Source organism: Pholcus phalangioides, unplaced genomic scaffold (assembly GCF_987345545.1).
Source record: "Pholcus phalangioides strain wild (caught in Gottingen) unplaced genomic scaffold, Ppha-v1.0 ptg000042l_1, whole genome shotgun sequence".
Classification (NCBI taxonomy): domain Eukaryota; kingdom Metazoa; phylum Arthropoda; class Arachnida; order Araneae; family Pholcidae; genus Pholcus; species Pholcus phalangioides.
Genome location: NW_028301628.1, coordinates 28905022 through 29177022, shown reverse-complemented (window position 1 = coordinate 29177022; position 272001 = coordinate 28905022). Strand labels below are relative to the sequence as shown.

Genomic DNA, 272001 nt, shown 5'->3' with positions numbered 1-272001 from the left:
AACGGAGAAATCAACTCTCATTTGTTCCTGAAGTTAGAAAACCAACTTCAGCCAACTACCACTACGCCACCGGTGGGATTCGAACCCACGTCCCCATGATGCTTATTCCTTACGATGTGCCCACAGATCGCACAGTGGGTACCATCGATGCTGAAAATGTTCTCCACCCCTCGCGAAATCCTGGAAAAAATTCCTCAACTTTTTACTCTGAACACTCTACTTTAGACAGCGCCAGAATTAAAGAAAAGAAGAAACGGGAACAAATACCAAACTTGAGAAAATGAATTTTTTTTTTACATCAGATCATAATGCAAAAACATTGTTATAGACTATACATAGAGCAATGAGGGTGTAACAGTGACACGGAAGGTTGGCAAAACCAAGTCTTCCCCTTTTGACAAAAATCCTGCAAAAGTTTTTCTTTCCCCCCGAAAGAAAAGATACACACACAAGAATGCAGTGTGAGTGCTGCATCCCTGAAAAAAAAATGACTACAGATTAAAAATTTTCAGTGATAAAATGACCAAAAAAATGATTGATTGCCTGAAAATTTCTAAAATATGACCGATCGCTAAATAATATTTTAAATACGATCAATAAGTTCGAAAATGCCTAAAATATGACTTGTCATAAAAAAACATGACATGTCATAAAAATCCGAGTCTATTAATCATGTGTAATGAAGCACATTTGCGAATTGCATTGAATTGAAATAAAATTGCGCGAAATAAAATGTTTAACAGGTCTTATCGTTTAACATGGTAAAAAAAAACCCCCTTTTTATCTAGAAATATTGTTAAAAATGCTGTTTAATCATTGATTTATTTCAAATTTTTACCATTTATATGATATGCTATCCCATACCAGTATAAAATTTTGCATATCTCCCATACTCAATTTTTTTATAAATTAATAAGAAAACCCACTAAAAATCGCTTGCGTGCTTGATAAAATTGCGTGAAATGAATAAGTGAATAAAAAATGATTCAAAATGAAGAAAACTGTCTAGTTCAATTTTAGGTGTCAACAACAATTTTTTAGTCTTCATGGCGACTTGGCGCATGGGATTTGTACAGACCTGATTATTATTATTCCTTCCGCTTCTGGGTTGCTAGTAGTTATCGTCTGAAGGACATGTCTCGGGCCGTGCCCGGGTGGGCCCATGCGTTGAGACGGCACTGCCTCAAAATACTATGAACATACGAATCAGACAGAGCCCCCACATTCCGTGCTCTTAGACAGAGAGAGAGAGACTGAGAGCTGAGTCTACAATCTTCGGTGGAGTCCTCTATGGGCAAAATCATAATGTATATAGCAAAACATGGAAATGGATTGATCCCACGCCATTGTCCCGGAATCTTGTCAACCTTCTTTATATGAAGGTTATGGCACCAGACAAAGCGGAAAATGTACCTCAATTGTGCTTGCGAAAACATATGTTCAGTTTTTCTAGAATAGGTATCAAAACTTAACCTACAAATATAGTCCATGATTTTTCATGGTAATAATAATGTTCGCTTCTGTTCTCTAACATTATTCACTTTGCAAAAATGATCTGTTGAAAACCATGAAATTAATGACAATCGATCACCGAAGCTACTTGAAGTCACAGTATTTATTTCGTAGTCATACATTTTTTGTAATTACTAAAAAAAAATGTTTGTCGGACTGAGGCGCGAACCTGAAGAAAACATTGAGAGAGCTGAAAATCGCCATTCGCGTCCTTTATATACGGGACTCAAGCTCGCGCGCTGGAAGTGGAATGATGCGGTGCATTGTATATTCATAAGTTATTGGTGGGTGGGGGGGGGGCTCAAATAGCCTCAGCCCTCAGGTTCTTGGGAATGTTTAATGACAATAAAGTACTGGTAGATGTGTATGAATCTCTCATGAAGTTTCTGTAATAACCAGCAGAATGGCTCAAAGGTACACTTATCTCATTGGTTTGACAAGCCAAACACGAACGATTTTTGACCCTTACATTTTGGAGGGAAATATCCATGTGCTGAGGAGACATATTGCTGTACATTCTTCAACAATGATAGAAAAGTAAGTTGGCAAACAATAAATGCCATTTTTATGCTATTCATATGTATGGAAATCTAATAAATATAGTCTGTTTCTCTTGAAGAAAAACGTTCAATATTTTTTTCAAATATTGACGCGATAATTTTTTTTCTATCATGTAATAGCATTCAATGTACCGCATTTGCAAAACATAACCCGTCAAAAAATCTCACCTCTGTTTATTTCAATTCTTGCCCATTAAAGCGTTAACTCATCCTCTTTAAAATGGAAATTATCACACCAATTGCTTCAATACTGTTGAGCTCATTGTTACAGTTTGGAACAATGTATGACGAATGCATATACCGAACTATCAACGAAATTCTGTGTTATTGACTCGCTTGCAAATGCTGGTATACGTTTGCGCTCATAGAGTCTGCTATTGGTCGTTCTCGTTTGAGATATCTTGCTTTCGAAACTATGGTTTCGGTGATTATCGGTGCTTCTTGTAAGCCCGTATGTGCAGCCCTTCAGTATAGGCGGCTGGCACCTTTCGTCGGTGCTGATCTTGAGTGCGCGGATGGGACTGCGAGGCGATTGTTCGAGTCTCCTCCTGGACCATCCAATGCGCCTCCGATCAGTCTGTGGTTCGAGCCTCCGAATCTCCAGTGTGTGATTCGTGAGCAGCTCTTGAGGAACCAGCGTAGGCGCTCGTGGCGCCCTAGCCCATCCCCTCTGGAAAGCGCCCCTCTTCTTCCTCGCGATCCATCTCCAACGCCTGCGCTGAGTTTCTTCGCCGATCAGCCGATCTCTGCCGTCGAGCAGGAGCTGATCGACATCGCTCTTCGTCGGAGCATGAGGACTCGCTGCGGGATCGTTGACGAGGAAGTTGAGGCAGAGGAAGCAGCTGAGATCGAATGGCTTCTTTCGAAACACGCAGGTGGGCAGCCCCCGGTCATTGGTGGTGACGTCACCGGGTCCAGGGCTCGACCCAGGCGTAACCTGTGTGCTTGGGCGCGGCGCTTTGCCAGAGCGGTTCGGAGGTGTTTCCTCTGTTGCCGCTCTGGGCCCCAATGAAAGAAGAGCCTCGATCGGCTGCGCAGGATGAAGACGGAAATAGGCCTACTGGGGAAACCCGCCGTATACAAAAGGGGTTAACGCGCCTGGCACCATACCTCTCAGGTGGTGTGGAAAATGGTGCAGAGTCTCTCCAAATTTTGTTTTCGAAAAATTTCTATTGTTTCGTATGCTTACATGTAAGGCAGGTTGTCTACAGGAAGCTACTAGGAGTGGAAAAAACAGTTGGGTGTATGCGCAAGACCGCTATATATCACTTTTCTGCATACACAGGAGACTTGTTTTCATTTCTTGCCGCTTCCAGTAGACGAACGGCCTGAAATTCAAATCGGAATAACTGCATCGATTGAAGAAGTTTGCCCGCAAGAACTCGCGGTACATTTTGCTCACCAAGAAATCGTACGACCTGGAAGGCACCGAAATGGTGAGTGGCTAAATACTCTCTTTCATCTCACACGAGAAAATTCAACGCCAACCGGAACATAAAAAGTCTGGTTGATATATATACATATATATATATCGAGATAACATATTCAATTTAGTATAGTTCTATCCTCGGGCCAAAAGCCGAACTTAGGCAGGTGCGAAGGGTGCGATTGCACTGGAAATTTGACTGATGTATGTATCGATGATATCCAAAAGCTTATCGTTGTCTATCCGAAGGAGATTTCTGCGACTGAAGGGAACTCGTTTTATTCGTTCATCCTCAACGTTTGCCAATGTTATTGGCTGTTAATGTTGAACATGAACCGATTGGCGACGATGGTGAAAACCTGGTCAGTTACCGAATTGAGTTCTGCAGTGAAAAATCGATCCACGGCTATTCTTGGTAAAGCCGAGCAGTGCCGTCTTAACGCATGGAAATTTCCTCTTTAGGGAAAACGCCCCGTTTCCTCAAGGGAAAAGGGGCTTCACAAAAATGTGATCCGGGTGAAACTTTCCAGAATTTACCAGGTAGGGCCTCAGAAAAATCAACTTTGCCCGGGGCCCCATCATGCTCTTGAGACGGTCTTGAAGCCGAGGCCACACTCGTGTCAAGCCTGGCTCAATACTGTGCAAGGTTGATCAAAGTAGTGTTGCCGCTCCACCATTGACAATGATCATCAAAAGTTGGAAACTTGAAGATTTTGGAAGCTTGGTCGAAGAGAACGACCAGGACCTCTGAGCCCCCACCCCCAAGTCGAAGGAGTCACCTCTTTATCCGATCTTTCAATCCTTCTGGCCACATATCGGTTGCAGAACGCCAAAAGTCAAGTCACAACAACCGTTGGTGTATTAGTATCCTTGGAGAGTGTTCTGGAAGCAAATATTTGATATGGAACATTGGGCCAGACTGGGCCAGTGTGTAGCCAGCGTACACCGCTGGTGCTTCACCGCAGGGAGTGGGGGGAGGGAATCGGAAACAAATACTGGTGAATGACTTGTGGATGACATGAGTGTGGCCCTAGCTTTACAGATATAGATCACCGTCATGGAACGCCGATAAAATCCATTGCAAGTTGACCATCAAGTGAAGCCCGAAATGTTTGATAATAGCTAGTTGAAAGATGTGGGAGAGTGGCGTACTGGTAAGACGCCCATCTACCACCACGATGGCTACCCTTAGGATCATAGGTATAGGGTTACCCGGTTACCATATTCGCGAAAACTGAGAAAAAATGATGCCCGCGCTCACCGTATTCCCAAAAGTGGCGTCACTTTTCCCAATTTTCATAACAGATGACACTACTATTTTCACCAATAAAACCGGACACAATAATAATTTTTCTCAAGTAAAACAGAACCTCTAAAAAGAAAAACACGAAAAAAAAAAAAAAAAATGTGGGGATTTAGACGGCCATTCGTCAATGAAAAACCACAAAAACACTCATATCAACGAATAAATATGCTTCAAAGTGGGGAAAATGTTTTTTTCCTAAGAAAAAGGACGGAAATAATTCCGGAAACCTCAAAGGAATGCAAAAAGAGCGAATTTTCCGTAACGTAGGAGGACATTTGAAATGACATCAGAGGAGGACGTCTGGTAACCCCATTCATTGGTTCGATACGGGAAGAACATACCAGGGGCGTAGCCAGAAATTTCGTTCGGGGGGGGGGGAACCAAAGTGACAGAACAATGGATTTGGCCATCTTTTTCCCTTTTTTCGGTCATTTTCTCACATTTCGAGGCCCCCCCCTCCCCCTTGGAACATACCGTAGTTCAGCGGTTCTCAACCTTTTTTGACTCACGGAGCCTTTTCCGGTATGTAATTTCTATGGCGGAGCCTCGGAGCCACCGACACCTATTTTTTATTTATTCATCAAAGTCTCTGACTTATTTTTATTATTCAAAAATATTAATAATTATTTTTTTTTTCAAATTTACTGGGCTTTTTTATTTTCCTCGAGTGGCCGCGGAGCACCGGTTGAGAACCGCTGCCGTAGTTCTTTTCCAAGCGAATCTGAGGCGACCGCCGATAGATGGTGCCACAATATACTCTTTCCCCTCTCCCAAGACGAGAACAAAATTTTTGTTACAAAAGTATAACGAGGAAAAGAATTTCCTGAGAAAAAGATTTCCGTCCAATTCCCGATCCGTAATAAATTGCTATATATATGATCACAGCATGGCCCCCCATGGGTGGGGGGGGGGTGACAGTGCTCTAGCCCTGGGGCCCGGGGCGATTATCATCATTTTTTTGCTTTTTCACGCTATAAATTAGCTACAGAAGGGGCCCGTTGAAAGTCTGACCGAGGAGCCCGCAAAAGATCCCAGCCTAGGAGCCCCGCTACAGGATGTGGGGGGCCATGGATCGCAGTTGACGTGTGGTGTAGTAGTAGTAGTAGCTGAAAAAGATGAAACATCGATGCAGTGAAAACAACTAATCAATCGTGCCCAGTGTTTGAATCATTTTTGTCGGTCTTTCACCCAAAATCATTTACTGCGTCAGAATAGCCCCTATTCTTCTGTTCTCATGTTTTGCCCTGAGAAGATTGAAATTTTTGGTAGCATCAAATGCTATCCAGCATTTTCAGATGATCCAACACGAGATTGCGTGGATGATTTTTGACACGATGATGAACAGATCATATACAGCGAGGGGTGCACAGCACAATCTTTTCATTCTGTGGGATAGCTTGGGCTAGCTTTGAGAGATAACTGCATTCTCGCGGGCCACATATTAGTGTATTTACTTATGTCGTGTGGATTGATACCTTTTGCTATGAACGACTTTCACGGGCCGGAGATTGAGCACCAACAGGGTCGCAAAACTAGATACTCTGTAAGGACAGGCAAGCACGCGTTTCAGCTCCCCTGTGTAATGTAGAAGGGGCAGTTAAAAAGGGTGAATTCTCTCTCTCTCTCAATCCCCCCCCCCCATGGTCCAGAGCCCAGAGCAGACCCGCTTGTTCCCGTTCAAGGGCATAGCGGGTGGAGGGGGGGGGACTTGGGAGTCTGGTCCCCCCCCCCCCCCCGAAATGTGAGAAAATGACCGAAAAAGGGAAAAGGATGGCCAAATCTATTGTTCCATTGCTTTGGTCCCCCCGAAATGAAAGTGGTCCCCACCGAACGAAATTTCTAGCTACGCCCCTGTTCCCGTTAGTAGCGACCCTGAGCACCCCTCATGAGCGGAGATGCAAGTGGAGTCGACTGATCTAATGTATATATGTGTACATGAATTGACATAATCATCATTGTGCCCCAGCAATAATGACCGTGCCCCCCCCAGACTTCCAAGTCTATCTCCGCGTATGGCACCCCTGGAATAAAGCGACTCTTTCATGGTATGACACAAGATGGGGGGGGGGGTTGTGATATTTATTCGTTCATTAATTGATTGAATTGTTGATGATGAGAAAGATTTCTAAGAGAGAGAGCACACACGCACGCGCACACACACACACACGCGCGCACACACACACACACACACACACACACACAAACCCGTTTTATATATAAATATATCCTACATTTTCTTCATAGTAAAAATTCAAACTTTCGACCAACATGTAAGAAGTGATCGGATTGGAACTACTTCTGAAGGACTCTGAATGTGCTGCCATCTACTAGTTGTGAAAGTACTGAAATACGATATCACGTTGAATAAATATTTAAATGGATATAATTTTTTTATTATCATATTGATATGTTGGAAATTTTAAATTTCAAGAAACACCCCGGCTTACGGGATGGCTTTCGGTTTGTGTCACCTGTGTTCTTACACAGGACACCTGTGCACGGGGATGTCCAGTCCAGGGTAAAGAAAAATTTGTATTTTTTTTTGTCTGAAAATCTGCAGTATGTGAAGGTATAGAATGATATCGGAAGATCGAAACAGAGACAAAAATATTTGTTAGTTTATGACGGGGAGGTTTAAGCTCACACTAACTTCGGTCACACATCGCCGTACGGTAATTTCCAACAACGTCATAGGGTGGGAAATGAAGGCTCCAGTGCCGTCTTAACGCATGGGCCCACCCGGGCACCTCACAAAAAGGAGATCCGGTTGAAATTTTCTAGAATTTACCAAGTAGGGTCTTAGAAAAATCACTTGGCCCGGGGGCCGATGATGCTCTTCAGACGGCCCTGTCCAATCCACCGGCGGTCGCCCCAGGATCGGTAGGTAAAGAACTTGCTTCTGATATTCAACGCACAGATTCGAGCCCATGGACTTTGAAGGTACCCTTAATAGTGGAAGACGAGCATCTTACCACTACGCCACTCGAGCACTAGCGTAAACTTACAGGATATGAGCCTCTACGGTTCATAAATTGTTTGGGTTTGCATGCAAGTTCACCTCTATAAGTTTGTCAGAAAAAGTTTTTTTTCTATAAGTTTCAAAAACATAAGTTTTTCTATAGGTTTTATTCACCTCTATAAGTTTTCAGAAAAGTACCTAACCGATTGAAGGAGGGGGAAGGGCTACTATTTCTCAAAACAGGAAAAGACCCGACACTTATACCGACAATCATACAGACCGGTCGTTCTGCTGAATAAAATAGGCAAGCTACTGGACAAACTTCTCACTCAAAGGATGGAGTTTGCATTGGAAACTACCAACTGGCTCAGTGACAAACAATATGGATTTAGGAAAAGTCGGACGATTGATGAGGCTCTTCACAATTTAGTTAACAATATCGAGAACCACAGAAACGAAGGAAAAAATGTTGCAGTGGTTTCTATAGACATCAAGGGTGCATTTAATAATATAAGACAGTCGTCAATAAGAAATATCCTCTCTCAGACCCCAATATCAAACAACGTACAAGGACTTGTTCTAAACAACATAAGAGATAGAAAAATCTCACTATTAACGGACAAAGGGCCTGTCTCCACCATTCAAGCTAAGGGATGTCTCCAGGGGTCATGTAGTGGCCCTCTACTTTGGAATCTGGTGGCAAATGATATCCTCACAATGGACTGGACAAATGACATCGACATACAAGCATACGCGGATGATATGCTTATTGCCATAAGTGGAAACACAGGGAAACAAATCGTAAATAACACCAGAAAGGCAATGGCTATGGTAAATGTCTTTCTTACCAAACACTCTCCTCAGGTTTAAACTTCTAAATGCAATTTTATTTGGATTGCATCCAATAATCAAAGGCCACCGACCATTCATCTTCAAGGCGAATCCATCAAGCTTTTAAATACTTAGGAGTCACTACACGTACACGCACATTCCCGCATGTACCGATTCGTTGGGGGGGGGGGGGTTCCGCGGGGGTGGTGGTGGTGGTGTAGTAGTAGTAGGTAGGGCCTCCAAAGGATGGCTCGGGGATCCATGATGTTCTTAAGTCAGCCACCTCGTTGGGCAATTTGCCTGTTGTGGCGTTGTATTTGTATAGTTCATGGCAAATCTGTGTAAATAAGCTTTTTGTCTCCATTCTTTGGTACATAATTTTATTTCATTTTCCTTTTATGTTAATCTTGATTGAATCGTGCTCAATGTGTTTGTGTGTGTGTGTGTGTGTTTTTTTTGGATTGTTTCCACAGAATTTAATGGTGCATAACTAATTAGTGCAAATTTGCGTGTATTTAATTTTTTTCGATAGTTTTTATATTTTATTTCATTTTTCTCTTAGTTAATCCTGATTGTATGTATCCTCATTGTCTTCTGATGGATTGTTTCCATAGAATGTATATAGTTTTTTCATTTGTTGACTAAATAGAAGATGCTCTCCGACACGACCCAGCCTCCTAGGAGGTGAAGAGGAAGTTGTCTTGCACAACAGCTCTGGTCGTGAGCGGTCATCAATCAATCAATCAATCTATAAGTTTGTCGGTGGAGTTCCGACATAGTCACCTTCATCTGCCGCTGTGGTGGTCGAGTGGTCATAGTGACGGACTCGCATCGCGAGGATCCTGGGTTAAAATCCCACCGGCGCCACAGTGGTGGTCGGCTGAAGTTGGTTTTCTGTGGTTCCCAACTTCAAGGCGTGACGGTGAGCCCGTTAAAAAGTCTCGCCACAGAGAGCAACAGGCCTACAACGTCACAAATATTCAATCATTGCACTTCCCTCACAATTTGAAGTGTAGATGGCAGCACTGAAATATCAGACACAGCACTATAGCTACACACTAAGACTGTTAGGTGCACTCACTTTGTTCCAGACTCTGCCACGAAGCTGGGCTGGAAGAGATCTCGGCAACGGGATAAGTCCGGTGGCAGAGACTCTGGCGTTCATTCATTCAGTCACCTTCGTCTCAGTAGAATATGTTTCTTTCCTTTTAATAAGGGGCCATTCAAGTATTACGTAAGCACATTTTCAGCCATTTTGACCCCCCCCCTCCTCCTTGTCAGCAAAATTTCGTCAGCAGCTTAGAATATTTCATATCTTCAAAAAGGGGTGGTTGATGACGTAAGCAACCTTCAAACCCCCCTACCCCCTTGTCAGCAAAAGTCAGCAAATCCGAACCCCCCCCCCCTCGATGCTGAAGTAATACTTTAATGACCCGTAAAGCTTTCCGGATGCATCCACCCTTCGGGAATACAAATACAAATACAACGCCACAACAGGCAAATTACCCAACGAGGTGGCTGACTTAAGAACATCATGAATCCCCGAGCCATTTTTTGGAGGCCCTACCTACTACTGCTACACCACACATGCACCCCGCCCGCACCCCCCCCCCCCCGCGGAACGCCCAACGAATCGGTACATGCGGGAATGTGCGTGTACGTGTAGTGAAACCTGACGTGAAGTTTTTTGTTTGTTTCTCTGTAATGCTTGTTATGTGTAGTGCTGCCATCTGCCACCAGTTTTTTTTCTAACTATGAGTGAAGTGTTATGATTGAATGATTTATCGTTGTAGGACTGTTGCTCTCTGTGGCGAGACTTTTTAACGGGGAGATCGGCTCGCATTTGCGCCTTGAAGTTGGGAACCACAGAAAACCAACTTCAGCCGACCACCACTGTGGGGTTCGAACCCGGATCCTCGCATCGCGAGTCCGTCACAATAACCACTCGACCACCACAGCGGCGAATGATTTGGTATCTCTCCGAGATGGGAAGCGGGGTGTGTCCAGTCTTCAAAAGTGAAAGATGGAGTTCCGAACCACCCTGCTTATGTGGCTTCAAGCGTTGTTTCTGCGATATGAAGCGCCGTGTTTACTTCTACTGTTTGGGTTTTATCTCTGACACAGCTGAAAATTTTTTGTCTCCACATAACTAGGAATTCCCAAAAACATCCTTCTCATCTTTGGCTTAAAAGAATTTAGTGAAATGTTCGTCTACACCCACGGACCAGGGGTTGAAAAACACTTGGGTGTATAATCTGATGGTTTTTCTGGGTAATTATTTCGAAGTTTTTTCGAGCCACCCCTGACGACGGACTATAAAATATGAAGCTGAATATGCGCTATAATTATCAAACGATATTCAAAAGAAATTAACTTCGATACTAATTTAATAATATCATTAATAGGTATTATATTAATGATGCTTATGATAAATAATATTTGAAGTACATATTATTATATCGCAGTACGATTGCAAATTTAATGCACATTGTTGATATTTTTGTGTGTATGGGATTTATCTCTAATGATACTGACATATGCCATATGAATATTATTTACTGTCAAAATATTTAGCTCATTACCATCACAAATACACTACTATAAGCAAGATCCTAAACAATACTTATTTCTCTGAATTTGATAACTCTTATCTCTGGATGATTACTCGGGCAATGATCCAGTTATTTTGATGATGATGATGTCTTGAATACTTGCCAACACAAAATAAAAATGGTTTCATTTATTCGCATAAGCCATATGGGGTAAAAATATTACGTTTATAATACAAACTACAAAAAAATTTCATAACCCATTGCATACTGTGCCACAATCGACTGACGGTTTTCAAAATGGGATAGCAACAAAACGGTGACAGACATTAAAGTCATTTCTGCAAAATATAAATGTGCAAAGTATGGAATTTTAGCTATATGCCATTCATGTTGCAAGGGGTTGTTTAATTATTAAAATAAAAGAAAATACAGCTTTTTATATGGACATCCTGTGCCCAAAAACCCATTTAAAAAAGTCGTTGCCCCGTCTCTGGACTTGATGCCAACAAACATTTTTCTCACGTTTCTAAGTGCAATATTCGAAGAGATATCTGAATTCAGAAATCAGAGAAAAGTTGGGAAAGAAGCGTTTTCCGTTAGTTTCTGTTGTTCTTAACCAACTTTCCTCCGGGTTTCTGATTTAAAAAATATCTCAGCGAATATTGCTCTTAAAAAAGGTGGACATTTTTTTGTTGACATTCAGGAGAGACAGGGAAACTACTCTCTAGTTGGGGGCGGGGCCGTCTTAAGAGCATCATGTGCCCCCGGGCCAAATGATTTTTCTGAGGCCCTACCAGGCAAATTTTCGAAAATCTCAACCAGGTCCCATTTTCATGAGGTCCCCGGTTCCTCCGGGTTTCTGATTTAAAAAATATCTCAGCGAATATTGCCCTTAAAAAAGGTGGACATTTTTTTGTTGACATTCAGGATAGACAGGGAAACTACTCTCTAGTTGGGGGCGGGGCCGTCTTAAGAGCATCATGTGCCCCCGGGCCAAATGATTTTTCTGAGGCCCTACCAGGCAAATTTTCGAAAATCTCAACCAGGTCCCATTTTCATGAGGTCCCCGGTTCCTCCGGGTTTCTGATTTAAAAAATATCTCAGCGAATATTGCCCTTAAAAAAGGTGGACATTTTTTTGTTGACATTCAGGAGAGACAGGGAAACTACTCTCTAGTTGGGGGCGGGGCCGTCTTAAGAGCATCATGTGCCCCCGGGCCAAATGATTTTTCTGAGGCCCTACCAGGCAAATTTTCGAAAATCTCAACCAGGTCCCATTTTCATGAGGTCCCCGGTTCCTCCGGGTTTCTGATTTAAAAAATATCTCAGCGAATATTGCCCTTAAAAAAGGTGGACATTTTTTTGTTGACATTCAGGATAGACAGGGAAACTACTCTCTAGTTGGGGGCGGGGCCGTCTTAAGAGCATCATGTGCCCCCGGGCCAAATGATTTTTCTGAGGCCCTACCAGGCAAATTTTCGAAAATCTCAACCAGGTCCCATTTTCATGAGGTCCCCGGGCCGTGCCCGGGTGGGCCCATGTCTTAAGACGGCACTGGGGGGGGGGATTCGGGCATAGGATGTCCATGATAATATACGTAATAACGCGATCCTTAAGTATTCCAAACAGATCCGTAAGATCTGTTCAGGGAATTTGTTAGTACGTATTAGTAGACACCCACGTGTCCGAACCGTGATTCTAACACAGACCTGCATAGACAGAGGCCAGCTGCTTAACCACTGGACTTGAACTTAAAATACCAAACAGATATCGACGTTGATATTCCTTACGGAAACTCTAACGTAAAGGGTATCTGTAGGAAAAGTAGCAACAACCTCACATAGCACACCAATTTATCCGCCCTCCCCTAACCATTACACTGCCAAGCGACAGATAAAAAGTTAATCTTTTAATTTCAATTACTATATAACCCCTTGCAACATGAATGACGTAGCAGAATCACATACTTTTACTACTACTACTTTTACTACTACTATACTTTTACTACTACTTTTTATACTACAGTCGAATCCCGTTTTAACGAATACCGTTATAGCAAAAATCTCGTTTTAACGAACACTTTTCTGAATACTCCAGATAGGTTTACATGGGAACAATGCGAAAACCTAGAATTCCTTTACAACGAAATTTCGTTATAACGAAGGAACTTCTCCGGTCTCTTGGAGTTCGTTATAACGGGATTCGACTGTACTTGAATATTTATATTCCGCAAGAATGACTTTAATATCTGTCACCGTTTTCTTGCTATCCCATTTTGAAAGCCGTCAGTCGATTATGGGACACTCTGACAGTACTCAAATCATCAAGTTATCCATTATTTTACTGCATGATTTTGAAATCGATTTATACCACAGTAATATGAATTTTTACGGATGTGTGCCGTATTTGTAGAGTTTCATTCCGACTTAAAATTACAAAATAAAATATTCACGGTTGTGAAAAGGGAGAAAGAATAAAAACATTCAGTTTTTGTGTGGTAATCGTTAAAAATGAGATTTACGAAGTCAAAAACGTTTCACAACGTGTGGCATTATTCTTGATCTTGAACAATCCAAACGCACAGTCAGACATGAATGGAAACGAATTCACAACTGTGAATGAAATGCAAATCGTCCCTTTTCATTGTTCACTAAAAGCTTTAACGTGCTTTCAAATTCGTTAGCATTTTCTTCTGATTCTCATTCCTTTCTCTGGATTTTTAAAAAAAATCTTCTTTGTGAACTTTTTTATTTATTATCGGTATTTAAATTGTTTTAATAACTATTTACTATGCTTACTCACAGTTTTCTGTGCATTTCTTAAAACATTTTAAGAGCATTTTTTTTTTTCCAGAAAATAATCATTAAAATCAATATAAGATACATTTTCAGACCTTATGCATAAAATCTCCTTCCAGTTCAGCTGCATTTCTGAATAGCTTGTCGCAATTTCGAAATTGTTTCGCTATGTGAGGGTTATCTATATAACTTACCTGATTTTTGAACTCAAGGTTTTTGGAGTTTTGAGTATAATAAAATTCTAAACGGCCGGAAGGAAACTATGAAATTGAGCGAAGATTAGTTGGTATTCACGATTATATAAAACGAGCATCTCTGTTTTACACAAAGACCATCAATACATATTGGTTTAACCCTTCATGATTCGGTGTATATTGGAATATACATAGCAAATACATTGCCAAAAAAAAAAAATCCGTTATGTATCAAATTCTTTTCTCAAGTTTTTTGGTATTTCAGAAAGCATATCTTTGTATCATTTGAGTACAAAATATAAAATACACACACAATACAATAATTCTACATAAAGACAATACTTTTTCATCTAGAAAGTGTTGATTCCTTGTTGATGACTTTTTTGAGGGTTGCTGAAACTTCACGTGTTCAGAGATTTATAAAAATCGCAGCAAATTGAAGGAACTGGAAATAAAATTCAAGTTAACAACTATTTAAGTTTGCTGTATGCAAGATTTTGCCAGTTTATAAACTAATTTAAAAATCCACTCTAATTAATTCCTGATGTTCTGATGTAGGGGGGGGGGGAATGAACCATTGAGGGCTAATAAATACCTAAAAAATCAACAATAATAGGCTTCGCGTGAAGATGTCCCCACCCATAATTTTAGACCCATAACACCTTTCGCATGATCTTTATTTGATCGTGCAAGTGGCTTTTAAAATTTCCCTGATCCGCATTACAACTGCCACATTTAAAAGTGTGAAGCTTTTTGTGTGCGAGCAACTACTAAACCAGATACGCACCCGTCCATATTCCTCTGCGGAACCTCTAACGAATTAATACATGTTGGAATGTGCGTGTAGTGAAACCTGGCGTGAAGTTTGTTTCTGTGTAAATGCTTGTTATGTGTAGTGCTGCTATCTGCCACCAGTTTTTCTAACTATGGGAGAAGTGCAATGATTGAATGGTTTAACGTTGTAGGCCTGTTGCTCTCTGTGGCGAGACTTTTTAATGGGGAGATCGGCTCGCATTTGCGCCTCGAAGTTGGGAAACTAACTTCAGCCGACCACCATTGTGGTGACGGTGGGGTTCGAACCGGGATCCTTGCGATGCGAGTCCGTCACTATGACCATTCGACCACCACAGCGGCCCGATTGCTAGCTGATAACTGCTTTCCCCAACAAGAAAATTTACTCCACCTACCGCTTTTATTTTCCTCACTATGATACCTGCCATGAAGTGTGTGGTTTTCTAGGAAGAGAAATAGTTTTTTTTTGGAAAAACTTTGTATCATGTATAGCCTACTTAGCGTATATTTCTTTACAGTGCTGAAAGAAAGGACGAAAACATTTACACACACATCTCTTCTTCTCACTCCTTCTCTTATCTAGTCTTTAACAAGAGCTGACTCTACCCACTGGCAGTTGATTGATTGTAGGGAGAAGATGGAAAACATTTTTTACAGTACAAAAAACAACTTCATCGCTTTTTTAGAAGTTGAAATATATCGGGGTGGCTGAAATAATGCAGATAAAGTTTGACGCGATACCTCGGGATTGCCACTGAAAGGGTTAAAATTGGGCGATTTGATAAAATTTTGTCTTTTAAGTTAAGACATCCAATTTTCGTATTGTAAGTGAAGCACGCTAAGTGAATAGATTACTTAATTAGATTCAATATTCATTTACACAATAATTATTATTCACTACCACACAAAAATGAACGACGATATACTGATAAAAGTGTAGTATAATACATTCACACGCATGAAAAACAAACATAAATTTACTAGACATGCGTGATCAAATCACCCAGGGGCTAGTCAGAAATTTCTTTCGGGGGGGGGGGGACACCAAAGTGATAGAACAATAGATTTGGCCATCTTTTTTCCTTTTTTTGGTCATTTTCTCACATGTCGGGGGGTGGGGGACCAGACCCCAAGTCCCCCCCCCCCCCGCTACGCCCTTGAAATCACTATTTTTATAACCAAAAACGTCCTTGGTGGAATGCCAAATTTTTGATATTTACACTGTTAAAATGAGAAAATAAAAAAAAAACCCAGATGTTTCTCTCCTCAAAGAGTGAGTTTTGAGGAAAACATCAGTGCAAATGTTTTCCCGTAAGTTAGAAAAGAATATCCGCGAACTCTAGATTGAACGGTATTTTTTAACGATCTTGGTGGAATCAAAAACACATCTATATAGATTGAAAAATCTGGGTCACCGATGAGTGATCGGATGGAAAAAAAAGAGATAGATAGTTACACACATAAGCTCTTTTTTTTCGATTTTTCGGAATTTTTGTCTTCAGAATCGTTAGCATAACTCTACATTTTGGTTGTTTTTCCTGTATTCAAAACGCAAATATGACTAACATGTTTGGAAACTAATACAACTTCAAAACTTGAATACCCAAAGATAACACTGTCGTAACATTAAAAAAAAATTTTTTTTCACCAACTTCCAGGGTAGAAATTTTGATTTCTGTGTTTGCTTTTAGCCTGAATAATCATGAAAATGAATATTATTCCTCTCAAACTTTGCTTTTGTGGTGAGGGGATCGATATTCATGAATTGGTCATTCACCATTGGTTGACTGGAATATTGAAAATGATAAAAAAAAAAGAAAAATAAAACTTTCTTACTGACAATAATTTAAAAAACTGCAAATATCTCTTTCAGAATGTATGTCACTAGACCAGGGCTGGACAAATCCCAAGCGTCAGGGCGACTAAGAAAGTGGTATTGGCGCCGAAAACTTTTGTTGTGTAGTTACTAAATGGCATGCTGAGAGCAGCAGAAATGTTTGGAATTTGCAGCAGCATATCTGTGAACGCGAAAGAGGGTCACTTAAGTTAAAAGAAGCATTTTTTGGATACTGGTGCCTGGATTTTTTTTTGCGATTTGTCCAGCCCTGACCTAGACGTTTAATAAGAAATAAGATTTGAGTTAAAATTTAAAAACAATGGGACGTCTATTTTCATTTCCATGTATACTTTATCTTCAGGTTTTAGCTCCCAAAAATAATTGCCAATATATTTTCGATGTGTTCTCTTTTATAGGCCTATACATGCTCCAAGTGGAGAATTCTTTGGTGGAGGTGCTATTTTGGGTAATCACCCATGCTTTCTTTGAATATTTTCGAGATGCCCGTGGAGAATGAGACGCGCCATGTAGCAAAACATTGAATATTCTATTTTTATACAGACTTTTATGGGTTTTTCCACTAACTCAAGATATTTTTTCGTCCAGCGGTTATGTAGAAACCAGTTAAGCATGTGAACAAATACATCGTAAGCTTCTTTACCGGATTTGAAAGTTTTTCGGAAGTTCTTTGTATTCCACATTCTTTACTGTAATTACAATACATGACACATCGCATCCACGCTCATTTCGACAAATTCAAAGAAAGCATGGGTGGCTTACTTAAAAGAGCACCTTCACCAAAGAGTTCTCCAATTAGAGGCATCTATATAAGAAAGAACACATCGAAAATATCCTGGCAATTATTTTTGGGATCTAAAAAAAGGGGATTATGAAGTGTATATGGAAATAAAAATAGAGAAAAGGTCCCATTATTTTCCTAATTTAAAATTTTATTTTCTAATAAACGTGTAGATACGTGACTTATAGATTCTGCAAGTTATTTGCAGTTTTTAAAATTATTTATGTGATTTTCGATGCTTCAGTCACCCAATCAGGCAATGGTACATGGCAATATCAACAAATATTGATCCCCTCACCACAAAAACAAAGTTTAAAGCAAAGTAAAAAATAAAAAATTCGTTGTATTTAGTACTTTTTTCAGTGGTCATAACTTTTCGAATGATAGTAGTGAGGGACTCTTATCGCGAGGACTCGGGTTCAAACCCCACCTGTTCCACAGTGGTGGTCGGCTGAAATTGGTTTTTTCGTGGTTCCCAACCTCGAGGCACGAATGCGAACTGACCTCCCCTTTAAAAAGTCTCGCTGCAGAGAGCAACAGGCTTACAGCGGTACAAATATTCAATCATTACACTTCACTTCAGAAATATAGACGGCAGCACTGAAAAAAAAATCAGACAGTTAGGTTCACATATTCACACTTCTGGTGCAACTCACTGGTAGTAAATTGCTCATGGCGAAAGGCCGGAGTTATGCTCTGTTTGACAGAAAGAAAATGGTCATAATTGCCGCTGTAGTTGTCGAGTGTTCATAGTGATAGACTCGCATCGCAAGGAATCGGGTTCGAACCCCACGGGTGCGTCAGTGGTTGTCTTCTGTGGTTCCCAACTTCGAGGAGCGAATGCTGGACGACCTCTCTCCGTTAAAAGTCTCCCCACAGAAAGCAACATGCTATGGTACAAATGTATGGTATGGTATGGTACAAATGTATGGTACAACAATGGTACAAATATTCAATGATTACATTTCATTCATAATTTGAAGCATAGATGACAGCATTGAAAAATCGGACCACAACACTAAATACGTACTCAGACTGTTATGTACACACACACACACTTCGGCATAACTCGCTGGGTAGCAAATTGCCCATGTCGATAGGGTCGAAGTGGTTCTCGGTTTGGAATTAAAGAAAAGTGGTCATAACTGACAGTTTTGCTTACCTACGGCACTAAAGTGCCAAATTTCCGACGACAAAAGACGTTTTTTTCCCGTATTTAGGATCCCAAAATTCCCATATCTTTCTCAAGGAAATATGTTTAGTGTGTTTCACCAGCACCTCCTAGAGATAGAAGACCTCCGCAGTCTGCTTATGACGTCAGTAAGGAGTCCATTGTCCCTCAGAATATTCAAGGAAAAAAAATTCCCGTTCTTGCCAGTATCATCGTTGTGAGGAAAAGAAATGATCGGGCTCAGAATTGGCGATTTCTATGCCCCCACATCTAATCACTACACGGTATCATTGAGCCAATCAGGAAGATCCTACGCTAAAATAAGAAGAAATGAAATAGAATGCTGTGTTTTAAAATGTGGCAAACTTGCTAAGTAGTCTGAATGACGTTTATGGCAAACAGTGCAGAGGCCTTCTATCTCTAGGAGGTACTTGTTTCACGCAGAAGAAAGTGAAACCATAAATCATTTTTGTCATTTCTGTTCATAACTGATAAATAGAAGAGCAATAAGGGAAAAAAAGATCATAAAATTGATTAGTAATCGATATATTAACCAAGCAATCAAATACAATTAGAAAAAAAAAAGTGACATTTTATTTGAAAAATCATTGAATGTCGATGCTTTCATTCAGAGATCATACCTTCGAGAAGTTTAAGTACCGAAGGAAATGTTCGCCAATAGCAAGAATTTGCTGATAGCGGAAGACTTAGAGGACATGTGGGCTCCTAGTTTCAAATGCATGGAATGGGAAATCGATAGAGGCATTCGTCTCACGTTACCTACTTCGAGAGTATCCTGTGTTCTTCAATATCGATGATTTCAGGAAAAAGTTCTGAAAAGAAGTGAAGAAAGGTGATTTAAAGAGTCGTATCCGGCAGCAATTTCAAGATAAAGGCGACAGAAACTAGAATCGCACGAACTTTAAATCAACGTTGATGTCAGTTTTCTGACTCCATTAATATCAATATATACGAAATAGTATGAATGCGTAAATATGACAAATTCAGCTGATGTGTAAAAACTGATTTTAATATTTTACGTGCAAAACTTCAGGGGGATTTAACGACAATTGTTAGTTCATTCGTATTCGTTTCTGAAGAGAAAGATATACAGGTCCTTTCTGTGTATGTGAAAAATAAAACAACTTTGTTCTCATCTTCTGATAACTGAAGTAGAAAACTCAAGGAAACGGTGGACCGAAAACAATACTGTGAATACTGATGTAATGTTTCTCAAAAGTTGAGCGTATTGCAGAAAATTTGACATCCAGCTCACTGAATGGTCTTTTTGTTAAAAAAGAAATGAAAATTCAAGCTTTTGTAATTTTTATTTCAAAATATGAAAGGTAGATGACAACAGAATAATACTTAATAAGACGCCAGACTAAATTTTTTTTTGTTCCATGACCAGCCCTAAGGGCTGATTACAGACGGGCTAGTAGAAAGGAATGTATATTTAATGTAGGTGAGTAGGTGTATGGTGGGCATGAGAAAAAGATATTACATAAATCAATCTGACTGACTGAAGTAGATGCATTTTTTTCAGGGCGTCGGCAGAGTGTATTGACTCCCTAAAGCTTCCCTGCGTTCTGTATGAGCTAGATAATAACACAAATTGTGGAAACTTATATAAATACATTTAAGGCTACGCAATTTCAGGGTGTCCCACAAATTCGTAAATAGTTTAAAAATTTATAAAAATTAAATTGGTTTTGTACAGATATTGGTATTTTTGGTATAGATATAAAAATTAGTTCAACTTTTGTCAATAGAGGGCGCTGCATGAAATTCCTTCAGGAATGATAGGACTTGAACTTTTCTTCAATCTCTTCTGCGTTCGAAACGTTCTTAAAGCTTTAGCTGATAATTCGTAGCTGAAGTAAAACAGCTTCACCTTATGTTTTATCAATCAATGTCAACATCACAATGAGAAACCGTATGTAAGCGCCAGTAACAAGAAAATTCAAAGATGAGCTGTGATCGTATACTCTGTATTTTATAGGACTCTGATTTGCATATTTCCAGTGATTTGCTCTGGGGGTGAGGCGGCTTTTATCGACAAGAATTCGAACTAAATTTTTTCTTCACCAAAAAAAAAAAAAAAAAAACCTTCTTTGTGAGAATAACTTTTTTGCAAATCGTATTCAAATATTTCAATTTTATCATATTTTACGACTTTTAAAATTACTTACGAATTTATGCGACACCCTGTATTATACGCGCGCATGCACGCACACATACACATGTCACTGAATATAACGGATTCGTTAGTAGTTCCTGGAAGGAATTTATATGTATACGAGCTGTGTGTGCGGTACGGCAAAAGTGTTGATTAATTACTCAACTGGAGTTGGCGAGCGTTGAGAAAAGTAAAGAAGTAGATTTAAAACGCCCGGGTTCGATCTCCGCAGCCAATCGAATACACAAATATGAAAAATAAATAAGTAGAACCTCTCGAAAACGGATACCCATGGGACCAAATATTTTGCCCGCTAACAGGAAGGTACGATATACAGTTGAACCTCGTTTATACGACTTTCACATTCATACGACGTTTATTTACTACTTTGCTGCACACCAACTCCGGTCATATATCACCATACGGCAATTTCAAACCAGTGGAGTTGGGTGGGAAATGAAGGCTCCATTGCATCGGGTCACCCCAGGTTCGGTAGGTAAAGAACTTGCTTCTGGCGTTCTATGCCCGGATTCGAGCCCATGGGCAACCTTCATAGTGGAAGACGAGCATCTTACCACTGCACCACTCGGGAGCTAACGCTTGTTTAATGTCGCAATTGGTTCTTATGCATTTTAATGTAAATGTTACTGAAAAAGTGATACACCGTGGTGATTATGGTTATGCATAATCACCAAACGTCTCGGTTAAGAAAGTTTTCTCAAATATATTTCACAATATTTATCACTTTTAGTGGCGATTATGCATAATTCCTAAATAAAGTTGGGAAGTGTGATAAATATGGAAAAATTTATAACCTTTCTTCTCTTCATTAAACCAATTAATCATTTTTACCCGCACATGATACGTGCGCATGTATTGCAATAAAAATTAAATTAAAATAAGCGTGAAGAAAAGATAAAAACATTTATATAACAACATTATTAGTCTTGTAATGTCTTCCTCCACACGTATAAACAAACAAAATCAACATTACTATTCGAATTTACCTCCTCGAGAATAATTATTTTCAGTTAATTAAGTAATTAATGGACGATTTATTATATTTACCAACACGAGTTTCCGATTATACATCGTCTTTCTTGAATACGATGAATTCTCGGTTTCCGAATAAAAATTAAAAAATTGGAGTTTGCCTGATTTTACTGTTCGCTATCAAGAGTGTACTCTAACGCGGAGTGAAATATATTAAAGCCCTATTCCACTGGACCAGGGATCAGGAAAGTGTCCGTTAATGGGTAGTGACGATTAACGGGGAGTGCCCGTTAGGGGAGGTTCCACTGCATTTACGAATTTGCACACTGGATCTGAATTTAGGAAAGCATGGAACACTTGAAACATGAATAAAATTTAAAGTAGATGCCACAAGCAACGCTCTGAAATTTGAATAGGCATACATGGTTTATCAAGGAAATAAATGGTTTTTGTCAAATGAGCCAGAAATTGAGCCAAATATTTCATACTTTTAGATTGAATTTGTAATTTCTTTTAGATTGAATTTGCAATTTTTTTTTCAGGTGTAGTCGAGCCAGAAGTCCACAATGTTAGAAATCAACGTTCTCATGAATGTATTTATCAGTATTTCGTTATACATCCAAGAATTAGAAACCCCATTTTCTCTGCAGGATCACCAGTAGATATTTTCAAAGCAACCAAAAAAAAAAAAAGAAAAAAAGTAATTACACTTTTCAAAAACATTCATCAAATTTCAACTTGTCAGGCGGAGAGATGAAATAATGTTCGCGAACTCTGAAATTCCCACGAAATTACTTCATTTCATCGAATAATGGCTAGAAAACAAGAAAAGCTCGGAGGGAAAAGAAATTTTGTATCCCAAGTTTTTTAAAAGTTCTAACAGAAGAAGGAGAAAGATATTGACTACATTTTTGTTTTTGCTCCAAATTTATAGGAAAAAATAATTTTTTCCCATCAAAATTCAATCTTCATCAAGCGCGTCATATAAAGCCGACGACATTCGTTTTTTTTAGTTTCATTTGGCATAAGTAAAGACTTTGAAAAATAATGTTTCGATTAAAAAACGCGATTTTTTTTTCAGGTCCAAAGCCAATGAATGGATTTAATACAAATTTTCGAAAAATGCGTTCAATATACGTTCATATTTTATTGGCCAGTAAAATCCAAAGTGTCTTCTTCCTGTGCTTCGTCGATCTAAAGTCGTGGAAAAGCATCTAATAAATGAGATAGCAAATACATGATTAGATAATTAATGTTACGTAAGTATTCCTTATCTTCGGGAAATTATTCGGCGATGTTTTCCAATTTTGTTAGGATTTATACTTCTCGTTAATCTACATATTGACGATGGAACCAAAAATAAAAGACACGTCGAGCCAGAAACTTTCGTGGTTTTATGGCCCGAAAAATGTCAAGGTTGGACGTTTTATTTGTCATGTAATTTTTGATCACGGGATAATCAATTTTAACTCTAATTTTCGAGTTTCTATGTCAATAGAGAAATTAGTTTTATGGTACTTTATATATTCATAGCACAGTGTTTCCATCGTTTTTATTTGTTCGCATGTAACCGGGTCTGGAAAGCCTGGTGCAAACCCTTAAACAGATTTCATACTGCCGATGACTCACGAAAAAACGTTGAAAAATTTAACAAGTGCTAAAAAACATATATATAATATTGTTTTTCACGATAGAATATCAATATTCATTGAAGTGAGGAACAATTCATTCAATCTTTTTCGCTCGGAAGAAAAGTCCTTACAAATTTTAAAAATCAATAAAAAATTCTGAACCAATTGACATAAAAAAATTGCGGGTTTTTCAACAAAATAATACTTATCAAGACATCGATGATTTTTTTGATGAAAAATAAAAAAGAAAGTCCAAAATTTCGCTCACAGGTGGCATTGTGTCGCGAAAGCTCGACGTAGCACTTAAAATGTGACACAAACAATGTGTAATTAGTGTTAATTACGATTGGCGTTACATAAAACTCCCAAATTTAAAACTAATCACCCTTTCACTCGCTTAGACATAGCCCAAGCTAGAAAGAGTATGCTTATATTGAAATACAGCAGTTTTATGGAACGCAAATCGTAATAAACATCAGTTGTACACTGTTATGTCACATTGCATGTCAAGGTTTTGGTGATACAATGCCATCTGTGAGCGAAAATTTGAACTTTATTTATTTTCCTCAAAAAAAAAAAAAAACCACACACACACACACACACACACACACACACACACACACACACACACACACACACACACACACACACACACACACACACACACACACACACACACAAAACAACAACAACAACAACAACTCGATGCTTTGATAAGTATCCTGGTTCAAATCGTAATTTTTTCACGTCAATTGGTTGACTTTTTAATAATTTTTAAAATGTGTCCATGACTAAGGTTATTATGTATAGTCACCGATGATTTTGGTAAATTTAGTAAATTTATTATTTTTACCGGTGATTATACATAATACCCAAGCGTCGTTGATTATAGTTAAGTTGTTAAATGAGAGTTCACACACGCACATTATATCGGGATACAGTCGTAAAATTTGTGAAATAGGAGTTCGTTATATCGAGGTCCAATTGTAGAATTCGTCAAGTGGGGGCTTATTCTATGGGGGGGGGGTCTAATTGAAAACAGATAAAAACTTGTAGAAATTCGTTAAATTCAAAGAATTTGTTAAATGAAAGTTCATATATCAGGGTACGATCGTAAAATCTGCTAAATATGGGTCCATTATATATCGGGGTACGATCTTAAAATCTGTTAAATATGGGACCATTATATATCGGGGTACGATCGTAAAATCTGTTAAATATGGGTCCATTATATTATATCGGGGTACGATCTTAATTTCTATTCACTTAAAGTTCGTTATATCACGTGTGATCTAGAGATATGTTAAATTAGAGTTTGTTATATCAGGGTACGATCGTAAAATTTGTTATATCAAGTTCGTTATATCAAGGTTAGATTGCAGAATTCGTCAAATAGGAGTTATTTCGGAAAAATTCATTAACTTTATGAATTAAGAACTCATCTTCTGGATGAGTTCCTATATCCGGTTCAGATTCACCCATGGCGATTATGCATAATTACCGGCAAATGTGATGAATTTAGTACGATCTACTATGTCTACCATCGACGCTTCGGTATTTTACATAATCGCCGGTAAAAATGATAAATTAAGTGAAATTTATCAAACTTACCAAAATGGTCGACGATCATACACAATTACTCAGTTATTATGCATAATAATCTAATAATCGGATTTATCACATTTATCGTATAGTCTCATATTTATAGTAGAATGTCGTAAATTCAAAATTTTATAGTTAATTTGATCATTAAAAACGCTTTTAAAATCTATATAGTAAATGATCTGTTATTTAATGTCCGAATTTGATTGGTCAAGTCCTCAGTTACGTCACATGAAAGATTTCCGTATTTGGTAGCAAGAATTTATGAATGAATTGACATCACCGGTTACGTCACCAATAGCAATTTTTTATGAATGAACTGTGAAAGTTATGAATGAATTACATTTAGAGGTGAACTTCCATATATGGAAGTGACTTTCATTTGACCTTTCTTGTTTACATTCGTGTAGTACTACGTTTACTATTAGTACTACGAGAGAGTTCATTGACCAATCAACGTCTTTCATCGTTCATTCATGAAAATCTTCATGAGTTCATTCATTAACTCATGACCTTGTGGATGGAAAATGAGATTTCCCCGCTCTTTTTGTTGCCTAGACGACCCAATAAGAAATTGATCTTCTGTAAACGCTTCAATGCCGAAATATATTACAACAATGGGCTTTTCAGGTTTCCCTTGACTGATTAGTTTTATTAACAATTGAATATTATCTGTAGCACTTCGAATTTAAACAATGGCATTGCAACAATGGTTTATTTTAACAATACTTTTACTCGCCCTAGAAATAGAAAATATTAAAAAAATCGTGTAAATTCCCCTAATTGGAATTTCAAAATGTGGTTTCCACTGAAATGTCTGTAAAAAACAGAGGTTTCAAAAAAAAACGAAGAAAATCCACGGTATTTAGTGAATGTTTCCGAGATACATTTTGCACTCCATAAATTTATTTTTTATATGAAATTTTTTCCTTAATTGTTTATTGATTCGTGCCAGGGTTACCAGACGTCCTCTTTTTTGATGAGAGTTTAAGCGCGCGACCTCATACGTTTTTAAAATTTCAGACTTTTGTCCTCAGTTTTAGATTTACAGAATTATTTTGTTATTTCTTTCTATGAGAAAAATTGCACTGAGAAACATATATCTCTTCATCAGTGTATGTTTATATGTTTAATTTTGATTACTTATTTATTTTTTTACGCACTTTTTGACCCCTCATCGTCCAATTTCGCAGGAAATGAGAACCCAAGTTTCGTTTAAGCATGGTAGATGTTATGCTATAGATGCAGCCTCATGTATATGGTATGGCCGTATCTATATGTTTTTTTTATAGATACGGCCTCACATACTGTACTATAGTAGTTCTCAAAGTGCGCCACGGCTCCTTGAGACGTCGCCAACTATTGCCAGGCAAACCATGGTGAGCTTTCCTTTATTTAGCTCTCAAAATATTCAGTTTACTTCCGCAGTTAATAACTGAATAATCTTTTTTTATAAATTTTAAATCATGGTTGTGAACTCAAGAAAATTTAAATCATCTATTAGACATTGTAATGCAATCTTCTTTCCACTTGCATACGCCGCTAAATGCCGGTTGTTTTTAAGTCTATCAACTCCATTCCTGTTGTCACTCATTTCTTTTTATTGTATATACAGAGTGTCCTGTAAGTGCTAATGCAGCCTTTATCTCATCAACCGTTCGTCCTAGAGGTATGGTTTAAGTTTGAAAAATTCTCAAAATGCGTTTGAAAATTACTCTGTGCCAATTTTTATGAGTGGACATATAGTTTGTCACAAAATAAAAAAATAAAAATCGAAATTTTTACACGGTCTTTCTGTCCTCTAACTTTCAATTAGTAAGTTGTTGCCCTGTTACTTCTGAGCCCAACAACAAAAATCCTATGTTTTCAAGTGCAACATTTGCTGAGATATTCGAATTAAAAAATTGAGAAAAGTTGGGAAAGGGCAGCTTAAAAACTAACAGACAACACTCCTTTCCCTCATTTATGCTGTCCTTTCCCAACTTCACTCCAATTTTAGAACCGCGGATACATGTTAGAAGCCGCAGAAGACAAAAGTTTGAAAGCTACTGCTGCACTATATTATAGTACGAAGAAGACGGTCTACAATTAGCCGCGGAAGAAGAAAAAACCACATTATCTGTTTTAAGAAATGTCTTTTGTTCACTCAACAGTTTACAAAATATACATTATTGATAACTTGAAAAATAGTGATTTTCACTGACAGTTTGAATATTTGAATGACTCTGATAACATGTATCTCGAAATTCGCTTTAACTGAAGTTCAGTTTTCCTCATTTCACTGTGTGATTCACGTTTCCACCAACGTTTAAAATAAATTTTCGTTCATTTTTCAACTTGACAGAAAGTTTACAACACTTTTTTTTTGACGAATGATTAATTGTTTGTTCATTCGGTTCGTTTGCCAGGGCTGCATAGTAGCACAAAAAATACTCCCGCTGATTAATCATGGGCGGAGATACGGGGCGGGAGGGGGGGGGTTTGTGGGGGTCCAGCGTCAATGACGGTGCCGACTGATCTAATGTATATGCACATATATGAATTGGCATCATCATCATCATCATCTTGCCCTCTACCCCAGCTTCCATTGTCATGCCCTCCCCAGCCTTTCATGTCTATCCCCGCCTATGTGATTAATTACAGTATCAAAGCGTCAACGATGTTTGTAAATTTTGTTGTGCCTTGCGTAGCTTTTGATTAATTCATGAATATAGACCACGTTTTTCATGTAATAAGATGTCCGCAATTTTGGTAGCTTAAATCGCAAAGTACTTAAAATATACTTCAATGCAGTTGATTCCATAAAACTGTTATATTTTTAAAAGATCTCATAATAAGCTTTTAATCAGAGAACGCATAACGTATAGACAAGTGGTTCCCAACCCTCCTTTTCTGGCCATGCGTAATCCGTAAAATCTTCGTGCCTCCCCATTTAAAACCCACAAACACACACGGGGGGGGGGGGGGGGGAGGATATGGATGATATGTGAAATCAAATTCCGAATTATCATTTCCAATGCAGCCACCCCCTAAAATGATTGAAAATTAAAAAAATGAAATTGTGAAAAAATCGAGATATTAAAATCATTCTTTAAGTACCGTTTTAATCATTTTATGTGATTTTGAAACGCTTTTCTGAGGGTAGATTTTTTTTTAAAGAGATTCTCTGAGCTTCCCCTCAAACCTCAAATTAGCCTGTGTGCACCCCTCGAAAAAACTAGGCTCTGCTCACACACGTTTCCTTTTGTCCGTGACACATAGTTATTATTCGAAAAGGGAACTCTTATACACAGGGAGAATGACCAGAAGTCGATTAATCTGATCAAAAACAGGGTTCAATCCTTGAAACTGTGCACCGCCAAAAAATAAAATTTCCATGAAGCCCTATGGCCAGCGAGTCACAATGTTGCGTCTTAACGGTTGGACCCAATGGGACTCAAGGCTCTGATTAGTATAGGAAGCCCTACACTACTGTGGAATTTTAATTATTCTGAGATATATTTTTTTTATATCTTTTTATTCTGAAGTTTTTTTATTTAAATATTAATTTCTATTGATTCATAAATTATTCCCTTCTCATTTTTGTTATATGTATTTATCCACAAACATTAATTTTCATTCATTCTGAAATTACTTTCCATTAAATATGAAGTTTTCATTAATTCTGAGAAGCTAATTTTTCATCAAATATGAATTTTCAAAAATCAAATTCCCCCCACTAAAAATAAAATTGGTCCCTTTAAAAGTAATATTGCCGCCCACCGTGGGGTGTGTGTGCTTCACGTTGGGAATCACTGATTCCCATTGATTCTCAACGCGGCCCTGGAATATTCTAAGATGACCTACGGATGAAAGTCAAGTAGAAAGGGAGAGCCAGTTGATTTAGGGGGTTGGGGGGCATAGAGACCCTGGTGGAAAGAAAATATACGTGTGAAGCAATTAAGTTGAATATAGTAAGGTGAGTATATAAATACGTTGATAATGTAAAAGTGCCACAAGTTTTACAATCACGCAGACATACAATAGATATTGTACAAAGACTATAGACCCATAGAACACCGTCGAGAAAAGAGCAGGCAGAGGGGCATAGACCCTGGAAGCCCAGATACACTCACCTCTTATTCATAAAATTTTTGTACTCCACAAATTTACGTAGAAATCAATTTAAGCACTTTACAATTAAGTATTGCGCACAAACGCCAGTGCAATAAACTCAAACAAGTTCTTTCTGTTTTCTTTCCTCTCTTCTTATCATCGCGAAGCTTTGTTGTAACTCGTTATTTTTTTTCTCTTCGTTTTTTCTATACCCTGATAGTGTTTTTTCCCCTTCACATATGATTTATCAGTCAACATGTTACAATTTTTGATTCCCATCGCCCACCTCCAAAAATGCTTTGCCGCACCCCGGCAATACACCAAAGAGGATTGCAATAAACATCTTTATGGGAGCAATGCATCTAAGTGAATTTTGTTCATCAACTTATCAATTCAAATTTTCGGTGGCGAATAAACACTCAAAATTAATTTTTGGTCGGACCAACAATGTCGATTTAGAAAAGATGCCAACAACAGCATGAATTTGATGCCAGTGATGATAATGGTGTCATCCTCCCTCGATGTAGCGATAAGAGTGCGGGCCACTTCAGTGGTTTGGAAACGTGTCGCGGTCCAAATAAGTGATCTGTTATTGTGCCGCGGTCGGCTTAAGGGATTTGAAATAGCGCCTCAGGTCAATAAAGTAATCTGAAACGGCGTCCCAGGTCAATTTTAAGTGATTTGAAAATGTGCCGCGAGCCACTTAAGGGGGTCTGGAAATGTGCCCGCGAGTCACTTATGGTGTTCTGGAAACGAGCCGTGGGTCATTTAAGTGAAGTAAGAATGCGCTGTGAGACACTCAAGTGATCTAGAACACTGCCCAGGTCACTTAATCGATCTGTAAATGAGCCGTGGGTCACTTAAGTGGTCTGTAAATGTTCCGTGGTGGTTCAGTTCCGAAATCTGGTTATGTATTGCTTAGTTCATTTTTACCAAATTAAGTTTAAGATCGCGTTCCACATCAAATGACTCCGAGGGACACATTTGGCCAGCCTGCCATGGATACTCTACCTGCCTTTATTGCCCTTATCTGCGATTATGCATAATACCCTGTGAGTGAATTCCATGAATATGAAAACAATTCTAAATGAGTTTGGTATGTGTGATGAAATACCAAATTAAGTTTAAGATCGCGTTCCACATCAAATGACTCCGAGGGACACATTTGGCCAGCCTGCCATGGATACTCTACCTGCCTTTATTGCCCTTATCTGCGATTATGCATAATACCCTGTGAGTGAATTCCATGAATATGAAAACAATTCTAAATGAGTTTGGTATGTGTGATGAAATACCAAATTAAGTTTAAGATCGCGTTCCCCATCAGATGACTCCGAGGGACACATTTGGCCAGCCTGTCATGAGTATGTGTATGCTCTGCAAGATATTTTTTCATGGCCCGCAGAAGATCGTTGTTTCGAGGTTTCACTGTATTTCATTGGAAATTACTGGGGCCATATTCTATAACGTTCCCCGTGTATTAAATTTAATTATAATATGCAAATTTTTTTTCACTGGCGAATTAATTTTTTTGTCATTTCTTAGACATTAGAGAATAGAATCTCATCAAATAATTTTATTTTAAGTTCATTAGAGTCGTAATTCCTAAACAAACTTTAATTCGGTATCACACAGTCGGAAATGTTTTCACTGTGGTACACGAAAAATCCTTCACGATTAGTCGCCATTTCGTACTTACATGCATTTGTTCGATTATAAGACGAATCTCTCGACTGACGAATTGAGGCTAATGAATCAGGTGTTGATGGAGATTTCTTCGAATGGTTCGTTAAACACTTCATCAAGTGAAATTCTCCGGGAATTATATAATCTCAAGGGAAAAACGAAACTAAAAAAAAAGAATCAAAATGTTTCTAAAGGAAACGTTCATTTTCTTCTAATTGCTTCCTGGAACCAACTCAAGGGGTACAGCATAGTTATTAAATTAACAGATTACACGGATATAATTTATTTAATGTTATTAATTGAAATACTAGTTGCTCGTTGAAGAGATATCAGTATTTCTTTTTTTAAAGAAAACTATAATTAGTGGATGTGACATGAATTCACCGAACTAATATGCGATATATTTACAGCTTAAAATAATTATATTATTATTTATGGTACGTAATATTATTTATCAATGAAATTAATAGGATCATAAATAGCACGAAAGAGAGGGGAGACAGAGAGAGTAGAAATTTTGTCAGAAATGTTTTTGTACGCATTAATTTCACAATTGAAAGTTTTTTTTTTGTGAAAAAGTTCCACCAATCCACGGAGTAATTAATTTGAATTATGGTCATACTGTCTTAGCCAAAATGAAATACAGGACAGTCATAAAATAGCTTTGCCGATACATGAGTTCCTGGCAGCCGTGATAATAAACGAAATATGCAAATTAGTGCAAATGAAATCCTAGATATGGGTGTTTCAGAGTATGTTCTCGAATGAGAAGAAAAACAAAAACCTAGCTCAGGTCTCACGGTTACGGCTACAACAACAGAATTTCGAAAAATTCTAATGGCAACGCTCACTTTTATGCATGGAAAAGTGATCGGCTCAGTAAAAACCATGAATGGCGTTGGAACGGTACCCGTAGCACGATAAGCCGGCGATAGAAGCAGACTAAGAAACATATGGAAACAACCAATTACAATCACATTACTTCCCCCGAAAATCCTCCACCGACAGGTTGACGCGCAACCCTCTTATAGTGCGATCTTTCTTTGTCTGAGTCCTGCGCCGTAGTTTATGGGGCTACAGATACCGTTCCAACGGCATTTATGATTTTTCACAGAGCCAATCACTTTGCAATGCATAAAAGTATGTTTTGCTATTGATTTTTTAGAAATTTCGTTGCTGTAACCGTAACCGCGAGAGCTTGGAGTTTGTTTCTCTTTTCGTTCTCGAGCGCATGCTCTGCGATACCTACGCCTTGAATCTAATTCGCGTTTTTTGATTTTTGCGGCCCCGCTAGGGGCTCATATTTCGGCAAGTAATTTCATGACCACCCTGTATGTTTTTTGAAATCTCTATCAACCCTTATCAATAACATTATTGTAGTCTAACTCTGTTATAACAACCTTAATTTCACAGGGGTGAAACTATAACACTTTAACACTTTAAAATACAGGGTGGTTATAAATAAACCGACAGTACTCAGGCGTGTGTAGCGCCCATTCTGATGGCGGTATTTTGATGAAACTTGAGGTATATAGGATATATATGTACCACGGGACACAAAGAAAGATTCAACAAAATAAATAGTTTAATTTTGACCACCAGGTGAAAAAGTGACACTTTTTTGATCGCAGTTATTTTTTCCCATGGGTCCAAATAAAGTTTCAATGAAATACATCCACACCAACGAGCATTACGTACGCCGAAGTAGTATCAGTATAATTAAGCTGAGCAGTATCAATTGAATTATACTGACACTATTCAAATCTATCTAGCGTTCGTTGAGGTGGATGCATTTCATTGAAACTTGGTACAGTATATAAGTAATTTGGACCATGGAGGGGGGACATAACTGCGATAAAAAGCACCACTTTTTCCCCTAGTGGTCGAAAATTGAATTTTGTTTTCATTGAATCTTTCTTTTCCACACATGGTCATAATTATACCACAAATTTCATTACAATACTTCCATCAGAATGGGCGTTACATACGTCTGAGTAGTGTCAGTATATTTTCAATCACCCTGTACGACACTTTCATTTTGTTAATCAACCGTATAGTTTTTATTCCTTTCGGATATTCCTAGTGAAACACCCCGTTTACATATGCATATTTCAATTAAAAATTATAACAATGAAAACTAATGAATACGGTTTCATGATAAAATATCTAATATAACCCTATAAATAAGCTGTTTTTTACTTTCTTCATCGTTACATGCAATTTAAGCAAAACGATAAAAGTTTCCAGAATATATTTTTAAAAAAGAAAAATATCAACTTATATATTTCTTATAAATACTTTATTTAAATTGAATTTGCCATTAAGATATCTTCCATTAAGACATAGCCAATATGTACAGTTTACTTAACTTAGGAATTGTTCCTTGATTTTACTTTGCTGTTTTGCTGGATACTTTACATTATTGCATCCCATAAGTAACATAAGTCGAAGACCTTATCTTCTCTGAATGGTGAATATACAAGTTTGGAATACAAGAATGGTGGATACTCTGTTTTATTTCAGAATGAATCACGGAGGCTATGTTTCTCAATCAAATAGAAATGCATTGAAATTCTGAGAGAGTTTATGTCCCATTCTACTTTTATCGATTTCACATTACCATCAAATGAGTAAACCATGCGAATGTAACCCTTTAGCGGTGAAAAAAACCCGATATTCATTTGAATGATTGAATTATTTATTGGGTCGTGTGTGTTGTTTACAAATAACTGAAATTGTTTTTTTTTGAAATAATGCTAAAATAGAAATCGATGTATCAGTTGGTGAGATGAACCTTTTCGAGGTAAGAACGGCAATCTGGTAAATTCTCAATAGATATATGTGTTACGGTAAATGTGTGATATATATAAATCGGTTATTATACATAATAACCGGTTAATATGCATACTTGCCAACCGTCTTGGTAAGTTTGATAAATTTATCACTTTTACCGGAGATTATCCCACGTGCCGTTAGTAAATCTGATACTCTTGATTTGATGCCAGTGATGATAATGGTATCATCCTCCCTCGATGTAACGATAAGAATGCGGGTCACTTCAGTGGTTTGGAAACGTGTCGCGGTCTAAATAAATGATCTGTTACTGTGCCGCGGACCACTTAAGGGATTTGAAATAGCTCCTCAGGTCAATGAAGTAATCTTGAACGGCGTCCCAGGTCACTTAAGTGATTTGAAAATGTGCCGCGAGCCACTTAAGGGGTCTGGAAATGTGCCCGCGAGTAACTTATGGGGTTCTGAAAACATGCCGTGGGTCACTTAAGTGAAGTAAGAATGCGCTGTGAGCCACTCAAGTGATCTAGAACACTGTCCAGGTCACTTAATCGATCTGTAAATGAGCCGCGGGTCACTTAATCGATCTGTAAATGAGCCGCGGGTCACTTAAGTGGTCTGTAAATGTTCCGTGGTGGTTCAGTTCCGAAATCTGGTTATGTATTGCTTAGTTCATTTTTACCAAATTAAGTTTAAGATCGCGTTCCATATCAGATGACTCCGAGGGACACATTTGGCCAGCCTGCCATGGATACTCTACCTGCCTTTATTGCCCTTATCTGCGCTTATGCATAATACCCTGTGAGTGAATTCCATGAATATGAAAACAATTCTAAATGAGTTTGGTATGTGTGATGAATATAGTCGAATCCCGATATAATAATAGCAAATTTTACGATCGTACCCTGATAAAATGATACAATACATGTATGAATTATCATGTATAGTATATGATATAGTATGGTTTATCATGTTTACCAACGACGCGACGCTTGGGTATTACGCATAGTTGTCAGTAAAAATGATAATTTTCTTGGTACTTATTAAATTTACCAACGAATCTTGGATACTATGCGTAATCGCCAGTAAAAGTGATAATTTATTTAGTGCTTGTTAAATTTATCTACGACACTTAGATACACTGCATAATCACCGGTAAAAGTGATAAATTTACGATGATTTATCAAACTTACCAAAATTCTCGGTGATTATGCATGTATAATAAATGGTTATTATGTATAGTAACCGAATTTTTCGCATTTACCTTAGCGTAACTTTATATGTGTTGCACGCGGTAAATATGATAAATCCCCGGTTATTATGCACAATCATCGACCATTTTGGTAAGTTTGATAAATTTTCCTGGATTTATACTTTACTACTACTACTACTACTACTGCCGAACCTCTAACGAATTGTTGGAATGTGCGTGTATGTGTTGTGAATATAACGTGATTTGTTGCTGTGTATTGATTGTTATGTGTAGTGCTGCCATCTGCCATCAATTTTTATAACTATGAGTGAAGTGTAATGATTGAATAATTGTATCGTCGTAGACCTGTTGCTCTCTGTAGCGAGACTTTCGAACGGGGAGATCGGCTGTCGTTAGTATACATGATAAATTGCACTAAATTCATTTCATTTGCCGAATATTATGCATAACCACCATTTTGTATTGGTAAATATGATAAATCGTCCCCATAACCGTGATAAGATTTATCACTGAAATGAACATACTAGCGAGCCAGAAACTGAACTGGATATAATGAAGAGTGTGTGTGATTTAATGCATTTTTCCCAACATCCCCGAAATAACTTCTATTCGACGAATTCTGAAATCAGACCCCAATATAACAAACTCTAATTCAACAATTTCTTTGATTTAACGAATTTTGACAAGCTTTTGAGCGTATGCATTAGACTCCCCGATATCACAAACTCCTATTTAACGAATTCTACAATCGGACACCGATACAATGCCCACTGTTTGACGAAATGTATAGTCGGACCTGCATATAACGAACTTAAAATTAACAAATTTTACGATTGTACCCCGATATAGGTGTACAACCTCTTGTTTAACAAATTTCACGATCCTACCTCGACATTACGTACTGTTTTATCACATCATTTGCCGCTGTGGTGGTCGAGTGGTTAAAATGACGGACTCGAACCCCACAGTGGTGGTCGGCTGAAGTTGGTTTTCTGTGGTTCCCAACTTCAAGGCGCTAATGCGAGCCGATCTCCCCGTTAAAAGGGGGGGGGTGCATGTGTGGTGTAGCAGTAGTAGGTAGGGCCTCCAAAAAATGGCTCGGGGATCCTGATGTTCTTAAGTCAGCCACCTCGTTGGGCAATTTGCCTGTTGTGGCGTTGTATTTGTATTATCATTACGCATAATTTTTTTAGCATTAATGAAATATGTGCCGCTGTGGTGGTCGAGTGGTTATAGTGCCGGACTCGTGATGCGAGGATCCGGGTTCGAACCCCACAGTGGTGGTCGGCTGAAGTTGGTTTTCTGTGGTTCCCAACTTCAAGGCGCAAATGCGAGCCGATCTCCCCGTTAAAAAGTCTCGCCACAGAGAGCAACAGTCCTACAACGGTAAATCATTCAACCATAACACTTCACTCATAGTTAGAAAAACTGGGGGCAGATGACAGCACTACACATAACAAGCATTACACAGAAACAAACTTTACGTCAGGTTGCACGCACATTCCCGCATGTACCTATTCGTCGGGGAGGGGGGGTTCCGCGGGGGGGGGGGTGCATGTGTGGTGTAGCAGTAGTAGGTAGGGGCTCAGGGATCCATGATGTTCTTAAGTCAGCCACCTCGTTGGGCAATTTGCCTGTTGTGGCGTTGTATTTGTATTTGTATATCAACGACGCTTGGGTATTATGCATAATCTCCGGAAAGATTATAAATTTATCAAACCTGCTGAGACGATTGGAGATTATTCGTAACAACCGGTTATTATGCAGATTAAACGATAATGGATAATATTAAACGATATCGCATATACCGTAATACATGCATCGATGTTCAAATAAGATGAGAAGGATACGTATCTACTGTATATAACGTGTCAATTTCAGGTTCATAATGAGAAATTTTTGAATTTTCTCTCTTGATAATTGGACTTGGAAATTCAAATATTCAAATATTTCAAATATTGCAAACTTAGAACATTGGAATTTCATAGAGGAAAAAATTATTAGATTCCACACAATAACTTATCTACAATCTTCACATTCCGACAGCCATTACTAGTGCCACTAAATTCCAAGATGAAAAATTTTCATTTCAGCGTAGACTCACTAAAAACACATTTATCATTGACTGCTTCGGTCGTTTTTCGGAAAAAATACTCATAACGGTTACTTAGATTTTGGAATCTGCGATACTTTTAAGAATACTTAAAGTGAAATTTTCAATGAAGTTTTCCGAATGTTCCGATACGCGCGTATGTTATTTCCTTTTCCCGGTAAAGCATTCGAAGCTTCAAAGTTAATTTTAAACGCCCGAGGGAGCTAGCTCTGAAATGGATCTCGCGTCTTATTCTAATGGCTATAACTGCCTAATGAATTTCAGGAGAGGAATACATCTCACTCGAAAATTAACCGTATAGAAATTTTAATGTCCCCGAGGCCTCTTCGAAATTCCTCGCCGCTTCGTTGAAAAATGGTCTTTATTATTTTCTTAACTCGAACAATATGGCCCAATTCAGTTTCCGAATGATGCGATTAATGAGCACTTTTCTAATTAAGTTTAGTTGGAAGCAGTTACAATGTATCGATAGAACGCCTAATCAGATGCATAATTATCGTCTTCAGACTTCTCACATTTTATTGATCTTATTAGAATTCGTGATATAAAACTGCAAATAATTTCCTATAATGTTTGTACTATTTTTTGATCATTAAATTTAACCTCAACAATCAGGTGTGTCCGAAACATTCTAAATTATATATTTTTAATTATTTATAATTCTTTTGATTGCATTTTTAATTGGGTTGCTGCATTTTAGTAATATAAACTTGTTACATTTTAGTAATGTATACTTGTTACATTTTAGTAATGTATACTTGTTACATTTTAGTAATGTATACTTGTTACATTTTAGTAATGTATACTTGTTACATTTTAGTAATGTATACTTGTTACATTTTAGTAATGTATACTTGTTACATTTTAGTAATGTATACTTGTTACATTTTAGTAATGTATACTTGTTACATTTTAGTAATGTATACTTGTTACATTTTAGTATATATACACTGCTGGCCACCGTAAATGCAACACCCTGAAGGAAGCATGCAAATAATATGAAATTTACAACATGCATTAGCGGAGGTGAGATATGCAAATGATTAGAATTTCAGCGCAGACGCACATCACGCGCGCCTGTGGCGCCACTTCAAAGCGCTATTTAAGGCTTGGAGATTTCGACGATTTGAAGTACGGCAATTGTGTTTTTCTTGTGGTTTTTTCAAAAAAACGATCAATTATGCCTCGTAGAAAACAGCGATCATCTTTTGATCAAGTATCCGAGTTCGACACAGGAAGCATAGTGGCCTACCGAGATTGTGGATTATCTTTCAGGGAAATCGGTAGTCGTGTTGGACGAAACCAAACAACTGTAATGCGGATATGTGATCGTTGGATGCAGGAGGGTACGACGGACCGGCGTGTTCGATCGCATCCACCTCAGTGCACCACTTCACGTGATGACAGGCGTATTGTGCGTATGGCAGTGACGGATCGCTCAGCCACATCACGAACCATAGCACAGCACATTCAGTCTGTACTGCATCATCCAGTGTCTGCGCGTACCATTCGACGCTGTTTACAGCAGAGTGGTCTGTCCGCAAGACGTCCATTGCTTCGTCTACCCTTGACGTAGAACCACAGGCGTCTCCGCCGCCAATGGTGCGATGAAAGAAGGATGTGGACGGCACAATGGAATGAAATTGTCTTTACTGACGAGTCACGCTTCTGTCTGCAACACCACGATGGTCGGATTCGAGTCTGGAGACACCGTGGAGAGAGGATGCTGAACAGCTGCGTTATGCACCGCCACACTGGTCCTGCACCGGGTATTATGGTATGGGGCGGTATTGGATATCACTCTCGCACTCCTCTAATACGCATTGCCGGTACTTTAAAAAGCCAGCGCTACATCTCCGAGGTGTTGGAGCCAGTTGTCCTTCCTTACCTTCAGGGCTTGCCCACAGCCATATTTCAACAGGATAATGCGCGACCACACGTGGCACGCATTGTCCAAAGGTTCTTCGTCAATCGCCAGATTGAATTGCTTCCCTGGCCAGCTCGCTCTCCGGATCTTTCGCCGATAGAAAACATGTGGTCCATGGTTGCTCAACGATTGACCCAGATTACATCCCCAGCTGCCACACCAGATCAACTTTGGCAACGCGTGGAAGCTGCTTGGTCTGCTGTACCCCAAGAACACATCCAAAGTCTCTTTGAATCAATGCCGAGGCGTGTGGCAGCGGTGATCTCCAACAATGGCGGCTACTCTGGCTACTGATTTTGGCAGGAACCACACTTCACAGAAGTCTATAAATTAAATCATTTGATGCTTGGTTAACATGTTATCTACAAAATAAATATTGTTGCGATATCTCTTGTCTTTCTTGGTGTTGCAATTTGGGTGGCCAGCAGTGTACATTCATACTTGTTATGGACATCTTTTTCTCAGCCATGTCGTTGGGCATTTTGCCTGCCGTGGCCTTGTGTTTGTATTTGTATTAAACCTCAATATTCAAGTGTTCTAAACATCCTAAAACAAACCTTAACATCCAAGTGTTTTAAAAGCCATCCTGAAATAAACCTTAACATCCACAAACATTAAATTCCTAGAACGGGTATCTAGAAACTTAAAATCCATGATACAGCAAAAGAAAATCCGCTGAGTTACCAAACAACTCAAACTGCGCAAAAACCACGCTTCCAATGTGCTAGATTTTTCGTAACCACGCTCTGCTACCAGAATCTGTAGTTATTTCGCCGGAAAAAAATATATTTATTTAAAGAGTTCAAGCATATACAGTAGACTCCGGACCATCTTGCCTAATGTGTCGGAAGCGCGGGCCGAATAACAGAAAAGCCGGATAGACCGGAGTTTTATAAATACAGTACTCACTTCCTACCCTCCAACCACCTAATATATCAAAGCCATCTTTTTTTATACCAAAACCCGCTCTTATTTTATATTTTCTGACCGTTAAGTACAGGCGAGTACTTAATAAATGTTTGTTATGTACTTCTTCTTGTCTAGCTTAATTGCAAGAAACATAGAGTCATGTACACTGTACAGCAGCGTTTTTTCAACGGACCCCGTGGGTACCTGAGACCATTTTCATTTACAATTATTGTATGAAGTGTTGGTTATATTAGTGTTGTGAAATTGCAATTTCTTCGTAATTTTTTTTTATGATATGCAAATTATAAAAAAACAACAACATATTTTACATTTCATCTAGAGGCAGCGTGGTGCCTTGACCTTCACTAAAGGGGAGGGGGTACACTGCATCAAAAAGGTTGGGAAACACTGCTGTACACACAGTACGAATGCACACACTTTCAAAACGAACGAAACAAACGTAAAACGCAGTCTAAGTTCTTACGAAAATTATTCGAACTTATTTTACTGTTCACTGATAAATGCTTGCACAAATGTGAGAAGGTGATATTGTAATTCATTAATGCATTATCGTTTTTAAATTAGGCCGGATAGTCGAGAGTCTACCGTACATCCATTTAACCAACTATCGATGAAAAACATCGTATATAACAGCTTGTCCTGTAATTAACTCAGCCTTTATTTCATCAACCGTTCGTCGTTAAGGTTCCAATTTAAAACTATGCTTAAAATGGGTTTAGAAATCACCTTGAAAGAGGAAATACAGTGTGCCACAAAATGAAAAAAATAAAAAATTTTTATATGGACACCCTATCCTAAAAACCTGATTAAAAAGTTGTTGCCTTGTCACTTCTAAGGCAAAAAGAAAAAAAAAATTGTGTTCCTAATTGCGATATTCCTTGAGATATTTCTATTCAAAAATCTAAGAAAAATTGAGAAAGAACAGTATAAACTGCGGATAACGCTCCTATCCCTCATTTACGCTGTTCTTCAGTAATATTTCACCGATTTTGGAACTCGAATATCTTGGCGAATATTGCACTTGGAAAAGTAGATTTTTTTTTGTTGGCCTCTGGAGAGACAGGGAAACAACTTTTTAATTGGGGGTTTTTAGGAGACAGGGCGTATACAAATTAGATTTTTTATTTAGTGAGACACGGTATTTTTACTCTCAAAACTCGTGTACGGGGGATTTCTAAACCCATTTTAAGCATTTCTTAAATTGGAACAATATCTCTACGACGAACGGTGGATGAGATAATGACCGAGTTACATATATCATGTTATGCTTACTCCATGTATGTATGTATGTATAATCGTTCTTGCTAGCAATTTGCACATCTCGACGTAATAAAGTCAAAATGACCTCTAGCTTGGATAATCGAAAAAAATGCTCTTAACGCACAATACCCACATTTTCTTAACTCGACCAATATGGCCAGATTCTGTTTCCAAATGATGCGATTAATGATAACTTTTCTAATGAAGTTTAGTTGGAAGCAATTGCTATGTATCGAAAGGAAGCCTTATCAAAAGCATAATTACCATCTTCAGACATCTTTCACTTTATTGATGTTATAGAATTTCCTATATTAAACTGCAAATAGTTTCCTATATCGTCTAAGTTTTGTCAATAGAAAATAGATTAGTTAAAGGTGAAAATAATTCAACAACAAAAAAATAAAGTAACCTGTGAAATATGGAAGAAGAAAGAAAGGGTTCTCTGAAAATGAAGAAATCGATTACCGAAACCAATGAAAAAAGCAATTGTTTTGAAAGTACTGAATCGAAGAAAAGGATTAGGTGAAGAGAAAATGGTAAGAAAATTCGATTGGAGAAGGAAACACAGTTTCGAGGAAAAAAATTGAACTGTAGCGTCTTTGAATAACTTGTCTTCCATCTTCTTATGGGTGCAGTGAACTCTCGACTATCTATGGCGACGAGACTCTTAGACATTGTTTCTCAAATTTTTTGTTTTTATCTCGCCCCCTTCAATTTCGTTTCCTGTCATCGCCCCCAACTTAAGCAAACCCATAGGATCGTGTTACACCCGTAGCTTTTATCTCCCACCAGAGGGCGGTATCACCTACTTTGAGAAACACTGCTCTAAGACCTACGTATAACGAGTAGTTAATAAATGTTTGTTATGTACTTAACTGTATGTTTCAAAAATTTATTACAGAATTAATGGTTCAAGAATAAAAATATTGCACGTATTTTACTTTTTATGATAAATTCTTTAATGTGTCTTTCTTGATTGCACCAAACGTTAAATAACATGTACACTGTACATTATGAACACATACCATACGCTTTTAAAATAAACAGAACATTAACGTAAAACGTAAGTTTAGTTTTTATAAAATTTATTTAAACTTATTTCACTCTTCATTGATAAATGATAAAGTAAATGTCAAAAACGTAACCCTAAGATAAAAGAGTCAAAGCTCACAGTTTTTTGTTTTTTAAAAGTCCTTGATGTAGATGACTGGTAGTTTCTCCCCTTATACCTCACTTCCGCGACGCAATGTCCCTCCACTTACGCGCAAAAACCGGTTTTGAGGTGCGACTACCACATCGCGGGAGATTTTACTGGACCATTTTGTGTAGCCACATCCCAAAACCGGTTTTTGTGCAGCTTAGAATCACGGAGAGTTATTATGTATTGATTTTTAAGTAGGCCGGATATTGCGGACACCAGATAGTTGTGAGTCTACTGTTACTAAACCAGACATGCACCTCGTCCATGTTCCTCTGCGGAATTTCTAACGAATTGGTACATGTTGGAATGTGAGTGCGTGTAGTGAACCTTCCGTGAAGTTTGTTTCTGTATAATGCTTGTTATGTACAGTGCTGCCATATGCAATCAATTTTTATAACTACGCATGAAGTGTAATGATTGATTTGCATACCGTTGTATGCTTGTTATTCTCTGCGGCGAGACTTTTTAACGGGGAGGTTTGATTCACATTTGTTCACCGTAGTTGCGAATCACAGAAAACTAGAGTCTACTGCATATCCAAGACGTTCCGAATGGGAAATATATAATTTCAACAAGAGATCTTTATACGAAGGTTTTGAGAGCTGGCATATACATGAATTCAGGAAAGAAAATTTAGTTGTATCTACGGGGAAATCGAACCGACATCTTTTTGCATGCCGGGTGAGCTGGACCACTACGCTACAGAAGCAACGAACTTCTTTGCTTAGAGCTTATATGCGCTGAACAGGAACGCACATGAAGAGTCAGACCTAAAGGCCGGTTAAAACGGTTTAAGTAGTTTTGTAGTTAATAAATTTTTAATCGCCAAGTGCTCAAAAATTGTCCCAACGTTAGTAATAAATTAGTCAATGCTCATTGGATAATACGGAGCCACGCTCCCGACGCATGCGCTTAGGGTCTATTATCCGAAAAATAAACCGGATTGTATCATCACCTCCTAGAGATAGAAGGTCTCTGTACTGTTTGCCATAAACGTCATTCAGACTACTAGTCATCTAGCAAGTTTGCCACATTTGGAAACACTGCATCCTACTTCGTTTCTTCTTATTTTAGCGTATAATCTTCCTGATTGGCTCACAAATATCACGTAGTGATTGGATGTGGGGCATAGAAATCGCCAATTCTGAACCCAATCATTTCTTTTTCTCACAATGATGATACTGGCACGAGCAGGGAATTTTTTTTCCCTGAATATTCTAAAGGGAAATGGACTGCTTACTGACGTCACAAGCTGAGTGCGGAGGCCTTCTATTTCTAGGAGGTTCTGATTGGATCCACTTGTCTGCATACATTTTAAATTTACAACTTAAGGTATCCGCCTATCTTTCTTGACACTTTTCTTTAAAATGGTTCTGGAGTGAACTTTTTTGATAGAAAGTGTCTCGAAATGGTGAAAACAGTGACTAATTTTGGTCTATCTATTATATTTTCTATGAAAAAGTCGTTTTTATGTCAAATTTTAGGCAAAATTCATGTGATATTCGAAACACGATTTCAAAAACTTTTATTAATGAAATGCTTTGTGATTTTCACAGTGCATTTAACTAGTAATGTTGCAGGTTATGAACCAAAATTTAAAGGATTGCATGATATGTTCATAAGTTACACCAAAATATGTTTATGTCCGTGTGAATTTTTTTGAAATTTCATCCTACATTTTGTCTATAAAACAGTGTAATTCAAAAAATATATGTGATAGACCTTAGATTTTGGTTCACATCCTCAACAATATATAGCAAAATATCACATTAAAATTTCGTAAGGATGCAATGAATCAAGTTTTGCAAATCATGTCACAAAGTCAAGTAAAATGTCAAAAATAGCATTCTTCGTAAAAAACGTTTAAAGTCTTTATTCGCGTATTACTTGTATGTAAAAACGCAACACTAAAGTGAACGTAACTTTGATTATAAGCGTCATACAAACAAAACAAGGCCCGTTTTGGAATCACAATAAATAGGGCTTTTATAAAAAATTAAAAAAAAAAAAATTAAAATCCATATTTTCTTCCAAAATGACGTTTTCAACTTAGTCGGATACCTTAAAATTCAGTTTTCTACAAAACTACTTGACGCGTGAAAACGGGCCTCAATTCAGCCAATAGCTCACATACACTGACAATGGCATGCGAGAGGACGCGGGTTCGATTTCCCACGTAGTGGCAATTGAATTTTTTTGTTTTGGATTCATCTTCGCATAAGTCAGCCGTCAAAACCTTCGCTTGAGTAGCCGACATTAAACATTGAAGAACCGGGCACACCCCTCTTCCCATCTCAGATGAATAGCGGACAGTGATATCATCAGAGAAGAGATTTTTTGCAGTTCAACTGATGATCGTACATTGCGTGCATCACGACATAACGGAGAGCGGCTGTTTTCAACGATTGCTATTTTTTGCGAAAGAGCTCGAAGAAAAGAAATGAAACATATTAAATTACGGTAAGCAATAAATTTGTTGCAATAAATTTAAATGCATTTCGAAACTAAATATATTCGTTTCTATAAATTAATTTGAAAGAAATGAAAATTTTTGAAAAAAAAAATAGTTCCATAAGATATTAAAATGTTCAAATTGCCGTCGTCTGCCACAAATATTCTTCCATCTAAAATATAAAATTGAAATATTGGTCCATAATTTCAACATGGTTTACTAAATTGATTTGACTAGAATAACCTGAGTAGCGTCTTATTGGCTTACTATATTGGGACAGACAATAAATATGGTGATTGCATAAATTTCGAAACATATTAGTGACTTTTGCACGGGACATTTTTAATTTCTCAGATTGTATAAAGTTTTTAAATTCCTTTCATTCAAATTTAAGATATCAGATTTCTTTCTTTCTTTTTTCTTCTTATTCAAATTTTAGTAACTTTAGTGCAAAAAAGCATATCAAGTCATGAAATTATCCATTTGCACTCGAAGCCTTTTTCGCTTGGGCGAACCAGCAACTCGAGACGATTTTCCGCATATTTGGTGAATTTCTTACAACTGACTTGAAATGATTTCAAAAACAATTCAAAGTTTAAAACTTTTATATTTTAACATTTTATATATCTTTATACTTCAAATAAATAAATAAAAAATAACTTAGAGAAATCTACTGGTTCTTCTCTGTCTGAAGATGCTTGCGCTCCTGAGGCTCTTTCGCCGGATACAAACGGTATTCTTTGCGGTATTTCTTCGGATTCTGTGCACGTTATACATTCTGAATTTTCTGTCTCTTCTGTGGAATCACTGTCGCTTTCACATCCACTATCTATGACCCTAATTTTTCGCTTTCTTACACCTCTTACTTCATCGCTGCTTTCCTCCTTTTTACTGTTAAGTAGTCTTACGCATAGACGTAATTTCATTCTTCATTAACGAAAAATCGAACTCATCTTCACCTGAACTGATTCCTTCATCGTATTCCATGGTTATTTGGCTCCGTAACTTTGAAAATAATATTTCTATTGCCTCGACGGTCGAGTTCGAACTAACGCGAAGACGGATGTATAACAATAAATCTAAAAAACGTATTTAAGATTGGCAGTTGTTTTATACGCATGCATTGTTGAATACACTCACGAAGTGATATTGCCCAAACCAAACGTAAATAAACATCGTTACCGCTCGAATTATCGCGTCAAACCGAGTGATGATCGAGAGTCACTTCTCGAGTGCAAAGGGTTAAAAAAAAAAAAAAAAAAAAAAATAGGGTTAGAAATTATGGGTTATTTCGAGATGAAGGAATGTTCAATATCCGAAAATTTTGTTCCTTCCTAAAATTTATTGATTGTTAAGGAAATGAGAGACCACAACTTTTGATAAGCGTTGCATCGAATGGGGGAAAAAATTTAACTCAGTGCGCCGCCCGGGAATCGAACCCGGGACGCAAGAATGGGAATCTTACATGATACCACTACACCAGCGGCGCGACGTCTCTTCTGATAAAGAAACTGTAGAATGCGATTTTATTTGGGAGCCAATAAATTTCGATACGGACTTGATTTTCCGAATTGGCGATAAATTTTGTTGGCCTTACAGTCTAAAAAGGAACTAAGTTGCAATACTATTTTGCAGCAAACAGATGGCGTAGTAGTCTAATAACAGAATTCGCGTATGCCTGTGAATATGTCTCGCACTGAATGACCACAATAACAAATTTACAGATATAGCGTATGAGAAGGACCGGCGCCAGGTATGTAGGCAGCACCGCTTAATTTACGTATTTATTGTCATAAATCGGTGTGCCAGATCTTATCGTGGAAGTTCCTACCGAGTTTCTCAACCGAGATCCCTGCATGGCCTCCCACAAAGGGAGTGGGTCTGGCAGGGCTCCTGCTCTGGAGCCCCAGTGATAATTCTTATCAGATGTGATTCCAGTTTTGTTTTTCACTGAGAAAGAGAGAGAGAGAGAGAGAAGTTGTTTTCTATGTGTATGTAATTTTTGCTGGACGGATTTAGTTTTGTTACCCGTGAGCTATACCAGTATCTCTCAACCGCCGGGCATCAGTCAAACCGGGCCGTGAGAGCGATTCATCGTTTAATTTTTCCTCATTCATTTCCCATTAGTCGTGCTTATGCACAGGCCTTCGACTCGAAAATAAATACTCAACCGGGCCTCGAGCTTCCAAAGGTCCATCAAATTCCACCCCACTTCACCCATTCTGGTCTAGTTTTCTTGACTACTTGCTCCTCCAAATTAGCCGCCCTGTACGCCCCCTTCCCCACCACACCGTAAATATTCCTCAGTGTTGAAGTTATTCTTTCGGTCGTTCACATGCTTTCACATCCTCTAGGTCGTTGCTTTCGTCTATTTTATAGGACTTGGATTTTCATATTTCCAGTGATTTGGTTTCGTGAGCGTCCACTATCGACAAATATTTTAACTAATGTCTCTCCTTGCCGAGCAAAATAACCCCCCCCCCCCATGTTAAAATAGCTTTTGCGCAAATCTCATTCAAACGCGCACCAATTTATTCCACTTTTATGAATTTTTTAACTATTTACGAATTTGTGGGAAACAGTGTACGCTAACTTTTCTTTTTAATTGAAAATGAAGCCCGCATCTTAGCGGAAAATCCTTTTACGAAGTATTAGACAATACGATCACGGAATTTCCGATCTAGCGAGCAATGACAAACTAACCAAAAGTTTTTACTGGAGTTCCCAAAGAATTCCTTTCCATATAAATATCCCAAAAAGGAAAACCGGAGAAAAGGAAAATAAATTTCTTCGACTAATTCAATTTTGAAAACTTTTCTTTCACAGTATCCATATTCCCTCAAATAAGTTAAATTGTGTAATTGATAACAAAAAAGAAAGACAATAAATGCATGGGATAGCTTTTTGTTTTCTTATATTTAATATAATAACATCCATAAGAGCATTCGATAGAAAGATACACTAAATAATTTTATTTGAAATTTTGAAATACCATGTTTCCTATTTTCATTCAAAGTAAGAGAAGATGGAAGTTTCAAATTCAATTTCAGGGAGTTTGAATGAGCGTGAATTCAATTTGGATATTTAAGACAGAAATAAAAATATCAATATATTCCGTACGAAAACAATAGCGGTGCCAGGGAAGCTTTGTCAATTTCGAGGCCCCAAAAGTGTTTGGGAGACCGCTTCAGCTTCGATATTATGTTTATATTGTTTAAGAAAGGGGAATCATCTTCCGAAAATTCGAAAATTAGAAACAAATGAAAGAAATGATTCCAGAATTGATAAAAATAATTGCGGAATTGAAAAAAATTCGGAACTAAAGAAAAGAAATAATTCCAGAGCTGATGAAAATGCAGATTTAATGAAAGAAATGATTTTAGAATGGATGTAAATTCAGAATTAGTGAAACAAATAATTTCGGAATTGATAAAAATGTAGAATTAATAAAAATTAAAATTGATGAAAATTTAAATAAAAAATTAAAATTGATGAAAATTAAAATTAAAAATTAAAATTGATGAAAATTTGGAATTGATAAAAATTAAAATTGATGAAAATTAAAATTAAAAATTAAAATTGATGAAAATTTGGAATTGATAAAAATTAAAATTGATGAAAATTAAAATTAAAAATTAAAATTGATGAAAATTTGGAATTGATAAAAATTAAAATTGATGAAAATTTGGAATTAATAAAAATTTGGAATTAATAAAAATTTGGAATTAATAAAAATTAAAAGAATTATTGAAAGAAACCATTTTAGAATTGAGAAAAATTCATTATGAATGAAATAAATAATTCCAGTGTTGATGAAAATGCAGAATTAATGAAGGAAATAATCCCAGAGAGTTGAAGAAAATTCAAAAATATTGAAAAAATTTAGAAATTGATGAAAATTCAGAGTTCATTAAAATTCAGAATTAATCAAAAATACAGTCCCAGAATCGTAGAAAGTTCAGATTGAATGAAAGAAATAATTTCCTAGCTGAAGAAAATTCAGAATTAATGAAAGAAATAATTTCAAAGCAAACGAAAATTCAGAATTAATGAAAGGAATAGCTTCAAAGTGAACGAAAATTTTCAGAATTAATAAAAGAAATGATTTTAGAATGGATGTAAATCCAGAATTAGTTAAAGAAATAATTTCGAAGTAGAAGAAAATTCGGAATCAATGAACGAAATAATCCCAGAATTGACAAAAACTCAGAACTAATGAAAAACATAATTCCTGAACTGGTGAGAGCCTTCAATAATTTGGAGCATCCTTGGTTGTTTTGGGGCTTTGGGCCAACACAACTAGAAACAAAAATGCATTTTGTCAACCGGGTGCACATATCAATTTTATATGATACCTCTAAAAAAGATTTAGGGGGGTGATGGAGATTCACATCTGCAGACACCCACCGTGTCCAATCAGACAAGTCGAACATTCTTTAACAAAAAACCAATTAACGTATTCATATATAGCATATGAAAACGTCGCTGCGCAGGCAGACATTTTTATGTTAAAGGATGTTTGCTGTGTCTGACGTGACACGGTGAGTGTCAGAAGATGTGAATCACCCCTTTAATTTGGAGAATTTTCATTCTATATACAGTCGAATCCCTTTATAACGAACGCCAAGAGACCGGAGGAATCACTTCGTTAAAACGAAATTTTGTTATAAAGGAATTCCAGGTTACCTAGCATTGTTCCTATGTAAACTTATTTGGTGGATTAGAAAAGTGTTCGTTAAAACGAGATTTTCGCTATAACGGTATACGTTAAAACGGGATTCGACTGTATATATTTTATCACTTCTTTTATCATTAGCGCAAGCGTTTTCCCCCGAAAGTGCGGGCCCAGTGCAATAGCACCCCTCCCCTCCCCCAGCGCAGTTCTCTATAGTTGGTAATAACCCTTTCAGAGTGAGTAATTAACGACTCGCAAACGCAACTGCTCAGAACAATTAGGGGAAATTTAGCTTCTATTCAATTGTGATTTTTAAACATTTTTAATTGATAAAATATTCACAAAAAACCTTGTTAGGTATTCATAAAGAGTTGTTTCACAAGAGTTAATCATCAATCGAATTTCAATAAATTTAATCAATTTACATAAACAAATATGTTGCTGCCGATTTCGTTGAATATTGACAAGGCCAATTTCCAAATTTTGAATTTTGGCCTGCCAGTTCGTGAAATTTTCGTCGTAGATCCCTAGCCAAAGTCCGATAACAAGAGATGTTTCCGGTTCATTGATGGGTTAGAAAGCCATAAAACCTCAGTCACAATGCGGGAATAATTTTTTCTTCAAAACTACGTCTGTATCGTTTTCTTGTTTTTTCTCTCAAATTTCTCTAATTTTTCTCTCGTTACATGGAGCTAATCCAATACAGCTACTATGCTACTATACGATATATAGCCACATAATCACACGTCAGCGATGAAAAAAAAAAATTGGCAACTACCTTCGGGGTCATTCAAGTATTACGTAAGCAGATTTTCAGACATTTTTGACGCCCCCTCCCCCTTGTCAGCAAAAGTCAGCAAATCACCGACCCCCTCCCCTCCCCGTAACCAAAATTTCGTCAGCAGCTTAGAATATTTCATATCTTCAAAAGGGGGTGGTTGATGACGTAAGCAACCTTCAAACCACCCTCCTCCCTTGTCATCAAAAGTCAGCAAAAACGAAACCCCCCTCCCCCTCGATGCTGACGTAATACTTAAATGACACCTTACCGTGATGCATCAGCACATCGAACATTCACCAGGTATCTCCGGCCAGTTTGCGATTTGGCCAGCCAAAGCCCGAATCATTTCTGAAAGTCAGACTTAATCCAAAATCCTTCTCGGCTATTTCATGAATTGGCTTTGGCAGTAACATTTACATAAGTGTTTTGATCAATGTATGGAGTAAAGCAATCCCCCCATGGGACAGAGCCTTTGCCCTGCTTTACACAGTATAAAGTAAAAACATTTTTACACACGCACGCACGGTTTGTCGGTTGACCATCTGTACAATAATTTCTAATTTCAATTCAATCATTCAATGTCTTCTCTCTGTCATACGCATCGTTAACGAGATTCACTTGAATCTTATCTCTGAGCTATGGCATGATTACTCGAACATGTTTAATGTTTCAAAATATGCCGAATACTAATGGATATTTGATGAATTTACTGTCAGTGCATACGAAAATGCTACAAATGCTTGAAATTTGGAACCCGGTGCTCATTTAATCACTTCATTAAAATCTGTGGACGATGCAATTAACGTCTGTTTATAGTTTGAAGGCGTCGTTGGGAAATTTCATCATTAGGCTGAAGATGAAACCCCCGGTGAAGCGTTTAGTTCCCTCATTAGTCTACAAAGATTCTATCGCATTTCCATGTATTAGAATCAGAAACCAAGTACGAATCATTGCATCGCAATAGGTACCTACATGAAAGTGCCTCAGATAGGGATATTGGAGTGTTGGCTACTAGAACAACAACGCGATCGGTTGACCGATGATATTTTCCACCACTGCTGGACAAATCTCCAAATATTTACTAGCTCGGTAGGGCATGTAACTTAAAATACAGTAAATCCTCCCTTCCTGTTTTGCAGACACTTGTGTGACAAAGCAATTCGACCGTAAAAGAGAGGCGATCGCATCAGAGATGGGGTTCCTGTTGAAGCTGTAAAATGGAGTACAGCAAAACTTCTCTTTTGTGGACATCGGCGGAACAGAAAAAATTCGTCTGTAAAAGAGGGGGGTAACCGTTAATCAGGGGGTTCGGAATGCATACATTTATTATACAAGGAGAAATTATTATTTGTTCGTAAAAGAGGTATGACCGCATTTGAAACGGGTGTCCGTTAAGAGGGGGTTTTACTGTATTAACAATATTTTAAATGGTTCTTTGTTTGCAAGCCGCTGTGGTGGTCGAGTGGTTATAGTGCCGGACTCGTGATGCGAGGATCCGGGTTCGAACCCCACAGTGGTGGTCGGCTGAAGTTGGTTTTCTGTGGTTCCCAACTTCAAGGCGCAAATGCGAGCCGATCTCCCCGTTAAAAAGTCTCGCCACAGAGAGCAACAGTCCTACAACGGTAAATCATTCAACCATAACACTTCACTCATAGTTTGTAAAACTGGGGGCAGATGACAGCACTACACATAACAAGCATTACACAGAAACACACTTTACGTCAGGTTGCACTACACGTGCACGCACATTCCCGCATGTACCGATTCGTTGGGGGGTTCCGCGGGGGGGGGGTGCATGTGTGGTGTAGCAATAGTAGGTAGGGGCTCGGGGATCCATGGTGTTCTTAAGTCAGCCACCTCGTTGGGCAATTTGCCTGTTGTGGCGTTGTATTTGTATAAGTTGTATAAGTTGTGTACATGAATGAAATTCTGGCAATATAAGATGCGTTTAAATCATGAAAGTGCATAATTATTGCACAGATACAAAATTGAAATTGCAAAAGAAATATTACACAAAGTTTATGTACTGAGTTTTTGCATCTTTTGGAAAAACTGATCAATCGATGTTTGGTTGGTTTTGCTGAATATTCCAACCCCTTCTAACATTCGGCTCGCGAGCCAGCTAATGGCCACCTCTGGTATATATCATTAGCTGAATAACCCACGCTAATTTTTGGCAAATTCATTCTTCGCACACTTCTCATCATCATTGGCATCAGCAGATCCACCGCACAATTTCCTAAATACAATTTCGTATTGAACACAAAAGCGATCCAACCATTTGAAGCTTTGAAGTTGATGAGTCCGAATTCTTCTGCAGCTTCTACTTGTAGAATCTCTTAGTGATAGAAAGCGAGGATTTAATAGTGAAAGCCATATTAAACAGCGTGAAATCATGTGAAATATACGAGCTCAACCAACAAACTGACACCAGAATTGTCAAACATTAACAAAAACGTTAAGCAAAAATTTCATTGAAAAGTAGCAAAAAGTGGATGAAATATTAGAATTTTTACTGCCATCTTGTGAGCATAATTACAATCAAAATTGCAACGATTAGTGTCCGTATAGCGGTTTTCCGTGACTATCTGAGGGTGACCGTAGCAGCAGGTTCGAATACTCTCTAATACTCATTTAAATAGGCTTTTTGCCAGTATATTTTTATTTGGCCAGGGGTAACCGTTAAGAGCGGTTTTACAGTAATACATGCCCGAATCACACAATCTTTCATGTGCCTGAAACGTATTATCACTGGATGTATAGGGTTTGCTCAAATGAATACGATTTTGGAAATTTATATTTTCAGAAGTCCCTACGTAATATAAGCTGTGATACATAAAAATAAAGAAAAAGAAATTCAAAGTTTTTTTTTCAATGTCGCTCAATAGGCGGCAGCACTTCCGTAGAACATAGTGACTAAAATTGACTGAATCCATTGACTGGTCGCTCTCTCTGTCACACGCATTCAATCACTTACTGACTAGGTCGCTCACTCTCTGTCACGCATTCAATTACTGACTAGGTCGCTCACTCTCTGTCACGCATTCAATTACTTATTGACTAGGTCCTCACTCTGTCACATATTCAACCAATTCACCAAACACCAATTCTGACAATATCGCTATATTGCAATTTACTACCATTAGTGAGCTGGGTTATACCACTGGACTTATCCCGTTCCCGTTGGAAGAGATCTCGGCAACGGGATAAGTCCAGTGGCAAAGTTCTGGCGTTCATTCATTCATGCCATTAGTGAGTTGGGTTGGAAATGGAGGCGCCATCTATCGGCGATCGCCTCAAGCTCGTTAGGAGAAAATATCTATAGTCTCCCGCGATTTTGAATCTGGGACCGTTGACGACAACCATCACGATGGTAGACGAGTATCTTAAAACCACACCACTCAGGGGTTTTCAGTCCGTCACTAGGTCGCTCACCGTGAAAATCACTTACTAGGTCGCCCACTCACCCACTAGGTCACTTTATATCTAGGCCACTTACTCTAACTCTAGGTCACTCACTAGTTTGCTCACTCATCAACCTTAACCACCCTGTGTCACTCACTCAATAACTACTGCATCTTTTACTGACTCACTCAATAACTACTGCATCTTTTACTGACTCACTCAATAACTACTGCATCTTTTACTCACTCAATAACTACTGCATCTTTTACTCACTCAATAACTACTGCATCTTTTACTGACTCACTCACTAACTCGTCATTCTTCGCTCACTTACTGGCTCACTGACTCATGTCAAACTGATGTCGGTGAATTTTCCTAGCGGTCGATTGCATGCACGGCGGTGAATTCGTGTCGGTGAATTTTCCTCAAAAAGTACAAACCCTGCACTTGAAAAAAAAATTGAAAACGAAATTGCCGTATTTGCATAAAAAATACCGAAAGGATTATCTTGTTATTGACTGAGGACATTTGCACCCAACTCTTTGTTTAAATTTTTTTCCCAATTAATTTTCATACTAATTTTTATATAAACCAACATTTTTGAAAATTAATAGGTCTATTAGGGGAGAGAGTGCCACAGTATTACTTAAAACTTGTTTGCAAAGATTTTTTCTTTTATGGTTTTTCATAAAAAATCGAAAAACCGAAATTTTATCTTAATTTTCGATCTGAAATTTTTTTTTTTTCATGACCATGAACAGGAATAAATTTTTTAAAAATAGGAAAAAAAAATAGTTTTTTCTAAACTTTCTTTTTTTTTGTGTCTCATGAAGAGATATGAGGTTTCTCATAACAAATAATTATTTTAACTAAATAAAGTAAATTAATTTATATTAATTTAAATAGTTATTAATTGAAAATTTACATTAATTACAAAGTAAAAAAATGCAAAATTAATATGTCCTTTTTTTTAATTTACCCAGTACGTTATTTAAGTAACCAGCTATGCATAAAAATGTATAAAATTGTGCAATATTGTCTTAAATTAGTAGAGCGGTCAAATATGTATGTATATACATGTTACGGTAAATGTGGCAAATTCGGTTATTATACGTAATAAACCGTTTACTACGCAAAATTTTTGCGTAGTAAACGGTTTTGACCATTTTGGTAAATTCTGATAAATTTTCTTCAATTTATCAGTTTTACTGGCAATTATGCATAATATCTGAGCGTGGTTGGTAAATTCGATAAATGATAAAAAAATTATCACTTTACCGGAGATTAAGCATAATACCCAAGAGTTATTGGTAAATTTGACAAACTAAAAAATTATCACAAAAGCCCCGTTTACATGAGAAACGAAAAATCCGGTTTCCTTCACTACGCAATAGGGAAAAATCGCAAAGGATTATGGGGAAGGGGGTATGCATGGCAAAAATCATCGTAGAAGAGGGGTGTAAATATTTCCACTTTTTTCGTCAAGCGAGTGCCAGTTGCTACCGCAATACTAGACATGTAGGTAAAATGCTCAAATTGTACGTCGATATAACAAATTCCTATTTAATACATGCTACGAACGCACCCCGATACAGTGATCTTTCATTCAACAAGTTTTACGATCATTCCCCGATATAATGAACACCTATTTAGCAAATTTTTAAATTGTACCGATAATAACCATAACGAACGATATAACGTTCGATCTAACGAACTTCCATCAAACAAATCCTTTTAAACGACATGAATGTCGCTCTTCAACTTGTTAATACAAGATATACGGAAGACTGGATGTTGTGAAGATATTTATTATTTGAGATGTTAATTTTTTTTTTAAGGAAGGAAAAACTCATCTCTGCCTCTACCGGGAGTCGAACCCGGGTCCCTCGAAAAAAAAAAAATTAACATCTCAAATAATAAATATCTTCACAACATCCAGTCTCCCGTATATCTTGTATTAACAAGTGAAGAGCGACATTCATGTCATATATATAGCCATCTGGTGGTCGTCCATGAGCTATTGGCTGATCGGTTCACACCGTCCATTGTACGGTTCCGTTCGGCTCATATATACGCTCTAACGAAGGAAAATCTCTATCTCCTATGTAGCTTAGTGGTCAGAGCACTCGTCCGGCAATCGAGGGACCCGGGTTCGACTCTCGGTAGAGGCAGAGATGAGTTTTTTCCTTCCTTAAAAAATTAACATCTCAAATAATAAATATCTTCACAACATCCAGTCTTCCGTATATCTTGTATAAATCCTTTTAATTTAACGAATTTTCACAAGTTTTTGCTTCGACCATGTCTCTTTTCTCTGGCCCCCATATCGAAGAGAGAGAGGGAAAGATGTTTTACCTGTTAAACTATTTCATGATAGTTGCATTCTCGAATAATAAAGCAATGTGTCAAGCAAAATTTAAGATCTCTATGAAAAAAAAACTATATTTCTAGGGTAAAAAAATAAATGTTTTTTTCCCAAAAATCAAAAAGAAAGAATTCTCAAAAAGAGTCGAAAATGTAAAAAGAAAAATCGATTCCTTTTCTGATTTCTAATGGTCAATACGGAATGAAATTCAAGGAAAGTACCTTCAAAGAAAATGTCTGTGAACAACAAACAATAAGAGAAATTCTTTTCGAATACCGAAACCAAACAATAACGAGCGAAATACTTCCCGTGCTGACAAAGCGCTTTTATTTCTGGATACGCAATTCGTTTGTCTTTTGCGAACACAAATCGTCATCTTCGGTAATGATGTCCAAACAGCTGCTTAGGTCATCACTAGCCGTCACATTATCTGATCGGCAGTGAATTTCCTTTTAGTTTTTTTTCCCCTAAAAAAAAAATGCTTATTAATCTTAGGACGTGCAATAAATATACAGTAGCACCCCGACTATCTACGCTGCTGTAAACCAGAAGTACTTCGGAAAATCGAAATCTCTGATAATTGACCTTACTGAATTTTGAGGTTAAATGAAATGAATAGAAAGAGAGAGAGAGATGTTTTCTCTCTCAATTACGCTCGTTATAACGACATCATGTGTTAGTGACCATTCCATTACAACGACAGGTTGGATAAGTTCCAAATATTTTCGTAGAACGACCAGCATGTATATGTTTTACTTTCGATGTAACGACCCTCCCAATATAACGTCCGTTTTTGACGGGATGAAGGGGTCGTGATATCGAGCGTCGAATGTATGAGATATACAGAAAATTGGCTATACATACGCCGTCCTTTTGGAAAGAACATATCATTTTGGCCTCCACGGGGACTCGAACTCCGGTCTCAACTATGCCAGACGAATTATCTACCAGTAAACTATGAAGACATTGAACATTGAAGGACCGGACGCACCCCGCTTCCCATCTCAAGGAGATATCAAGGAAAGTACCTTCAAAGAAAATGTCTGTGAACAACAAACAATAAGAGAAATTCTTTTCGAATACCGAAACCAAACAATAACGAGCGAAATACTTCCCGTGCTGACAAAGCGCTTTTATTTCTGGATACGCAATTCGTTTGTCTTTTGCGAACACAAATCGTCATCTTCGGTAATGATGTCCAAACAGCTGCTTAGGTCATCACTAGCCGTCACATTATCTGATCGGCAGTGAATTTCCTTTTAGTTTTTTTTCCCCTAAAAAAAAAATGCTTATTAATCTTAGGACGTGCAATAAATATACAGTAGCACCCCGACTATCTACGCTGCTGTAAACCAGAAGTACTTCGGAAAATCGAAATCTCTGATAATTGACCTTACTGAATTTTGAGGTTAAATGAAATGAATAGAAAGAGAGAGAGAGATGTTTTCTCTCTCAATTACGCTCGTTATAACGACATCATGTGTTAGTGACCATTCCATTACAACGACAGGTTGGATAAGTTCCAAATATTTTCGTAGAACGACCAGCATGTATATGTTTTACTTTCGATGTAACGACCCTCCCAATATAACGTCCGTTTTTGACGGGATGAAGGGGTCGTGATATCGAGCGTCGAATGTATGAGATATACAGAAAATTGGCTATACATACGCCGTCCTTTTGGAAAGAACATATCATTTTGGCCTCCACGGGGACTCGAACTCCGGTCTCAACTATGCCAGACGAATTATCTACCAGTAAACTATGAAGACATTGAACATTGAAGGACCGGACGCACCCCGCTTCCCATCTCAAGGAGATATCAAAGCGTTCCCGAAAGATGGGTGCATCCGGAATTTTATTAAATAAGTATATATATATATATATAAATTTGTATAACAGAATAACAAGTCCAATTACAGAAGTATAAATCAACGGAATAATTATGATAAATCGTAATCTAAGAATCGAAATCTAAATTGATATTATAGCGTCCTTGGCACGTCCGGACTCGATAATCAAATTCCGTTGGTGGCGGTCCGTCCGCGTTCGTTGGATGTCACTAGTCGTGTAGGCCGTACAACAACGAATCGATGTCATGTTTGCGTCACATGTCATGGTCCAAGTGTCCAAGTCAGCCAATGTTCGGACACCCAGATGTTTTAGCTCATTCTAGGCACAAAACTATGAAGACAGAACGTGTCTTCCTTGGATCGGGGTTCGAGGCCTCGCGGAGGCAGAGATGAATTTTCCTTTTCAAAAAAATCAAAAAAATCAGCATCTCTTTATATAGCCAGTTTCTGTGTATCTTGAATTGAATGAAGCTACAAAATGAGAAGAAATACGTTCAGAAATAATTTTAAAACAATCTAAAATTCAAATAAAAGATTACAGTGTGTGTTGGATATTATTTCATAAAAAAATATTTTTTCAGTTTCCTCTGTCATCTCGAGCTCTTTTAAATATTTCAGGGAGCACTTTTGTGCTCGCCAGGGCTGGGCAAATCACATGCCCAGTCGGGCATATAACTTAAAATAATAGACGCCCGAATCAATGTTTACATGCCTAAAAAAAATTATCACTGGATATTTTGCTATAATAAATACGAAAAACCGGGTTAAGCTGGAACCTCTGCTATCCCCTATTAAGAAAAACCAAACTATACGTTGTAATTGTATTGTATGTCTCTACACATTGTCAGTGTAGATAGGTACACGTATTGTATATGCATGGTTTGTAATGTACTAACACACACACACACAGAGAGAGAGAGAGAGAGAGATATTCACAGTAAGCAATTTAATTATATAACCGTGATTTTAACTCTCAAAATGAGTAATCTAACATTTTAACATATATCATAATCGTAAATATATAAATAAAAATACAATACACAACATGTCTAATCATTATAATATGCTGTTGTCTGAACCACATGTGTTTATAACTCCCTTTATAGACCTGCTGGAAGGACTTTCCAAGTACCTTGGGGTCAGAAAGTGTAGGTGTTTGTGTTTTTATGTCTGATCTTATGTGTATGTTTGTATTTGTATATATGTCTATTTTTGTGATTTTTGTTTGTTATTAAAAAAAATTCTTGATATAAAATGATTTTTGGGGCCTTAACCACTTGAAAATTTCTCCAGCACACTGTTCGGGTGCTGCTAAAGGATCTTTTTCTGATTTGCCCGTACGCCGCTCGGGCAGCATATTTTTCTACGTCAATCCTCTGATTTGACCGGTTTTGCCTTTTTTTAGTTCGCAATGTTCCTAATAGATAGCTCTAGTTCTACAGTGAAGATTCGATCGTAAAACTAGCGTAACGCCGGAATTACACTGTAAAAGTGCTTTTATAAAACTTGAAAAATACAACCAATAAGCTGATAGATTACATTCGAGCAAATGCAACCGATCAGTTTATTGGTTGTATTTTTCAAGTTCTATAAAAGCACTTTTACAAAACTTTTATAGTATAATACCGGCTTAAACCAGACATTTTTGTCCCGATTGTGATACAGGAATTCGCTTATCTCCATATTTTAAAATTTACTCTACAAAAACTGAGTTTTGAAATAAAATAAAAATGTAAGTATTTTGAAAAAAATGCATGTGTGCTGTATTCTAACATCCGTTTCTGTAAAGTGTTCTTTCCAGTACAGCTAGTTTTGCGGAAGAAGCCAACATTAGGTAAAAAAAAAAAAGCGTTTTTTCGCTATAATAAAAAATTAGCATAAATAAATAAATAAAATACTGTTTGAATTTATGTAATTTGAATTTTATAAAATAATTTTCGATTTGAATACAAAATTGTTTATCAAAAATGCGATTATTTTTGGACACAATATGGCAAAAAAAAAGAAAGAAAAAAAAAAAAACGAAACTGTTAAGTGGTTAAATCAACATGAGGCGTGAAACTGCGTTTTTATGTTAAATACCGGTGTGAATTCAATGCGCGAAAATATAAATAACTAAATATAAAAAAACATAAGTAATCAACCACTACATATATAATATTTTTATTTTATAAAACATTTGAAATTGATGGCAAATATGTTGCCGAGTTAAGACTTCGAAATAATCTAGACTTGAGCGCGGGTACTAGCTTCGAAGTGTCTTACAAGGGAAGGGTCTCAAGGTGTCATCCTCAAAAAATTATGAAAAAAATTAAGTACATACATGCCACCTAGAAACCTATGAAAACAGAAAAATTAGCTACGGAATGCCATTATTAAAGCCGCAAAAAAGTTTTAAAATGACAGCAGTTGGCTACTCATTGCCTTTCGCACTTCTTGGCCATATCTAGAACACATTTCTTTACACTTGTTTTCTTTCTTTTCTTGTGCTGTATTTGATTTCGAGATGTTTGAATGACGTGATTCTAGGGTTGCGGGATTTTAAATTCTATCTTGGCTTCCAATGGTGTTCAACCAGACCAGGCTAGAATTGAAGTTCGAGTCGACACACAATCCTCAAGGGGCCGACAGTCGGCATACAAGCTGACCAGGAAAGCTTATGAAAAAGGAGAAAGAAAGACTTTTACAGTGTTAGTTACTGTGAAAATCAGTAAGTGTTTAATGTGTGAGAATATGTAGAAAGCAGAATTTGAGTCGTCACAGGCTAATTATATAAAAGGAGTTTATAATATTAATATTAACATTTTTTTTGTGTGACTTATAGTTTGTCATACTACTGTACAGATTTAAATGAGTAGAATCACAAGTAACGTTTTTAAAACTTTTCTAAGACGCCATCTTGGGATCCTTTCCTTGTTAGTTGTCTTCAGTAAGTATATTTAAATATTTTATTTTAGTTCTCTGTTGCACACATAGAGAGCGCTAACTTTTCAATGAAAAGTAAAAATCTTGTGTATTGTGTACACATTGTGTGTATATTAAGATCATTGTAAATTCAATATGATTTATTCCAGAAACTTTATTAATGTTGATCCTTTATAAGTTTTCAATATACAAACTATGTTAACGTTGTAAAATGGAAATTGAATTGTTCTCAGCATAATCGAATAACCCGCTTAATCGGATATTGTGCGGTGGAAAGGTTGGTATCCGTTTAATAAGTAGGGCTGACTGTACTTTTGAAATCATATCATCACATCTCAGTATCGTTGAAGCCCCCATCCCCCCCTCCCTCCACCCTCTGGGCTCCACGCGTTAAGAGGGTTCTGGTCTATGGTGCCTATAAGCCCCGTTTACATGGGAAATATAAAAATAATTTTTACACCAATGACTGCTGAAAATTTCTTTCCTTACGAAGAAAAAAAAGTCGTCAAGCGGGTGCTAGAATCCCCCCCCCCCCAATGCTTCCGCAATATTGCACTCACGAATGGGGCTAAAGAGGAGAGCAGACTCATCGTCCTTAGTCTTGGAGGGCCAAAACTAGTTCTTTTGTTCAAAGTGACGTCCAGTCGTTAAATATAAGCAGCATAGCGAACAGCGACTGGCTACAAATTTATAACAACCCTTTACTTGGTCGCTGTGGTGATCGAGTGGTCACAGTGCCAGATTCGCATCGTGAGGTCCCGGGTTAGAACCCCACTGGCGCCACAGTGGTGATCGGCTGAAGTTGGTTTTGTGTGGTTCCTAACTTCGGGGCGCGAATGCGAGCCTGATGTACCAGTTAAAAAGTCTCGCCACAGAGAGCAACAGGCTTATAACACGATACAAGTATTCAATCATTACACTTCACTTCTGAAATATAGACGGCAGCGTTGAAAAATCAGGCACAACACCAGATACGCGCTCAGACTGTTAGGTACTTACACTGTCGGCACAACTAACTATGGTAGTAAATTGACCATGGTGATAGACCTTAGTTGTGCTCGGTTTGAAAGAAAGAAACCCTTTACTGCTCAGAACATGAATCAGTGGTTTCGTGAAATGTTTTATTCGCACAAGAGGTGTAACATGAAGAATATCCAAGGAAAATGAAAATTTTAACGGTTCAATCAGAAATTTGAGCTAAATTTGAAAAAAAAAATATCATCATGTAAAATAATGATTGAACCAAATATCAAAATTTTAATATTCATAACACGCACGACTCCCGATCAAAACACCATTATGACCAACTACAACTACTTAATCATACATGCACCCCTCGTACATATTCCTCCGCTTAATTTCCAACGAATCGGTACGTGTAGGAACGTGTTGTGTGAGTGTGTATGCATATGCAAGGCAATAACATATTTTATGTTGATAGGGTTGTGCTTGTTTCGTGTTCTTGCTGGTGCTGCTGGTGTAATAATAATAATATTATGAAAAAAAAATAGTGATTATGTACTATCAGTACTGTTCCCGAGTGTTATCGTATTCAAAATTTCGAAATTCTCAGACATTACAGATTTTTATTGCTACATTTGCTTTGTTTTATGATTGAACTTTAGTTATTTGAGAGAATCGGGAATTCGTCTTTGTTTCGGATAAATGCCTGCAAGCATTCGTGAATCCCAAATGGATTAAAAGTCACATTAAATTAATATTTTAATTACTTTCTGAAGATAAGGTGAGATAATATGTAAATAATAAATATAAAAAGTAAGATATATTAATTTTGTTATATTTTATTAAGTCGAATCCCCAAGTGTATATCCATAATATGCTTAAATTTCAGTACAACAGCTAAATCCCATTTCGTAAATGTTTAATTAATATTTTATTTAAAAAAATTACTGTACAAATAAAAGCGGGATATTAATTGAATTTTATCGTTTGGTGCCAATATATCTACAGAACAACATTCCCTGAATGTGATGAGTTCTAGTTCTAGAGAATTCGTTGAGAAAACGCCACAAAGAGCAGGGTTTTCCTACGGAGCAGGTTTTCTACGGTAAAAACGCTGATTGGTCGAAAAAAACCTGAATTTCAGGTTTATAACCAATCAGCGTTTTCACGCTGCACCCGGCGCCGAAACGCTACTCCTAAGAAAAACCCGGCTGGGATTCCAAACCACCACAACCAAAGAAAAATATACGGGAAATGATCGAAAGAACTTACTATGCGTGCTGTACCGTATATACCTCGCAGACTTGTACCCTTCAAATGCTTGCAGTGGACTTTATTACAATGTGGGGATAAAGCTGAGAGCATTGGGAGAAAAAGTTCTGAAAGGACATATGGCCGTCAAAACAATTGAAAACCGTTTCTTTGGGGCTCACCCCAACTGCGTATTCTCAGAAACAAGCAATAAACAAATCATTTAGTTGCCCACTCTAAATTGCCATCAGCCAGCTCAATGGCTATTTTCGTGTACGTCAACAGTCAGCCTGAAGTTTACGATTTTTGCGAGGACAATATGGAAGAAGAAATGTTGGAGGAACGCGCTTTCAGGCATAAAAAAATTATGTGCACTTGATGGATATAAATGTAGTTTATATAATGTACGTCATAGTTTTTTTCAATAGATTCGGAGTTCGAGTCGAAGTGCAAACATCGAAAAAATGAATAATTTTAATATTCAAATGTATTGGAACCAATGGTGACCAAAGCCAAACGTCGAATAAATGTGAAAGTCGTATAACTGAGCAACGTATAAACGAGATTCTAGAAGCCTCCAAATGTATAGAGATACAATATTGATATACATAAAAACACAACAATTATTAAATTAAAAATGTAATTAAAAATTACAATTATTAAATTAAAAATTAATTAAAAATTACAATTATTAAATTAAAAATGTAATTAAAAATTACAATTATTAAATTAAAAATGTAATTAAAAATTACAATTATTAAATTAAAAATTAATTAAAAATTACAATTATTAAATTAAAAATTAATTAAAAATTACAATTATTAAATTAAAAATTATTAAATTAAAAATGCATAGAAACGCAAATAGATTAGAGCAGTGGTTCTCAACCGGGGGCCATATGGCCCCCTTGTGGTACTGGGATACTTCAAGGGGGCCACGGAAGAAAATGGAGAAAGGGGCCATGACAGGTGGTTTGGAGAGCTGAGAAGAAAAATTAAGGTGTGAAAAAATAAAGATTTTATATTAGTGACTAACACTTACAGTGAGAGAGAGAATCCAACAAACCCCCCCCCCCCCATAAAACCAGGGCCTTCTTTAGGGCATGGACCCACCCAGGCCTCACCACCTACATTTAGCAACAAGTTCGTAGGATGGGGGTTTTTCTCAAGTCCTCGGCTAAATTTTTCAGACCCCCTTCCCTATATGAAATTTATTGTATGAAAAAAAAAGATGAAAACCATATTAGGCCCCGGACTGTAGCTCTGTCAGTTCTATTCGTGTGAAGGGCCTCATGCCCATAAGTGACCCCACCTTATGATATTTTGTATAGTACAATTAATTTTGAAAATAAATAGGAAATATGTAGGCTGTTTATTTCCAGCTAAAGTATGGGACTACCATAGCATCACTTTGCCTAAGGAGGGGGGGGGGGCATGATATTGAGACGGTCCTGATAGAACTCGGACTAGCGGGGAGATCAATAAATTCTAGGCTACTGGTCTGGAGGCCAATTCTCTTTGCAAAATTTTCGTTCAGTATAAATTCACTGAAAAAAATCATTTCAATACGTATAAAGTGTCTTGCTTCTAGATGAGAGTTGAAAACTCTGGGTAAGACAAGGGAGCCACGAGAAAAAAATATGGTTCAAAGGGGGCCACGGGCAAAAAAAGGTTAAGAAACACTGGATTAGAGCACTATATTTCGTTGATATATAAGATGATAATACCTATTCAAAAAAGGCGGATAGAGCTTTTTCATGGTGATATTCGTATTCACGAGGTGAAAACCATTCGGAATTGTTCATTTTTATGTCGGATTTTCATCGTTGGGCTTTCATGCCGGCAATTTCATTGTTGTCCATAGACACCACTTGTAGAGAACTTTTTACCATTTTGTGGTGATATCTCCGATAGAAATTTTCCATGGTGATATTCGTGCTCAGCAGGTCAAAACCATTCAGAATCGTGAGTATTTACGCTCGACACACTTTCATTGTTGTCATAAGCGTCGGAAGTGTTTCAGTTCATTTAGACCTGTGGTGAGCACCCACAGGTCTAAATCTTTATGCGGGGAATTTGCATTTGAGATTTAATTTTTGGGGTGCTCATACCTGATCTGCAAAATGATGTGGGTGCTCGAGCACCCCAGTCTCCGACGCCACCGATTGTTGTGCACAGATACTGCTCGGAAAGCACTTGACACCTTCTCATTGGTAATATTTCAAAAACGCGACAGCCAATAAAACTTTTTCATGGTGATACCCTCATTTAGCAGGTCAAAAACATTCTTAATATTATACATTTTCCTGTCGAACGCAATTTCGTTGTTGTCCTGTGTCACTGACGTTACAGTCGAGGTGACGTTACAACCGAGTTTGACTGTATTATGAACTTTCCCTGTCAATTGTGATTTATTATATCCTTTTCCATTTCGTTCTCGTACCAAAATAGTCATTTTTATCAGTGTATGTCGTATTTCTTTATTATTTTGCTCAACCCTTCTAATCGAGACCCGCTTTGTTTGGTTGTAGAAGAGCTTGGAATGCGGAGGTGGGTCATAAATCTTTCGCTTATATCCCCACGTTATTGCCTTCACCAAATACGTAATTAGCCATTGCATTCATTCGACTCTATCACTCTCGTTGTGGCAGATCCCTTGATGCTTCCAGGAATCTCTCCAGGAGAAAGAAAAGTTGGTGGTTTCTTTTATTCACGACGTTTTCCCTCCGTCTTATGCATTTCCAATTGAGTATTCTTTCTCTCTCTACCAGTTTTGGAGCACTTATTGGCAAATAGAAATTTACTTAGAAGAATTTCAGTATTATTATTCCGAAATCGAATTTCTAACACGTTAAGCTTTATATGAAAAAAAAAAAAAAAAAACCATTGTACTTTAATTAATGGTGATATATGTTTTTTCTATGGAAAGGTGGCGTTACTTTTTAAGTAGATCTTCGTAAATTAGAGATTCTCTCGTGTTGGATATATGATATTTGATATATGAATCTTAGATTGTTTAGTCGTTGCTTTCTGAATAAAGTAATTAAATGCAACGGGAAATGAAAAAAAAATGTCTAGGGATTACAGATTGAGTTCATAAATGATCCGAAACATTTTCGGAATTCCTAATGAGAGTTCGTGCTGTTATTTTTTAAAGGGGGAAAACTGCATACTTTCTGCAATTGCAAATTCCATGTTCAGACATTGGTCGGGTTTACTGAATCTGAAGCGCGATTATAATTCAATGTTATCTTGATGGTATGTGTGGAGGGTGATCCTATTATTTACTGTTGCCGCAATTTACTGGCGGATTATAGAGGCATGTTTCCAGGCGTACTAGAAAACATATTGAAACAACGTGTAAAACTCAGATCTCCATCATTCACGTTGCAAGGGGTTGTGAAGTTATTATAATATGAAAATTAGTTTTTTATACGGACACCCTATCTTCAAAAACCCAATTATAAAGTTTGTCTCTTCTGGGATCCTTTCGTCGCCTCTTCTTAGTCCAACAAAAAAACTCACAGTTTTTAAGTGCGAAATTTGTGGTGATATTTGAATTCAAAATCAGAGAAAAAGTTGGGGATGAACAGCATAAATAATACAAATACAAATACAACACCACAACAGGCAAAATGCCCAACGAGGTGGCTGATAAAAAGATGCCCATAAAAATAAAAATAAAGGAAAGAAGCGTTTTCCGATAGATTTTGTCTCGTTATTTCCCAACTTTTCTTCGATTTTTCGAATTAAAATATCTCAGCAAACATTGCACTTAGAAACGTAAGATTTTTTTGGTTGGACTCAGGAGAGACAGGGCAACAACTTTCTAATTGGGTATTTGAGGACAGGGTGTCCGTATAAAAAGTTAAAATTTTTATTTTAATAAGTAAGCAATTCCTTGCGATGTGAATGGCGTATCTGAGGTCCACATGTTATTTGGACACTTTTGCTAATTGGAAGAAGGCCCAATGCCTCTAGGATCAACGGTTCGCCAGTGAAATACAGCATGCGGAATTATGTAATCACTCTGTGTGTTTTGAGTAAGAGACGTATGCGAAGTTTTTTAACAGCTGGCTGAGGTGAAGATATATTTAGGAAAGAGAGAAAATTCAACTGCCCCCGCGGGAATCGAACCCACGTCCTTTCTGGGTGAACGCACTAGACTAGGGCTACACTAGATTTATTTATGAGAAAGGTTCATCGAAGGAACAAAGGCAATGGACATCGCAGGACAGAATAAATATCATGGGCAGTTGAATTTTTCCTCTCTTTCCTAAATATATCTTCGCATCAGCCAGCTGTTTAAAAACCTTTGCATGGATAGCAGAGAGTGACATCATCTTCGCAACCGATGCAAAGGGTAAAAAGATTTATTTGGGGGAAAAAATCTGCAATTTTTCTAACAAGTTATTTGATAATATAGATTATAACCGAAATAGGAAGTATTTGAAAAACCATTCCCATACAAAAATTGTTTTCCTTAAAATACTTACCTCTATTGTTTTCTATACATTCGTTTGTTTTACGTACATGAGCTTTTGCCGGTGAATCCACAAGATTTATGAGAAAAAAATTTCATTAATCCACCGAATTTACATACAAATACAAAATACAACGCCACAACAGGCAAAATGCCCAACGAGGTAGCTGAGAAAAAGATGCCCATAAAAATCTGGATGTCACGTAATCAGCTAAAATACAGCAACTCAATTGAAAATGCAATTAACAAAAATTATAAACAATATATATATACATGATAAAATATTATACAATGCCCATAAAGAATACTTATGGTTGTCTTATTGTAATTATGAATAGCTTCTCGATTTACCCCAACATGTTTATCGTATTTTTTTTTTAAACATGTCAATTGTGTTACAATTTAATACCTCCGGGGGTAAGATATCCAATTTATCAACAACCCTATTAGAGAAAAAACAAAACAGTAGAACTTCGTTTATCCGAACATCGATTTTTCGAACAACTCGATCAACCGAACACCTTTTCAACCTAACTCATTTTCAGTTCTCTATAGTCAATGATGCTCAACAGTTGGTATTTTCTTAGAACTTGAATCCTCTTTTCTCCCAACTCGATAGCTTCGCTCTATTGTACAATAATTCACTTCCAAACAATTGTACATACCGTACCTGTGAGCTGTAGACCTGTAAGTATGGGGGCAGATTTGGTACAGTGTATATGAAGTTATAAGCGATTGACAAGTAAAGAAACGTGTGCATTGAAGCAGATTTAGCTGTCATCTTTTCCTTTCGTCTGACGAATTCAGCTTGAATTCAATTTATTCCTTTGCTTCATCGAATTTGTTTCGAACTCGATTTTCCGAACACACTTGTGTTCGGATAATCGAGATTCAACTGTACATTACTATTCAGATCAATATTTTTTCCAATTTTTGAAAAAAAAAAAATCTTTTTTTATTTCTGAAAGAAGGTCCCAGGAGTAATTTGAAAAGTGACTACCTACACTAAACTGTACATGCACCTCGAGGACATTCCCCTACAGAATTTCTAACGAATAGGCACATGGCAGAATGTGTGTGTTCTGAGTGTGTATGTGTGGCCCTAACGTATTTATGTTGCTGCGTTGCGCTTGTTTCGTTTTTCGTTTTCGTGCTGCCATCTGTCTTACATTTTCTGAAGTAAAGATGGAAATGCTCGAATTTTCGTGTTTTGTCAGTAGTTGTGGGTCTGCCTGCTCTCTGCGGAGACCTTTATAAATGGGAGACGGGCTCGCGCGCATTCGTGCCTCGAAGCTACTATTACTACTGAACCACACGTGCACTTCGTCCATATCCCTCGCCGACGCTGCAAAACCGCAGAAAACTAATATCAGATGATCACTACTGCACCACCAACGGGGTTCGAACATGGATCCTTAGGACAATACCCTTGAAAAATGACAGAAAAATTAAATTATTTTTGAACAAAGATTTATTTTTCTTAAATTTTAGATACAAATTTTTTCCATGACGAACATTCTACAAACTACCCACAAATACGATCGAATTTGCTTATAACAACATCTAAGGCTCATTTCAAGAAATTCAGAACTTTTGTCGTTATATTTGAGGTGTCGTTATAAACGAGGTGGATGTTTTAAAAGACATTTTATATATAAACATGAAAAATATACTCAGCAATGCAATCAAATACAAACACAATAGATTATATTATTTTACTATAATCAGGGTGACCATATTTTATCAAGAAAAATAGGGGAAATTGGGATCCTAAAAATGGGGGGGGGGGCATAGTTTTTCTTTCTTGCCAAAAATGCTGCCAATTGTCGGAAAAAATGCCAATAAATAACCTTTGGCTGGGAAAAAAATTGCTACTGAAAGTCAGTAGAGGATAAATTAAAAAAAAATATTTACGGGGGTGATTCTTAAAATATAAAATAAAAATTATGCAAATTATCTTCAAACCTGATTTTAGTATGTGAATCAAATTTAACGAATATACGAATCAATTCAAAAAATATGAATCAAAGTAACGAAAAAAAATGTGTTGCTATATTTCGAGAAGTTGCTTTTCATCGATGTTGCAAGTAAGGTCCATGAAAATTATTCTCCATAAGAATCGGTCGAGGCTTCTAATTGTGGACGTTATAACCGAGTTTGACTGCATAAGTTGTTATCGGTTGATTTCATATTAATTTTTTAGATGTGTCACAGATTTTATACCGACCCTGTATTGATATGGGGCTGATATATATTTAAGTTCCTATAATTTAAAACAAAAGAAGCATAAAGAAATTTTTACTTTGATGTCTTTACTGTAAAAATATAACAAAATATTTAATCTACAAATTAAAAAGTTTCTGGATTCCAAATATATATTTGAAAAATTCAATGGATTCAATGTGATTTCCATACCTATAATATTTATTTGGTGTGGTTTGTGTCAAAATATTAATATCAGAACAAAAGCTTATAATTTGGTTTTGAATGCGTGGAAGTCTTTATATAAAATCATTTCATACTTTCCAAAGCTTTTCCGAAATTGAAGAATTTAGAGAGCGTTTTCGAAAATATTTGCAGATTCGAAACCGAGTTTAAATTGAATGGAATCGTGAGAGCGAAGAATTTTGAAATTAAATCCGCATCGGAAAATTTCAGACCTATTTATAGGTAACTATAATGAATGACGAGAATCGAAATCGGGTTTGTATTGATAAGTGAAATTTGCAGTTTCTGTATTCCAAAATAAATATATTTTTATCAATTACTAAATGGATTTGTTTCATTTCGATTCTAAAACACTGATTTCTAAATTATTAATTATGAATTGATGTGAATAGAAATTATTCTATTGGTTATTACTTAAAATAATTTTATTCAAAAATTTTCTAAAATATTTGAAATGGAAATGCTATTGCGAATCCTAACATTATCGCTGAATAAATTTCTTAAAAAAAATAACAATATAATAATACAAGTGTTTTACTCGAAAGAAATCTTCTTTGAAGACCTTTCAAGTCAATTTATCGTGAATTATCACTTAAAATGTATTTTCCTACTTGTTATACGACTTTTTATATGATTATTTTCGTAAATTTTATACGCTTTCAAATAAAATTCCAGTCTTTCAGTAGCCTTAGATGTTTTTCGTCTTTTCTTTTAAATGTCATTTACGATTTTTTTAATCGTATTTTCCACTCTTACGCTACGGATTAGAAGATTATCGAAGTTAAACACAAAGCGAAATTTATTGGCGCCGTAATTGCTTGCGAAATCTTCTCTTTGAAAATGTTTAAACATTTTGAAATGTATTGAGAATTGAATTTTCTTATGCTTTGGGCGTGTTCTTATGTACTTTGTACTGTGAAATGAGATGGAAGAAAAATAAAGAATTCAATTACAGTCAACGTTGCTTATTATAATCACGGATAATATTATCATTGGGTATTGTTATTACTTTTGCAAAGGACGGGACGGATCCGTAAATATCAAAACATATGAAAAATTCTTTCTTCGTTATCAAGACTTCAGTTAATGTTATCATTCCCCCCCCCCCCCCGAATTTCAACCAAATCTATTTTTTTGTCGCTGTAAGTTATCGTTAGCAGGCTGCAAAACAATGTAGGAGACTAAAAGGTATACATATATGGTATACTAGAAGGTACTATGAAAATATTTCCGTACTTGATGTCATCATCAGTTCGTAGTATTCGATGTGACTGACGTATGAAGCTGCTTTTTTTTTTTTGCAATGGCCTTCCTGTGGTCTTTATCAGCATCTTTGAGTTGATTAGATTCAAATGCGTTTTTTCGAGAGACTTTTCAAAGGGATTTATGAAAAATATTGTACGTTAAATAAATACCGTTATTCGTGATATACCGTATTTACTCGCATATAGGGAAAGGTTTTCATTCAATTTTCACTGCTTCGAAAACCGAGGTTGCCTATATGTGCGAGGGAATATCTGAACAAAAAATGCCACTGAAAGACAAAAATGAAGAAAAAGAACTCAATGAAAAATTGGAATTATTTCAAGAAATAACTCCAGAACTAATGATAATTTTGACTGATTGAAAATGATAATTCGGAATTCATAAAAAATTCAATATCGAAGAAAATATTCAATATCGTCAGAATCAAGGGAGTAAAATAATCAAAAATTTAAGAATAAAACGATCGGAAACTAATGAGAGAAATAGTTCTGGAATTTTTAATGAAAATTCAGAATTTATGAAAGACATAATTTTTGGAATTTATTAAAGTTTTCAATATTTTTTTGCTTCATTCAGGGCCCTGGGTCAGATGCGAGGGTGCTCAAACACTCACAGTATTTTGTAACATCATTCTCAGCCCCCCCCCCCAGACTTACTCACGTCACCCTGCAATTACGTCGTCTCGTCCTATAAGAAATCTTATGCATCAGAGAATAAACGAAATGAGTTGAATTAAAAAATCTAGTTTATATATACTTTACAAGCTTATATATTGATCTCTAAAATCATACCTCGTCTTATTTGCAAGTAAATACGGTACATTAGTTAGACTGTTCCATTCTACGCCTCACAATGGCTGAATAACAAAAATATCACTGCAGGATTTTAGCTCGACGGAAAAATAATTCCTGTTTCAGAATGTAATGAAAAAAACAATTATGTATGAAAGGAAACAGAGTGGGTCCCGTTTCACAAATACCTCTTTACCATGCGTCCCGTTTGAACAAACAGGGTGTTGGGTCACCATACTTGCAAACGGGAGTTTTTTCGGATATACTTATCATTCGGTTGTTGTTGTTACTAGAAACCCCGATGTGATCACATTGAGCGGCGTGGACTGCACATTTAATATTTTTAACATACTTTATTTATTTTTTGTTAGTCTACTTTCATTGTAACTACTATCTTTCTCTTTTGTACTTTTTCTTCCACCATATATCTGAAAATAATACCACTGTACTGTATTTTATAAACCTTTTCACATGGTAACAACCAGCATGAGACATCGTGTCCTTGGTCGCCATTTTTATCATATCATATAACACGTATTCACACAAATTGTAAAATAAATTTGAAATTTTGAAAAAAAATTTGGATTCTTTTGCACCGGTATTTTGCGACGTATTTTATACAGTGTGTCCTGGTTATCTAAATATAATGACTTTCTATTGAACTACACAATACACATGCTTAGTTATGGAGGAGCTGCTCCGTCGATGGGGAATTGCTTCCAATTTTTTGTATGCGTTTTCTACCGACGTTGCGCATGCGCTCAGTCAGCCGCTGCTTTGAGACGCTTTTTGCAGCAGTTGATCTGATAGCATTGTTTTCTAACTTCAAGGTAAAATGCGAGTCTCGTTCCCCTATTTAAAAAAAAATGTCTCCTCGGAGTGCAATCAGGCCTACAACATTTAAGATTCATGCTTCGTGATACAGGTAATATAAACTGCCGAGTTGTTTACTTCTAAATTTCCAAGGAAGATGGAAGCACTTCTCTAAAACATGACACTAAAAGTTCCTCAGAGCAGGGCAAATGCCTGACATGGGTGAAAAACCATCCGGAAACAATTGTTCATTGGCCTCAACAATGACTTTCGGAATGTTTACTTTGGTTACCGTGCATCATTAACACGTCTCAGAAATGTTTATTCCTTTATGATGTTTGCCACATCTTCCATGCTCCTAGTTTATAGAGCACTGCTATTTTAACACCCGGCCACTGCCCGGGGGCCTTATGATAATAAGCCGACCTGGTTAGGATTTTCGGGATTTAGCATGTAAATTGGTAAGCAGGTACTTATAGTCAGTAAACGAGGGCTTAGAAAAATCAATTTTCCCGTGGTGCCGACGATGCTCTTGAGATGGCCCTTGAGATGGAGAAAATCCTTGCGACGCCGGGTAATATAGCTAGTTAAACTATATTTTGGATTTCACATAAAAATACATAAAGTGATTAAAATGTCAACTCGAATAAATTATAAAACTGTATATAAATACACAGAGATATGGAACTTCTCTTTCCTGTGAAACAGAGAATTATAATTTTTGATTAAAAATATATACATTTTTCATAACATACAGATACCAAACAAAAATAATTTTCCAAAAAGAATTTAAAACGTCTTCTTCATTGATGATGGTGTGATATTGGATTTCCAATATAGAATAAAACTCTCGTGAGGCTCAAAAGTAACATCAATGTTTTATTTAAAAGATTAAGTCCCACGGCAAGTTAGTTTAACTTATTCAGATTCCATCGATTATAGAAAAACAAATATAAACAAAAAAGATGTTGATAACTAATACCATGATAATAATTAGGAACTAAACAATTATCTGTAATTCCCGAGTAAATGTAAACGTCGCAAAAAATATAAATTAATTAACATACATATATCAAACGCATTATTTCAAATTTTCCAAGAGAAATAAAAACGCACATTATTTTGTAAATACTCATGATACATTCTACGCAAACCGCCTCATAATCTTGAAAAATAAATAGAATAAATGCTACAGTTTCCGAAAACGAAATATTAAACCCAATAGTAAAAATTTCTGAAAATGACAAGCCGATAAACTACGTGAATAAGAAGAAGCTAAAAACGACCTATAAATTTATTAAATGAAGAAAAATATCATTTCTATATTTCTTGAAACATTCATACTTTACTTTCTACACAATGTTTCTGCATTTATTCCGAATTCTCGATAATAAAGTACAATATTAATTCCAGTTTCCGTTCAGAGACTGCTCGTGTGTATATTAGAAGGAAAACTAGTTTTATTTAAAACTGAATCTATCCGAGACTTAATTCTCATCTAAGTTATGAACGAAAAAAGGGGAACTTAATAAAAACTTAACTAATGAAATATTGCTCTATGTATAAAAGTACCAAAGCTCTCTCATTTGAAAAAACAAATTGCAATGCGATTACAAAAATATTCAAAAAAAAAGCTGGTTCTCTCTCTAAAATTTATGCTCTTGAGGCAATTTCTATATTTTCTGATGAAAAATAAATATTCTACGTACTAAATTATACTGGGCATGATACGATTTAATGGAATGAATGTAAAAATTCCGTGCATTGGATTTTTTTTTTCATTTAAATTAGTTTTCATTTTGCTAGGCTATTTATGATTTTTTAAATGAAGTGTAGCATTTTTTTTTGCAGGTGTACGCAAATTTATGTATAAAGAAATTTGAAGATTTCATAAAATTTTTTCCACTCCACAGAACTCGTCGTTAGGTATATAAGAACGTACTCTTTTTCCCAAATAGTACTAAGTTCATGTTATGCTGATGAAGAAAATGTTTTAATCTGAGAGAAAAAAAATTAAAACTTCAAAGAGGAAATAATTATAAAAATTTAAGTACTCGAAGTCCTCCAAACAAACTGGATAAAAAAAAATTGTATAAAATTGATAAAGAATAGTTTTACCCTCGATTTTTTTTCCTACAGAATATTTCGTGAATATTTCTGGAAAATATTTTCCATATTAAAATGCGGCGTATCTTATAAGCGTACCAAATTTTTTTCTAATAATATGCTAAAAGTTAGTAATGGAAATATTTTCTCCTATTTAATACATATTAATTTTCTAATATCAATCAACACAAAGAGAGATGCATAGAAAGTTCGGGTAGTATGAAATACAGTACCACGATTATTCCAAATTAAAACATGATAGAAACCTGAAATTTGCATTTCAACAGTCAACGCTCGTTTTTACATACCCGTACGGACATGAAAAATAATTTGCGAAAAGTTCGTAAATTGGAGGTCCGTAAAATTGAGCGTCGACTGTATAAAGTTCGGATTCTTGTCTCTGCATTGACAATGTATTGTATTTAAAACTACATATTATATCTAAGAAAAAAGGCATTATATAATATATGGAAAAGAGGGTTCAAAATAAAGAAAACTAATTAGAATTCATCAAAAACAAGATTTAATGAGTTTATGACAAAGAAAAATTAAAATTTGATTTTTTTGTTTTCGTAGTTGATGATGATACGGGGTTGTCATGGTCTATCCACAGGAGTTACAAATGCAATTTTCCTATTCTGCCCCAAAAGAGTCAAGGTGAGCCCCACAGAAAACTGGATACACATTATTTCTACTTTACTAATCCTTCCATCTTGAAGATATATTCTTGCCCAATTCAGATAATGCTTTGGGACAAAAGTTTTTACATTGGACAGAACAGAACACGTAACAAAATACATAAGAAAAACAGATAACAAGACTAAAATGCACAAAAAAATAAACAAAAACGAACATATGCATTCACCCACTGAAATCTTTCCTGAGAAAGTTTATGGAAACAGAAAAAGCAATTTTCTCTTATAGCCGTGATGATGGTGACAATCTAGCGATTGTATGGCATCATGGGAGCATTTTGAAGAGAGAGAGAGTTGTTTATCACTGTTCCAGTTGGAGCCCTGCCATACCTGAAGTCGGAGAAAACCCGCAATTTCATATTACCCGACTATTCCATAATACTCGCACTTCCTATATATCAGGAATATACTAATCTCAATATTATGTTAAGTAAACTCCCGATTACCCAACACATTCACCGAACCAGGGCATGGATTATCGAAATTACGGGATACCCGAGGGGACATATTACAGTAGATGCCGCTCATTAAAATCACGGGTAATGCTATCATTCGAGTATTGTTATCGCTTTTATACGAAGTACAGAACGGACCAATATCCGTTCGGGAATATATTCTGCCGCAAACTACCCAATTTGCGGTTTTACTTGGCTGAGTCTACAGTGCAAGGATCTTCAACGTTTCAGACATCGCAGGCAACATGGAAACTTCCCACGGATCACCAATTCATTACAGAGATATTTAAAATTATACGGCAGAATATCCAGATTTACATTGAAACCCAGACGTTTAAACAAAAAGGGCAACGGGACCCACCCTCCCCGCATTTAAACCCTGCTGGTGCCCAAAATAATTGAAGACTATTTATTCTGTGAAGTGTAATTTCTTTTATTTTTTATCAATTCTGATTTGATCTGAAATCATTTCTTATACTGAACCTTGCCATTTTTTTGATTAATTATCGTAAACTGGGGTGCTTTTGTGCCCTTTTTTGAGGTTTTCCCTTGATATTTTCCCTTGATATTTTCCCTTATACTTTGCCAAGGCTGCTGGGGATTTTACTTAAGGTAGCCTCACATCTCAGCTTCCAATTTTTGGTTTATAAAAAAACTATGATGAAAAGGAAGGAACAGGAAATTTTTTTCACGTGGCACATAGTCGCCATCTCGGGATGGCGACTATGTGCCATCACTTTCTCTCACCTACAGCACCCCGGAAACAATTCGTGGCACATTGTCACATCCAGTTTTATTGAATTCCGGGTGTTAACTGGGAACCCGTTGAAAAAATTATTTATGCTCAAATTAAGGACTTTTTGGAATTTTTAAATAAAATCGAGGTGTCTGAAAGCTAAAAAAAAGAAACCAAACAGTTTATAGACGTTTTTAAGTAAACAAAACATTTATTTTCACCTTTTTCGAAACATTTTAATCTGCTAAAACATAAACAAGAATAAAGAAGACTCAAAACTTGAAAATATATAAAGCTCTTATAAAATAACACTATAAATATAACATTCATTTCTTAAAATCCCCCCCACAAACTTGTTGTCACTGCCAATGGGTCGAGGTTTCTTGATTTTTATTATGATTTGGTACCAAATATCATCAGTTGGGTCAGGCCATAAGAAAAATCTACCAAATTTGATCCCCCAATATCATCAGAATTGGTGAGCATCTGCTTGTTTCTTATCGCACGAAGAGACTCTTCAAGTGTTTCATTTTAGTAATTGCCGTAGGGTCGACCACCAGCTTCTGCACGTACTTGCAAACCATTGCTGGAGCAATAAAAAATAACAAACTCGTGAGAAACAGTCAGAAACGATGAAAAACAGGCGGCACAAAGTCGCTACCCGAATCCCCATTTTTTCGTTTATGTGTAATATTGCTGCCAAAATACAGTATTTTTACAATTCAAATAGGTATGGGCGCGGTAGCCCAGTTCGATAAGATACTCGCCTGAAGTACCAAATGATGTTTAGATGTGTCGTGAGTTCGATACCCGGTTCGTCCTTGTCAGAAAACTTTCCTGACACAAGGGTACAACAAAAAACGGTGACTTGACCGCAGCAAAAAAATTGCTACCGCAGGGAGTTCCGCCCATCGAGGGATTAGCGCACCAACCCCTCGATGAGTATAAAAACAAGCCTGCCGTTCGGAATCGGCAATAAATTGTAGGTCCTGGTCTAATTAGCCCTCGTGTGCAGAAAATGACCGTGGTGCGACAAAAATGATCAATGATCAAATAGGTATTTCTAATCGTAAATAACTTCTACATAGAAATATTAACTTTCATAGTTTCCCCGAAACACGCACTAACTGCACCAGGAGAAGCTTCATGCACTTGAAAAATTTCGTGTAAACCAAAATACAATCTAAAAAATCTTCCAGACAACAGCTGACAGAAGATGCAATAAATGCTGTTGTTGAGTCACCTGCAGTTCCTGAATCGGCATGAAAAATCTTGAAACCGATAGTTCATCTATACGCTTCCAGGAGTCGCTTTCGTCCTAAAATCAATGAATGACACATACTCGGAAACGTGGCACAAAGTCACCCCAGTTTACGGTACTTCTTTTACTTTGACCTATTTGGAAATAACTTCAAAGTATTCTGTAATTATATTCATCCCGTTAACTCAGAAATTATCTTCTTTAACGTATCTTAATGCGTTCCAAAAATACTTTGCATTCCTTAATCTCGAACCAATTTGTTCTAGTAATTCTGGAATTATTTATTTTTTTTATCGATTATTAAATAATTCCTATCGCCAATTGTAGGAATTATTTCTTTCACTTATATATTCGGAAAATATTCATTTCAAAAATAACTTTCAATAATTCTGAAATTATTTTTCCATTAGTTAGAAATATTTTTATTAATTACGAAATTATTTATTTAAAATTTTCTCAAATTATTATTATTTTTGTTTATTCTGTATGCATTCTTCAGCATTTCTGGGAATTCTGCAATTAGTAATCGATGCTATGTACTGTATATTTTCTTCCAATATTTTAACTTTTTGGCATCAAAAATAAAATTTTGATCGTTCTGGGTGAGGGGCACACGGCACACGAGCGCCCCGCCCCCCGTCGCATACACCCGTGATCCCAACACGCGGTGGGAGCATTGCTGACAAAATTTCGCTGACGGTGAGGATCAGTAATACTCGAGTGGCTCCTTTAGCCATTTCCTATAAGTAGCTGCAAGGGTCACATGAGCTTAGGAATGAATATAACTGTAATGAATGCAAGGACGTAGTAAGTTGCCGTTGATGCGAAGTACCGGGCACTGAGCTCTCGTCGTTAGCTCACTGAGCTTAAAAGCAGCATTTCACGCCACGCACTAAACATTTCCCCACACACACTTCGCTGTGTTGTGGAAGATGCCATTTTGCGATTTCACATGGTATCTGAAAATGATGGCCATCGTGTGGAACATGTTTTATTGCAGCAATAATTGTAAATTGTTGAAATTGTAGACGCTTGCCTAAACGGATCATTTCTTAATAAAGTGCCCTCTGATGGAAACATTTGCAACTAATCTCCCCCGAAACAAATTCCCATCACTTCATGAAGTCCTCCACAAAATTTCACAATTTTCTGATAACTGGTTTTGCCTGTAGGCTACTTTTAGTATGGACAGGTCTTTTAATTATGGACGTCCTGTATACAAAGGAAGTATTTTATATCTCTCGCCATTATATAGTAAATTAAATTCTTCTAAACTAAACACGTCGACGGAAAAGGGTAATAGTTTACACAAATTCGTCGAAAACTACCGCGTGGGAGCTGATATTTTCGGAAACCATTTGAATTTCTTGGAAAATACAATAGCATCATATACGGGATTATCATATATCCTGGAATTTTCCGGTGGAAAATAAATTGAGAGAATACCTTTCACTTTCATTTTTAGTACTGGTTCGTGTCTAGTGTTTGGACAGTGATCCAATTACGCGAACAAAACGCGAATTCGAGTTCGGTGATGGTGGTCGCGAGTAGGAAGAAAGCACCAAAGATAGCAGCCAAACTCAAATGTATCGAGCTTTTTGAGTCAATATTATCGATGCGACGTGTCAGGCTTAGAGAAAATATTTTTCCAAGAAAGAGAGAGAAGGGGGGGGAGAAATATTAGAGCAGTCAATACAAGATAAGCTCGGCGTGATCTTTGAGAGAATCCACACAGTGATGTGAGGACCGTCATGATTCTGCAATACTGTGTATTTTTGCTATTGAACTAAGCAATCAGTTATACTTTTTCAATTATAATGTTTACCTGCTTTCATTACTTTTTGATAGTTTATGGATGTAGCGCTAGTTTCGTAAGTCTGAGTGAAATCTCTGGGAAAAAGAAATCTCACTCAATTACAGACTATTGAGAGCAGTGTTGTCCGAAAAAATAATTTTGAAGCTTTTCTTCATTAGTGTTGTAAACCAGTGGTTCTCAACCGGAAGGTGAGCCTACGGTGGTATTAGGATACTTCAAGGGGCCCACGAAAGAAAATGGGTCATGACTGGTGGTTTGGCTACAGAGAGCTGAGAAGAAAAATTAAGGTGTGAAGGAATAAAGCTTTTATATTGTGACTATACACTTAACAAAATCCAACAAAACCACCCATAAAACCAGGGCCGTCTTAGGGCATGGACCCACCCGGGCCTCACCGCCTACATTTCACAGCCGGTTCCCCAGGATGGGTTTTTTTCGCAGGCCCCTGGCTATATATATATTTTTCACAGACCCCCCCCCCCCTTCACCTTCTATATTAAAATATGGAGTGAAAAAACAAAAAATGAGGAAAATCAGATCGGGCTCCGGGCTGCAGCTCTGTCAGTCTCGCTCTTGTGAGAGGTCATGCCTACGGGGGGGGGTGGGTCTCATGTCCATAAGTGACCCCCACCCTCATGATATTTTGTATAGTATAATAAATTTTGAAAATAAGTAGGAAATATGTAGGCTGTTCAATTCTGGCTAAGTATGGGACTATACCATAGCATCACTGCCTAAGGGGCCTGTGATGTTGAGACGGTCCTGGATAGAACTCGGATTAGCGGGGAGCTCAATAAATTCTAGACCAGTGGTCTGGAGGCCAATCTTATTTGCAAAATTTTCATTCAGTATAAATTCACTGAAAAATCAATTCAATACGAATAAAGGATCTTGCTTCAAGATGAGGGTCGAAGACTCTGGGTAAGACCAGGGGAGCCACGAGAGAGAAAAAATGGTTCAAAGGGGGCCACGGGCAAAAAATGGTTAAGAACTCTGTTCTAAACTATAAGAGGCATTTTTATTAGTGAGAAATATAACTCTACTAAAAAAAAATTAACCAAAATTTAGGAGGATTAACCGAGGAATATTTTCACTCCTCAATGAAATTCGGAGGAGTAAATTCGAATTCTGATGCGTGAATAACGCCTCTAGATGCTTCAATCACGACCTATGTATAGTATGTACCCTCATAGATAGGAGAACCAAATTTCAGTAAGACGAAACCGTCAAGCCGCCAAATATGGCTCATTTGCAGGGTGTCCTATAAATTCGTAAATGGATTAAAATTCAACGTGTATTCGAATGCGGTCTAAGAAGTAATTCTCACGGGGGGGGGGGGGGAGAGGAGAAGTTTTTGATGCCACGAGAGGGAGTTTTTTTGGTAAAGGAAAAAAAAAAAAAATTTCAACAAATTTTTTTCGGTAGAGGACGTGGCACGAAAGCAAAGTACTGGAAATATGCGAATCAAAGTCCTATAAAATGTAGGGTGTACGATTTAACAGCTTATATCTGAATCTCCTGGCGCTTGCATAAGGTTTTTATTGTGACGTTGATATGGGTGGATGAAGGACTATTGGTGCAGCTGTTCTACCTCAGCCACGAATCACCGGCTTAAGCTTTACGAACGTTTCGGATACAGAAGAGGTTGGAGAAAGGTTTGGGTCCAGTCAAAGGTGATTAGAATCTGTGCAATGCCATCTATGAATGAAAATGTGAACTATTTTTTCACCACCAAAAAAAAACAAAAACAAAAAAAACACAAACAAACACACACGGGCACACACATACACCTCCCTGAGCATAAAAGTTCGTCAAAAATTTACCGTCGTTAGGCCGACTTTGCATGGAAGAAAATTCTGTCTAAAAATGAAACACACCAATTCTCTGATTATTAAAAACCATTCTTTTTAAATACAAGATATTCAGAAAACTGGCCATTTGTAGGAATGGTGATTTTTTTTTGTCTTGGAAATAGAAATCATCTTTGCCATCTACGGTGACTTGATCCCACACCCTCTCGTATGATGGACGAGTGCGTTACCACTATGTTATGGAAACAGATAAATATTTCTTTCTTAGAGGGTATATATACACACACTAAAAACGGCACCATGCGATGGATGGCGGCGACAATCAGCCAATGGCTCGTAACTGATATTCAGGCCACCAGATGGTGACACATGTAAAGCGAAAGATATCCTCTCCACTTGTATAATACAAGATGTACAGATAGACGTGAACTGGTGTTTTTTCAGAATAGTATGGCTGTTGGAAACTAGAAAATCTTAGAAAACTACTGGCTATTTAGAGATGGTGATTGTTTTTTGGATACAAAAATCGAACCTCACCCCCTTTCTCTCGCAGAGTTTTATTACACTATTTTTTCTGATGACGTACGTTTCCTTTATGACTAGATTTTTGATAGAAGATTACGAGTTTAACCAAGTTAATTTATTTCCCAGGTGGTTCATTTGTCATCGGTAGGTAGTAAGCGATTTCTAAAATGCGCAGATATGTTGTGTTTTGAATGAGGAGTAAGTTATTATAACAAATGGCTATTTTTCGCTCAAACAAATTAATACAAACACAGCATACATCAAATTTTCCAAGCACCCAAGCATGTTTGTTTTTAAACTTGCTCAACTGATGATTATAGCCGGTGAATGTTCATTCTTTTCCGTTAAGGAATGAAAATTATTCAATCGTGTTTATTCGTGAATTATCCTTAGGAGGACCATAAATGTTTGAAAGAGCTACACTCGAGGAATGCTGCGTGATTCTCGGACATCAGAGTCATTTACTCAACACAGGTGCTCATCACCTCTAACATTACCGTTCCTCACAGTTGATGATGATAAATCATCGTGTGTGTGAAGTGGTTCACACACACACAGATCTCAAGTCCCATCTCTTCCTTAAAAGTTCTTTCAAAACTCTCAGTTCAAAGCAATCCATTTTCTGTCCCGTGTAATTTAGAAGTTCGTAGTGTACTTAAAATCCAACGCTTACATTTCTTCCGAAGTTGTTACGATGTCTGCGTCGGTTATTTCAAACGAAGCACACAAAATCCACTAGGGCTTAAAACTTACAATGGAAATTTCGGGGAGCGTGAATTATTGTGATCCTCACTAATACATCACTGTACAAAACAATTACACACAACTCTCTCATAAATGAGTTAGGAAGTGGATTGCACCATTATTGTACTGTTATTTCGTGTTTTAAATAAAATTAGATTCGATTAAACCCGTTCGCTGCATTCATACCTGGTAACAAGAGGATGTACGGTATTTACGCAGAACACACCGAGCACATTAAAATTGTTATTTCAACAGTAATATCCCATAGCACCGAATTCCCTCAATATAATTGTTCGTATATGAGCATATTATATTTAATATTTGGTAGCTGTTAGAGTAGCAGCTGTTCTCTGGCGGTAACAGAGAGTATCTCGTTTTGAGGCACCGTGAGAGACTATTCGTAACTTTTTAAATACCATATGGACACAAAGAGATGAGTGGAAGTGACATAAACAATGCTAATGATGTGATTTCAATAAATTTTCGAAACAAAAATTAAATTATATAAAGTCAAGCTCATTGCAACCAAATGTAAGTGATGTTTTATCGTTTGTTTTTTATCCAAGTGGTATCAATGGGGAATTTATTGAGTCCCAGAAATCTTATTTTTCAATAATCTCTCCAACGCACAAAAATGAAAGACAAAACGCGTATTAATAACTATGGATTGATTTTGTTCTTTCTGTCTTCTCAAAGCTCATTAAAAACATTATAAAATTTCAGAAAGACCAAAAGCACACATTACGGGCGTCCTTCTTAATTTTCTTTCAAATGCCTATAAGAAAAATTCTATTAAATCATATTATTTGTAGATATCAACAAAGCTTTCGATACTGTAAATCATGGTAGTGTTCCAACTAAAATTCGAATATGTAGAAGAAAACGGGATACACTTCTTGAAATTTCAAATCCTTTAATATTGCAAATAATATTTAATTTATAGTATTTATTGCAAAGTATTAAAAATGATTAATGAAATGATTGAATGTTTGAGTATTAAAACATAAATTACATTTCTACTTCGAGGATAGGTACTTGGACCTATTTCTTCCTTATTTGCATCAATGACTTCTGTGACTTTGATTTAAAAGGTAAAATTACAACTTTTGCTGTTTATCTAGCTCTTTCGTACTCTGAAAATTCTATAGCTCACTTAAAGAATAAATAATACAAACTTAAAGAATGAGGAATGAAAATTTAAAGAATGAGGAATGAAAATTTAAAGAATAAGGAATGAAAATTTAAAGAATAAGGAATGAAAATTTAAAGAATAAGGAATGAAAATTTAAAGAATAAGGAATGAAAATTTAAAGAATAAGGAATGAAAATTTAAAGAATAAGGAATGAAAATTTAAAGAATAAGGAATGAAAATTTAAAGAATAAGGAATGAAAATTTAAAGAATAAGGAATGAAAATTTAAAGAATAAGGAATGAAAATTTAAAGAATAAGGAATGAAAATTTAAAGAATAAGGAATGCAACTTTATAAAGAATAAGGAATGCAACTTTATAAAGAATAAGGAATGTAACTTTATAAAGAATAAGGAATGCAAAATAAAGGTTTAGAACGTGCAAATGATGTTTGTTAGTAGCAGGGTGCTAATTAGTGAAATTTAAGAAAAAACAATAAAAAACTGATGGAATAGTTTTATGCCACTGATTTTGTTGGTTTCATCGTTTCTGTTAGCTTAATCATAGTTTTTAACCTCTTTGCTTACAAGCGATTGGCAAGGAATTCGGATGATCTATGTTTGACGAATCAGCGATAAATATGGTAACCCAACCTAACGGCAAGCTAGGAAAAAGAAGGAGAAGGAAAGGGGGAAATAGAAAAGTAAGGAAAAAAACCAATGAAAAGAAAACATTATAATAATAAATTGTAAGAGATGTATTTATCTGTTGCATTATTCTCACTCTCTTATCCGTAGTACTTACAGATGATAGTGTAGGTACGAAGTAGATTTCTCTTTACACGAACCTGTTGTCTTTCGCTCTTACATGCGTATAGTAGAAGGATACATCACGGAGGTAAAAAGGACAACTTTGTTTTCATAGGTTTGCAAAAAAAAAAAAACGTTTTGTGTGTGTGTGCGTGATAAGTACGAGAGACAGGAAAGAAAACAGGGAAAACTTTTTTGAATAATTCCACTTTCTCTTTTGGACGCAATATCTCCGTTCTTGACCGTAAAGTGGTTAAGGAATAGAAGAGGAAACAGGAAACATAAACAAAACAAAAAATTGATAAAATAGAAATAAATAGTTTATATTAGTTAATGTCTGCTTGACTAAAATAAATTATTAGGTTTCCATTCAATTTAATGATTTCATAATCATTAATTTCATTTAACGTCAATTAATTAAGGATTTTTCTTGGGAGTTCGTTGTTGACAAAGTTGTTTACACACGATAGTAATGCATACACCGGTAGGTAGCAGCACTACGAGATTTGCGTTGCTTTCTATGCACTTTAGTGTATTGTACAGTCACTTCACGTCTTAGAAAATATCCAACACAATACGTAGAGAATCTTCAAATGCATTTGCTGGGGAAGCGTCGACACTGCAATTTTCTGCGCTCTGATTTCCAGCTTTCGTTCAATAATTTTCGATTCCTATTTCCATCAAATTCCTTTTCTTCCTCTCTCGAGTGACCTAAAGTCCAGTCTTGAGAACGTCCCTTGGCATTTCTCTTAAATGACGTCATGGAATTGAACTCCTTTAAACTTTTACCATTTCCGAACATTTCTTTTTTTTTTAACACTGATTCCCAGATAACAATTTATTTCTCTCTATTCACGTATAATGTTTTGGGAAAATTACAAAACAAAAATTTAAAAATAACTTTTCCCCCCCACTCTCAAAATTCGCAAGTTTTTTCTTCTAATCTCACGAGCAAATTCATTTTGATGATTGTTTTAGAAATTTTAATTTCTATTGCCGTAGATAACTTTCAAGACAATTTCGTTTTTTCGCTAGATAAGAAGCCTTTTGTTTCTCTCTTCTACGGTGTTTTTATTGATTTTTATTTTGAATTTTGAATAAAAATGATTAGATCGAAAGGTGCAAACAATTCCGTTGGAATTGTTTCTTACACGTTTGCTGAGTAATCTGATCTGGATTGTTTTTTCTATTGATTAACTTTCTAGTCTTACAATTAAAATTGTCTATTTTTAAAAATTTTTCTTTAGATTTAATTAAATATATTCCTTTCACAGAATGGATATCATCAATAAATTTCCGAACGAAAGGCTATAATGTACAGCAAAAAAACAACAACACCCCTTTCGGATATTTTCCATCAATATCTAATAATACTTCGTTCCATTTTCTCCTCAGTCCCCTTAAACCCCTTCACAAACGTTATTAAATATTACATGTATTGTATGCAGTTGAACTTGGTTTATTCGATTGCCAAAGACACTGAAAAAGTTCAAATTATCCAATTTATATATCCCGTATCTCTAAAAAGACAACTACTACTACTGAACCACACATGCACCTCGTCCATATTCCTCTGCGGAACTTGCAACGAATTGGTACATGTTGGAATGTGTCTGTATGTGTTGTGAACTTGAAGTGAAATTTGTTTCTGTGTAGTAATTGTAATGTGTAGTGTTGATATCTGCCACCAATTTTTCTCACTATGACTGAATAATTTTATCGTTATATATAGGCCTGTTGCTCTCTGTGGTGATCTCTAAAATGACTACAAATTGACATTTATTCATCACCATTCACATACAATAATAATTATTTATCAATTATTATAATTTTATCATCAGTTACGTAACTGTTTCCGAAATTTAAAAAATTTATTATCATAATAATTGATCTTAGCTGCTACATTATTCCACTGTTCTGTACACAGCATCTTTGCAGAATTTTTTAACCATGTTCAAAGCCTCATTTACAAACACAGTTCGTGATTATCCGTTATGAAACTGTTTCACAAATTTTGCTTATCATTCTTATGCTATCAAGGAAATGTACGTACGTCCCCATTAACGTATTACAAAATCTGAACTTCCCTATACTTTCCATACTCTTAATGAGGACAAAAAGATTCAGATTTTGAATGTTACACCTTGATTTTTATAGGAGGGGGTCTTTCATCCTTTCTATAGTCGTGATCACTGCCCATGCTTATTATTAAACGGAGAGCACCCAATACGGCAACATAGACATACGTATGCATGAAATTTGCGTAACTGTAATTCCTAAATTCAATTTTTACAGGGTGTTTAGTTGAAACGTTGATAAATTGCTCAAGAGCACGAAATCGGACACGATCATTGAACAATATTGGTGCTTCAAGGAGAACAGTGGTGCTCGCGAGCAACATGTGGAAGATGGCTGATCCTATAGGTTGAGTGGTACAGTCTCGATGCTCTCCAGTCAGCTGAACAATGTTAAAATGAGTATTAAATTTTCAAAAAAAAAAGAGAAAATAGAATTTTCAAACTTTTATTAGTCTTTAAAAATTTGCTGTCCAACAACTCGATCGAGATTCTTTTAGAATTTTATCCAAACTAAATTTCCTCATACAAAAATTGTGATTTTTTCCCATCCAACTTGGAATCAGTTCGAATTGAACAAAAAGCTTCACCATTAAATTAGATGGAAAATTCAAGGGGAGTTCGTAAAAGTTCGAATTATCTAAAATTCGAATTAAACCGGTACTACTGTATGAATATTTCTCAATTTTAATTTTTTATATTTTATTTATTAATTTCAATTTTTTTTCTTTTAACATCAATCTCTCTCTCTCAAAACACCAACTGAATAGTCAACAATTTTTTTTCGTACCTATCACCTAGTCAAACTGCGACGCACGTGTGGTGCCACAATGACGCATCATGGCGCTAGAAAATTGACTACAAAAAAATTTCAAAATAGAAAATTTTCATATACCTTTGTATATCTCATCACAGAATTTTTTTTTCTAACAAATTAAAACTTTTGATGTCAATACAAAGGTATAAGAATTGTTTTTTCAATTTCAATTTATTAATATGTTAGGTGAATGACAACAATACATTAGGTTAATGGAAACCACCAAAGAGACACCATGGTCCCATACTGGTTGTAACAATGAAGTTAATACAATAACATTTCAATTATCATTACAATGTAAAATAAAAAGTCACTATGTAGTGATTTTTGAGAGTGAAAACAAAAAAAAAAATGAAAATAGGAAGGAGGGTTTGGAATGAAGCCCTATACATTTTACTGGAAAATTTCAAGATCATAGAATAGATCTGTAACCACGTTCGAAGGATCAAAAAGAACGAGTCTAGAAAAAAAGTTCAAAACATGAAAAAAAGGGGATATTTTTTCATATAATTAAAGTTTTTTGTGGGACACTGGGAAATTTTTCAAAATTTGTGGGACGTCTAGCAACCCCACTAAATTAAAACAATGGTGAAAACAAAAAAACTATTTGCCTGTCGCAAAAATTTATACATTAAAGAGTGGCACTTGTGAAGTTTTGTCTGATATTGATCTGTCGACGTTTTGCTTCCGAATTCGAAAGACTGATGGCAGCACTTTCCATATGGCAGATCGACAAGTAACGCACATTTCCCAACAACGTTCGTTATTTAATGTTAATTAAATGAATTTCCGCATTGATTTAGAATGATGGAGAAATGTACAAAAGGACCTCTGAGACGATAAATGAGTGTAAAAAAAAAAATGTTTGCTTCAAAAAGAAAACTAAGTCAATCGCGCAAATGACTGATTTTTTTGAAGCAAAGTAAATAATAAACAGTACGTGTCACCAAACTGTTGTATTGTTGTAACTTTGTGCTATTTACGGAATGGGCCATCATTTTACATGCTTTATGGATCGCAAATATCAATTTAAACGCCCTCTCCCAATAATGGCTACTTCTCAATAGTGGCCACTTTTTCGCAGTCCTGCTAGTAGCCGTTGTTGAGAGGTTTTTTACTGTTATTTATAAATCATGAAATAATCTTGATTCTTGATTTCAGTAAAGAATAAAAGTTCTAGCAAGTCTCGTTGAAAATAAGCGAAAAAAAACGGGGCATTTTTTTATAAAACAAAATTGGTCAGGATGGTCATAATAACGGATAAAGTCACAAGCCTATATAGGCCTAAAATACAGTTCATATGTCAATCCTGCATAGTATACAAGTTTGTGGCCCGCGAGCGCGGTAGAAATTCCGCATATTTGGCCCGCGGACCGGAAAAATTGTGCACCCTCCCCCCCCTGCTATATAGGGTTGTCATTCTCCGCGTCTCTAAACGCATGTAGAAATTTTTAGTAAGTCAAAAAAAGCTTTGTAACCTTCTCTTTCAAATGCTTTAAGCCGTTTGCTTTTTATCGCGCTCTCTCTCTCTCTCTCTCTCTTATATATATATAAACTCCTTTTTTATGTATTCTTTTCAAAACAAGTACAGACTTCTGGACTTCCCTGTATAATGTTTAATACCAGTATCTCATAATACGAAATAAACGTGGAATCTGAAATCCGAAACAGAAATATATTCAAAATATCGGCTTATATCACGATGAGAAGCTCGTATCTGAACAAATTTGCTACAGATTTAGAATTCTGCCGTTCTTGTTTGTTTTTTTGCATGCATTTGAGCGTATAATGTTGGAAATCCTTTAAAATATACAAAATATACCACATGGCTTACCGTTTGACGCTTTTCTTCCGTAGTAAAACATTATTCATGAAGAATTCCTCGTGTGTATGTATATGATGAGATAGAGATGCATAACGTCGTAACCAGACGCACCACAAAAAGATCATATTCGGAATCAACCACGCGATGTCAACCGGCGGAAGCAGTTGGAATTGCTTTTCCCCAAATGATATGTCATTCTTGTCACAAAATATGAGAGTTACACAAAAGTAAAAGGTTCTGTTTGAATATACAGTTATTTCGTCATCGTCATTGTCAGAGAGAGAAAGAGAGTTCCCGAACTTTTTCACATGCCACACATATTGATGGAAAAATGTAGGAATTTTTTTACTTACAGTTGCAAAAGAAATTGAAAATATGCAATTCTAATAACACGAAAATTATACAATATACGAAATAATAATTATGCAATAAATTTAATCTTCTATGCTAAAGTATACAGGAAGTCCTATCTCTGTCTTTGTCTCATCAGCCGCCCATCGTAGAGGTATGACTAAAATTAAAAAAAAATTTGGAATGCCAGCGAATATATATATATTATGCTTAAAAACGTGGATTTTTGTTTTGTTGGGTTCAAAAGAGACAGGGCAACAAGTTTCTAATTGAAATTTTTAGGAGAGGGTCCGTATAAAAAGTTTCTTCTTTCAAATACACAGGGTATCCCGTAAGTTCTAATTCCGTCTTTATCTGATCAACCGTTCGTCGTAGAGGTATGTTCTAATTGGAAAAATGCTTAAAATGTGTTCAGAAATCAACCTGCACCAATTTTGGGAGTGAAAATATATTATGGCGCAAAATAAAAATAGAAAAAATCTAGATTTTTATGAAATACTCTGTTGTATAACTTTCAGGTAGAAAGTTGTTGCCTGCCCTGTCTTTTCAGTACCCAACACAAAAAATCCCATGTTTTTAGCTGCAATATTCGCTTAGACATTTGAACTGAAAAACCGCAGAAAATGTGGAAAAAAAAAAAACCAGCACAAAAAGAAACGAACAACGCTCGTTTCTCCCGTTTATGCAGTTCTTCAAATCAAATCAAATTTATTCATTTTCATTTTCAACATACAGAGATTAAACATTAGTTTTGTGAAACACATTTATCATCCAGAGTCTGTCACGCCTGTACGGGTGATTGAAAATTTACATGATAATTAATGAATAAAATATATATAAAACATACGATATTAACAGAAACATTAAAAAAAAAAGACATACAACATAAACGAGACGAAATTATCCATGCCAAATGAAAAAAAGAAAACGTAGACATAAAAAATGAAAAACAAAATTCCACGTTTCTAAGAGCAATATTCGTCGAGATTCCAAAAATCGGAGAGAAAATGAAAATGGGAAATAACAGCATAAACTAATAAACAAGCTCATTATGCTGTTCTTTCTCACCCTTTCTCTGATTTTTTAATTCAAATATCTGAGTGAATATTGCTATTAGAAACATGGGAATTTTTTGTTGTTGGCCTCATGGGACAGAACAACCATTTTCTGATTGGGTTTTTAAGTACCGGGTGTCCGTTCAAAAATTTAGATTTTTTTAAATTTTGTGACACTGTATTTTCACTCCCAAAGCAGGTACAGGGTAATTTCGTACCGGACACATTTTGAACATTTCTGAAATTGGAACCGTTGATGAGATAAAAGCCGAGTTACCCTGGGACAGGTTAACTCGGACAGGACACCCATTGTATTTGAATATACGTGACAAATATACAGTAAAAAATACCAATTTCTTTTTTTCGATTTCTTTGTTATTTTAGAACAGTGTTCTCTAACCTTTTAACAACTATGAACCAGTGAAAGTACAGTAGTTGGAAAAATTTGCAAACCAGCTGAAATTTGATAAATAATTTTCGGACTGGCAAAAAATAAACAGATGAGAGAAATGATTCGCGGGCCGTCAAAGAAAAGAGCGAGATATATAATTTGCAAAACGGCAAAAAATAAAGTAAAATAAATAAATGGGAGAAATAGTTAGCAGATTGACAAAAATAATTAAATTTAACTCGCAGACCTTCTGACGGATAAGACAAAAGAGAGAGAAAAAAAATATATGTATAAAATTGAGAGAAAATAAAAACACATGAAAGCCTAAATTTTAAATAGATAATTTCTGAAACTCTCCGAAGGGGTATGAAAGATGTCATATGCGACAATTGAGCTAGTATAGTTTGCAAGTAAATCAAGCATCTTCGACCCGTTGCTCGCGAGCACCCTGAGTGCTCGATACTTGTGTCCGATTTCATGCTCGCGAGCACTTGATCAACGTCGCAAGTAAACACCTTGTAAAAATTGCATTGAATGATAGAAAATCATCTTGATTTCATGCATCGGTATATCAAATTTGTCGTAAGGTTGCTCTTCTTTTGATGATGAGTAAATTCAGTGCCCGCGACTAGAAAAAAGTTGAAGGTCTCTGAAGTGAATAATTATGGAATAATAATTATTTTTTTTGGCTTTGGGACGTTACGAATCAAAAAAAATTATATCGTATTCTAAATTTGCTTTTAAGCTTTCAATCCAAGAAATAAGAATATGGGCCAACTCGATCGATATCTCGTTCGAATAAAATAAATAATGACATACTGTATACCGACAGTATCTGACAAGGAATTTGTCCCCGAGGTGTGATGATTTTTTTTTAATACTTTTCGTGGAATCCGGAATTTCTACGGTTCGAAAGATTAATGTATATTTTGTTGTGAAAAATGTGCGCTGTGAAACGCACCGATATATAGTAGTAGTCTCTTATAGTCTTCAATTTTCTAAACTTTTCTAAGAATTCTTCCTCCATCATTATAATAAAGGAAAAATAATTGAGCGACGGTATTATTTTTTGCTGAAATTTCAAAATATAATATTATAAACAGATAATAAAAATCCAAATTTTAATAGAATATGAAGGATTCGTTACTGATACTAGGTTGCAAAAAAAAAAATTATAAGAAAATCATATATTAACTCACTTGCAGTTTGCAACATTTTCTATTATTTTGGAATAATGGATTATAAGAAATATCTTTCCTTGCATAAACATATTTCTCTATGATTTTGTTGTTGATAATGTACAGAAAAAAAAAATTCTCTCAAAAAATATATATATTCAACTTATTTGAATTATTTTTTTGGAGCTATGGGGAGTTCTTGATTATTTGGTAATTTTTGTCGCACCACGGTCATTTTCCGCACACGAGGGCTAATTAGATCGGGACCTACAATTTATTGCCGATTCCGAACGAGAGGCTTGTTTTTTATACTCATCGTGAGGTTGGTGCGCTAACCCCTCGATGGGGGACTCCTTGCGGTAGCAATTTTTTCTGCGGTCATGTCGCCTTTTTTTGTTGTACCCCCGTGTCAGAAAAGTTTTCTGCAAAGGACGAACTGGTATCGAACTCGCGACACCTCCAAACATCCTTTGGTACTTTAGGCGAGTATCTTATGGACCAGGACTATCGCGCGCCCCTTTTTGTCTCCGTAATAATATAATAATCTATTTCAATAGCTATATACTACCTGCAGTAGCTATCTCTTTCTGTGGTCATGTCGCCGTTACTGTTGTACCCCTGTGTCAGGAAAGTTTTCTGACAAAGACGAACCGGGTATCGAAGTCGCGACTCCTCTAAACATCCTTTGGTATATATATATATATGCATATGGCCATCTGGTTGGCCTTTGTCATTCACGAGCTATTAGTTGATTGTTGACGCCGTCCATGTACGATGCCATTCAACATATATATACGCTCCAAGGTTGAAATATTCTATCTGCTTCCATAGCTTAGATGGTAGAGCACTCGTCCGGCAAGCGAGAGACCGGGGTTCGTGTCCCCGTGGGGGCAGTGATGTATTTTCTTCCTTGTAATCTTCATCTCCACAAATAACCAGTCTTTCGATGAATCTTGTATCCTTTGGTACTTTAGGCGAGTATCTTATCGACCTGGGCTACCGCGCCCTCTGGGGAGTTCTTTAATAATAATTATTTTTTCCTTGTGTATATGCATACGTTCTAAATATAGCTTTAATATACTGAGCGTTTAACGAAGAGTATGTGGAGAGAATGAAAATTATAAGTGGATTCTAATATTAAAGTAAATATAAAGAATTAAAAGCAAAAATTCAAAAACCAGTGTTGTGCGGTTCGAACATTACAACGTATAGTTTTCAAGTAATAATTGAAATAATAATTATTTTTATTTAAAATCTTGAACTTGACGAATCTTGAAATCTACGAAATCTAATGAAAAAAATAAATAAAAGATGCGTATTTTTCAATTTTGTTTTTTAAAATTTCATGAATAAGGTAAAACATTTTGTATAAGAAAATGAACCAACTCAATCGATATCTCTTTCGAATAAAATAAATAATGATATACTGTGTACCGACACTATGTGACAAGGAATTTGTCCCCGAAGTGTGATGATTTTTTTTATTTTCCGCGGAATCCGAAATTTCTACGGTTCGAAAGATTAATGTGTATTTTGTTGAAAAATGTGAGCTCTGAAAGGCTCTGATACTCTCCGGTCTTCAATTTTCTAAACTTTCCAAAGAATTCTTTCTCCATCAGTATAATAATAAAGGACAAATAATTGAGTGACGGTAATTGAGTTTTTTTTTTGCGCTGAAATTTCAAAAGATAATGTTATAAATAGATAATAAAAAATCATAATTTTAATAGAATATAAAAGATTCATTATTGATATTTATGTTGAAAAAAATTATATTATTATACTGCAAGAAAATCATGTATTAACTTACTTGTAGTTCGCAAAACTTCCTATTATTCTGTAACAAAGTATTATAAGAAATATCTTTTCTTGCATAAACACATTTCTCTACAATTTTAGCTTTGATAATGTACAGAAAAAATATAGTTTTTGCTCAAAAAGATATATTTAGATTCAATTTAGATATTTTCCAGCTATTTTTGGAGAGTTCTTTAAGAATAATGTTTTCCTTGTACCTTCTAATGTACTATAAGGTTAACAAAGAGTGTCTGGAAAGAATAAAAAATCTAAAAATCGACTATAAAATTAAATACATTTGAAAATAAATTTGAAAAAAGAGATAATATCGAGCTGTGATACCTTTCACCACCGTGAAATATAAATGAGTATGTATTTTTCTGTACCAAAACAAGAATGCTAATCAGTAAAATTCGTAGCTTTATTTAATATACCGAAAGCAATTTATCCATGATATGTGAAAAAACATTCACCGAAATACACTGCCCAAAACAATTAGGGGAAATGTAGTTTTTATTTGATTGTAATTATTCAATATTTTAATTGATAAAATATTGGCAAAGACTATTGTGTTAGATACGTACAAAGAATTGAGTCACAAGAGATAATCATCTCAACTAAATTTTAATTAATCTAATTTAATAAATTCAAATAAATAATACATATCCCCTAATTATTTTGAGCAGTGAATCAATATATAGTTGACTTTTATTTTTATTTTAAAACCTAAATATCTCCGCATTTCTTTTTAGACATTAAAAGTGGCAAAAATTTGGAATTTAATTATCGATGTCTCAGAAATTTTGTCATTCGAACGTTACAGAATGAACTTTCTTTGTATACTAGAGTAAGATTGAAATTTTTCAAAAAAAAAAAAAAAAATGTAAATCAGAATGAAAATAAATTTATATAGGTATTTCCTTTCTATATTGTTTAACTTCAAATTTTTATCGATTATCATTTTATAGTAGTGAAACAATACCAGCTCAATTTTTCCCTCCGTTTTACTGATAATTTTTCATATTTTACGTTAATTTCGAAATCAACCATGGAATTTCCAGACCCTTTGAATTCAACCAAAGGTGGAGGAAGCAAGCCATCCATGGTGCTCGTCCATCAAACAATATTTACTGACGTCAAAATATTTTTTGACATTCAGAGAAGTGCTCTTCGCACCATAAACACATTTTGTAGTTCCGATTGCTGCTTCTAAATCACCCATGGAGATAGACCGAAGTTGTGATCGATTTGAGAGAATGAAAGAAGGTGACATCCATCGACTTCTTCGTCTTTCAACAAGTTTCATCTACAATTCTGATGACTACGTCGAAAAAACTTGGAACCTTGTACAGGGGTGTACGAAGGACCTACTTTTGGAGGAGGTACAAAATTTTTTTTTTTCCCGAAACATTTTGAGTTACCACTGTATTAGAAATTAATTGTGAATGTAATCGGATTTAGCTTTCTTGTTCGTTTAAATTAATTACATATATTTAATTAATTTTAGTATTCTTGTGCCGAATTCGTTTAAATTTTTTTTTATTGATAATGAGATTTTCTTTATTTATGGGGATTATTCAGGAGTTCAAAAGGAAAGAAGCCAGGTGCTTCAGTCAAATAATTTAGGGAAATTTAAGGAGGGTATAACATCAAAGGGAAACTAAAAACTACCGACTCATCGAAGTACGATCTCAAAGAAAACTGTCATTCTTAACATGAATCGGTACGTTTCACGAGCCGTATCTCTTCCGGGATTTAAGTTTAATTTTGGAAATGAACGTAGCCGTAAATCGCGGAGAGTCTTTGATGGGTGCACCTGCATGCTATTCCACGTTTTGTGCAATTTAAATAGTTTGGTGCCCTTTTAATTTGACACCTGCTTGTGTCGGTTCGTCCCATCTCTAGTTTCGGTGCTTCTTCTAGCTCTTTTTCACGTTAAATGAATTTCCTTTAGTAACGCGCAATACTGGGTACGATTTGCTAATGGCAATTGCGCGTTATTCTCAGGATCAGTGGTAGCAGCAAGAAGAAACACCAATTTATCTTTTATTAGACAGGCGGAAATTTCGATGAGGGTCGAAGGTGAATTTAGGGTATGAACGGATCAGGTTCTTGAGATGAATTTTCGGCTGGATGAAGATTGGTTTGTTGTAGGTGAAAAGGAATGAAATAAATCAATGAAGGACAGGGTGATTTTTCGTCCGTAAATTGGCCCAAGAAATATTTCAGTGGTGGGGCATTGGTACGTTTACTGGGATATTAAGTTGAAAAAAAAAAATCTTTGGGGGAGTTATAGAAAGTTGGATTTGAGGAGGAATTAAGGAAACTGCATTCTCGTGAGAGGAACGCAAGGATTAGCGTGACCAAAGAAATGGACCGGAAACAGAAGATTAAGGAAGTGATAAAGTCTGGAGCATCCGTACTCTCTTTAGTTCTCTATCTTATGCATATTTGAGAATGATGATAAATCACAACGCTTTAATATCGTTAAATGTTGTCGTAAACGCTTAATATCGTTAATGTTCGTTCAGAGTGTTATCGCTATGTCTAACAAGTGTAGCAGATGAACATTAAATATTCATGTATTTTAATTAGAGTTGTCGTTGATTGCTTCAGTGTTTCATGTGGTTGAATCTGGGATAACTACATGTTTGGGGAAACTTGCGACCACAACCCCCCGTTCCCGTAGCTCTGCCCATGGTCGAACCAGAACCCGCTAGCATTCACCAGAAACTAACAAAGCAGATAACACATTATAACAACATACACACGCGCGCGAAAAGTCAGAGCAAAGATCACTTTGACCCGCGTGCGTCTGCCACATTTTCGGCTTCCTTTTCTTCGCTGTAGTCTTGTATAATATCTCGCTTGACCTGGTTCGGTGTCATAATGCCCGTCTTCGGACTTCTAAACAACCTCAATCGAGTCCCTCTGCCTTCTAGAGAACATACAGACAGAAAATCAACTTTACATGCATAGTTATACGTCAAATTGGAATGATAAAATGCTTTAAAATGTATCATTGACAATAATTTCATCTACTCATACATAAATTCATTCTAATTCCCATTCTACATTGATATGCATATTAGCAGAAACACTATTTATAACTTTCGGATTCAATGGAGATTTTAATTCCATTCAAAAGAGACCCTCAAACGGTTGCAATTACAAAGTGAAGCATCTTCAAAGTAGTTATAACGAGGGAGCTGCAAAAAAAAGATGAAAACCATAAGTAAGTCGAATAAAAATCCAGAATTTCTAAAGAAATTACCGAGAGCATTTTAATTCTTCGAAGGTTACTTTTTGAAGTAAGTAGGTTAAGAAATTTCACGTAAAGCGCTTAATGAGTTTCGTGAGCGTGAGATAACATTCCCTTTCACGTCTTTTATCTTGATGATTATAATAATAACAACAACAAAACGTTTCGAGGATGTTTCCGTGATAATGCATTTAATTATCCAGTTTCTCTACTTCTTCGCGAGTTATTTCAAGTGTTTATGGAACCTATTTGAGAGAAATAATTTGCATAAATCACAATTTCTTTTCTCGCGGGAGGTAGGAGATGATTTTCTGTTGTCGCTAGAATTCGTCCATTTCCGCGTAATGGATCTTAAACAGCTGCACCAGCCTTGACATTCGAGACAGTCGTTTCCACCGCATCGCACGTGCACACACATACCCCTGATGCATATTCTTTTTGTTTGTTATTCCGAATGCAATTATCACAATGGGTGTTTTGCTTGAGAAATAATTCCGTTGATGCGTAACTCACAAATTCGAGCAATAAAACGTCGTAATCTGCCGCCGAAAATATGTGAGTGGAGACTCTCCAAACACTTATAAAAAACGAACGCAGCAGCTCTTGTGATAATAAAAGATGCGTTCACCTGGAAACGCAAATGGAATACACTCGTATTCCTCTTATTTGTGAATAGGAATTCTTTTCATTAGTCAGAGGCATAAAATTTCGTGATTGTAAGGTGACACCATTTCCATTTGAGATGAATATTTAAGATGAATATTTTAGGTAGGTATCATGAGATTTTTCTCATACTTCTTTTTTAGGGGTCTCGTACCTTTTAACATGGTGAGAAACTATGCTCTAATATTAATATCATTAAAAATTCTAATTAACCATTGATCTATTTCACATTCTTTAATTATGTTCTTGATTGTATGTACTATATATATCCTATGCTGGTATACATTTTTTGCATATCTTAGTCTATTATATCTTAATTTTTTGTAAATTTTAGAAAAAATGCATTAAAAACAGCTTGCGCGCATGATAAAACACCATGACATCAATGTAATTGAATAGCAATTGATTAAGAATGAAGGAAACTGTTTAGTTCATGAAATAAAGCAAAAGTTTGAGATTTCATTGACTCAATCTTACTTAAAATGAAACCTCAATCTCTGCTTCATTTCATGAACTGAACAGTTTCCTTTATTTTGAATAAATTTTTATTCAATTACATTGATGTCATGGTATTTTATCACGCGTGCAAGCTGTTTATACACTCGAATCCCGTTATAACGAACTCCAAGAGACCGGAGAAATAACTTCGCTAAAAGGAAATTTCGTTATAAAGGAATTCCAGGTTTTTTGCATTGTTCCTATGTAAACTTATCCGGCGTATTAGAAAAGTGTTAATTAAAACAAGATTTTCGCTGTATCAGTATTCGTTAAAACGGGATTCGACTGTAATGCATTTTTTTTGGAAATTTAAAGAAAACTTGTGTATCCCAGATATATAAAACTTCATACCAGCATAGGATAACATATAAAATGAAAGATATGTATGAAAAATTTCAAATAAATCAATGGTTAAATAGTATTTAAATGATTATTGTATTAGATCACATAATTTTTCACCATGTTAAAAAGTATGAGAACCCCCCCCCCTACCCCTCCTTATGTGTTTTCTCCGCTAGATGGCAGCACATTTTTCGGAATGCGGGGGGGGGGGAATTTACTAAAAAGGGAAATTTTGCTGGAAGAGGTAACCATCACTTCCCTGATACATTTTTTTGCTAATTTTCAAACATTATGAGTTACATTAAAAAAATTACATAATTCTTGAATAATATTGTTCTTGCATTCGTTTTATACTCTTATCGGGGCTGAATTCTATAAAATACTTGTTCAATGTATTTGTTTAATAAATATTTTTATGTTACGGTAAATTATAAATTCATTTATTATTCCTAATGAAGGTTTACTATGCATACTTTCGAATTGTCTTGGCAATTTTATGAATTTATCACTTTTAACGGAGATTATGCATAATACCCAAAAGCCGTTGGTAGATTTCATAAATACTAAAAACGTTATCACTTCTACTGGTGATTATGTATAGTAATCAAATGTCGTTGGTAAATTTGATGAATACCAAAAACGTTATCACTTGTACTGGTGATTATGTATAGTAACCGAATGTCGTTGGTAAATTTGATGAATAGTTCTACTTGAAATCTATCGCCTTCACCTGTGATTATGCATAATACCCTAGTGCAATATTGTTGAATTTGATAAATATAAAAAAAAATCCCAAGTGTGACTAGTATGTGTGATGAATATAGTCGGACTCCGATATAACGATAAAAAATTTTACGATCGTACCCTGATATAAGTATACAATACATGTATGAATTATCATGTATTGTATATCCTATACTACAATTTATCGTGCTTCCCAACGACACGATGCTTGGGTATTATGCATAATTGCCAGTAAATATTTGTGACAAATTTAGGGAAATTTATCAAACTTTACTAAGTGCTTGGTAAGTATGCAAAATAAGTGGCTATTATGTATACTAACCGCATTTACACGTTTAAAAAGATACGATAAATATATTGGGGATATGAATCGAGAAGCTATAACTACTACTAAACCGTACATATTCTTCTACGGGATTTGCAACGAATCAGCACATGCCAGAGAATGTGTGTTCCGAGTATTATGTGTGGCTCTAACAATGTTGTCGAGTTGCGCTTTTTTTTTCGTTTTCGTGCTGCCATCTGTCTTTCATTTTCTAAAGTAAAGATGATTGAATTTTCATGTTTTGTCAGTATCGTGTTGTAGGTCTACCTGCTCTCTACGGAGAGACTATTTCAAATGGGAGACCGACTCGCGCATTTACGCCTTAAAGCTGGAAAACCGCAGAACACCAGCTTCAGCCGACCACCATTGTGCCGTAAACGGGGTTCGAACCTGGATCCTCAGGACGAGAGTCCAGCACGATACCCACACGACCGCACAGCAGCTTTAAAAAAAAAATCGAGAGGCTATCCATACTTAGATGAGACAATCAAGTTTTATCGTAGTATATTTATATTTTATCACAACTATATCGGTTTTTTTATTGCTCTTATTGGATTACTGCACTTTCGATATAGTTTAGATTTATACAGTAGAATCCTGTTATAACGAACTCCAAGAAACCGGAGAAATCCCTTCCTTATAACGAGATTGATCGTGACTGCGCTTGGATGGGTTGCCTTAAATAACTAAGTGGACTTAATTATCACGAAAAAATACGCCAACTTAACGATGATCCCGAATCATGTCTTTTGTTATCAGACTTCGGCCAGGGATAAGTATGAGTAAGGGTCAGTATTTAACGAAATCGGTGAATTCACGAAGTGAATCGGTCCAGCCCCGTCACGAATATGCCAATTTCGGTCTTGGGCATTAACATATGTGCAAATACATATACATGATTTTCAGCATTCTTATGTATATTTTGGATGCAGATTTCTTCTCAAAATTACTGTATATGAAATCATAGCTCAAGATTGTCCAAAAAATGCTTGTTTCCCAGACTAGGCCACCAAAATCTTTAACACGCCCCTGAAACCAGTGACTACGCAACAAATGAATTTATAACCTGATTCGGACGACCCATCCCCGAGGCCAAAGTTTGGGTCGCGAACCATAGGTTAAGAACTGGAATGAGGTGTTATAACAATTCTCAGTGATTCGAAACGACCTGCTCTGAGTAAGAACAATTTTTCCTGAAAAATTTCGAAAATATTAGAAGATAAGAAAGGAGAAATGACTTATATCCGGAAAAAATGAAAAAAACTGCTTTAAAATCTCTAAGTTTCTCTTGAAAGATTCAAAAAACAGTAAAATAATTCATACTTTTTTTATTACAATCTCCGCTTGTAAGACGCAACGGAATTATAATGCAAAAAATGTTGCTTTTTCGCAATCGAATTTGCCCGCCGCCGTTCAATAAATTGTCAAGATCAACATGTTTTAGAAAGTCTATCAATATTTGTTCCCGTTGACATCCCATGAAATTCCTTCGTGAATATGTCAAATAAAGATGAATGGAATATTCTATTCTTTTATAAACAAACAGTGACGGAATGCAGTTATTATAGAGGGTTGGTTTATTTTTATAAAAGTGGTAACTATAGTGGAACCTCTAGATTTGTGTTCAACTTTTTCATACGGTGGTGGATCGGCAGAAATGGGAAAAATAATTTGCGGACATGCAGCCGAATCTCGTTTTAACGAATACCATTATAGCGAAAATCTCGTTCTAAGGAACACTTTTCTTATCCCCCATATAAGTTTACCTAGGAACAATGCAAAAACCCTGGAATTCCTTTATAACGAAGTGATTTCTCCGGTCTCTTGGAGTTCGTTATAACGGGATTCGACTGTATAAGTAGAATAAATTTATGAAGTAAAAACTGAAGTGGAAGAAATAATTTGCGAACACACTGGTGGAAATTAAAAAATAATAATTTGCGGACCTAAAAAAAATAGAAATAATTTGAGGTGGAAAAAATAGAAACAATTTACGAACTGGCAAAAAACTTAATAAGTGGAAGAAATAATTTGTGGACCGGCGGAAATAAGAAAAAAAATTATTTGCGGACCTAGAAAGAAATAAATATAAATAATTTCCGGTGGTAAAAATAAATAGAAATAATTTGCGGACCGGCAAAAAACCAAATAAGTGGAAGAAATAATTTGTGGATACCTCGGTGGAAAAATTAAAAAATAATAATTTGCGGACTTAGAAAACATAAATAAGCAGAAATAATTTGCGAAACGGCAAAAAATTAATTAAGTGGAAGAAATAATTTGTGGACCTACAGAAATCAAAAAATAATAATAATTTGCGGACCTGAAAAAAAAAATAGAAATAAATTATTCAATCATTACCGTACACTCATAGTTAGAGAAACTGTTGGCAGATGGCAGCACTATACATAACAAGCATTACACAGAAACAAACATCACGCCAGGTTTCACTACACGTACATTCCTTGTACCAATTCTTTAGAGGTTTCGCACAGGAATATGGACGAAGTGCACGTCTGATTAAGTAATAGTAGTTAAAAGAGAAGGGAATTGGTCTCTCGTTGAAATTTTATGAACCCCACTGAAAATATTTAAATACTTCTTATAATAACAGATTATAACTCATTAAAATATTTATTTTTACGTTTCTTCCTAGAGAATTTTCAAATAAAAATTCGGACATTGTTTTGATTTTACATCAAAAACACCAAAAAAAACCACAAAAAATAAACTTCAAAGAATGCAAAAATATTCGTAACATAGCCTGAGAACTAATACATTAAGATTATTATACAGAATTTTCAAGGATTTATTTATCTTGTTAATTTTTTTTAGTGATCATGAGATATATTTTCGTTTTTTAAAAAAAAAAATGGAGCTTATTGTTCCATTAAAAATTACACGAAATTAAAATCTGTAACATCAGAGCTAATATTTAGGTTCTTACAAAGATATTAGACATAAAAAAAATATATATTGAATAAAAACTCATCGAGAAACTGAATATTTTTTATGGTATGGAATAAAACATTGTCGATAATTTTTTCCCCTCTTACATATTTTACTTTCTTATACTATGTTTCTTTAGTTTTCCTCTATGATAAATAGAAATGCGTGAAATTATCTTTCTATTTTAATGAAAGAATATGCATTCGAAAGCCATTAGCACGTGTAACTTTTTTCGAAAAATAAAAAATGACGTTATCGAAATTAATGGAATAAATGTGAAAAAATGATGCTTTCATCAATTAGAAAAATTCAGTTAAATTAAGAACGCATCCGATGATATACTTTGAATCTTAATACATGGTAATTATTAATTCATATTTTTCCATAAAAATTGTCGTATATATGTTACAGTAAATGTGATAAATCGGTTATTATGGATACCTACCAATCGTCTAGGTAAATATATCACTTTTACCGGTGACTTTTCATACTGCAAAAGCGTCGTTAGTAAATTCAATAAGTATATACTAAAAAAATACCATCGCTATTATCGGCGATTATGGAATAATTATCATTTGTTCGTTGGTAAATTGTATGAACACTTGAAATTTATCGCCTTTATCTGCGGTTATACATATTACCCCAGGGTAAATGGTGAATTTTTGTTGAACATGGGAAAAAAATTTAAATGTGTCTAGCATGTGTGATGAATGTAGTCAATATGAAAATCGGACCCCGATATAATGATAACTAATTTTACGATCACAAATTTTACCCCGATACAGTGGTAAAATACATGTATGAATTATCATGCGTAGTATTATAGTACGATGCGTAATCACTGGTAAAAGTGATAAATTTGGAAAATTTATAAACCTTGTCAAAATGCACGGCAATTATGTATTAATATTAAAAGTTTATTACACTTTTATAGAAACATATATATTTAGTAAATATTTTACTTCCATTTGATTTCTTTCCTTTTCTCTATAATAAATAGAAATTCATAAAATTTTCTTTCCATTTTAATGAAATAATATGCATTCGAAAGCGATTAGCACGTGTATAATTTTCAAAAAAAAAATTGACTTTGTCCAAATTAATGGAGAAAATGTAAAAAAAAAATAGTTCATCACTAAAAATTTCAGTTAAATCAAAAATGCATCCGATAATGACCTACTATGAATCTTAATGTACGTTAATGATCAATTTATATTTTTCTAACTAAGCTGCATTAATATTTTGGTAATCAAGTGATTCTTGATCAGCGTTTATCAATTTGGTGCCACATGGCCCCCTTTGCGGTCTTGGGATATTCTGGGGGGGGGGGCTGGTTTGACATTCGAAGGGATTTGATACATGAGGGTGGCTAAGGAGAACACGGTTAGCCGTGGAAAAAAAAATCAGGTGTGAAGGAATAAAGTTTTTGAGAAAAAATATAGTGGGGGAAAATTGCGATTAGTTTTTAAGAATCCAGCAGTGATGGGTGCCGATTGGGCAGAGCCTGTACGGGGCTCGAGTGTAATGGTGTATGCTGTCGGGCGCTGCGTGGGATGTGGGGGGGGGCAGCTCTCGGGGCCCGCGGTCAGTTCACCCGAGGGAGTAGATATCGTTCGGGAGGATGGTGTTGCCCGAGGATATGTGTGATGTCACTCTCCATACAAAGGTTTTTAACAGCTGGCTGATGCGAAGATATATTTTTGGAAAGAGAGAACACACATTCAACTGCCCCTGCGGGAAATCGAACCCACATCATTACACTTTTCGGGTGAACGCTCTAGCCCACTTGACTACAGAGGCAACGAACATTTTGATCTTTCTTTGGAGCTATACTTCCACCATGGATAGCGGAGAGTGACATCCTCCTCAGGTAAATCGCCATCTGAAGGCATTGTCAGCAATTGAGAGCTTTGGCCTGAATTAGGTTCGACCGTCCGTGTACGGTCCCGTTCAGTACACACGAGCTCCAAGGAAAGATTGAGAGATTCGTTGCCTCTGTAGTCTAGTGGTCAATGGTATTCACCCGGAAAGGATGTAGGTTCGATTCCCCGCAAGTTCATTTGAATTTTCTCCCTTCCCAAAAAATATATCTTCACATCAGCCAGCTGTTAAAAACCTTTGTAGGCTGCTGTTGTCAAAGTTTCTGCTTGAACCCATTAGGTTTAGGCAGAAAAATATTCCTGAAAAATTATGTTAAAATAATATTTTATAGTGTTTATCGAGTTTTTTGCTTAGTTTTCTTGTCCCATCAGGGTCTAATGGGTTTAAAGAGTCCATGTACAAAAATTGATCATCAGTGGAAAAGAAACTGAAATTATTTTTGTTTTTAATATTTTTATCATATAACGTAAATGCGTATATTTGTCAATAAAACAAAAAATAAATTTAAATTTGTTTTAAAAATAATCAAGAATTAAAATTTGTCGCAATTAGCCTTCACTTTTCCTATACAAGCGATGAGAAAACTACGGCCTGCTAAGAGGTTCTATTTTAAAACTTGTATTTTGAACTGTATAGAAATTTCCAATTTTAGTGTTTTAAAAAAAATTCATTTAAATTTATTTAAGGGGATGATTCCCCCTTCCTTGCATATATGGGATATCTTATGCCTCCGATCCTCGAGTTTTTCGTCATGCCGGCTAATGTGGGGGAATCATTGCCGAATATGTCCTCTCATTGTGGGAATTTAAATAGAAATTCATTTGAAAACTTTTGCATATGCAAAAAAAATGGAACACATATGCAATAAATATGCATAACGTTGTTTTAATATATTTTCTGTATTTATTTTTTCACAGTTCTAAAGGATAAACTATTGTTTCATTTGCGCCACTAATCACTTCATTAATAAGTATAAAATTCCAATTACTGTATTACTCCTCTTCAGCCAGTAAGTTGGGCCACTGTGGTGGTCGAGTGGTCATAGTGACGGACTCGCATTGCGAGGATCCCGGTTCGAACCCCACCGGCGCCACAGTGGTGGTTGGCTGAAGTTGGTTTTCTGTGATTTGCAACATCGAGGCGCGAATGCGAGCCGATCTCCCCGTTATCAAGTCTCGCCACAGAGAGCAACAGGCATACAACGTAACAAATATTCAATCATTACACTTCACTCACAATTTGAAGTATAGATGACAGCACTGAAATATCAAGCACAACACTAGCTACACACTCAGACTGTTAGGTGCACTCACTTTGTTCCAGACTCTGCCACAAAGCTGGGCTGGAAGAGATCTCGGCAACGGGATAAATCCGGTGGCAGAGCCCCTGGCATTCAGCCAGTATGTTGGAAAATTTGGGTCAAACATTCTAGAAAAAATTCTTAAATACATTTTTTTTTATTTTAGAAATCCATTGAATTGGCTAAATACATGTACATTACGTCAGCATCGAGCGGGGGGGGGGGGGGGTTTGGATTTTCTGACTTTTGATGACGGGGGGGGGGTTTGCAGGTTGCTCACGTCATCAACCACCCCTTTTTGATGATATGAAATATTCTAAGCTGCTGACGAAATTTTGCTGATGGGGGGGGGGAGGGAGGAGGTCAGTGTTTCTCTGACTTTTGCTGACAAGGGGGAGAGGGGGTAAAAAAAGACTGAAAATCTGGTTACGTAATACTTGAATGGCCCCTATATGGATACTTTCTTCTAATTGGACGTATGTCTCTAGGATCAACGGTTCGCCAGCAATTTGCTGCGAGGACAGTTACCTATGAGCCCCACGTATTCTTTTCCATTCTGCTTAAGGTGAACATGTTTTTAACTCACTGTGGCATTGCCATCAATTGAAGGATCGATTGGTCAAATTAAAACAGTTATAAATACTGTTTTGATGAGGTCGATGTCCCAATGATTATTGCCAGCTTAATTTGCATCGTCGTTTCACGAACATCCTTGATGGATCGAGAAAGAAGTATATTCCGTTCTCGAAAATTATGACTTACTTCTTCTAATTTGCATTTAGTCTCATTAAGATGATTAATGAAAAGATGCAAATTTAGAAAGCTAAATAAATTTCAATTAGGAGCTCGATTCGTATTTTCTCTCGGGGAAACATTTTTTTTTTGTAGAAAGTAACAAAAATTTGCTTACCGTTATTTCGTGCATATAAATTACCTATTCTGCAGTTGCCAATTTTGTTCGTATATGCAAATTTCACTCTCCAACAATGATTAATGGACGTTGATCACGTTTTTGTCGAAATAATATCAAATTTTATTCTCACATCTACCTATACGCAAGGCCTAATTTCCGCGAGTGTAAGTGGGGCATTTGCCCGAGCTGCTCTCCCTCGTGATTTTGGGTCTCCTCTTAACTTGAACGACTTGTATGCATTGGCTAACAAACATTTTTTGCCTTTACCGCAGAAGCCCCATAATGACTGCTTTGTCCAAAAACCCCTTGTATACCATTTACGTGCCCTGTCTTACATACAGAATGTTGCCTTGAAGTGGCGACAAACACAAAGGGGTGATATTTATTGCCATAGAACAGAGTATCGCAAACCATGTTAGTCGGTGAATTCACAAAAATACTTATGAAGGGGTGTGACGTCGAGTGGACAAAAAAATGAATAAAAAAAATTAAAAGTAGAAAAATCATTTACATACAGGATTACAAACAGCCGCTGTGGTGGTCGAGTGGTCATAGTGACGGACTCGCGGCGCGAGGTCCCGGGTTCGAACCCCACCATCGCCACAGTGGTGGTCGGCTGAAGTTGGTTTTCTGTGGTTCCCAACTGCAAGGCGCTAATGCGAGCCGATACCCTTTAAAAAGTCTCGCAACAGACCTACAAACAGTGCAAATTCAATCATAACGCATCACTCACTTCACTTCTGAAATATAGATGGCGGCACTGAAAAATCAATGACAACACTACATACGCACACAGACTGCTACGTACTAAAACTAACAAGAAAAAAAAAACCAGCGGATAGGAGTCTGACGTAAACAAGTCAAAGAAAAGATACGCAAATAACGAACAGAATGCCTCCGAATCGTTTATTACAGCAGTATATGCGTTCCCCATAACTACCACAATAGGGGATAACACATTGTACGCGAGTCGCAAATCCAGCAATTGCAGAGTGCAGCAGGTCCACATACACGGTTTACGACGGTGAACTGGTTGTGCATCAGGAGCGCAAGTTCTTATAACCGTCTCATTCGCATATATCCACTGAAGTCACTCATACCAGTGCCACCTTTCGGCTGTTTTTTGAGTTATTTGGCCCTGCAAACCGTTTTTTATTTCGGTTATTTTTCATTTTATAAAAAGTTTATCCGGCTTTTATTCATTTTTCTAGTATCTACGGACTTTCTGCCTACCCTGCATATATGTATACGTATATATGCCTTCTATAAATCTTGAAAAGATATTATTTCGAAATTAATTTCGAAACATACTTATTCCTATACTCCTATTCCACAGGAAAAAAAAGCACACATACTAAGAAAATACGGCATTTATTGAAAGAACACGAGATTAGTGCCATAAGGCTGAGTATGTTTAATCACGTTCGTCAATCGTTTTTGTGTCCGTTTGATCATTTTTGTCGCACCACGGTGATTTTCTGCACACGAGGCCTAATTAGACCGGAACCTACAATTTATTGCCGATTCCGAACGGCAGGCTTGTTTTCATACTCATCGAGAGGATAGTGTGCTAACCCCTCGATGAGGGACTCCCTGCGGTAGCAATTTTTTCTGCGGTCACGCCGCCGTTTCTGTTGTACCCCGTGTGTCAGGAAAGTTTTCTGACAAGGACGAACCGGGTATCGAACTCGCGACACCTCTAAACATCCTTTGGTGTTTCAGGCGAGTATGTTATGGACCAGGATTACCACGCCCCTTTTAGTGTCCGTAATAATATAATAATTTATGTCAATAAGCCTTCTTCAAAATACCCATTGGTATCAAGTCTTCTTCAAAATATATTTTTGATAACAAGTCGGAATAGAAGTAATTATTCATAGCAAGCTTTTCGAAATAACCATAAAAGACTATATAGACCCAGAACTATAGAAATTCTGCTTCAAAATAACTGTTGGTAACAAGTCTAGAGATCTGGCGATAGAAATAATTATTGTTAAAAGGTACGCTCCAAAATACTCATTGATAACGAGTGCGTTTCAAAAATACCCATTGTAACATTTTCGATTTAACATTTTGACCCTTTGACTTAAACATTTTACCGTATAATTATAGTTATTGCATTAGGCTCTCTGGACAGTTAAACTTTAAGCAAGGGGACCAAACTTGTTACAGGACTTATCAAATTTTGTGACCGTATTTGCGTCAACTCGCATTGTTTGTTTAGAGGGGAAATACGACTTCGACGGCGATAGAATTGCATCTCAAATCGGTACCGACTCGATAAACACGGAAATCCTATAAATTTGAGTAGCTTACGAGTTTATTTCCTAAGATTCACGCGCTTGGATTAAATGCCACACATTGCGAGATAGACTACATTTTCCGTCCAATAAATCCGTTCAGATATTTCAAGGGCGTCGCTAATAAGGATTTCTGGAAGAGTAACATGAAATAAATTTCTCTTTAAATTTGAAACTTGATAGCCGTTTTAGAGAACGCCAAGTTCAAAGACTTGTTTAACCTTGGTGATTTTGAATCAATTAATTATCAAGAAGTTACCCCGATTCTTTTTCAGATTTTAATAATCCTTCTAAAAATCCCGATATTGAAAGAGTGATATCTGTGAGAATCAAGTTTCTCATAACAATGACCGAAAGGATCTTAGTTACATTATCCAACATCAACTATCGTTCACATGATTGGCTTAAATTAGGAATAATATCCGGCCATTATATTCATAGTGTATCTTTATGGAGAGAGAGAGAGAGAGAGAGAGAGAGAGAGAGAGAGAGAGAGAGAGAGAGAATAATCTATCATGATGATACAGGGTGGCCGTAATTAAACTTGGCCTATTCAGAGCAATCTGTAGCTCAAACAGTTTAGTGGATTGACACAAAAATTGGTGTATAGACTATTATTTTATCATCTATGCTCCCGTGTATATTTGAATGTATTTGGAAAATGTATTTGGGAATGTATTTGGTTGTACATTATACATGGTAAAAAAAAACAAACAAAACATTATACCTATTTTTTTTCTCAATCTTTCTGAAATTTTGGAAAGCACATCTCTCAGTGACATTTCAGTACGAAATACGGCTGCATAAGTATAATTCTTTTTTTTATTTAGAAAGAAGAGAAATGATTCCTTGTTGGTGTCAATTTTTTGAGAGCTGCTGAAATTGAACGTGTTAAGTGATTCATAAAATAGCACAAAATTAGTGGATTGAAACAAAATCCAAGGTAAAAACTATTCAACTTTGCTAAGCAAGATTTTATAGGTTAACCCCTTTATATACAGGTTGTTTTGCAATAAATTTAAGCGATATATATAGTTGAAGTACCAGCGATATACAGGGTGTCACATAGATTCGCAAATAGTTTGAAAATTTATTAAAATTAGAGGAATCGATACATTGGAATTCGGTTTGCTGAAAAGTTATTCCAGCGTTGTGGTACACAAAAATGGTTCAAATTTTTGTCTGTAGAGGACCTATGCACGATAGCAAACCACTGTCAGAAGATGTATAGGTTGAAATTGAGTAAAGAGGCGAGCTACAAGGGGTACTGATATTGAAATGTGGTAGTTTGTAGTTTCATCGTGGTATATGTGTGGAAGTGATCACAAAATGAGCTGGAAAGAAAAAATCAAAAATGAAATTTTCGTGTAGGGAGAAAGACAATATCATTGTGTGGAGAAATACCTGGTGTATCTTTGGGGTGTTGTTTATTTTGTGATATAGTGAATCCTTGGTTCACGAATTTATTTCGTTCCTTAAGTTCATTCGAAAACCGAATTGTCCGCAGACCGAAATATTTTTTCCTATGGGAATCAATGTAAAATGAATTAATTCGGTGCATAGACTCCGAAGCCATCTAGTGTGAACTTTTTTATATCAGCCCTTGTGCATAACCAATGGTTATAATAAAACTCAATATTGAAAACGTTACCAGAATTCGAAAAAGATGAAATGTGTGCAAACGGAATGATAACGATGCCTGGACAAAATCTGGTTTCGTGGAAATGTATCACTTATAAACTTACTGACAAAATCCCCTAAATCTTTGCTTGAAACACAATCTGACCACCTTGCTTCAAGTCAAATTGATAGTTCGGCGAGATATTTGGCGCCAAGCTTTGCAAATACGAACTATGCAATGTAGGATGACAAAACAGATTTTTCTCCAGAAGTTACTGATTGTTAATTCTATGTCTGATATTATTGCAAAACATCTTCGCAAAAGTACCTCTCTTCAGAGCTGCATAACGTTTGGAATGGCCTGCTGATCCATGAGCTAGATGTAAGGAGCCTTATTTGGTGGTAGGAATTTTATAATTTTTTTTTTATAATTTTTCAACCAAATTCTGTTGAGGAAAAAAAATTGCAATCTCAGACTTCTGAAATATGCTTCCTTTGGGATTTATACCGTTTTGCATTTTTGTAAACCAAGATTTGTTCGTAAACCGAATCATTTTTGTTCGCAAACCGAGGGTTGACTGTGCAGTAAATTCGGAACTCGAACTCCGATATTTCGAATATCTGTCTAAATCAAAGTTTTCACTCAGCCCCAGAATCTTTTCCGTATTCTAGTGTTAAAATTTTCCCTTAACTCGAAGTTTTTTCCCTTTAAGTCGAAGTTTCCGGGAATGAGAGAACTTTAAAAAATGGCATTTAGAGCACAACAGAATTGAGCATTTAGTGACAGAATTTATTTAGCATTTGGCAAAAGAATTCAGTATTTAGCAACAGAATTAAGCAGATTCATTTGTTTGCTTGCAAAAAAAGAAATGGTTTTCTCACGAAAGATGGACAAAAATAGAGAGACCGTCAAAAATCATTGCATTTTTTGGCAGAAAATAATCTTGTACACACTTTAATTAATTCGTTTCATTTATACGAATATTATGTGCGCGTCCGTTTCCATAATACAGTATGGACATATAGTTTATTTCTAAATCTCATTTAATAATTAAATATGATTAAACTAAAAATTTTATCTTTTAGAATTTTTCCATCTAAAGAAGTTTGATACATTTTACTTATATGATATTTGTAAATAGCATTGTAAATACATTTCAAAATATTACTTTACCCCAACTCTGAAATCGGAATTTCCGATAAGTCGAACTAACGATAACTCGGAAGTTTTTTGCCGGCCGCTGCACGTTCGACTTATCGAGATTTGACTGAATGTGTTTACGTGTGGGAACATTCGAGGGAGGAAGTAGGATGGCGGCTCACTCGAGTAGGATTTTCCCTGAAATTTTGGGGAGAAACTTAACTTTCTTAGCTTATTCCAAGAAAGGAATTAAATCGTCACGATTACAAGGAAAAGTCGATAGACTATGTAAAATACTCCATAAAGATCAAAGCAGAACTTGGAGAAGTTTCCAATATACAGTCAAACCTCGTTAGTGCGTCACCCGGTCAACACGTCACTCCACTTACCGGATGAGATTTTGGAAGTCGCAATTGTCCTCGGCAGGAATTGGCATAACAATGGCTTACTCTGTTTAACGAGTCTCACTCCTCTTACTAAGTCATATTTTTGCTCTCCCAAGAGTGACTCATTAACAAGGTTTGACTGTATATACATTGAAGAACAAGAACCCTGAAGTAGATAGTCTTTTGGAAAAGCACTGCATGAGTAAGCTTTGCTATGCAATACCAGATCATCTGGCCAACTCACGATGAGAAATTTCACCATGCATTGATTAGAAAAAAATTTAAAAGCAAAGACCCGTTGCAGGCGCATTTTTATTTGTAAATTTTTAATTTATAGAAAAAAAATTACATAAAGGTGTATAAGAGCAAATAAATTTGAAAGAATTTTTTTAGATGTGTGGGTATGCGTTATTTATAATGAGTAGAGTTTTCTCTTAATTTTTTGTATGAGATTCAGTTCTAACGCGAAATATCTGATCGGGTAATCTAAATCAAAAATACAAACTAAGTTTTGCAATTTTACTTTTCATTTTTGAAGTGTTGTGCCAAAGTGGAATTTCTTTTTTAAAATGAAAAGTTTGATTTATACGCATGAAATCATTCAACTACGTTCTTTAAAAAGAAATATTTTCCCTTTGGTATTCTGTTTAAAATACTTTGGTATCGTTATTTATTAAATTGCTTTCCCTCCTGAATACTAGGGAAGTATTATTTATTTTGTATTTGAAGTATTATTTATTTTGTATTTGAAGTATTATTTATTTTGTATTTGAAGTACTATTTATTCTGAGTACACCACCAATCAAAGAAATAACAAATACCAGTACCAACTGGAAAAAAATTAATTAGAAAAAGTAATTTCGGCTTTAAGATACAGAGAATTTCAAGGGGAAAAAAACGTGGTAATCGTGTTGAAATGGTTTTAAAATTACTGAATTTTACTATTATTTGTTTATAATTCTCCGTGTTTGTGGATCTATATTTTTGAAGTAGATCAAAAAGAATTTAATAAAAAAATATGCATTCGTTTTTGAAAAGAAAAAAATTCCGCTAAATTCGCTTTACGGACCCAGGGCTACAATATGGACCAGTGAGGTTTGTGGGTTTTTTTTTGGATGCAGCGCGATCTGTGATTGAAGTTTTGAACCAATATTTTATAATTTATGAGAAAGAAAAAACCTTTGTGTTCGTGAATATGTTTTTATGATGTATATTTTGACTTTTAAGCCATTATTATTTATATCAATTGATCTTCAGATCTCATATTCCGAAATCAGCACGCTAGGACTTGCCAGCAGCAAACTGCTGCGTGTTTTGGCATGGAATGCTCCAAGTTTGAGAAGTGACCTTAGGGCAGTGTTTCTCAGCCGCCGGGCCCGGCCCAGCACCGGTCCCTGACTTCATTCATACCAGGCCGCGAATGATCAGCCGTTTTATTTTTCCTCATTCATTTGACGTTGGTCTTGTGTTTGACTGGACCTTCCACTCACAAAAATGAATGAAACCGGGTCGTGGGCTTGCCAAGGTTGAGAACCACTGCCTTAAGGGAGTTTTGGGCAGGCACTCCACGACATGGAAATTGACGTAGCCCTCGTATGCTAAGCATGGGTGAAGCCTTCACACACCATTAACATATTTAACTTCACCTGCCTCAGAAAAGACTAAACGAAAGAGGAGGTAAAGTAGCAAGCAGTCTTCATCAAAAATGATATACCATTTAAAGAACTTGATACACCAGACTCTGACTCCATGGAAAAACTGGCAGTTACCATCTTTATTAACAGGCATCCAATATCTCTATGTGCAATATGCAAGTCACCTAGAAATAGACAAAACCTGAATCTACTTAACTTTCTGATCAACACCAACAATCCAATTCTACTGGCTGGGGACTGGAATTGCAAATGTCCTGCCTTCTGCAGTAACAGATCAAATTTCTGTGGTAGAATTCTGGAAAGATGGTGTAGAAACAAATGCCTACAAATACACTCCAGTTCCACACCAACGCACTACCCTGGCGGACGGGGTACACCGGATGTAGTGTACTATGGTTTATCTAAAAACTTTCGGAATAACGTTGATTTAGAATAGTTCATTGGCCTCAACTCTACACATAATCCAATCATATTCACAATTCATCTAACAAGGCCTCAAGATGTTCCTTTCTGCCTTGCCACTGACTGGAATAAATTCAGAGATCTGCTAGATGTTGACGAGGTTCTCGAGCTCCAGCATGCAAACAAGGAGGAAGTTGAAGCAGCAATGGGCATCTTTTCGGACAGAATTAAATCCGCCTTAGACAATTCAACTAGAAAAAATCAAATTTGGAATCTCTCTTGAGCTAAAGGAAAAAAATTAGACTCAAAAATAAAATAAGAAAATCCTGGCAAAGATTTCGTCGCCCTTTGGATAAAGTTGCGCTCAATCGACTAGAAAAGGAAATCAGGAAAGGAATCAAAGGATTCGTCAATGAGCGCTTCTCCAACTTCGTTGAAGAGGCCATTGCGAGTGGGGGCTCCATTTGGAAAGTTTGAAAGATCTGCAAAAAGTAAAGCACGAAAATTACCAAAATTCAAAACGAACGAGGTGAATTGGTCTTCACCGATGCTGAGATAGCGGAAGTGCTTGCTGAAACTTATGAGGGTCAATTGAAACCTATCAGTAATCAACCAATTGGCACTCAGAGGGAACACCTGAATATAAGGGCGCGGTAGCCCGGTCGATAAGATGCTCGCCTAAAGTACCAAAGGATGTTAAGAGGTGTCGCGAGTTCGATACCCGGTTCGTCCTCGTCAGAAAACTTTCCTGACAGGGGTACAACAAAAAACGGCGACTTGACCGCAGCAAAAAACTGCTACCGCAGGGAGGCTCCCCCGTCGAGGGGTTAGCGCACCAACCTCTCGATGAGTATAAAAAACAAGCCTGCCGTTCGGAATCGGGAATAAATTGTAGGTCCCGGTCTAACTAGCCCTCGTGTGCAGAAAATGACCGTGGTGCGACAAAAATGATCTAAATGATCCTGAATATAATTGAGGAATTTCTCAACAGACCTCGTCATCAGAGTCTTAGTGGGTTTCAAGATCAGAGCTAACAACTATGGAGGAGGTTAGAGAACTTATTAACAAGCTCTAGATCAAGAAAGCCTGTGGCCTAGACGAAATCTCCAATCTTGCTCTCAAAAATCTGCCCCTATCTGCCCTTATGACTCTCATCAACATTTTTAATAGCTTGTTAAAAACTTGTCACTTCCCGAAATTATGGAAACTTTCAGTAATCAAACCTATCCACAAATTTGGCTCTAACCCTCTTATAATCAGAAATTTTCGACCGATCAGCCTTCTGAGCAATATGTCTAAGCTCTTTGAATGTACCCTTCTTATACGATTCAATAACTATCTCGAATCCTCTAATTTTTTTCGTTCTGAGCAGCATGGATTCAGAAGAAATCACTCTTGTGTCACACAGCTGCATCGAGTCATAGAATTTGCAATACAAGCTTTCAACCACAAGGAATTTACCTGAGCAATGTGCTTGGACATTAGCAAGGCGTTTGACAAAACGAATCACGTAGCTCTGTTGGCCAAGCTTGTTGAATGCGGTTTTCTTGACCACTACGTGTTGTTCTTCAACAGCTATCTTAAAGACAGGCATTTTCTGGTAAAAAATGGAAATGCTTGTCCTTCTATTCGTCCAATGAGAGCCTCGGTTCCCCAAGAATCAGTTCTTGGGCCTCAGCTCTTCTCCATCTACATCAATGTGACTTTCCTTCCAGCCCCCCCCCCCCCCAAAAGAAAATACTGGGATTATTTACTGATTATGAAAATTATTATCACCAACAACAGAAAATCTGACAAATGCAGAGAAAATCATCAGGAATCTCTGGAGGAGGTTGAAGACCGGTGTGAGGATAATGCTGTTGAGCTTAATCAAGCCAAGTGTCAGTTCATCTGGCTAACAAGAAGAACCAAATTCTCTACAGCACCAATCTACCTGGGCAGAGAAGCCATAAGACCTGTGAAGGAAGTGAAATATTTGCGATGTATGTACTTTTTTGTATCCTTCGTTCCTCAAATAAATCACGTAAGAACTAAGGCTACACAAACCATGGGAATGATGCCACGCATTTCATTCCCAAATGCTAACTCTTAAACACAAAATCATATTGATTAAACCTATCATGACCTACATTAGACCTATCATGACCTACGCCACCCCAGAATGGGCACATGTTTCAAAAGCCAACATGCAGCGTCTGCAAAGTCAACAGAATAAAATATTGAGAGCCCTTGTGCGTGCCCCAAAGTACATCAGAGGGGCTGACATTAGAAAAGACCAATAGTTGAAGATTCCAACCATCCTCAGCTACATCCAAAAAATCTCAGAGGATCACTTTGAAAGGATGACGAACTCAGAATACGAATTACAACCCACGTCAAAGATTAAATTTTCTCAGGCCTCAAAACGTGCTGCACATGCCATGGTCGGAGCGTTAGGGTCTGAATTACTGAGCTGTATAATCTTTGTCTATCTATCACAATATTTTTGTACTTTTATCTTGCTATCGAAATTATCGATCAACTCTATTGCATAGAGTAACATTGTGCTCAAATGTACATGACTGATCTTGCACTGCACCAATTTGTATAACTTCGGCTAACACATTGGTTTTTATATTACTTCTTTTGCATGTTTGATTTATTTTTATTATTATTTTCTCATTAATAGATTATGTAACATTTTGGTGAATTGTACATAAGTGATTATATTTTTGTATCCATTATAATACTTGCATTTATCGCATAATATTTCTTTTCTTACTATTGATTTTGTTGATCATTTCTATTGCATGAAGTGGCGTTTTGATGAAGTATGTATGGCTGATCTTTACATATTGTAGTATTCTGATGGTAGCATTTATCGGACTGTATGTTTTTTTTTCCTTCTTTAACTACAAGCACATCTACACAAACACGCACAAACTTGTCTATAACTCCCTTCATAGCTAGCAAAGGCAGTCTGTAAGTCACCAGGCAGCCCCTTTGGGCTGGGCAGCGACGAGAAATATTAAATTCTGTCTGTCTCCCAGAAACCCGGCTTTTAAAAATTAAAATCTGATGTTGACAACTCTCGAGTATTTATTCACTAGAGGGTGTCTTGTTTTGAGAAATTGCAACTTTCTGAAAAAAATTTTTTTTTGCAGAAAGAAGCACCTAATCTGAATTTTATTGTTAAACTAATTAGTCATAATTTTATGAGGCTAGTAAGGGCATTTCCTGGTAGTATTAATGACATCGAAATCGGGTCGCTCTTGGAAGAGCAAAAGTCTGACCCAGTGAGCAGAGTGACCCGATAAACGGAGTAAGCCTTGCCTCACTACTTCCTATTCCTGCCCCTATGCCCCGTTCATGCTCATAAAACCAACTTTTGGTTATTAAAATGTGCACAGTCTTGTAAATTTATTAATTTCAAGTTTGATTATATTAATTTAGCGTAATTTTCTCTTCCATCCCAAGGTCGCAAAATCTGGTGAAATCACAAGATTTCGCAAAAAGAAAGTCTACTACATGCTAAAAACCATTCCATATTATACAATATTAATAAAAAAGGTTCACACACACACACACACACACACAGTTCATCAAAATGTATTGAAAAGAAAAAAATTGCATTTATTCGAACAACAATCATTAATTAAAATTACAATTGAAATGTTACTAAAAAACCACGTTCACTAAAAACGAAACCAAAACCAAAACCCAAAATATTAAAAAAGTAATTTATGCTAATTTTTCGAAGATTTAGAATTTTTACGCTTTTATGTAGAAATATGTCCTCTCCACTTGTTAATACAAGATTTCTCGAAAGACAGGTTATTTTTAGAGATAATGATTACAAGAAAGAAAATTAATCTCTGCCCCCACGGAGATTCGAACCCCGGTCGATGAAAATAAATTCTACATACACGTCGCCATTTGGTGGCCTATATCATTCACGAGGGATTAGTTGATTGCTGCCGCCATGTACAGTCTTTCAACACATATATGTCTTTTATACGTCACATATAAGTCTTTCAACACACGCCGCTGTGGTGGTCGAGTGGTTATAGTGACGGACTCGCGATGCGAGGTTCCGGGTTCGAACCCCACAGTGGTGGTCGGCGGAAGTTGGTTTTCTGTGGTTCCCAACTTCAAGGCGCAAATGCGAGCCGATCTCCCCGTTAAAAAGTCTCGCCACAGAGAGCAACAGTCCTACAACGATAAATCATTCAATCATAACACTTCACTCATAGTTAGAAAAACTGGTGGCAGATGGCAGCACTACACATAACAAACATTACAGAGAAACAACAAAATTTCACGTCAGGTTTCACTACACGTACACGCACATTCCCGCATGTACTGATTCTTTGGGGGGGTGTGTGGTGTGGTGTAGTAGTAGGTAGGGCCTCCAAAAAATGGCTCGGGGATCCATGATGTTCTTAAGTCAGCCACCTCGTGGGGCAATTTGCCTGTTGTGGCGTTGTATTTGTATATATATATACGCTCCAAGGGAGGAATATTGTACCTGCTTCCATAGCTTAGTTAGTAGAGCACTCGTCCGGCCTAAGATGAACCGGGGTTCGAGTCCGTCCTCGTGGCGGCAGAGACGAATTTAATTTTTTGTGATCATCATCATCTCCAAAAATAAGCAGTCTTTCGAGGAATCTTGTATTATACGCTTTTGCAATCTTCTTAACAATTATAGGCTGCAATTTATACCGAAACGTTGTCGATGAACGATGAAAATTACGTACTAGTAATCATTTTCCTCACTTACGTGAATGACTATTTTTCCTTTTTTGATGAAAAGAAAAGCGGCAGAGTCTTCAAAATTTAAAGAAAACATGCAATTGAAAGGGAAAAGAAAGCAAGAAATTTCTTTTAAGGTGAAAAAAAAAAATTAAGTTGCCATTTTCGGGGTCAAATTAGCCATACTTGTGTTGTGCCCTCTGCCATAGGTACTCCGTCCACCTGGGTATGGCCTAGAGGCCCCTGGTGCATAAAAGGGTCTCGTATTAATGAGACTGAAGTATAAAAAAAATGTTCAATTTCATATAACAGCGTGAAAGATTCTTAATTATCGGTGACGGACAAGTACACTGGAATAGGGGTATGCACGCATGAACATGAAAATTGGAGGGGGATCTCTATCGCAGAGCTTTTTCCTATCTTACAGGTGAGCCCTTGGGCTGAAGGCCCATTAGCCTTTCTTATACGGGACCTATGCTGTGACGAATAGCAGGAAAACCACCAATAATTAAGAGTTAAGCTTATCGTGTACATATTGTGTAAAGAATTTCGATTTCTATGAAAATTGTTGAAGGCGTGCTCTCACAAATATGACCCCTTAGTTTAAGAACACCATAGAGGAAAATCAAGATTTCAAAAAAAAAAAAACAAAAAACGACCCGGTAAGCGGAATGACGTGTTATCTGTGTGACCTACTAATGAGGTTTGACTGTATATAGTGTTTGATATGTATTGACAAAGTTGTGGTGTGGATCGTAATATTCGATTATGCGGAGAACTTCAACATTGTCTTTACATGAGAAATTTTTGTTCTAGACGATTTTATACGTATAAGTGAGGGTATCCGTTGTCCGGTTAAGCGGGGCCGACTGCATTTCCAAAATTTCTTTTAATGAATGAGTTCAGGTATTCTCTTCCTAGCTTTGGTCCATCCCACCTCTATTCGGAGGGAACTGAGAAATTAAACTGTCGTCTAGACACAGCAGGAAGCAGCATACCCGATGAGAGAAAGTGCGTATTGGAAACAGATGCAAGGAGTTTCCATTCTGGCGCCCGGTAAAACGGTATTTGGCAAATTGGCAAACTCTGCGCACAGCAGACGGGACTTATCACTTACCGAGGCGCCGCCGTATATAATACCCTGTTGATCCCTGCCTCTCTCTTTCACTCGTTTCTCACACTCAGTTTTCCCACTTAACGTCTGTTTCAATTTGAGCGAGCATTAGCAACCGCCAGAATTGATAGTAAGATTCAAACTTACATCACGTGTGAGTCCTTCTCTGCAACGTGTAACTACTTTCTATTCCGAGACGTAAGCCTGGAATATTGCGTGTTTCTGAAACGTAATTCTATTACCTTTAAAAGACATTCGAGCGTGAGTATTTCCGTAGAACAACTGAATAATGCACTTGCATTTTCATTCAATTTCAATGACGAAAAGAACAGTTAAGCCAGTTTAATTATGTCAACTTCTGGAGAAAAGCAGAGAACGCTCACAGCACGGATTTTGAAAGTGCAGTGATATCTCGGCTCACGAATCAACACAGAGAGAAGCAGAAAAACTCACGTAGGGATTTTTCGAAGCAAAGTTATTTACACAGAGATTTTTTTTGAAGCAGAATTAATAACGTAAAGAATCTTTTCGAAGCCAACTTCTCATATAGAGGGATTTTTCAATTGTAACTGTTAACAAAGGCAATTTTATTGAAGGAAAATTGTATTCAAAACGAGTTCTGTACAAGCAGAACTAGTAGTGTTTTGTATTTATCTGTGTTGCTGTACAAATAATCTATCTGTTAACATAGGTATTTTTTTGAAGATGAATTGTTAACAAAAGACATTTTTGATGTACATTGATAAATTTTTTTTCCCTTGAAGAAGAAAATTTTTTTGAAGGAAGTATTATTAAATTAAATTTGTGTGTGTGAATAAAACCAAGAACACATAGAAAATCTTTTTCTTTTGAAGAAAATTGTTCAACATGGAAATTTTTCAAATTTTGAAGCAGAATTGTTGACATCGGGGCTCTTTTTAGAGCAAAATTCTCCCCATGAGGGATTTTTCAATGTTCGTATTTCCAGAGGAAATGGTAGTACTTCCATTTCACATTACGTATCAACCAGTATCAACGGCAACGGTGGAGAATTCTTAACATAGATAATTTTTCGGAAGAGAATTATTTTATAGGGATTATTTTTGAAGCAAAATGAATTTATAGCGAATCTTTTTGAATAAAATTTTCCATTTTCCACAAGTGAATTTCCTGAAGAAGAATTATTAACGTAGAGAACTTCTTGAAGCAGAATTATTCATACGAGGAATTTTTTCAAGTGGAACCACACACATTTTGTAAACAAAACTATTAACATAGAGGTTATTTTGAAGCACAATTGTTAGTATGAGGAATTTTTTGAGGAAGAGTTATTTATACAAAAGAAATTTTTTCACAGAAATTCGTTTTGAAGGAGAATTATATACATAGGGATTTTGTTGAAGTGGCAATGTTAGGTTAATATAGAATTTTTTTTTCAATAAAACTAACAACGTAGGGAATCTTTTTGAAGAAAAATTTGTATTTTTTTTGCAAAGTAGGGAATTTTTTGAAACAGAATTATTTACATAAGGAATGTTTCGAAGATAACTTATTAGCATGAATATTTTTTTTGAAACAATTACAGTCCAATCCCGTTATAACGAACTCCGAGAGACCGGAGAAATCACTTCGTTAAAACGAAATTTCGTTATAAAGGAATTCCGGGTTTTTGAATTGTTCCTATGTAAACTTATCTGGGGGATTTGAAAAGTGTTCGTTAAAACGATATTTTCGCTATAACGGTATTCGTTAAAACGGGATTCGACTGTATACACGTAGGTAATTTTTTAAAATTGAAATATTAATAAAAGGAATTTTATGAAACAGAATCACTAACACAAATAATTTTTTTAAGCGAAATTATCACCATACAGGCCACAGGTAATGAAATCTTTGAAGAAGAATTATTAGATGCAGAAAGTTTTTTGAAGCACAACTTCTAACATATATAAAATTTTTAGGCACAGTTGAAAGATTTTAATTAATCTCTAGTTAAAAACAATTGTAATTAAAAAAATTTTATTTAAAAGATTTACACCACAAAATTTCGTAAATGACATGCTTTCACGGGACAGTTTAAAATCGTCGATATTCAAAACAAGAAGGCACTAAATTAGGAAAAATGCAGTTTATATCTTATAATTTCATAAATTATATATTAATTATTAACTCAATAACAAAATAACATACTGAATTTTATTTATTATAGTTCTATAAACATAGAAATTAAGGTTTGTTTTTTCGATAATCGCGTTATTTCACAAGTTCGGTGGTATTTTTTTCCCAATTTCTATGATGTTTTTTATTCCGAATATAATCAAAAATATTATAAATATTATTTTTTAATTGAATTATATACTTCATCTGTGTTTTCAGTTTCGTCTGGTTAAGATGATTAATGAAGATGCGAATTCCAAAAATAAAACAAACTTCAATTAGGAGCATAATGAGTTTATTCAGGGAAACTTTTTGTGTAAAACCGAGAAAAATAAGTATAATGTCTAGGTAAAGTATATATATTTTTAAATTCATAGATGCGTAATAGGGTTGTTTTTTTTCTTCTGAATAATGACAGGGTGTCTCATAAATTCGTAAATACTGTAGTTTGGAAATTCATAAAAATTAAAGGAATCGGTGAGTTTGAATGTGGTTTGTTCAAAAGTTATTTTTTGCCAGAGGGTTCTTTTTTACTACAGAAAAGAAATTTAGTTCAAATTTTTGTCGATGGAGGACACCGCACGGAAGCAAATCAGTGTTCTGGAAGATTGCTACCGCAGGGAGTTTCCCACAGAGGGGTTAAGTCGGCCGTTCGGAATCGGCAATAAATTGTAGGTCCCGGTCTAATTAGCCTTCGTGCGCAGAAAATGACCTTGGTGCTACAAAACAATGATCAAAGCAGAGTTCTGAATCAGAACCTTTCTTCCGTACTTTTTCCGTATTTTTTTTGAAAGAAATATAGTCGGAATTTTATTACAGATATTTTTCTATTGGAACGCCTTTCGCGGGCGGGATATTCGGCGGACCGTATTTGGCCCGCGGGCCGAAGGTTGTGTATTCAGACTTTACTGCATTTTTGCTGTAGCACTGTATTTATCGCCAAGAGTTATGGGCAATGCAGTATTTGGCAATTTCACCAACAATGCGGAGATTTTTTTTTTGACGAGGATCGGTGATGTCCCGTATTTATGATCCTACTTTACCGTATTTTTATCGATAAAATATCGTCATCCCCATAAGTAAAACTCAGAAATAAAAACTAAAACAAATAAATTAAAAAAAAAAAAAGAAAAAAACCTTCATATGCACAGTATGTGATTGGATCTGATCACTTGTATATTTTTTGTGAAAAAATATCTTGAAAACGTCAAACTCAACGATTTTCGTGGAATTTATGTCATTTTCATTGCCTATGTTGACAATTTTCCGTAAAAAAATTCTCTGCTTTAACGATTCTGTTCCATAAAATTGTGGTGGTATCAGTGAAAAAGCTTTCAGAAAATTCACATCCGATAAAAACAAAAAATGGTTATGTGCAATGTGCCTTCAAGACTCCACGACCTCATCGGCAAGATCACAAGATGGTGAATCAGAATCCTCTCAAGACATCCTTCACAAAATAATTCAACAGAACAACGAACTTAAAGAGTTCGTTTCCCGCAAGATGGATGAATTTACGCAAGCAATAGACTTCAACAATGAAACGATCAAAGAACTAAAAACAACTATTGAAACTCTACAAAAAACAAACAATGAACTGATCTCCAAAAACGAACTCCTTTCTAAAGAAAATATCGAGATGAAAAGGGAAATGAAAAATTTGCGTTGTGACATGATCGAACTAAAGCAGTATTCCAGACGTACAAACATCGAGATTTCAAATGTTCCAGAAACTGAGAATGAAAACCTCCAACAAATTTTCACGAATATTGATGCACTAGCGAAAACAAATATCTGCGAAAATATAGTGACTGCTCATCGTGTACCAACATTCAACAAGGACAGGCCAAAACCCATTATATTACAATTCACATCAAAAATTATCCGTGACAAAATCTTGAGAGAATTAAAGGATTGCCGAATCAAGGCTTCTGAAATAAATCCAAGATTTATGGACGTCTCTGTTTATTTCAGTGAACATCTCACACCTGAACTAAAATCACTGTTCCTTAACGTGCGAAAGTTTAAAGTGGAACACAACTATAAGTACTGTTGGACCCGTGACGGCAAAATATTCTTACGTGAAGACGATTCATCCAGGATCTTTCGTGTAAAATCTGAAGACGACTTACATTCACAGATCCATTGACTGAGATAAACCATGATTTCCAATCCAACTGTATGACTCTAACAAACCTGGATGAGTTAAAACAGTTTTTGTCGTCGGCACCAACAAATTGTAAGTCATATTGCAATATGTTCCATGTAAATATACAGAGCTTACGCGCTAACTTTGATAACTTAACCGCTTTACTATCAGAGTATATGAATCATATTTCAATATTAATTCTTTCCGAAATTTGGATCTACAGTAATGAAATCGATTTATATAAAATTGAAGGCTTTGATTCGTATTTTAAATGCAGAGATAGTAATCGGTCGGGAGGCATTGCAGTTTATACACAAAATTTGCTGAATTTCAATCAAATTGAATGTGAAATGTCAACGGCAGAAATGATATTATCATACAGCAAAAAATTGAAAATTGCATTAATATCACTATATCGCTCTCACAGTTTTACTATCTCAAATTTCAACACGGAACTGGATTCTGTCTTAAAAAGTTTAAATTATGGAAACATCATAATAATAGGTGATATGAATATAGATTTACTGACAAATAATCCCGACGTACTTGATTATCAAAACAATCTATTTCAGGTTGGATTTCAATCCTTAATAAATGAACCAACCAGAGTTAAAGATACCTCGACGTGTATCGATCATATTTTTATAAAAAATCAAAATCATAGAATATCATTTTCGTCTGGAATATATATCAACGATTTAACCGATCACTATCCCGTTCTTTTAAAATTATATTATGACAGAATTCCAATTTCCAAATCTAATGAAAATCCCCCTCTAAAATTATTAGATAAAAAAAAACTTTCAACTTATTTTAACAATTATAAATACCTCTGGTTGAATAATATCGACTTAAATTTACAATATCAGTATTTTACATCCACTCTGAACTCTATTAACAATAACTTTAAGTTTGTAACATATCGTAACAACAAATTTAAAAAAAATTGGATGACGTCTGAAATCTATGCCCTGATCAAGAGAAAAGAAAAATTATATATCAGATTAAGGAAACATCCTCATGATTTATTATTTAAAACTGCTTATAATTGTGTAGCTAGGGAACTGAAATTGAAAATCATAAACACTAAAAACGAATATTATAGAAAACAATTTATTAAATGTAATTCAAACCATCAGAAATGGAAATTCATTAATAATACCATCAATCATAAAAACCAAAATTCAATTTTTCCAATTTTTTCTAACAGCTTGGAACTTGCAAATCAATTCAACGCCCATTTTAAAGATATCAACAATGGTAATCTAGCTTTTAACCACGCTAATGAATTCAAAAATTATTTATATCCAACTGTAAATTCTTTTGTTTTGTTTGATGTAGATAATACTGAAGTCCTAAATAATCTAAACAGCTTTTCCAAGAAATCTACACCTGACTACGATGGAAACAGTATATATCTTATTAAAGAATTTGCACGAAATAATGTCGAATTTCTAACAAAATTTATTAATACTTCTTTTTATTCAGCCACATTTCCTGATTCATTAAAACGAGCAACCATCACTCCGATCTATAAATCTGGAGAGAAAAATTCCCTTTTTAATTACAGACCTATATCGATTCTCCCAATTTTTTCTAGAGTTATAGAAAAAATTTTATCATCTAGAATTTATAAATTCCTTAACCTAACAAATTTCTTTGCCGTAAATCAATATGGTTACATAAAAGGACGTGGTACCGAAAACGCTCTATTAAACTTCTCTAAATTTGTTTATAACAGTATTGACAGCTGTAAATTTACCCTGGCCATATTTTTAGACATCTCAAAAGCTTATGACAATGTAAATCACTCAATTCTCATTGAGAAACTCAGTTCTGCTGGAATTAGAGGTAATACATTGAACTGGTTCATTTCATATCTAACCAATCGTAAACAAAGAGTTAAAATTAAAAACACACTAAGTGACTATATCACCATACAGAGAGGAGTCCCCCAAGGATCAAATTTAGCCCCCTTACTTTTTATAATATTCATAAACGACTTATGTAAACTAAATATTCATGGTACTATGATTACTTACGCCGATGATTCAGTTCTTTTATATTCTTCCAACGATCTTAATACTATAACAACTAAAATAAATCAAGACCTGTGCTTAATCAGAAAGTGGTTCCTAGCCAATGATTTAACCCTAAATCTTTCAAAGACTAAAGTCATTCATTTCAACTTAATTTACTCTGAAATTGATTTTAATCTAAAATTCCATAGCCCAATATGTTTGATGAACCTCGACTGTTCCTGCCAAAAAATTCAGCAGGTACAAAATATCAAATATCTAGGACTTAATATTAATAGCAATCTGAAATGGAAACTTCATGCACTAGAAATAGCGAAAAAACTACGTTTTATTGTATATAAATTCTATTATCTAAAACAAAAGGTAACAGCAGAATTTCTGAGAGAAATTTACTATGCCTGGTTTTATTCAATTGTCAATTATGGTATCATCATCTGGGGTGGCGATTACAAGACAAATCTGCTGCCTATTTGTTCTATTCAAAACAGATGTTTTAAAACTATTTACAGTGCTCGTTCTCAAATCCCAATTTATAGAAATTTAAATCTACTCCCCATAAGACATAACGCCATCTACCGAATCATACTCTACATTTATCGTAATAAATCAATATGCACTCAAAGAGAGTCCATATCATTGAGAAGATCAAACGAAATTTATTGCATACCCTCATTTAGAAAAGAAATATTTCGCAAACATTTTTACTACCTTGCTCCTAAACTATTTAATGCTTTACCGTTGGCAATGCAGAATATATCTAGGTTTGCATCATTTAAAAAATCACTTTTTGAATTTCTAATAGCAATAGACGATGTAGATGTATATTTTCAATTATAGAAGCGAATTATATTATTATCCATACGCCTGTAGTTGCCTCATATCAATTGTTATTATATCAAATGTGAACTTGTATATCAGCATAATTATTACAAAAATTTATTTGAAAATTCATTTCATTATTTTACTTTTTTTTATTATTATTATTGTTATAAGTTTTGTGTTATTTTTTTGTTTCTTTCGTATTTATCTTTAATTAGTTGCTCTGTACAGGCTCAGGCCTCTTGACAACAAATATTGAGATTTCACTGTTTCATGTATTATTTAACTTTGGAAACAAATAAAATATTTATTTATTTAAAAAAAAAAAAAAAAAAAAAAAAAAAAAAAAAAAATTTACATAGGTTAACATTTCAATTTTAAAAATTCACTATGTAAGTAATTCTGCTCCAATAAAGAAAAAAAAAAGGCGATGTTGATAATTTTTCTTCTTAAAATTCTTTACGTAAATAATTTTTCTTGGAAAAGTTGCCTATGTTGAAAATTTTGCTTCAAAAAGGTTTCCCATGCTAACAATTTTGCTTCATTAAGAGTTCCTATGTTAACGATTCTGTTTCGAAAAAATTACCTCTATGCAAATAATTCTTTTTATAAAAAAACTTCCTATGCTGAAAATTTTTCTCTTCAAAACGATTCCCTATGTACATAATTTTCCTTTAAAAATCCCTATATGCAAATATATGTCTTTCTTGAAAAAGTTTCTCCCGTTAAAAAATTCCCTATGTATTGCTTCCCCAACAAAATTCCCCATGTCTGCAGTTGAAAAAATTCCACATGTAAATAATTCTTCTTAAAAATTTCCTATGTTGACAATTTTGCCTTCAAAAAGATTGTTAATGTTGTTTGATTGTGTGTTTATGTGGAAATGAATCAAACCATTTTTTTTTTAGTCTCAGATCGATGATAAAAGCGCCAATCCTTGTTGTTCGAGGTTAGGAGGTTATTCGTTTGATTAGTGATTAACGCCGTCAGGGCAATCCGCAAACATCCCACGTTTCCTGAAATACTTTTCCGTAAATGATCAGGACTCGGTCTTACCTAAATTTATTGGGTGCCCTCGTCCAATCACGATTTCGGTGAATCCATGCGTCAGGTCAGCAGTAAACACGTTTCCGATGAGAAATGATCAGCATTCGTATTAGTTTTGCCAGGAGCTGCGTCAGACAAAGAATAATTACCCGTGGTAATTATATTTTCATTGAATTTATTATGTATCCTTCCTGAGCACGTCTCTGATCTGGCTGTTGTTGTTTCGGCGGAACGTGAGTGTAGGTATTGTTGCTTTTATTCATAACAATATTTCTTGCCCCTGTAATGAAGGTAGAAACATTAAAATTGTGAATGCTGTAATCACAAGAAAAGGAGTAACAATAATTTTTAAAGGGTAAGAAAACGGAAATTTCACATCTATAGCCCTTTCAGACCCTGTACGCACAAACGGGGAGAGGGTTGCTTTTTCTTGCTGTAGATCAAGGGGGGGGGGACGCAATTTCCGGCCCGAGGGCCAAATACGGCCCACCAACAGGTAATATCCGGCGCGCAAAATTTGTTCCGTTTTAAAAGTAGCAATATACCCAACGCGATAGAAATACCTATTTTGACTAACTTTCTTTCACAAAAATACGGGATATCGTCGAAAAAGGTGTCAAGGAAAGTCGCCAATCGTCAATTGAGAAACCTTCAAAGGCAAAGTAAAACTGCTAGTTACTGCCAAAATTATTGTCAAAGACAATGTAAAATTGTCATTTTCAGCCATAAAAATCGTCAGAGTCAAATAAAGTTGCCAACGAATTTTTTTTCAAACTTTCTAAGTCAGTTTTTACCGTAAAAATGTCACTAAATTCATTTTTAGCATCTGTATACTGTATATGAGACATCGAATGAAATTAAATTAAGCTTCTTTCTTACTGTAGTCATGAAATTTAAGTTTCTAACAGAAGCCAAGAATATTTTAAGGTACAACAAGGGGTCTTGTACCTTGAAACATGTAGTGTTATACATTGAAACGGTGAAATTACAATATATATATATATATTATTGGGAAAATATGTTATGAGTATAGAGTTTTTAAATACATCATGTATTGAAATGGAAAATATATAATGATACAAAAATGATCATCATATATACGCACAAAAGCAACAATAATGGAGGTAAGGATGTAAAAATGACAAAGAATGAAAAGATAATTATATCTCATATACTGTACATATATTCTACATTATACTTATGGAAAAGAAAATCAAATGTTCTTAAATCTTTAGGTCTGTCAGTTCGTTTGATTCCAGGTGATCGCATTCGAGATACAACACATCCGTGATGTCAACATTTCGCTCACCTGCAAGAATACTGTCACAACTCTAAAAACTTGAAATTGCAGAATAACGAATATAAATACTTTTTAAAGAACGAAGCTTCTACTGCTAAGGCCGAGATTACACTATAAAAGTTTTATAAAATATCATTTACAAAAATTGTAAACAACACCTAATAAGTCTATTGGTTACATTAGCTAAAATGTAATCAATGCGGTTATTGGTCACTTTTTTTTTTTTATAAAACAACTTTCATCAAATTTTCATAGTGCAATCCCAGCATTAGGCCGGTATTACACTATAAAAGTTTGATAAAATCCATTATATAAAACTTGAAAAATCTAACCAATAAGGTTATTGGTTACATTCTAGAAAATGCAATCGTTGACCTTATTGGCTGCATTTTTCAAGTTTTATAATAGGACTTTTATCAAACTTTTATAGTGTAATACCGGTCTTAGAGACCAGTTTTGTAGCTACAGGAATGTCACTATGACCGACTTGTAGAGATAAAAATTGTTTTTTTCAATATGGAGCTAACTCAATTTCGCAATGTTTCAAGTTGTGACAGTATTCTTTTAGGTGCACGATTTGCTAAATCTGGCACTGATGAACAATAAAATATTTTGACACCTCTCCTCCTAAGGAAAGTCGCTTGGTGGACGCATCCCACAATATATACCTTATGCTTTTCCAACACATTTGACCAGGAAATAACGAAAGGTGAAAGGAAAAGAAGAAATAGAAGAAGCTGAAGTTTTTGTAGGAGAGAAGTATACCGAACTGCAATTTAAAATATAAATTGTATTTAAAAGCGAAGAAATTTGCAAAAAAAATGAGTTGAAAATTAATGTAAGTTGAGTATTCCAAGGTAAACCAGGAAAATTTCAAATTTTATACTGTTGCAAGGTTCACTTTTGTTTCAAGGTACACGATGTTCCACCATTTGTAAAATATATTAATAACTTAATTCACAGTGCTTGGTATGATTGAACATTTTGTATGGTTCATCAGGTGATTGCATAGATTGTAATTATTGAACATATTTTACTGAACATATTTTACTGAACTTGTGCAATTTTGTTGGTAGAATGTGCCTACTTGCAAAATCTCTGTCAGGGGTCACAGACAAAGTGAAGTGAAACCTTCAGTTGTGAGGTTATGTATTTATAATCTATTGCACTACAAAAACCTCACAACTTGAAAGCAATACTGTCAAACTATTTCAACTGTTTCAAGGTTTAGTAAGGTATAACGGTTTACTCCATAAGTACCTTTAAGAGATCAGGAAGAATCTGATTAAAACAATTTTGTAGAATGTCACCAAGGTCGATCTGGGATAAACTAAGAAGCCAATATTTCGGTTCGTAACCAGAAAGATCCGTAAGTCGGATAGTGGCTGTCTAAATATCAAATCATGGATGCAACTGCTACTTTAAATTCCATTTATAATATCATCCATTTGCTACTATAATATTTTTTTCCCCGTTAAAAAAAAATATGATATCAGTGATAAATTTCTTACGGGAGGTTTTCCATGATTTTTGCTTCGGCTTGAAAGAAATGGTGGAAAATTCAGCCATATCATTCGCTTAGTGAAAAGAGAATATAAAATATAAATAAATGAGAATAAAAGGTGGGAGAAGCAATATGATATGGTAGGTGAAGATTCGCGCTTAACTCATCTGTGTGCTCAACCATCATGAAATAGCTCACATTTTTCACGAGACTCCCTCAATCTAATGGTTGGTTAAGTCTACTATCGACCACGTTTTAGGAGGGACTCGGAAATAGTGCTGAAGCTTAAGTCTTTTTGCAAGAAAAGATATTCGCTCGTAACTCTATTTATTTTCTCGCCATATTGCAGACGCCAATTTTACCACGCCAGTGCACTTTGGGTTTTTTGCTTCCGTGGGAAAATAACTCGACTTCTTTTGTTCGAGAGCAATACAAATGGATGGCAATACATTGGATACGAAAATATTCCTTCACGTAATTCTGAAATTTATGAGCCTCTGAAATGAAAACAAAATCATTATTATTATTACGAATATACTTATTTACAATTTATAATTTTTGAGTTAATTTTCATAATAATGCGATGGTATTTTGAATGGTGCATTACATTGATATTCCCATTTTTGTGCAGCATACCGGTGAATGGATTTCAAGATTTAACGCTGTACTAATAATAACTGTCATTTGTTTTTGAGAAAAAAGTGTTTGTATTAGCCATGAAGATACTACTACTACTACTAAATCACACATGCACCTCGTTCACATTCTTCTGTGGAACTTCTAGCGAATTTGTTCATGTTGGAATGCGAGTATAATGCATGAACGATTTAGCAACCGTAACGTCACACTTCTACTTCAAAACAAGGTACCAGCACTGCATACTATACAGTATCACCGGGGAAAACACACTGATTATTTTTATTATTATTATTTACAGTGTCCAAAACCAGCCTAGTAGGTAGTTGGTTAAGCCCAAGGAGGAACCGTCGTCTAAAGAAAATTTATCTTCTGAAGTTTCGTTCGCATCTAAGTAGTCCAAGAGAAAAAATGAAGATTTACACCAAAGTTGTAGACGAAACGTTTAGAAAAAATTCTTGTTGGCCGGGAATCTATATTTGCTATGTCACTGACCACGAAAGCCTAAAAACCTTCTGCAGACAGACAGATATGACCGCTGACAGCCCCGAGAGACCATCTTGGGATTGTTTGCGCTCTTTCCGAAAGGGATGGACCTTCTACAGGCGAACTTGACTAATTCGAACTTGGTAATTTGAATTTTGTAATAACTGGAACTCAAGGAGTTCCCCTTGAATTTCTTATTCAATTTAATGTTGATATCACCTGTTTAATTCTATTTTTTCTTAAAGTTTTGGATAATTCGAAGTTTGATTCAGATGTCATATGCAAAGTCTCTCTTTTTTTTTTTAGAATTCCGTGGTTCCCTGATCTTTTCCAGAAGGTCTTTTTCTTTGTGGCTCTACGGAAGGAGCAATGATTTCATTTCCAGTTCCACACACGGGCTTTTGCCTTTCCACTGCAGCTGGTGTGTCACCGGATCTTGGACGGCTTCATCAGCACCTGCCGATAACGGACACAAATGATGCTGCTACTCAATTGCACTTTTGTACAATTCCTCAGACGGAGTTTTTTTTTTAATGTGGAGTGGTGAAATCCCAGTTGTTTGGCTGGTACACGTTGAAAATTCACGTCTCTTTCGGATTATTGTTCGTTCGTTTTGTCAGATCAATGTCACTTGGTAATATTCTTCACCATGCCCAAACGAAGTTCACACGCTTGTTCACCTCTGGAAAAAAAAATTGTGGTTGACTTACGGATGCGGATATTGGTGAAGAAATATAGAATAAAGTAACATTGAATCTACTCATCAAGAGTGCGGCAATGAATTTAAGAAAGCAACACATGTTCTTATTACAACACTTGCAGAGGGTACGTACATGTTAGAAAAAAAATTAGACTGTTTAACCTCTCTAGAAAATAGCATTATCTGAATCAACTTGAAGATTTTGTGCAATGCTTAAGAGCATTCAGAAGAATACAAAATATGAAAATTACAAATTTACATATGAAAGTAGTTTTCGTGATCGTTTATTATGCAGACACTGCTCTTGCAAAAACCCGAAAACAGCTACAGTACGTGTAGCATTTAATACATTCTTATGGTTATTAAGAGTTTTTTTATATTTTGTGAAAGAAAAGTCATCTAATAATGAATAAATTGAATAATTCGAACTTTTTGCTGTTCCCCCATAGGTTCTAATTATCAGCGCTCCCTGTACGAAGATCCTCCAGAGTAATTTCTTCTTTGTTTTTAATTATTCATTTACTCTATGGGACTTTCTTAGTTCTTTGTAACGTCCTTAATACACGAATCGTGACGGTGATAATTAATAATTATAGAGGAAAGCACTAAACATGTAATATATTCTCAGAGATTAATTTCTTTAAATTAGTGAATAGAATAGAGCACTTTTTCTCTTTTGCTCTGTTCAAACTAGGGTTTTCCAACCGCGGAAACTCAGTTTTTTTTGGGGTTCCACGGAATCAAAAGTGAAGAAATCCCGGAACCCCTGATAGCTTCAAGCTTTTTCTTGCTACTGTTTCACCTGAAGCAATTTTTGTAATAAGACTTCCTGGAAATTTCCGAAAAGTCTCATAATCCCGAAACTCAAGACCTACATGCGGATTTTATGAGGGTTTTCCTCCAACCTTTAAATTGTTTCTTTGCATTCTGTGGCCCTTCCCCTCGCCTCTCTTTCTCCGGATGGTCAATTGAGCTTCCCGATGTCGGAGATTCTTATCGCTTTTCCGAATACCAAATCCTAAATAGCAATCAAAGTAGAGAAATAAGCAAATAGCAAATAAGACAGAGGAAAATGAAAAACTTCCCTTTCTAACTTGCCTGAGGTTATTTTTCCCATTCTACAGATTCTTTACCACAAATAAAACAGCGTTTATACAACATTCAGAAAAACAATGTCAAAGCGTCGTATAAAGTCGAAATCGTACAACTGAAGCTTCTCTGAAAATGAGTTCTCCTCCCCCCGTAGACCTCAAAGAAAATATCACAAAATTCAGTGGTCTCTAATTGCATTTTGTGTTTGTTATATAATAACCCATTCTTGAGAAAAAGTACAAACATAAAATTTTTTTAGATCATATTATAAATTACTTAAATAACTGTAATTCGCATCACATTACAATTTCTTAAATCTCGAGTATTCTTCTATTGTTCACCTGAAGATTTGAAAGAAGAAAAACGCGTAATTGTTACACATTTTGAAGAAATATTTTATTTTCATTTTGTTTCCCATATCTAAGCAAATCAGATAATGGATCGAATCTAGCTGTTTAATAACTGTCTAAAAGGAAATAACCGAAATACTGGATATTAGTGTTTCTAAACCATGCATCACGGCTCTTAGGCGCATCGCTAACCTTTGTTTTAGACTATTCTGGGCAGGGGTGCTACTTGTGGGGGGGGGGTCTGGTGGCCCAGGCGCCGGATCAGAGGGAGAGCAAATTTCATCCTTAAACCTCTCCTCCAACATTAAAAGGGGTGTCAGAATGCGTGTTTGGCCCGGCTGACTAAGTATCGAATAGCGGCCTTGATTCCGTATATCTGTCAACAATCAGTCATTTTGTCAATCATTAAAGTTTAGGGTTTTTGAGTTTTCGGTATGCAATAAAAAACAGTTATACTGACACACTTTTGTAATTCACAATAATTACATAGTAGTACATTCAGTGTGAAGAAATTATAATTTTGCAAAAATTTGGAGTTTGAGTTTGAAGTGAAAACGTCGAGTAATTAAAGTTTTTGCCACTCATAAATGTCCTGCTGTCTCCTTTTTTGCTTCCACCCTCGTCTGTGAGGGACTCGGGTTACGTGAACCACACGAGAAGAGCTCGAGAAAGCCATTGACATTGAACTGCATTTTTTCCCCATCCAGTTATTGTTTTGTTTAACGTTGAATGAAAAGCGTCAGGGTAATTTACCACAAATGACCATCATTGTATATGGGTGAGTTCACCAAAAATGTGAAGATTCCGTACCTCAGTAACACATAATGACTATCAATGTCCAATCGGTGCTCATCATTTAACATCACGTGACAAGCCCAGAAAAAAAAACCTACATGGTGCCAATTGCTGAAAATTGACCGTCCTTTCACTTCATAGTTCATGTTTTTTGCTCAAGTTGGAATTTTTTGCTTCTCTGAGACCACGATTTTGAGTTTCTGCGGAAATCTGAATAATTTAATCTTCATATTTACTATAGATGGTGTTGGTTTGGCACACTGCACCAAGGAAGGGGGGTGAATTCACTTATACCCTTCCTTTGACCACTCGTTCTATATTTCAGAGGAGAACGGTGTATATGTCGAAATTCACACTCAACCCGGTTGACCAAGTATAGTAAGTAGAATTTTTTCCATTGTTCTGTTTGATCATTGAGGGCTACATACGAGGTCTAATTAGGCCGAGACCTGGAATTTATTGCCGATTCCGAACGGCAGGCTTGTTTTTATACCCATCGAGAGGTTGGTGCGCTAACCCCTCAATGGGGGCTCTCTGCTGTAGCATTTTTTTTGCGGTCATGTCGCCGTTTCTGTTGTACCCCTGTGTCAGGAAAGTTTTCTGACAAGGACGAACTGGATGTCGAACTCTTATCGGCGAATATCTTATCGACCTGGGCTCCCGCGCCTACCCTGTTCTGTATTTTGTTGTTAATATTATTTATTTATTATTAAAGACTATTTTTCATAAAACATCTTTCTTACTATTTCTTGTTTTTTTATGACAGCTTCTTGCATTTCGCGAGTACTTAAACGAGAAATCAATGATACTGTGCATTAGTTGCGATGACTAAAAAACCGTGGGTAGAATACTTCTTACACAGCAACCAAGAATATGGTAGCCAGGCCCCATTAGCACACCATATCGTTGGTCGATCGATATGGTGGGGGGGGGAGAGGGGTTGATAAGGTATTTGCAAACTGTGCCACAAGGTGCTCAGTGCTCAGAGATGTCTTGCGTTCCATACCGTCTTTTTCCCTTGCCCAGTGTTTTTCCTGATACTGGAACTGTTACAAAAACAGCGTCACGACGATCAAACAGCAGATTGCTATTTAGGAAAGTTTGCACACCAAACGCGCGTTTGCCGTATGAACCGTTCGGTGAGAAACGTAAAAAAGCCGTTTGGAATCGGCTGTGAAATGAATAAGTAACGGCCTAATTAGTCCTATTGTGCAGAAAATGAAGGTGGTGGAGAAGAAAAAGATTAATCGAGCATGTTTTTCGTTATTGCGAAGCTATGTGTACAACTAGGTTTACCAAATGCAAAAAGACATTTTCATTGATGTAGGGTCTACAGCTCATGTTAAAATCACGAATTTTGGATTTAAAAATTTCAAAGTGAGTTGTCGATTCTTGTTCCGTAAGAGCGAATTGTGACTTTTGGGTCACCCTGTATATTCAAGAAATATTCAAAATTTGTTAAGGGTTCCGCAGAATAGCCTCGTAATCATCAAAGGTTCCGAGCAAGCTATCACGCTGGAAAACCCTGCCCTTGGACCACCATAGTTTCCCAAACTTTTTGTGCCAACGCCCCCCCCCCTCCTTCGATGTCTTTTAAAGCGGGCTTTGTCTTTCTAATTAGTGAAAAAAAATGATTATGTGACATTTGGAATTATTACAATGCGTTAGTATGAGACAGAAAAGCTATTTGACGGCAGTCGCGAGTAAAAACGCAATAATAATTTGATATACAGTCGGCCCCGTTTAATCGGATAACGGACAGAGCCGTAACTAGAGAGGGCAGCCCCTCCCCCCCCCCTGCAGCAAAATTTTGTGGGCGGCAGTTTTAGGTGGGAACAAAGAACACCATTACAAAATTATCTAATTTTAAAATTGTGGGGGCGACAAAACAATGTTTGCCCAGGGCGGCTGAACCAGGTTTTGCCCGAGTGGCAAAAATCGTAGTTACGTCCCTATAACGTATACCCTGCTTAAATAGATGAAATCCTCGGGGCTCACAATTTCTTCCCCATGGAAAGACAATGTTAAAATTCGCCGCTAAAAATGACAGTTTCAACGACTTTTTACAGCAGAATTAAGTTGATGATTTTAGTACCTTTAATGTTAATACACGTCACTTATTCATACACGTTAACTGTTAATACACATCAACCACTATACACATAATGTTTTTATTGAATGGAATTAGAATTACATTTTGAATTAATGAGAAATAGGTTACATTTAAGTTAAGGTAAATATATTTGAGATTAGATACTGCCCCCCTCCAAGTATTCGAATTGTCTTCAATAGTACATTTACTTATCATACTTTTGTTATCCGGTGAGCCAATAGAGGACGCTCAACTTTCCTAATGAAAAGTATAGACAATTGTGATCACACACACATACGTTGTAATTAAATGTAATTTTCATTTCATCATTGACGTCTGAGTTATTAGTGAAGCTTTCTTGATATTGACCCTTCATCAGTTTTTGATGTACCAACTATACTAACATTGTACAATGGCAATTGAATTGTTCCCCGCATAATCGGATATTATTGGCTGGAATCACTGATATCCGATTAACCACTTGCCTGATTGTCATCTGTCATCCATTTTTCTAACAATGCGTGGAGTGTAACGATTGAAGCTGCCAAAACATAGTGATTTTATTCGTTTAATATCTCAATAAATATTGCATTTAAAAAATGAAATTTTTTGCAAATGACTTTTCATAGCGTAATTTCCATAATAAAATTATGTATATGACCAACAACAGACGAATTTTGAGATTTTAAGTTAATTACGCGCCATTTCAAAACTTTTTTGCAACTGAAATTATGTTATTAAAATCAGCGGTTTCAGAGATATCTGCTGTGCATACAATTTAGGACAGCCTGTATGTGTGTATAATGCTGAACACAGCCAACTGATTTCTTTTTTTCACAAACCACACTCACACATATTATAATTGATATTATTTCTAATTCGATAGCGCATTATGGTCACAGTTTCAAAAATACGGAATTATTCTGGTTATATGGCCAGATTGATTCTTTCCCGTTTCATCCTCTTGCTGATAGTGTCGTTTCATCCTCAGGTGATCAATACCACTTAAGTTTCACCGACTCCATCTCTCTCCCCCAGTTCGTTTGTTGGCATCTTATAAATTGTGGTGCGGAGTGGAATATTTTTGGAGTCAAGAACACCGGCACGTGCCCATCATTAGAAGAGAAGCATCTGTATGTAGTAAGTAACATCTATGGTACGTAGCCATTATTCTATGTCAAGGGTGCTGAACCTTTAGAACAGTGTGGGTAACTTCATTTATTCGAAAACGTGTCACGGGCCACTTAAGTGCTCTGGAACTGTGCCGCGGATCTGGATATATGCCGCGGGACACTTGAGTCATGTGGAAATGTGATGTAGGCCGCTTGTGTGATGTGAAACTGCGCCATGGGCCGCTAAAGTACTCTGGAACTGCACCGCAGGTCACTTAAATGATCAGCATATACCATGGATTTAAGATCTATATTATTATTACTCTGCTGGGTAAATACAAGCCCCTTGAGTGATCTGTAATGTGCTACCTAGTTAGTTTGTATGAAATTGAATTTGAGGTACATCAGATGACTCCGAGGGCCACATTTGTCCCACGAGCCATGAGTTGAGCAGGTATGACCTATGGGTTCATATGCGTAAAGTATGACCAACATAAATGATGAATGTTTATTGGGTATCGTTCTCGCGAGAAAGGAATCAGGCACATTGAGAGAAACTCTCGTAGTAATTTAATTAAAGAGCACCACGGTGCTCGCGAATCGACACGTAATTTTGGACCAAACTCTGCTGCAGGAATATCCAAATTTAAAGTTATGAAGTCTTCTATTCTTTGTCTTGAAAGCAACAGAACAGAAAGAAAAGGGGAATAAAGAAATGAGAGGATCAGAACGAGACATTGTATTTGTCAAACTGAGGATAAAATGACTGTTTTGACTTGAGGATGAATCGGGAAAGGATAAAACGTTAGCCATTATTTTAATATACATTCCCTCAGACAAAGGCAAGCAGATGAAAAAATATTTCGAGAGATATAAACCAGTCTTTATTCACTCGCACAAAAAGGTTCGTAGAGTTACTTTGTCATCTAAAATCATCACAAACACTTGACATAACTAATAGCAGTGAAAAATGCGAATTTTTTCCATGAAACATCCGACATAATGTTCTGTCATAAACATTGATGGGTTGAAGGAACTAAAAATTCTTCTAGGGAAAAAGCTCTCATGGCAAATATATTCACATTCAAATAATATTAACAATTAATACAGTTGAATACCGTTATAACGAAAATCTCGTTTAAACGAACACTTTTCTAATCCTCCAGATTTGTTTACACTTGAACAATACAAAACAAAATCGAATTCCTTTATAACGAAGTGATTTCTCCGGTCTCTTGGAGTTCGTTATAACGGGATTCGACTGTACTTTAAAAGTTTAAGAATCGAGCGGTATAGAACAACATAATAATATAGCGAAGATAAAGTTATTAGAAAATAATGCAATAAATAACCCTTTTGTGTGTACAGTAAAAACGAAACACAAACATGAAATTAAATATGAAGTTTTAAAAGTTTTTGATTAGTGATTATCTTTACAATTAGCACATTTTTCTTCATCGTGTATTGTTAACCAAGTATCTAAATCTACATTAATGAATATTTTCAGATGAATACATTACGGTCGAACAGAGGTTGAACATTCTTCTCGGCTCGTTAATCTTCGTGGAAGTTCTATGTATTTTTAATCAGCCGAAAGAGTAGCGGTTAATCAGTTTAATTTTAAGAACCACAATTCGGGGAAGCTTCAATAGCCTCAATTAAGTTGTTCTGAAGCTAATTAACATAGAAAACATCCAATTCCGCGAAATTTCGGACCAATTACCGGTTATGTGGATAAACGCGCCATCATGGAATGAAAATAAATAATAATAAAGTTCCGATATTTTTCTCACATCTGACGTAATTCACCTGCAGTTCTTCTCACGGATCTCCATTGGTTCAAAAAGTTAAAGCATCAAGTTTTTACCGAAGACGTCAGGGATATCGATCCGAGGTATTTTTTCCCTGGAATTTCCGAGAATATCCCTAAGGATAGGGATTTTCTAGCATCCCGGGATGAAAGAGATCGGATGCGAAGACTTTCACCTCGTCGTCATCATCGTATAACTTGTTTTGTCGAGTATCTGTGAAGATGCTACTGGGTAAAAACTTATGATTTTCACATTTTGAACAGAAAATATACGCATATATCCAGTACAGTGTGTGTGAGAGAGAAATCAAATGTTTTTTCTTTATTTCGGCGTGAAAACAAAGGTAAGGTAATTTTTTTTCGTTTCAAAAATTAAATTATATCTTCAAAAAAGACTTTGTAATTTTTGTAAATTTGTGAATTTCGACTGTCGAAGTTATTATTATTTTTTTTTAATGTTTCGTAGCTTAGTAGAGATGATTTGGTCACTCCCCTTTGTTGGTCTGCACAAGTTTTCTCTATGTTGACTGTTTTCTAGCAATTAGAAGAATTAATAAAATAATTCTAAAGAATTAAATTAAAATAACTGAATTAAATAAGGAAGCTGAAATTAGAATTGAATTGGAAATGTTCTGAGACGGACCAATTAGGTCCCTAACAATTTCAGACTATATGTTTGTTTTGTTCTATTGCCTTTATTTTGCATATAATTTGTATTCATGTACTGACGAGTGTTTTTTTGCTAAAGAAAAGAAAAATTGAATGAATTTAAAAAGTTGAAAATAGAATGAATTTAAAAAGTTGAAATTAGAATTAAAATAAAAAGTTGAAATTGGAATTAAAATAAAAAGTTGAAATTAGAACTAAAATCAAAGGTTTAAATTAGAATCAAGTGAAAAAGTTTATAAATTAGAATTGAATTAAAAGGTTTAAATGAGAATCAAAATCAAATAGTTTAAATTACAATCAAATTAAAAAATTGAAATTAGAATTAAATAATCGAAAATTAACCCTCTAAGTCCGGTGTATATTTAAATATACATTGCCAGTACATGATTGAAAAACCAATTTTATCAATTTCCTTTTCTCAATTCTTTTAGTGTTTTAGAAATTACATATTTTAGTGTTACTTCAGAACAAATACTTCTATATATATAATTTTCTATCTAGAAAGAGTTGATTCCTTGTCGGTGTCATTTTTTGAGAGATGCCGAAACTTTACAGATGTATAAAGTCACAACTTCTTTTTGAGGGAACTTGAAATAAAATTCAAAGCGAAAACTATTCAACTTTGCTAAGCAAGATTTTATCTCTCTCTGCTCTTAAATAACATCAAAATAAAAGAAAACTGCAGTAGCCTACATTTTACCCTAAATTCACCTCTGTAACTAATTAAAATGTTTACACTAATCAATTGAATTGATTAGTCACTGATACATTGCGTATCCATTAAAAATATGCTAACAGCACCAATTTACATCCGTATTTGTGAGGAAAACACGTTTTCTTCAGCGCATTTTAATGACGTTGAACCATAGAGGGTAAAATTAAGAAGTTATAGAATTAAATGAGGAAATTAGCTATTTCTGACCTAGAAATTCTAAGCGTAATAACTAAAGTATTTGACTTTTACAGCCAATTCTTCGTGAAGAATTATACCAATTAGCATTGCATATTGCAGTTACGTTCTTTGGTGATAGATTGCAGCGTTTTACTGCTCCTTCTTCGTTGTATGGGATCAACTTAATTCTCTTCGTTGATATGTAGTAACATAACCGTTCTGATTTCTGATCGCATGTGAAATTTTCGAAAATTACACAGGTGTTTATTGCGCATTTAAATCATACCAATACTGATTTTTATTTCTCATATGATCAGAGAATGATGCACGTGAATTGTATTTTTGAATTGAAATTTTTTTTTTTTTTTAAGTTGAATATTTTCCTGAAAAAACGTCAAATCTTGCCAATTAGAATCGTTTCCGAAATTTAGAGAATTAAAATTAATGTGGGGAATTAAAACTAAAGAATTAAATTTTTGAATTAGAAGCATATAAATTAAACTACAACTATAAATTAAATAAAACTAGAACTGCAGAATTAAATTGGGAAATACAAAACAAAAGAATAAAATTAATAAATTATGGAATAAAATTAATAAATTATGGAATAAAATTAATAAATTATGGAATAAAATTAATAAATTATGGAATAAAATTAATAAATTATGGAATAAAATTAATAAATTATGGAATAAAATTAATAAATTATGGAATAAAATTAATAAATTATGGAATAAAATTAATAAATTAATGAGTTGAGTGAAGAAATTAATACTAAAGAAATAAAATTAAATTAACTGTAAGAGATAAATTAAGAGAAAATAAAGAATTTTGAAATTTTGTTCTTTGAAATTGTTCGGTACGTAGAGAGTACATACAGTACATGGTTACTACTAAACCCTTTCAAACCCTGGTGCCACAAACGTGTGAGTTGCTTTGTCCTCACTCACTATAAATTTTTTTCTTTTGATCTCGGGGAGTTAAACCTTGACTAACAGGATGGCGTAAGTTTTGAGATGGAAATATTGTGAATATGAACTTTGGGGGCTTTAATCAGAGGCCAACACTCAAAGTTCCACTTTCAGGGGGGGATTTAAGATGGCTTCCAGGAGAAGGTGCCTCCGGGATAAGTGTGATATATACATAAAATTTAGCAATAAAATCTTGAAAAAAATGCATGTGAAGATGATATGAAGCATCTCGATTGAAAAAAATTTGAATGAAGTGAATTGTTCCTTCACAAAATAGATGGAAATTTGAAAAAAAAAATTGAGAAAATGAAGATTTGGCTGACATTTATGTTTTCAATGCATTTTCAATGCAAAAAACATTTTGAAAATTCTATAAAATAAATGCTCGGATCTGAAAGAGTTAATGGAGATTGGTTCAGGATCGTGGATCGGTATAGAGAAAATGCACTCAGATGTAAAATCCATATTTTGTGATGTGCAATGGATAATGACTAAAAATTTTTACTGTATGGAAAATTATATCTGCATATTTATATAATTCATACTCAAAATTCATACCTTCAGGGAAAAATTGATCATTTTTGTGGCAATTGACCAATTTCTTGCTCATTCCGAATGGCAGTTTTTTTTCTGCTCATAGAAAGGTTGGTGCGCTAACCTCTGGGTGTGGGACTCCCTACGGTAGCAATCTTTTTTCTGTGGTCATGTCACCGTTTCTGTTGTACCCCTGTGTTAGGAAAGTTTGTGACAAGGGCGAACCCGGTATCGAACTCGCGACACTTCTAAACACCCTTTGGCCCTTTAAGCGAGTATCTTATCGAAATGGACTATCGCGCCCTCTGGGGTGGGGGGGGGGAAATCATATATGCAACGAAACTCGAATACTCAAGAGACCGGGCAAACGTATCGTTATAAAGAAGTTTTGCTATGTATATACACTATTACTTAACCGTACATGTCAGGGGCGTATGCAGGATCGACCTTTAGAGGAGACAAAAAAAAATCATGGGGGACACAAAGCCTTTTTCCCCAAGAAATTTTGAGTTACCACCGTTGAAAATCATTTAAATCAACAGGTATTGCTTAATATACCGTATAAAGAGTATTACCTTTCGATCAATTGATCATTTTTATCACACCACGGTCATTTGCTGCTCACGACGGCTAATTAGACCGGGACCTACAATTTATCGCCGATCCCGAACGGCAGGTTTTTTTTATACTCATCGAGAGGTTGGTGCGCTAACTCCTCGATGGGGAACTCCCTGCGGTAGCAATCTTTTTCTGCGGTCATGTCGCCGTTTCTGTGTATCCCTGTGTCAGGAAAGTTTTCTAACCAGGACGACCCGGGTATCGAACTCGCAACGCCTCTAAACATCCTTTGATACTTTAGGCGAGTATCTTATCGACCTGGGCTCATACGCGCCCCTTTTATTACTTTCGATATTCCAATTTTTTCACCGAAATATATTTTTATCTAATTTTTCGTGGGCTTGGGGGGGAAGGCACGGGCTTCCTGAGCACCCCCCGCTTACGAATCGGTTACGTGCAGAAACGTAATGAGTGCGGGTGTATATGCGTGGCCCTAAGACATTCATATTATATGAACTATGCTGGTGTTGCCACTTTCTTCTATATTTTTAAATAAATATGGCAGATGCCAGAATTTTCTTGTTACGTAAGTTGAAGGTTTGCCTGCTCAAATGGGAGAAATTTACCGTAACTCAGAGGTCTTCAACCTTTTCCCAGTCGGGAGCACCGCCTGTACCCTTCATCAAAAGAAGAGCACCCTTTAAAATACGAATGCGTGAAATGACGCTATTTCAATCCTTGAAAAAAATTTCTCTAATGTGTATAATTGGAATGTTGATCAAGTGTTTGTGAGCACGAAATCCGACATGAGCATCGAACACTTTGTGTACTTCAGGGAGAACCATGGTGCTCGCGAGCAACGGGTTGAATATGCCTGTTGTAAGTGTATCTCAGTGTCGGTGACCGATGACTAGATTATAAAATGAATATTTTTATATAATTTATAAACACATTTCTGTTTTGTCGGTGAACTTTCATAAAACCAATTATTAACAAAACCATTACCGTTTATCATCCATATCCCGTATTAATATGCATGACATGATTATTCATACATTTTGAACCAAACTAGTTTTCCGTCAGTATAAATCCCTTAAACAAGACTTCGGTGTTGATAAATATTTATTATCCTATAAAAACTTAAAATATAAGAGAATTTAAGCTCAGTTACGGCTGGGATTGGACGGGATGTACATCAGCAGTAATACACTGGCTATTTTTCCATCAATGCCTTGTACATTTTGCAACGAAAAATGCTCTAGAAACTTGGGAACATATCTTCCTTCATTACCGATCTTATAACTACTACAGATTAAAACATTTTGATTGCCCTATCGCTAATAATGGCAGAATTTCTTAAACACTACGAAACTAATTATGGAAAATGATTTTTCTTCCTGTCAGATGTAGTAAGATTTAGAAATTTATTTCAACTCAAATACAAATACAACGCCACAACAGGCAAAATGCCCAACGAGGTTGCTGAGAGAGGTGGCCGAGATGGCCGAGGCTCTGGGGGATTTGATTCGTGTAATGTAAGTCGATGGCCCATGGTAGAGCAGCACGCCCTAAAGATAGAAGGCTTCTGCACTGTTTGCCATAAACGTCATTCAGACTACCTAGAAAGTTTGCCACATTTTGAAACAGCATCCTATTTCGTTTCTTCTTATTTTGGCGTAGAATCTCCCTGATTGGCTAACAAATACCGCATAGCGATGAAATGTGGTAGAAATCGCCAATTCTGAGCCTGATCATTTCTTTTCCTCACAACGATGATATTGGCACGAGCAGGGAATTTTTTTCCCTGTATATTCTGGGGGAAAGTGGACTACTTACTGACGTCACAAGTAGAGTGAGGAGCCTTTCTATCTCTAGGAGGTGCTGCGTGGAGTCGGAGCATATGTGCATATGTGTATGTTGTATATGAGTGTATATGTGTGTGTGATTTGTATATTCTTTGTATATTAATGTAAATCATTATACTTACTACATATGTCAATGTGCGTTGTAAATGGTTCTGAATTTTTTTTGTCACGTGGCTGCTTTGCGAATGGTTTCTAATCATGAAATAAATATTCTATTCTATTAATATGTATGTACGTTACGGTAAAAATGAAATACCGGTAATTTTGCATGATCATTTAATCGTTTCAGTAAGTTTTATAAATTTACATTCATCACTGTTACCGACGGTTATGCACAGTTCCTAAATGAACTTGGTAAGCTCTATAAATACGGAAGCCCATCATGCGGAGAGAAATATCACTTTAATTAAACCACTTCTCAATTTTCTCCGTATTTTTTGCCATAATATTTGAATTAAGTTTAAATGAATGCAAAGAAATTAGATGATGAAGCTAAAAAAGATGCTCGTAAATAAATAGGGATGCCAAACATACTAAAATACGGCAAACCGATATAAAAGCATATATCCCCGTAATAATCAAATTAATATACAGGGTGTTCTGTAAGTGCTGATGCGACCTTTCTCTTCACCAATCGTCCATTGTGGAGGTATAATTCCAGTTTAAAAATCGCTCAAAAGGGTTTTCAAAAATTGTCCTGCGCCAATTTTTAAAGTAAAAATACAGTGTGTCACAAAATAAAAATAAAAAAACAGTTTTTAAACGGTCCCCCCCTTTCTTCTTACTTCTAATTAGTCCTGTTGCCCTGTCTCTCCTGAGGCTGACAGGAAAAAAAAAATCCATGCTTCTAAGTGCAATAGTCACCATGATATTTTTTAATTCAAAAATCGAAGAAAAGTTATGAAAGAACAGCAGAAACTACGGACACAATGATCTTTCCCCCTCATTTATGCTGTCCTTTCCCAAATTTCCTCCGTTTTCGAATTCGAATACCTCAGTGATTATTGCACTTAGAAACGTGGACATTTTTTTGTTGGCCTCAGGTGATACAGGGCAACAACTTTCCAATTGGAAGTTAGAGAAAAGGGTCGCTTTATCGCTTTCAAAACTGATACAGAATAATTTTTGAACGCCTTTCGAGCATTTTTTAACTGGAATTATACCTCTATGATGGACGTTTGATGTGATAAAAAAACCGCATCAGCACTTACAGGACACCCTGCGTAATACACTACCAATAAAAAAATATCATGGTTTTCTATCTGAATATGGATAGCTTCTCAATTCCCCCCATTCTAAGCATCGAATTTCTTTTTTTAAACATTCTAATTGTGTTAGAATTCACGATAGCCGGAGGTAAGCTATTCCATTTATTCCCTGCGACACCATAACCTGAAGTTTTCCCCTTACTAAACGATTCTAGTGTCCACTTGTCGAAGCAGTTGATTGACGGTGTATTAATAATTCATGTTCCATCCTGTCCATACCGTTAAAAAATTTAAAAACGTTGATTATATCCTCCCGACACCTACGTTCTTCCGATGCCAACATATTCAAGAAATCGTCTTCAATCATAGCTCAAGGCTTGTTTTGAAGTTAGTTTTCTGTGGTTCCCAACTTCAAGGCGCGAATGCGAGCCGATATCCCCCTTTAAAAAGTCACGCCCCAAAGAGCAACAGACCTACAAAAAAAGTACAAATTTAATTCAATCATTACATATCATTCACCTCTGAAATATAGATGGCAGCTTTGAAAAAAAACAAACACAACACTACATACGCACTCAGACTGTGAGGTACACACACAGTTACACTTGCGGCCCGGCACAGCTCACTAGGTAGTAAATCGCCCATAGATGGTGATAGACCGGAGTCGTGATTAGTGTGAAAGGAAGAAAGCTCAAGGCTTGTGTGTGTGCCAATAAGAGGACGCGTAGCTCTTCTCTGCACCCCACTCAACCAAGTCTATGCCCTTCTGTACGAGTATATGGTCTTTCTTTCAAATCGAGTACAACTCAGGTCTATCACCATCTATGGGCGATTTACTACCTAGTGAGTTGTACCGGAAGTGTAACTGTGTATGTACCTAACAGTCTTAGTGCGTAGGTAGTGTTGTGATTGATTTTTCAGTGCCGCCATCTATATTTCAGAAGTGAGTGACGTGTTATGATTGAATTGTTTGTAGGTCTGTTGCTCTCTGTGGCGAGACTTTTTTTTTTAAAGGGGGGATCGGCTCGCATTCGCGCCTTGAAGTTGGGAACCACAGAAAACCAACTTCAGCCGACCACCACTGTGCCGGCGGTGGGGTTCGAACCTGGGACCTCGCGACGCGAGTCCGTCACTATGACCACTCGACCACCACAGCGGCAACGGGTATGGTCTGCAAAACCTCACGGCGGACTCCAGTCCAGGACGAACTAACCCCCGGAAAAGTAAGGAAGAAATAGTATCATAAAAGATTTACGATAGGCAAAAAAAAAATTTACGTTACTATTTCTCGTTAAATATTGGATTTATTTATTTAGCCAACGAGCTATCAATAGCTAGTTTTACGTTTAACCACCCTAAATATATTTCCTGTTTATTGATCCATTTCGGGAGCGCCAAATAAGTACAAAAAAAAAACCAAACAACAGAAAAATGTGATTCCCGCACAATGCTTTTGGGTGGGGAGATCGATGCTAGAAGCAAAACACACGGAATGTTTCAACGAGAAATTTTCCACTCAATCGCTTCTTTCTTTCTATATATATATATATATATATATATAATAGAAACTTCTGCCTCTAGATATACGTACGTAGAGCAGAGAAAGAAATGATAATATAAAATAAGAAGTAAAATAAGCTTTCTTACTTAAAGAGGAACGGTATTTGTGTTTTCATTCTGGGGGAATTCCCCTGAACTCGTAAAAACCTTTTCCTTCGCAAATAGTTCCTACAAATTTTCAGGAGAGTGTTTTGTTTATTTGTTTTTCTCCTCCATCCACAAGTGGAACTATCAGGAAAAGGGAAAAATGTCTTTTTCGGAATCTTTCAGCAACCAATACCGGCTAAATTAACTCTCTTCTCTTCACGAAAAGAGGAAAGATACTCTATGTATAACATACTCACGAGGTATATATTGCCTTCTTTATAAAATTGAGAAATGTAGTTGCAATTGCCTTTTTCGTTGCTACGGAACGAGATTATTAACTTTCCGAATGGTATTTGGTAGATGTATTTGTGAATTAAAGGGTTTTATATTTTTTATCAAGGTGAAAAAGACTGAAAACAAATTTGGTAGCCATTGATTTATTTCAATTTTTTTCTTTACGTAGTTATGTGTTTGATGTGGATATGAGTATAGTTACACGAATACAGTGGAACTTCGGTTAATGAGTTTTGTTCCGGGAAAGTGTTCTTTATCCGAATCGTTCGTATAAGTTTCCAAACCTTTTTTTGTCCCATCGCCCCCTTCTTCAGAATTTTTTTTCTCCCAGCGCCCCCTTCCCCAACGCAATCTAACCTAATGGAATCCTATGCTATACCCGTAGTTTCTACCGCCCCCTTGGAACATTTCATTGCCCCCAGGGGGCGTTAACGCCCACGTTGGGAAAATGATGCTTTTCATTACTTTTTTTAACATGGCGCCACGTTTCGGTGAGAATTTTAACTGAGGGCACAAACTTTATTCCTATTTGTAATGACCTATGAATAATCGATTAAGTTTCCAAGTACATTAACTATCCAACGCAGCGACATCGTCAAAATTTCAACTGCGTTCGACAACGATAGTGACCATTATGCATGAGCTCCAGGCGTGTTTGTCTTCGGGAACAAATGCAAACGCCACTCGGAGAACTATTTGGAAGTACATTCTTTCAGAAAGGAATACCTTGAGCTAGAAAGCACTTCAGTAAATGAGGTCTTTTGATCGCAGATATAGGAGGATGCAGACACACACCGATATCTTTCCTGAAGAGGTTTCTATACTTCACTTTACAAATGCCCTCGTTAGGATTTCGAGCTTTTGTACAAACTAATTGAGTATTCCTCTTTCGTCCCTGACAAGTAAAATACAATAAATGCGACAGCTGAGTTATTTCGGTAAAAGAATTTAAAGGTGAACCATCAGTGTAATTAAAGGCCAGGGCCGTAACTACGCTGCGGCAACAGGGGGCGCTGCCCCGAGCTAAGTGGGACAATCACAAACATGTACACTTATTTTGCATGTTAATAACCTTTTCAACGGCTTCCTACTCCGAGAAAAAATCTGACCGGAGCCTCGAGTAGGCACTCTACAGTCATGAATAACGCTCATATAGAATGAAGTACAAGTACACATGTAAGTTGAAATGAACTTGAAAGCTGAATATAATTGTCGAACCACACCACACAATATTAACCAGCGACACAGGCAGCTGAAATATGTAGTGTGGTACATATTAATTATAGTTTATGTTTTATGTTCAAAACTGATATAAAATTAATAAAATCGATAGCGAAATAGAGGATTTTATTACAATTTGAATTTGCAAAAGAAAAATTGATGATTAAAAAACAAAGAACCTGAATGCACGATGGTGAAGTAATAATTTTTTGCAGAAAATTTACTAATTTGGAAAGTTGAAAATCATCAAGGCAAGCGTCCGGAATCTTCATCGGGGGGGGAAGGGCACCCCGACTCTGGTCAGAGGCAAAACATTTCTGAGTCGAGTGCTTTGTTTGGCTTTGCTCCGAAGCGTTTTGCTCCAACCAGTGTCGGGGAGTGTCCGTCCCCCACGGTGTAAAGCCCAGACGGTGGCTTTGATGGTTTTAAACTTTTAAAATTTGTAAATTTTCATATTCTGAGGAAATTTATTACTTCACTATCATGCATTCAGGTTCTTTGTCTTCTCATCGTCAATTTTGCTATTAGCATTTTGAAAATTCAAATCTAAGAACTGTAATGTCATCGTGGGTGCGGTAGCCCAGGTCGATAAGATACTCACGTGAAGTACTAAAGGATGCTTAGAGGTGCAGCGAGTTCGATACCCGGTTCGTCCTCGTCAGAAACTTTCTTGACACACGGGTACAACAGAAACGGCGACGTGACCGCGGGAAAAGATTGCTACTACACAGAGTCCCACACCAAGGGGTTAGCGCGCCAGGCTCTCGGTGAGTATGAAAAAAAGCCTGCCCTTCGGAATCGACAATAAATTACAGTTCTTGGTCTAATTAGCCCTCGTGTGCAGAAAATAACCGTGGTATGACAAAAACGATGAAATAATGTCATCAATTTTTCTACCGACTTTATTAAATTTATATCCAGACATCGCTAAACCCTATTCAAAATGCTAGATGTGTATTAATGAAGAAGGCTTTCTTTCGATTTTTAGCCGGTGCGATGTAAGGAGAAAACAACTTTACCAAATATCTGGGCTTGTCAATGCGAAATCGAGAGACTTTTAAATCTTTCTCTACTGACAGTATTTTAAAGTGCCATTAATTTTTTAACCCCGTAAAACATCCCTTACATACGTTGTTAGGTGTTGGTATTTTGATATACATATATAAAGGCTGCGTAACACTACTTTACGATTACTAGATGACAGCAAAAGTATGGGACCTGTGGTTTTTAAAATATGTTTTATTAACATTTAGTTACATTATTGTTCCCCAAACATTTTGGTCCATGGCCTCCGTTCTTCGAAAATCTTTTCTTCTCATCGCTCCCTCATTGCGATCTCTTTTAAAGCGAGCTTTCTCTTTCTAACTGGTGAAGCTTCTACTGCTCCTGGATCTTTCCATCGCCCCACGGGGGAAATATTGCCCACTTTGGGAAACACAGAGGTAGATGTTTCACCCCTGTAAAAGTGTTTACTGCATCGCACTTTTGGGTGAAACGCTGCTTTTACAAAATGTTCCCGGAAGCCGGGAACGCACAGTAAAAGTTTGATGGAAGATCTTTTAAAAAACTTGAAGAAAAAAAATCCAGGAGGCCTCTTGATTACTTTCTCTCGAATGTAACAATACGATTAGGTTGAATTTCTCAAGTGTCCTAAAAAGAACTTTTGTAAATCTTTCATAGTGTAATACCGGCCAAATAAATGTGTAAAACAAATTACAACTTGTTTAATACATTTATTTGGCCGTTTGAACTCGTTATGTTCCAATAGAAAACAAAAACATACAGTGCCACATATTGATACTGAGACAAAACTACATGTACAGAATTTATAAATTTATCATAAAAAACGAAGAATGGTTAGTAAAACATGAAAATAGAACATTGAATAGGTATAGAAATATTTATCAAGTGCCTAAGAGTAACAAAACATCATTTCAAAAAGTTTTGTTACACCGCACCGAAAATAATGAACTTCATCTACTCTAGTAATTACACAAATAGTAATAAAAATACAGATTACAATGTCTTTATTATGATCAAAAATACAGATGTTAATAAAATACATTGAAATAAATTATTGCACCAATGCATATTAATTAAATACTAAAATACATCTAATGAAGAAAAGAGCTGTTGCTGAGGGAGAAAATCATGTAATAAAAATCATATAGGCCTGCTGGAAGGACTTCATAGTCCCTTGGGGCTACATAGTGTATGTATTATATGTGTGTGTGTTTTGTGTCGTGTAACATATGTTTGTATTTGTATATTGTATTATGTATTTGTATATTGTATTATATATTTGTATATTGTAATTTGCTGTTTGTTCGTTTTAATTAAAAAAAAAAACAAAATAACTTTCTTTGCGGTAAAATAAATAATTCATTATTATGATAGAATAAGACAACCAAAAGTATTCTTATGGGCATTGTATAATATATTTCATCATGTATATATATTGTTTTAATTGCATTTTTAATTGGGATTGATGTATTTTTGAAATATATGACATCCATATTTATTATGGGCATTTTGCCTGTTGTGGCGTTGTATTTGTATTATTTGAATATCATCATATTTGAATTGGTTATGTTTAATTTTTGTTGTAAGCGTGTAGCCCTTACATTACTTTCAAGATGCAAGTTCTTGTGGCGCAACCACCATAAGAGTTTCCAGAACGCCCTCTCTGTAAAGAGGGTTCATTTCGATTCAGGGGAAAAAAAAAGAATTGTCCCGGGTTGCTAGTACGCTCGCTGTCTTGGCGCGAATCGGTTTTCTTCGCCAAGTCGATTCTGTGGTTCCGTCGTTTTGTTTCGAAACGTGTCTTTTAAATCTTTTACGGCCGGGTTTTTTTTGCCTCAAAGTAGACTCATCCAAACGTTTTGACTATTTTTTGTCATTTTTTTTCTCATCATTCTCCTCACCAATACGACCGTATTCCTCTACAGAGTTTCAACTACAATCGCAGGTTGTTGATTATTCCCGTCGCAGTGGAGGCTCTGTGTGTTTTCTGTGTGTCTATATTGCACATTCCGTAAAAAGGAAAGGGAAACAAAACCGCCCAGCACTGTGGACGGAGGCTTTGTTTCTTCGTTTCCCGTCACATTGGAGGTGCTGTATATATATTTTGTATATATTGTGTATTTAGACCATTCTCGAATCTCTCCCACTTCAAAATACCAACTTCTTCTTCTTCTTACTTGCTCACAAGTCTTTTCCACATTTCCTTCGAAATTCTGAAGGAATTTAAGCTGCGGTGTCCGGTCACTAGGCGCACGTGCAATTCTTCTTCCTAGTCACTGGATTCAGTCACCCATTTTTGTCAAATGTCTTGTACGTTGCATCGAGTTGATGGCTGTCTTCATGGGGAGAACGACACGAGTAATTCGAAACTTACGAGCACGGAGCAAGGGAAGCCATCACTATGAATCTTTCCTAACCTTTCCGACACAACTCTGCCTTTTTTGAGGTAACGGAAGTAAGGTGCTTTGCATCAGTCCGGGGTTGTGAGCGGTTCTATCTACAATCGCAGGTTAAAGGATTACGGCGTTATTCACCGACACAGTTTAAACTGCGATCGCAGGTTAAAGGATTAGATATCGACCACGGTTAGCATCCTGAATTTAACCAATCCGTGTCAATCTACCTTTCACAAATATATACCCATACTTCCTTTATTTAGGCCGTCTTGAACTTAAAAGCTTATTTTTAAACTTCGTATAATTTTTTTTTTTAAATACTAACATCCTCGCGTCTTCCTAAGGGATCAGCATGATCCGTCCAGGGCATTTGTTAATACATATCCATGCTCGAGTCGGGATTCGAACCCAGATTTTTGTAGAGCGATAAGTTAGCTCCCTTAACCAATCGACTGCCAGGCGGTTTGAAAATCGGTTTGTGTTTTGTATTTTTAATTATACATTAATAATTCCCCCGCTTTATCGAATATTACCATTCACACGACAACTTCGAATACGGGGGTCATTCAAATATTACGTTAACATCGATGGGGGAGGGGTTTCCGATTTGTTGACGGGAAGGGGGGTTGGATGATGCTTACGTCATCAGCCACCCTTTACGGAAATATGAAATATTCTTAATGGCATCTTACTCGGTGCTCCAAAAACGAGAAAAATCTTTCGCTAGTTTATGGGCACCTGAACTAACATTCTCCCTAATGATAAATATTTCTTACAGAGCCACTTCAACGATCTCTAAATGTTTCACGGATCCTTCAAGTGCTCAGGAAATGTGTCCGGGTCGCTTATGTGCAACGCATCACTCAATTGATCCATAATTATGCCACGGATCACTTAAGTGACCCGAAAGCGTGCCAGGGGCCGCTCCAATGTTCTGGAATTGTGCCACGGGCCATTTAAGCGATTTGTAAAATGTGCCGCTCAGTTCATTTTTAAAAATTAAGTTTGAGGGGCGAGCCACATCAGATAACCTTCAGGGCCACATTTGGTCTGCGTGTCCAGGGTTTACCACATATGGCTTAAAGGGTGGGTCACAATTAATTTCTTAAAGAGAAATTTTGAGTTCTTAGCCTTCAAATAGCATTGAAATTAACAGAAATTGATTATAATAACATATAAAGATATTTTCTTTCGAAATTTCGATTTTTTTCTAAATGTTTTTTACATTAAATTTTTTTTTTCTGGGGGAGGGGACGAGGCGCCGTACCACCAATATGCATTAGGAGGGGGGGGGGCACAGTGCCGACGAAATTTTGCTGATGACGGGGGAGGTTCAAAAATGACTAAAAGTTTGCTGACGTAATACTTGAACGGCCCCTAAGCAGAGTAGTGAAGAAAGTCCCTAGGCTACATTCTCCAAAATATGGTCTAGAAAAATCCTTCCCATATAATTGGAGAAATCGCAGCATAAATGAGGGAGAGATTTTTCCCTGGTAGTTTTTGCTGTCGTATTCTAACTTTTGAATTCAAATATCTCGGCGAATATTACACTTAGACCGGAGTCACACTGTAAAAGTTTGATAAAAGTACTTTTAAAGAACTTAAAAAAAACGCAACCAATAATCGTACCGGTTACATTCTCGCAAATGCAACTGATAATCTTACTGGCTGCATTTTTTAAGTTTTATAAAAGAACTTTTATTAAACTTTTATAGTGTAATTCCAACCTTAGAAACGTGGATATATTTTTTTTTGTGGTTGGCATCAGAAAAGACGGGGCAACAACTTTCTAATTGGGTATTTGAGGGCATGGTGTCCGAACAGAACGTCATTTTCTGTATTTTCCTACCAACGTTACTTAACCCTAGCTTCAGAAAACCACAATCCACGATTCCATGGGTAGATCATTAACCCATTCATCCTAATGCAACATGATTCGGCGGAATTTGTTCATTCCTTTACTGAAATTAAGTTCAGGAACTTTCTTTACTACCCTACATGTTAACCAGTAAGAACATAATAATTTTTCTTAGAACATTCGAAAACTATAATAAATATATTTAAAATTATATATAAGATTTTTTTTAAAAAAAGCTAAGAGTTCGAAACCGGTACTGGTTCCGATGCCTTGAATCTGTCTTCGGAACCTTCAATTATTTTAGTTCTCTATTAAGCCTATAGATGTCACTAACGTTTTTTTCAATAAAAGTAAAAGAAAAAATTAAAAAGTCTAGAAAAATGAATGAACGCGAAAATGAAGGATTTGAGTTTGTGCAACAAATTGAATTATGTGCAGAAAGATTAAGTTCCTGGCCCGCGAGATCAGTGGGGATTAGGCTACTTTCCTGCTAAGAGCGTTAGAATTGTTTTGTACCTGTGGGTGTTCGGCTTCAGCTCGATGCGTGAAAATCAGATTTTCATCCCTCAGCGTGCTTAGCATCATCCAGGGATTACGAGATCAAGGATCGCGCTCAATCATCCTCCGATGATCTGAATTTTTTTTTAAAGGAATTTTCTGACACGAAGTTCTTAAAATGACGTATAGATGGCGTACGCATATATATTCCAGTTTTTTTTAATTATTATTTCTTTATTGAGCTCCGCGCGGCTCCCAAGAACTGTTTATAACAAAGAATATTTTTCCGGAAACCTTTATCGCGTTCATCGCTCCGCGGCGCACAGTTTGAGAACTCCTGCTCAAACAAGTTTTCTTGTATTATACGAAACGATTATACGTGCACTCAGGGCCGTCTTAAGAGCATCATGTGCCCCCCCCCCCCCCACGGGCCAAATGATATTTCTGAGGCCAAGCAAATTTTCCAAAACTCAACCAGATCCCAATTTTTGTGAGGCCCCCTTTTCTCCTGAGGCCCCCGCCGGGTGGGCCCATGCCTTAAGACGGCACTGCGTGCACTGTGTTGAGTAGTGCTAGAGCGCCTGTGCCTGCCCGAATTAATATTTTGTTGGCGATTGTGGGTTCGAATCCAGATTATCTGGATTAACGCCACAGCTTACGAAAGTTTCGGTTAACGAATGTAATTCTGGAACTAATTATCTTCGTTAGCCGAGGTAACACTGTATTTGCAACGTATGAGTTTGAGTGCCATCAATCTTCCACAAAAGACAACTGAAAAAAAAGGGGATTTTGTTTTTCACGAAGCCGTATTGAGAGCATCTTTTCTCCGACTAATTCCACAACCCACGAACCCACGGGTTAAATTAATGCTGGAGTGCTCGGTCCCTTCTACTGAATACTGTGAGTGCTCGAGCACCTAATGTTCGCGTAACAAAAACACTGCGCTTACGATGTCATTGAGTGCGCCGCCGTGGCGTTTTAGTGAAATTCCTGAGCAGTTGTTCTCATGCGCAGTCGCTTTATTTAAAAGAAAAAAAAAATAGAATCTCCCACAAACGCAACGTAATCAATGTGCATTTCGTGCACAACCAATTTCAAATGTTTTAGCTAGGAGGGTGTTTGCATTAAAAATTTTGGCGACAATTTGATTTTGAACTTTGCCAATCTTTCAGCGCTTGTAGCTCGCCGTTAAATGCAGATATTTCAATCAAATTGGTGTCACCTTATACGATCGATGTTTTCTGTTCTCTCAAAATTTGTTCTTAGTTTGATCCACCATAACTCGAAAACGGTTCGAGATAAAACAGGGTTGGTATGGTGTTTCATGTTCCACTTGGGCTCGCCTATCATTCCCCCCTTTTCGTTTGTTAGAACATATCACGTTCATCCTGTATTCAAAGTCAAATATCGGTATCACGTCAGTCTTGGGACCGAGAAAAAGGGGTATCGCGTCAAAGCATCTCCGAAAATCTGAAAAATTTTAAATTTACCGTAATTTCTCACCGTATGATTAACAGCAGCGGTTTTTTTTATGCGTTAAAGAAAAATCTTAATTTCTTAGTACTTAGGCTATGTACTATGCCGTCAATCCTCTTTGAGTCTGCGTAGAACCCACCAAACTGCCACAAACTTTTCTTACTATGACACTTCTGTCATAGCGAGAAAAGTTAGTGGCTGATGGCAGCGCTACACATAACAAGAATTACACAGAAACAAAACTTCACGTCAGGTTCATAACACATACACGTACATTTCAACATGTACCAATTCACTGTAAGTTCTGCAGAGGAATATGGACGAGGTGCATGGGTGGTTTAGTAGTAGTTGAAACCACCAAACTTGCGGAAACGCCGTTTAAGATATATGTGGTACACTTAATTCTGACACGTAGTCCAGTTTACGTTTTCTTGTATTAAAGCCGATAGTTAGCATCCCGACAGACTGAAATCAAAATCGCATCGTCCATCCATGATTGGGGCTGATTCGTCGTTTGGCGACGTCGAAAAATGGTTGACGACGTAATACGTAAGTGACAATTAGGTATCCATTCTAATTTCTACTCTATTGTTTTATTATTAAATTTTTCATTTGGCGAACATCGTTCCTCGATGTTCTGATCTAGAACGGAGCAAAAGTGACTTCATAAGCTAGACAATTTAATAATAAGCAAGTCAAATTTCCCAATTACGCTGGCAGGGGCCTTTAAATATTGACGTTAAAAGCTATAGACATTACATGGAGGTCTGACTGTGTAAGAGATTATTAATTCTTAAATGCGCAGCTCGTCAAATGCGCAAAGGGGGGGGGTTTAAACATTATTGCAGCCAGTTTGGAGATAAAAATTTAGAATCGCTTTTGCACTAAAGGTGAGGTCATATTGTAATCAGGCCGTTTTATAATTTGAATTTGCTGGTTAGCTGTTGCAATTAACGACAACAGCGCTTTGTTTGTTGCACAGCATGTGCGGCTGTGATTTGGTTAATTTGTTAAAATGTTTTGTTTGCATTGCTTTTCTTTTACCTTGAAATTTGCGATCCGAATTTTTTCCTGCTATAGTTTGACTCACAAAGAAGGTAGTTATATATTTAGAAAGTGATATTAGGGGCCATTCAAGTATTACGTAACACATTTTTAGCCATTTTTGACCCCCCCCCCCCTTGTCAGCAAAAGTTAGCAAAACACTGACCTTCCCCCCCCCCCCCACCTCGTCAGCAAAATTTACTCAGCAGCTTAGAATATTTCATATCTTCAAAAAGGGTGGTTGATGACGTAAGCAACCTTCAAACCACCCCTCCCCCCCCTTGTCATCAAAAGTCAGCAAATGCGAAACCCCCTCCCCCCTCGATGCTGACGTAATACTTGAATGACCCCTTATATATATACTTCAATGCATTTATTTTGTTTTATATGCGATTTTTGAGGGTATATACGCCCTCTTTCTCGCCCTGTATAAGCAATACAATTAGAAATAGATTTCTTAAATGAATTAAATGCTTAGATTCATTAGATAGATCAATTAAATGATTTTTTTCCGGCGTTCAATACGTGTTATTAGCTATGTAAACAATTTTCAGTTCAAAAAAACAAATTGAGCATTTAACCCTATACGGTCCCATACGTATTTGAATATTATACCCCTTTCTTTTCTCATTTTTTTTGGTCTTTTAGAAAGTACATCTTTTAGTGATATTTCAGTACAAAAAAGGATATATAAGTGCAAAACGTTTTTTTTTTACAAGAAAGAGTTGGTTCCCTGTCGGTGTAAGTTTTTGAGAGCTGTTGAAATTGTACATATTCAAAGACTCACAAAAGAAAATCACACTAAATTGCAGGTGTGCGGAAATAAAAGACAAGGTAAAAACTAATCAACTTTGCTGAGTGGGAATTTATGTGTTTATAGATAACAGCAAAATAAATGCAAACAGTAATTTCACCCTTACTTAGGGGGGCCGTTCAAGTATTACATCATCATCGATGTGGGGGAGGAGGGTTTCCGATTTGCTGACTTTTGATGACAAGGGGGGAGGGTGGGGGGTTTGGATAATGCTTACGTCATCAACCACCCTTTATGAAAATATGAGTTAGGATTCAGAGGGGCAGAGCTAATGACGAAATTTTGCTGACAAGGGGGGGAGGGGAGATCAAAAATGGCTAAAAATTTGCTTACGTAATACTTGAACGACCCCTTAACCATTCCAGCTAATTCAAAATTTGCCTCTAATTAATCAAATTGCTGTGTTGATGTATTGTTTCAATTAAAAATATGCTAAAACGAATTTACATTCGTTTTTACGAAATTGTTTTTGTTTCTTTAACCCATTAATTACCATTGTCCCTTCCTTGGGATGGTTGTTTTCATTCTCAATTTTGCAGTCGAATTTTTAATTTTCATTGCTGTACCTATATTTTCCAATGGCTGCTATAAAAGTTACAAACTCCACAAAAATATTTTATTTTCAAAAAAAAAATAACTAATTAAGTAATTAATAATAATTTTGATTAAAAAATTTTTTTTTCCCCCAAATAGTTTCGATTCAATTCACTTTATTGGTTCATTTTGTCACATAAATACAAGATGAGACAAAAAAATCAGCCAAGATGTCTAGAGACCCATACAGGTTGAGACATTGCGATTTTATAATGAATACTAACGAACGCAGTTACTTATTAGTGAACAATATCAACAAACTGAAACGCAAAAAAAAAGAAATATTTAAAAAAAAACGCAAAAAGGGGGAATTTAAAAATTTTGAATTTTCCCTTTTTCCCCTCTTTTTTCGTAGTGGTTAATATGAGGGGAAAAAATCCAAATAAAACTTTCGCGTGATTTGTAGTATTTTTGGCAACAGCAATGAGTGAACTATATGAAATATGAAGGTTTTTAACAACTGACTGTTGCGAAGAGGAATTTTTCGGAAAGAGAGAAAATTCAGCTATCTTTGCGGGGATCGAGCCCACGCCCTAGCCACTAGACTACAAAGGCTACTACTGTCTCAATCTTTCCTTGGAGCTCGTGTACATTGAAAGGGACCGCAGGTTAAAGGATTAGCGATCGACACGGATTGGTTAAAATCCTCAATTCAACCAATCCGTTTCGATCTTCAATCCTTTGACCTGCGTGAGAGAGGGAGAGAGAGATTGTAGTTTAAACCGTGTTGGTGAATACGGCCAGAAGGTTTTTTACAACTGGCTTTTGCGAAGAGGAATTTTTTGGAAAGAGGAGAAAATTCAACTGCCTTTTGCGAGGAATCGAACCCACGTCCTTTCACCTTAGTTGAATTTTCTCTCTTTCCAAAAAATTCATCTTCGCAACAGCCAGTTGTAAAAAAAACCTTCGTATGGTAGCGGAGAGTGACGCCATGCATGATTTTCATATGAGTACAAATAACAAGAATCACTATAATGTTGCAAAGCTTAAGATCGAATAGATTCATAATTTAACTGAGTAAGGAACATAGGACAGATCAAGAAAGCAACTCTCAATGTCACTGATTGAAAAAAAGAAAAGATATTGCATCACGTGTCTTTTGAAAGGCAATAAATTAGTAATATTAAGGATATCGCAGTTGGTGGAAAAAGAGTTGCAAAATTTTCGGATGAGGCAAGTAAAATGCTTCTTTAGAAGAGTTGTGAATAAGCGGTGGTAGCGAGTATGCAGTTAAACTTCGTTAGTGCGTCACCCGGTTAACACGTCATTCCACTTACCGGTTCACTTTTTGAAAGTCCCAATTGTCCTCAGGCACAGATATGGCTTACTACGTTTAACGAGTCACTCCGCTTACTAAGTCATATTTTTGCTCTCCCAAGAGTGACTCATTAACGAGGTTTGACTGTATATTGTTCAATCTATTTGACAAACACGGAAACTGTTTAAAGGCATATTGTCGTTTAAAAATAATTGTGACAGATTTTTAGAAGTTATGCTGACGTAAGGGAAGAATTTCAAGACTGGAAAAGTTGTTTTGAAGGGGTTGAAAAGTCACTTGTGATGACTCTTATTGGTGTAAAATATGTGTTTGTGTGAAAGTTTTCCTTTTTCATATTTCACTCATGTTGTCATTTTTATGTACTTTTGTTTTGAAAAGTTAAATATTAGAGTTTTGGCATATAATGGGTTAGGTACGTTTTCACGGGGGCGAACCGTTTAGGGTTAAAATAAATAAAATCGTGTTGTCATGGGAGAAGCAATATCATTTTCAGCTGAACTTACTAAACAATGTCTACGTCTATAATTAACAAGTCTGTCGACCCGTTACCCTAATGGACATTTTTCTCTCATTTTTTTCACTTTTTCCTCCATTCATTATGCTAAATTAGTTTCATATAGTACACTATATATTGTCTTTCAAAAAAATATTTCCTAATTCGTCTACACATTTCGACGCTGTCCATTAGAGCTGACAGACAAAGTCACTGTAGCATCAAATAGACAAATCATTTCGTTCGAATCACTTCAGACGGATAGTTGATCAATATTTAATGTCCGAATGGAAGCGGTTCGCGTTAACTGTACCAACATGGCCGACATAGAGACAGAGATAACCAAGTCGCGTCGAAATAATGCTTATGCGAAGCGATTCAGAATCACCATTTATCACGAGCGCATTCATCTCTTTGACAAATTCTCCGGGAAGCGAAGTTAACGGAGGACGTCCATCTATAATTTACCTCAACAAAACCATTTTGAGCATTATCTCCACAATATGCCGACACGCAATGAATTCATCATACTTTTTTTTTTGTTTTTCTACGGCATCAGGACTTGGATATCTTTGTGAAATATGCTGTCACATTTCCCCAAAACTTTATTCATCATTTCCACGATGCAGTAAGTGAGGTTTTGCCTTTTTCGCGCCAGCCTGAAATACTATACGAGTAAAAAGAAAAACAAATTTTTGAGAATGTTCTCTCTAAATTGACGTCCATGTTCGCGTAGAAATAAAAGAACTCGTGAATTTCGAAAAGTTGACGTCTAAAATGTCGTTGGCGAGACAAAAGAAAGTAAGGCGTAAAATGAATATAATTAATCTTCATCAAAGCAAAAAAGGAGATAGGACAAACAACAAATATTATTCATGAGTTTGACTCGATGAGTTTTTCTCGTAATACCGTGAGAACTAAAAGAAATTTCACGTTTTAGGAAATTCAAATAACATAACTGTCTATAACATAAAATGTGTTTTTAGTATTTCAAGATTTAATTTACATACTCATCTGATGCGATAAGACATTAATCATAGAATCTAAAACAAGAGTTTTCAACGTTCAGGAGATTGCGGGCTACTTAATAAAGTGACCTGGAACAGCGCAGCACCTCTTGGAGATAGGAGGCCTTCGTAGTCTGCTTGTGACGTCAGTAAGTAGTCCATTTCCCCTCAGAATATTCAAGTGGAAAAAAATTCCCTGCTCGTGCCAGCATCGTCGTTGTGAGGAAAAGAAATGATCGGGCTCAGAATTGGCGATTTCTATGCCCCACATCCAATCACTATGCGGTATTTGTGAGCCAATCAGGAAGATTCTACGCCAAAATAAGAAGAAACGAAATTGGATGCTGTGTTTCAAAATGTGGCATACTTACTAGGTAGTCTGAATGACGTTTATGGCAAATAGAGTGCAGAGGCCTTCTATCTCTAGGAGATGCTGAACAGCGCCGCAGGTTACTTGAGTTGTACGAAGGTTATCAACAACTGGCTGTTGCGAAGATAAATTTTTTAAAGAGAGAAAATTCAACTGCCTTTGCGGGGAATCGAACCCACGTCCTTTCACTTTCCGGATGAACGCACCAGACTACAAAGTCAACGAATCTATCAATCTTTCCTTGGGGCTCGTTTGCACTGAACGGGACCGTACCCGGACCTGACCCATGCCAAGCTCCAAGCTTGGGTTATCTGTAAACGTCCCATGGGCGCTTGAGTGATTTTAAACTTTGCTGTGAGTCACTTGTGATCTATAGATGTGCTGCGGGTTATTTAACCCTTTAAGCGGCGTTGGCGAGATGTCTCGCCTCCTTGAAAGCCTCTTATTATAGCATTGACAAGCCCAGATATTTTGTAAAGTTGATTTCTCAATGGCGCATTTTTGCTTATACACCCTCAGTTTGCACTTGGCTGGAAATCGGAAGAAAGCCTACTTAACTAAGAAAGATATGACATTTTGAAAGAGGTTCAGCGATTTATGATGTGCCGTTCAAAAAGTTAAATGCCCTGGAACTGCGCCGCGCTGCACTGTAAATGTGTCGCGGGTCATTTAAGTGATCTGGAAATATGTCACGAAGCACTCAAATGATTAAGAAATGCCCTGCAGGTCACCTAAGTGATCTGAAAAAATGTGGCATGAATCACTCTCTCAAGTGGACCTGAGCCGTAGTGATATTTAAATATGCCGCGTGTATATGATGACACTTAAATGATCTGGGAATATGCTGCGGGATACATAGTTACCTGGGAATGTGCCGCGGGGGACTGCGCTGCCGCTCAAGTGGTCGGGGGAATATGTCACGTCCAACTCAAGTACTCTAAAAATGCATTGCTTAGTTGATTTTCACAAAATTATATTCGAGAACGCGGGCCACATCAGATGACTCTGAGGGCCACCTTTGGTCCGCGGGCTATGGGTATCGCCAGTGCATGTATGAATTCCGCAGTTTAACTTTCCTACGAACTGATAAAATAACAATAAAATGAGTTTTCCGTATTTTTCAAAATTTAATTTGCATACTCAACCAATACGATAAATAAATTGTTAAAAGTTCAGTTTAAACTTTCAGCGGAGAAAAATCCGTGACTCTTCCATGCTCACATATGGTCCATAAATACCAAAGTATTTTTCTTCTATGTTCTCTTTTCATTTAGCTGGTTGATAACGCTGTGCCAATATTTTGATATATCTATACAGTTATCGCTTTTGGCAATCGAAATATAGACCTGATATTCCTAGTTGTTACAAAAAGGGAAAAATTTCTCTCGGAATTTCAGAAACTAATATGAATTGATTTCGGTTTTCCCGAAAGTTCAGAGTTTTACGAATTCTTTTTCAAGGAAAAGTTAAGCTTTAAAACAATGAAATATGGCTTGACTTCTCTCTACTATTATTTATCTTTGCCATTAATTTCATTTGTATTATATCATATCCCTTTAGATTATATCTTATGCATATCTTAAGCTCTGTAAATATATTAATCAAATATAGTAAAACCTCTCTTTTGCGGACGGACATTCGCGGGACAAAAAAAACAAAAAATCGTCCGTAAAAGAGGAGTGACCGTATCACAGAGGGAGGTTCCTGTATTAATCGTAATATATTATCAGTAACTGAAATGGTTCTTTATTCGAATATGAATGAAATTCTAACAATATGATATACGTTTAAAGTCATGAAAATATATAATTATTGCAGAGATACGAAATTTAAATTACAAACGAAATATTTTACACTACGTTTACATATTGCATTAACATTTTTTAGAAAAAAGTGATCGGTCGCAGTGTGATGGGTTTTGCTGAGTATTTCAACTCCTTCAAAATGTATTTTAAGCTCTAACACTAAATCCATTGAATTTCCGTCATTGCGTTTACAGAAAAATGCATTTAATCAATTCATTGAATTCATTTGCAAGGGCACAAACTTTAATTTTACGTTTTTCACTGTATTTTAGACATCAATTTTTTCCTCTTGGTGATAGAAAGCGACGGTTATACTAGAGCTGGCCATATCAAATAGCGGGAATTATGTAAAATAGCAACACGATTTCAGATTCTAAACGAACATTAGAGGTGCTAGACATTAACAAATTTTAAGCCAAAATTTCATTCAAAAATAGTCAAATATAAAAAAAACTGATCAAATATTTGAACTTCTGTCATCTATTAAGCATAATTTTAGCTAAATTCGCAACTATAAGTCTCCGTACGGGGTTTTAGTCCAATGGAACGAATGATGAAAATTGTGTACGTGACCGTATCTGAGAGTGACCGTTAAACAGGGGTTCGAAATACACAATTAAAATAAGCTTTTCGCCGGCTTATTTTTATTTGGCCGTTAAACAGGGGTGACCGCATCTGAGGGGAAACCGTTAAGAGGGGTTTTCATTGTACATATTTTATAATACCGAGTTTAACGGAGGACGTGCATCTATAATTTACTGCCGCAACACTGTTTTGAGCGTACTCTCCAAAAAAAAATAGGCGTATATACATCATTCTTTACAACGGCATCAGGATTTCAATATCTTGTAGAATGCTGCCATTTTCTAAAATTTTACTTATAATTTCCACGATGTGGAGTAAAAGTCATGTTTTGCCTTTTTCGTCAGTCTGAAATGCTATGTAAATTAAAGAAAAATGAAGTAAAGAATGTTCTAAATCGATGTCCATGTTCGTGGAAATGAAAGAACTCTTGAATTTTGAGAAGTTGACGTCTAGAACGTCGTGTTGGCGAGACAATAGAAAGTAAGGCGTAAAACGAATATAATTAATCTTCATCAAAAAAAAGAAGAGAAGATAGGACACGAACAAAAACATGTTAATTATGAGTTTGACTTGATGAGCTTTTCCCCGCAATACGGTGAGAGCAGAAGAAATTTCCCACGTTTTCAAATAACAATAGAATTCGCGTTCGAATGAGTTTTTATCATTTTAAAATTTAATTTACATACTCATCTGATGCGATACGACATTAATCGTAGCGTCTAAAGCGAGGGTGTTTAACCTTTAAGATATTACGGGCCCCTTCACTGATTTGATCGCGGGCCGCTTAAGTGACCCGGAACAATGTCACTTGAGCGATCTGTAGGTGTTCCGCGGTTACTTGAATGATTTCAAACTGTGCCGCAGGACCTGTAAATGTGGCGCAGGTTAGTTAAGTGACCCGCAAGTGTTCTGCGCTGATCCGTAAATATGTTCCATTGGCGTGGTGGTAAAACGCTTGTCTACAACCGTGTAGGTTACCATCAAGTCCCAGGTCCGAACCGGAGGAAGAATATAGAACAGGTATTTTTCCCTAACGATCTTGAGACGACCACCGATAGATGGCCCTTCATTTTCAACCCAACTCGTTAACGGCAGTAAATTTACAGTGTAGCGATATAGCTGGAATCGGTGTAACAGTCACTGGTCTGTAAGTACATGCCGTGGGTCTCTTAAGTAATCTGGAGCTATGGCACAATTCACAGATCTGGAAAAAAACGACGCTTAGTTCATTTCAGCAAAATTAGGTTTGAGCTCGCGGGCCACATCAGATGGCTCCGAGGGGCACATTTGGTCCTCGGGCCATTAGTTTGTCGATCCAAATAGGCTATAGACTCGGTATTTTTGGTTGTTATATGAAGTAAAAAATCTCTCACCGAAGTGTAGAAACTAAAATAGTTTGATTTCGGTTTTCGTGAAACTGCAAAAATACAGTGGAATCCCGTTATAACGAACTCCAAGAGACCAGAGAAATCAATTCGTTATAACGAAATTTCGTTATAAAGGAATTTTAGGGTGCTCACATTGTTCCTATGTAAATTTATTTGAGGGATTAGAAAAGTGTTCGTTAAAACGAGATTTTCGCTATAACGGTATTCGTTAAAACGGGATTCGACTGTATACCAATTCTTCTCAAAGAAAGTTTGATCTTTACAGCCTTGAAATATAGCGCTATACTTTTCTCTATTATTATTTATTTTTACCATTAATTTCATTTATATTATATCGTATTCCCTCAGGTTATATCCTATACATTAAGCTCTGTAAATATTAATCAAATAATACATATCGAGATTATACGATGCTGTTGCATTATGATGTGATTTGAAATTTAATCATATGAATGGCTATTCATGACAGAAATTTATTTTCCCAATATATTGGATGCCAAAATATTGAATAACATAAAGGACATGTAATGTGATTTGCGTTTTATTTATATCAATGGTTATTTATGATAGAAGTTTAAATATCGTTATTTGCAGTATATTTGAAAGAGAATTTTTTCAACATATCGATAATTACACATAAACACACACAGCATTAATGCGGGAAGCGGGTAAAACGTTTTTCCGCAAATAGAGCTGTTTTTTTCTTAAATTTCCTCAGTTCTTTTGAATTTGAATATCACAGTGAATATCGCGCTTATCAACGTGGAATGTTTTCTGTTGTCATCAGACAGACAGGGCAACACCTTTGTAATTGGGTTTTGGGGCACACGAGAATGTATAAAAGGTTATTATTTTTTAATTTAATAACTATACAACCCCTTGAAACATGAATGACATATCTGAGTACTAAACATTATTTGAAAACTTTCTCTAATCAGAAGTGTACCCCGTTTTTGCTATGCACCCTGTATACCTGTATATAGCCATGTATCACACATTGGCGATGGAAAAAATGGATTTGGTGTCTTCTGGACCGTCTCACATCAGCACATTGAACTTTGGCCAGGGATCTCCTGCCACTTCGCGAATCAGCCGGCCAAAAACCCCGAATCATTTCTGAAAATCAGACTTCCGCCAAAATTCGGGCATTGGCCACACTTTAGGCTTTGGCAGTAACATATATACACTGTACTGTATTTTATTTACAAAACCAGAAATCATGTAGTGGCTACATGAAGTGGCTACATCAATTTCACCAGCGGTTGAAAGAGCACAGGTTTATACGACCTTCGATGTTCTTCGAATGCATTATTAATGGGGATTTTCAATATAACTTTTTTCTTCTTTGAATCAGGATTTTCGTGAAAAACAGCTATTAAGACATATAATGCAGAACAGTATTTATTTATCTAAGTCCTTTGAGTGCTAAATTGAATTTTTTCCTAGAAATCAAATGAAAAACGTAGAAAGGAGAAAAAAAAAAACGTATTCCGTTAAGTAAAATCTAATGCAGAGAACAAGCTTTCTAATTAATTTAAGTTGTATAAAAGCTTTTCGTGTGCCTAATTTTTTCCTTCCTATTCTGTCTTGTATTTTAATGGAAGCAATGACATAAAATCTTGAAAAAGATGAGAAATGTAATGAAATTGAAGAGTTTAGCCATAACTCTCCGAAGAGAAAACAACTGAACTTGCCAATCTTTCCAAAACCCTGTGGGAAATGACACCACATGAAACTGATTTGCATGTTTCATGCGTTCTTCATTTCCCCACTAAATTAAATTTTCTCCTTTAAAGAAGTATTCATGGTTGTTCCTATTTTTAGATAAAAGCCTTAAAAGTTTTGGAGTATATACTGTATATATAAATAATGAGTTAGTATATAGTCGAATACCGTTATAACGAACTCCAAGAGACCGGAGAAACCACTTAGTTACAACGCAATTTCGTTATAAAAGAATTCCAGATATTTGCACAGTCGCTATGTAAACATATCAGGGGGTTTAGAAAAGTGTTCGTTGAAACGAGATTTTCGTTATAACGGTATTAGTTAAAAAAGGATTTGACTGTATTTGTGAATCGTGGAGAGCCTTCAAATGAAATTCGTTGTTATTTTAGGATATGTTGAAAAATATTAGTTATTTTTATGTAAAACTTTGATAGGTCGCTATCTCGAAGTGGGTAGGATGCCATCTTTTTTGTGTATCTACAGTTAAAAAACCAGTCAATTCGTCTTTCTTCTGAGTCAAGACATATCAAGACGTTCGTTTAGACAGCCCTTGTGATGCATCGAATGCACAGTGTTAATCTCATAGTTCTTAATATGTGACTTGAGGACTGTATTGTCAATTCTTATATATGTTGCTGCCAAAGCTCGACGTTTCCCACTTCACGAAGTGTCCAGCCCAGCTGACCCAGCCAATGTCCGAAATTCGGGCTTCGCCGGGCTTCGGTCGGCCCATATACGTCGATTTCTACACATCCTTATATGTATCACTAATGTATTGATATTCAGATTTCTTTGATCGTTAGGGTTGCCATAGCTAACCATAATTATTATAGTTAACTATGGCTAATTATAAATGACCATGATTCTGGTCCACGTTTTAAAAAAAATACGCTAACGCGGTGATCACCCCGAATTATAGGGATCGATATAGGTATGTATAGGTATCTATATGCAGGGACCGGTTAAAACCCGGGAAGTCCGAATTTCAGACATTTGCCGGTTCAACTGTGCTGGCCACTTCGCGAAGTGTCGGGCTTTGGTAGTAACATCTACAGGTATTTTTTAATCCTCTTTCAATGTGTAGTGGACGTTTCTTCTAAGTCTTGGCCATAGAAAATAGCTGTATGGGCCACATATGAACCACGGGTTATACGTTGAAGACCCCTGGACTCTTACGCTATTCTTCGTAAGTATCATTAATGAAGAGATTTTTAACATCTTTTTTTTTTAATCTCTTTGAATCACGATTTTCTTGAAAAACAGCTATTAAGGCATCACAGAGAATTTTTATTAACCTAAGTGATTGGAGTGCAAATTTGTTTTATTTTCCTGTAAATCTAATGAAAAATAGGAATCCCATCAAACAAAATCTAATATCGAACAGTCCTTTTAATTAATTTAAGTTGTAGAAAAGCTTTTCGTGTATCTAATTTTTCCCCCCTTTCCTATTCTGTCTTATATTTTAATGGAAGCAATGACAAAAAATCGCGAAAACCAACAAAAATGAAATGTAATTGAAGATTTTTTAGCTACGCTCCGAAGAGAAAAACGTGAACTTGCCAATCTTTCCTGAACCCTATGGGAAATGACACCACATGAAGCTGATTTGCATATTTCATGCGTCTGCCATTTCGCCACGATTAATCGTATTTTCTTCTCTGTAAGTATCCGCGGATGCTCCTATTTTTAGATAGAAGTTTTAAAAGTTTTGAGTATAAATAAGTAGTATATTTGTGAGTTATTGAAAGCCTTCGAATGGAATTCGCTGTCATTTGCGGATATATTGGAAAAATATAAATTATTTTTCAATATATTCAGGGTGACCTGTAAATCCTAATGTTGCCTTCATCTCATCAATCGTTTGTCGTAGAGTTATAGTTCCAATTGAAAACAATGCTCAAAATGTGTTAAGGAATCACCCTGCACCAGTTTTTAGAGTCAAAATGCAGTGTGTCCCAGAATTAAAAAAAACCTAGATTTTTTAATGGATACCCTATCCTCAAAAACCCAGTTAGAAAATTTTTGCTCTCTTTTCTGAGGATATACAGAAGTTAAAAATGCCACGATTCTAACAGTGATATTCGCTAAAATATTTGAATTCGGAGAAAAGAGCTGCATAAATCAGAGAGAGGAGTCATGTCTGCGTTAGTTTATGCTTTTCTTTCTCAGCTCTCTTTCCACAGATTTAATTAAAATACAATCGAATCCCGTTATAACGAACTCCAAAAGACAGGAGAGATCACTTCGTTATAAATGGATTCCAGATTTTTGCTTTGTTACCATGTGAACTTATCTGGGGGATTAGAAGAAAAGCGTTCGTTAGAACAAGGTTTTTCGCTATAAACGGGATTTGACTGTATCTCAGCAAATATTGCACTTAGAAACGTGGAATATTTTTTGGTGGCTTCAAAAAAAGCGGGGAAACAACTTTCTAATTAGAAGTTAGGGGACAGGAGGACCGTGTAAAAATTTAGATTGCTTATTTCTTGTCACACTGTATTTTCTCTCTCAAAACTGGTTCAGATTGATTTTTTAACACATTTTGAGCATTTTTTAAATTGGAACCTTATCTCTAATAAGGCGAATGGTTTAGGAGATAGAGGCCGCATTATATGACTTACAGAGCACCCTGTATATAACTTTGAAAGGTATCTTTTGTAATATAGAAGTGGATAAGACGCCATCTTTTTTGTGTATCGCCAGTTAAAACCAGTCTATTCGTCTTCCTTCATAGTCAAGACATGTCAAGACGTTCGCTTTATTACATTAAGTGTGTTCTAGATTTTCGGCACGACCGGTTAGTTTACCATTGATTACTCATCGCAGCCCAAAGTTTGAGCTTTAATATGATTTGTCAATGACGTGAAGTTTATGTGGATGCTCTAAGTTGCGAAAAAATGTTTTTACTGAAAATTCATTTAGAATTAAGCCATTTAAAAATGATTATATTGGACACAGTATTAAAGTAAACAAATATTTTCCCCATAGATAACGTCATACTATACTGTGGTTAATGATAGATGGAGTAGATTTTTTGATGAGCGTGAAGAATGTTTTTTGTATCGTTTTAGCGGATAATTAGCACTATTAGCACTCGAAAAATTCCGTACGCACGAAACTGAAAATGATTGGAATATATAATTTGGCACGAGTTTCACTTTATTTCGCATAACTTGAAAACTAGTAATGCACTCGACGATGCTTATTATAATCACGGAAAATGTTGTCATTCGGGTATTGTTATCACTTTTGCAAAAATTCCGCAAAGGAATGTGGACGAGGTGCATGTGTGGTTCAGTAGTAGTAGTAGCATCACTTCTGCAAAGAACGGAACAACCAACATCATATCATCGGAAAAATTCGTTTGTAGTTATTAGGACTTCGGTTAAAGTTATCAATTTTTTTTTTCATCGAAAGTTTTTTCTGCGCCTTCTGAAACTAAGGTTTAACCCAGGGTTTCCCAACGAAACACTTAAGGAAACAATTAACTCATTGTTTTGACATTGATATACACAGATTATTTTTAAAAGGAGTTTTGGATTTTATTTTTCTGTTTTATCGGCGCAAGGGGGTCCACGGATTTTTTCTTACTGGCATAAATTTTCCGTGGAACACAAAACATTAAGAACCCTTAAAGTGAATTGTAAAAATTTAAAATTTCAACTGATACAAAAAAGGATGTTCGGAAGGGGTTTCAATTCTTCATAGAAAAAATCAAATTGCCCCTTGCGGGGTGTGGGCCCACATTGGGAATCAGCGGTTTAACCTATTTTTTATATCTGTGAGTTATTATTATTACGCTGCAAGACATGCGGGAGGCAAGAATGTGTCCTCATTCACCCTACTTGTTGACAAACATTTTCGTATTTAATGTCGTAATCGGTCCGTAGTCCAGACTTTCGAAATTACATATGCATGTACTGCATTTATTTTATTTTTTATATTGCAGCGTCATGCCAACGAATTCGTAACAAGCTTCAAATATCTGTCTGAATTCAATTCAGGCCATCGTGGTGGAGGCATTTACTTGGGTTTCCACAGATTTTAATTTGAGAAAGAAGCATTTTGTAACTGCAAATGGTGCATTTTGAAAATATCGGTAGTTTTTTTTTATCGTTAAATATTATATCTCTTATTCATAGAGCAGCGTCATCTGTTGTGAAATTTTATAATAAACTTTATTTTGTCTAAATAAAAGTATTTTTCAAAGCAGCAATGCAGCATTTTTTTTTATCTCACTTTTCGTACATTTTTTTTTTTTTTTTTGTCAACTTTATCAGTTTTGGGGCATTTCAAAAATCTCTTAAATGCCACTGTATAGGTTGAAAACTTTTTGGTTTAATAAAAATTGAGTTTTCTATAACAGATATCCTTATGTTAGGTCCAAGGAATAAATAAAATTCTTCATTAATGTAAGGCTCCCTGTTTGACACGGAGCTAGAAATGCCACATTATGTCTTGTTGGCCATTGAGCTTCATGGAAATTTTAATTTTGGCCCACGCACTGTTTCAAAGGGTGAAAACCTTTGTTACTTCCTCCACCTGAATAGAAGATCCCTTTCAAAATAGCAAAAACTATAGTAAATTCCTCCCTTAACAGACACTTCCGTGTAGTGGGAGCCTCCTGATAACGGACACTTGAAAAGAAAAATTAAGTTGACTACCCAGAATATATCCATTAAGGGACCGATATTTATCAAGGATTGATATCCATTAAGGGACAGTTCCCGTTAGCGGAAAAAAATTTCAGCAACATGGGTATCCGTCATCGAGAGTGGCATACACGTAACTGTGCTGTGTACGTCACAGAAAGGGACACTTTTTTCAAGCCCGGAGAGTGTTCCAAGCAAGGTATTATAACCACAACCACCATCACTGGAGCCACTCCCCCCTCGCAACGACTTTTCCGCATTTATTGTACTTCAAGAAAATCGCTAAACCCATCACCACCGGGGGGGGGGGGGAATCACAGCAACAATATTATTTAACATGGGCCGGAACCATACAATAGGCGCATCGCCTGCAATTCCAGCTAGGAATCGCTAAATACTAAATAGGTACAATATATATAATATACAGTATTAAATTACTATGTATATTAGCAATAAGAGTTCTGCCATCGCAGAGGTCAGAATCACAGATGGGCTCCCACTCGACGTCTGCCAAGGAGCTTCACTCCCACCCAGCCGTCTGCCGGGCAGTCACTCCCACTCAGCGATTCGCTGAGGAGCTGGTTGTATTGATTATAGCAATGTTCCCCGTAGTGGCAGTTACATGAATGAGGGATTACAGAAAATAGAATATAAACGAATTTCTATCCCTTCTTGAACTACCGGAGCGGTCAAAATGATAGCTTTTATAACGATACATAACACAACTGTAAATGGGGATTTATTTTTTGGGTTCACACAAACGCCGTAAGAAACTGGGTTGCCTGTCTTGAAATAAAGTCATATAGAAGTTTTCGGGGACACGGGGCCCGGACCCCGAGAAAAAAAAATCATGCATTTACAGTTTTTAAATTTATATTACGTATTAGTTTGGAACGTAATTTGCTCCACGACAACTGAGTGACACCCCACCCTCCTATTCAGGAGTTCAGATGAGGCAAAACAACAAAGAGTTACTAGGGTCGCCCTTATCAGAAGCGGGGCTCCTTAGCACTAGTTTTGTATATTCCTCGGGAGAGGAGGAATCGGCATCCAAAAATTCATACATTATTAAAAAATATACAGGAATGCTGAAGAAAATACAGGGTGTATAGCAAACAGGTTATATGGCCGTTTACTGGCGTACCATTGATCCTAGAGGTATACTTTCAATTAGGAAAAGTTTCCAAATAATGTGTAGTACTCTGATATGTCATTCTTGTTTCAAGTGGCTCTGTATACCGGGTGATTCAGAAAAAATGGGAAAACTTTGAGAGGTGATAGTACACAACAATACAAACAATTGTCATGCAAGAATGCATGGTCTAACATGAAACGCAAACGCGCTATGACGATTCGAAACGGCCGCTCCGCAAACGTTAAAACGGCATTCTTGTTGAAATTTATCTGGAGAAAAAGAACACCATGAGTGCAAATATAACCTACGGAAGAAGAAAGTGTATTGAAGTTGGCGTCATAATGAATAAAAGATGCGGACGCCAGCTCTGTTAAGCTATTCCAGCGTGCAACCGTTCTAACAGTTGTAACGTACGGGACAATGGCGCACTTTAGTAATACTGAAAGCAGACGGGCATTTCATTTACGGAGCTACAAACAGAAGTACCACAGAAGTTACATTTGCATGCATGGAATTATTTTTCTCCCGATAAATTTCTTCAAGAATGCCGTTTTAACGTTTGTGGAGCGGCCGTTCCAAAACGCGCGTTTTCGTTTCATATGCGACCATGCATTCTTTGATGGCAACTGTTTGTATTGGTATGTACTATCACCTCGTAAATTTTTCCTATTTTTTCTGAATCACCCTGTAGTTATTAAAATAAAAAAATTAACTTTTTATACATTACCCGTGTACCCCAAAATCCAATTATGAAGAAGTTGCCCTGTCTACCCTGATGCCAACAAAAACAATTCCGTGTTTTAAGTGCAACATTCACAGAGATATTCGAATTCGAAAAACGGATGAAATTTGGGAAAGGACAGCGCTAAATGCAGAAAAACCGTTTTCCCCGCATTTAAAATGCTATACCCTCTGTTCGTTATTCATCCTGTATATTTTCATGTTCTTGAATAAATATAAGGTATTAAAGTTTGTGATTGTGAACAAAGATGATCAAGTGCGTGTTTTCTAGAGTGATAAGTCTTAAGATCTTGCATATTTTTCAATAATAATTGCCTTGAATTATGAGGCTATTAATAATTAATCAAATAACTACACTTTTTTGAAGTTATATCTGAAATTAGTTGTAATTTGATCATTTTGTTTGATTGCTGTCAGAATTTGCTAACATGTTTCTCTTGGCGACCGCTTTTTTCGCCAAATGAGATTCTTGTTTTGATGACTGAAACAGCCAAATTTTTGTATGAAATTAATATTTTTGGAAATTAAAAATCTAATGAGTACTTAGTAATTAAAATCTAATAAAGTACTTTTAAAACTTTGTTTACAAAGAAATCTAATTTTTTATTTCTTTTCAGAAATTGAATTTTTGGAAATTTATCCTGATTCTCGATCTGGAATTTTTTTTCCCATGACCCCGAATAGAAATAAATTTTTTAAAAACAAAAAAATAGTTTTTCATAAATTTCTTTTTTCGCGTGAGAAACATGAAATTTTCCAAAATCATAATTACCAATTATTTTAATTAAATGAAGTGAATTTATACTGAATAAAAAAAATAATTTATTTGAAATTTACCCTAACCACGAAGAAAAACATGATAGATTTATTTATACCCATTTTTTTAAACTTCACAAACATACTACCAGCTATCATGTATGAAAACTGCGGAATTTAGTCATGAATTGGAGGAGCGGTCAAAAATGGGTTAAATTTTTAATTTAAACCGAAGAACAACAGAAAAGATAAGTGAGTATTCCTAGAATAGGAAAATTTCAGTGTGGAGGATATTTTTTTAAGTGGTAATTTAATTCTAGTCATTCTATTTGGTCAGCACACGAAGATCACATTTCTTGAGATCATTTCAGTATGATATATGATATAAAATACATAGTTTTCATAATGTTAATATTTAATGAAGTAAAATTGTGTATTCAATGTGAATTAAACAACGTAAATAAAAAAAAATAGGGGAAGATAATGGGCATATGATGCAGTAGACAAGACTTCATAGGATCACCCCTTCAAAATTTCTTTGTTTTATGTATTTCAATCCTCAGCTTTTTACTTATAATAATGTCATTTACGTACATTAATGTCAAGTTTGAGAAACATGTGATTAAGTCCTGACTTTTGGAGATCCACTGCAAAATGATGATCCCATAAATGTTTCACAGAAATCACCCACAGAATTTTATAACAATTTTTTGAAATTTTTAGGTTGATAAAAAATTTCAAGAAATATATATTTTTTCCTTCAAAGTTGATGATCACGTGAATAATGAAAACTAGTAATGAACTAAACCACTAGAAAATAAGAAATTCTAAGATAGAAAAAGCTTATTTCTCTTATTTAATATTCATTGAATTTCTTGAAGGCCCCATTTTTTTCGAACTCGAATTAAAATTGTGATTAAAGAAATTTATCAATTTCTCTGAGGTTTTCATCGCGGATCTCCTCAGAAAACACTTTAAGAGTAGAAAAGAACTCATCATTATGCATGCAATTTAAATATTGCATATATAAATTGCATACATAATGATGGGTTGTGAAAAGCTGCAATGTCGGCTTAGGATTACGATACTAGAGCTAGATACTACGTTTTTATTTGAAAAATTGCAAATCAGTGCAAAGAAATACAGTATCATAATGCAAATTTATAATAGATAATAATAATTATTATTTTGACATAAGTGTATTATGCATGCATGTACGAAGAGATTTATTTGTTTATAAGATAAATCTAATTTGCGGGTAGAAATACCAGCATAAAGACTGCAGAGTCTAAGAGTGTTGATCGGTAACCAACTGACAATTGTTAGGGTTTGTTTTCTTCGAAGATCATCTAGAGGGTTTTATTTCCCCCCACCAAACTGAGTGATTGTTATTGGGCTCATGTTAAATCATGTTGTAATGGCCATGTTGACTCTGTGCAAAGAGCTTACTGAAAATATAATTGTCTCTTTTTCCCGGACTTTATGATATTCTTTTCCCCCTTTTTCTTCTTACACACACTTCTCTACCCACAATTTTTACCCTTCACAGCCGTTTACTGGCACTTCCTAAGAGTGGTTATGGAGTCTTCTTTGGTGATTTCACTGACAAACCGTGATATTCAGATTCAGTAGAAAAGAAAAAAAAGTGTCGCTAAATTAGAGATAGTAGCCAACTAATTGGCGTTGAAAAATTACCCTGTACCAGATTTGAGAGTGAAAGTACAGTGCGTAACAAAATAATAAATCTATTTCTTTATACGCCCCACCCCCGTGCTCTAACTTCCAGTTAAAAAGTTGATGTCCTGTGTCGCCTGATGGCAACAGAAAAAAAAATTCCACGTTTCTAAGCGCAAAATTCAAGAGATATTTGGATTCGAAAAACGGAAGAAATTTGGGAAAGAACAGCTCTACGTGCGGGTAAAACGATTTTTTCGCACACATCCGAGGCCGGCTATGAGGGTTACTAGGGATGCCAGACATTTGTGGAGTATAAGGGATTCAATAAAGCACGTGAGTGGGGTGTGGGGGGGGGGGGGGGGTACGTGCATTGCTTTGCATGTTCATGAATTATCGAGGGCAAACTCCATAGAAATTGTCGGGAGCTCAAGCTCAAGTGAACTGAATCCGTAGGGTTCTGCTACCTATCTCCCCCCCCCCCACCAGCTAGAATAGTCAAGAAAATTTTACGTTTGAAGCTAACACTTAATTTACAAGTAGGAAGAGGCACTGTCGTTGCAATTTTGTCACTTCTGTTTCCAAGTGGTTGCAATAGGAAAATCATTTTGACATTTATCATATAATTGCATAATGAACCCAAATAAAATGGGAAACAAGAGTTCTGTCTATTAATATACGGCATGTAAGTTCATTGCACAACTTTTACTCCCACATAGTCGACCCTTTGATACATCGAAATGGGTCTGTGGCCGCCAAATCCATGGTCAAAAACAAAATGTGATTCACCTTTTTGGCTTTATTCCTCAAGAGCACTCTGGCACATTTGTGCCCTATTTTCCCACCAAGTATTTATAAGACAAAAATAAAGAGATAATTTCAATGAATTCTACCACCTTTTAGAATTCAGAAATTTGCCCATTTTCTTTTGAAACACCCTGTATGTTAGCTTACTCCTAGAATGCAACGGAACACAAACGATTCCATACTTCAATTTTTAGAAGACAATATGAATAATTTTATTTGCTAAAAACTGCATTCATAGTTTATTTAAAATCTGATTAAGCAGCTACAGTCAAAATGACCACTCGGTAGTCCCAGGTAGAAGTAGTTTTTAAAAATCAACGGAATACCTTGAAATTTTTGTTTTTTGCTACAAAAGCTTCAAAGAATGGAGAGTCACGGAGGGAAATTTTTAAATTTTAAACGATAGAGATGCAAATAGTGATCAGTTTCAGTGTTAAATAAAAGTTAAAATATGAAAAATCTCTTTTTTTCCTTAATTTTCATGCTCATTGACTTAATAAATAAGTGCTTCGAAAAAAAAAATTAATTAATTATAATGAAATTAAACAAAAAATACCACTTTTTTCATCAAAGAGGTCTATTTTTAGTTTATTTATTCTGAAATCCTATTTCTAATTTCTGATATTTTTATCTTAATTTCTTTTCCTTTACACCTTAAAATCTGTATCTTTTAAGCTTAGATTTATGCCATCATATCATAAAACAGTTTAGACTTTTAAAATTTATTTTCAAACTCAAGGATGAATTTTCGTCTCACATTATTTTCCTTAAATCTTAGTCTGCGCAGCTGTGTAATATATTTTTCTGATACTATTCCATCGAATATTTCATCCTCAAGAAATAAGATAATGATTTATCTTCTTTTGATGATTGAGTCAGAGAGAGAGAAAAAAAGAAAAAAAGAGAAGACATAAATCATTCTTGTTTCTTCTTCATCTTAGCTATCTTAGCCATCAATCAATTACATTTGTGAAATTGTCATTGCATTAGTTTCACCATTTAAAACGTGGAAAATAGAAAGCAATCCTTTTGATCCATTGACATTGTACGGTGTTCCATACGCATAAGATAATTTCGGTCTTTTATATTTTTATTCCGTCGAATTTAGGAAATCAGTTCTTATTATGGGAAATTAATACCCTAACATTATGATTTAATGTTGTCATTTGAATAATTTGAAAGTTATTCATTCAAATGTAATACAGGGTGCATAGGAAAGTCCCTTTATTCTGAAATAACTCGCGAACCGTTGATTCTAGAAGCATACTTCCAATTAGGAAAAGGATCCAAATAACGTGTAGACCTCAGATACGTCATTAATATTGAAAGATGTTGTATAGTTATTCAAATAAAAAGTAACTTTTTGTTTGGCCACCCTGTCCTAAAAACTCAATCAGAAAGTTGATGGTCTGCCTCTCTTGAGCCTAATAAAAACATTTCATGTTTTCAAGTGCAAAATGCAATATGGGGATTCAAAAATCATTAAAGTGAAAGTGAGAACCGTATAGATAAACTCATTTTATGCTTCGTATGGTTTTCTTTCCCTCCTCTCGAATTCAAATATCTCAGCGAATATTGCACATTTTTGTTTACTTCAGAAGATACCGGGCGTCAACTTTAGCATAGGATTTTTAGGACAGGGTGACCAAATAAAGAGTTAATTTTTGAAGTGAAGTGAAGACGTCTTTTAAATCATCTGGTGATGCTGGGGGATTCGCAACAAAGGTGTATAACGAAGTAATATCTCAAGAAGTATTCAGATTAATTCAGTGTTTTTGATATGTCGACGGGTTGGATCCCGTGAAGCCAAAGCTGACTTGTCTCTGAATTTGATACCTCTTCTAGTCAGGTTCGCAAAGCTCGCGGCCCGCTATCATAACGAAATCGTTTTACTCTATACTGCATATCGAAAAGTTCGCAATACAAATAGAAGACAATGCTATCGCCTGATAGGCATTTCCGAGACAAATCCAATGATGCTATTCTGATTTTAACACATTTTCTGATCTAGTCATGAGGCTGAAGTTGGCCAATTCTCGAACTGGCAGATCCAGTTGACGCTTCCAGTATCCGAAATTCGGGCTTTCGCCAGCTTCTATATATCGATCTCTATGATTCGAAGCCATCGCCACACTGGCGTATTTTTTGTGATAATTATGACCATTTACCTTACCTAATCATAATCTAGCTTCTAGTCCGCAAGTTATCAAACCCATTTGCTCACCAAGGTGTTAAACGAGATGACTCGCTCAGATGGATATTTTATATTTCACAATAAGATTCTCATTTCGTTTTTTTTGTTTTTGTTTTTTGCATCCTGTGCATATAATATGGCACTATCTATTATCTTATGGCATAAGATAACAGATGAGATGACATAGGGGTGGCCCTCCAATTGCTTTTAAAATATATCTCCATACTAATATGCTTACATTCATCCGTCTTAACGAAACCCAGAAACTTTTCTCCAACTCTCAACCCCATCTCGTCTGAAATCACCACAAAATTTGTTAATCGCGATAGTACCCAATTGTCCGGGGAAAATATGTTGTAAAAAATTTTGTATGTTTTTTTTTTTTTTTTTGACACAAAATAAAGTGTTCCGGACTCTGCCTCGAAGCTGGGCTGGAAGAGATCTCGGCAATGGGATTAGTTCAGTGGCAAAGTTCTGGCGTTCATTCATTCATGCCTAATCATAATTATTTTAGTCAACTATATGGTAACCCTTAAGATAAAAGGAATTTGATATCGATAAGTTAGTGATCCACATAGTCATGTATAGAGATCGACATTTTTTGGTGCCGGCCAGTTCACGAAGTGGCCAACTTCCGGCTTTGGCCACAACATACAAAATGTCCAACGAGGTGGCTGAAAAAAGATGTCCATAACAAAATAATATGGATGCCATTTATTTTTTAAATACAGCAACCCGATTGAAAGTGCAATTATATAAACTAAAAACTATATATACATGATAAAATAAAATGCAGTGCCCACATAAAAAAGAATATAGTTGTCTTATCTGCTACGAAGGCTGGTTGTATCAAATAAATTTAGACATATAAATTCAAAATAATTACTCTTAACCGTATCATATCTAAGAATGTATAGCTTCTTGATTTACCCCAACATGTTTATCGTATTTATTTTTAAACGTGTCAATTGTGTTAGAATTTACTGCCCCCAGGGGGTAAGCTATTCCATTAATTAGCGAATTGTCAGGAGTTTGATATCCGGTTAAGTCCTTGTTAGAAACTTTCCTGACGCGTAAGTACAACGGAAACGGCGACATGACCACAGAAAAAGATTGCTACCGCAGGGTATTGATGATTTCAACATCTCGGTGAGTACAAAAAAGCTGCCGTTCGAAAACGGCAAGTAATTGTAGGTCCCGGTTCAATTAGCCCTCGTGTGCAAAAAAATGACCGTGGTGCGACAAAAATGATCACATGGAATAGTCGCATTTTATCCTTTCTCGATTCCTCTTTTAGTCGAAATGGTTCCGTTTCATCTTTTTGTCGAAATGGTTTCGTTCAATCTTCTAGTCGAAATGGGGTTCCGTTTAATCTTTTAGTTGAAGTGGTTCCGTTTAATCTTTTAGTTGAAGTGGTTCCGTTTAATCTTTTAGTTGAAGTGGTTCCGTTCAATGTTCTTGTTCAAATGACCCATTTCATCTTCTAGTCAAAATAGTCCACTTTCACCTTTCCCGATTCCTCCTCTAGCGAATACAGTACTGTTTCATTCTGAGTTGATAAAATAGATCCCATTTTAATACTCTCCACCCCTACTTTTTTCTGTTCCATCCCCTCAAGCTAAAGAATGAGGAAGACTTCAGAACTTCAGTTTTGTGGAAGAGTATCTATGGTCTTCGTCCAGGAGGATTCGGTCAATGCAATAATCGAAATAAAATCATGTTGAGAAAAAAGTAGACCAAATCGGCACAGATAGCCATCATGGGTTACCTACTAGCATCGCAGACTATGTAAGTAAGCAGGAGAAGCGTTTTTGTGGTAAACGATCAATCCCAGCAAGTGAAGTCCAATCAATCCGAATCGATCTAAGTATAGCACCGTTTTTTCAAGATTTCTTCAGTTTCATCTAACATCTCCTAATGATGAAAACCACTCATGTAGGAGAAACTACGTCGAGTCGATACTCAAACTCACGACAGCCTTTTCAGTCCAAGAGAATATGAATCATTATTACAGCCCATCCTTCTTCTATTTTATGCCACACAATGTTGAAACATACTGGATGTACATAATCGAAGCTCACCTATTCAGAGTTATCTACACTGCGTAACTATTCATCAAGAAGTTATACAATTTTCAAGTTGAAGTCATCTTAATGATTGATGACTTTGCACATACATTAATCACCAGAGGGCGTTTACTTCGCGGATTATAGAGCACTTGCTAATGTTTTGTAAACGCGGCGAAATTGCTCAAGCTTCACTCTAAGGTGTCTGAATGTCGGCAGCAGAACCATGGGCTTTTTTTTCCTTCATTTAACCCTACGATGTTGAGTTTACAAGAACGGGCTTTGCTGGTGACACTCTTTTACGAATACGCTGATTCCGCTCTAAAAGCTACCGTTTGTTGCGCACATTCCACGGATTATAGACCTTTGCAATTAAAAATCGGGGATCGTGCACTGTTGCGGTTTACAAGCACTTTTTTCATAGGAGTTTGAAATAAAATGTTACGGTAAATGTGATGAATCGGTTATTATGCATAATAATAAGATTTTTAGCGGTCACAATGCATAATAACGGAAAAAAAGTAAAAAAGATACCCATAAAAAATATGGTCAAAATAAATTTGAAGAAGTAAATTGAAGAGAGAGAGAAAATAAGTTGAAACAAGTGGACTGAGGAAAACAAACTGAAAGGAATAAATTTCGGAGGCACTGAAATTAAAGAAGATAAATGAATCAAATTCGATTGGAAAATCTAAACTAAAGAAGCAAAAAGTCAAGAGACTAGAATTGAAGAAAATCCAATTAAAAAATTGTTTGAAGAAAATCCAATAAACAAAATATATTGGAGAAAGTTCATTAAAGAAAATTGAGTGAAGGAAAAAAAAAAGAAAATTGTTTAAAAAAAAAAAAGCATTCAATACAGAAAATTGACTAAAAACTATTCAGTAAAAAAAATCGATTATAAACTATCCAATAAAAAATCGATTATAAGCTATCCAATGGAAAAATCGATTATGAACTATCCAATAAAAAATCGATTATAAACTATCCAATTAAAAAATCGATTAAAAAGTGCTAAGTAAAGAAAATCGATTTATAGGTACTCAATAAAGAAATCGATTGAAACATATTCAATAAAGAAAATCGATTAAAAAGTATTCGATAAAGAAAATCGATGAAAAAGTATTCAATAAAGAAAATCGATTGAAGAAAGATAACTGAGAATTGATTGAAGAAACTAAAATTCAAGAAGTGCTATGTGCAGTGATTTCTCGCCTTTGAAGGTGCTGAAAAAATTTTCCTCTATCTCTTCCTTATGACATTCTTAAAATTTCATAATTTTCTAATGAATAATTACACCTGTAGACAGTTCAAATGGAGAAGAAACTTGAGTTAGGTACACCGTATACATTGGAGCTTTCCCATCATAATTCAACCACATCTTTAAATTATGTTTCTCAATGGAAGAAATATTCATGTTTTATGTATAAAATTCGCACCCCAAAAAAACATCAAGCATATTTATGCATCAAAACATCTATAATCGCAGTCTTTCGAAGTAAATTACAGTACTGTTATTTCCATTCATATTAAATTTCTAACTGCCTGGAACTTGAATATCTATGGCTTATATATATAAGAGAGGAAAATACAACTTTTATAAACCTACCCTTAGATTAATCCAATCATATCCTACAAAAATTATACCGCGTAGTGAGTTAACATAGCTTTAAGGCAGCATTTTTAAGCCTGCGCTAAATTACGATGGCTAGAATGGATAAAAAAGTACCGCACCGCGAGAGAAAGACGAAACCAATTTCATTTTTGCTCTAGAAGAAAAAAAAATATTTTTGCTCTAGGAAGATGAAGGCAAAACAAAACAAAACAAAAATGAATAAATGAGAATATTCTCTCCCTTTCAATATTGTACGAAGTGCAAAACAACTCGCATTCGTAAGAAGAAAGAGTTCGGAGTATTTTCATTAAACTTAAGTAGATTGCTTATATAAGCGTGGCTTAAAATGCAATTTTTTTCACTATTTTTATATTTTCTTTAATAATTTTTTTCTCTCATGAAAAAAGAAAAAACACCGAAAAAGTCATTAAATTGAACCTGGCTTTCACAATTTTATTTTTTTCATTATCTTGCATAAAGCATTGATTTTTGTTTTTTGTCGCAGTTTTAGAATAAAAACTTCGGATATTCCTTGATTTCCTCATACATTATTAATGTAAATGTTATTGATACAAACGGGGCCCGGAAGAGACACTCAAAACTATTATCCGTGATGGTAATGGCGACGCTTATGCTAACTATCGTATTAGTCATTGAAATTAAGGTATCTAACGGGATGTTGCAACTCTGGTTTTATGAATATGGGTTATCACATTTTGTCGATGGGAAATGGAACATCGTAAAAATCGGATAATTGCGCGAAATGCTAATGATAGAATAATTTATATTAGTCCAGATGTCCCGGATTTTCGTCGTTAAATTCACTGTCCCGATAAAAGCTTTCGGGACGCCTGTTTGTTTGGTTAATCCTTGCGCATCAAAGATCTAATGAAATGGAATTATAGTCGGCCCGCTAATTCTATCAAGGTACGGAGGATCAAAAATTTCTTCTGAAACCAAAAATTATCCCGTAAAGATAATGTTAAAGTTCTCCCTTGATGTGATAATTTCAAAAATATTTTTCCCATATAATAGGATATTGAAACCAACACGGCACCTGTTAATATACAGGGTGATCACTTAATTCACCCTACCGCGTTTTACCAGCGAACCGTTGATCCTAGAGGCATAATTCCAATTAGAAAAAATATCTAAATAACGAGTAGAACTCAGATACGTCATTCATGTTGCGAGGGGTTGTATAGTTATTAAAATTAGAAAAATAATAATTTTTCATCGCAAAACATTGTTTTCCGCTATATCTCAAGAAGCACTTAACGCAAGTCGAAAGCGATGGTATCGCCTGTTGCACATTGCAATGGCAAATCAAATAATATCATTCTGGGTTTTAATAATTGTTTCTATGTTGACAATTTTGCAACGTAAATAGAAGCAAATTATGTCATGTCATCTGATAAGCATTTCTGAGACGAATTCAATGCTACATTTCCGGTTTCAATATCTCTTCCCGTCTGTGCACCAGGCCCGCTGCCTTGATTCATAACAAATTGTTTTCCGCTATATCTCGAGCCGTTCACAGCGAAAATGGACGACATTTGTATCGTTTGTTATCTGTTTCAAAGACAAAGAATTTAAGATGATAATGATAATTTCATTATTTCAGTACCTACCACCTGACTCAAGGCCCAAAAAACTTATTTACATCAACACTTGCGGCCGTGTCTCTGCCTGTCTATGACACAGCCTAATGATGTATTTATTCAAATTCACCATATTGCTAACTCAAAACTCACGGAATCCTTCAAGTCAGGGCATATCTCCCCGAGGTCAAAAGAAAAAAAATCTACAGTGTGGAAAAAGCAACCATTTGTGGCGAAAGGGTCTGAAAGGGATGAGCGCAATGTTTAATCCATTGATACCAAAAGCCGTGAGATACTCGCAATTTCGATTTCATCCGTCAAAGGAGCAGTGAACGTGAAAAGTTTGAAAATCCTCGGTCTAATCAATCGCACGACTGAATTCAATAAAATAGAGAAAGGGCTCTTAACCTATTGGTCGCGACCCAAGGGGCTTCTGAGAGATGGGCAGTACAAATCCACATACAATCCAGTTTTCGACCCATTTTTTGCGCCACTGGTTTCAGGGACGTCTTAGATTTATTTCGGTGGCGTGATCTTCAATCCAGATATTTTTTTGGGGGCTCTCTTGAGCCATGATTTTTATATGTTGTTTGGAGAGAAATCGGTATCCAAATAGGCATGACATTAGCCCAGAATGCACCGGAATGCTGACAAATCTTGTGTAGAAAAATATAAACACACCAAACAAAAATTAATGAAGATTTTGAATTGATGAGTCAGTGAAAGAAATGTATAATTAAAGTATTAATGAAAAGAATTTCCAGTAAAATAATGAAAAACATTTTCATTTATAAATTCCGAAAAAAATTCGAAATCAATAAAAACTTTCACTAATATCAAATTATTTCTTTCTCAAATTCTTAATTTTTATGAATTCTGGAATACATTATAATTCTTAGTTATTTTCATTCATTTCCCTCTTTCCTTTATAATGTAATTTTCATTAAGAATCCTGAATTAAATTTCATTTCCTTATTTTGCGAGGGGGAAGTATCAAATTAAATTATAGTATGCATATTGTGTGCGCGCGTGCGCAAGTTGCCTAAGTCGATAGAACGCAGTCGTGCTGTTTCAAAGAAAGGCCCGGTAGACCCACTCGTTAAGACGCTACTGACTGGTTCCGAAAATTTCAAAAACGAAATATTGATCGTGATGTTGTTGATTTTAGGTCACGGCTGAAAAGAAACGTCAAGAATTCCAGAAAAATAGAGGCATTTTAAATTTTATTAATTTCGCAATTTGGTCATCATAGCATTTGCCCCATCTGTCTCAGTTTCGATTTCTCTTCAGTTCCTGAATCTGACTAGATTTTTTTCGCCCATTGAAATATAATGAGCACCCGCTGCAGTCTAGGATTCTCAACAATGACTTGCGTCGTCAAGATCGTTTTCTTCGAAACGAGCTTCTTAGAAAATGAGAAGTTGATGAAAGAAATAATTGAAAATTTATGAAAGGAATAATTGAAAATTCATGAAAGAAAAAAAAATATAAAGTTAGTGAGAAGAATAATTGAAAATTGGTGAGAGGAATAATTGAAAATTAATGAGAAATAACTGAAAATTAATGAGAAATAACTGAAAATTAATGAGAAATAACTGAAAATTAATGAGAAATAACTGAAAATTAATGAGAAATAACTGAAAATTAATGAGAAATAACTGAAAATTAATGAGAAATAACTGAAAATTCAAATAAATAATTCCAGACCTAATAAAAATTCAGAATTTACGCAAAAAATAGTTTCAGAATTAGTGAAATCTTTCAATAATTTGGGACCCACTATTCGATTCGAGACCCTGTAGGCCCATATTTTAACGCACTAATGACTGGTTTCGAAAATTTCGGAAATTGTAACATTTAATAAAAAATTGACTAACATTTTAATACTAACGAATATTTAATAAGTCATTTCTAAATTCGAAATATACCAACGGGTCGCGAAATCGATCATTATGCTGTTGTGTGATTTTGGGTCAAGGCTAAAAGGAACCCGTCAAGCACTCCAGAGAAATAGAGGCATTTTTAAATTTAATTTATCTCATAATATGATCCGGACAGCATTTGTCGCCCTCCGTGTCTGTTTCAATTTCTCTTCAGTCTATGAATCCGACTTGGTTTCTTTCGCTCATTGAAATGTTGTGAGCACCCGCTAAAGTCTTGAATTCTCAATGGTGACTCGCGTCGGAATCGTTTCCTTTGAAACGAGATTCTTCGGAAAAAAGAAAGAAAAGTAATGAAGGAATGAGCAGGAAATAAGTTCAAAGAATTCAGTTGCTTGAATGGAACAACGGGAAGAGAGTTAAGAGCCGAAATTCTTGGACAATGTTCAACAACACGCCATATGATGTTGATGCATGCAACAAAGTCCCTTCATCACATTTATCCTGTTCACACCATCCGTCTCGTCTGTATTTGATTCACTCTGAAGACCCATTCGAATTATTTATTACTTCTTGTTTTTAAGTGGCTGCCATTATCTTTAATGTGACTTCTTTGAAAGTTCTTTTGAAGGATTCTCTTTATGTGATGGTCATAAATACATGTACATCTCTCGATCGACTCCAAATTGCAACATCTAGAGTTGAAGTCTGAAAAATAAAATAATTAGAGTGTTCTGAAATGATGCATGCGTAATCTTAATCAAATCCCATAGAAATGATTCAAGCTCATGATTGGTAAATAATGGTTTTGTCAATGCAAGTTGTTTCGGAAATTTGAATTATACAATGAATGAAATTATTTATTTCATCGTAATGAATTGGTTTATATCAACGCAATTTTATTCGTAATTATATATATAAACAGCTAGTGAGGTCCTAATTTAATGTTGGAATTTCAATTATATCTACTAATTATATTTGAGGGATAACTACTAAGTAGTTGAACGTGGAATTGAAGAGAAAATTTATATAAAATATTATATTTAAACTCTCAAATTACTATAATTTTAAAATTAAATTTTAAATGTCCAAGATTAAACCTATTTGAATGGAGAAAAGTTTGTTTTATGCTCCTGAATGCATCAATAGGGTATATATGAAGTAGCAAGGCATGGCGTACTATTTTTATCGGGTCACTCCGCTCACGGGGTCATTTTTGTCTTTTTTAAGAGTCACCCACTAATAAGGTTCGACTGTACTATGTTTTTATGTTAGCCGCGGAATTTTCACAAATTATTTTTAGTGTGTGCCGAATTGCAATTTTTTAGTATATTTGGACATTCATTCGCTTCTCTTCATTCCGTGCATATGGTTTTCATTACCGACACGATTAAAGAATATATATATTCTTTTCACATAAATAGAAATTTCGAAAGCATCCTACTCTCCCCGCAATAATTCACCTCCCCCTATCATATAGTGGCTTTCAGAATATGTTGAAATGCTTCATGAACCGCCCGAGGTCCAGCGGTTGAGGAACACTGATCTAACGTGAACCGCTTGATTTTAAAAGGGGACTTCTGACAGCTTTAAAATTTAATAGGAGAAAAAAACCACGAATGGGCTATAAACAGCCCCCGAAATAGGGTTAGGGTTACTTCTAATGTGCATATAGAAATGTCCTCTCCGCAAGCGAGAGACTGGGGTTCGAGTCCCCGTGGGGGCATTGATGAATTTTCTTCCTTGTAATCTTCATCTCCACAAATAACCAGTCTTTCGATGAATCTTGTACTTCTAATGTATTTCACAGTAAAAAAGGAACCTATTCACGAGTGCCATAATTTATTGCAATTGTTCACTTTTGTAAGATTAATTTTTGCAGGGTCTCCTTTTAATAACAAACAGTATAAACCTTCCAAAATTTCAGCAAAAAAAAGAAAAAAGGATGATAAAGCCAAGAACCTCAATTAAACTCATATGCAATTTAAAATTTATTTATAAGTAAGTAAATAAAAATTTTAAAACTCGAATAAATATTTTTTCAAAAGTTATTAATTTTTAGGTAAAAATCAGATTTAGAAAATGAATAAAAAAAAAAAGAAGTAAAAAATGGATTTCATTTCAATCCTCTACTTTAGGGTCACGAAGATTCTTGTGGATAGGTTTGGACCTCTTGCCAAAAGGGGAGGTGTTCTTCTGAGATGTATTTCATAGTTTTTCCGACGTCATCCATTTTGCTTGCCATAATTCTGTGGCGTTTGGTCAGAACATGATAACTACAAAATCACATTTTTGACATATAAGCATTTTCATTGTCATTTAAAAATCAAAAATAAAGCATACACACAAATACAAATGAAAATATCGTACATCAGCATATTGTTTAGCCGTACGTACGTATTTGCGCATTTATCTCACTTCTAATTAGTTATAATTGGTAAGACCTACTTTCAGATCAAAAAACCATTTTTTGGAGATATCATGTTCTGACTAAACACCACAGAACTGTTCGTTTGGTCGTCACTGGGGTTCATTATGCAATCTTAAATTTATTTCGGTGGTTCTCAAACAAAATTCACGCTCCATAATCACATTTATATAGGTTCTTATAAATAGCATTCGGGAGTTGAAGCTGGTTCACTTGAAATAATGAAACGTGGAAATTTTAAACGCTAATTTTCGTTCTTTTGGCACGTTTTTGCCAAACGAGGCATCGTCCAAGCATTTTTACTTGTAATAAGTACGAAATCACTCGGTGAAATCATTCACGTTAGTGTGGGTTCTTTCTATGACAGTAAATTTCTTAGAAACGTTCGATGTCGTTTTAGTAACATTAAAGTACTCATCCAGTGTTTACAACGTGGCTGCGAATGGCAGATGCTCCGTATAGCACAAAACGATGCATGTATTTTCATCAAATCGAAAACGGAAAAAAAATTTATTTTTTCGGCCAAGACTGCAAAAGTCCCGTTTTAAAATCAAGCGGTTCACGTATATTCATACCGTGAGAAAATTCAAGTTACAAACTTCCGAGGGAAGTAAATTACGTTTCTGAACAAAATAAAATATATATATATGTATAAGTATATTCTTTCATACTCGAAAAATTTAGACAGTGACGTTGATAGCTCAAAAAAATGAAGACATTTCCATGCAAACTACAATCATCGAGTAAAAGTATGGAAACAGAAAACTCTGGTAATATTTAAACAACGGCATCAGAAGAAATGGATTTTGAGATTCTCCTCATGCTAAACACTAATAAAGAAAAAAAAAATGAAATCTTAAAAAAAAAAACCGACAGTAAAAATCCATCTCGTCCCGCGGAGAAACCTTCAGGAGCTTTGACATCCACATGAATTTACATAATGGCCTTCTAAATCTCTCGTGAAGTATTTTATTGCCGAGACCCAGAATAGGTGACAGAATGGTATTTCCCGTTGCCAACCTTCCCACCGCATGCTGTATTTGCCGTCCTGTTAAAAACAATGGAAGTGAAACAGCATTTACATCGTATATCAACTATTCTACACATTCATAGTTCCCTGAAATTTTCGATTTTCTTTTTTTTGGTTTACAATGAAGAATGGTTTCCTGAAAGATGAAATATATCTCGCCTGGTTTTTAGTTTCGAACATAATTTTTGAGCACAGAAGTATGGGAATGAAAACATACTCACGGGTAAATAACACGTCTTCTTTGCAATGAATGTTGATACGCGTAATAAATTATTAACGGATTCGCAGTTGAGTCAAACGATCGTAGGAAACGTCATCAAAGAAAAAAATGAAATATGGCAAAAATTACTGCAATTATGTCGTTCATTTTTGCTATTGCATTGTAATATAATATGGCTCCTTTAAATTTTCTCAGCTTCCCAAGAAATTACGTGAGAGTTATGTACGATCTAAATGCATAACCGTCGAAATGGGAAAAAAAGATTATTATAGAAATTTCTCTCTCAAAATTTAGGGGGAAAATAATATATGTTTTCCAATTGCACTGTATATTTCTCTCGATGCAATTTTTCTCAAAACTAACTCAATTGTTTTTTTTAACATGTTTGAGAGTGAGTTCTTGTTACAGTTATAATTTGAAATATGTGTGGGGGAACAATCATGGAGATAGTGTCATACACTTTGAAACATTTTATATTTCGTTATTATCGATTGTTATTTAGAAAAGATTTGTTCGAATTTATGGCAACTCTTTGGAAATATGTGTATTTTAATATTTATTAAAGAGTTGTGGATTTTTTTTTTGGGATGTTGCGAATTGCCGAGAGATTTCAAGGAATACAGTATCCCTCTCTTCACGCGGTCTTGTTTTGAGTGATTTCGCTATAACGCGATTTTGAAAAGTTGGTTTAAAAAAAACGCAACCTGCGAAATTTGGCTGGAAGTTTTATGATAATTAGGGAAATGGACTTGTAAATGAAAGATATAACGTTGTTATATATATATATAAAACGACAAAATCCGTTGAATTTCATGATTTAGATGCGACAAATGTGGGACAAACACTGAAATCTAATTCGCGAGATCTAACTAATCGGTATCTTTTGATAACACTGCTCAACAAAAGAGGTTTTTTTTCATGTTATTTAGGAAGTTTTATTGGTCTTAGGGGTATATTAGGGCTGCTGATTCCGAATCTGACATTAGTTTTGCCAGATTCGCTCTATTTTTTGTGATAATATGAAAATTAAGTTTTAGTGGTAATACATAAGCAGCATACAAATCACATTATCGAGAGCACGCATTATCTCATAAACCAGAGCCAATTCGGCAAACATAATGCTAGATTTGGAATCAGCACCCCTTCCCCCCGAATCAAGGCCGCCTGGGAAGTCGAGTGGTTAGGCAGCTGGCCTCTCATTGTGCAAGTCTGGGTTCGGACGTGGATGTCTACTAACACTAACAAATTCCCCGGACAGATCATGCGGATCTCTTGGGAATACGTGATGATCACATTATTTTAAAGAAATGTCTCTAAAAGTACTGAAATATATTTGCCGAAGGTTTACTGTATTTATAACGCCCAGTTCAAATGTGATTTGTATGCTGCTTATGGTGTTACTATTGAAATTAAATTTTCGCTTTATCTAAAAACTAGAGACAATCTGATAAAAACAATGCCAGATTCGGAATCAGCAGCCCCAATATATAATTTAAAATCAGTGAAATATCTTTGAGAACAAAATCAGTGTTGAGCAATGTAACGCTATCAGAATTTTAACCAAAAAAAAGTATCCTAATGTAACTTGGTGCTTTCGAAACATTAGTCTAAAATATTTTTATGGTCCTCTTATTTTACTTTCAACATTCATTTCAAATTAGGGGCTAGTTGGCAAAGGGACAAGTTGCCATACAGCTTCTCTTTTCTACCGTAGTGAGCACTGAATTTTATACTAGCACTGAGCTAGTATTGCCAAACCACCTGAGGGTGTTGCATCATCCATTGTAGTCTCAGTGTGATGGGAGCTCCCAGAGAGGAAGGACAAGTTTCCCGATTTCCTGACACCAGGAGTATAAGTATTATATTTGTATAAGCATTTTTTCCACTCTATTTTTTTTAAAAATTCTGTGAAGCCCATGAATATGTTGAGACGTTTTCAACAGTTGCAATGGGTAGAGTGGTCACAATACCGTTTTGTATTCAGAAATATGAGAGAAATAGTTCATAAAACTTTTGCGGAACAGTGAGGAGCGTCCGTTATGGAGGTTCCACAGTATATCGGACTGAAAAGGTCGTGCACCCCTTTGATAAACAGACCGAGATACGAGATACTGTCAATCTTATTAAACATTGAATTTGTCTCTATCGAATTTACATATATTTCCAGATTTTAGACCATCAGAACCAAAATCCTCGTCTGACCACTTTTTTTCAGACTGAAACATGGGTCATCCAGAGATGTACAATCCGCAACACATTTTTTTGTTTCATCAACACTTCTGAAGCAAATTCTGGAAATTTATAGACAAAAATTTAATTACCGTAATTCTTTGTAATAGAGCCACGGCTTATGTAGCTTAAAATTGTTGAAAAATATTTCAGCTCTTGTGTCTGAGTTATGCCCTGGCCGATTTAATGACTTTTTCTGTCTGACATTCGGACTCGGACTTCGAGGGATTCTAATGAATTTTTATGAACTAATATTCAATGTCTAATATTAAAAAATTAACACAGACGACGTTCGATCATGAGTTATTGCTACGTATTATAACGACCGATACGATAAGACAATTTTTCGTATCCACCCATATTTTATCCTGCGCCGACGTCCCCAGTTGTGGCCCTGTATACCACGTTACCTATTTTGTATAACTGGAGCAGCAAAATAGTGCGAAAATTACAACCATTAGTTCAAGTGAACGATCGACCTACTTTCTTGGTGGACATGAAGCTGTGAATGATGGCTTTCTTGTTCTATATTTTCAGTTTTGTAACTTTCCTTTTTTTTTTTACTTTCGTTTTATATTTCAAAATATTCAATGCTTAACATGCACATCATTTTTTTTCTGTATTTTTGTTTGAAATGAAAGTTTTGTAGTTACTACCTAACGTTTATTCCTCAGATCTTATCAACTATGCTATACTAACTTACCCCAGAGGTTGTGCCAACTTGCCATAGTTTTTGAAAAGTTTTTAAACAGATTTGACGAAATTAGAATGCACTTTTGAGTGATAAAGCGTTATTATTATTAATCATTAATTTGTACCTAAGAAGAACCGCTACACCTGCGTGCAGCATCGGTCACATTTGCTGTATGTACGTATTACAGACGAAAAGTAGAAAAATCAAAGGGTAGAAACTATGCCAACAAGCCTAGGTCTCCCCTTCATATTATTAAGTACAGTATTTGTGACAATCATTCAAGCGTTTTTAGAATATTTGAGTAGATAATAGCTACAAATAGATAAGTTACCTAATAGTTAAAAGCTGCAATATACATATTTTTTAATTTTTTGAAAATACGGACGAAATTAATGTTTACTGAAAAATATTTTAAGTTGTTCTCATACCTAACATGGTGAAAAAATTTGTTCTATTAGTGATATCATAAAAAATACTATTTAACCATTGATTTATTTCACATATATTTCTAATTGTATATGTTATCCTATGCCGGTATAAAATTTTACATTCCTTTAATGCTCAAATTTTTGCAAATTTTCAACAAAAAAAAGCACCAAAACAGCTTGCGCGCTGGATAAAACACCATAACATCAATGTAATTGAATAAAAATTGATTCAAAATTAAAGAAACTGTTCAGTTCATGAAACGGAGCAAGAGATTGTCATTTATTTGACTCAATCTTATTTAAAATTAAATTTAATTTTGATGAATAAAATTTGAAAAATATACAATTTCATTTTAAGTAAGAGATTGAGTCAAAGAAATGACAATCTCTTGCTTCGCTTTATGAATTGAACAGTTTATTTGGAATCAATTTTTATTTAGTAATTTCATTGATGTCATGGTATTTTATCATGCGCAAGCTGTTTTTTGGTGGTTTTTTTTTTGTTGAAAATTTGCAAAAAATATGAAGTATTAGAGACATGTAAAATTTTATACCGGCATCTAGGATAGAAATATACAATGAAAAATATTTAACAAAAATTTGAAATAAATCAATGGTTAAATAGTATTTTTTATGATATTACTACTAGAGCATAGTTTTCTACCATATTAAAGGGTATGAGATCCCTTGTGCGATACTTTTTTCAAACATATTTCTTAATATTTCTTAGTTTAAATCAGAAATGAAAAAATTCATGAAAAATTGACAAACATACGTATGGTAAATGGGAAGAGATAGAAACATACAAATTGACAAAAAAATATCACAATTAAAATTAGAAAAAACTAATTTCACACTAAGCACATTAGTCACGAAATTAATAAAATCAATAATTAAAGTTTTAAAAAAGTTCAAGACATGTGTAAAGTCTACATCAATGGAGTGTGTTTGTCTATCATGTCTCACTGAACAGGTGATTCGAATGTCAAAATAGAAATACATATTTCCCGCAGGGAAAAACATCGAGTAGATTCTGAATGGTGTGCAGAAACGGGGAAAAAAGAAGTGACAAAGCATTGTAGAATTAGGGTGACCATACGTCCCGTATTTCCCGGGACAGTCCCGGTATTTTCTGTTTTTTTGGCCGTCCCGACTTTTTGGCAAAAGTGTCCCGGTTTTTCCCATATTTTACACGAAGCCAACTTGAATTTTTATTCTTTATTGAAGTCAAAGATTGACATTATTTTTCAACTCATAAATTATTTTACGATAATTACAACTACTATATATGAGAATATTAATCTCCCCCATTTGCCTTGAACGTTTGTTTTTCGTGGAATACATTGTAATTCACTGCAATTTGCATCATTTCCCGCCATTGTGATTTTTCCGTAATTTCAACAATATTTGGCAACTTTCTTTGAATTTGGCGTTGTTTTTGGTGAAAATTGGCGATGTCCCGTATTTGGAAACGCAATGTCCCGTATTTCTCTCGAGAAAATATGGTCAGCCTATGTAGAATCATATAAATTCCTGAAATTTCGTGACTAATGTGCTTAGTGTGAAATTAGTTTTTTCTAATTTTAATTGTGATTTTTTTTTGTCGATTTGTATGTTTCTATCTCTTCCCATTTACCATACGTATGTTTGTCAATTTTTCATGAATTATTTCACTTCTGATTTAAACAAAGAAATATTAAGAAATATGTTTGAAAAGTATTGCTCAAGGGATCTCATACCCTTTAACATGGTAGAAAACTATGCTCTAGTAGTAATATCATAAAAAATACTATTTAACCATTGATTTATTTCAAATTTTTTAAAAATATTTTTCATGGTATATTTCTAGCCTATGCCGGTATAAAATTTTACATGTCTCTAATACTTCATATTTTTTATACTAAAGCCAATAAGAAATAATAAAACAGTAAATTGATGAAAACATGACTTGAAAAGACAAAAAATTTCTAGCGAATAGAAAAGATTTCATTTAAAAAAAAAGTTCAAGACATGTGCAAAGTCTACATCAATGAAGTGTGTTTGTCTATCATGTCTCACTGAACAGGCGATTCGAATGTCAAAATAGAAATACATATTTCCCGCAGGGAAAAACATCGAGTAGATTCTGAATGGTGTCCAGAAACGGGAAATAAACTTATGAATTTTTTATCGATACCCTGCAACATAAAGGGAGGTTTTTCTTCTTTGACTGAATCCTAGGATTAAGTAAGACGAGAAAAGTCCATATTTATGCGAAAATAAGAATAAAAGCGTGCCATCGAGAGAAGAAAATGTTCGATTTTCTTCGAATTTTCTTACATCGATGTTCCAACTGCTACAGCATGAAACGTTTATGAGAGAAGAGAGAGGGTTTTCCTCTTCTACCATCCATGACTTTCAATAACATACGTAGAAGCCAATCTTGCTTTGAATATCTCACGAACGCGTAAATATGTTTACAACTCCGCACATCGGATAGTATACTTTTGTATATTCAAAGGTCGTTTTTTTACGTTCTTCTACAAATCGGAATACCGAGGCGAAGAAACTTTTAGATCAAGAGAATTGACTTATTTCAAAAGCTTTCGATCAAGAGTGCGAAACCTACTTCCCTCGGGCCAAATGCGGCTTATCAAAGGGTTATATTCGGCCCGCGAAAGGTGCCGCGATAGAAAAGTATGAATACGCACAGCACGATAAAAGTCTAGGCTGACCATATTTACTTCATGAAAATGCGGAATCCATACGGAATATCACAAATTATAACGGAAAAAATTGTCGATCAATTGTTAATAGCTGCAAGTAAATTAAAAAACAGCTAAAAAATTGTCAAAGACAAAGAAAATTGCAAATTAACACTAATTTAACAATAAATTAACACTAATTTAACAATAAATTTAACACTAATTTAACAATAAATTTAACACTAATTTAACAATAAATTTTTCCCCTAATCCTTCCCTTCCTCACTAGCCTCATTTCCCACAATTAGCGATTTATTTCGACGATATTAACAATAATTGGCAATTTACTTGCATTTGGCATCATTTTTGGCAATGGTCGGCGATTTTTCGGTGACATTCGCAACAATTGGCAACATTATTTGTGTGCCGTTCGCGTCATTTTGGACAATAATTGGCGATTAGACATGATTTCCCTTAAGGAATATGGTCAGCCTATTTATATAAAGGCAGATTTTTTTGATTTTTACGGTATATTTCACCTTTTTTAGGGCATAAATGCACTTTTCATCAAACATATTCGGTTAGTTTTTGGGTCAAATCCTAGCCCTAGTGATCACAATGAAAGTACATTGCGTTTTAAGCAATTTTAGTTAGTTATTTTCCAAACTCACAATATTCTGGTGCAATGGGGTATTTAAGAAATTTCGCGAACGTATAACTACAAATAAACCGAAAGAAATTCATCTTTTTCTGAAATTGCATTTTCTTTATCAAATAAACTTGTATATTCATGAGTTTCTTGGGCTAGGGATTTCTTTGACTTGACATATTCTTTTATGATTTTGCATGTTTCGCTTATTTTAAGCGGTAGAGCATTTTATCTTGATTTTCAGTCATTTGAAGGCATTTTTTTTTTCCATTGCTTTCAGTCATTTTGAAGCATATTGTCATGTGTTTTTCTAGCATGCATTTTTGCATATTTCAGCGTTTTCAATGAAAATGTTTTTTATCCTTCCTTCCATCTCCATTTTCTACTAAGAGACTTATAAAGGATGGGATAATATGAAAAGAATTTCCGTCTAAGCAAAACTAATTTTTTAATGTAGTATTAATTGCGTTAAAATTCCTTATTCTCACATTATTTTGCTAAAATTAATGTTACTGGAAATATAGAAATAAAATGTTTGGTATTTTTTTTGACTCCATAATGCTAATTTTCAGTTTCTTAAGGGGGTTAGTGTAAGCAAATTTTCCAAAAAACACATTTTCCAATTTTTTAATTTTTAAATACTATGAAATTTTCTGCGTCTCTGTTCAAGTTTTTGTTCTACCTGAACTAAAAATATTTTTAAAATATTTTAATATGAACTGCTGGCAGGCTTTACATATGCTAATGTTTCCCACTGAAATGCTCTTTTCCCAAAACTATAAGTGTTTTTGTTACATGAGGAACATTCTTTCGAACACCACTCATTCAAATGTCTTGAAACTTTGTGTGTGTCTCTCAACACTGTGGTGTTACATACTTTAACACGAGTATTTTTTATTAAAATAATTTTAAAAAAATTTATGGCACAAAATATGGGTAAATTTCAGTGATTTTTGAAAAAAAGGTGCATGTTGTTGAAGTTAAAATTCGATGAAAAAAATAACCAACAATTAAAATCCTAAAAGCTCGTGTTAAAGTATATAACACCACAGTGTTGAGAGAGACGCAACATTTCAAGACATTTGAATGAGTGGTGTTCGAAAAAATGTTCCTTATCTAATTATATCTTTAATCAATTCTTTCGTTAATTCTGAATTTTCATCAATTCTGAAATTATTTGTTTCGTTAGTTCTGAATTTCTCTATCAATTATGGAATCATTTCTTTCTTGAATTCTGGAATTATTGCTTTCTTGAATTCTGGAATCATTTCTTTCTTGAATTCTGGAATCATTTCTTTCTTGAATTCTGGAATCATTTCTTTCTTGAATTCTGGAATCATTTCTTTCTCGAATTCTGGAATCATTTCTTTCTCGAATTCTGGAATCATTTCTTTCTCGAACTATGGAATCATTTCTTTCTCGAATTCTGGAATCATTTCTTTCTCGAATTCTGGAATCATTTCTGTTATCACTTGTGAAATTATTTCTTTGATCAATTCTGGAATTACTTCTTTCCGTTGGTTCTCAATTTTCATTAATTCTAGAACATTTTCCCTTCGTTAATTTCGAATTTCTTTCTTTCTTGTCATGTTTAACGATCTAAACATGTGAAATAATGAAACCTGGAAAGAAATGGAAGCGTATCATAAGAAAATATATAACATGATTTTCCAAATGACACTTCCGACACAAAACACATTTTGGAATTCTTTTAATTTCCAAATACTATGGAGTTTTCGGCGTGTAACTGTTCAAGTATTTGTTCTACCTATAATAAAAATATTTTAATTTAAACTGCTGGCAAGCATTACACATGCTAATATGTTTTTCACTAAAATGCTCTTTTCCCAAAACGAAATTTTTTTGTTAGATAGGGAATATTTTTTCGAACACCACTCATTCAAATGTCTTGCAACTTTGTGTGTGTGTCTCTCAACACTATGGTGTTGCGTACTTTAACTCGAGTATTTTTTATTAAAATTATTTTTAAAAAATTTATGGCACAAGATATGGTAAATGTTGGTGATTTTTGGAGTTAAAATTCGAGAAAAAATAAACAATTATTGAAATCCTAAATGCTCGTAATAAATTATATGAAATTATCTATACAGTGTTTGGAAAAAAAAAAGATGCGAAATTAAAGCGAATAGAAATTTTGGAAATATTCTTTAAAAATAAATGAGATTTTTCCCATAGGAAAGCATGGGAAGCCAGGATCATGCACCAAACCCCCTTAAACACATGCAAAAAAAAATATATATATATACATACTTTAGTGAACTTACTTTACTGTTTTCTAAAATAGCTTACTTCAGAAAGTAAACATCTTTTCAGGATTAAAGTATATTATATGCTCTATCCCAATTTTTGTTCCAAAAACCTAATTATTTACTATTTTTTCTCATTTTCACGTAGAGTATCTCCATAACGAGATTTGGTAAGTTTAACGGCAGATACCCTTAGGTCGTAAAATTAGCGAAGGTGCTAAAGTTTAAATTTACTGTGTGATTTCATATACCCCTTATTTATTCCCCTTTTTATCCCCCTTATTAACTTTCACCTTATTTTGGTAGCAGTGAAAATGCGTACCTTAATATGTGAATATAGAACGCACAGGGAAACACTTGAAGGAAAAGCAAACTCATAAAACTTCTAAAATGTGACACTTCTTGGATTTATGCACATGCCACGTTGTTTCGAATCTGAAATTGGCGAAAAATGCAAATCGAATAGGAAAATAAGTAGTTAATACAGAACGTACTGTGAGTGTAGTCAGGTAGTTTTCGAGACTCCCTCACATTTATGTAAATTTGATTTTGACTGGCGATTCGGGTAAATACGGTATTTATATTCATTTGTTATAAGTCTGTAAATATAGTACTTCGAAAATTCTGAAAAATTGAGGAATCGGTATACCGCAGTTGAATGTGGCTCGTGGAAATGTAATATTTGTTTTAAATTTATATTGGATTTCGGTGCACTTCAGGGCTGGACAAATCTGCAAAATTTTACATGCCGAATCAGTATTACCACAGGATTTACTGAAAATTTTGTTTAAAAACAAATTGATTTATTTACACGAGAAATACTAAAAGTGATATAATTTTTTCAAATCGCAATTTTGAAAAAAAAAAACGAAAATTCAAAAGAAATGTGGTAACCAAAGAAAAATCTAAAATTAGTCAAATCGCTGATAGTAATTTTCCGCGCTGTTTTGTATTATCGGAAAATGTCACCAGGTAACAATTCACCTGGCTTATAGAATCACAGTCAAATTTATAGTACTGGACCGGACTTGGGAACACGCGTATCTAGAATAAGGTGGCCAGAAAATGATACTGAGAACCCGAGACGTCTTGAATTTTTTCTCTTTTTTTCCAGAAAGCATATTATAGTGTCGAATTGTAGAAGAATGGATGAAATCACTTATGTCCACTAAAAGTTTCGGCCTTGTACGGTTTAATTCAGTAATTTTAAACGTCTTCTCGTTGTAGACAGCTGAAAAATGAAGCGAGACTTTTCACGAACCGGCATTAAAGGAGAGAAATAATTTACGTAAAAATTGGGGGGAAATTTTCTGTCTGACCTGTTATATTTTGCTTTTAGAAAATAATTCAAGCTCGGACCACTGCTGCCACCCATTAATTAAAATTAAAACTATCTGTTGTAATTCTAAAAACAAAATTATTGTCGGTTTTAAATCGATGTGCAGAGGAAAACTAAAGTTTTATTCTGTATACCAATGAAAATTTTATGAACCAAAATATTGAATATAAACAGACAGACAGAATTTAATTTTTCTCGTCGCTGCCCAGCCCGAGGGGACTGCCTGGCAACTTACAGACCGCCCTTGCCAGCTATGAAGGGGGTTCTAGACAAGTTTGTGTAAATGTCTTCACATTCAATTGTTTGTTAATAGAAAGAAAAAAAACCACAAACATACGGTCCGATAAATGCTACCATCAGAATACTACAACACACAAAGTTCAGCCATGTATTCTTCATCAAAACGTTAGTCTATGCAATAGAGTTGATCAGCAAAATCAATAGTAAGAAAAGAAATGTTATGCGAGACTGCGAGTATTATATAATGGGTACAAAAATGAAATCACTTATGTACAATTCACCAACATGTTACGTAATGCATTAATGAGAAAAGATAATAATAAATCTAACATGTAAAAGAAGTAATAGAAAAACAAGTGTGTTATCCGAGATTATACTAATTGGTACAATGCAAGATAACCCATGCACATTTAACTACAATGATGTAACAACATTTCTAAAGATTAAAATAATATTTTGATGTTTATTAAAAGTAATTTAGCGTCAATAAAGTATTAATTGAAATTTTAGCGTTATATAATAATATATTTTATAATATTATAAAATATTTCATTTTCCTTTTCATGCTGCATATCGGTTTTAACTAAAAACTAACTTTACTAAAAAATTATAACAGATAGTGTAGTTTTTATTTGATAGGTGGCAGGAATAAAAACCTTCTATTTTTGTGATGTGTGGATAAGAAAGCGGCATATTTTTTTTTTACAAATTTAGAATCAATCGCAGAATTTCTATCCCTTTCAGGAACTTCATATCCTGTATAATATGGCCATATAGAACAGTATATAACTTTTTTTTGGAAAAAATATATATTTACATCTTATGCAAAGTATTTTCCTCTTCTTCTAAGAATACCATTATGGTATACTATTTCGCTGGAAGTGATTTTCCCGTTTTCAAGAACAACTTAGTTGAAGTATATGAGAGATCATGAGAGAGAGAGAGAGATTGCACCGGGCTGCTGAATATTAGGACTGTGAAAACAAATCAAAATACGTTGACTACACAATTTGCATCATGGCTGCGAAAGAAAGCATTTCTGTGTAATTTTCTCGCATGTGTATAGGAAAACTTCAATTTATCACATCTGATTCGGGTATGTAGTCGAAAAAATATATACCCGGTCAAAATTTTTACCTGCCTCGGCCTTGTCGGGCAATACATTTGACCTGCTCTGGCGCTCTTCACCAATCGAATAACATTTTGTGCAAAATAACTTTTATTTGCATACACACAAATCATAGAAGTCATTTTCCTACAACTCGGCCATCACACAAGAAATTACACTTTTTTAAGAGCGAATGAAAACACCACTTTTTTTCAAATGAAACGTAGGATAGATGCAAGAATTTCACCATTTGTTGAATGCATTTCTTAATTGCAGTTTTATTTTTCAAGCATTTTTATGAATTCCATGACTATGCAAGCTTTTTCGTCGGCACGTCTCTGCAAAAAAAAAAACTTTCAGGGGCGCATGTAGTTCACGGGCCATGGTTTGAAGACCCTGGTTCAAAGCTTCCGAAGAACATGACTCCCAAGACAGAGAAAAACGAAAGAACGAAACGATAGTTTTTTGAAGTAATTAATCATAAAAATGTAATTATTCGAAACGATAACAAAAAAAAAGATCAAATAGAATTTCGAAACACGTAATAAAAAACTGAAATGCATAAACATACAAAAGAAAAATGATTTAATACTAGGAAACACACATAAAACCATTCTCTACATTAATCACCCATTTTCAAGTATCTGACTACCTTCCTTGGCACTTTTCTATTAAAATAGTACTATAATAAAATTTTTTTGATAGTATTTCGGAACGGTGAGAACAATAATAAATTTTGGAAAATTCATGGAAAATTTTAAGGAAAATTCATGTAATATTCGAAACACTATTGCAAAAAATTCTATGAATGAAATGATTTGTTATTTTTACAGTGCATTCACACACCTAGTAATGATTCAGGTTAGGAACCAAAATCTAAAGGATTGTACGTTATGTCCATAAGGTACACCCAAACATGTTGATTCATTTCATTCTACGTATGATGTATAAAACACTGTATGATAATTCATAGATATGTGATAGACTTTAGATTTTGATTCATAGTCCTAACAATATATGACAGAATACCATATTAAAATTTTGTAATACAATAGATTTTTTTGGAATCATGTTTCAGACTGAATTGAATGTCAAAAATGGCATTGTTTGTAAAACACGTTCTTATTAAAGAATTTTTATTTGGAGATTTACTTGTATGCAAAACTCACATTCTAAATTTTGCGTAACGTCGGTTATAAGCATCATATTAACAAAGCAAAGCCTGTTTTGGAATTACAATAAATGAGGCTCTTTCATAAAATAAAAATAAGAATCGATATTTTCTTCCAGAATGACGTTTTTAACGAAACCGTTGTCCCATAAGAATAAAAAAATGCGTTTTTTTTAAATATCATATCGGCTCCACGTTGGGAACCATGGATCTAGAAAAACATGGTTCAATATTTATTGTAATTTTCAAACAAGAAATTCTCTAGAGATCTTATCGTGACATTTTTGATAACTCAAACCATGATAAAATTTTTTGAATTATTTTTTTTTTTAGGCAATTTTCTGCGAAAATAGAGCAAATAAACACATTCAATATAGTTTTTTTTTTAAATCTTTTTCCAAGATAAGTTCATCATATAGAACTGAGTGCATCATTTCCGCTTCACACAGACAAACATTGAGAGACAGAAAAATGCTTCCCTTTTCCAAACTTTACTCCTTTTTTTTCTCGTGATTCAAGGAATTTTAGTGAAGTTGAAAAGAATTTTTGGCCTTGATCCAGACAAGTCCTGTATAGATATTGTACGTATATACCAGAAAGTTGTTTTTTTTTTCGATCAGCGACGGTTCAAATGGAAGCTGTAGTTTTACTTGAGACACGTACTAGGCTCTTTTCTTCGAAAAACCGTCTTTTGTCAGCTGTAACATTAATCTGATACTTCATCAAGCGGATGATTCTCTTTTTCGTGCACTTTTTTTTTTATTACTTTAACAATGAATTCTTCGGAAATTTTATTTTATTTTTCTCTGAGCAGTGATCGGTGTTATATATAGAATGGAAAGAAAAATTTACTTTCAGTTCACGCTTTGTGGAAGATTAAAGATTCTTCTGAATCGACCAGTTGTAACACTTGATGAATCGGAAAAAAATGCTTTTTTGATTTTTTTCCGGATGAATCATGAGCTCACCTTGAAGGGTATTGAACTATTGTCTTATAGATCGTGGGGGGGGGGGGGGTCTTTTCAATGCGTGTCTTGAAGGCCACGTGTGGCTCTGGAAGTTTTGTTCAGTGGCCCACCGACGGAAAAGCGTGCGTAGTAACATGATTATTTATAAAAAAAATGCTTGAAAAGAAACCTCAATGAAGAAATGTATTCCAAAATTAATGAAAGGAAGTTTTGGAAAATTATTTTTAGAAAACATTTCAGAAAGGATCAAAAAAGTAATTTCAGGATTAATGAGGAATAATATCAGAATTTATGAGGAATAATATCAGAATTTATGAGGAATAATATCAGAATTTATGAGGAATAATATCAGAATTTATGAGAAATAATATCAGAATTTATGAGGAATAATATCAGAATTTATGAGGAATAATATCAGAATTTATGAGGAATAATATCAGAATTTATGAGAAAAAATATCAGAATTTATGAGAAATAATATCAGAATTTATGAGGAATAATATCAGAATTTATGAGGAATAATATCAGAATTTATGAGAAATAATATCAGAATTTATGAGAAATAATATCAGAATTTATTGCAAACAATTTCAGAATGAATGAGAAATAGTTGTTTTCAGAATCAATGAGAAAATATTCCAGAATCAGAATTAATGGGAATGTATTTCAAAATCAGAACTAATGGGAAAGTATTTCAAAATCAGAATTAATGGGAAAGTATTTCAAAATCATGTATATACTGGTATGTATTATGGATTTTATATTCAATTAAAATATAATTTAATCTTTGTTAACTTTGTTATTGTTATGACTGCCCCCTCTTAAAGCTGTGCTTTCCAACTGTTTTCGGTGTAGCGGATTCGGTAATCTAAAATAATGAAACATAACCTCAGCTCTTTGCCCAGTTTGAGCTTACCCGTTAAGATGCCACTGTGCGAATCGAGATAACCCTGCATGATTTGTTGGCCCTTGCGCTTCCCTCATTTTTTCCCCCGTAAAAATATATACAGTCGAATCCCGTTATAACAAACTCCAAGAGACCGGAGAAATCACTTCATTATAGCGAAATTTCGTTATAAAGGAATTCCAGGTTTTTGCATTGTTCCTATGTAAACGTATCTGAGGGATCAGAAAAGTGTTCGTCAAAACGAGATTTTCGCTATAAAGGTATTCGCTAAAACGGGATTCGACTGTATTAGCAGACTTGCTGTAGCGCTTCATTTCTTGCCCAGGGTTATCGCATGAATTATATAAGCAATATTTGGCGATTTTTCTGAAATTTGGCAACATGTTCAACAGGAATCGGCGATGTCCAGTATACCAATTGCCCTTATTTTTCTCGATCAAATATAGTCACTCCAATCATAAAGAAAAAAAAAATTAATAGTATTTGATTGCCTGTAATTATATTTTTCGTCAAAAAAAAAAGTGTTTAAAACGTAACCTTAAGTTGTAGCGACACCTCGGTTTTAAAACGACATAATTTCCAGACATCTTCGATTTTTGGTTATAACCGATTTTGACTGTACAATATTTGATAGACGTAGTCCGCGACCGCGACGTAGGTTTGTTGGGCGGTGCTCGGTTTGTTCAGTTCAGTTGTTGTGACCATAACCAACGAGGTTTTGTTTCTCTCTACATCCTCGAGCGCATTCTCTGAGAAATAGCTATGTCTCGAATCTCGTTCGTTTAAGTTGAGTTTTGCTGGCGCTAGGGGCTCGTGTATCGGGAAAGTTAATTTATGACCACCCTGTATATCCTTCACATTACATCAAGATTAAGACAATTATCCGCGCTCCGATGTTATTCAGGACCGTTCTCAATCAGATTGCAGAGCTGTAGCTGCATTGGAATGTTTAGGGCTTACGCTAACGAAATCACGTGACTTGAAATTTCCTATCTGAATATATCTTTTCCTTCCATTTTATCGACGAAAAAGCACACACACACACATAATAAATATTTCAGTTTCATTTTACTCTCGCAGCAGTATTCAATGAATAGAGATAAGTCTTTGCTGTGATCGATTGATAGAATTAATATCTCCATTAACGAGTCGATGAGAAATCGTGAGCTGAATTTCATTCGATAACAATTTAGGTAAATGCTGCAAGTTTTCGTTTTTCGCGTTAATTTTCGGTAGCGGTTTTTTTTCTCATAAATTTTTTTTGAAGAAAAATCTTCTAAAAAGGAATTCGAGAAATTAGGTTTAATGTGAAGAAAGCCTTGAAACAGATTGTTAAAATCCTCATAAGGAGTAAAAAAAAAAAATTTTTTTTTTCCTCAAATTGTAATGAATTTCCTACGCTCGTTACTTCTCTTTAGTTTGTTAATGATCTTGACAAAAGAAACTTGTTGTTTTTTTTTTTTACTTCACTTGGAAAAAGTCATTTTTAAATTTTCCACATTCTACAGCAATTATGCATTCGAGCGCAACAATTTATTCACGCTTTTGTTTTTATTCTCGGTAGAATAGTTACATTCAGTATCGTGAACACAAGTTTACCATCAGATTAGTTATACACATAATCTCTTAGGAAACATTCCAATTTACCTGACCCTTTCTCTTTATTTTCGTGTTTTTATATTTATTTTTTGCGAATGAGACTTCGTATCTCACACAAAAGAAAATTGCTTTAAACGAATCCAAAGAATAAGATTTCCTCAAAAGTAATCTGAAATTCTAATCATGTTCTCCAAGGTTGTCGGAATTTTTGTATTTTTTATACGGTTTTGGGACCTGAAATTTTAGAAGACAATCATCAGTGTAGAAACATAAGTGAACTACCATGAAACTTTAGTTCTTTTAAGGGGGGTCTCGTACCTTTTTAAAACGGTTGAAAGGCTCGGAAACTATGCTCTAGTTGAAATGCAGGGTGTCTCCTTCCTGGAGAATAACTTTTTCGCCGTATTCAAATATACCAATTCCTTCAATTTTTTTGTAAAATTTTAGACTACTCACGAATTTATGCACCACCCTGTATAATTAACAAAAAATATTGTTTGACAGTAGTTTATTTCTAAATTTTTACACTTATTTTCAGTCATACATTTTATATTAACAACGCCTCAGAAAGGCTATTTGTAAGTCGTCAGACAGCCTCATTGGGCTGGGAAACGATGAAATGAATTAAGTTCTGTTCTGTTCACTCGTACATTCTACGCTACGCCACCACAATGTTTCACAATGTATCAAAACATACTTTTATTTTGGTGATTGATTATAAGTGCTTTTAGATATGTGAAAATGCTTATATTTTTGTGAGTTGTCAAACATTATGAAAAAAATGTACAATCTCTGACAATAAAGTTTGGTGAATGAAGTCAGAACGGCCGATCTGGCAAACGCTGCACATGCGCAGCGGCAGGTGTTGACCATCTGCCGCCACCGTTGTTCAGTTGAGCGTCGTTTGTGTTCCGTGAAAAACTTGTTTTACAAAGTGCTTGTTTAGTGCGTTGGTTCTTAACTGAGAACAGGAAGATCCACTAGGAATTTCTACCTGAGGGAACGACGATGAATGCTGCAAGGTACATTGAAATTTTGACCCGTTTCATGAAACGTCTACGCAGGGTACGACCTCAGTACGCACAACAAGGTTCATGGTTTCTTGTTCACGACAATGCTCGCCCTCACACAGCCAATATCGTCAAACAGTTCCTGGCAAAAAAGGGGGTGGTGCAAATTGAACATCCACCATACTCGCCAGATCTCAATCCTCCAGACTTCTTCCTATTCCCACGACTCAAACTCGCTTTGAAAGGAAAGAGATTTGACGATATTCCTGACATCCGACGAAACGTGACGAGGCTTTTGAACTCCATCCCAAAAGAAGACTTCTTGCAAGGTTTCCAGGACATGTATAGGAGATCTCAGCGGTGCATAGTAATGGGAGGTGACTATTTCGAAGAACAGTAAGGTAACTTTCGTTAACATTTTATCTCTACGTTAATGTTACAGGACTATTCACCGAACTTTATTGTTAGAGGTTGTATTATATTAACTCTTTTTTCATGCATGATAAAATAGTATGACATCAATGAAATTGGGTAAAAACTGCACTCAAAATAAAGAAAACCGTTCAGTTCATAAAATGAGTCAAAACATTAGGATTTAGTGATTTAATCTAATTTAAAATTGCATTTACATAAGATTCAAAATTTCACAAATTGTAATATATTTTAATAATTAAGTATCTTAAATATTTTACTCCATTTAAAGCACTGAAGTTCCCTTTATTTTTAAAGAGTCAATTTATATTCAGTTTTTTTTTAAATTTGCTTTTAACTTTTCTTACCGTTTCAAAATTTGGAAGAAATAGGTGTTGGAGATGTTTAAAGCATTCTATTGGCACATAGGCTAGCATGTGCAATCAAAAATATGTGTAGAAAATGCGAAATAAACCAATGGTTAAATAATGTTTTAAATGATATTTCTACATGAGCAGAGGTCATTAATCTTTCACGCATGCGGGCCGAATTGAAACTTGCCACTAAGCCCGCAGGCCACCAACTCGTGTAATTTAGTTTGAAGGGGGCCAGTGCGGCCCCGACTTAAACAGGGACAAAAATAATTGAAGACTTTTATTTAATCTGAAGTTATTTCTTTTATTAATTGTCACTTTTGATCAGCAATGAAATAATTTTTTCCCCTAATTCTGAAAAAAGTTTGATTAATAATTGATTAAATTAATTAATTGTAAGATAAATTTCAATCTGAAATCGTTTGTTAAGAATATGTGATGATGAATCTGTAATTATTTCGGTAATTCTGAAGGAATTATTCACCTCCACAATGTATCTTAAAATTATTTCTTTCACTAATTATGCAATTATTCAGAAATTACGAAATTATTTTTCGTATTGATTTTTTTTCCCTAATTCTAAAGTGATTTGTTTAAAAAAATTATAAGATATTTTTTTCATTAATTCTGAGTTTCCATGAATTTATTCCGGAATTATTTATTTTATTCTAGAGTTATTTCATTTATTTCTAGAGTTATTTCATTTATTTCTAGAGTTATTTCATTTATTTCTAGAGTTATTTCATTTATTCTTGAGCTATTTCATTTATTTCTAGTTATTTCATTTATTTCTAGAGTTATTTATTCTAGAATTATTTCTTTCATAAATTCCGAAATAATTTTTCATTAATTCTGGAATTAATCGTTTTTCAATGTTTTCAACCATTTTCTGAAAATGGTCAGCCGGCAACACGACAAAAAGCTCCGAGGGCCAAATGTGACCCTTGGGCCATGCGTTGAAGACCCCCGGTACCTGAGCATAGTTTTTTATGGTTTTTGATCACGTTAAAATATACGAGACCCTTTAATCCATAAGAAAAGCTCGAGATTCCAAATTTTTACAACTGAGTAATCATATTTTTAAATTTTTTCTCCTGGATTACATCATTCAGAATTTCACAGTCTGGGGACGGTAGGCCTAGTTTTATGAGGCGTCATCTCGATCGTAAAAAAATTAAACTTTTTCGAATGATCCCCAAGTGAAAGAAAAGTCATGTCCGATCAACTCATATAAAAAATCATATAAAGTCCCACGTGAATCGTATTTTTGTATTAATTCACACCAAATTTTCACTGATAAGATAATCCCAGGGCAGAGAGAGAGAAATGACATCTTCTTTTGTATTATTTTTGTTCATAATTTTAGTTTCAAAAATCTAAAACTTATCGGAAAGACAAAAAAGTGATACAGCGTTCGACTGAAAACTTAGTCAAGTTAGAAACATGTTGAAAACAAACAAAACAAAGTCAGAAAAACAAAAAAAACCCATATTTTTCAGTTTCTTTTTTCGTACCCGAGCAATGATACAAACATATTTTTACGGAGAATAAGGATTTTATTTGTTAATCCTCATTGGGTTCAACAACGACGTTCCATTGTCACAACGGCCCTTTACGGTAATATGAAGTCCCCTATGAATTCGGCTTCTTAGCTGAACTGAAAAGCTATACAAAAACTGCAAAGGGAGAAACTTCCTGGGCCTTCCTTATTTCAGGGGAGGTGCCATAAAATACGAACCGTGCCAACGAAATGCCGAAAAAAGTGTCTTTATACTCCAATGCCGTGTTAACGCATGGGCTAACCCGGGCACGGCCCGGGGGCCAAAAGAGAAAAAGGGCCTCAGAAAAGAGTAGTAGAGTTTTTCGAGAATTCGCCAAGTAAGGGCCTCTGAAAATTCACTTGGCCCGGGGGCCCGTGATGCTCTTGAGACGGCCCTGCTTTACTCCCAAACAGTCAAGTATTTTTCATGATTTTCAGAATTTCATAGGAGCATTTCTCATTCTAGAGCGTTATTTTGCGTCAGAACAATGAACAGGGATTCCCCCCCCCCTCCTTCCCAAGCTCGTCATTCACTAGCTTAATTTCCCACAATTGGCAATTTTTTCTCGACGATGTTAGCAATAATCGACAATTTTACTAACCTTTGGCAATCATTGGAGATTTTTGCGTTGATATTATAGCAACAGTTTGCAACTTTGTTTGTGTGCCTTTTTTTTGAAAACAATGATTTTTGATTTCCCGTAATTTTCTCGGGGAAATATGGCCAGCCTATTTTTATAAAGCAATATTTTTAGGTTTCTACGGCATATTTTGTTACTTTTCGGGCATTAATGCATTTTTTATGGAGCATATTTTGTCGGTATTTAGATCTTAGAAATCCTAACCATAATAATAAGAATCGTTACTGTTTAAATATGAAAACTTTGCAAACAAACAGAAGTTGATCGATAATCCGAATCAACTAGGTTCCGGGAAGTCCAGATTTGAGAGCTCCAACTGTATTTATCACACCTGTATTACTCTATGTTAATGTATCTGAATGTTTGAATACATGAAATGTGAATCTCATCACACGGCTATCGAGCTGTTATTCAAATATTTCTATGTCCTAATTATATGTAATCACGAAAATATGTAAGAGGCAAATCTCATCTAAGTCCAGTTATGGCATTATAAGACGTTTTAAGTTCGCCAGTTAAATAACTAATACCCAAAAGTATGGCAATACGCATCATTAATCGAGATACGTCGAGCATGAGTAGATTCTCTCTCAAGTTTTGTCTCAGTCGCTCTGAAAAGCTGTTATAATAATCTATTTCATGGAAATTGCTATGAATAGCAGATTTTCTAATCATCTCTACAGTTATAATTCGTAATCGATTGTTTTATCGTTATAAGATCTTGAAATATGAAGACAGTCGGGATGGAGGAATGAACTCATAGATATCAATGAAGTAGTTGGACATAATTCTGCACGGGTGATAATATACACGATATTGAAAACAATACTTAATCGAATACGACGTATATAATCGCTGTCAGAGAATCTCCGTGTTCAAACTCTTCGGTCGATTCATTGGAAAGTATTTGAATAAGAGTGTTTAATCGCGTTCAATGATTTGTATGCAAATAACAAGCGTTGTTCGTGGTGTTTAATTTCTCGGAAAAGTGTTGCTTCAAGTTGTTGTTGAAACGGATAACGGATACTTATGCAGAATCAAGGGCGTAGCGGGGGGGGGGGGGGGGGGAACTTGGGGGTGTGCCCCCCCCCCCCCCGAAATGTGAGAAAATGACCGTAAAAAGGGAAAAAGATAGCTAAATCTATTATTCTATCAATTTTCCCCCGAATGAAATTTCTGGCTACGCCCCCTGTGCAGAATGATATCGTGCATTATGGGTATGTACGTATATTTGCGCTGATAACATTTACTTCTCTGGGTAATTTCTGCAGGGTGTTTCGGAAAGAACTCCCTAACTTTGAAAAGACATAAGGGGGCCTTTAAAGTATTACGCCGGCAGACTTTTAGCCATTGTTGACCCCCACTGCCCCTTATCAGCAAACTTTCGTCAGCTCTGCCTCCTACCTCCTAACGCATATTGGGACCAGAGACGTACGCGGTGATGGAAAAAATATTTGTAAAAAAAATTAAAATTTCGGAAGAAAACACCTTTATATGTTATTATACCCAATTCCTGTTAATTTCAATATCTGAAGAATAAGAAATATTAACTAAGAGCTTTAAGAAATATTTGAAGGCTCGGACACATTTCCAGATCACTTGAAGGATCCGCGGAACATTTAGAGATCACTAAAGTGGCTCTGTACACAACTTATCAATGGGAACAACGTTAGTTCAGGTGCCCAAAAAGTCGGGAAGGGGTTTTCTCGTTTTTGGCATAGCGATTAAGATGCCATTAAGAGTATTTCATATTTTTTTATAAAGGGTAGTTGATGACGTAAGCATCATTCACACTCCCCCTCTCCCCTTGTCATCAAAAGTAAGAAAACCCGAAACCATCTCCGCCTCCCCTATCGGTGCTGACGTAATATTTGAATGGCCTCTAACTTGAACACAGTAGCATATCAAAATATGAAACATGTAGCTCTTTCGGCTGGCAGACCTGGATTTCCAATCATGCCGGTGTTATAACTTTATCTGATAGATGGCACCGCAGTCATGGTTCAAATATTGGGTGACGTTCGCCTTAGTAAACATGTCTCAAATCACAAAACGAAAGATTCGAAATGGTCGCCTTGCTTAGCAATGACACGAAGTGACAAAAGTGAAGTTTAAAGCCTGACATTTCTCTACTGCAACGGATGCGTATGACTTGCAGATGAACTGTTCAAGCCGATTCAGCGTTTGAAGGTCCTTACTATAATCCATTGCCTTCAAATGGCCCTCAGGAATAAGTACTTTCTTTCTTTCAAACCGAACACTGCCCAGGCTGTATCGGCTTTAGCTAATTCTAGCCATCGTGTGTCAAGGGGCGGGACCGTGTCGGAGAAAACTTCAGAAATAAGTACTGAAATGTAACGAATGTGGTGCTACCTATAAGTATAATAAGTACCTATAATATGCTGATATAGTATGGGAAGTGAACCGGGAACGGACAAAAATATCATTATATAGGTGATTATAATCATTAAAAAACACGGAAATTAATTTAATTTAAAAGGATCAAACTGATATATTCGACGTTATAAGAAAAATAAAATCCCTATCCTTGTCGAATTTTTTTTAGAGTTCCTGAGAATTCTTTTCACTCTGGTTTCTATTTTCAAATCGAAAAAAAAAAAATGGTTTTAGTTGTAAAGAAACGTCTCGAACATTTATTTTGAAAAACTGAGTGACTGACATTTTGTTCCCATTTTTTTTTTACTTGCATTTTTTCTTTTCTTGGATTCGAAGTTAAAAAAAAAGAGGAAAAAAAAACGAAACCAATGTTCGAAGTTCTGTTTCCCATAAATTTCAAAAGTAAAAAAAGAAATTTAAGTGAGCAAACACATGGCCTGAAAGGAAGTTGACGATTGCGCTTCATTCCTTTCGGCTCTAAAAATAAACGAAAATGAGCAACGAAAAGGATTTTCGTAGGAAAGACATACCCTCTTTCTCTCATTTCCGTTACGACTTCCCTCTCTCAGCATGAATGAGCTGCGAAAATAAAATTTTTAAACAAATAAATATGCGAAGAATTTTTTTACTTTTTTTGCAAAGAATGAAGCGCGCGTGTGTGTGTATGGACATATATATATATCATATTTTCATACTTTATTAAATTTATATATTGAATCCAAAATTCGATTAATTGATTGAATTCTAACTGAATGAAAAATTATTCAAACGTCCCAATACAGTCAAACCTCGTTAGTGCGCCACCCGGTTAACACGTCACTCCGCTTACCGGATCACTTTTTTGGAAGTCCCAATTATCTTCAGGCAGGAATTGGCACAGCTATGGCTTACTCCGTTTAACGAGTCACTCCGCTTATCAAGTCATATTTTTGCTCTCCCAAGAGTGACTCATTAACGAGGTTTGACTGTATATGGAGGAAAGGGTCTAAATATGGACCACATACATGTTCCATTTTGAGATCTGGCGTAGTCTATATGTACTTCCTTTTGTAAATTTTGATACGTCAATATCGGATGCATACTATCGACCGTCCAATAATAACACACGTGATTACTTGTGCAAAACTAATACGGGAATGTGTTTTTAGTTTTTTGGTTGGACCAATAATTATAGAGATGTAGCGTTTTAAAAATTGATTGCGTCACTTCCAAATCCCGCCAAATTGACCGAACGTACACCAAACGTATAACTTGGCGTTTTTGAAGCTGGTAAAAGTGCTATTAAGCCTGAGAGAAATCAAGAAAGCTAAATCTGTGATTCCAGTTTTTTTTTCTTGCACTTTCCCCTCGAAAGATTTGATTTAACAGTAAAGGAGGGAAAATTACCACATTTTTTGACAAAAAATGTGTTCATTTGGCCAACACTTTGCTAATCTAATGATGAATTTGCCAATATAGTGGGTGAAGGTAATCTCATAGATGCATCCACGACACACTGGATGGCACCCCGTATTTGGGATGGGCAAAGGTAACACGTAATAAAGGTTATAACATCACTCTACACGGAGAAGAAAAACGCCAATCATGAAAGAAAAAACTGGAACTTGACTTCTAAAACGGGATCGGATATTTCAGTTCATTTTCAGTTAGCTGTGTACTGGAACAAATTTATTTTAGTTGGGTGTTTGGCACGTAAACGACCGTTACAAAACTGACTCGTCACAAAACTCAAAACGTTAAAACTCTCGAAATATTCGTCCCATTCCTAAAACGGAAAACACTTTTCTATATCAGTTTTCGCAAAGAATCACGTGTATAAGTATTTGGGCAGTCGATATGGCATTCACTCTGTATAACCTAAGGTGTAATACATGTATAAGAATGAAGATAGAAAGGAAAAACATGCTCATGAAATATCCCGCGTATATTATTACAAATTTAATTATAAAAGTTTCGAAAATCATAAGCTTTCAAATGGTCCAAATGTGGACCACCCGTAATATATTCCTTAAAATAAACAAAAAATCGACCAGAAACACGAGCAGTCTTCAGGGTACTCATTTTTTTTCTCCCTAACGACACTTCCAGTTAGTCAGCCTCACCCTCCCCAGACCATCCCTTTGCCTGAAGACTCATGGCGCTGTTGAGATGGCTTTATATGAACTCCATATGAGTGTAGATAAATATACAGAAATAGTTACAGACTGGAATCCATTTTTTTTTTTGTATTTAACAAAATACATTTTAAAAAGTTCTTTTAGGTACAGTAAAATGCTAAAAGAAATTATGAAAAAACTGCGTGATAGGTGAAAAAATGTCTAGCTAGTACCCGCAAGCCCCATTTGTTTCCAAAACTCCGTACGTAATACAAAACCATATCATTTTCATAACAATATATAAGATTAAGTATGCGTTTCGTATGCATAGCAATTTCGTAATTAAAAATTAATTTTAATTACAAACAGTAATTCTCATTGATACATACTCACACGTAACACATTTGACATTCTACACAAGTATAATTAACGTTCACAATATTTACATTTTATTAATTAGTAAATAATGTGGACATTAATTATGATTGACACACAACTCTCAAAATCACTGTTATATTCCTGTTCAATTCATCATGTTCAGATAAATCAATTTCTTTTTGGTGTAACAGGAATAGTTTGTAGTAACAGGTTAAGTATTGACGCTTCATTTCTGGGCGAAGTCTTGCCACATTAACTCATTTTTCAGAATACGCATGCGTAAAGTTGAAGAAGCAATTTCTTCAAATGAAATGGTGTCATATTTCATGCCAAATGCTCAGTTGGTTGGAAATTTTTGTTTCAATTTGGAGCCCAAAGAAATAGTAACAGGAATAGTGTCTTTAATACGTATTTTCTCAAAATTCGAGGCCCGTTCCACGTACAACGGCTTCGTGAGCGCAGAAAAACGTTGCGCGTTTTTTTTTTTCTCTCCGTGAACTAATAGTAAGGATAGGGAGCTTTCACACTTGGGCGGATGATGAATTTCTTCCGTACGGTTGCTCCGAAGCAGCAGCAGTCCCAACGACTGACAATGCACGGCTCCATGCCATCGCCATGTAGATAGTGAAGTATGGGACATAAAAGATGTTTTCACCGTCTGCCGTCCTTTGTTCTATCAATTTCTATTCACAACTTGAAGTTGAAATATAGTACACATGTGGGTTAACGAGTCATTATGGATGTGACGTAACTATTGTAACAATTGTTTTGACACATTAACTCATTTTTTAGAATACGCATGCGTAAAGTTGAAGAAGCAATTTCTTCAAATGAAATGGTGTCATATTTCATGCCAAATGCTCAGTTGGTTGGAAATTTTTGTTTCAATTTGGAGCCCAAAAAATTCCTATTTCGAATTAACACCTGCTTTCGTAATCAACGTTCCTTCATTTCTTAACGCTTCATATTAAAGATTGTTACAGCGGCTGGCTGTACCGCAATCTGAATAAATAATGCCTATCAGCGAATGCTCCAACAAAAACAAAAAGAAACTGAGTAAATAATAATTTAAAAAAACAATTGGTGACGTGATTTTGTTTTTATTTTGTCATGACAAAATAAGCTCGTAACTCGTATATTGATTCGCCACTTAAGCGCATCATGACCCCCACACCTCTACATTGATGTCGGGACGCTTAATATCAGTTTTGAATACAAGTGAACCTAAACTTAGCTACTTGCTAGCATTAAAAATGTACCGTATATTTTTTAAACCGCATTGTCACAAGTTAATAATATCCTACAAAAAACTAAGATGAAAGAAACGAGAGAGAAAAAAAAAAAAATCTTGAAGTTGGTTCGAATCAGCGACCCTTGAGATACTAAACTTGCACGCTACTACCTAACTACAGTTGGCGTTTCCGGTTCTAATAAATAATACGTAAATATACCAAATTTAAAACATCCGCTAATCGCCACAACAAATGGTGCCAATTGGAAGCAACAACTTTTTCTGATAGCCACACCGCATGCACAATCTGGCAAATGACTTACTATCGGGAGACGCTTCTTATTCTTGGCGCTTGTATCAACGAGACGATGGTATCAATCATTTCACAACGGCACCCAAAAAGTTCCAAAACTTCTAAAAAAAGACCACTTGTTTTATAGAACCGATATAACCCTGTTTTTCGCGTGGAGGGCCACCACCACCTCTCCCACCGGTCAATTTTCTGAAAGCAGCATAATTCGAGAGAATTACCTCATTTTTTGTCTTTTCTCCTATAAACGGGGGAGTATGGAAATCAAAGTGACAGTTTCGTTATATTATCTAGGGAGAAACATGCGTCATTTCGAATAAGTCTGTGATAAATCTGCAGTTTGGGATACGTAGTATTTTACTATATCAACGATAAGTATAGATAAACAAGCAAGAAAATGCTGGGATATCAGTTCCCTATCTATTTTGAAATTCGAACATTCCGCTATGTAATAGATATTTTTGGATAACGTTTCATGTTCTCCATCCAGAGAATATCCTATGAATACATAACATTCTTAGAAGCTGAAATTCACAGGGAAAATGCTCTCTCTCTCTCTCCTCTCTCAAATCTGAATACTCTATTTCTCTATCTCTTATACCTTGTTTACTCGTGGTTATCTGACTGAAATTCTTTTTCTACTTACGTTAAAAAGATGAAATCCACTTTGAGATGTTTTCTTATATGGAATGCCTTATAATATATTTGCCTATCCTTTCTTCTATAAATGTGCATCAGTAGCTATTTATACTGGAATTTGCATACGTGAGAAAAGAAGTTTTATATATAATAAGGTCAAAGGAGGGCCTAGGCTTTTAGTAAATTTGAATAAATACGAAACGAATAAGAGCTTCTAAGAAAATCTTCCGTCATATATTTTGGAAATACGTTTCTACCTTTAGAAATTTGTGTCGGAAAGATTGGATTTTTTTTCAGCACTTTGGGATTTGATCAGGAGTTCGCTCTGAGCGATTTTTTTTCTCCAAACGGGAGACCTGCTCGTATTCGTGCCTTGATGTCTTAAACTACAGAAATCTTAATTCAGCCAGCTACCAGCGAGCCGGCAAACATTAAATGACGCTTGCCATCCATATGATGACAACAACGATTCACGGTTAATTCACCGCCACACGATTAATTCACTGACAAGCAATTTGTCGACGGTAATTCAATTATAAATAAATAATTGTTTGAAAATAAATAATTGTGAAAAAAATAAATATATACTATTTACCGACGGAAAATTCATCGCCAACAACTTACGGAAAAGAAAATTCACCACCGAGCAATTTATCGACGGAAAATTCACAGACAAAAAAATTATCGATGGAAAATTCACCGACAAATAGTGCATTTCACCAAAATCGCCAAATAATTTTGTCGGTGGAAAGCTCAATGGCAAAATTCCAAGGAAGGCAAATTTACCGCTAAACAATTAAGTCAGAAAATTCGCTGCCAGCCATTCAGGAAAGGAAGATTCACAGACAAACAATTTACGACAGAAAATTCGCTGCCAACAACTCACAGAAAGGAAAATTCACCGCAAAAACGACTCACAGAAAGGAAAATTCACCGCAAAAACGACTCACAGAAAGGAAAATTCACCGCAAAAACGACTCACGGAAATCGAATTTTACCGACAATCAATTTATCGACAGGAAATTCATCGACATACAATTTATCGAAGAAAATTTCACCGACAGCACTTCTCTACCGAGAGATCGAGTGAGTAAACAAGTAAGCAACAGCGAGCGGCAGAACGAGAAAGTGAGTGAGTGACTGTGCGAGTGAGTAAGCATGTGAGTGAAAGACGGTGCAAGCGGTGAGCGAGTAAATAAGTTATTTAGTGGGAAAAATAATATATATACAGGGTGCATATATCAAACGGGGGACCTGCCTGACAATTTACTGGCGAACCACTGATCCTACACACTAACGGAATATCTTGGGAATTCGTTTCAATTCCTCATGGATAACTGGATACTAATAATTTGACAGGCGTTTTCAAGCTTTTTAAAAGAAGCTTATAAACCACGAAATAAAACACTTGACTGACTCTCATTTCTTTCTCTTCTCCAGAAGAAATGGCTTCTCTGCGCGATTCCCTGATGAGAAGTTTTGCTCTATCGCACTCATTGCAGGCGTTGCTTAATGGAACTTTCTGAGCCGGCTCGGAACAAATGTATGTTTTTTTTGGGGTATATATCTCTATATATTGTCATTAGAATTCGAGTAGACCGACTTATTGAGCCGAACTTTTTCGAGAATACAGGTTAATTTGCATTTTTATGGATACATTTGCTTTTTCTGAGAAGATTTATTGTTTTCCGACCTTGACGAGGAAGATTTAAGTTTTATAAAAAAGTGTTACTGAAGTATTTATTTATAACCAATGATTTCAAAGTTTTCTAGAATGAAAGCTTCAATCTCGTTTATAACGGGAAATTTAAAAGGAAATTTTATGCAGACTTCAATATGTGTATGTGTGTCGTTATAACCGAGTTTTAGTATATTATTAAAATATATATATACAGTCGAATCCCGTTTTAATGAATACCGTTATAGCGAAAATCTTGCTTTAACGAACACTTTTCTAATCCCCTAAATAAGTGTACATAGGAACAATGATAGGAAAACTGTAATTCTCTTTATAACGAAATTTCGTTTTAACGAAGTGATTTCTCCGGTCTCTTGGCGTTCGTTATAACGGGATTCGACTGTATATAACAAACTTTTTTTAAATACTTTCCACTATTACATTCAAGTTCATTTATCCCATTATATCAACTTATCTTCCAAAACTAATAGTTTATGGTAATTTATTTTAATATGAAATTACTTAGAGTTAAATTCCTTAACAATCAACAAAGATTAACTTCCATAGCTGATTCAAAATACAAAAGTTTGTTTTTGCTTTTTTACATATTAATATTTACTGTCGTATCTCAGCTACTACTTCAACACTAAGGCAAAAATAATAACTGGAGATTTATCTAATTTCATCGCGAAATCATGCCTCGAAATCTCAGCGGTATTAATCCCATTATACAGTACTAGCTATAATACCCGGCGCTGCCCCGGGTTTTCTTCAATGAGGCTGTTTGGATCACGTGATATCTCCCTCTTTCTTTGAGGGACATGCAAACCATGTCTAAGTTAACCAATATGACGACTTCCTGCGCGACTTGATGAAATAAACAAATCTAGATTTAAAGATACATAGAAACGAATATTTTTTTTTCCCTTTTTTTAAGGGGCGCTAGGTATTTCGAACCCCCTCCCGAAAGTTATCTATTTCTGCCTGTTTCTGCTTCGAAAAATAGTTAAAGCTGTGGAACTTCTTCGATGTACTTTACGGACCCATAATTAATTTTAAAACATCCTAAACTATGAATTTATGCAGTTTAATATAAAAAGACAATACGGAGAACTTAATTTTCATGCTTGTGAAGATATGAATAAAATATTGAAATTAATGTTATTGCATGAATATCCAACTCAAAAGTATATATAGGTCCGGATAATTGCTTCATATTTAATCTCGTGGGCTTCGTATATCTCTAAGCGAACTCAATATTTCAAAAATCGAGAATTCAATACAATTTTTAAAATTATTGATTTTGACAGAAAACCCCACCAAATTTCCGCATTTCTACAGTAAAATCGGCAATTTTAACACTGATTTGTATGAGGATCACCCTTTTCCTGACCTTCAAAGTGATGCTGATGATGATTATGACGTCAATTCAAAAGCCTCATTACTGAGAAGATTGAAAACGTGGCAAACCATTGTAAAGGCATATACACGCCTGAAACGCATTGCTAGGGAACCACGGTAACCAAAGTAAACGTTCAGAAAGTGATTGTTGAGGCCATTGTTGCCCGACAGTTTTTTGCCCATTTGGGGCATTTGCCCTGCTCTGACGAAATTTTAAAGTAGCCTATCGTTTAAGTCGGGTCCCATTTGGTATATATGCAAAATTTGGCGAAGATCGATCTGAAATTGTAGATTTGTATAGAGAACATACACACACACACACATACACAGACAGAAAATCAATTATATATCCCTCATAGTACATATGTTCGTATATACAATAAAATTCCGTTATAATAACAATTCACAATCATGAGAAAAATTGTCGTTATAACGGACTTCTTGTCATAAGCCAATTTAAATTTTTTTGCTCGGCTAGGCTATAAAATTTAAAATAAATCCTACTTTATATCTGCATTGAAATGTCTTTTAGATCATTCCGTTTTGGAGTTTATAGAATTGTAGTCACGAAATTGTTTTCTTAGTCTCTCAGCAGTTTATTCTCTAAAACATTTTTGAATATTATTTCGTATTTTTTCCAAAAAAAAAAATTTCAAAAATTTACATTTATACTAGGTTAAAGCAGGGAGTTATATATTTTTTTCTTTTGTACCAACGAAAATAAATGCTATTTTTAATATGATAAAAATGTATCGGAGCCAAACATAGAAGGTTTTGTTTTTGAACTAAACTGCATTTATTCGACCAGTAGGCATAACATTTCCTGGGTTATTTCTTCCCGGGTTCAGCGCCCATGCATCAAGTCAGCCCTGCACCATATACCATCATTAAATCAGGATGAACATGCACGATTTCGATCTGGTATTTTGGATCATAGTTTCATGCTGACACCATATTTTCAGCCGTCTAATAGCCTAGTATAGTTGGAAATGGGATTAGTCATTGTATGCTGCTTGCTCCTAATTGCCCGTAGTCCGTTCACTGTGTTTTCTAGCCTATAGCTCTAAGAAACTCCGTTTATAATCAAATTACTCTAGCCCAGCGGTTCTCAACCGGTGCTCCGTGTGCACTTCCCAGGGGTTCCGCGGCCACTGGAGGATAATAAAATAAATCAATAAATTTGATAAACAAACAAAAAAAAAGAGGCCTGAAGTGTAGCGGCGTATAAATAATATACTTAAAAGGGCTCCTCGAATTAAACAGGGCTCCGCCATAGAAATTATACACTGAAAAGGACTCCGCGAGTCAGAAAAGGTTGAGAACAACTGCTCTAGAGTTTGTGCCTCCTGATTTTCAGATTAATCCTGGTCAGCACTAGGTGAATGGCCTATCCTCGGTCACCGGATCATCCCAGAACCTTTGCCACCTTGCGCACGCCCTTCCACTAAAAGTTACGGAAACCCGCAGATATGAACTAAGACATGGAAAAAGAAAAGCGGAATTATCTACATTCTACACCCCCGTTGGTGGAATAACTGCGATCAAATAAAAATTGGCGCAAGTAAAAAAAAGCTGTCAGTTCAGGAGACGCGTAATTTGACAAATAACAAAAATTATTTAACCCTTTCAGCGGCAATCCCTATATATATCTCGTCAAACCTGATCTGATTTGTTTTTTAAATTTCAGCCACCCCTAAATATTTCGTCTTCTAAAAACGCGTTGAAGGCGTTTTTTCGTAAAACACGTTTTCTATCCCACCCTTCAACCAATCAACTGCCAGATGGTGAAATCAGCTCTTGTTCCAGGTTTTATAAGAGAAAAAGAGATTGTGTGTGTTTTCTCCATTTCTTTCATCATAGAAGATGTTTTTGTGTCATCTAGAGGGACATAAAAGCGATGGGCGAAGTCAATTTTCTTGTTGCGGGGGGCAGTTATCAGCTCCACGCAATCGCGAAAAAATAATTCTTCTTGAAAATAGGTGGCAATTTGTGAAGGTTTCGCAATTTCAAATGTGGCAGTTATAATACGGATCAAGAAAAAATTTTAAAAACCGGTTTTTTAAAGGATTTATCAAATTACTTTCGTTTTCCAGAACGGGACATTTTGTGACGTATGGTCATGACAGATGTCAAATGTTAGTTTCACACAGATCGAGCGTGACTTCCTTCGTCACTGTGAACGTTAGTGCTCCGCGATAAATTTTTCGCTTAAAAAGTGCTCCGCGACTTTAAAAGTTTGGGAAAAACTTAACCTACCAATTAAAATTACTATTCATTGCTCATTTCCAGGGAGCTGCAAGGACTTCCAACATTTTCCCGCTAAATCGGAAAGTTTTTCAGTACGATTTTTTCAGTCATTCGGAAACCACTTTAAAGTGAAAGTTCTGGTTCCGTGATCGGTGATCCTAGTTCCTAGTCGGAGAGACACAAAAGTCGAATAAAATCATCACACTGTACATGTGTATAGTGGGAAAGCTCACAATTAGGAAGAACGGGTTGAAACAATTTGACTTTTTCGTGCCCATTCTTTGTTTGCAGTAACCCCAGATTAATTTCGTACGAGAAGCACGTGCCATGATAGGTAGGGTTACCAACCGTCCTCGTTTTTGATGTAATTTAAAGCGTCCGCCTACGTTTCGAAAAATTCGCCTTTTGTCCTCCTTTTTTCAGGTTTCCAGAATTATTTTTATTTCTTTCTGGGAAAATTTTGAAACACATTTCTTCTTTGAAACATATATTTCTTCATTGATATGAGTGTTTTTATGGTATTTTTTTCACATGCATTCGCCAAAAGCCTTTGAAATTCTCAGAATGTTTCTGTTTCTACTTTTTTTAACAGTTCTGTTTTGGAGTTGCGAAAAGTTGTTGTTGTGGAAGGTTTCATTGATCGGAATAGACGCCTTCTATTGTGGAAATTGGAATAAAAGACGTCACTATAAGGATGCTTGCGCAGGCGTTCTCCTTTCTTAGTTTTCGAATCTGGTAACCCGGTGATAGGAATCATCATGTTTAGGTATGAAGAGAGAGAAGGAAAAACTGGTTACTTCGAGAATTTTTTTTAACGTTATAGCGAATGCTTCCTAATTTTCACTTCACTATAACCGAATATTTCTTGTAACTTCAACATTAGTATTTGACTATCGCTTGGAAGTAATTCGTTATAGCGAGTTTCTCGTTAATAGCCGAACTCGTTATATCGGACATCTAATATACATATTCTTATCCATTTATTAATATGAAAACAACAACAAACATAACCAAAAATTTAATAATTTTTTTCACTTTAATATTCAAGTTCGTATGCCTCATTATCTCTACTATTTTTTTTTTTCAAAATAAATTGATGTATGGTCATTAATAATAATATGAAACTATTCAGAGCTAAATTCATTGACATAAACCACAATAATTAAGTTCCATAGCTAATTCAAAAAACACAAAAGTTAAAGAACATATACCATTATTTATCTTTTGTATCAGCTGTCATTTTCCACGTATAAATATTAGCAAAGCAAAAATAATAACTAGTGATCTGTAGGAGATTTATCTTCTTATACCTCGGAATCCAAGTGGCATTAGTTTCATAATAGTGCATGTAACTGTATGATATTTTATATATTAAGTGAAAATATACTCGGGCCCCACGAGAGACCGTACATACGCAGCATTAACTATAAATCTCATATTGTCCAATGGACCGAAAAGAAATTTAAACACGATGAATTTAACTTACTTTTTTGCGATGATAAATGACCTGCTTGACTAATGAATATTAATTTAAGTCAACGTAAAGTCAACAAGGGGTATACTGTGTATAGTAATACGTTTTTTTCATTATTAAATTTTGTTTGAAATCCATTGAGTCAACACCTAATGACCCGTAAAGTAATTACCATAAACGAAAGATTAATATTTTATTGACTGAAGAAAAAGCACAAAATAAAGTTATTTATCAAAATTTTATTTATTTTTCATCCTTTTTTATATTAATCTTTAATGTTATGTTACGTTATAAACTATTTTTCCCTTTACTGGATATTATTGAAAGAATCGTAAATTTTCTTTCTAAAAAGAATGAGGATAACTTCATGGAAGGTCAAGAATTTTGATAATTAAAAAATATGAAAATCTTAATGAAAAAATATTTTCCGAAATTACAATTGCACATGATGAGATTTTTCAAACATGGACTCTCAGCTTACTATAACTTTTGTGCACAGCCCGCAGGAAAGAAAACGCGCATAAATGCTAAAAGTTTGGTTTGCATCCCGCTATTTTGCATAGCACGCATTTACGGTTTTCTTTCTTCCCGCAATTTTTGGCGGAAATAGAATAAACATCGTTAAGACGAAAACCATCCCCATGGTCTGAAACCTGACATAGGCTGCATGGGCGAAAATACAGGGGGGGGGGGGCAGCGTCAAAGATGGCGCCGACTGATCTAATGTATAGGCCTATATATGAACTGACATCATCATCATGCCCCCCTCCCCCCAGGCTTTCAAGTCTATCGCTACTCCAATTTTCGTTACAGAATTATGTGTTTCTAGTAAATTATTCCAGTGAGTAGTATAGGCACCATCGATAACCCACATTTCCACCACTAGATGGTGCTGCTAAAATTTCCCGAAAGTTTCGCTGTTTTTTTACTGGGGATGCTCAAGTCATTTTAAACTCCCAGTCGTGGGTCTTTTATCCCCCCCCCCCTTTTTATGATACCGAGGGTCAAATATATATATATATATATATTTAATGACGGAAATGTGCGTAATTGGGGCATACCAACGCCTATACTACTCCAGTGGTTCTCAATCTGGACCGTAGCACCCCCGCCCCCCCCCCCCTCGTGGCTGTGGAATATTCAAAACGGTGAACCCACATGAAGATAAATCCACAGTAAGAAGTTCATTCAGTTTGCGAAAAGTTGTTCACCACTTGAACAATGAGACCACAGGAACGAAACGTGGTCGAAACAATAGACGAATCAAGACTGTCTTGAAAGTATCGTGGTCCCTTGGGAAAAATGATGACCTGGGTAATTCTTCCTATCTGGAGAGCGAAGCACCATCTCATTCTAATTTACATACTCACTCCAGAAAATCGTAACACAAGATAGACTTATCGCGGGCCTCCTTGTGCATCTGAAGTATCAGAGTCGTACCCAACCGCCCGGTTGTGCCTATAGAGCTCCGTTTACGTGTGCAAGATTCGGGGTCGCTTTGGTGATTATTACCTGCATGGCAACTTTTTTCCTCATGGGGGAAAAAAAGGAGGGTTCGAAGATCCGTCAAAAGAGTCCCATCTTTGTTGCGGAATAATGGTGGGTGACTCCGACTTCCTCTCCCATAATCCTCTGTGTCGCCAAAACTACTATAAGCTCCTTCGTCAGCCATCTTGAACCAATCACTTCCATTCAACCCACGTAATTCCGTAAAGGAGAGGGGGGAAATACCGGCATAAACTAAACACAATGTAAACGGGTTGTAGCGAAAATCCCTGTTACGGGTAACTTTCAGGGATATTTTATTTCACATGCAAACGGAGCTTATGTTACTGAAGTCACCGTTATGGATGGAAAGGTTAACTGGCCCTTTGATCCATATGCTGCTACGTTTGAGTCTGCGTATGTCATTCGTAACATAGCATCTCGGCGTGACGAAAAACCACGAAAAAAATCATCATCAGCCGAGGCATCACCGTATTTAGAAAGAAAGTATTGAGAAAGTATGCCTTTTTTAAAATAAGCAATATACTCACAATGGTGAAATATTTTCTTGAAAAAAAATTAGAGAAATTTGATTAAATTTTTAGAATGAAAAGATAATCTTACAAACATAAGTACAATACCAATAGAGAAAAAAATGCTGAAAGCACGTACTTATTCTAAAATTACGGTGATTTCATGCATTTATACGCGTTCACTATAAGAAAATGCATTTAGCAATTGAATATGCGCTTATGCATTTGCATTAAATCCGGGCTCTAGTTACAGCGATATCAAATACGCCGTGAAATGTTGTCATTATAATTGTTCGATTCCCGAAATTTCTGAAAATCACCGCCATAAACGTTAGAAGTTCAAACTCTTGACATTTTTAATTCTTAAAATTTCTAAAACACACCACCTTGGGCAGCTTTTGTACAGTATGATAATGACACGTGTTAAAACTGGTAATGATAGCTGTAGAAAATAAAGGAATATCGATGCACATATTTTTCCTACGTATCTTGAGCTGTACTGATGTATGACGATATCTGCTCATCATACGTATCACAAAATAACTTTTTTTTTTTGTTCCCTCCTGGAACTCAATACTTGAAAAGATATCGATAATCTTCAAGACATGAGAGACAACATGAAACGGCTTGAGGGTCACTTCTAATGAGTTTCTCCCCACTCAGCTTATTCAATTGATCTTCTTCCAGTACATCCAGCTACAACACAAGAGCGAACGCGTCTTCCTTTAAAAAAAGTGCTTTGTTGATGTCTAGTACTCGAAATCAATGAACTACAATGAAAATGACTTCAAATGTTTTTGTTTCGTCCGTGCTGAATAGCCTTTGATGTCTCGAACTTTATATTTGTCAGTGGATCAAAATAGAAAATGTAGAAATGTATTTTATACCGAATAAACATAGTTAAACGCAGTGTTTGGTGGGAAAAACAGCGCCTTCTATAAAGGAACTTGAAAGATTGCTTTAAATGGGAAACTTGTTCCAGTTTTTGGGATTTTAATCTAATTCAGTGGCACTCAACCTGGGGTCAGTGATGGACTATTTGGAGTACGCGAAAAATAATCAGAAATTGTGGGAAAAAAAAGACGAGAAAATTAATGAAAAAGTGCAAAAAATATACCGTATTCCCAACATTAGCCGTCATGCAGCAAAACTCGAGGGATACAGCTTTTGAATGTTATGGTCTGGTCCATTCCCGGCATACCGGGAAATGCGAGGTTTAATAAGAATCACACTATGTATTCAGCCAATTCCATAGGTTTTTTTTTTTTATAAAAGTGCTTAAAAATTTTCTAGAATATGTGACTTACATGCCGGAAAATACGAGTATTACCAGCATGCTGTTCTCCCTCGGTGTTCTCTGGCATGACGGCTAATGCAGGGTAATTTTGGCACAATGTAGGCTGAGGAGAGGATGAAAGTCTCCACGGCATTTCTAGGGATAAGCAAGACTTCTACGTATTTCTTTGTATCAGCTAATATCCTTCCCCTTTTGTATTCGCAAATCTTCTACGCAGTTTTAGGGATATGCAAACATCCTACGCAGTTTCAGGGATATGCAAACATTCTACGCAGTTTTAGGGATATGCAAACATTCTATGCAGTTTTAGGGATATGCAAACATTCTACGCAGTTTTAGGGATATGCAAACATCCTACGCAGTTTTAGGGATATGCAAACATTCTACGAATTTCTAGTGATTATAATTTTTTACACATTTCTAGGAATACGCATTTTTTTGCGCATTTTTAGGATACGCAAACCCTGTACGCATTTCCAGGAGATCCAATGCATTCATACAGGTACACATTCCTCGGGTATGCACACGTCCTACGCATTTTTAGGGATATGCAAATTTCTACGCATTTCTATGTATATACAAATCTTCTACACATTTCCAAGAATATGCAATCCTACGTATTTCGAGGGATATGCAAATCTTCTACGCATTTTTAGGAGTGTGCAAACCTTCTACGCATTTCCAAGATTTTTGAGATCTCCAGCGTATTCCATACAGGCACAAGCCTCAAATACATATCAAGTAGTGACATGCATGTTTAAGGCTTGAAAATTCACCGTTCTGTTAACTCTCTGTGAATCACCCTGTATTTTTCTTTCTTTCTTTCATGTAGGTGACCGATTCGAAAAAAGAAGAACTGCTGTAGAAAGAGGAATATGTTCCGACAGCTGAACATCTTGGAGATACGAATCAATGGATATGTTGGATTCAGTAAAACACAGGATCATCATAGATTCGAAGCATTTCTTCCATTAATACCCAGTTTTTACAGGCATTAAGGAATATGAACGGGTAAAAAACATGACCCGCATCTGACGGGAATAACGAGTTGAATTTCTATTCAGCAAAGAATCAAGTCACAATCGAATTTCCCATGTAAGCTGTACGCGTTCTGAATACTGAAGCAAGTTGTGAGAGTTTATAGAACAGAAAAAATTGCTGCAGGGGGCATTTTTATAGATGAAATGGAATAAATTTTTTTAGACTTGAAAATCCGTGGAGTCAGAGAAAGATCAAACACCGAATTATTATATATTTTGTGTGTGTTTGAATAAGTAATTATGGCCAACAATTCGTCACTAGTCGGAGATCAATACGAGCTGTCGTCCACGAACCATTCGGTGGTCATCGACTACGTGGACGAGTCGGACTTGAACGCTACGAATGAAACGATGGCGCCGTGCTCGAACGAATATTGCGTTTCGGACGAGGACTACTTGGCCATGATCGAAGACTACATATATCCGACGTCTTCGGAATGGGTCCTGATATCCATGCACGTCACGGTGTTCATAGTCGGACTCGTCGGTAACGCGCTGGTCTGCCTCTCTGTGTACCGCAACCACAGCATGCGCACCGTCACCAACTACTTCATCGTCAACTTAGCCACTGCTGACTTCTTGGTCATATTTGTATGCCTGCCGCCGACCGTGCTGTGGGATGTCACAGAAACTTGGTTCTTTGGACGGGTCACGTGCAAACTGGTGCTATACTTACAGGTAGGTAAACTCTTTAAACGTACAATTCCATACTTAACAACGCTTGCGCACCATACCATACAGCAAGGGTGTTCAAACTTGAAGATGAAGAATGCGGACCACTTCATCGGTCTGGAAACCTGTCGCGGGCCACATGACTGATACGTAAATGAGTCGCGGGTCGCTTAAGTGATCTAGAATAGTATTCCATTCCACTTAAGTGATCTAGGATAGTATTCCATTCCACTTAAGTGATCTAGGATAGTACCCCAGGCCACTTAAATGATATGTAAATTTGTAAATCATCTAGGTGATCTGTGAATGATTCGTTTATGTCGGTGCATTACGCAGAAACAAACCTCGCATCAGGTTTCACTACATGTACACGCACATTCCAACATGTACCAATTCGTTAGAGGTTCCGCAGAGGAATATGGATGAGGTACATGTATGGTTTAGTAGTTATGACGGTGATAGAGACATACTTTCAATTATAAAAAGTATTCTTGACGCTCCGCTTCAAGCGGAGGTGTCGACTTTAAAAAAAAAAATTGCCAACGTTTCTACGTCAATTTTCACTTGATCACTTTTGTCGCACCATGGCCATTTTCTACACACGAGGGCTAATTTCTTAGACTGGGACCTACAATTTATTGCCGATTCTGAACGGCAGTACCCATCGAGAAGTTGGTGCGCTAACCCCTTGATGGGGGGGGGGGTTGCAATTTCTCATGCGGTCATGTCACCGTTTCTGTTGTGCCCCTGTGTCAGGAAAGTTTTCTGACAAGTACGAACCGGGTATCGAACTCGCGACATCTCTAAACATCCTTTGGTACTTAAAGGCGCGTATACACTAGCGCGCAGATCTTGCAACTCACGACTCCCTGCAGCGGTTCTAATCTGCTCGTGGGTACAGAAACTTCCTTTGTGTTCCTTTCTTTCCTTTGTGTTCGTTGAAAAAAAAACCGATTCCGGTTGGGTCCGGTGAAAATAGCTCAAGAATCGTTCGCAACACCGTACAAATTACTGAACAACCAATTGCGAATGCTTTCATTGCATGATCCGCGCGCAAGTGTATACGCCCCTTTAGGCGAGTATCTTATCGACCTGGGCTACCGCTCCCCACGTCAATTCTCCTACTGATTAACGCACAATCCTCTTTTTCGTCAGTGGACATAATTTTCGCTCTCAAGGGCGTTCGTTTTATCAAGGTTTCACTGTACCACAAATTTTACATAATTTATAATTAAAATAATTTACAGACAGAAATTATGATAAGTTTTTGAATTTAAAGATTGAGATATTCTAATTATATACAGTATAAAAATTAAATCCGATATCCTCTCATACATTAGAGGAAAAAACATCATAAAATATTTTTTTTCAATAAAATATGTAATGAAAGTTAAGAATGGAAAGTGATCGATTATATTGGAAATTGATATTTTAAAGCGAGATTAGAACCATTTTTCGTTGTTTTCCTTCAAAAAAATCAATCACCTAATTTATATAGTAGACAAAAACGCTGTCGAAAACTTATAAAACAAATTTCAATACCCATGAATAAATAAATATAATTATTTTGTAGTTTATATATGATATAAAGTAAAGAATTAAGTATGCTTCACGACTACATATATATGCACATGATAAATGAGACTAGAAATCTATTAATCGATCATTCAAAGTCGATTTATGAATATTCAGAATGGGAAGAAAAAAATTGAATATTCAATATCTTATCAATATTAATATTTTTTCTAAGCCCGACATTATTGTTATTTAATAATCCTACTTCCACGGGGGAAAAAAAATTGAAATTTCATCATTTTTTTTTTGGTATCGCGGGGAATCGAAATAACATTACGAGTATTCAGGAAAAAAAAATTTGCATAGCTTAGAACATTCTAGAAAAATTTCCCCGAATTTGTTTTTCCTTCCTCTCCTACAGAATGAAAAAATGGATAGAGAACGAACTTCTCTTTAACATGATAATTATAGCTGTTTTTTGAATACTGAATTCTTTATCTAATCCTGTGGGTACTGCAACCCCCTGTATTTTCCTCCCAAGGCTGTCTAAAACTATGTAGGTCCAAAATATTTCAAAACAAAAAAATCATGCATGAAAAAATGTGTCATTACAGAAACGATTACGATCTTTATAGTTAGATTAATTTTTTTCTATCGTTTCGTAATTGTCTTGGAAAACATTTAGTGATTTAATAACGTGCAGTAAAGCTGTGCGAAATATCAACTTATGTCTATCATTCGAAATCACTTCCAAAAAAAATTATTTCTCCTTGTCATTGTGTGATTCGATTATTCAATAAAAATATTGCAATGAAAAAAAAAAATATGAGAGGTTCCAAGCCGACGCCGCTTATTACGAGCACGGACAATATTATCATTTGGGAATTGTTAACACTTATGCAAGGAACGGAACGAATCGATAAAAATTTCGTTTCAGTTATCGGGACTTCGGATAATGCTATCAAATATTTTCCAGAACGTTTTTTTTTTCTTTCTTTTTTGCGCATTCTAAAGCTGAGGTTTTTACCTGTAAGTTATCGTTATCAGGCTACAAGACTATGTAGGATGCTAGAAGTTGTTCTCTCTGTCTCTTCTTCCATGTTGACAAACATTCCCGTAGCCGCAAGTTAGGACGGAATGCCCATCTTGCGCACCGTAATAGTGCAGAGTGGATAATTTGATAACTATACTCAAGTTAACCATTACCAATCGCAGGCCAAGTGCAAAAATGCTTTCTTGTTCCCTTTTTGTAAGGAAGATTGATTTTAGTTTGTTTGTTATATTATTTTGAACATTCATAACATTTTCATGTTTGTGGCACATCCACCCTTGCTTTATTATACGCCATCATTACTACAGAAGTTTATCCTTTTATAGCGTGTTTTTCTGTATATACCACCCACACAATATTTTTAGGCCCCACCCTCGTTCTTCCCGATATTTTTAAGCCATTCCTAATATTTTTGATGACTTCACATCTTCACATCAGAAGAGCCTCATAAACTGCTCACTGGCGTTATTAACCTTTCAGCGGCAATAACCGAGATGTCTCGTCAAACTTGATTTGCTTCATTTCGGTCAGTCCGAAATATCTCGGGTTCTCAACGCGCTTTTAATTTCAATGTGGTAGTTATAATGCGGATCAGGAAAGTTTTAAAAACCGCTTAAAGAAATAATTCTTCATGATCTAAAATGAAGACATTTCATTTTTACATTCACACACGTCGTTCGGTGTATTTTCGGTTTTGAAAAATATATAGATATTTTAAAATCGGTTGATTCTCTTTCTGATTACCCTTGATTTATTGATCATTATACATGAAGAATTTGATAAAATTACATTGTATGGCACGTTGTATGGTAAGTGGCTGTTCAGCTGAGTTGAGGCATTTTTTAGTTTTGACACAGTTTTACTGACGTTGCGAAAAATAAAGATAAATTTCTTATACGGACGTTTTTATTTTTGATAATCTCTCGCATTACCCCCAGTTCATTTAGGTGACACCCCCTAGGGGGTCGCGACCCATACTTTGGGAATCACTGGCCAAGAGGGTGAAAAAAAAGGTTGTGTTTTAGAATAGAATCAGAAAAGGTAGAGATCTCGAACATTTTGCTACCAATTATGTGGGGGAAAAAATGGTTGGTCCGTTTTTGCCAACGCACTTCCCGTTCAACCAAACGGTACGTATGGTCACCGTGCTTGCAATCGGTATTTCTTTGCATACAGTCTTCAGTTGGTTACTGTTATCAGAAACCCTGAATCACGGTGCGATCACATTAAGCGACGTGGATTGTATTTTCAAAAAGGGGATTTCAGATTGCCGTCGACGCTTACTCATAAGCAATCCTATTGTTTGTGACATTCATACAGGGTGATCCAGAACTAAAGAAGAAAGAGACCATCATTATCTTTTTCACAAATCCTTTAACGATCACGGACCAAATATATCATACAAACGCCAGTGGAATAAATTCAATCCAGTTCTCCATGTTTTCTTTCCTCTCTCCTCATCATCGCGGAGCTTTATTGTAATCCTATGAACCGAAGTTGTTTTTTTTCCTTCCGCTTTCTTTCTATACTTCTGTATAAGTGATTTCTTTCCCTACATATAATATATTTTTCTACTATATACTCGTAAATGAGAAAGAGAACATATAGGATGGTTATAGTGACGGACTCGCGATGCGAGGATCCGGGTTCGAACCCCACAGTGGTGGTCGGCTGAAGTTGGTTTTCTGTGGTTCCCAACTTCAAGGCGCAAATGCGAGCCGATCTCCCCGTTAAAAAGTCTCGCCACAGAGAGCAACAGTCCTACAACGATAAATCATTCAATCATAACACTTCACTCATAGTTAGAAAAACGAGTGGCAGATGGCAGCACTACACATAACAAGCATTACAGAGAAACAACAAAACTTCACGTCAGGTTTCACTACACGTACACGCACATTCTCGTATGTACCGATTCGTTGGGGGGTTCCGGGGGGGGGGGGTAGTGGGCGGGGCGCATGTGTGGTGTAGTAGTAGTAGGTAGGGCCTCCAAAAAATGGCTCGGGGATCCTTAAGTCAGCCACCTCGTTGGGCAATTTGCCTGTTGTGGCGTTGTATTTGTATTTGTATTTGTATTTGTATTTGTAAAAAGAGAAATATACAGTTTGTGTACACTTTCTTTTCTACTTATATATTACACTTTTCTATTTATTTTTTCTTCCTTTTCTATGCTAATTTTCCCCCTTTCCCCATCTGAGTTTAGGTTAGAAAAAGGTTACCAGATTTATCACCGATACCTCAAATAGAGGTCATCCGAATTTGTTGCCAGAAGCTTGTTCGTGAAGGGTTGAAATTATTTTCCATCGAATCTGAAATTATGTTCTTATTAAATATCAATTTTCATTTGTTCTTTAGCTGTTTTCTCATTAAATAGGTTTTTTTCTCTCATTAATTCTTAAATTATTTTCTCAGTAAATACCGTTTTTCTTTAGTTCTTAAATTATTTCTTATTAATTTCGAAATTATTTCTCTGATCAATTGTGAAATGTTTTCTAAAAATAATTTTAATCACCAATTTTGGAATTATTGTTTCATTAGAGGGTTTTTTCCTCCATTTCTATGAATTCTGTGACCACGTAAACCTTCGCGGTGGCTTGCCATGGCGGAAAGTACGCCGGCCCATGCGTTGAAGATGCTCTCTTCTGGGCCTCGAAACATTTTTGACGACTGAACACCTCATGTGTATATGTGCAACCTCATTGTTATCCGATATGTGAACGAACGGCGCTGTGGCAAGATGCTCGTCTCTTCCACTATGAAGATTACCATCAAGGTCTTCGAGTTCGAATGCGCGCAAGAACATTAGGAATAAGATCTATACTTTCCGGTCACAGGGCGAGACCACCGATAGATGGCTCCTTCATTTCCCGCAAAAATCCATTGGTTGGAAATTGCCGTATGACAATATACGACCGAAGTTGGTGTGCGGTAAATTAGTGTTATCCGAAGAAATAATTTTGCAGGAGTAATTTAACTCCTATCCAAAATTTTAAGGAGTAAATGAGGAGTTTTTTGTGAAAAACAGAGAAATTACTCTATTTAAAAAAATCACCTGAATTTTGAAAGAGTATTTTGATGCGTGAATCACGAATCTACCTACTACTTAGCCGTAAATACTTATCGTACACATCACTCTACGAAATTTCTAATGAGCTGATACATGTGCATGTACACGTTGTGAACCTATCGTACAGATTGTTCCTATGTATTGCTGGTTATGTGTAGTGCTGCCATCTGACATCAATTCTTCTAACTGTGAGTCACAATCATTACACTTCACTCGTAGCTAGAAAAATTTATGGTAGATGTCAGCGCTACACATAACAAGTAAAACACAGAAACAATCTGCATGTTGGGTTCACAATGCTTACATCCACATTCCAGCATGTACCAGCTCATTAGAAATTCAGTGGGGGGTCGTAGCTAGAAGAATTGATAGCACATGGCAGCACTACAAATAACAAGAAATACACAGAAGCAATCTGTACGTTAGGTACCCAATACGTACACGCTCATTCCGGCATGTGCCAGCTCGTTAGAAATTCCGTAAAGGTCATAGTTAGAAGAATTGATGCCAGATGGCAGGAATACTCATATTTGCAAGCAATACATCGAAACAATCTGTACGTTAGGTTCACAACACGTACACACACACATTCCGGCATGCACCAGTTCGTTAGAAATTCCGTACAGGGCTGTGTAACGAGGTATATGTGTGTGTTTTGTTGAACACGGTATGCACTACCAATTTTTACTTGAAAAAAAGAGAAATAGCATCTCAGCTTGCTTAAAGTTCCAAAGAAACAATCGTTCGATAGTTTTCATTGCAAAATTTATTGCATATATTTTTTGAAGTGAATGTTTTTTAAAATTTTTGATGGATTCATTTTTTTGGATCCATGTTGAATGGCATTTCGCAAATGAGAAATCTATTTCTTTTAGGAAAATTTATTTGAGTCTTGACACACACGTGACGACATTTTATGAGAATGTCGCTTTTCCTCTCAATCTTCTGTCCTATTGTTTCGTGTGATTTCTATTGGAACTAATTGAAATGCGTTTCTCTCAGGCGCTGAAGAATGCGTTCTTAAGCAGCAGGCAGAGCGAGATAATTGTGATTGAAACACATGTTAGGGAGGGAGAGAGATACATTTCACAACTTGGCGATCGATTCTCATTGAATACGTGTGTAACAACACTCACACACACGCGCGTTTTGAATCCTTTTCTCTTTAGTCAATCATCTCATGCAAAAATATCAAATCCTGAGTTTTCCGGTTGGTCGAACTTTATCTCTTTTCATAGAAGGCATATTACTCATGTGCCCTCCGGTGAAACATTTTTGATGTCAGTATTCTCTGGTTTCCATGATATTACAAAGAGAATGCGTGGGATTCTTACAAAATAAACACGGAAAATTTCGACACCCCCGTACTTTTCTATTTTCTTTTAATTAATGAAATTAATAATAAGGTGCGACACACATCTAATGAATTGAAGCTACCATGATATGTCAAGTCCTTATATCGAACGTTTAATTTGAACCCTTAAATTTTAATTTGCAAAGCATTTGAATAGCCTATAAATTCATTTGTTTACGTATTGAAATAGGTATAAATTTCATTTTTTTAATTGGTTTCCCCATATCGTTAATGTATATGTGTAAACTTGTACTGTAGTTCTGAATTTAATGAGTCCAAATACAAAAAAAAAATAATTCTAATTTCCAAATTAAAAACACTCAGAGATATTTCAATTTCATGATATTTGTCAACTGCAGTACTGACAAATACATAATTGACACTTTCCAGGATCAACCATCTAATACAATTGAGTTAAAATACAGATATCGTTCATCTGAGATCCACGCAGCTTCAATGATTTAGGAGAATTTCCCTTCGCTGCATGTATTAAACAGAACAGAATTTAATTTATTTCGTGGTTTCTCAGCCCAATGAGGATGTCTGACAACTTACAAATATCCTTTCTGAGGCGTTGTGAAGGAGAAAGAGACAAGTTTGTACATGTATGTGTAAAATATGAGTGTGAGTTTGTGTAAACGAGAATCCAGTCAGTCGTCCACGTCATGTCCAAAGTACAAATGTAGTATGCGCTCTAAAAGCACACAATAAGGGGGAAAAATTAAAATATATATATATTCAATATTTATAAAAATCGTTGGTAGGCAAAAACCATATAACACATGTAATTTATAGAGATAACACATACGGATACAAAAGAATGAGTACAATATACTAGTGGCTGAGTAGACAAAGTGGGATATGAAGATACAGAGGCATTGAGAAGTCCGGTGCCTCTGTAGTCTAGTGGTCTAGGGCGTTCACCCGGAAAGTGACAGGACGTGGGTTCGATTCCCCGCAGGCGCAGTTGAATAGTTGAATTTCTCTCTTTCCAAAATATATCCTCGCAACAGCCAGTTGTTAAAAACCTTCGTATGGTAGCGGAGAGTGACGTCATCTCCTTGTAAAAGTGGGATATAATAGGATGACTTATACAAAACTAATAAAAGTAGAAATGCACACAATATAAATATATATTTTTTCAAATGTATCTCCTTTATTTTTTTCTAATTCAATTTTTTTAAATTTCTTTTTTTTATATTCGTTTTCTTTTTCTTCTCGAGAACATTTATAACAAAAATAATAATAGAATACAAAATTATTTTCTTCCCAGACACCAACGCTTGGACACACACACACACACATTGTGTGAGATCTTTTATACTTCTGCACATTATCAGCCAATCAGAGTCTAGCAACTGTGACATCATAGAAACGTTTTTTCAGTAGACCGCGAGGCTACCGTAAATTTGGCGGCAACCATATTTCCTGGCGACATTTAATAAAGGATATACGGTGGAACTTCTGAAAACGAGCGGTTCAGTTAACGAGTAATTCGCATAACGAGCGCAAGAATTTTGACTCGGTTAATGATTCACGTTACGAGCAAAAAATGTATACTTTATCAAAACCGAGCCAATGGTTTTTCGCTTTCGTCCACACACGCACTGTGAAATTGTGGGTAATAAACACATATACAATGGCCACAACAGGAAAATTACCAAGCGAAATGGCTGAAAAATGGCAGTTACAGCCCCCCCCCCCCCCAGAAAAGAAATTAAAGTGCAGTAATTGGCACACAGCACAGACGTATCATTTTAATATCGGTGAGTTGCTCCTCTCTAGTTCAGATGCTGGGTATGCACTGCTTAAGACCAAGGATCTATTTCAGTGATGCTCAATAGACCCTGGCGTTTGGCGATAAGTTGCCAAACGTATCAGCTGGATTTTTCTTCAAGAAATCGCCTCCTCTCATATTACGCATACATCTCGATTCTGATTGGCTAATGATGATCTCAAGTACAGAGAATACACGATTTTTAAACGGTAGCTGTACAGACAGAAGCGATATGTAATTATATAATATTCCACGCAAATAGTGTTAAGAATTTCCTAGTGAACGAATTACTAATACACTACTAAATCTGACATGCACCTTGTCCATATTCCTCCGCGGAACTCCTAACGAATTGGTGCATGTTGGAATGTGTGTGTACGTATAGTGAACCTCCCGTGAAATTTGTTTCTATGTAATGCTTGTTATGTGTAGTGCTGCCATCTGCAGTCAGTTTTTTAAACTATGCGTTTTTTCCTCAACTCGTAGTGATTGAAATGTAATGAATGAATAATTATACCGTGTAGAGGCCTGTTGCTCTCTGCTGCGAGAATTTTTAATGGGGAGATAGGCTCACATTCGCGCCTCGAAGTTGGGAACCGCAGAAGTCAATGAATTGTAAGACATGAACCCTGTCAAAAAAAGGTATTTGTTCAACAACAAATTGAATCAAGATTCATATAGAAGAAAAATTTGGAAGAAAGATTGGTCTATCGATTTGCTTAACCTCTTGGGGGGGGGGGCAGAACGGGAAACAGGTTCTGGTCAGGTGAGGGGGGTGGAGGAAAAAATGCTACTAGATATGGATCTTTCAATGGCCCAACATTGAAGACAAGTGTATTGAGACAAAAATGTCACAACTTGGTCACCTGTGATTACACCTCCAAAGTTGATCAAATTTGAAAAAATGAAATTACGAAAATTCATGGTACCCCCTTCTTATTTGCCTCATACACAGAGTTGCCACGTCGTAATGAAATTTATATTATTATTTCGTCAATATTTCGTTGGCCCACCTTATATGTCTTTGATACAGCGTTGATTCTTTTTGGCATGGGCTATACGAGATGCTGATAGGTCGTTTGGGAAATCTGAGACCATGCATGATGAAGACTTTCCAATAGTGTGAGATTGGATGATCTGGATGTCTGATGGCTCTTTCAACCTCATCTTACACCTGGAGATTGTGTGTGTGTGTGTGGGGGGGGGGAGAGGGGCTGAGTATACACTCCTTCATTTCTCTCAAAACCAATCCTATACAATACCAGCACTGTGACAGGGCGCATTATCTTGTTGTAAGTAACCATCGTCATTTGGATAAACCATCGACACAACGGGATATCCGAAGAATGATGTCGCTCTCCACTATCCATACGAAGGTTTCTAACAGCTGGCTGATGCGAAGGTGAATGTGAGAAAGAGTGAAAATTCAACTGCCCTTGCTGGGAATAGAACTCACGTCTTCTTACTTGCCGGGTGAGAGCCCTATTTGAGATACTCGTTGCCTTTACAGTCCAGTGGCGTAGGACGTTCATTTGGCAAGTGAGAGGATGCGAATTCGATTCCCCACACAGGGGCAGTTGAATTTTTTCTCCTTCCTAAATTAATTTTCGCATCATCTAGATGTTGAAAAATCTCCGTATAGATAAGCGAAGAGTGACATAATCCTCGCATGAGTCGCCGTGGCAGTGTCAGCAATTGTGAGTTTCGGCCGTCCATGTACAGTACCGTTTAGTGCACACGATTTTTAAGGAGAGATTGAGATATTCGTTGCATTTGTAGTCTAGATGCCTAGTGCGTTCATTCAGCCAGTGAGAGGATGTGGGTTCGATATCCCGCAAGGATAGTTGAATTTTCCCCTCTTTCATAAATTCATCTTCGCATTAGAAAGCTGTTAAAAAGCTTCGTACAACTAGGATATACTTGGTGAGCAACGATGCTTAGATATGATGTCTTATTCAACCCAACACGAATTAAAGGGCCTAAAGCATTCTGGGAAAATATTCCCCAGACCATCCAATTGCCTCCACCAGTTTGAAGGGTTGTAGCAATGCACTTAGCATCAATGCTTCCTTGTTATTTCCGCTAAATACTCGTTCGCCCAGCTGCATGGTGTAACTACTACTACTAAACCACGTATACACCTCGTCCACATTCCTCTACGGAATTTCTAACGAATCAGTATATGTTGGAATGTTCGTGTCCGTGTTGTGGACCTACACGTAGTTTGTTTGTGTGTAATGCTTGTTATAGTGCTGCCATCTGACATCTATTCTTCAAACTATGAGTGAAATGGAATGATTGAAGATTTGTATCGTTGTAGGCCTGTTGCTCTGTGTGGCAAGACGGACAGATCGGCTCCGCATTCGCGACTTGAAGTTGGGAAGCATGAATGGTGTAACTGAAAACGTGGTTCATCGGGCCAAATAACTTGGAAATAATTCGAGACGTTTTTTTCTAGAAAGCTGCAGACAGCAACGGTGTTCGAACTGGCGATCGGCTCCCACATCCGATACATGCATTGTACAGTGAATAGTGCATTCAGAGATCCTTTGAGGCGATTCTTGATTAAGCTCTGCTGCAATTTGCTGTACTGTTATCATTCTGTTGTCTTTCATACAAGTATGGAAACGTTCGGTCTCGCCCGACCATTCACCAGATGATGACGACCACAAGTTGCGCGGACGCAGTGTTTTGAATGACAGTCCAGTCTTCAAGTACTTTTAAATTCTTCTGCCTTTAACCACTTCACGTATAAGCTTTTGGCAAAAAATTTCCGGCATTCCCTATTTGACGAACCGCCGATAAATCTTGTAGCCTTGTCCTAACCTAACCATGTGTCAGACAGGAAAGAAGGGGGAAAGGGGAAGAAATATCAAAAAAGAAACGAGGTAATAGATAAGGTAGACAATAGAGTGTTTTTAAGAGTCTGTTTTCGTCCCTCACCTTACGTGTTCTCTTTCGCCCTTATTGGTTGTATAGTAAAAGATACATTATATGTGTCAGATGACTTAAGTGACTCGTGGTATAGTTTCACATCACTTAGTGTGGCAGGCGATACAGTTCCAGATCACGTAAATGACCTGCGAAGTTGTTCCGGATCACTTTGAAGTCCTGTGACACGTTTTCAAGGCGATGAATTGTGGTCCGCACTCTGGTAAAGGTTAAGCACACTTGTTTTAAATAGTTATAGTGTTATTGATGTGTTTTTGTTTGTTGCGGTCCATGTCCGAAGTCTGGTGTCTTCGCGAAGTTACCAGTGTCTGATATCTGGGAAATGGTGAAGGCTGCGGCTACTTCACGAAAGATGCTAGACTTTAGATATGATCGTCTATACAGGGTGTCCTGTAAGTCCTAATGTGGCCTTTATCTCTTCAACCATTCATAATGCAGGTATGGTTACAATTTCCAAATTTTCAAAATCTGTTCAGAAATCACTCTGTCTCGGTTCCAATACAGTGTGTGATAAAATAAAAAAAAAAACCTAAATTTTTATACTGTCCCCCTCCCCCTACCGTCCTTTAACTTCCAATAAGAAAGCTTCTGTCTCTCCTGAGCCCAAGAAGCAAAAACCCATGGTTTCAACTGCAATATTCGCCAAGATATTTGAATTTAAAAAAATCGGAGAAAAGTTGAGAAAGAACAGCATGTGTCTGTATCAATCCCTCATTTATGCTCTTCTCTTTCCCAACTTTTCTCCGATTTTTCAATTCAAATATTTCAGTGAATATTGCACTTAGAAACGTGGAAGTTCATTTAGCCTCAGGACAGACAAGGCGACAACTTTGGTCGAATTTAATTTAAAAGACAAGGGGAACCATATAAAAATTTAGATTACATTTTTTTATTTCATGAAGCACTTTCTTTCAAACCCCGAACGCGGCTTCACCCAATTTTAGCCGTTGCCCCTGTTAAGGGGTGGGACCGTGTTGGAGCAAACTTTATTCAACACAATTAAATGTGTATATACAATTTCATTTGACAAAATATTGTAATTCATTTGCAATAATATGCTGATGGAATAACGCATGCTATTATCTTTCTCTTCAATATAAAATACTTATTGTACGCCTCCAGGGGCCCCAAATTGCTGTTCACGAGAATTGCTCCCCGGTGTAGGATGCAATTTTTTCTTCTTTGAGAAAATAAATGCTCTCTCCTGAAAAACCCCCGTATGGCAAATCATATTCGCTTTACCGGGGTACGTTACTCATAAACAAAATATTATAGCTCAAAAAAAGAGAAAAATTAAGAAAAACAATGAAGAAAAGTGAAATTACAATTTTATGGCACGTCACACTGTGTATTTTTACTTCAAAAACTAGTACAGAGTGATTTCTAAACACATTTTGACCATGAAAACGATACCTCTACGAAGAACAGTTGATGAAATAAAAGCAGCATTAAGACTTACAGGACACCCTGTATACTAACATATACAGTAAGTAATTTTTCAAAAGCTTAATGGTTATAATTTTCTTCTTTTCGTTCGTTTATTTCCAGAGTGTGTCAGTTTCAGTGTCAGTCTTGACGCTGACATTTATATCGATAGATCGATGGTACGCCATATGCCACCCGCTCCGCTTCAAGAGCACGGCAAAGAGAGCGAGAAGCTCGATCATGATAATATGGATGGTCTCGATGTTCATCGTCGTCCCGGAACTCGTCGTGCTGGACACGCGGCAGCAACCACTGGCCGTGGACACCCTGTACCTGACGGACTGCACATACACGTGGGCCGATCAGAGCACTCGGATATATCAGCTGTTCTTGCTACTGGTGCTCTTCGTGGCTCCTTTCAGTCTGATGGCCGTCGCTTATTACCAGATAGCTAGGGTTTTGTGGAACAAGAATTTCCCGGGTTCGTCGGAAACTAACCATTACCCACCGCCGCAAACAATTTCCAGTAAGCGGATCGATCGAATATACGACCAAGAAAAAGAAAGATAACATAAATATTAGTCTTCTCTTTTTATGTTATTTCTTTATCTTGTTTGTTATTTCATTTCTTGTGAAACATGGTAACATGGAAAGATCGTTTAACGGCTGCGGTACATCATATCCATCTTATTTTTTTTCTTGACATGTTTCATTCTTAGAAATGATTGCCTCGTAATGAATAAAGTTTGAGATTTGCCTATGAAAAAACTACTCATACAATTGCACTCGGTTATAACGGCATTGAATTATTTTGTCTTTACAACCGAGGTTTAAGTTATACATATCCAAGACCTTTTTTTTTAGAATACTACCTATAGTACCCGGGTTTTCCCTATATATTAGCAGAATTAAAGAAGTAACAAATCATTATGGCGTATACATATCTGAAACACATTGTTAGAAATCATGTTAAGTGAAGTAAACGTTTTAAAAGGCATTGTTGAGGCCGAGAAACCATTGTTGCCCTACAGTTTTTAGCCTGTTTAATGCCTTCACCCAACTCTGACGTACTTTTAACCTTTTTTTTTTTTAATAAACAAATCACAAAAACACAGACATATACACAAATACAAACATACACGTAGGTACAAACACAAAAACACATGAATACAAACACTTTGTGACCCCAAGGGACTTAATAAGTCCTTCCAGCAGGTCTAAAGGGGGTTATAATCCCAAATGTTTCAGATATATCTTATATAAAGATTAGACATGTTATATTGTATTTCTATTTATATAGTTACGATTACGGTGTGTTAAAATGTTAGATTTCTCATTTTGAGAGTCATAATCACGGTTATATAATTAAATTACGTATTATGAATATCAGTTAGTACATTACATGTAACACCAAACATTAACATGCATCTATTTATACTTATATGCACAATCATCATAATTATTTACATCCGTTCATCATTTTACAATTTCTTTCTCTCTCTTTTCGTACATAGTGCACAAAACTATAGTAGTAACCTTTTAGTAACCTATCGTTCAATCCGTTCCTATTTAGTATGTATATGCAAAATTTGTTGACGATCGGTCTAAAATTGTAGATTTGTATAGAGAACACACACAGACAGGCAACTTTGAACCTTCTCACGTACATCGGGGTGCTGTAGATCAGTGGTTCTCAACCGGGGGCCATATGGACCCCTAGTGGTACTGGGATACTTCAAGGGGGCCACGGAAGAAAATGGAGAAAGGGGCCATGACAGGTGGTTTGGAGGGCTACAGAGAACTGGGAAGAAAAATTAACGTGTGAAGAAATATAAAGCTTTTATATTAATGACTATACACTTACAGAATCAAACAAAACCATCCATAAGACCATGCCCTAAGACGGCCGAAGTAGGGCATGGACCCACGCGGGCCTCACCGCCTACATTGCAGCAGGTTTCCTAGGATGGGGTTTTCCGCAGGCCCCGGCTACATTTTTCACAGACCCCTCTATATTAAATTTATAGTGTGAAAAACAAAATGTGATGAAAACCATATCAGGCCCCGGGCTGCAGCTCTGTCAGTCCCACTCTTGTGAGGGGTCATGCCGGGGGGGGGGGGGGTCTCATGTCCATAAGTGACCCCACCTTATAATATTTTGTATAGCGCAATAAATTTTGAAAATAAGTAGGAAATATGTAGGCTGTTTATTTCCAGCTATGTATGGGACTACCATAGCATCATTTTGCCTAGGGCGCCCATGATGTTGAGACAGCCCTGAACAGAACTCGGACTAGCGGGGAGCTCAATAAATTCTAAGCCAGTGGTCTGGAGGCCAATCTTATTTGCAAAATTTTCGCTAAGTATAAGTTAGCTGAAAAATCAATTCAATACGTACAAAGGATCTTGCTCCTAGATGAGGGTCGAAAACTCTGGGTAGCACAGGGGAGCCACGAGAAAGAAAATATGGTTCAAAGGGGGCCACGGGGAAAAAAAGGTTAAGAAACACTGCTATAGATGAGACTTTACCAGCTCATATCCTCTTCGTCATTGCTCTGCCAATTAAATGCAGTTGTGCACTGAAGCCGTGGATGGTACAACAGAATAGGGATGAGATAATTTAAGTCATCTCACGCCATTTCTAAGATGGCGAAAAATTTAGAAAATGTGACTGGAAGTACATCTTTAGCTCGGAAATTGCCAGCCACATCTACAGGAACTGATAATAACATACATTGATGATACTACTGCTCAACAAAAAGAAAAAAAATCATGCTTTTAGAGAAATTTTATTGGTTTTAGAGTACACTGGAGCTTCTGATTCCGAATATGACATTGCCAGATTGGCTCTAGTTTTTGAGATAAAGTGAAAATTATAATCCAATGGTAATACATAAGAAGCATACAATCACATTTTTGAGAATATGCATTATCTCAAAAGCTAGAGCCAATTCCGCAAAACCAATGCTAGATTCGAAATCGGTGCCCCCTAAAATCACTGAATCGACTCTAAAATCACTGAAATGTCTTTACCAATGAGTTACTGTATTTATTTTTAACGCAGAGTTTCAATGTGATTTGTATGCTGCTCATGGTATTACTATTGAAATTTAATTTCCACTTAATCCCAAAAACTAGAGCCAATCTGACAAAGATTAAACAGATTCGGAATCAGCAGCCCCAATATACACTATAGGATTTAATTAATTTAATAACGTGATCACATCACTTATTCCCAAGAGATCTTTGAGACCTGTCCAGGGAATTTGTTAGTGTTAGTAGACATCCATGACCGAACCGTGATTCGAACCCAGACAATAACTTCTATAGCAGAAAGCCTCCGTGCTAGGCTCATGCCGTCACTGAAGTCGTCCATTTCATCTAAAGTCATTGGAAACGTGGATGACTTCTACTGATAAAGAAAACAAAATTTTCTTTATCAGTAGAGTGTCCAGTCAGAGTGCAATTCCCTTTATGGCCTATGGTATATTGTTCTCTGTGTGTAATGGGTCGTAATCCACTATCTCAATGAGATGGCCATATTCGGAGTTCTGTAGTTTGTCATAGTGGGTTGTTAGATAGCTCCTTGATGAAGTCCAGTATAAGAGGTGTACCCAGGTCTTTCCTGATGTCAGCTCTCCGTATAAATTTAGGTGCCCTCACAAGAAACCTTAGGATCTTGTGTTGCTGAGATTACAGTTTTTGCATGTTGCTTTGACTTGGGCCCAGTCCGGGACTGCATATGTCATAATTGGTCGAAGTGTAGATTTATAATAGTACGACTTCATTCTTTGAGGAGAGACGAGGTTGAGGAAATGTCATTTTGGAGAGCATGCCTATAGGAATTGGGTGACCTTGTTCCTGACATAGCCAATCTGCGGACCAAAAATCGTTTTCCGGTCCAGAATACGGGCAGGTATTTTATTTTTCTTACTGGTTCCACGGCCGCTCCACCGATATAGATGAGTTCGTTTTTCTTGTGAACCAAATAAATTGGCGCTTGCTGTGGTTCAGCTCAATGGCGTTAATATTCAATATCACCAATTTTTAACATGGGGAAAATTGTCATGATAAACAGCCAAAAAGGGTAATTTTATTTATATAAGTACAGAACGTCCTATAATTTCGTCAACAGTTTAAAAATTTATAAAAATTAATTAAAATAATTGGTATATCTGAATGCCGTTTGTAAAAAAACTTATTTTCACGGAGAATTTTTTTTAGTACATTAAAAAATTTTAGTTCAAATTTTTGTCGATAGAGAGCACTGTATAAAAGAAAATCACTGGAAATATGCAAATTAAAGTCATAAAGTGCGGTGCATATGGTTAAAAGCTCATTTTCGAATTTTCTTGTTACTGGCACTCGCATAAGGTTGACAATGTGGTGTTGACATTGGTGGATAAATCACTATTGGGAGGTTATTTATAGCAGAAACTAATCGCTAGCATGAAGCTTTACGAATCTTTCGGACACAGAATAGATTGAAGAAAGGTTCCCCATCTCATTATGTGATTTGCTTTCGTTTAGTGTCCTCTATTGAGAAAAATATAGAGAATGTACCGAAAAAAACAAACAAGATCCCCTCTTAGAGGAAACTTTTTTTTTTGCAAACCGCACTCAAATATATCTATTCCTTCAACTTCTATGAATTTTTAAACTATTTACGTACATATGGGACATCCTGTATGTGCAATCAAATACCACGCATGAAATTTTTATTTCATTATGGTGGCCATATTTTATGGGAAAAATTGGGATCATGAATACGAGACATTACTCAGTCAGTTGTCGGAAAAATTGCCAACTATCTCGCTTACATATTGTATCTCCCGCTTATAACGTTCTCATTTGATACTTCTTCCCGCTTACTGTGACTAATTTTCATGGCACCCCAAATCTTACTGATACTCATAGAGATTTCCCGATTAAAACGTTTTCCAACGTAAAACATTCTTTGTACGATTTTTTACAAAACGTTATAAACGGGTTCCACACAATAAACAATCTCCCAAATTAAAGTTTTACATGTATGTTTATCTTCGGAAATAACTCAACAGGCCCGGTCGGGCATGTACATTTTTGGGGCTTTGTCTACCCCCGCATTATATAGTAATTTTAGATTCAAATACCACACACACACACAACAGGGTAAAACATTATTGAAATTGCAAATGAGAACTAACTATACTTTAGAAAGAGAAGTATCATCAGCTTAACTAGACAAGGGTGCAACTATCATTGATTCGATTTCGAATTTCCTGATACATGACAGTTCGGTTAATTCGTATTAATGGCTCCCCTAATGACCATTAAGTAATGTCCATTAACTAGACGTAAATTAGTCGAATGAACTGGTGACAAATTAATACGAAGGTACAAATACAAATTATTATATGATGTCTGTAGAAAGTTCGTGAATAGTAGGAACAATATCAATCAACCTATTAAAAGGTGCCTTTGATCATTGTGTGCATCACTCAAATGGGTTTTAACTGATGCATTATACGCTCAAATTTGTTTAAAGGATTTCGATATGAGCTCCCACTTACATGAATTACGATTCGCATTATACTGTTACATTACGCAGAGCTATTCTTTTCATTATATAATCATCATCGATATAATTTTCTTTTCTAATCTCGTGGTATTATCTGATATAGGTGCTCAGAGCCAGCGAAATCGTTTTGCTGCCATGCGTAGTGTATCGGTTAACAACACTGGCGAAGGACAGATCCGATCACGCAGAAAAGCGTCGAAAATGCTCATAGCTGTCGTCGTGATATTCAGTTTGTGTTACCTACCGGTGCATTTGATAAATGCTTTGAGGTAAGTGTATAATGGATATTAAATGGAAAATGTGCTGCTTCGATACCCAATACGAAAAACTCTATGAATCTTGCTTCGGTTCGTCAAATTTCCAATTGAGCTTCTCTTATTTTCATAAAAAAATTTAAAGAAAAAGTAGCAGACTGTTTTTCGATACACCAAGTGAGTTTATAAAATGCTAAGATGGTTTTGATTACAATCCCGACAAAAGCATTATTTCCAAAATCCTGACGAAACAAAAACCCTAACGAATCAAAGTCCTCGACCGACAAAATCTTAACAAAGTAAAATTTTGACAAGCCAAAAACCTAATGATTCGAAATATAAGAAAGCCAAAATCTTGACGAAACGAATTTTGATAATTCAAAATCCTGAAAAACCGAAATCCCAACATCCAAAATCCTGGCATACCGAAACTTTGGTAGCCAAACTTCTGACATACCGACATCTCGGTAGCCGAAATTCTGACATATCCAACATCCTAACAGCCAAACTACTAGAACGCTAAAATCTTGATTCATCTGAAAAACTTAGCAAAATTTGTAATAAGTTAAAATCTTGACATATCAAAAAAAATCCCAGCAACCAATGTCCTGACAAGATGAAAGACAACATTCTGACATATATCGATATCCAAACGTATATCAAAATCCACAACACTGAAATTCTTAACGAGTCGAAATCCTGACATATCAAAAAATCCACGACACTCAAACACTTGACGAGTCAAAATCCTGACAAACCGAGATATTCCGACTACAAAAAATCTGACAATCCAATATCCTGACGATCCAAAACTCCCATTAACTAAAATCATGACAAACCGAACTCTCATCTCGACAGTCAAAATTCTGCTCGCCAAAATCCTAACAAACCGAAATCCCTACAGGTAAAAAACAAACACATCGCACAAAACCCATACAGCCAATATATCCTGACTCACCGAAATCCCGACTGTCAATATCCTGAAAAACCGAAATCCCAACAGCCGAAATTCTGACATATCCAACATCCTAACAGCCAAAATACTAGCACGCTAAAATATTGATACATCTGAAAAAATTATCAGCAAAATTTCTAATAAGCTAAATTCTTGACACATCAAAAATCCCAGCAACCAATGTCCTGACAAGATGAAAGACAACATTCTGATATATATCGATATTCTAACGCATGTCAAAATCCACGACACTCAAACTGTTGACGAGTCAAAATCCTGACAAACCGATATTCCGACAACCAAACACCTGACAAAGCATCCGACAGCCAATATCCTGACGAACCAAAAATCCCATTAGCTAAAATCATGACAAACCGAAATCTCATCTTGACAGTCAAAATTCTGCTCGCCAAAATCCCAACAAATCGAAATCCCTACAGGTAAAATACAAACACATCACACAAAACCCATACAGCCAATATATCTTGACTCACCGATATCCCGACTGTCAATATCCAGAGGAACCGAAATTTGAACAGCCAAAGGTGACGGTCAAAAACAATGTAGGATTGAACTGTTAGAAATCGGGCTATTGAGATTTTTACCCAGAGACGCGCGCATCAGAGACAAGTACAGTCAAACCTCGTTAGTGCGTCACCCGGTTAACACGTCACTCCGCTTACCGGGTCACTTTTTGAAATTCCCAATTGTCCTCAGGTAGGAATTGGCACAACTATGGCTTACTCCGTTTAACGAGTCACTCCGCTTACTAAGTCATATTTTTGCTCTCCCAAGAGTGACTCATTAAGGAGGTTTGACTGTATATAGTTTTTTATAAGCTTTTCACTAAGCCAATTAAGAAAAATACACAAAAATTTGTTGAAAATCGCTGAACTTTTAGGTGTAATTTTTCACAACACTTCAGAATTCATTTCTGATTTAGAGAGAGGCTGGTTTTACACTATAAAACTTTGATAAAAATAATTTTATAAAACTTGAAAAATGTAACCAATAAACACATAAGTTACATTCGAGCGAACTTAACTGATCCACCTATTGGTTGCATTTTTCATGTTTTATAAACAAACTTTTATCAAACTTTTATAGTGTAATCCCGGCCAGAGAGATAGATGGCTTTTTCTCAGCCCGAGATATCAAGTAAACAGTTATTTTAAAATGCTGAGGTGAACTCGGAAAGAAAAGACATCACGTCTCCACCGGGACTCGAACCCAGACCCTCTTGCATACCGGGCAAGCATGCTACCCATCTACTGCAGCGAAGCATGCTACCGTCTATGCCTCTACTTCAGCGCCTGACGCCACAGTGCGTGAAATAAGGAAAGCAGGGTCATGTCTCCAGAGGTGTAGATTAGTGTTTCCCAAAGTGGGCAATATCGCTCCCTGGTGGGCGATGGAATGGTCCAAGGGGGTGATAGAACCTACTGATTTAACATAGGATCCTATGGTTTTACTTGAGTTGAGGGCGATGAGAGGAAAAACTTTCTGATGAAGGGGGCGATGGAACAAAAAGTTTGGGAGACTATGGTGTAGATGGTAGCATGCTTGTCCGGTATGCAAGAGGGCCTGGGTTCGCGTCCCGGTGGAGACGTGGTGACCTTTCTTTCCGAGTTCATCTCAGCATAATATCCGGAAAATAACTGTTTCTTTCATTTCTGATTATTTCATATTTTTAATATTCAACTCTCATTATGAGTGTGTTTTATGTGTTTGTTAATTTTGTCAAAATTAATTCATAACACTTAACAACGTATACAAAATTCCATATTCGTCCCCGATGTATTATAGATTATAATGTTCACGCATTCTGCAGGGAGTCCTGTATGTACTAATCATCAACCGTCCGTCGTAGAGCTTCAGTTTCAGTTTCAAAAATGCTCAAAAAGCTTTCAAAACTTACCCTGGACCAGTTTTGAGAGTGAACATACGACGTGTAGCAAGACAAAAAAAAAACTAAATTTTTAAATGTCCCCTCCTCTAAGTTCCTATAGGAAAGTTGTTGCCCTGTCTTTCCCGAGTCAAACAAAAAATAAATCCAAGTTTTTAAGTGCAATATTCACTGAGATATTCGAATTCAAAAATTAAAGAAAAATTCGGTTGATGAGATAAAGGCCGCATTGGCACTTACTTAGCGCTGGGATAAATTGAGAAGTTATTAATACTTCTCATGTGAGACATTGAACATTGAAGGACCGGACACACCCCGCTTTCCATCTCAGAGAGATATCGAAACTTTCCCGGGGGATGGGTGTATCTGGAAATTTATTAATTTATGTGAAAATAATGGACGGAGGCTTTGTTTCTTTGTTTCCCGTCACAGTCGAGGCGCTGTATATATTTTTTTGTATACATTGTGTATTTAGACCATTCTCAAATCTCTCCCACTTCAGCATGGCAACTTCTTCTTCTTACTTGCCCACAAGTCTTTTCCACACTTCTTTCGAAATGCCAGGCTGCGGTCTCCAGCCCTTATGTGCCACTGGGAGCACGTGCAATTTTTCTCCCTAGTCATTGGATTCAGTCACCCATTTTTGTCAAATGACTTGTACGTTGCATCGAGTTGATGGCTGTCTTCATGGGGAGAACAAGCCTCTTTTGCGGTAACGGAAGTAAGGTGCTGTGCATCAGTCCGGGGTTGTGAGCGGTTCTATCTATCTATCTATCTATGTGAAAATAACGAACAACGATATACATATATACAATAAAAAATATGGAATAAAAATTGTGATCATAGCACATCATCCACAGATAATCAGTCCGTAATCGTAACACTGTCCTTATGTAGATAATCAAAGAATAATCTTGTCCTGTACGTGATAGAATCTGGAATTGAATTTATCCAATCTAAAATATACCAATCTCATTGATTTTCAGTATAAGCCACCAAGCTAGAATAAGATATAAATTGACGTTCATATGGCCGGGACCTCCATTTCAGTCTCACAATCTCATGTGAGACAACTATAATTTTTTATGGGCAGTGTATTTATTTATATTTTACCATAATTATCGGTTTATTATTACACTTGTTGGGTTGTATTTTTGATATAGTTTAAATATGAATTTTGGACGTCCATATATTTTATGGACATCCTTTTCAGCCACCTCTTTGGGCTTTTGCATTAGAGAACACCGTGTATAGTTTCCATGAAAGGGAGGATAATAATAATAATAATAACAATTACATTTAATTCGAGACATACGAAGCACAAATACGGCCGAAAAACATAATCATCTTGACAAGTGTTTCTCTGGTATTCTCCAACATTATAGAAAAACGTCCTTTCCTATATGGGAAAAAAAAGGGGAGAAAACATTGAACTAATGACTGTTTGGTGGATAGAAAACAATGTCGTATATGTATATATATATAGCAAGATGGCGCACAAAAAGCAAAAACATAAAGGGAACGGCCTGTGTTATCCTTATTTCGTCAAAGAGGTTTGCATTACATCAGCAGCAGAAGCGTTGTTTTGATGGTGCTCGAGGGATTTCAAATGAGCTCTTGTTGGATTGTCGTAGAACAAAAAAAAGGAAAACAAAACTAGGAAGAGATAAATATAACGTGGTCTTCAAGAAATAAGAAAAGAGCACTGTTTTTGGTACTCTTACACTCTTGATACCTTTGGGACATTTTTTGCTATCTATCCATCCAAAACAAGAAGAAACAATGGCTGCCAAAATTACCCCCTTCTCTATCAAAGTAAATCTTTTTTCCATCCCTTTGTGTTTATCGAAAAGCTTTAGATAAGGGTTATTACGTGGTAGAGAGAGGGAGAGGAGGCTGGTAAATGTAATTTGTTGTTGACTAAGTGCTCATCTCTCCAGGTTCGAATGTGTGAGTGACATCACAACGAGCAGTAAGATTTCGATTTTATTATGGTGTTGTAATTCAGATGGCCATCGTTAATAGTGTAATTTTGAGAGATAACGTGAAGCCCCTGCTTCACACACATTATCTCTTATTCATTTACTCTTATTCTTTGTTGACTCCAAAAGCATGGTCGGAGATACGGGGGAGGGGGGAGCATTGCCCCCCCCCCTCCAGCAGTAATGACCGTGGTCCCCTGCCAGACTTCCAAGTCAATCTCCGCCTATGTCCAAAAGATCCCCAGTACGCTTCATCCTCCCAAAGGAACCTCTCTTGGACAGGTGTGGGGGGGGGGGCAGCAAAACATGCTCTGTGCGACCGTGCTCGGAGGAAATAAGGCAGGTGTCTTTAACTGACGGCCCGTGAGGCCACATATGCCACACGGAGTTTTTTGCTGTGGCCCGCTGAAAATTTTTAGAAAATGGCTACTTTGCATAGAAAAACGATTAAATCCCAAATCTGTACTGCTGTGAGATAGAACTGTGAGATACTTTCGGGATTAAATATTAATGCTGTACATTTCGTACATTAAAAGGGGCGTCATAATTAATTCAAGGGGGCCTCGGGGCCGAAACAGTTTTTGAGGCCAATGATTTCATATAGGCTACATGTTTTGAGAGACCAAATTCGGCATCCGAAACGTATACATGATTACAGAATTTACAAAAATGCTGAAAAACACTTTAAGTGAAAGATATGATTTCTAATATTATTGATAATGATAAAGTGATAGTTTTGCAGCCTTCAACTAAATTTCGATATTCGGAATTGGATTAACAGTTGAATAAACAGTTCTGCTTTTGACAAAGGGTTAAGCTATCGAGTTTTACGATAATATTTTTTCTATTCACAAATTCAAATATAATGTCCCTCTGTAGGCATGGTCTCCCACAATTGACAGCGTACTCCAATCCAGGACAAACTGAGGCCCGGAAAAGTGGAAGGATCGCTTTAAGGGAACGCGAAAAGATCGTTTTGAGAATGAACGAGGAGATATTTCAAAAAGAGATTTGTAAAAATTAAGAAATGAAAGATAGAGAAGGATTTGATCGCTCAGAGCCCGGCTAGATACATCTTGATCGTACAGAGCATGGGTTGCTCAGAGCACGATACTTTCTCATATCACTCCTAGACTAACGTTCGCTAACACTGGATTTTATACCCTCAAAATCTTACTACCCAAGTCTATGTTAAACAAAAATCAATAACCCTCTCGTAAAAAAACCATCGATATCGTTAAAGTTATTAACTTTTTAAACTTCAGCTATAACTGTCACCTGGTTAATTTAAATTTTTAATAAATTAAATTAAAACTCATTCCATTCGGATCTAATGCGCCTATAATGATGAAATATTACATTATTACGTTACTAATGACTTCCCTAGTTCCGCGAATAAGTAGATAAAACTCGCTCTACCCGTGATAACTGCATTACTGAACATTACTCTTCTCTCTCTTATATGGCCTACAGAAAATGAAAAAAAAAAAATTGAATTTATCAGTATATATATACGTTTTTCTCTCTGCTCTGAAGAAAAATGTAGAAATTAACGTACTTTATTAGATAAACTTTTAACTAAATGCAATTTATTAAGAAAGACTATTAGTGAAGCCATTTTTACTTATCATAGAAACTATGATCCAACTGTTAAAACATTGGGGGGTTTTCTTTCCTGAAAAATAGTGTTCCTTAAAATAATGAATTCGAATCATGTACAGCACTAATTTATTTACTTTATCGTACCAAAATCATCTTACGCATTCAAATTGGTTAGTTGGACCGGAACCAACAGTTAACAGCAGCGGATTTCGAACAAATAAAGGAATATATTCAAGTTGGAAAATTAATGTTGTAAATAAAGAGAGTAAATAGAGAGAAGGGCATTCAGGAAAACAAGAACAAAGGAGATAAGAGAATAGGAATCAGGAATGAAGATATAAATTTTCAAAATAAATTACTAAAACTCGATAGAAAAAAATGCATTTAATCAAATTTCAACAAAGACGAAAAAACTATACTTCGGCGGAAACTAATGGAAAAAACTCTTTATTTCATTATAGTAGGTCTTAAGAATTATTTCATTATTATTTCCATTACACATTCTTTATTCTATTATCTCTGATTAAAGGACCTTGTGAACAAACAAGAATTCATCAATAAATAGGATGTTATTTTCAATTACGACAGTCATTAAAGACCATTTCAAAAATTGAAATTAATAGCAAAAGTTGTGAATTCTGCAGAGGCATAAGCGGGGAAGGGAAAGCACGGGGAGGGGGAGCAATACCCCCCCCCCCTCTAAGATGATAAAATTACATTTTTCTCTCCAATATTTTCATTAAAAAAATTTTAAATGTCGAAAGAAAAATCCTTATAATATGAACCTTAGAAATAAAAAACCTTAAAATACGCTATTTTAATCAATTTGTATTTACTTAAAATAATTTTTGAATAGAAAATCGACTTTATCTGGATATTACAGTCTAATTACAATCCCGTTATAACAAACTCCAAGAGACCGAGGAAATTTCGTTATAAAGGAATTCCAGCTCTTTGCAATGTTCCTATGCAAACTTAGCTGGGGGATTAGAAAAAGGGTTCGTTAAAACGAGATTTTCGCTACAACGGTATTCGTTGATACGGGATTCGACTGTATAACGAGGTGAGCACAGAAAGAAAAATCACCTGGTCTCCCCGACGGGAATCCAACACAGCTCCTCTCGCAAACAGTGCAAGTGCGCTACCATATAAGCTACACCACTGGAGACACGGCCCTGCCCAGTTTGCAAAAGGACCTGGATTCGATTCGGAGATGAAAATACTTTTTTTTTTCTGGAGTTCACCTCGTCATAATATCCAGTTAAGAGGTTTATTTTGTTGATGTATCGGCCTCTCTCGGTTTCTCTCCCTACCGTGCCACCTGGAGGTGGAATTTTCTGTAGTCAAGGGCCAATAATGCCTCTACTTCAGCTCCTCACGCCACAATGCGTGAAATAAAGAAGGTAAGTTCGTGTCTGCAGTGGTGTATAAGGTGGCCGATGTGGTGGTTGAGTGGTCATAGTGACGGAGGTGAATTTTCCGGAACCCGTTGTGGCTTAGTAAATTTGTATTTTTGTTTAGTAGTACTGGATAGATTTGGTTCATTTCCCTCACCACGTAATCTGGTAGGACAATTTTATTCAAAATTTAGCATGATAAAAGATGCTCCGTGAAACTTTGTAATTTTCTTTTCTAATCTTAGAAAAACTTGAACAATTTTTGAATTCTTTGAAGATATTCCCAAGAATCAAGTGCTTCTTTCTTCAATACGCCTGCACGTACGGTGCGTTCTATCGATTTTCGATGTTCTTTGAATATGCAGAGAACTTTTCTCCCCGAAAACCAGAAACTTCCCCTTTGACTTCGGTTTCCATATTCATTTTGGAAATTGCCACGTTATTTATCTTCTGAAAATCGAATGGAAAGTGTCGATTTGGGGGGGGAAAAAAAGGATTCTCCCCTTTTTTTTTCAATCCTGTTTTTCCGTTACGAACGACTTCAAAATGATTTGATCTATAAATACCTCTTATCTTTCTAATTATAGCGATTGATTTTTCATTTGTCTGTAGAAAAACGAACGTTACAATATATTTACTCAGATCTCATTTATTCGTTTCTCTTCAATGGATATTAATTTTTCTACAGAAAGGAGAACCATTGAATACATATCAACACATCAAAGATACGCACGCATTAATAACCAAAATTAAGTAAATAGATAATGAATAGTGCTCTGCTCCGGCGTCAAGACATCCAAGGTCTTTAAAATAATTAGATAAATACATCTTTTTGAACTACTATGAATTGGGTTTACAATGATTAATTTTAATCATCAATATCCCGAATAAACAGATAAATAACTAAATTATCCGCATTCGGATTCTTGAATAACCAAATAGTATTTTCTACTTCAGCTTGTTACACTGTAAATTTGCCTTGTAGATATACATTTTCTTTTGACTTGATTTGCATCTTTATATGCGTGTGTTGCAACTGATTGTGCTCTTATATATATAGATGATATATCTTTAAAAATAATGCATTAATGCAAATTCCAAATACGAATGTGGATGAAAAATTTGCGAGGAAATGATAAATTTCGGGGAGAGAGAATTCTTTTCGTCCTTCAAAAGAATTGATCTTAATTTTATTGATACAGAGTGTTCGAACAAACATCAAAATGGGTTTGGGGAGATTACGAATATAAATTTGCATTTATGAATACAAACAATAGATTTTTCTCATATTTCTCGGGGAAAATGTTATTACATTTTTTTTACTTTATAACTTCATATTATATTGTACTTCCACATAAATGATGTGGTTCATTTTCCCCTCGTCATTTTTCTCGAAAATGTTTCTGCTTTTGGAGAAATTCTGAAGATCGATTCTTCTCTGATGTGCGCAGATTCGCAGATGAATAAATCTTGATTATGTTGTTTTCAGTTTGTTCCCATTGTTATAGTGAGAAGAAAAAGTCTTATGTTCCCCGGACACAAACCTCGCTTCAGTTGTACAATCGAATAGTTTTTCCTAGTGAAAGCCTTAACGGGTTGGACACATTATTGTAATGTGTGGACACTGAAAGTGTTTTTTTTTTTCTGCCTATATGTTTGAAGCAGAATTTGATACTGTTCTGCGCAAGAAGAAATGTATTTATCCGCTTACAATATACACACGTTAGGTATAATACAATGAAACCCCTCTTAACGTTCACCTCTGTTTTACGGCCATATAAAAATGATCTTGGCAAAAAGCCTACTTAATTAATGTATTGTTTCGAACCTCCTGCTTAACGGACACCCTCACATACGGTCACGGATACCATTTTCATCATTCGTTATACTGCACTAAATCCCAATACGAACACTGATAATTACAATTATGGTTCAAATTACGCTCATTAGATGACAGCACAAGTTCGAATATTCCATACATTTTTCGGCTACCTTTGAATTGTATTTTGGCTTGTTAATGTTAGACAACTCTGGTGTCAGCATAAAATTCTCCTATAGATGATAATGTGAGAATAGAAGATCATTCCACCGAGAAATATCCTATCATTAACCCCTCAACGCCGTCTTACGTACCAGTACGCACGATTAAATCACCGTATGCTGCCGTCACACGTACTCAGTACGTCACGGTGGTCAACTCATATATCTTAATTTTTTAATTCATTATATTATTTCACGATCTCTGCATGTCTGGTATCATTCGAAAGAGGAATAATATGGCTTTGTACAATCACAACTATTATATAACATTTTCATGTATTTTCATTGTGAGTGATGAACGTTCGCTGCTTAACTCGCGGAGATCCGAGATATTATTATAAAGAGTATGATTTAGTCATTGAGGTAAAATGCCCTGTGTAATTGAGTTAGTGGTTCTTTGTTACAGCCAGGACGCTGTGTTATAAATTTTTTGGGTTTACAGATTTTTGGCAGTCGTAGAAGTGAAAAAAAGTAAATTTAATCGAAGAAAATATCATATAAATTTTTAAATAATACAAGTGATACTATATTATAGACAAGACTATTTTATAAACATAGAAAATTTCAAATCAATTCAACGATTAGTTTAAAAGTTATAATCGTTTTGCTAAACATCTGCGAAAACTGGCGATTCCATTGAAATCTCCTTCAACCTAAGAGATGGGATTAATTTTGATCTCCTCTGGGCTTGAGGAGTTTGAGAAATCACCAATGTTACAGTCATCTGAAGAAGAAGACGACATGGGGGAAGTAGAGTATTAGGAGCAAAGAAGCAGTGTCAAAACCATTTGGGCATTTTTAGAGACTGAACACAAGGATTATATACATTTTCCTATAAACACGATGACGGAAAAGCATTGGATTTCTTCTCGGAGCTTAAAATACAGTTTTGAAGGAGTTGGAATTCTCATCAAAACCCATCAACATCGATTGATCAGTTTCTTCAATAGACGTGAATCCGATATGAAAACTTTGCGTAATATTTCTTTTATATATGACACGATGTTGTGGCTCTCCACTTATTTATGCAAGATATATGGAAAACTGGATATTGTGAGATACTTATTTGAGATAAGATACTTATACTCACTTATTACTTATACTTACTTATTACTTATACTTACTTATTACTTATACTTACTTATTACTTATACTTACTTATTACTTATACTTACTTATTACTTATACTTATTATTACTTATACTTATACTTACTTATTACTTATACTTACTTATTACTTATACTTATACTTACTTATTACTTATACTTATACTTACTTATTACTTATACTTATACTTACTTATTACTTATACTTATACTTACTTATTACTTATACTTATACTTACTTATTACTTATACTTACTTATTACTTATACTTACTTATACTTATACTTACTTATTACTTATACTTACTTATTACTTATACTTTCTTATACTTATACTTACTTATTACTTATACTTACTTATTACTTATACTTACTTATTACTTATACTTTCTTATACTTATACTTATTTGATAGTTATATACTTATTTGAGATGTTGATTTTTTCAGGAAGGAAACAACTTATTCTGCCTCCACCGGGAATCAAACCTGGGTCCCTCGTTTGCCGGGCGAGTTCTCACCACTAAGCTACAGGAAAACTGCAAACGCGCTCCAAGGAAGGAAACTCGCTATCTTCTTTGTAGCTTAATCTTGAGAGCATTCGCCCGGCAAACGAAGGGCCCAGGTTCGACTCCCGGTAGAGGCAGAGAATTTTTTTTTTTTCCTTCCTAAAATAAATAACATCTCAAAAAATAACTATCTTCACACAATATCCAGTTTTCTGTATATCTTGCAATATTACTTTGTTATTTTAATTGTGTATCTGTGCAGTAATTATGGACTTCCGTGGCTTTAAACACATCTTACAGTCAATTCACGATAAGTCGAAATCCGATAACTCGAATATCTGTTTAAGTCGAAATTTTTACTCAGCCCCAGAACTTTTCCGTATTTTAGTGTAAATATTTTCCCTTAACTTCGAGTTTTCTCCCTTTAAGTCGAAGTTTTTGGGGATGAGAGAAATTTAAAATGAAGCATTTGGTAATAGAATTTTCAGCATTTAGTGATAGAATTTTCAGCATTTAGTGATAGAATTTTCAGCATTTAGCGATAGAATTTATCCTTTAGCGATAGACTTTATCCTTTAGAAATAGAATTTATCATTTAACAGATAAAATTTTGCAGATTAATTTAGGGGATTCATTTATTTGCTCGTAGAAACTGATTGACTTTCTAATGAAAGAACAAAAAAAAAGAGATAAGCAGTCACAAGTCACTAAATTTTTTGGCAGAAAATAATCTTGTTCACTTTTCATTTATAATTCGTTTCATTTATACGAGTATCGCGTATGCGTCCGTTTGCACAATAATGTACGTACGTCTAGTTTATTTCTAAATATTCTCATTGAATAGATAAATATGATTAAATTAGAATAACTTATCTTTTCGAATTTCTTCATCTCCAGTAAATTGACATGTATAGTATAGGCTGTGTCCAATTATCGTCGAGTGAGTTTGACGAACTCCCTCTCCAAAATTTTTGGAAATTATCATCAAAAGGCAATTGGTGAAGTGGATAGACGAAAATAATGTATTGGCGGATAATCAGCATGGGTTCATTAAGGGGAAGTCATGTGTAACTAACCTCCTTTGCTTTTATGATCACGTGACTAAGCCTTTGGGTAAGGACAAAAAATGTAGATGCTGTTTACCTTGATTTCCAAAATGTATTCGAACAGGTCCAACATGTAAACTCTTGAAGCAGTTTTTCAACGTTATATACTTAGATGAGACAACCGTAATTTTTTATGGCCAGTATATTTTATAATAATTATTGGTTTTGCATGGTTCTTATTGGGTTGCTGTGTTTTTGATATGTAATATTACTATCCGTAATTACCATCCGCATTTTTATGGGTATCTTTTTCCATCCACCTCATTGGACATTTTGTGTATTATGGCTTTTGTATTTGCATTTGTATTGGCGTAATACACATCTGCCCATCTCGATTTCTTATACTCAACATACAAGTTCAAATTATCTGAGCAACTGATAACAGTTTACTCTTTTCACAACACACACACATTCCTGAAATTCAATAGCTATTCATTCATACTAATCCCCCGAGAATCAGAAACCCATATAGTAACATGTTTGTTTCTATGGCCTACACACGCCCGTGCCATGTTTCTATAACGCATACATGTTAATGCATTTCGAAAGCAACTGCTGTTACATGTTTTGAGATTTACACCGGATCGGATCATATTTACTGGAAAACACGGATTTAATATCTCGAGTCTCATCGCCAAACACGTGTTACAAAGTGTATACTGATATTTCCAGCTAAGTCTGATTTAATTAGTACGAAAACTAATGTCAATGATTAACAGGTTTATGTTTCCCGGATTCTCCTGGAACCCAGAGAATGGCGAAGTATCCCGGAATAAAGTCACGATCGAATCCGATTCTCTACTAAAGCTGTCGTTTATTGTCCGCATTCTCAAGTCAGTCTCGAAGAAAGGAAAGAATTTTCAGTAAAATTCGTGGAAGGACTTCACTTCAAAGGATTAAATGATGTGGTTTTCCCAAGTTTGAATAAAAGATTCCTTTTTATTTTGGTCGACGTCAAGTCGATCGGAGAAAACAAAAACACACGTCAAGTTTACGCTTTTCGGCACGTCCACTGTTTCCTACTCTACTGTCTCGCAGTAAATCGCTCGAAGCGCTACAGGAGAAATACTTTCCACAAACTGGTGAATAAATTTTGAAAAGATAGTGTGTGTGTGTGCATGTATCCGTCCGCTGAATTCTTGGGTGTTCGGAGTACGAAACAAAACGTCTTGGATTGCTCCATGAGGTTTACGTCAGTGGTTGTGTTTTTTCCCAATGTTTCTGTCATGAGTGTTTTCAACATACTGAGTAGATAAAAATGTGTTAGAATTATTTGTTTGTAGAATTTTTCTACAAAAAAATGAAAGAATAAGATGATTTGGAGTTTTTTCCACTTTAAATACAGCTTTACTGCGAAAGGAGATAGCTCTATTTTTTTGAGTGATTGGAATGATAAAACACAGGGTGTTTATACATTGTACACCATATATACTCAACCTATGGCCCACGGGCCAAATGTGGTCCTCGGAGTCATCTGATGCGGCCCGCGACCTCAAACCTGATTTTGTAAAAGTGAACTGAACGTCAGATGTCCAGACTACTACTTACGTGACCCACGGTGCGGTTTCAGATCACTTGAGTTTCCCGTGGCATATTCCCAGATAGCTTGAATGGGTCGCGGCACATTTACAAATCACTCAAGTGACCCGCTGCATATTTACACATCATCATGGCACAGTTCCACAGCATTTAAGTGACCCACGGCACATTTACAGATAATTTGAGTAACCCGTTATACATCTCCAGATCATTCAAGTTGCCCGGTACACATTTTCAGATCAATTCAGTGACCCGCGGTATGTTTACAGAGAAATCAAATGGCTCTCGGCAAAGTTCTAGATCACTTAAGTGACGCGCAGCATATTTTTTTCAATTCACTGCGGCACAATGCCACAGCATTTAAGTGACCCATGACTCGTACAGATAATTTAATTGGCCCAGACACGACTCCAGATTACTTAAGGCACTCGCGGCATTTACAGATCACTTGAGTGACCTGCTGCATAGTTTCAGAGCACTTCAGTGTCCTGGGTCACTTTTACGGATAACCCACGCAGCCTGCGGCGCCATATCAATAAAACAAGGGAAAACCGTTTTATTCGCATTTAATGCTCTTCTTTCCCAAATTTCCCCCGTTTTTCGAATATCTCAGTGAATATTGCACTTAGAAACGTAGAAATTTTTTCTTGGCCTCAGTGCAACAACTTTCTTATTGGAAGTTAGAGCACAGGGGGACCGTATAAAAATTTAGGTATTTTTTTATATTTTCCTTACACATTGTATTTTCACTCTCAAAACTAGTACAGGGTAATATTTGAAAGCCCGTTGAGCATTTTTTTAAATTGGAATCATTCCTCTACGACGGGCGGTTGATGATATAAAGGCCGTGCTAGCACTTACAGGACACCCTGTATATCGAGCAGTTCAAAACGAAAATAGACGGCGTTGGTGTCGTTCGTCAGCTATTCCAAAGACAAAGCCGATGATAATGATGACAATTTCATTGCGATAGTACCAAACACGCGATTCAAGGCACACAAAACGTATTCGCGTCAAAACTTGCGGCCGTGTCTATAAACGGGATTACACTATAAAAGTTTGACAAAAATTCTTTTATAAAACTTGAAAAATCCAACCAATAAAGTTATTAGTTATATCCTAGAAAATGCGACCGGTGACCTTATTGGCTAAATTTTTCAAGTTTTATAAAAGGACTTTTACCAAACCTTTATAGTGTAATCCCTGCCTTATACACAGTCTACACCAAATTCTCCCCCCCCCCTCAAGTTATGATCATACCTTCCTTTTTGTTACCTAACGGCCAGGACAAAGACATTTTCACATGCTTTGCAACACTGATAAAAAACTAAGCATTTTGAAAACAGAGCTTTTCAAAAATAACGGAAGTCTCCAATTTAAATTGAATAATGGGGTAAAATGAAAATAGTTTTCAATTATATTTCACCAAAAAAAAGAAAAACGAAGAACATTTAATAAAAACACTCGCCTTTTTTTCGTAATTAAATCTAATTTGCGAACTAATTTACAAATCTAATTGATTTAAAAGGAAATTCAAATGTGATGGCTACATTCTTCTAAACCTTTCCCAACATAAAATTTCATATGTAGCAATTGATGTAGGATTTGAACTAATGTTTTCGAAATGTCACAGATGGAAGAAAAAAACCGTGGAAATTCTTAATTTGGCTATAAACTATTGACAAAAAATATTAAAAATTATGAAAAGATGAAACATAAAAATATATCGACCGTAAAAATATATATTATTGAAAAAAAACTGTTTTTAAGATAGAAAGTTATCACTTTAAAATTTGAAAAATGTTATTTGGACAGCGAAAGGAGAAGGGCATTTCCTTAAGAAATTTAAATTTGTTCAAGCAAATTTCAAAAAATCTATTAATGAAAAAATTATAAATAGATTGTTAACTTGTGAGAAAAAAAGGAATATAAATAGAAAGTGGCAAAAAAAAAAAAATTCTGTGCCAAATATGTTAAATGTCAACTGCTGGGGACACAATTTAGGCCAATTTCGTGGGAATCATCCACATAAAATGAAAAATAACATTTATGACATCTCATCTGTCACGCAGAGTTGGAACTAGCTTTTGCTTTGAAAATTCAACGTAATTCTAACAAATTACAGAATACCAAAAAAGAAAACTGGTGACTTGAGTGAATAGAATTAAAGGCTTTAAGCTAGATATCACATAATTCAACGCAGGCTATTTGTGATCATTTGGAGTATCGAGTCTCAAAATGTCTCACGTGCTTTGCATTTCACATTGAAGAATAATCTGAAGGAAAAAAATTTTTAAAAGTATTCCGATCGTAAAAATATATATCGCTGTAAAAAAAGAATATGCAGTTGACGCTCGTTATAACGACCGTCCGTTATGGAAGGTTCAAAATTTTTTCGCATTTCTGATATGTTGTTTTTTATCCAATGTAACGTCCTGTAAATATCATTCAATCTATTGCAACGACCGAACTCGGCTCAGTCCAAAGAAATGGACAAAATCTGTATCTGAGTGTGTTTAATCTTGATCTTTGATGCTTGAAGATAAAAAAAAAATATTTCATTTACAGCCGCCGTATTATATATCACATACAGCCAAACCTCGTTAATAAGTCAGTCTTGGGAGACCAAAAATACGACCTCGGAATCGGAGGCACTCGTCAAACGGTATAAGCCGAAAACAACCAAATTTTAGTCATCCAAAAGAGTTTGGTCATGAAAATTGATGACTAGAATTTTTCTTAGTAAAATAATATTTATTTGCTACATTATAACGCATTTGAATAGCACAAAATATTACTTTTTTTCGGTTTTTAAAAATCCGCAAATTTTTCCGCATGTTTATGGAAACCAAAGTATTGTGATCTTGCATTGCAGTTTAATTCTTTTCCACATCATAAATGGAAATGAAATATTCTTTACGTGTTCGAAAAAGTAATTTTTCATTTTTCACTGAGAAAACACTGGTGAGTTTTGTTTGTATGGAAATGGTAGTTGAAGCGATACTTTCCTTCAAAAATAGACATTGTATTGGAAGTCTGTCTGTTCCCCAAGTGCTGTGGTCCAAGTGCTTTGCAGTCCCGATACAAAATTTCTTACCGGGTCAATTTTTCATGTTCCTCCTCTATAACAGGCCCGTTATTTAGGGGACCCCGGCTTTCGAAAATACACTAAAAATGGTATATATATATATATATATATACAAAAAAATATATATATATACATACATTGAGTACATGTGCTTTGCCCCCCCCCCCTCCCTGGAAAAAGTTGAAATGACAGCCCTGTGCTCTATAACGCTACTTTGTCGTTAAAGGTGAACGAACATTTTTTTTTAATTTGGAGAACATTCTTTCAGTAGAGTGAACACAGGGTTACAGATGTTCGACAATCGTCCAGCTAAGATCTGTTAATCTTTTTATATAGCCAATGTTCCCTATTGGGAACATCAGTTTTATTAATTAGAAAAAATATTTTTCTTACATGAAAGCACGTGATTTTTGTTTCCTGTACGAGTGAAATTCCAAAAAGTTGATTAACAAATAAAAAATTGCCTTCATTTCAGCACTTATTCCATAAATTTAAGTTTTGTAAATCGCATATTTTCAAGGAAGAATAAAATTTTTTTTTTTTTAAATTTTAATGTTGTTTGTATGGGCAGGGGCAAGCCCAAAAAACATGCAGGAATTTTTTTTTATGAATTTTATCGTTGATATCTCCAAACTAAAGGATCGGAACAAGAAATAACAGGAAAAAATTTAGAATCTTAATATTCTGCAGGTAAAAGGTTAAAACATATAAAGAGTGCTTTCACAAAAGCGACTTCTTAAGCGGAGTGGGTGACGCATTATCAGGAGTATACTGACATAGAGGATAATTGGGATATCCAAAAATTGCCCCGGTAAGCGGAGTGACGTGTTACCCGGGTTACGCACTAACGAGGTTTGACTGTATTCATTTTTTGTGATACACGCTTTTATATTGAGTATTTCAGTTATTTCACATCCATATTTTTTATGGGCATAATTTTTTCGTTGGGCAATTTACTCGTTGCGGCCCTTTTATTTGTGTTATTGGACCCACCAGCACCGCAGAGGTGGCCGGCTGATGTTCGTTTTCTTTCTGTGGTTTCCAACTTTGAGCCGTGAATGCGAGCCGATCTCCGCGTTAAAAAGCCTCGCTGCAGAGAACAGACTACTCGAATGTATTTTCTAAAATACCAAAAATAATTCAGAAAAGAAATTACTGTAAAATGGGGTTTTTTCGATTATATATTTGCCATGTACAATCGACCCCGCTTTATCGGATTACGAATATCCCGTTTATACGGATAAAATTCTTGGCACCAAAATTACTACAGAGCTTACGAAGTTAAAGTTCCCCCACTCAATACGATAACTTCAACAACTATTCCCCGCTTAATCGAATATCACGCTTTACATGTCAACTGTTAATACACATCACACAATCACTGAATACATAATAGTTTTTATTGAACGAAACATTTGGAATTAATGAAAAATATGTTATTAGATTAAGATTTGACAGAGAATAGATACTCTTTCTTCCAAGTATTGAAATTGCTTCAATACTATGCTTGTTCCCTTTTGAGCCAATAGAGGACGTTAACTTCCCTAATAAAACTAAAAATCGTGGGTATTGTTATGAGTAGGGCTAGCATTTTTATGCTCTAAAAACTTCATTTATGCCCTTAAAAACCATGTAAATATGTCCTGTGAAACGAAACATATGTCCTAAAAATATTTTCCATTCTAATCTTAGATGTACCAAATACACACATAGAAATCTTTTTGAGTAGAAAGTGAAAAAAAATCGATTTTTTTCTCGTCCTCCTGTCATTGAAGACGTCGTTTATGTTTTTCGGTGCTGATGTGCTTCAGCACGAAGTGGATTTCCTTTCTGCAGCAACTTTAGTATCGCATATTACAAAACAATATTGTATCATCTGTACGGAAGACTTTCTCTCCGTATTTAATCGAATTTCTTTAGTTTTCGTGAAGTCCTTCAGGCATGTTGAAAATTCGATTTCACAATAATACACGAATCATTCACAATCGATACAGAAATTATTTACAGTTACCATAAGAATAACTTTCGAAGAATTTGAAAATATTGAGGCCCTATGTCTTTTATCTGGCCCTGCTTGATCAGATGCGGTGATGGTAATCTCACCAAAATTTTCTCTTTTGAGTAAATCCTACCCCCCCCCCCCCACCAACAAATTCGGAATTAATGTGCTGCCATCTACACACAAAAATATTCAGCCGAGTATTTAGCTTTAGAAATGCACTGCACAAAATTTAAATAAATAATTAATAACTATTTTTACTTGAGAAACTCTCACAATTTCCCACAAATGCTAAAAAATTTCCCCTCCCCCCATGGACAAAAAAATTAGTCAATTTTTCCCCACGAGTTACCATGAAGAAAGAGCTCTCATAGAGGCGGGGGGTGGGGAGTGGTAAAATTAGTCAAGTCGACTTAGTAAAAGCCCGAAAAACGCTTGTAAAATATATATCGGATATAAGTGTGCGTTGATATCCGACTAAACGGTGCCGCCTGTATATATAAGGCACCATAGAGAGTTAAAAATTGAAAAAAAATTAAATATGAAAATCACTACAATATTTAGAATTTGTGTAACTTGTTACTTTCAGGTACACCGTTGGCTTACCACAGACGCCAGCCACGACGGTCGCTTCTCTAATATCCCACTGGCTTTGTTACGCTAACAGTGCGATCAATCCTATCATATACAACTTCATGAACGGTGAGATTTGAATTAATTTCTTGAAAATAACTAAAAGTGAAAAAAAAATTCTCATATTCAAAAATTACTTCGAAATTTATTCGTAGTATCTTTACCTTTTTCAAACCACAGTAATTATCTACTTCATAACAGAATAAGTTCATAGATAATCGGTTTTTCGATTATTTATTAATAGCTTCATGCTTTGATTTTAGGGAAGTTTCGGAAAGAATTCAAGAATGTCTTCACTTGCCAATGCCTAAAGAAGAAGAAAAGGAGGCATCGTAGACCAGGTACTACTTACCTCTGCAGGTATACGAGTACCGTGGCTGCTAATGCCGATGATAAAGGCGTGCGTCAAATGAACGATTTCACGTAGCCTCAATACGCACTGAAGAATTGTCGAATTCGACAATATCCTGGTCAAAGAGCTATTCATTCGCACCAAATATATTGTATAATTTATTACGTACATTTTCAATATTTTCATTCGTGGTTATTGTGAATGTGAAACACACATACGCATGATTCGTTATGAAGCATGGACCTGTTTGTAACAGTGTTGTTGTTCCCGGTCGGTTATTATTACATGTGATGTAAGACACCCAATTGCTTTTGTTGTTGGAAAGGAAAAAAAAAAACAGTGTTCATTGATGTTTCAGATGTGTTTGACTTATACATGTACAATGGGAAATAAATTATATTGATGTTTCAAGTTTGGTTTCGTGGGAAATTACATAAGGGTTTAAGGTTTTCCGCTCCCATATTTCTTTTAACCATTTATTTAGTGGTGTTGCTCTCAAAACACAACACACACGAGTTTCTTATATTTTTGAAATAAAGGCGTTGAATATTTTGAGCTCGTTTTCATGCTTCTAATCAACTTCTAAACAATCGATTTTTACTTTTGAGCTGTTCATGGAGTTACTGTAGTTACCAGCAAAATAGCTCAAAGGTGCAAGTCTCCAATTTCCTGACGAGCTAAGCAAGAACGATTATTGACCCTTGCATTTCGGAGGGAAATACAGTCGGCTTCTCTTCATCGGATAAACGGGTACTCCGCTCAAACGGATAAAGTCCCCGGAACCGAAATTTCTCTCATAGAGACCTGTATCTCACTCAGTATGATAATTTCAAATTCAGGGAGACAAGTTCCTTGCTCAATATAATAATTTCAACGACTTTTCCCCGCTTTATCGAATGTTACGTTTCACACGTCAACTGTTAATGCACATCAACCACTATACACATAATGCTTTTATTGAATGAAACATTTGGAATAAATGGAAAATAGGTTATAATAAGTGAATATAAATGCATTTGAGAGTAGATACTGCCTCCTAAGTTATTCACGTTGCTTTCAATACGTAGATTTATTAATTTTATTTTTGTCCTTTGTTGAGCCAATAAAAGGCACTAACATTCCTAATGAAAAGTAAAAAATCTAAAATATTGTGATCATTGTAATTAAACTGTAACTTTCATTTCATTTTTTATGTTTGATATATTCGAGAAACATTATTAATATTGATCAATTTTCAATATACAAACTATACTAACGTTGTAAAACAGCAATTTAATTGTGCCCCGCATAATCGGATATTTATTGTGTACTGGAATCGTTGATATCCGATTAAGCGTGGCTGACTGTACCATGTGTGGAGGGCACATATTGCTATGCATTTCTCAGCAATGATATAAAAATAAGTTAGCAAATAATAAATGAAATTTTAATACTCTTCAAATCTACATATATCACACACACACACACACACACACACACACACACACACACACACACACATATACAGTGTGTTCCCTGAAAAGTAACATCCAATATTATTTTTAAATATCGATAATACATTTTTTTGGTCATTTAATAGCAATAGCATTTTCAGGTCTCTTCATTTGCTTAATTTGTATAACTCCTCGAAATTTTCCGCCTCTTTATATTTCAATGCTTGCTAATTAAAGGAATAAAACACAGTGCTGACACTTTCAAAATGTTCAGCGCTGTCTATCGACAAAAATTTCGAGCAATATTTCTCTTTCCCGTCGAAAAAATAAATTCCCCCCCACCTCGTAAGAATCACTTTTTTTCCCCGCAAACCACACACAAATGTATCACTTCTTTCAATTTTTATGAATTTTAAATCAGTTTACGAATATCACCATTCGTAAACACCGTTACGAAAGAAGAGAACTCTAATATCCATTTCGATAACACCACTGTTTTTTATACACCAAAAAGATGAATATAATTACCTCCATCAGGGAGAAAGAGAAACT

The 272001-nt window shown here is 35.9% G+C and overlaps 1 protein-coding gene and 1 non-coding gene across 3 annotated transcripts; one reads left to right on the top strand and one right to left on the bottom strand.

The window, feature by feature from the left end:
• Nucleotides 1-46226: 46226 nt before the first annotated feature.
• Nucleotides 46227-46297, bottom strand: TRNAG-CCC (transfer RNA glycine (anticodon CCC)). The gene has a single exon. It is a non-coding gene; the product is annotated as a tRNA-Gly (tRNA).
• A 94593-nt stretch (nt 46298-140890) lies between these two features.
• LOC149064754 (orexin receptor type 2-like) lies at nt 140891-270455 on the top strand. Of its 2 annotated transcripts, XM_089255166.1 has the most exons (7): nt 140909-141041; nt 224942-225115; nt 229971-230856; nt 244115-244517; nt 249655-249820; nt 269621-269733; nt 269928-270455. In XM_089255166.1, exons 3-7 carry the CDS (start codon nt 230419-230421, stop codon nt 270089-270091), a joined length of 1284 nt encoding a protein of 427 aa, XP_089111292.1. In that variant the 5' UTR covers nt 140909-141041; nt 224942-225115; nt 229971-230418; the 3' UTR covers nt 270092-270455. The 2 variants fall into 2 exon arrangements, with proteins under 2 accessions (XP_089111291.1, XP_089111292.1); XM_089255165.1 differs by lacking the exon at nt 224942-225115 and having other exon boundaries at nt 140891-141041.
• The last annotated feature ends 1546 nt before the right edge of the window (nt 270456-272001 follow it).

Excerpts from the sequence above, each read along its gene's own strand:
- LOC149064754 (XM_089255165.1), top strand. The coding sequence starts at position 230,419 with ATGGCCAACAATTCGTCACTAGTCGGAGATCAATACGAGCTGTCGTCC. Across the intron at positions 249,821-269,620 it reads CATTTGATAAATGCTTTGAG|GTACACCGTTGGCTTACCAC; the intron begins GTAAGTGTATAA and ends TGTTACTTTCAG. Across the intron at positions 269,734-269,927 it reads CATATACAACTTCATGAACG|GGAAGTTTCGGAAAGAATTC; the intron begins GTGAGATTTGAA and ends CTTTGATTTTAG.